Here is a 249,819-nt window from a genome sequence, read left to right as displayed (position 1 = left end):
CAACATCCCAAGTCTCTTCACATTCATTGCCACTATACAGAGTCTCAATATGGCAATATGCCTATCACCTTTGAGGGGTTTTGGATACTTTTTTCTTCATGGAAAGATTCTGAGATTGAGGTATTTGGAAGCCCTGTGATTTGAAATAAGGTGAAATTGCATATGGACTTTAAAAAGTGGCCACAAACTACAGGGATTGCAGATATGCATCAAAGCTAGACTGGTCAGTTTATACACTGTCACAGCTCAGAGTGCACTTCAAACTTTTAACAATGATGATCAACTGTCTGATCCTAAGCCAGGATGGTTGCCATTCATTCTGACCAGCAGGAGATATTTTCCTTAAACCCCTACCTCCTGGGGAGGTGGTGGGGGAGGGGAGAGCCAGTTTTATTGCCGTGTTTCCAGGAGAATCACTAAAGACAGAGGAGACCGTGTTACACTCCTCACCTTGCTGGAGAGAATGGAGAAAAAATATAAACGGGTGTGAGCAGTCAATTAGCTTTTAGATCAGATTAAAAACAAAAAAACTGCAGATGCTGGAAATCCAAAACAAAAACAGAATTACCTGGAAAAACTCAGCAGGTCTGGCAGCATCGGCGGAGAAGAAAAGAGTTGACGTTTCGAGTCCTCATGACCCTTCGACAGAACTTGAGTTCGAGTCCAAGAAAGAGTTGAAATATTTCAACTCTTTCTTGGACTCGAACTCAAGTTCTGTCGAAGGGTCATGAGGACTCGAAATGTCAACTCTTTTCTTCTCCGCCGATGCTGCCAGACCTGCTGAGTTTCCAGGTAATTCTGTTTTTGTTTTAGATCAGATTGTCAGTTACGCTGGGGGCCCAAATAAAGTCGTCTTCCTAAGGGCCTGGTTTAGTTTCTCCTATATTTTTGAGGAGAGAAGCGTAATTGAGTTAAGTGAGCACAATTTGCTTTGACTGGACCTGTGTATGCTCACTTGTTGGTGAGATAAAGCCCCCTTCCCACCAATGTTTCAGTCTGCACTCAAAAAAAGAGATGCAAGTGTGAGGAACTTGCAAAAGGGCACAGGGGGCAACCTTAATCCTCTGAGTGGCAGTTAAAAACACCCAGGTCAGTTACCCCCTTTTGGAGTTGCCTCACCTACCTATTAAATACATGCATGTTAGATCCCACATGGCGTCATAAGGATCCCATTGCAACATTTCACGGGATGGTCGGCGCAGTGAGTTTCCCACTAGGCCAATCCAGTGAGGAGGGGGTCCAAAAAGGTAAATTTCTGATTTTTAATTTGCTTCCTTATGATCCACAAGGAGAAGGAGTGTTCTCAAAGAAACTTGCAGTTAAGTGCAGGTAATGTTCCCAGTAACAAGTAACATCAATTTTATTTTGAATAGTTAAAATGTACCGGCCCTAAATATTACATACTGCACATTGGTTGGAGCAAGCCTTTAGCTCAGTGGTAGCATTCCTGTCTCTAAATCAGAAGGTGACGAGTTCAGGTCCCCATTCAGACAATCCTGATGTGTAGAGCCTAGAATATGTTCCCTAAATACTGACGTCCAGCAGGATACTGGCATCTTGAATATAGTGATCACTGAGTTAACATCCAGTGGGACACCCACACCCTGGAGAGAATGATCACTGGCTCAGGGGTAGCATTTCCACCACTGAGTCAGAAGGATTGGCTTTTAACTTCACTCCAGAGAGGAGAGACGAGAGCACAGGCTGTAAACACTGGATTGACATCCAGCATAGGTGCTTACAGAGTGGGGAATAACAATCCACAATGCAACCAAAACCTGCAATCTTGACAACTTGGGTTGACATAGCAAAATTGATGTGAAGTGGCGTTGAATTCTAAACAAATTACTTACTCATTACAGTCCTTACCTGATCCATTTGTTCAATTATCTCTTGGAATGTGGTATGGCATCAGTATTGAGAGAATCACAATCATGTGGCCCTCATCAGTTTGCTCGGGCAAGGGCTCTCTAGGAGACCCCATCTTTGCTTAAGTGCCCTAATGTGCTTGTGGAAGATTAACATAAAAGGGTTATTATAATCCAGGAAAGAGAGGTAGGAGAGCAAGTTGTGAGGAGGATACAAAGAGTCTGAAAAGGGATATTGATAGTTTTAAAAACAAAAAAACTGCGGATGCTGGAAATCCAAAACAAAAACAGAATTACCTGGAAAAACTCAGCAGGTCTGGCAGCATCGGCGGAGAAGAAGAGAGTTGACGTTTCGAGTCCTCATGACCCTTCGACAGAACTGGATAGTTTTGATGAGTGGGGCACAAACTTGGCAACTGCAGCATAATGTGGGAAAATTTGAGGTTGTCCACTTTGGTGGAAAGAGCACAAAAGCAGAATATTATTTAAATGGAAAGGGACTGTAGAATGCTGTGGTTCAGAGAGAACTGGATGTCCTCATACATGAGTCACAAAATGTTAGCATGCAGCTACGGCAAGTAATTAGAAAGGCAAATGGAATGTTGGCCTTTATTGCAAGGGGGATGGGGTATAAAAGTAGGGTAGTCTTACTACCATTCTGCAGAGCATTGGTGAGATGCCAGTGAGAGTACTGTGTACAGTTTTGGTCTCCTTACTTGAGGAGGGGCATACTTGCATTGCAGGAAGTTCAGAGGAGGTTCACTAGGGTTGATCCTTGGGATGAAGGGTGGTTTTATGAGGAAAGGTTGAGCAGGATGGGCCTATTCTCATTTGAGTTTAGAAGAATGAGAGGTGATCTTATTGAAACATAAGATTCTGAGGGGCTTGCCAGGGTAGATTCTGAAAGGATGTTTTGCCTAATGGGGGAATCCAGAACTAGGGGACACAGTTTCAGAATTAGGGGTTTCCCAGTGAGGTAGAGATGAGGACAAATCTCTTCTCTCAGAAAGTTATAAGTCTTTGGAATTCTCTACCCCAGAGAGCAGCAGAGGCAGGGGCATTGAATATATTCAAGGTGGAGTTAGACCGATTTTTGATCGACAGCAGAATTAAGGATTATGGGGGGAGGTGGCGTTAATGCCACAATCAGATCAGACATGATCTTATTGAATGGTGGAGCAGGTTCGAGGGGCCAAATGGCCTACTCCTGCTCTTATTTCTTACAGTCCTATGTTTTTATGAATACATGTTCATAAGGTATTATGGTGTGAATGGAAAAGAGGAATGAATACTGAGGTGGCGTTGCCTGTTTGAGCTCTCGGCAATGAGGATGGAACGGGATGGGTCCAAGCTTTTTTAGCCTTGTTGTCACAGGGAGTTGCTGAGTGGAGCTGAGATGCCCAGCAGAGGAAAGTGGAGAAGGTAGGAGGAGTTATCCCAGGGTACATTCTTCTGAAGAGCAGCAATACAGCAACATTAGAAGAGGTCATCAAGCTTGCCAGTGTTCTCTGCCAGGGCTGGGACTGCTGACCTAGAGATAGGCCCAAGGAGCAGCAACAGAGAGAGAAGGAAAAATTGAATTCCCTTTAAAAACAAAATAGAAATGGCTGATTCCATCATCTTTTATTTCACCTTCAACCCTCTTCCCTGGTGCTCTCATTGTACTACTTCAATACAACACTATAAAACTCAACAAAAAAGTACAGGCAGAGTACCTCAAATCTGGCTATCTGAAACCTGGCATTGTCCAAAAACCAGACACTTGTTTCCCCCTGGTCCAAGGCTCAGCGAACCTTGACCCCACCCAACCCAGCTCGGACTGATTCCCCCCCGACCCGACCCGCATAGGAGTGCCTTATTGCAGCTGGTCCAAGTCAGTTCAAAGAGAGTTATTAAAGCGCACTATACAATCTCACATGAATAAAAAATAGTTTTCAGTTACAACTACCAAGTATTTTTAACATAATTTCAGTTTAATTGATCTTTTCTCATTTTAAACAAGGTGCGCTTATGTAGGGAAGTGGGGGGAGGCATGAAAGAGTTATTAAATCCAATGTGAGAAGTGAATTAATATCAGCAGCAACAATGCCATTAACCTAAAGTGCTTTGTAATCGTATCAATGTTTTTCCTGTGTCCCCGATTCACTGAATTAAGAGGTTCCGATTTTTTCCACAAAACTGGCAAGTTCTGAAATCTGGCACGGGTTTCATCCCAAGGCTGCCAGATTTGAGGTACTCTACTGTATACATTTTGGCAAATGTAAATACGCAGGGATCTAAAATGTATCAAAGCCACTCTCCTGTGTTGGAGAGATGCAGAGAGCATTGTAAATCATCAGCATTTTTTGCTACTCTGGTCTAAAACAGTACTGATTACACTGAAACAAAAACAGAATTACCTGGAAAAACTCAGCAGGTCTGACAGCATCGGCGGAGAAGAAAAGAGTTGACGCTTCAAGTCCTAATGAGCCTTCAACAGAACTATGTGAATCCAAGGAGAGGGGTAAAATATAACCATATCTCCTTTCTCAGTGACTGTCTCCGTCTCCGACTTACCCCACATGGATTTCAACTGAAATTCCACCCCTCATGTTTCGAACCCACCCAGGATTACAGGTATCTCCGGGACATAAAACGTTTCTCGGACTGATGTTCCCATCACATTCTGAGATCCACACTCAGTGCCATGCACCGCCATATGAACACACTCGACCTCTCCCTCCAGCAGCACCGCAGTACCCTTTTTCAAAGCTGCGCGTGCCCCCAGTTTCATTTTATTCTTCGTCTCATCCGACGCCTCAACAAGAAACTTTTTCTCTTTCTCTCAAGTGCTAAGGAACGCAAGCTCCAACAACTCCGACACCCACACCCATCTAGGACCCTCCAACCCAGCCTGTCCCTCCGACCCACCCCATCTTCCAATTCCAGCCCCAACCGTGTATTCACTATACCCCCTGACCTTCCCCTCTCCAACGCTGAACGTTCAGTGCTTAGCAAAGGACTTAGTTTCATACCCTTACGCCCTCATCTCAATGAATTTCAGGCTCGGCACGATGCTGAACTCTTTTTCCGCCGTCTTCGTCCCCGGGCTCACTTCTTTGGGCAGGAGTCCTCTCCCCGTTCAATGGATCCTTTTACCCACCTCCAATATTCTCCCTCCACCTGGACCCCTCCCTCTGGATTCTTACCTTCTCTTGATCTTTTCATTGAGAACTGTCGGCGTGACATTAGTCGTCTCAATTTCTCTGCTCCTCTCACCCATTCTAATCTCTCTCTCTCTGAACTTACTGCACTCCGTTCTCTCAGGTCCAACCCTGACATTGTCATCAAACCCGCTGACAAGGGTGGTGCTGTTGTTGTCTGGCGCACTGACCTCTACCTCGCGGAGGCTGAGCGTCAACTCGCAGACACTACCTCCTACTTCTCCCTGGACTATGACCCCACCACTGAACATCAAGCCATTGTTTCCAGGACTGTCACTGACCTCATCTCCTCTGGGGATCTTCCTCCCACAGCTTCCAACCTGACAGTCGCCCAACCTCGGACGGCCCGCTTCTATCTCCTATCCAAAATCCACAAACAGAACTGTCCCGGTAGACTGATCGTGTCAGCTTGCTCCTGCCCCACAGAACTCATTTCTCGTTATCTTGACTCCCTTCTCTCTCCCCTTGTCCAGTCCCTTCCCAACTACATCCGTGATTCCTCTGAGACCTTACATCACATCAACAATTTCCAGTTCCCTGGCCCCAACCGCTTCCTCTTCACCATGGACGTCCAATCCCTCTACACCTCCATCCCCCACCAGGATGGTCTGAGGGCCCTTAGCTTCTTCTTCGAACAGAGGCCCGAACAATCCCCATCCACCACTACTCTCCTCCGTCTGGCTGAAGTTGTTCTCACACTGAACAATTTCTCCTTCAACTCCTCTCATTTCCTCCAAATAAAAGGTGTGGCTATGGGTACCCGCATGAGCCCCAGCTATGCCTGTCTCTTTATGGGGTATGTGGAACATTCCTTGCTCCAGTCCTACTCTGGCCCCCTTCCACAATTCTTTCTCCGGTACATCGATGATTACTTCGGTGCTGCTTCATGCTCTGGTAGGGACTTGGAAAAATGTATTAATTTTGCTTCCAATCTCCACCCCTCCATCATTTTCACGTGCTCCATCTCTGACACCTCCCTTCCCTTCTTTGACCTCTCTGTCTCAATCTCTGGTGATAGACTGTCCACCAATATCCATTGCAAGCCTACCGACTCCCACAGTTTTCTCGACTACAGCTCCTCACACCCCACTTCCTGTAAGGACTCCATCCCATTCTCTCAGTTCCTTCGCCTCCGTCGCATCTGTTCCGATGATGCTACCTTCAAAAACAGTCCCTCTGACATGTCCTCCTTCTTCCTGAACCGAGGTTTTCCACCCATGGTCGTTGACAGGGCCCTCAACCGTGTCCGGCCCATCTCCCGCCCATCCACCCTCACGCCTTCTCCTCCCTCCCAGAAATATGATAGGGTCCCTCTTGTCCTCACTTATCACCCCACCAGCCTCCGCATTCAAAGGATCATCCTCCGCCATTTCCGCCAACTCCAGCATGATGCCACCACCAAACACATCTTCCCTTCACCCCCCCATCGGCATTCCGTAGGGATCGATCCCTCCGGGACACCCTGGTCCACTCCTCCATCACCCCCTACTCCTCAACCCCCACCTATGGCACCTCCCCATGCCCACGCAAAAGCTGTAACACCTGCCCCTTCACTTCCTCTCTCCTCACTGTCCAAGGGCCCAAACACTCCTTTCAAGTGAAGCAGCATTTCACTTGCATTTCCCCCAACTTAGTCTACTGTATTCGTTGCTCCCAATGCGGTCTCCTCTACATTGGAGAGACCAAACGTAAACTGGGCGACCGCTTTGCAGAACACCTGCGGTCTGTCCGTAATAATGACCCAAACCTCCCTGTCGCTTGCCATTTTAACACTCCACCATGCTCTCTTGCCCACATGTCTGTCCTTGGCTTGCTGCATTGTTCCAGTGAAGCCCAACACAAACTGGAGGAACAGCACCTCATCTTCCGACTAGGCACTTTACAGCCTTCCGGACTGAATATTGAATTCAACAACTTTAGGTCTTGAACTCCTTCCTCCATCCCCACCCTCTTTCTGTTTCTTCCCCCTTCCTTTTGTTTTTTTCCAATAATTTATATAGATTTTTCTTTTCCCACCTATTTCCATTATTTTTAAATCTTTTATGCTCCGCCACCCCCACATGAGCTATACCTTGAGTGCCCTACCATCCATTCTTAATTAGCACATTCGTTTAGATAATATCACCACCTTCAACACCTCTGTGTTCTTTTGTTCTTTTGTCTGTGACATCTTTTGATGTTCTGCTCCTATCACTGCTTGCTTAACCCTACAACCACACCACCCCCCTCCACTTCTCTCCCCCCACCCAACCCCCCCGCCCCCCCCCCCCCCCCCCCCTTAAACCAGCTTATATTTCACCCCTCTCCTTGGATTCACATAGTTCTGCTGAAGTGTCATGAGGACTTGAAATGTCAACTCTTTTCTTCTCCGCAGATGCTGCCAGACCTGCTGAGTTTTTCCAGGTAATTCTGTTTTTGTTTTGGATTTCCAGCATCCACAGTTTTTTGTTTTTATCACTGACTACACTGGAATTAGGGCCCTGAGGCACTTTGGAATGTTCCAACGACTTGAAAGGTGCTATAGAAATACAAATTCTTTCTTTACTTGTAGCACAATGACAATAAAGACTGGTGACACCATAGACGGGTAAAACCTCCAGCACGGACTGGTGGCAGGGTAACGCATACCTGAAAATGGGTGAATGGTGAGGAGAGGGTTGCTGGTGCCTCTCAGGGAATTGATTCCTCAGACATGGTGGAACAGAACTGTAATACAAGGAAGGCTTGGCATGTCGGAGATTGCATTCCACGCGAGGTCATGCCTTGTGTGGAAGTGTGAATATTGAAGCAGGGCTTTTGAGCACAGGGCTTGTGTCACACTGTTTTTTTGCATTTGGTGCCACTGTTAAAGCTAGCATTTATTGCCCATCCCTAATTGAGAAGGTGGTCTTAAGCCATCTCCTTGAACCGCTGCAGTCCATGTGGTGTGGGTACACCCACAGTGTTGTTAGGCAGTGAGTTCCAGGATTTTCATCAACAGTCAATTAATAAAGCTTCAATGTGGCTTGGGGAGGAACTTACAATTGGTGGTGTTCCCATGCGCCTACCGCCCTTGTCCTTCTAGGCGGTAGTGGTCGCAGGTTTGGACGGTGCTGTCAGAGGAGCCTTGCTGAGTTGCTGCAGTGCATCTTGTATGGTAGAGGGAGTGAATTTTGAAGGTGGTGGATGGGGTGTGGATTTAGTGGGCCTCTTTGTCCTGGATGGTGCTGAGCTTCTTGAATGATGTTAGAGCTGCACTCATCCAGGCAAGTGGGGAGTACTCCATCACACTCCTGACTTGTGCCTTATAAACAGCAGATAGGCTTTGGGGAGTCAGGAGCTCCTTTTCTTTATTCTATGACAGTATTAGGGCATCACTGGTAAGGCCAGAATTTGTTGCCCATTCCAAATTACCCCTTGAACTGACTGGCTTTTTAGGCCATTTCAGAGGGCTATTAAGAGTCAACCACACTGCTGTGGGTCTGGAGTCACATGTAAGCCAGATCAGGTAAGGATGGCAGATTTCCCTCCCTGAAGGGCATTAGTGAACCAGATGGGTTTTTACAACAATGATAGTTGTCATGGTTACCATTACTGGGACTAGCTTTATATTCCAGATTTTTGGTGGAGGAATAAAATACATGTATAATTGTGAATGAAATAAAATACGCGTATAATTGTGAATGAAATAAAATACACGTATAATTATGAATGAAATAAACTACATGTATAATTGGGAAAGGAAATTGAAATACATGTATAATGAAATTACTGTGGAATGTCCCCGAACAGTTGCGCAGCCAGCGCATAAATTAGCAAATCAAAGGGCCAGTGCTACTTTCCCAGAACTAAGGGGCTCCGGATGTCAGATATGGTGGTGAAACCCAAGAGACAAACTATTGTGTGTGCATTGCCCAGGATATGTAACCATTAACACTATCTATTTGCTAAACCATTGACATTGACATTGTGCTTTCTAATCGTTGAAACATTAACACTGATCGCTATCTCTGGAAGCCATTTGAAACTATTGTAATTGCCCAAGTTTCTGTCACGAACCTTTTGCTATATCTATGTGTGTAAAGAGGTGTTAGTCAGAGTGCTGGCTAGTTCCGTTGTATGCTGCTGGGCTCTCCGTGATATCATGATTATAATAAAAGGCTTCCGAGACAAACCTCCTGGGTCTGAGTGTTCACTCCGTTTTCTGCGACACTTTTAATTGAATTAAAATTAACTAGCTGCCATGGTGGGATTTGAACATTAGCTTGGGTGTCTGAATTACTGGCCCAGTGATATTACCACTATGCCACCATCTCCCCATCTTGTAACCACAATATGGCTGGTCCAGTTCAGTTCTGGTCAATGGTAACCCCCAGGATGTTGACAGTGGGGAATTCAGTTATGGTAATGCCATTGAATGTCAAGTGGAGATGGTTATAAGATGGTTATATTCTCTCTTGTTGGACATGGTTATTGCCTGGCACGAATGTATCTTGCCACTTATCAGCCCAAGCCTGAATGTTATCCAGGTCATTTGGCACATGGACATGGACTGCTTCAGTATCTAGGGAGTTGCGAACTTCCCCACTTCTGACCTTATGATGGAAGGACAGTTATGGATGAAGTGGCTGAAGATGGTTGGGCCTAGGACACTACCCTGAGGAACTCCTGCAGCGATGTCCTTAAACTGAGAATTTGCCTCCAACAATCACAAACATCGTTCTTTGTGCTAGGTATGACTCTAACCAGTGGAGAGTTTTCCCCTTGATTCCCACTGACTTCAATTTTGCTAGGGCTCCTTGATGCTACACTCAGTCAAATGCTGTCTTAATGTTAGTACTCACTCCAGTCACTCTCACCTCAACTCTAGTGCTAACCCCAGCTGGGGTGGTGAAAGAGGTTAACACCCTAGAAATCAGGATAAATTTAACAAACAAATTATTCAGCATAATTTATAAGCCAATGATAAAATCTGAAGGCATAAAAGATTTAGAGTACATGTTGATCCAAACACCCTCCCCACCCCTACTCTCCTCCTTCTGATTCCACTGGACACAGCTGTTCTTGCAATGGTCTTTTCCTAATACCTCAACCGAAAAGATCATTCTTGCCATGGTTCAGTGATAGAACTCTTGCCACTGAGACGGAAGGTCATGACTTCAAGCATAAAATCAAAGCTGGCATTCCAGTGTACTGCCGGAGGTGCTATCGTTCAGATGAGACATTAAAACGGAGGCCTTGACTGCCCTCTCAGGTGGATGTAAAAGATCTCTTAGCACTATTGGAAGAAGAGCAGGTCAGTTCTTGCTGGCATCCCAACATTTAATCCTCAACCAATGTCACGAAAACAGATTGTTATCAGGTCAGTATCACATTACTGTTTGTGGGAGCTTGTTGAGCCTGAAGTGGCTGCTACATCCTGACATTACAACAGTGACTACACTTCAGAAGCACTTCATTGGCATTGGGGCATCCTGAGGTCATGAAAGGTGCCATAGAAATGCAAGTTATTTCTTTCTTCTATTCATGATGCATGTGTCCAGTCATTGAGTATCAACAGGTTATTCACCCATTGAAGGGATCATGGTGTTCTTGCCCGAGCTGAACCATTGTGAATGTGAGTACAGTGTAGGGCTCTCATGAAGTCTATTGCCATCCAACTGTTACTTCAGCAGAACAGACTGAGCTTGTGAGCTACAATGGGCTCGAATCAGTTCATATTGAAGTATGTGAAGCTCCGCACAGTGGCTCTCTGGTGTCAATGAGGAACATACACATTTAAGGGAGCATAACTAGCCCATTGGAAATCTTGTAATGTTGAAGCTATGCTCAGGCCTCCTCACTTCTAACTTCTTGGCATCTGTTCTGAGGTCGGTTGCACTCCAATATCTAGCTCACTGAGAGAAGGCAGAGAGTAACCACATGATCCCTGGCACCCAGCTCTGATGACTGTCTTTAGAACAACCACAATTTACATTCGCCAAGAGAGAGAAAGCAAAAGATAAACAGGAAACCCTTCACTCTTCCGAAAATTCCTGACAAGGATCCCACACTGCCATCTTTTCCACAAGAGGGATCTTGGTCACTGTAATTAGACAGAGTGAGAGTTGGAATTAGTAACATCTTTTAATACAAGCTAACATTTTCAATGAAGGGGCCTAGCCTCAGCTATTTGCACAACAATCGTTCTCTGCCCATGACTGCCCTAAAATGAAAATCGCCTAATTTCAAAAATGTTTTAAAATCTGGTCAATGTCTACAGTCCTGAGACATTATCCTCATGCAAGGAGTGTCGTCCTTTATTGATTATGTTTGTTCTCAGGATATGTTGACACATGATAAGGCCACATCCATTGCCCATCATGGTTCTTGAAGAAATCATTTGAAATGAGGTTCCATGTGATGTGTGGAGCTCAAAGCACTCTGAGCATTTAAAGCACCTCTTAAACCTACAATGCTTACTGCCTAGGCCAGCAAGCGCATGGGAGTACCAACATCTCCAATTTTCCTAACCTCTCCGAGGTCACACAGCATCTTGATCTGGAACTATATCACCGTTCGTTCACTGTCACTGAGTCAAAATCCTGAAACTCTCTCTGTAACAGCACTATGGATGTACCTACACCACATGGACTGCAGCAGTTCAAGAAGGCAGCTCACCACCATCTTCTCAAGGGCAATTAGGGATGAATGGTAAAAGCTGGCCTTGCCAGTGATGCTCACATCCCATGAACAAATAAAAAAAATGTGACTTAAAGTAGTGTGGTCCAATGGTAATTGCTGACTAGCTACAGGTGTTGCCACAGTGGTACCATTTTAGTCACATGCACCAATCTTGGTAGAAAACATCTTATATATAACAAATGTACATGTACTTTATATTTCATTTAAACATCGACCACTGAGGAGGTGGTGACATAGTGATATTGTTACTGGATTAGTATTCCAGTGACCCAGGGTAACACTCTGGGGACCCAGGTTCGAATCATACCAAATTCAGATGGTGAAATTTGAATTCCATAAAAATCTGGAATTAAAAGTCTAACGATGACCATGAAACCATTGCTGATTGTCAACTGGTTCACTAATGTCCTATAGGGAATGAAATCTGCCATCCTTACCTGGTCTGGCCTACATGTGACTCCAGACCCACAGCAAATGTGGTTGACTCTTAAAATGCCCTCTGAACAAGGGCAATTAGGGCTGTGCAATAAATACTGGCCTAGCCAGTGATGCATACTTCCCATGAACGAATAAGAAAAAACTATTCAATGAGACAGGAAGTTTAGGCTCCCAACAGTCTAAAAAACAGTCACATACTCTGCTTTTCATCTTAGTATTTTACCAAGAAACATTCAAAAAAGGTTAAAGTTCACGTGCATGTAAATGAGTGTTGGGATCACAGATCCAAAGACAGTCTACTACTCATTTCTAATCTACCAATCAGATGCAATTAGTTACATCTGGATTCCCAAATGACCACATGTGGCTAGTGGCTAAAGTACTGGAAAACACAGAGCAACAGTTGCATGGGGTTAGATGCATGAGAAGGAGACTCATGTGGAACACAAACATCGACATGGAGCAATTGGGCAGAACAGCCCATTTCTGTGCTGTAAATTCTATGTAAGATCTGATTGTCTTGAACAGCATTCATGACTTGGTTGGAGGTTCATATTTTCCTGATGACCAGAATTATTGCATTTAATTTGCTGAGATTTGAATTTGTAATCTCAAGATTGCTAGTCCAATACCATAGTCTCTGCCCAGAGGCCACTAAATTCATGCTATTTCTATGGCTGAGGATTTGAATCATAATGTTTGGTTGTTAAACTCATCCCCTTCTGTCCCCCTGAGCTGACTCAGGGATGCAGCTGGATGCTAGGACTTGTGTATATTGGGTATGATTTATTTATATATGTCAGGCACAGAGTCTAGGGCTGTGTCCTTGACTCCCATGCTCTTAACTGAGTCAGAAAGTTGGAGGCTGAGAGTTGGGCTGTACCACTTAGCAACTAGCTCAGCCTTTTCTCATTGAGATCTTCATGAATGATCCTAACTCTCCCCCCAAACAGGATTTTCTAGCAACACGACCCCCAGCCCCCAACAACCGCCTGCTTCCAATTCTGGTAGATTGATTCCACCCAGCATTCCACCCATAGAAACAAGGAGGCTATTCAGCCCCTCGAGTGTGCCCTGTTATTCAATTAGATCATAGTCAATCTATAACTGAACTTCATTTACCTGCCTTAACTCTATTTCTTAATATCCTAGTCAAAAAAAACTCTATTGATCTCAGTCTTAATATCATTAATTATTGCCCGGCATTGATATCATTATTTATTGCCCAGCATTACAGCATTTTGGGAAGATAATTCCAGATATCTACTTCCCTTTGTGTGGAAAAAGTACTTCCTGAATTCACTTCAAAATGGTTTGGCTGTAGTTTGAAGATTATATTTACACACTCCTGATACACCCAACAGAGAAGATTGTTTCTCTGATTAACCCCATTCCAACCTGAAAACTGCTGAGGGCTGGAATTGGGATTGGGGCTTGGGTGGAATCCAGGTTTTATGTTGAACCAGTGAATCAGCATATTTTTACTGCTGTTTCTCAGTGGTTAAAGTCAGGATGTCTTGTTGAAAACAAGGCAATCGATGGGTACAGATCCTATGTAGAGTTAAATAGCATGGACAGTACAGCAGCAGGCCATTCAGCCCAACTAGTCTATGCCAGTGTTTGTGTGCTCCACATGAGTCTCCTCCCATCCTATTTCATCTCACCCTAGGAACATATCTGTCTATTCCATTCTCCCTCAGGAGTTTATCAAGATTCCCATTAAATGCATCAACTACTCCATGTGATGGGGAATTGCACACTCCAACCACTCCAAGTAAAGAAGCTTCTCCTGACTTCCTTATTGGATTGGATTTATTAGGGGTCGTGTTATATTTATGAGAGTGGTATCTTACTTACCGACACACTGGTCTGTTGCCCTACGTCCACGTTGCCACGGTGCTTGGCATGAGCTGGCAGCTCCGAGGTTTCTCTGTAATCTTTTACAGCATGCTGTAGCTCCAATACTTTCTGACTCTTCACCGGCAATGGGGGCCTGGCGAGTGAGGAGGGCCCTGTGCTCTGGGAGGTGGCCCCAGAATGTGAAAGATCAGCTTTGGTCTCTACTTTTTTGGCTTGTGGCACCCCCTGGCCTAGCCTTCTCACCTCCGAACAGGTATACGATCGGCTCCTGCTCTGCGGCACTGGGGGAAGCACTTGCCAGTTTGACTCCTTGCTTACCAAGGCCTGTGCCAGTTGATTGGCCGAGGAAGTGGAAGGAGTGGGAGTCTTCTCTACTCTTGGTGGGGTACCTTTCCTCAAGCCCCGTGGGATCACTTGTTCTTTCTTTAAGATGGAGTTTTGTGTCTGGTCAACTGTTTCATACAAAGGATTACTGACCATCCCCACCGATTCCTGGTCTTGCAATGGAGACTGTGGGATTTCTACATTCGTGTAGGTCATTGTCGGGGTTTTACTCCAAGAGCTTTCTGAATTGCTGCTTTTTTTTCAGGAAACAAAGGAAAGTAGATTACAAAATGCACCAAAGGGGACTGGCAGAATAGTTAGAGAGAAACAAGGGTTGAAAACCAGAGAACACAGATTTAAAATGATTGACAAGAGAATCAAAGACAATTTGAGAAAATCTATCTTATACTGTGAGGGTTAAGATCTGAAATGCACAGCCTGAAAGTGTGGCGGAGTCAGATTCAATCGTGGATTTCCAAAGGGTGTTGGATAACTATCTAAAGAGAAGTTGTTTACAGGGATTATGGGAAAGGGTGGGACTAGCTAAATTGTTATTGCAGAGAGCCGTCGTGGCCTCAAAGGATTGTGTGGCCTCTTTCTGTGCCACAATGATTCGAAAGAGCAAGTTGCCACAGGTATTGAGACCCGCTGTGTTATTTCACAGATGTTTAGTGTTGTACACACTGCAAATATGCTGTGTGATGTGCACAAATGTGTAATGCAGTGTATGCAGATATAACATGCAACAAAAACAAAAATAGCTGGAAAAACTCAGCAAGTCTGACAGCATCTGCGGAGAAGAACACAGTTAACGTTTCGAGTCCGTATGACTCTTCATCAGAACTAAAGAAATATAGAAATGTGGTGAAATATAAGCTGGTTGAGGGGGTGGAACAGGTAGAGCTGGATAGAGGCCCAGTGATAGGTGCAGGCAACGAAAAGATTGCCAAAGATGTCATAGACAAAAGGACAAAGAGGTGTTGACCGGTGGTGATATTATCTAAGGAATGTGCTAATGATGACATTAAGGGTGGAAAGCAGGACAAGCAAGTGACAGATGGCCCTAGTGGGGGTGGGGTGGGGGGAAGGGATCGAAATGGGCTAAAAGGTGGAGGTAAAACGATAGATTGAAATAAGTATAACATGCACCTGTTCAGCATGGTGTTCACAGGTGTTCAATGCTATATACACAAATACGTGGTATGGTGTAGTTACACCGTATTGTAAAGCACATTCCACTCTGCAGAGTTCCCTGTTAAGCTCCATAGTTGTTTAGAAATGAAAACCAAAACCAAGACAGACTCCTTCAGACAGAGTTTTATTGCTCGTCACAAAACTCGCCACAGAGAGAGCTAGTCTCAGCTGTTATTCTTTTTATACAACTAAATGGGTACTTAAACAAACTAATAATTAGCAATTGAGCTTCTTTCACCATTTCCTTCCCTAACAGATTCGCCTCTTAAAAAAGTTATCCCTAAGTTTATATAATCACAAAAAAAAATTGTAATAACAAACATCAATACATATTTTCTTCATTCAATATATTCACCTTATTCCCCTTCTTTAAAAAAAAACACATCGATAGGTATGTCCACACAAAAGTAGTATTTTTTCTTAAAGAAAAAGATATCCCTCTTTGAGGATCTCTAGTAGCTTCTTGAAGCTCACTCCTCTTTTGGTGAAGCAATCAGATAATTGGTAGCTGCTATCAATCCATTTGATCTTGGCAATCTCCTTATTCTCAAGCATCTGTTCTAAGCTTGCAATGTCAATTCATCTCTTCTCGTTAACGCACTTTGTAGAGTGAACATTTTCCCCAAAGTGACTTGTTATCTATAAGACATTCGATAGGTACTGTTCCTGAATACCCTTTTCCATTTAAAACTTCTGCCAGTATCTTTAATTTAAAGAATGCCATACCTACCACCTCAACAAGGGCGAGAGTCTCTGCTGCTAACGTACTTTTCACTACTCTTCATATCTTTATATATTCCCATGCCAAAAGGCAGCATTTTGTCTTTTTCTCCCATGAGAAATATTTTAAGTCCTCCTGCACTCGAAAATCCATCAGAGATTTGCATAGGACGCATCTCTGAATACAGTTTCATTTTTCTATGATCAGCCAAAGATGGGAATTTCAAAACACACTGCTCCATTTTAAATTTTGTCAGTGTTTTGTTTGTCCAAATAATTTCTTCAACTCTGGGATCTTTCATTTTAGTGCTCAATTCCAAAATGTCAAAACTGATGCCTGGCCTTGTTTGTTTGCCTAGCCAATTGAGTTGCCCAATTAGACTTCAGAGTTCCTCTTTTTCTATTTCAGAAGCCACTGTATCTTTCTGGGAGGCCCTGCCATAATTAATTGCAATGGGATTGACATTCTAAGTAGGATTGCTGATGTAAAAAGGACATGTGATCCACTCTGCCTGATCTCCAATCGTATCCAAATGCACCAGAGGCCAGACTTCCAATTTTAAACTCAGTTCTGAGCCCGTTAATGACAACCGTTTCAAATTTTCTACTACCACCCCACACAAAAATCATTTACATGCATCATAAAGATGCCTGCAAATTTCCCTTCATGATGCCAATAAGACATTGCCAGTCTGCTTCCAACTGAAGACAGCCCAACTTTAACAAAACTGACCTCACTGAGAAATACCAAACTCTGGAGGCATTATTTAAACTGTAAACACATTTATTTTAGCATCCAGAGTCCCTTCTGTGTTAAGAACCTCTTCTGGTGGATGGAGAAAAACTTCCCTTTGAATTTGGTGTCCCTGCAAAAATGCAGCTTTAATATCAATGGACTTACATTCCCAAGCAGTAATAGCTAATGCAGCCAAAAATTTTTCAGCATAACTTTCCCTGTCGTAGGAGAATCTACTCTTATATCCTGGTCACCCAATTTTTCTTCAAACTCTCATGCCATTAGCCTGGCTTTAGCTTTAGAAGTCCCATCAGGAAGCACCTTTTCTGTGTATATCCATCTATGAGACAGAGCCGGTTTTGCCCTATCTGGCCCAATCTGTGTATACCCCAATTTCTTTCCAACTATGTAGTTCTCACTGTTTGGCATCCTTTATTAATTTTATCATCTAATTTGTTTGAAGCTTTTCAATCACAAGGGCTTCTGTTCCTTGTAGTATTACCAGTCTGTGCCATATACCTTGACCTCATTAAGCTATGTCCTCTATCCTGCCTTCTACCACGCTCTGGACCATTATTGTTTGCTCTCCAACTCCCAGCTCGCGATCTCTTTCTAGAGGCACATTCACTCCCAGACTCACTGTCTGAACTGATACTGCGTTTATGTGCCTTCCATCTTTGTATTTCATGTTTCCAATCCATAGGCCTAACCTCCTGTCCTTTGTCTCATACATTTAACCAGTTTTTATATTTTCCAGTGGCCTTTCCTGCTCTACCTACAATCGTCGCATCTCGCCATTGACTGGCCCCTTCTGGCAAGTATGTAACTTTAGTGCCAGCTTACGGCAGTTGTCCTCTGGGACAAATTGCTTCATCTTCTTCGTCCAAATTATTGCCTCAATCTTCAGATATCCTGTTAACTTTAGCTACCTGGTCCTCATAATCATGCAACATATGGGTATGAGAAGTACATGGTTCCTCGTCCCTTCCTACAACACTTTCCAAACCCACAGATTTTTAGTCCGCACCAACTAACCTTGATGAATGTACCCAAATAGTTTGGTTCCCATGTTGTAAAATAACTGTTTTACCATCTTTCCCGGGCCTTTCCACTCGGTAAGTCCTTTTTCTTTTACCATGTCTCCCTGATTGAAAATAGTTTCCGATGGTCATACACTGTATCTTAGAGCTCGCTGAGTTCTTTCTGAAACTTCAGCTTTAAAGAACACTCTTCCACCCACATGTAGTATATTTAAATGCTCAGAAAAGGTAGAGCTAATCGCAGTTCCCTCCCAAGCTGGGGGATGATCACTCAGGACTGAAGGAATTTTTGGGCTTCTACCAAAAATCAACTGATATGATCTGTAGCCCATCTGCAGTGAATCCTTGGCATGGATAGCTCATGCTAGAGCTGATGTTAATTTACAGCTTGGTCTATCCACCAATATTTTATGACACATCTCATCTATAACTGCGTGATTCCTTTCACACACTCCGTTACTAAAGGGTCTTTCAGCTGCAACATTCATAATGATTATATTCATGTTTTCGCGCATACCTCAGAGCTGGTCATTAGCAAACTCGGCCCCATTATCAGTGAGGAATTTCGTTGATGGTTCCAATCTGGTCCCTATCCGCTTCTCCATTACCTGATCCACAATTATTTTCTTTTCTTTACTGTACATGATTGTCAACTGTTGCCAAATCTACAAAATGTAAAATAAAAATGTTCTTTCCTTTATCCCACACCTTTAAATTCATTGCCACAACTTCATTGAAATCCCTCGCCAAAGGTAAATTCACCATCAGCTGTGACGGTGTCCTTCTGTATTTCTTAAACATAAAATTTAATAAAATTTGCAAACCTTTATCTGTGTTTAAATGCTCAGGCTCCAACTCCAAAAATACTTTGAATCTTATTTTGCTTTCATATGGTAGCAAAAATGCCAAAGCCATCTCCTGTTTTTCCTTTGGCAAGCACATAACCCGTGTCCACATGGTTACTTCATTTTTAAATTGGTCATATGGCTGATGCTCAGAAAGCATCGGTGGGTTAATCATATCCCGACATTCTACGTTTTGATTCAGCCATTTTTTGTCTGAGTGACTTGAAACCACTCGGCTCATAAGGTTAACTCCAAATACAGTCTTTTGTCCAAAGAAAGCTTAGTTTCCAATCTTCTTACTTGCAAGCAGGAACCGTCCTCTGCTACCACTGTTAAGCTCCAATAGTTGTTTAGAAATGAAAACTCAAACCAGGACAGACTCCTGCAGACAGAGTTTTATTGCTTATCATAAAACTCTCCACAGAGAACTAGTCTCAGTTGTTATCCCTTTTATACACCCAAATAGGTACTTAGTTAAACAACCTAATAATTAGCAATTGAACATCTTTAACTGCTTCCTTCCCTAAGATTCCCTACCAAACAAGAAGTAAACTCTTCCTGACTTGAACCTCTGCTTACTTAACAGCAATTGAACCTTTGGGCCTTAGAGGAACACCACTCCACCAGATTATGCTTTAGATGGTGAACACCTCTATTCTTATTACACAGTGCAACGTCTAACTAATCCTAAACCAAAAAGACTATTTGTCCATTAGTTCTGTACCCCCCAACCCTCCACCCAATCCTAAAATGTTCTGCATTTCACCCAAGGTGCTTAAAAGCCTAGACAGCGCTCTTGGACTGAACTTCCCCTAGTGTCCTACTGCTTCACCTATTTGAGGAACACTGGCTTATTCTTAAGAACTCAAGAATTAGGAGCAGGAGTAGGCCATTTGGCCCCTTGAACCTGCTGCACCATTCGAAAAGATCATGATTGATCTGACTGTGGCCTCAACCCCACTTTCCTGTCTGCCCCTCATAACCCTTGGCTCCCAGGGCTGATTAAAAATCTATCTAACTCAGGCTTGAACATATTCAATGACACAGCCATTACTGCTCTCTGGTGAAGAGAATTACACAGACTAACATCTCTGAAAGAAAAAAAATCTCCTTATCTCAGTCTTAAATACAAGACCCCTAATTTTTGGACTGTGTACACTAGTTCTAGACTCCAACACAAGAAGAAACATGCTTTCAGCATCCACCCTATCAAGTTCCCTCAGGACCATATATGTTTCAATATGATAACCTCTCATTCTTCTAAACTCCAATGGGTATAGATTCAATCTGCTCAACCTTTCTTCATAAAATAATCTCTTCAACCAGGAATCAGTCAGGTGAACCTTCTCTGAATTGCTTTACATGCAATTATATTCCTTCTCAAGCAAGGAGACCATAACTGTACACAGTGCTCCAAATGTGATCTCACTAATGCCCTGTGCAACTGTAGCAATACTTCCTTACTTTTGTACTTGATTCCCCTTCCTAATCACTTGCTGCACTAACATACCATACTTTTTTGTCATTCATGTACCAGGACACCCAGATCCCTCTGTACCGTAGAGTTCTGCAATCTTTCTCCATTTAGATAGTATACTGCTTTACTATTCTTCCCACCAAAGTGGACAAATTCACATTTTCCCACATAATACACCATCTGACAATGTTTTGTCCACTCACTTGTCCACTAAATCCCTCTGTACACTGAGTTCTCAATAGATTAATGCAGTCTTTGAACCAGTGAAACTATGATAAATTAATCCACAGAAACATTGGCCGGGATTTTCCGGCCCCGTCACAGGCAGGACCCACCGCGGGAGAGGCAGCACCCCAGCCAGAAGTCCATTGACTTGTGGTGGGACCAGAAGATCCTGGCAGCGGGCAGGTATGGAAAATCTCGCCCATAACCTGAGGAATTAAACTGCAGACTGAGTATCCCCCCAAATAGCCTAATTTGGATTCTGGGAACATCAGAACCGAATGTTTATCACTTATCACTTACAGTGATAAAGTGTTATTGAGTAATTACGACACAGGAGGCCATTCAGCCCATCAAATCCATGCAGGTTTTTTGTGGAGAAATCCAGTAGGTCCCATATCCCCACTGTGTCCCATAGCCCTGTAAGTTTATTTCCTTCAAGTGCCCATCCAATTTTTTTTGAAATCATTGATCATGTTCACTTCCACCACCCTCACCAGTTATGAGTTCTAAGTCATTAGCACTCATTGGATCCAAAAGGTCTTCCTCACATTCCCTATCTCTTCCTCAAAACATTAAATCTGTGTCCCCAGTCCTTGTCCTTCTTTAGCATGGATGTCATGCTGAGCAGGCATGAGGACATAACAATTTTTTAAAAACCTGTATGCCTCCTTTAAAAAAGGACACTGCTGATCTTTAAGATGGCTGTCACAAATCACCTGACTTTTCAAACTGCAAGTTGGCCAAGCTTCTGTAGGCTTCTAAAAGGTGGATTCCAGTGGACATGCTAGCCAACATCCTTGTGGAATGTTGCACCAGTTGTTAGGACTTATCCCCAAACAACAAGGACAATAAGGTCTCAGACTTTCTGACTTCAGATCTGCCATGTTACATAGGAGAGCTATCAAAACTGAGTATGCAAAAAGAAATGTAAGGACCTCTATCTACCTCTATTGTATGTCGATGGTTCTGACCATGGGAGGTGGAAGCTACTTCTTTAATATGAACAATCAATTAATTGCTTTCCATCGTGTATTAATGACCAATTGTCACAGGACCAAAACACTGATTTTGGATAGCCTTTTATTATAAAGCATTGCTTTCTTTGCAGACTGCAGAATTCAGAAGTAACAACAGAAGAAACCTCACTGCAGAAAAGTGGCTATAACATTGGACCTTTACAGAGCCAAAGGCATAAAGTGAAAAGCCTCCTTGAAACCTGTTCCAAAAGATTCCGAATTTGTCTGGCAAAGGAAACTTGTCCTCCAGCTACAAGAATTACGAAGGATGTCCACACTTGCTGTGCATCTCTCAGAAACGCCACAAAATCCTGTCTTCAGCTATGTGGGCTCATCTGAACTTCAACTCCAATGTGGAAAAACTTACCCTCTCATTGGACTTTTACAAACATGTGAACTGCCAACCACTCTGTTTTGTATTAATATCTCGAAGTGAAACTCCTTGCTTTTACTGTATCTTTCTTGTGTGTATGTGGTGTGTATGAAGTGGCAATAAACTTTTCTGGAAAAAGTGTGTATGAATATTTAATGTTTCTGGTTTAAAAATCCATGAAAGTCTGCTGCTAATGACTTTGTAAAAACTGATCACACACAAGTGGTGGGTTTGGGAATGCATATAGAATTAGGAGGTTCAGTCTGTCTCTCTATCTCTTGTCTCTAACAATGGAACATAATCAGCCAATGCATTTAAATATAATTAATATATTTAAAACTGAATACAGCTACTGTCGTTGGTATAACTACCTTACTAAATGTCTGATAAATAATCAGACATCTATGCTGCCTGTGTTCATAGGAGCATAGAAGCTAGAGTAGACCATTCAGCCCTTTAAGCATGCTCTGCCATTCATTATGGCTGATCATTTACCTCAACGCCACTTTCCTGCATTATCCCTATATCCCTTGATGTCATTAGTATGTAGAAATCTATCAATCTCTCTTTTGAACATACACATACACCGCCCTCTTGTAGTAGAGAATTCCAAAAACTCAGTGCCCTCCGAGTGAAAAATTTCCTCCTCATTTCAATCCTAAATGGCTTGTCCCTTATTCCGAGACTGTGTCCCCTGGTTCCAGGTCCCTCTGCTAGGTGAAACAGCCTTTCTGGATCTACTCTGTCTAGCCCCTTAAGAATTTTGTAAATTTCAATGAGATCACCTCTCATTTTTCTAATCTCCAATGAATATAGGCCCAGTTTCCTCAATCTCTCCTCATAGGACAGTACTGCCATCCCAGAAATTAGTCTGGTGAACCTCCGCTGTACTCCCTCTATGGTAAGTATATCCTTCCTTAGGTAAGGGAACCAAAACTACACAATACTCCAGATGCATTCTAACTAAGTTCTATCCAATTGAAGTAAGACATCTCTACTCCTTTTGCAATAAAAGCCAACATACCATTTGCTACCCACATCTGCTCTGAAGAAGAGTCACATGGACTCGAAATGTTAACTCTGTTTCTCTCTCCACAGATGCTGCCAGGTCTGCTGAGTTTTTCCAGCATTTTCTGATTTTATTTCAGATTTACAGCATCTGCAGTATTTTACTTTTATTCATATCTGTGTTTTATTCTTTTAGTTTTAAAAACTCCTCTTTCTTATCTTCTTATTGTGTGCTTGTGTGTCTGTATGAAGTTACACCATCCGCCAGGTTTGAATGTATGAATAAACTATACTTCAAATTTAACTCCAAACGGAGTTTGTTGCAAAGCACTTTAAAAATTGTCCTCACAAACAAAAGGTTTGAGGAAACAAGCCACAGCCTATTTCAAAAATTAAAACACCTCTGCTTAAGGACAGACAGTGAGAAAATAAGGGAGTTCATGTTTGCCTCTCTGCCCTGTCCGTAACACTAATGTTAGGCCTTCTGCTGGTTACACACAATCAAAATTAAGCAGGAAATTTTGGGGCCTCTAGGAATTCAAAATTAATCTTCAAGATGCTGCTGCCAGCAAACTGAGGAGAAAAATCATACGGCAATAAAACAATTGTGATTTTTAAAAAAAAAATTCTTTGGACACTTTTATTTTCTAGTTATTGAACATGAGAAAAAAATCTGTCTAACTAAAGATCAAGTATCATTCAGTTGGGTAATGAATATCCTATTCACTCTTATTAGTGTTTAGAAACAATGCACCATGGATATGGGCGTGTTGGATGACCAAAGGCAGGGGTATGAGGGCAGGGCCATTAGAGGTGGGCAGTCAAGTGATGACATCTCCAGGAATATGTCCAACCAGAGTTGGCAATCTGAGCCTGCTGTTGCAGTTCCTATTGTGCCTGTGACCAAAGTGGGGTCCAGCAGATTGGGCCTGGGCCCTTGCCTGCAAGTGCTTTCATATTTCCATTTCTAGTGCAGGGCTCAGCCAGGGTGCTGGCCTGTTACACACTTAGGCCAAGAAATCTGGGCTTTCTCAGGTGTACAGCTCCTGTCTGGCACCTAATTGAGGCTGAAAACGAAACTTCCCATTTCTACCTCTAATGATAACAGTAACCTCTTGTATTTTTTACTGTCTATTCCTTGGAAAAAAGACCACTCTGTTAACAACATATCTATAATCTTATCATGGACTCCACACACTGAATCTCTTTTAATAGTTTATCTTCAATCTATCTTACCATGCATATTGCCCTATATCTAATCTGCTGAGGGAAATAAGGTTTCTCAGAAGTTTCTCCCTGATCCCAAACTAAAATCAAGTGAACTCCCTCAATACCCATCTAATCCTGTAGCACTTATTCTGGACCTTTTCCCTTCCTTTACTGACATTTCCATAATTGCAGCAGCTCAGAAGCCCCTCCTGTTCCACAAAGCATTTGGTTAGCTCTCTATTTATTTAACATTCAGGACGGAATTTCCTGTTCCGGAGACAGTCCGGCTGCAGGAACGGAAGTCGGAGTGACTTCCGCTGGACAGTGGGCTGGCTGAACACACACACAATCCTGCGCTGTTCACTTCATTAGTTATGCAGCCGCGAAGATCATGTCCAATCTTGCGGCAGGACGGGCAGGAAGTGGCCTGCCCCGCCCTCAGTTCTCAGTCTCCAACGTCTGGGGGCCAAATTTAAACGGCACCCAGACAGTCATTCACTCACTGCAGGCTAGAACCTCCAGATTCAGTGAAAGAAAATATTGAAAAGAAGACAACAGCCTCTGGCCCCACAGTGCAGCAATGAGATTCTCCTCTGATCGGGGAAAGGCCTCTTTCCGAGGGATGGGAGCAGGAGGCCCTCTCATCTGACCATAACTGCCTGGGAAGAGGTTGCCAGGGTGATGAGCGCCCACGGGGTCCAAAGGGGACTGCCCTGCAATGCAGGAAACAGATTAATTCTCTTATCCACTCGCTGGGGTAAGTCAAGGTTCTACTCACTGCAACCTCACACTGTCATAAGGTCATCAGATAGTCTAAGGGTTAGAGTAAACAGGGATGTCACACACTGTCAGCAGCTGGGACATCAGCACTGTTATTTTTACTGTTTCAGGGGACTTGGGCATCACTGGCTTGGCCAGCACTTTTGTTGCCCATCCCTAATTGCCTATGAGAAAGCGGTGGTAGCCACCTTCAAGAACCACTGCAGTCCATGTGGTGGAGGCACATCCACAGTGCTATTAGAGAGGGAGTCCCAGGATTTTGACCCAGTGACAGTGAGGAAACAGCGATGTAGTTCCAGGTCAGGATGGTGAATGGCTTGAAGGGAAATTTCCAGCTGGTGTGTTCCCATCTATCTGCTACCCTTAACCTTCTAGATGGCAGCGGTCATGGGTTTGGAAGGTGCTATCAAAGGAGCTTTGGTGAGTTGCTGCAGTACATCTTGTCGATGGTACACACTGCTGCCACTGTGGGTAGGTGGTGGAGGGAGTGGATGTTGAAGGTGGTGCATGAAGTGCCAATCAAGCGGACTGCTTAGTCCTTTATAGTGTTGAGCTTCTTGAGCGTTGTTGGAGCTGCACTCATCCAAGCAAGTAGAGAGTATTCCATCACACTACTGACATGTACCTTGTGAGACGTGAACAGACTTAGGGGAGTCAGGAGGTGAGTTACTCTCCTCAGAATTTCCAGCCTTTGATCTGCTCTTGTAGCCACAGTAGTTATATGGCTTGTCCTGTTCAGTTTCTTGTCAATGGTAACCCCTGGGATCTGGATGGTGGGAATTCAGTGATGGTAATGCCAGTAAATGTCAAGGGGAGATGGTTGGATTCTCTCTTGTTGGAGATGCTCATTGCCTGGTATGAACTGCTTCAGTATCTGAAGAGTTGCGCATCTTGCTGAGCATTGTGCATTCATCAGCAAACATCCCCACTTCTGACCTTACATTGAAAGAAGGTCATTGTTGAAGCAGTTAAAGATGACTGCAGTGATTTCCTGGGATTGAGATGATTGACCTCCAGCAACCACAACCATCTTCCTTTGTGTTAGGTATGACTCCAACCAGCGGAGAGTTTTCCTCCTGATTCCCATTGACTCCAATTTTGCTAAGGCTCCTTGATGTCAAGGGCAGTCATTCTCACCTCACCTCTTGTACCCAGCTCTTTAGTCCATGTTTGGATGAAGGCTGTAATGAGATCAGGAGCTGAGTGGCCCAGGCGGAACACAAACTGAATGTCAGTGAGCTTGTTATTGCTGAGTATGTACTGTTTGATAGCATTATCAACAACACTTTCCATCATCTGGCTCATGATCATGAGTACACTGATTGGCTGGGTTGGATTTGTCCTGGTTTTTGTGGACAAATCGGACAGCCACTTTAATAACACCATCTCATCTAAGATTCTGCACATAAGACATCTTAATGCCTTACTAGGGAGGGCTCAGCCCACACAGTAGGCATGGAACCTTCTGAATTGCTCTTTCATCCATTGTGCTCATGCTCAGTCCATCTGTCTTTAAGCAGGACAAGATAGCCCACAACAGGAGGGAGCAAGGCAAGATGGGAGGTGGGACCCTGTAACTCAGGACCCTCACTAAATTCAAAGAGCAGGATGCAGAACTGACAGGGGAGGACACAGACTGTGCCTGTGCTAAAGATGAGATTGGCCTTAAGGAAGCATCCATTATACAGAGGCAACATTCAGACAATGACTGTGAATTATGTGTAATGTTTGAGCCAGCCTAGGCAATCACTCATTCTCTCTTTTCTCCATTACAGGTACCAGCAGGAAGAGCGGGAGGACATTGTCCTCCACATTAGAAAGCCCCAGCCCCCAGGTCACCTCAGAGGAGGAAGAAGAGGGTCCCGCATCTGTTGAGCAGGCAGTGCGAACACGTGCATCCTCCACTCGTGCAGAGATACACATCTCTGTGGGTCCGAGATCTAAAGCAGGTTCGGGTTCACAATCTGATGATCACCTCACAGACACAGGTCTACAATAGATGGAGGCAGTGACAACCAAGGTCTCAGCACTCGGAGAACTGTTAGAGACAAGGCCCCTGCAGAGTCCGAGTCTGATGACGAGCCTCTGGGACAAATGTTAAAGATGCAAAGAGAGGCAGTGGAACATCAGGTGGAATTGTCAGAGGTCTTTAATGGACTGGGATGGGAGATGGAGGAGTCTATCTGCTTCCTGTCTGATGTCGTGGCTCCGGCATGCGAGTGCATCGGGGTCTCCATGGGAAGGGTGACGGCCACCTTGGAGACCCAGGTCCAGCAGTTTCAGCCAGATTTGCGCTCAGGCCTGCACACCATCTCTCTAGCCATGGGTGAGATCCTGGAATGGCTAGACAAGAGGGGAACAGGGCATCTCGACCTTCCTCCAAGTGTCCCTTTGCCTCAAGGAGTCAGGTAGGGCCCTCAGGAACCCAGAGGAAGGAGGAGCGCCAGCCAGACACCCCATATGCATCCACCCAGGACAACCCCCTATAAGCATTCCGTAGGGACCATCCCTCCGTGACACTTTGGTCCACTCCTCCATCACCCCCAACACCTCATCCTCTTCCCACAGCACCTTCCATGCAATCGCAGGAGGTGTAACACCTGCCCCTTTACCTCCTCCCTCCTCACCGTCCAAGGCCCCAAACACTCCTTTCAGGTGAAGCAATGATTCACTTGCACTTCTTTCGATTCAGTCTACTGCACTTGCTGCTCCCAATGCAGTCTGCTCTATACTGGGGAGACTAAACGCAGATTAGGTACCAGCTTTGCGGGACACCTTCACTCAGTCTGCAAGCATGACCCCGACCTTCCTGTCTCTTGCTATTTCAATTCACCACTTTGCCCTCAAGCTCACATTTCTGTCCTAGGCCTGCTACAATGCTCCAGTGAAGCCCAACACAAACTGGAGGAACAGCACCGCATCCTCCAATTAGGCACTTTACAGCCCTCTGGACTTACCAAAATCCTGGAACTTCCTCCCTAACAGCACTGTGCGTGTACCTATAACAGATGGACTGCAGCGGTTCAAGAAGGCAGCTCTCCACCATCTTCTCAAGGGCAACTAGGGATGGGCAATAAATGCTAGCCTAGCCAGCGAAGCTCACATTCCATGAATGAATAAAAAAAATTGAGTTCAACAACTTCAGACGTGAACTCGCTCCTCCATTTTGTTCTTATTTGTTTCCCACCCACCTCTCCTTCACTTAGCCTTCCAGTCTAGTGTCAGTCTGTTTCTTGTTCTCATGTTTTGCTTTCTGAAAGCGCTAAACCTTGTTCTGCAATAAACACATTCTGCCATTTTGCTTTCGGACAGGGCTGACCTTTATGTCACTATTAACACATGCTTTAGTCTTTAATACTCCCATTACCACTCACTTTGTCTTGTATCCACAACATCTTTGTCATTTAATCTTTCCTGACATCCAACCTATCTGTGACCTTCTATTTTGCTGTACCTGCTGCACCAACCCCCACCCTTTTTCAACAGCATAAAACCCATCATCTTTCTACCTCTCAGCCCTGAAGAAGAGTCATATGGACTCAAAATGTTAACTCAGTTGCTTTCTCCACAGATGCTGTATGACCTGCTGAGTTTTTCCAGAATTATCTGTTTTCATTTTACACTTTAAGGACGCCCTGCTGCTCCACCCCCCTCTGCCAGTGACCCATTTGCCTCCAGTAGGTTAGTCCAAGGAGGGCGCACCTGCCCTAGAGCAGGAGACCCTTAGCAGGCCTGGGTCTTCCAGGCCTTAAGCCTCCACAGGACACCCGCCAAAGTCATCTCAGATAACAGGGCATAGCAGTCAGCAGACCACCTCCACCTCTGCTCCCGATGTTGGGGCTGCAGCTAGGCGTAGCGGCAGAGTAAGGAAAATCTAAAAGTTTTGAATGCACACTGGTGGCAGAGGTGTTCAAACATTATATATACTTTGCACTTTTGTAAATATTTCCTGCTCTATTCCTTCTCCAAGTCTCATGGATTCAAGGATATTCCAATGATACATTTCCCATGTATTCAGGGGTGAAACATCCCACAAAAGAATTCCCATCCGGAACTTCAGATGCATTGATTCCCACATGATCTCACCACAGTGAATAGGCTTTGTTTCCAGATCTGCACCATCAGCAAAGGTGCAGACTATCCGACCATGGGGGCTGGTCAAGAGAACCTTCAGACATCATTTGGGCGCCAAGGATCACTCATCAGGCTCCTTGATTATCCTGCCACTGTCATCCTTTCCAGGCAAAGGACATTCTGGAGGGCCAGAGATGTGTGTTCCTCCCATTCTCACATGACTGCACATGGAGAAATTACCCTTTGACCAGGGTGATAAGAGCCAAGTGCAAAAAGTCTGATGTGGATACTTTTCCACTTGTTTCCACCACTCTCGAAACTCTGTAGAGAGATAATTGGCTTGGCAACATAGAAGACTAAAGGCATGATCCCTTGTCAGCCACAACCTTTCACCTGGGAAGATGGTGGTTTGGAGTCGTGAGTTGGCAGCCCTTCACCAGCCGTGCCCTTTGTAGGCATCCACCTCCCTCTCTCCCTTCATCTCTGCCTCTGACTGCGGCCGATGGCAGCTGGCTAAGAATGAATGGCAGCTTTCTAGGATTTCAGTGTCATGAGACCCATGATTCTGGAACAAACTTGCTGCTGTGTGGATTTTATCATAGATTGAGGATCTCAACTGACCAACTCACACAGTTTCCTTATGAGTATCAGGGTGTTCCTTTAGTCACTAATCGTGCTCCACCCAGCTGGTAAGACCCTCCTCCCACTATCGCAGGTTTACATTGAGGGCATTGCCTTGCTGTTGCAGAGATGGTGCGGGTCTCGGTCGAAGTCTGTTCCACCACCTTTTTTCCTCCCCCTGTCACCCACCAACATCCCCCCCGATCACCATTTACCAACCCTCATGTGATCCTTGCTCTCCCCTTTGTCACCTTTGAACTTCCCCCCGTCACCCTGGATCTTATCACTATCCACCTCAATATGCCTTTCCTACCCTCGGGACCCATGCCCACTCTGACCCTGACCCCTCCTGTTATCCATGCCACCTTTCTTATCCTCCTCCGTGACCCACCTGATGGCATCTACACCTGCCAGACACACACCCTGAACCTCACACCCTACCACATCCCGCTTTGCCCTCTGACTGTCACTGTTCCCTCCTACCACCAGTACCCTGAGTTCTCCCACCCCAGGACACCACTGTCGACACCCCAGACCCTACCCTCTAACACACCGCCCCCCCAACTTTCCCAAACCCATTCCTCACTCCCCGTCCCTGCATTGTCTGCCTCACTTTCCCAGCCTCCACGCCACCCTTCCACCCTCCTTCCAGCCTTCAACTTTCTCCCCTGCCCAGCCTTTGCTCCACCCTTCCACCCCTCTGCCAGCCTTCACCACCTCGTTTTCCCAGCCTCCGTTCCACCCTTTCACCCTCCACCCCTTCTCCTGTGTACTGTGTCCAGCCTTGGCGCAGCTTTGTCTACTGGCACCTAGTGGTCTAGTGGTCCCCAAGAAGGTGAAAGCAGCATTTAACTGACCTGAAAGCCAGGAAGGAGTCTACCTTACCAACCGCACACTACTTATGTGCAGTCGTGAAACAGAACATTCTAACTTCCCACTGGTGGGATGCTTAATTTGGAGGGGGAGCAATATTCTGGCATGTTGGCCTTTTAATGAGCATTCATGAGATACAAATAGGATTCCCGACATAGCTCTGTAGTACACTCAACCCACCTTTTATACCACCATGAAAGCCAGAAGAATGAGATTCCAAATTAATTTTCTGCCATCAGGAAACTGATTTTTGGCCTCCCAAAAAATCTGGCTCCCCTGCCAGCCATGATTCCTGCTGCTGGCAGGAACAGAAAATTCCGCCCTCAGTCTCTGTCCTGTCAGCTTATCCATTCCCTTTATATTTCAGGTTGGTTGTTCCTGGGTTCCTGTGCCCTGGAACTAGACAGCAGAAGTCCACTGAAAAATGCTGATTGTTGTAGATTAATTAACGGAGATTGATTGCCCCAAGTTCTAGACTCATCTTTATATTTTTCAAGATTTAGTCAAACTCAAAGGTATCAATCTTGCTTCTAACTCAGAAAGATGCAGATTTATTTCCCACTCTGGAGGCTTAAATGCATAATCCAGGCTGAAGCGTCTTTGCAGTACTGAGAGAGTGCTGCACTGCCAGAGGTGCCATCTTTTGGCTGAGCCAATACAAACAAATGTTTGTTCAGTGTTTGGAGAAGTGCCTTTATGCAATGTGGCCATAGGCTTGCCATAGTCATGTGACCTTTGATGCCATCCTGGGTGTGTAAAGGCTTGAGAGCAGGAACTATTTCATCCACCACTTGGAACTTGGTGTCAGGAGTGTGTAGCTGAAATTGAATAGATTTTGAAAGCTGTAAGAAACAGCAGAGAAGAATTAAAACTTCAGTTGTACAGGACATTGGTCACTAACTGAGTCAATATGGCTTTGAATATTCCAGTACCAGCTCCTACGGAGATAAAGGCAATTGGAAAATAAATTAGAAATTCTTCCAGTCTCAATGGCAAAACTATGAAATTGTCACAGAGTTAAACCAGAAACTTGAACAATTAAGAGTAACAACTTTGTTATCAGTGGTGGGGAAAGAGTGCTACAAGCTTTATTGCATCCTCAACCTCACTGAGGAGCAGAAAAGACAATCTTTTGAAATTTTGGAGGCACGCTGAGCCCTCTATTAATGTTACTTATAAATATGTGTTCAACACCAGATCCCAGGAAGATGGGGAGAACATTGATCAGTATGTGACTGCATTGAGATGTCTAGCCAAATCTTATTAGTTTGACCAATTGAAGGATGATCTGATCAGAGATAGGGTTGTATTAGGAACAAGATATCCCACCATATATCTGTTGACTGAAGAGACACTCTCAAGAAAGCTATTGACATGTACAGAAGCTCTGAAGTGGTTAATCATCAGCTGCGGAGAACTGATGGGAGAACTGAGGAGGCTTTGCACTCTGCTGAGAGGCAGTTCAAGCCGTCCAAACACAAAACAATGGTGAGGAGGAAGAACTATTTGTAGAATGGCCAGCAGAAAGATTAAGGCCAGAGTACTGGATGTTAATATTGTGGAGAACATCATACAAAAGAAAAGGAAACATGTCCAGCATGGGGGACGCAGTGCTCAAACTGCAATAAGCTGAGTCACTTTGCACACAAGCGTTTTGCTGGAAAGAAGAAAAGCAACCCTATAAACATGGTTATTGGAGAGATGTCAGGCGATGATTCTGATGAATCACTCTATAGAATACCCTAGAACAGGTTGGCACCCTCAAGTCTCAAGGTAAAAAGTGGTTTGTGACTATTGGAATGGTGACTACAAAAGGAGAGAATCAAGTAATGTGAAATGTCAGATTGACATTGGTGCTAGGTGCAACATCATGAGCTTCACCAACCTGTGTGAAGTGGCTCAAGATGGTGGCCCAAAATAGAAGCCATCGAAGATAAAGTTGAGGCTATATAATAGAACAATCCTTACTACAAGAGGGAAAACTAAGCTGAGAGCCCAATGCAACAGGAAGAAAGAAAATGCAGTTCCAGATCGTAGACACTAAAGAAAATCCTCTCGTCTCAGCTGAAACAACTCAAAATCTTGGACTGGTAACCTTCCATATGCCAGAAGAGGTTTGCAGTGTTTTGCATGCCACAAAGCCATTGACTGCTGAAGGAGTTTTCCTGGTGAGTATCATCTTAAAGTAGATGAGAGCGTGGGACCAAGTCCACATCTTCCAAGGAGAGTTCCAGCTCAAGACCAGCCTGAAAGAAAAGATAGAGGAACTTGAAAAGATGGGAGTAATCAAGAAAGTGATGGATTAGCAGCATGGTAGCAATGAAACAGCCTGGAAAGCTGAGACTCTGTATAGATCCAAAAGGACCTCATTCAAATTTTCAAGAGATCTCACTACCCCTTTCCAATCAATGTAACTGTCCAAGGTAAAGATCTTTACTATACTAGATGTGAAGGATGGATACTGGGAAGTGAAGTTGGATGAAAACAGCAGTTTCTTGACTACGTTCTGGATGCCATTTGGGAGGTACAGATGGTTGCACATGCCATTTGGCCTTCCTACTGCTCCGGAAGAGTATCAACTCTGACAGCTTGAGATAGTCAATGATCTTCTAGGAGTGGAAGCGATCATAGATGATCTGCTGGTCTATGGATGTGGAGATACGATGGAAGAAGCCATCGCAGACCATGATCAGAATCTAGTCAGATTGCCAGAGAGAACTCACCAGATGAACCTGAAGCTGAATAAAAAGAAACTGCAACTAAAGATATCTGACGTCAAGAACATAGATCATGTGCTGACTGTGAAAGGAATTCTCCCTGACCCTGATAAAGGATGAGCTGTAGCAGAGATGTAGCAAAACAGATGTGAAGGTGGTGCAATGATTTGTTGGGTTTGTGAACTATCCAGCAAATTTTTTGCCCAATTTATCATTGGAGTGTGAACCTCTATGCAAGCTCAATGCCAAGGATGTTCAGTGGTATTGGGCTGCAGAACAAGAAGTAGCTTTCACTCGCATAAACCAACTAGTGACAACAATACCAGTGCTGAGGCACTGTGATGTTAAAGATGAGGTCATCCTGCAGGGTTTTGCCAGCAAAACAGGACTTGGAGCAACCCTCACACACCAGTTGCGTTTGCATCTAGAGCGTTACCGCAAACTGAATGATGCAATGCACAGATTGAGAAGGAGTGTTTGGCCATTGTCTTTGCTTGTGATAATTTTAATCAGTACCTATTTGGGAGGTAAGTGATAGTACAGTCTGACCACCAGCCACCTCAAAGCATACCACTTCCACCTGCTCCAAAGATCTGCAAAAGATGTTTCTTGGTTTGCAGATATATCATTTGGAAGTGAAATACAAGCATGGGAAGCTGATGTACATCGCTGACATGCTATCAAGAGCTGCACTCCCTTTGAAGAAAGTTGCCATTGCTAGTACAGAGTGTGAAATCTTCCAGATTCAATGAAAAGCAACAGCGCAACTTGCTCTGGAAGTCATCAACCCAGCAGATACAATGAATCGGATAAACAAGCATCTTGCTCAGATCAAAGAAACTACACAATGAGATGCAGTTCTCCAAGTGCTGCAGGAAATAATAATGAAAGGATGGCTGGAAACCATCAAGGACACACTTGTTGCTCTAAGAGAGTATTGGGCACACAGGGATGAAGTAATTTCCCAAGATGGCATCTTGTCCAAAGGAACGAGAGTCATCATCATTAAAAAGATGAGGAAAGAGATGCTGAAGAGCATCCATGCAAGCCATTAAGGAATTGGGTCTAGTCTGTGGAAGGCAAGAGAAGTGCTCTACTGGCCAAACATGAGCAATGAGCTCAAGGACCATATCAGTCAGTACAGTGTTTGTAATGAACATCAAACTAAGCAAGCCATTCATGACTCATGACACCCCAGACAGACCATGGATGAAGCTTGGAATAGACCTCTTCACTCTAATTGCATCTAACTATTTTGTCACCACTGGCTACTATTCAGACCACTGGGAGTTAGACAAGCTGACATTAATGACCACCAGTGAGATTGTAGAATACCTGAAAGCACGCTTCAAACATTATGGCATTTCCGACTTTGTGATGATCAACATGGCCCTCAGTCCACAAGTGAAGAATTCAGGTGCTTCGTAAATGATCGGGAAATTCAGCACTGCACATCATCTCCACACTATCCTCAGTCAAATGGAAAGACAGAGGAAGTGATGAAAATTGCCAAAGGGGTCATCATAAAATTGACTAGATCCAGCACAAATGTGTATAAGGCAATCCTAGAGTGGTGAAACACACCAGCTGAAGACATGGAGAGTATTCAAGTCTAGTGACTAATGTCACATGCATCCAAGCTATTCTTCCAATAGCTAGAACACATCTAGAGGCATAGAACATAAGAGCAGGGAGGTTATGCTGAAACTGTATAAACCGCTGGTTAGTCCACAGCTAGAGTATTGCGTGCAGTTCTGGAATCCGCATTATAGGAAGGATGTGATTGCACTAGGGACAGTGAAGAGGAGATTTACCAGGATGTTGCCTGGGCTGGAAAGTTTTTGCTATGAGTAAAGATTAGATAGACTGGGGTTATTTTCCCTGGAGCAGAGAAGATTGATGGGGGACATGATTGAGGTGTATAAAATTAAGAGGGGCATAGAAAGGGTAGACGGGAAGGAACTTTTCCCCTTGGTGGAGGGATCAATAACCAGGAGGCATAGATTTAAGGTAAGTGGCAGGAGGCTTAGAGGGGATATGAGGAAGAAAATTTTCACCCAGAGGGTGTTGGGAATCTGGAACTCACTGCCTGAAAGGGTGGTAGAGGCAGAAACCTTCATAACATTTAAGAAATATATGGATGCGCACTTGCGATGCCATGGCATACAAGACTATGGGCCTAGTGCTGGAAAATGGGATTAGAATAGTTAGGTACTTGTTTGACTGGTGCAGACTTGATGGGCCGAAGGGCCTTTTGCTGTGCTGTAGACCTCTATGACTCTAAACACTACGTAAGCCAAAAGTGGTAACAGACTTGAGTGACTTTGATTAAAGCTCCCAAATCATTGCCAGAGCAGAGAATTGGAGAGCCGGTCAGAGTCCAACCATTCAACGCTCTCACCCACTTGGCAACTTTGGATCTGTATAGAGAAGTTGTCACCTTGATCATACCCGGTGAAAATGAACCACCAAATATATCATTGTAACCGCAGACATATACAGACAAATAGAGAAGCTGCTCCTTCACAGCAAACAGCTGATGAGGAAGATGTGAGTTTACCAACTGCACAAGGAATGGAATGACCATCAATCCCAGGGATCTATCATTCCCCAACAAAGGCAATGGATTAGCAGTAACAATCGCCATGGCAGCAGCTCTCGCCACAGCAGCAACATTCCCCTGAGAGATAACATCACCCCAGGAACGAGCAGACACCAGACCAGCGGCCAATAAAAACACATACGTGTACCATTAGAAGACCTGAATGCTTTAAAGATTATGTGTGCAAGTGTGTGTAGGATCAGACTAGAATGACCAGTTTTCTATACATGTGTGATGATTGGAGAAGTGCCTTTGTGCAATGTGGCCTAAGCTTGCCTTGGTCATTTGACCTCTGATGTCATCATTGGTGTATAAAGGCTTGAGAGCAGGAACCATTTCATTCGCCAATTGGAACATTCAGGTAGGCATAAAAGATCCAAATCATTATTTGAAGAACAGCGGGGCATTCAATTAGTGTCCTGGCCAACATTTTTCCCTCAATTATCAATAACCGGGTATCTGATCATTCACTTATTATTAGTGGGACCTGGCTGTGCATAAAATGTCTTCTGCATTTATACATATATATATATATATAGTTTTATAAAACAGGTAACACACTTTAAGTATACTTCATTGACTAAATGCAAGTGCTTTGGAACACTGAAGATTTAAAAGGCACTGTTTGATTCTTTCTCTGAAATATCCGTCAAAGCACTAACGTTATACATTTGCAAATGCAGTCAGTTTGTCGAAGTGTTGTTAGTCTATTGGCTTTAATTAGTCAGGCTTCCATTTTTACTTGTAATGTGACTCCACTGCTTTAACTATATTTTAATTGTTAAATTAAATGTGTGTGGTTTCAATATTGAATGCATGTATTATAATATATAAAAATGCGTTCCTGTACACTTGCATAATTGTATCTTTTCTTAAATTAGTAGTTTGTAGCTAAATCTCAACAGTTTTGTATTAATTGGAAGGTTCTGCATGTCACGATCAACCTGACCAGGATCTGCTTTATTTTCTTAATTTTTAAAAATCTTTTAAGCTGTTTTGGAAATACATATTTAGTAAATTGAATTTTTCCAGCCCATTTCTTCAATTTGTAGGGTCTCACACCATGCATCGTCATACCATCACTGCTGGTGGTTCCATTTTTGACAGGCCTCAGGATGTCACCTCTGATTCCTGCAGTCACAACTCTAGGCCTGCCTGTTTGCTTCAGGCCTTGCTACATGTTCTTGGCCTCAACTTCTGCCTGTCCCAGGCCTTCCTTTGCGCTCTAGGCCTGCCTGCCTGCTTACTCCAGGGCTTGCTGCTGTCTCTACAGGCCTTGCTGTCTCCATCCTGCTGCCGGTTGCAGCCCCTGCGGGCTCCTACTTCCAAGCTGAGCTCTGTGTTGACCTCCCATGATATGCCGTAAAAATATAATAATTTAAATACAGTACCTCATAGAAACTAACACTAGGGTCTGGGACATTCATATGATAAAATAAGTAAATTCAGCATGTATTAAGCCAATGTATAACAGCGAAGGGTAATGAGGGTCACAAATATAAAGATGCATAAATATTTAAAAGTATAGCACATCTACTAGTGTATTTTTTCTCTCCCATAACACTGCACGTGGGAAGTCAAGTCTGAATGGAGGATTCAGCTCAACCCTGTTCGAGGCCAGAAAATTAATTGGGCTCAGGTGAAGAAAAGGGGCCATCTGGGAGTTGGGAAGGAGAGGAGAGGAGGAAAGGAGGTGAATGAAATGAGGAAAGGGGAAAAAAAAGAGAGGAGGAAAGAGGAAGAGGATGGTAAGAGGGAACCCTGGTGGAATAGATAGGCAAGAGAAGTGCAGAAACAGTGAACAAGGAGGCTCTTGACTGCCAAAAACTAATTTCATTGGATGCAGCAGATTCTGGGCTATAAGGTGGGTTGGGGGATGGGAGGCGGTGGGGGGGCAGGGGGGAGTGCAGGAAAACAGTGAATATGTTGGCATCGTATGTGGTTGGGGATGGGTTAGGGAATGGTGGATTGATAAGCTTCACTATAGTGGATGGGGAATAACTGTACCATTTAATATGTTGTGGTGTCCCACTCGGGACTTTAGGGTCAGTTCGGGGAAAGTTGCAAGTGAGCTGTAGCTTTCCACACATTTATGGTTTCACTCATTGGCCAGCATTTTATGGCCCTGCTGCAGCATGTCTCCCCTTGGCAGATACGGCGACCCATTTAAATTTCCATTCAGTTCGGCAGAACCTGCCAGGCGGGAGGAGCCGTAACATCCTGACCATTGATTTGGAGACATTTGCAACAAGGGCTCTGTTGCAGAACCCTGAAGAGGATTTAATGCAGCACGGCATCAACTCATTATCACCTCCTGCTTTTCAACTTAACATCACATCACAAATTGAACATCAAAATTGTCTATTAGTGCCACCTGAAAGTGCAACAAGTATTGTCATCATATTTAAAATTGATTTCCCCAGAAAGTGGCCAGCGTACCAATTTTTGAAATCAGATGTTGTAACCTAGTCACCAATTTTTAAATAAAATTGAGCAATCCAGTGTAAGACATCATATAAGCACAGCAAATATAAATAGAATATATAATAATGGGAAATGAAATGTCTGAGACATAAATACAATATACAAACACATCACATATAACTCCAGTAATGAAGAATAAATAGTCTCTGACATAAATATATACAGAGTACATATACTATAATATTATAGTAATGGACAGTGAAAGGTCTGAGACATAAATACCATATGCAAACACATCACATATGCTAACATATACATAACGTTACATAAAATTATATAGCATTTTACAGCACAGAAACAGTTCAACAGTTTATTCTCCACATGAGCCTTACACCGTCTAACCGTCTAACCCTACACCGTCTAACCACTCCATCAACATCTCCTTCTATTCCTTTCTCCCTCAAGTGCTTACCTAGCGTCCCCTTAAATGTCTCTATGCTAGTTGCCTCAACTACTCCTTGTGGTAGTGAGTTCCACACTCTTAACTACTCTCTGGTTAGAGACGTTTTTCCTGAATTCCCTAGTGGATTTATTAATGATTATCATATATCTATGACCCTTAGTTCCGGTCTTGTGTACATGTAAAAATGTCTTCCCTACTTCTAAATTAGAGAATATACAGTGATGGAGAGTGAAGACAAGAATATAACACAAAACACACCAACATATAATATAAAGAAAGCTCAAAATAAATAGAGAGGTGTGAAAAGTGAAGGGAACTGAGTGCAGGTACAGAGCAAAGCTGTAACAAATGTACAATTACTAACATTGCAGAAGAAATTAATCCAATAAATAAACATATATAAATAAAGCGCTATTGAAAGGCTCTGAGTGAGGCTAAGATGTAAATATGAATATGTATGGAAACATTAAATTGGATGAATAGGGTTCGAATTCAAACTGCAATCCATTTGGAACGATCGTAAGTAAAATTGTATAAATAAATGCAGCCATTATTAATTATAAATAAATATAAAACATACATTTGGGACAAATAAAAATGGAGCTGGAATAAAAAAACCAATTGATGAAAGGTGAAGGCCACGTGCAGATACACAATGGCCAGGATTATACTGCCCCTTCTGCCCAGCGGGATATTATGGTCCCACCAAACCAAATGGAGTTGTCGCGTCCATCGGGGGGAGACACGCTCCAGCGGGGCTGTAAAATCCTAGCCAATGGTCTAAATATATATAAAAACGTGTTGATCTCGTATATCTTACTAACTATCCTACGTCTGTGCACCTTGACCAACAATCCCACTTTGACGGGAGACCACATCCCATCTTCACCAGCCACGTTCAGCAACTCAGAAAATCGACGAGTTGATCAAAAAAAGGTTGTAGCTCCAACTAATTTATAGTAAACCCAAAACAGAATCCTTTCCCGCCAGCCTAATATCACCTTAGAGCCAGTCCGTGCCACACACCTGGCAAAGTTGGAGCAACAGCAGCTCCAAGGAAATTCTGGACCCCGTAATTTCCTGATCTTTGCACGTTAGGGGTTTATAGTTGAGAGTATGTCGTGAGCTCTTTCGGGGCTTTCTTGGCTTTCTTTCTGCTTGAAGCTGATCAGCTTTAGCTGGTTTCTTAGGGATTGGGTCGGTAAGTGAACAGGACAGTGTGCACAATGACCAGAGTGAACCCTTGAGATCTTAGTTGGGGAAGGGATACATTGTTCTGTTCACAGCATGCCTGATTAGGACAGGGCTGCAATAGCTCAGATTATGTTTTGGTCATATGAAGATATAAAATGGTAAAGCCATCAGAAGGGTCAGGCCTTTCATCCTCTCTGGATTCGATTCTAATCCAGGGTTCAAAGTTGAAAGGCCCATGTCAGCTAGTGCCTTGACTGCTTCAACTGGTTCTCAATGTAAGTACCTTGAGGGCTTGCTATCATCCTTAGGAGTAGTCTCTGGTAGGCCTGGTAATGGCACTCGGTCTCGGGCCTTGGCAGCTGCTTCTTCTGCTAACAGATGTGAGGAGAGTTTCGGGGCTACCCTGAGGTTCAAAGGAGAAAGAACAGATGTTAGTTCACAGAAGGAGAATGGATTAGGCTCAGAAGGCTCTTCCAGACTGGTCCACACTGATTTGGGTTGAGATGTACCCTTTATTTGGGATGAAAATCCCATCACCCAAGTGGATGATTGTACTGTTCAACAACTAGTTCAGAGACCCAGACGAATGCTCAGGTGACATGAGTTCAAATCCTACCATGGCAGCAGGGGATATTAGATTCAATTAATTAAATAAATCTGGAATAATTAGTTAATAATTTATAATGAACACGGACCTATCGGATTGCCATTAAAACCCATCTGGTTCACAAATGTCCTTCAAGGGACGAAATCTACCATCCCGACCCAGTCTGGCGTAAATGTTCAATGAAGAGTGTGGGAGGGCATGTCAAGAGCAGCAGTAGGTTTACCTGAAAATGAGGTGTCAATCTGGTGAAGCGACAACGCAGGACTAGTTGCGTGCTAAACAGCGAAAGCAGCATGTGGAACCACTGGATGAGATCTAAGCTCTGCAGTCCTGCCACATCCAGTTGTGAATGCTGGTGGACAATTAAACAACTCACTGGAGGAGGAAGCTCCACAAATATCCCCATCCTCAATGATTTGGGGAGCCTAGCACATCAGTGCAAAAGACAAGGCTGAAGCATTTGCAACAATCTTCAGCTGGAAGTGCCGAGAGGATGATCCATCTTAGCCTCTTCCTGAAGTCCCCAGCTTCACAAGATGCCAGTCTTCAGCCAATTCGATTCACTCTATGTGATATCAAGAAATGGCTAAAGGCACTGAATACTGCAAAGGCTATGGGCCCAGACAACACTCCAGTAATATACTGAGGACTTGTGCTCCAGAACAAGCTGTGCCCTTAGCCAAGCCGTACCAGTACAGCTACAACACTGGCATCTACCCAGATATGTGAAACACTGCCCAGGTATGTCCTATCCACAAAATACAACCCGGCCAATTACCGCCCCATCAGTCTACTCTCGATCACCAGCAAAGTGATGGAAGGTATTGTTGACAGTGCTATCAAGTGGCAGTTACTCAACAATAACCTGCTCACTGACACTCAGTTTGGGTTCTGCTAGGGCTACTCAGCTCCTGACCTCATTACTGCCTTAGTCCAAACATGGACAAAGGAGCTGAACTCAAGAGGTGAGGTCAGAGCCACTGCTCTTGACATTAAGGCAGCATTTGATTGAGTATGGCATTAAGGAGCCCTAGCAAAACTGGAGTCAATGGGAATCAGGGGGAAAACTCTCCAGTGGTTGGAGTCATACCTAGCACAAAGGAAGATGATAGTGGTTGTTGGAGGTCAATCATCTCAGCTCCAGGACATCACTGCAGGAGTTCCTCAGGGTAGTGCCCTAGGCCCAACCATCTTCAGCTGTTTCACTAATGATGATCTCTCCATCATAAGGTCAGAAGTGGGGATGTTCACTGATGATTGCACAATGTTCAGCACCATTCATGACTCCTCAGATACTGATGCAGTCCATGTCCAAATGCAGCAAGACCTGGACAATATCCAGGCTTGGGCTGACAACTGGCATTCGCGCACACAAGTGCCAGGCAATGACCATCTTCTACAAGAGAGAATCCAACCATTGCCCCTTGATGTTCAATGACATTACCATCGCTGAATCCACCACTATCAACATCCTGGGGATTACCATTGACCAGAAACTGAACTGGACTAGCCATATAAGTACTATGGCTACAAAAGCAGGTCAGAGGTTAGGAATCCTGCAGCAAGTAACTCACCTCCTGACTCCCCAAAGCCTGTCCGCCATCTACAAGGCACAAGTCAGGAGTTTGAAGGAATACTCTCCACTTGTTTGGATGAGTGCAGCTCCAACAATACTCAAGAAGCTCGACACCATCCAGGATGAAGCCCAGTTGAATGGCATCACATCCACCACCTTCAACATTCACTGCCTCCACCACCAATGCATAGTAGCAGCATCTACACGATACACTGCAGCAACAAGATTCCTTTGACAGCACGTTCCAAGCCTGTGACCTCTACCACCAAGAAGGACAAGGACATAAGATGCATGGAAACACCACCACCTGCAAGTTCCCCTCCAAATCACACACCATCCTGACTTGGAAATATATCACCACTCCTTCACTATCGCTGGGTCAAAATCCTGGAACTTCCTTCCTAACAGCACTGTGGGTGTACCTACACCACATGGACAGCAACAGTTCAAGGAGGGAACACACCACCACCTTTTCAAGGGCAATTAGGGATGGGCAATAAAAATGCTGGTCTAGCCAGTGACACACCCATCCCATAAAATAATTTTTAAAAAATGTGACTCCAGACCCCAGAGCAATGTGTTCCACTTAAAACTGCCCTCTGAAATGGCCTGGCAATCCATTTATTTGTAGGTGACTCACTACTCAAGGGCAATTAGGAATGGGCAATAAATGTTGGCCTTGCCAGCACTACTCACATCCAATGAACATAAAAAACCCTTTAATCCTCATCTGATCTTGAAGCAGAAGCAACATGACTAGAATTCTCCCAATTCCTTTTGTGACTGCAGCCACAGAATACAGTGAGGACCCAGATGGAATTGCAGCTGCAATGTAAGGGCACAGAGACCCAGATTATACAAAGCGGTGTGACAGAGTGTGGAATAGATGTGAGTGAGTGAGAGAGAGAGTAATGAGTTTGTAAATGGAGAGTGTCAGTGATGGTGCAAGGGAATAAATGATGGGTTTGAGTGAGCAAGTAATGAGCGTGATTGAGTGAGCAATTTTGACAAAGTAAGAATTATTGCATCAAAATTTTGGCAAACTTTACAGATTTAATGACAGATGTGGTTTAGTCCCAACCAGCAACAGGAAAATATTACCCCACCTGGAGACCACCCCAGTTCCACAAGTTACCTATCACATGTAACGCATTGGGCACAGGAAAGTAAAGCACGATTGGTTGATTCCACAGACATCACTCCGATGTGACACTTGAAACTGCAAGTTATCAGTTAGTTGTATCGAATGTAACTTTGCTAAGGCGCTGCCACTAGAAGGGAACAGAGGAACTGCAGCATTCACCAATCACACTGAGGTCGGAATTTTCTGGCTCCGTTGCATTGGGCGTCATTCCCCCTGCGGGGAATATGGCAAGTAGGCCAAAAATCGGTTTATGCAGCCATGAAACCAGTTTGCAATTGTCTGCTCCACCCGTCAATGGCGGGCTGCATTTCCAGCTGCTGCAAGTCAGGAATGTCATTTTAATATTTCTGCATCTAATTATAAGCCCTCCTTGCCAGAATCATCTCCCCCAGCTGGATCATCTGGACACGCCGATGTGTTTCATAACTGTATATAAATGACTTGCATCTGGCGACCTGAACTTTGAGGGCAACTTGGAGGTGAGTGCGCACAAACTTGCACAGCACTCGCGAGGATCGCCCGCAGGACATCAAGGAAGAGGCGCTGCATATTCATGAGGGGCACAGGCAAGTCATTTTCTCCCAGCTGGCTTTAAGTGTGGTGCCCGGGCAAGGGCTCCAGTGGAGGTCAGGCCAGGAGGGGTGGGGGGCAAGGCAGCACAGACTGAAGGAAATACTCAATATTCAAGCACATGCTGGGCGATGGGGGAAGGGGATGGAGGGGGTTGAGGGAAGTAGCCACGCATTTGGAAAAGCTTGTCAAAAGTGAGCACTTTTCCACAGCTGAGACTGTTCAGCAGCAGCTCCATTGACAGGCTTGGAGTCGGGCCTCTGAAGTTTTTCTGCCCATTCAAGCAACGCAAAAGCATGAAAGTGCCACGAAATGCTCCAGAACTTTTCACCCATCAGGAGCAGGCTGCAAGTTAATGTGCTTTTTAAAGGGCAGCAGAACATTGGCTGACTGGGCAAGTTGTACAATCACCTTGCGAAAGGTGGCCATGGCGCAGTCACTGGTGGAGGCTCTCACAGCTCCTTGCAATGTCTTTTAGGTTTGGACCAGTATCCAATATAGTTGAAGCTAACAGTGCAGCCTTGCAGTGCGGGTTAGGGGAATGCCTGTGCCTGAGCTGAGAGCACAGCATGCAGCCCAGTGGCAAAACTGCTGCCAATCGGTTAAGTAGAGTGGGCCGGAGGTGGGTGGGATTTTGGACAGCCTGTTAGCACACCACACACTGGCCATCCAAGTGGTGGCCAGCACTCTCCTGTGTGTGAAGGGGCCTTCAGACTTAGCCAAGAGAGTTTCTTAGGACACATATGCTAACCCATGTGCCTCTCTCTTTGATCCTGCAGCAGGAGAACATCAGGATCATGGAGCCTGGTGAATTAGCAGTATGCCTCATGGCTTACAGAGACCAGAGAAGAAGAGAGCAGCGGAGGCTTCTGGCTTGGCAAAGGTAGGAGCACCTCCCTCAAGATGAAGGGGTGGTAGAGCCTGCTGCACATGCAGCTGATGATCCACAGCGAGCTGTCGCTCGTAGGCCCCACTAGGCCTAGGGTCTATAGACAGTGTATGTCACTCCTGCAGATGACCGAGAATCAGTGTCACTGAAGACTGCACACGTTTAGGGAACTGGTCGGTCTCATGCCATCTGCTGCAGGATTTGGTGCCACAGGGACATCGAGGGCATCCACTGCCACTGCTGAGAAAATGACCGCAGCGCTCAATTTTTATGCCAGTGGCTCCCTCCAGAGTTCCATAGGTGATCTGTGCAGGATCTCGCAAGTCTACAGGCACAAAGGTATCCAGGAGGTCACAGATACCATCTTTGTGAAGGACAGGACTTTCTGCATTTCGCTTGGGATCAGGAAAGTCAGGAAGCAAGAGCACTGGGATTTGTGCAGATGTCAGGTTTTCCACAGGTGCAGGGTGCCATCAACTGCAGTCATATGGCGCATAGGTCTCTGTGGCAACAAGCAGTCAACTACATCAACTGCAAGGGCTTCCACTCGCTGAATGTTCAGCTGGTGTGCGACCACCGCAAACGCATCCTACAGGTTTGCACACAATTCCAAAGGAGTGTCCACGACTCCTACATCCTTAGCAGGTCTCAGATCTCTGTATCTTCCAGGGTCCAGAAAGGCTGCAGGATTGACCCCTCAGGGACAAGGGCTACCCCACAGGGGATGTGGCTGATGACGCCTGTGTGGAGGCCTCAGACTGCAGCAGAGGGATGGCAGAGCAAGTCTCATGCTGTAATCTGGACTTTGGTGGAGCAAACAATAGGCATTTTGAAAATGAGGTTCCAGTGCCTCGACAGGTCCAGTGCAGCACTGCAATACAGTCCCCAGAGGGTGTCGCGCATCATTGTCGCTTGCTACGTGCTCCACAACCTGGCATTGCAACGGGGGGAGGACCTGGCTGAGGAGAAGATGGAGGAGCTGCATGTATTGTCTGATGAGGGGGACGTCAAAGAGGATGACGATGATGAGGTCCTTGAAGGCAAGGATGCTGACGATGAGGCCATCGCACTGGCCAGACGGGCAGGCATGTTCGGGATGCCCTTACAGCTGCAAGATTCATGGAGGCTGATGACAAGATGCAGTGAGCACAGTCCTGACATCCTCACCTTGTATCTGTGAATGTTTGACTCCTGTGTGGCTGGTGGCAGCGCACATACCCTCAGTGCTCAGGTTCATCACATGGAGACACAGTGGGGGCCCTAATAGTTGCTAGATTCCATCAGGATGATGACAACATGCAGTGAGGACACTCCATGGATCTTCACATTGCCTCTGGGAATTTCTGACTGCTGTCTGGGCGAGAGCAGCTCACTTGCACTCTGTGAACAGAGTCATATCATGGAGACACAGAGGTGAAACTTTAAATGGACCTGATCCTTTGTCCGCCTTCAGCACCTAACCCCTTCAGGAGTACACTGTCACCGGTCACAGATGCTGAAGAGATGGGGTCCAGCCCCACCTCAAAGGTGCTGAGAGCAGACAGAGAGAATGACAGAACTCTGTGATGCCTATCCATGACATTCTGGCATCAATGACAAACATCATTAAGGTGCAGGCATCAGTAATATGTCCAGTGAGTGTGAAGTCAGGCCATACTTTGTTCTGAAGGTTACACACTGCACAGGGAAGAGGCCCTGGACTGAGACACCTGCTTTTACCCTGTGCAGGAACCAAGGTTTCACATCTGAGTGTCACAAACACTGCTCATCAGAACAAGGAGCCAAAGGCAAGGAGACATTCTTGGGAGTTTATTTACAATGGTGAGCATTAAGTACAGGCTGAAACCTTCCTAACCCTGCCACTACAGTTTGGAGTGCCCCCGACATCCACAGCAGAGGTGGAGGCAGCCTGCTGACTGCTATGCCCTGTCTGTGATGGTCAGGACTTGGAGGACTCCGGCCTGCTTTCGGGGTCCTGCTGTGTGGTACTGGCACCCTCCTTGAGCTGTGGAGCTAGAGCTGCTGGGATCACAGGAAGAGGGGATTCGGAAGGCCGGACTCTCCCGGAGTCACCTGGATGGATTGCCCCAAGTGTGTACCTGCTAATCCTCCTCCTTATGCGTGCCCGAGGGCCTCTGGCCTACTTCCTGAGGAGAAGGGGAAGCTGGAGTGAGATTGGGCTGCCCCACACCCCTCTCACATTGACGCTGTTGTAGGCCAACTATGGCATCAACAATGGAATTCAGCCTGCACAGCAGTGCAGGACTAATGTCCTGGACCAAGATCTCCATGGCAGCCACCGTCCTACCATGTTGATCTCGGTGCGTTGGCATGGCAGCGCTATCACCTCAGACTGAAGGCGAACAGATTCCTCCATTGTGCCTTGCAATCTGAGGAGTTCCATGGATATCCCTTCCTGATGTTCCCGAGCTTATCTCAGTTGTTTGAGCTGCAAAGGCATGACCGAGTCCAGACATTCCTGATCTGTTGCGGACCCAGATTTCTGGCCTCCAGCAGTCCTCTGAGTGCCAGAACCTTGGGAAGTCACTGCCTCTGCCTATTGTGTATCAGATAGTGCGATGTGCTCGCCAGATTGTGACCCGAGGCTACTTTCAGACTAGATCCCACCAACGTGTGTGTCCCTGCATTGGTAGAAGGTGTGGGTGAGCGCTGTGACTGGTCTTCAATTAAGGTGTCATCAGATTCTTCTTCTGAGGTATCTTCAGGGCTTGAGTTGAGGACCTGGCTCATGGACCCCCTTGGTTGCTTCCCAGATGTAAGGTAAGGCACAGGTAAAAAGAGATAATTAGTGCCTGGCAGGGGACTGCAGAACAGGGAACTTGCTCACAGCATGGCTGACAGAAGGATCTGACCCACTGCTAGGTCCTCACTTGGTTGAACACCGCCGACCTCACCGTCAGCACAGGAAAGGTCCAGATCGCCACCAGCCAGCTGGATGACTCTGTTTCTAAAGTCTGTAAGGACCTTGATGTCAGGCATTCCTCCACCAGTCTGCGACCTCCCCCTTTGGTGTGTGCCAGCCTGTTCTGCATGAAGACAGATGGGGAGAGAACATAAGCAGGATGCCTGCCAGGCCAGATGAGAAAGATGTCTGGCATGTGCGGGTGGTGAGTGGTGTCATGGACAGGATGAAGACATGATCCAAAGGGCAAGTGAAGGTGTGTGTGATAGAGTGAATGGTGATGTCCATTGAACTGGCAGTGAGTGAGATCTTTGTGATGAATTTGTGAGTGTTTTGGTCATGTGGGATAAGAAGGGTGACTCACCCCAGCAGAATGGATGAGATGATTCATCCTCTTTCTGCACTGGGTGGCTGTCCTCCTTTGCAAGGCGTTGGCGCTGATCACAGCTGCCCCCGCCTCCCAAACTGGATTGGTGACCTTCCTTGCTGCTCTATGCCCAAAGCGAGGGTAGAGGACTTCACAGTGGGCCTCCACTGCATTCTGTAGGCACCCAAATCACTAAAGTTGGGCACAGCATGTTTCCTTCCTTTGGCAGCCACGACTTTGCAGCAGCATTTGATCCCTTGGAAAGTGCTAGCTCTGTGCAGGGGCTCCCTTTAAATATGGCAGCCTGATTAATTACTGATGGCCTGAGGTGACAGCGGGATGGGCGAATCAGAGGCCACCCTGCCAGCGATCTGGCATGTTTCCCAGGAATGCATTACTAATGAGGCGGGTCGCACCGGGAACGAGACGATACTGCGTGAAAAGCTGCCACTGCCGCTGGCAGGTAAAACCTCCTTTTTCCAGCCTGCTGCCACACTTTATGCAAATCTCAGATGATTCTGCCCTGAGGTTTTGAGGTCTTTGCTATTTAACTGGAGAGCACAGCATTAGATTGTTAGTTAGTGCACAGCCTGCAATTCACATCTACAGAAAACTACTATCTGTCCCAACAGGAAACAAAAATATGTAGAATCGCATGGCAAAGTTATTTGATGCAATGACTAAATGGGTCACCCATCTCCTTTTAGTTGTTCACAAGATGTGTGGGCAGATTTCTGCGCCCCCTGAACCAGTCTCTGCAGTGAGTACAGCAACAACCCTGAAGGACGGCTGTGAGAAGGGGAGAATTGAAGCTCTCTCACACCCTTGATGAATGGGAAGGGGCAAAGCTGGGTATACAAAGAAAAAGCCCACAAAGTTAAAAAAGAGAAATGAAAACGTGGTAGAGAATAAAGAGAGAGAAAAGAGAGAGAGGGATGCAGGTAGAGGACGTGTGCTGTCCTTGTTGGCTTATATAATTGTTACCAGTTAATATTCTTCTCCCGTCATGCAGGTGGGAAAGGTTCAGAATTGGAAATATGTTTGCATGAGGCTGGCATGGCCAGTGGATGAGACCACCTGACCAGTGTGAAGATATAGGTGCTACTTTTTTCTTCCTGCAGATAACTTGTGTTGAAGGTGAGAAGGAGGAAATGTTTGATGTGGGCAGAAAAATTCTCACCCATAAACTGAAAGTGTAATTCATGGTTTCCTTTAAAGGAACCCAAAAAACCTCTGCACAAAAAACAACTGTAGCACAAGAATTAAAATAAAACCTGCAGTATTGACACAGAGTGCAGAATAAGAGTGGATATGCCAAACAGAATTGATGGCACTCTTGGAGTTAACATGAAGTGGTTTAAGCCAGAGGATTCCCTTCACATTGTCCCCTTTGTAATGCATTGGGCTCATGGCAAAACATTAGTAAAACCATCTGTCAACCTTTGCTATGTCTGTTTACAAACAACAATGACATGATCATATTCAAATGCTTCATCATGGGCATGATGGCATCATAAGAATTATGTCATCATTCTCCCAGCTATTACTGCTGTGTTACAACATGCACACTGCAGCTATTAGATCATTAGGTTTCACCCAGTGGAACATTGTGACATGCGGCACTGAAAGAGCAAAACATTCATGGCAAGGAAATCAACTCCAGCCCCAGCTGCGACCCCAAAACCAACCTCAATCCCATCACAACCCCAATCCAAGATCAAATCCAACCCCAATCCCAGTACAACCTAATTCCTAACCCCTGCTCCATGACAACATCAAACTCAGCCTTAACCTCAACTCCAATCCCAAACCCCAAATCCAATCCCGAACCCCAATCCCAACCCCACTCCAATCCCAAACACAACCCAAAAGGAGTAGAAGGCAAAAAGATAAAAGCAAAAAACTGCAGATGTTGAAAATCCAAAACAAAAATAAAAATACCTGGAAAATCTCAGCAGGTCTGTCAGCATCTGCGGAGAGGAACACAGTTAACGTGTCCAGTCCATATGACTCTTCAACAGAACTAAGTAAAAATAGAAAAGAGGTGAAAGAGGTTTAAACCAGCCTATATTTCACCTCTTTTCTATTTTTACTTAGTTCTGTTGAAGAGTCATACGGACTGGACACATTAACTGTGCTCCTCTCCGCAGATGCTGCCAGACCTGCTGAGTTTTTCCAGATATTTTTATTTTTGTTCTAAAAGAAGAAGCATTGGTTCTTACCTTGCTGGCCGTTCCCAGGTTTTCGGAATCTCTTGGTGAGTGCTTGTTTTGCTTTGCTTATTGGAAATCATTTCATCTTTTTCTAATTGTATAAAATCTGCAATTTAAGAAGCAACTGCAATTAAATACCCACTGAGCAATGTACCCTCTAACTTTTTTGGCCAATTTCTTTTAAGTGTGTGGCCCTTTAATATTTTTTTGCACAGCCCTGTGTGTGCGGTAACTTAAAGAGGCAAACTTGTGTGTGGCCTTAGAAAGAATTATTGTGCAACTGTGCAGCTTAGAGGGAATATTGCCACTGAGGCAAAGGAACTTTATTACAGATGCTTAATGTTAAATCTAGTAAAGAACATCAAATACAAATGAAACTCCAATGTTATCACCATCACATTGACCCAGATTTTACAGTTGAAATGACCATGAAACTGTCAGTGTTTATTGTCAATACAACTGACAACCATATTTTTAACGGTTCATAATTATTTCTGAACAATCTCTTTGGCCCTGAAAAACTACTTTTATATTTGTGGAATGTCAAATTTACCGATTATGATAAAAAAAATCCATAGGTTTTTAATATAAGTTTTTTTTAAAGTCTGTTTATCGTATTTCAGCATAGTCCCATGCTTATGTCCCAAACCTTATTTTGCTCTCTGCATTTTACTTCCTGGTTTTCTGTCTGTGAGAATTCATCAATTTGATTGGCTGCTTCACCTTCTTGATGATATCACAATTGAACTACAACAGAGCCCTATAGCTGTACCCAGAATAAAATCAATGCCAGGAAAGGTGAAATCCATATTAGGTCCTTTTGGGCAACTTTACTTAAAGTCCATGGTGAGATCCATCACTTTACTTCTGACTCCAATATTTGGGCCATTATGTATTGAAACTCCACCTTTAAAACATGCTGGTGGTGGCTCAGTGGGTAAAGGCACTGTCTTTGCATTACTGAGCGACGCAGATTATAAAGCTCTTGGGTTGTACTGTGTTAACATAACTCAGTTCGGTCGGCAGCAAGGGCAATACATTGTGCTCAGTGCTCTGAAATCATACAAAGTTTCAGCTCTGAGTTATCCAGTAACTCCTGCTGGAATGTGAATAAGAAGTGAGGACAGGATTGGGGGAAGTGAGGGGGTCTGTTGTGAAAACAACTTGCATTTTTTAGTGCCTTTAATATGGTATAACATTCTATGGTGCTTTACAATGGCAATTATCAGACAAAAATTGAAACTGAGCCAAAGGAGGCGATATTTAGATAAGTGACCAAAAGCTTGGCCTCAGATGTAGGTTTTAAGGAGCACGTTCAAATTAAGAGAGAGGAGTGGAGAAACAGAGGTTTAGAGTGGGAATTTCAGAGCTTCGGACATAGTCGACTGAAGGCGGAGCTACCAGTGGTGGGGAGAAGGAAATGGATTATACATCACATGCCAGGGTTCTTGGAGGCTTTCAACCCTCCATAAGCTAACACTCTAAACTTTTGTGTGGAGAATGGCCCCCTGGCTGAGGGACTCTGAGTGCCCACAGAACCCATACTCCAACAAAAATGTTCCTCTTATGACAGTGAATTACAGGAATGGGGCCTGGGGGGAAAAAAAAAACTCCACCAGACATTATTGTCAAATTGTTTGAGGTAAAAAGCTGGGCTCACGCTGATTGCACTGTGTTTTATCTTCCTGTTCTGATCATCCTGTAATCCCCCATCCCTTCAGGCTTTCCTGCCACACTGCTTTCCCCAGCATTGTTCCTTGGAGTTCAGTATGTTATTGTCCTTGCACCATTGATCGCACTTTTGCTGTGGATTTTATTGAAAACTGGGCTAAGACCATGCCCTTGGTTAGCATGCAAACTAATGACTGCAGTCTTGTCCTGTGTGGGGTCACCACAATTGACCTCAACTATTTGGTGTATGGATGAAAAAGTTACCAGCCAGCTTTATTGTTCCTACCCATTGTTCAGTGACCACAGAGAATAGTGGGGACAGGATCTGAGGCTAGACAATTGAACCTCTTCCTTTTACCAAATCCAGGCACATCTTCAGCATGCCTTCCCCCAACACAAAGGAGTATCCCTGATCCCTCAGCACAAGGGCCTGCTGGAACACAATGCTGCTGGCAGCCTCTGTGTTGCCTTTGTAAATATATACCAACACAATACATATAATATACAAAAATTACATAGTATTCACAACACAGAAACAGACCATTTAACTCAACAGACCCACGCCATAGTGTTTATGCTCCACATGATCCTCCTCCCACCCTACTTCATCTAACCTCATCAACATATTCTTCTATTCCTTTCTTCTGTGTTTATCTAACTTCCCCGTAAATACATCTATGCTATTCACCTCTCCTGCCTGTAGTAGCTCCACATCATAATGAGCTTAAAGACTACCATCTTTCCAGTGTAATCTCTTTATTGAACTGAATGGAAGATGGCTGCCTGCAGGAAGTCCTGCCTGGCAGAGATCACATGACTATGGCAAGCCTGGTAGGACATTTAGTATTCATTACATTTCAAGACACAAACATCCCCCTTTCTATAAGAAACAGACAACTTTGCATGCACTATCATATGTAACCGTGAGATACCCAAGTCACCCACTAAACACCACTGTCCTCATGCATTAACAAACTTCATTATTCTCATTAATCTCTACACATGCATTGCACACAGTCATTAAATCATGCAGGTCTCTTAATGGTATGCGTGCACGTTGTTATTGGCTGTTCATCTGGATAATGTTCCTTCTCTGCGGAGTGTCGTTCCCATAGCACTTGTTGCTGGCGTGGTAACTGTTGTTGTTCCATTTCCATTTTGGGAACCAGTGAACCTCTGGGAGTGATGGTCGTTCTGTACTTTGTGCAGCTGATGAGATCCCATCTTCCTGATGGGCCGCCTGCAGTGAAGGAACAGCTTCTCTAATCATTCATATATTCCAGCAGTTCCACCAGTATACTTGGTCGTTGACTTCCACCGCATATGATTGAGGTGACAACTGCTCTATGCATGTCCCACATTGCCATGTGCGCTGACTCCTGTTGAGAACATCGAAGGTTTGTACCGTGACAGGCTCTTCAATGCTCAACTCTGGTAATTCTTTGGCAGATTTGTCAGAATGAAATTTGGCTTTCTGACATTTCATCTTAATCTTTTCACTTATGCCTGTTACTACTTCTGGCTTCAGTAGTTTTTTTGCTATTGAAAGAGTAGTTTGGGTGCGTCGTGACATTAGCCTTTGGACTGGACTACTTTCCATGCCTTTTGTTGGTGTGTTTCTCCACTTGAGGATTGCCTTGAATACACCTGTGCTAGATTTGCTTGATTTCTCGATGATTCCTTTGGCAATTTTCACTGCCATCTCAGCCTTTTTATTTGACTGGGGATAGTGTTGAATTTCCCAATCCTTTGTGAAGGGGCTGAATTCTTCATTTTGAACTGAGGGCCATTGTCACTCATTGCAATGTCTGGAATGCTGTAATGAATGAAGTATGTTTTCAAGCATTCTACTATTTCTCCTGTTGCCGTTAAAGTCAGCTGGTTTAACTCCCAATAGTCAGAATAGTAGTCTATAATGACAGTTCCTGCTATGGTGAAGAGCTTCATCTATGGTTTGTCTGGGATGTCATACGTCAACAGCTCTCTAGCTTGTTTAGCTCGGAACTCATTACAAGCACCGCACTGACTGATGTGGTTTTTAATTTCATTGCTCATGTTTGGCTACAAGAGCACTTCTCTTACCTTCCTCAATTCCTTGATGACTTGCATGGATGCACTACAGCACATCTCCTCTCATCTCCTTAGGAATGATGACTCTATTTCCTTTGTACAAGATACCATCTTGGGGTGTCACTTCACCTCAGTATGCCCAATATGCTCGTGACCACAGGTGTGTCCTTGATGCTCTCAGGCCATCCTTTCATCACCACTTCTTGCAGCACTTGGAAAGTTGCATCTTGTTGGGTAATTCACTTGATCTGAGTAAGGCGCTTGTTTGTCAGATTCAATGTCTCCACTGAGTTGATGAATTGCAGAGCATGACGAGCTGCTGCCTCACATTGTGAAATCTTCCAGATTCATTCTGTTGTAGCATCCTCAACTTTCTTCATAGGAGTTGCTGCTCTCGACAGCAGGTCAGCGATGTATATCTGTTTTCCTTGCTTGTATGTCATGTCCAGATGATATCTTTGTAAACGTAGTAACATTCTATGCAGAATCTTTGGAGCAGATGGTAACGGTTTGTGAAAAATGCTTTGAAGTAGATTGTGGTCGGTCTCCACATTATGATGTCTCTCCCAAACAGGTATTGATCAAAATGCTCACAAGTAAAATCAATAGCCAGACACTCTTTCTCAATGCTTGAATTGTTCAGTTTACATTAATGCCCTGGATGCAAATTAGATTGGTTGTCCTTGCTGCATTAGAGTTGCTCTAAGATCTATCCAGCTGGTTTCACACTGCAAGGCGACTTCTTTATTGATGTCATAACATTTCAGCACTGACATTGGCGTCATTAGTTGTTTGATTTTAGTGAATGCTGCTGCTTGTTCTGTGCCTCTGCACGTCCTTGACAGTGAGCTGAGCAATGGTTCACACTCCGATGACAAATTAGGCAATGATTTTGCTAAACAGTTCACAAATCCAACAAATTGTTGCACTGCTTTCACATCTTCTGGTTGCTGTATCGCTGCTCCAGCTCTCACCTTGTCGGGGACTGGACGAAGACCTTTTGCTGTCAGTATGTGACCTATGTATCTGACTTCAGGCATCTTCAATTGCAATTTTTTTTCTTGTTCAGCATCAGGTTCATCTGGTGAGCTCTCTCTATTAAATCCTAATCATGGTCAGCTATGGCTTCTTGCATTATGTCTCCACTGCCATAGACTAGTAGGTCATCCACTATGGCTTCCACTCCAGGAAGATCACTGACGATCTCATGCTGTCTGTGTTGAAACTTTCTCAGAGCTGTGGAAATGCCAAACGGCATGCACAATCATCTGTATCTCCAAATGGCATCCAGGATGTAGGTAGAAAGCTGCTGCTTTCATCCAGCTTCACTTGCCAGTTACCATCCTTCACATCTAGGGCCATAAAGATCTTTGCCTTGGCAAGTTGTCACAAAATTCCTTCAATGGTTAGCATGGGCTAGTGAGATATTGTCAACTCCTTATTTAGATCCTTTGGGTCTAAGCATACTGTCTCAGCTTTCCAGGTTGTTCCACAGCTACCATGATGCTAATCCAGTTTGTAAGAGCTGTCGCTTTCTTGATTAATCCCTTCTTTTCCAGTTCTTCTATCTTGATTTTTAGGCATGACTTGAGGGAAGCTGGAACTCTTCTTGGCAGATGCTGAATTGGTCCTACACTCTCATCTACTTCGAGGTGATATTCTCCAGGTAGACATCCAAACCCTGTAAATACATCTTTCTACTCCTCTAGGATCTGTTCAGCAGTCAATGGTTTTGTGTGCAGCGACACAGTGTAAACCTCTGTTGACATGTTTAGGATTACCAGTCTAAGGTTTGACTTGCTTCAGCTGAGATGAGTGGCTGTTGCATACCTTCTATGACCTGGAACTCCAGGTCTGCATTCTTGCCATTGCATTGGGCTCTCAGGCTAATTTGTCCTCTCGGTATGAGTATTGTGCCATCACATAGCCTCAACCTCAATTTTGAGAGCTTCATTTTTGGATTGCCATGTGGAGCCTCTTAGGTCTGTGAAGGTTATGATATTTCATGACACACCAATGTCTAGCAAACACTTCATGTTCACTTGATGTTCTCCTTCTGTGGTCATCATTCTAATAGTCACAAACCATTTATCACCTATAGACTTGACGGAACCAATGTAAGGTGTATAGTGCTTCAGCAGACTCTTTCAGCTGATATCTATCCAGTGGCTATCTATATAGACTTGTTTTGCTTTTTTCTAGCCAAACATTTCTGTGCGAAATGCTTTAGCTTCTTGGAGTTAAAACACTGCTTTCCTCACGCTGGACAATCCTACTTTCCTTTATATGATGTCCTCCTCAGTATTTGCATTCTGCCCTTTGACTGTGATTGTTCTGCTCTTCTGGCCTGGAAGATCTCTCAGCATAATGTATCTCCTGGTCTGTTCTGCCATATATATGCTCCAGTGTAAATAACCTCCACATTTCTGCACATGTCTAGCGCTTTCTTGAGAGTAAGTTTCTCCTCTCTCAGTAGATTTGCTCTTACTGTACGATCTTTCATAAGATAAATCTATCTTTAATGAGATCATACTTTAGCTGCCCAAATTCACATGATTCTGTGAGCTGTGTTGCTGCAGTCACATACTGATTGATAGACTCTTTTTCATCTTGAGCCTTAATGCTGAACACATACCGTTCAGAAGTTATATTCACTTGGGGTTCAAAATGTGCCTTCAAGGCTTTCAAAATGTCTGCAGTCTTTTTTTTCTGTTCTTTGGTAGAAAATTTAGGGTAGAAAACAACTTGTTACAGTCTCTCCCCAGCAGTGTTAAAAGTGTTGCTTCTCGTATCAGCTCTGGCTTTTTAATTAAATCTGTTGCAATCTTGTAGTTTTGCCATTGCAAGTGAAAATATTACTAGTTCTGCTGCATATCTCCTTTCATTTTGACAGGAGCCAGGAGAGGAAAATTTACAGCCATTTTTGTTCCACCCAGTATTCTAATTGCAGCCTTCAGCTTGTGTTAACTTTTCCTTGCTGGGTGCTCTTTTTTTCCTTCAGCAGCTTTTAGCAGGTCGGAACATTTAAGTGTTCCTCTTTCAGTAGCTGTGACTTCTCTTCCATTTTTTTCAAAACTCAATCTCAGCTCCACTTCTAACACCATGTTACGAGCTCAAAGGCTAGTCTTTCTAATGTAATCTCTTTATCGAACTAAAATGGTTACCTGCAGGGAGTACCTTGTGACAGACGTGACTATGGCAAGCCTGGTAGGACACTTAGTAATGACTGCATTTCAAAACCCAAATACCCATTCTCGGCACCCTCTAAGTTGCCCCTGAATTCCACATTGGATTCATAAGTGACTACCTTATGTTTACTGCCCCAGGTTTTGGACTTGCCATAAGTGGAAAATTTTATTTACATCTATCCTATCAAGTCCTTCACAATTCTCTGGATAAAAAACAAAAGACTTGCTTTGTGTAGTGCTTTTAATGACAACTGGTTGTCTCAAAGTGCTTAAAAGTCAATGAAGTGTAGTCACTGTTGTAGGGAACATGGAAGCCAGTAGGTTCACAGCCAGCTCCCATAGATAGCAATGTGATCATGATTAATCGATCTGTTTTTTATGATGTTGATTGAGGGATAAATATTGACCAGGACACCCTGGATAACTCACTTGCTCGTCTTCAAAATAGTGTCATGGGATCTTTTGCATCCCCCTGAGCAGGCGATGGGGACTCAGTTCAGATCTCTGTCAGGTGATCCCTCATCCTTCTCTTTTCTAGAGAAAAGATCCCCAGCCTATTCAGCCTTTCCTGATAGTTATAACCTTTTGGCTCTGCTATAATCTTTGCAAATATATTTTGCCCCTTTGCCAGTGTCTCTAAATCCTTTTTGTAATATGGAGACTAGAACTGTGTACAGTACTCTAAATGAGGCTGAGTAAGAAACCATACATTTTTCCATGATTGTGTACCATCTCAATTCCACTTGCCCATATATGGGTAGACGTATGCACTGTGCGCTGCCAATTCCACCACAAAATCTCGGAAATGGCAAAGGTGAGTGGGGCGGCTCCTGGGGGGAGTTGTGGTTCCAAGTCCTGGCTCAAGCATAGGAAATAGCCACTCATGTAAACTTTCAGCACCTGTGACTCTCTGATACAGTTGCCATTCAGCAAGTTGTCCCCATGAGATTCAGGGGATCGGAACGTTGTTCAAGAGTTAATGGAAAGTGGAAGTGCAACTGGAAAAAATTGGCAGAGGCACCTGCCTAACTTGGCTGATTGACACTAGGGGGCACTGTGAGCTGCTCGAACCCCTGCCTCCCGCCCATTCGATTTACAGTAGAGAAGCAGACCATTTGGTCCACCTTGTCTGTGCCAGCTACAGCAGCTCCAAACTGCCCTTTAGCTTCCCCTCTTCAAACATTTATTCACTTTTCACTTGAGGCTCATTGGTTTCTGCCTCAACCGAAGCACTCCCTGTTTCACCAACTCTATGTAAAGAAGTTTCTAACCTCATTCCTCACTTTCATTGTGATAACATTTAATTGTTGGCCCTTTGGCCATGTTGTTCCTTTGCAATCCTCAACTGGAGTTAATCCCATTTCCCTGCCCTTTCCCTGTGTCTTTAAAAGGCTGTATGTGCATATATTGCACCAGGCATTGTGGGAGCTGCAGGGCTGAACAAAATGAAACCATAGGCCTCTCCATCTCAACGAAACATGAGAAAAGAAAAAGCTGAACATTACCGTAAGTCCTCTCCCGTTGTTTACGATCTGAAATGGTCAGCTTATATGATCCGCTGAAATTGCCTGTCTCCTCCCCGCGGTGCTCCAGTGGTACGTTGAACATTATCTCTTTAGAGTTGGCTTGCAGAGCAATGCAACCCTCACCTGGGCAGTGAAACACAGGGCAAATTCTCAGAGTTAAACATGATATGGCAAGACAGGGGAAACGTTTGCAGTTGAGGAGGAAAAAGGTGGGGAATTGGATTTAACTGGATAGCTCTTTCAATGAGCTAGCACAGGCACAATGGGCTGAATGGTCTCCTCCTGTGCGCCATTATTTTATGAATTTATGATTCTATAAGAATAGGACAGTGTGTACAAATAACATTAATAAGAAATATCATTCCTGATTATAACTATAGAATGATGTATCATGGAAGCAGGCCTTTCAGCCCATCAAGCCAGTGCCAGCTCTTTGAAAGAATTATCCAATTAGTCCTACTCCCCTGCTCTTTCCCAATAGCTCTGCAAGCTTTCTTTTTCAAGTATATACCTAAATGCCCTTTGAAAAATACTATTGGATCTGCTTTCACCATCCTTTCAGTCAGTGCGTTCTAGATGATAACAAATTGCTGTATATCACATGTTTCTCTTCACTCCTCTGGTTCCTTATTTAAATGTTGAATTTTTAAAGCATTGTGAATTTGCATAATGTTGTATAAATAAACTGCCAAAAGGTTGTTAAAATATTAATGGACTAGGTAGGGAAGCTTTTTGCTCTTCAAAGCCAGAAAACACCAAACAATTCATTAGTCTTTACAGAAATTGAGAACTGCCTCACATCCATTTACATTGGGAAGTGCCTGATCTGAGGTATTGTGGAAAGGCTCTCTCTCCTGTTTAAAGAGAGGGGGAGGTGAAGTTTTTGGACAGAAACAATGAGTGACAGTCAGGATCCGTTAGGCAGAAAGCTGAAAGGAGTAGCTTATTTTAGATTTAGATGTTTCGAATGGACATGCAGAAACAGCAGGATATGCCTCTGGGCTTTGCACAGATTGCAGGCTTTCCCAAGTCCAGGACCTCATTGTCTGCACACACATCTCCCTGCAGGCTCCTTCACATGACCCACTGCCTTCATGATTCACAGGTCTTCCACTTCATCAGCATGCAATTGATGTATGATCACTTGCAGCATTCTGTCAAGCGGCACTTGCTTAGTAATAAGCTGCTCACTGATGCCCAGTTTGGGTTCCACCAGCGCTACTCAGCTCCTGACATCATTACAGCCTTTGGTTCAAATATGGACAAAAGAGCTGAACTCCCAAGGTGACTACCCTTGACATCAAGTTCACATTTGACCGAGTGTGACATTAAGGAGCCCTAGCAAAACTGGAGTCAATGGGAATCAGGGGAAAAACTCTCCACTGGCTGGAATCATACCTAGCACAAAGGAAGATGGTTGTGGTTGTTGGAGGTCAGTCATCTCAGCTCCAGGACATCACTGCAGGAGTTCCTCAGGATAGTGTCCTAGGCCCAACCATCTTCAGCTGCTTCATCAATGACCTTCCTTCCATCATAAGGTCAGAAGTGGGGATATTCGCTGATGATTGCACAATATTCAGCACCATTCATGACTCCTCAGATACTGAAGCTGTCTATGTCCAAATGCAGCAAGACTGGATAATATCCAGGCTTGGGCTGACAAGTGGCAAGTAACATTCGCGCCACACAAGTGTCAGGCAATGACCGTCTCCAACAAGAGAGAATCCAACCATCGCCCCTTGATGTTCAATGGCATTACCATCACTGAATCCCCCACTATAAACATCCTGGGGGTTACCATTGATCAGAAACTGAACTGAACTAACATATATGTTAGATATAGCTCTTGTAACAAAAGGGATCAAAGGGTATGGGGACAAAGCAGGAGCAGGCTATTGAGTTGGATGATCAGCCATAATCATAATGAATGGCGGAGCAGGCTCGAAGGGCCAAATGGCCTACTCCTGCTCCTAGTTTCTATGTTTCTATATAAATACTGTGGCTACAAGAGCCAGGTCAGAGGCTAGGAATCCTGTGATGAGTAACTCACCTCCCGACTCCCCAAAGCTTGTCCACTATCTGCAAGGCACAAGTCAGGAATGTGATGGAATACTCCCCGCTTGCCTGGATGAGTGCAGCCCCTATAATATTGAAGAAGCTGGACATCATCCAGGACAAAGCAGCCCGCTTGACTGGCACCACATGCACAAACATTCACTCCCTCCACCACTGACGCACAGTAGCAGCAGTGTGTGCCATCTACAAGATGCACTGCAGGAATTCACTAAGGCTCCTTAGATAGCACCTTCCAAACTCATGACCACTACCACCCAGAAGGACGAAGGCAGCAGATAAATGGGAACAGCACCACCTGGAAGTTCCCCTACAAGTCACTCACCATCCTAATTTGGAAATATATCGGCCATTTCTTCATTGTCGCTGGATCAAAATCCTGGAACTCCCTTCCTAACAACACTGTGGGTGTACCTACACCACATGGGCTGCAGCTGTTCAAGAAGGCAGCTCACCACCACCTTCTCAAGAGCTATTAGGGATGAGTAATAAATGCTGGCCCAGCCAGCAAAGCCCACATCCCATGACTGAATTAAAAAAAACACTTGTATCTTGTACCAATGCTTCATACCTCAGCCCTACTCTTTATCCCCACACAGCAACAAGAGGCTGGCTGCTTGGTGATGAGGGCTATTCTTGATACAATTCCTCTCAGGAACCCAGATTCTGTGGTGGAACAGCACTATTTAGATCCATGACTTGAGGAGTGCCCCCACTGAGCAGGCCAACTTAAGCAATGTTTCCTCTGCTTAAATAGGTCTGGTAGCTTTTTGCAGTACAGCAGAGCAGAGTGCGCTGCATGATAATGGTTTACTGTTTAACATTGCCCTGCAATGGGAACAAAACATGCAGCCACCACTAGACGCAGACCTTCAGAAAGCTGAGGGAGACATACTGATGATAATAGTGGAAGATGAACAAGAGGTAGAAGCCCCACACTAGCCTGCAGCTCAGTGAAAAGTGTTTCAGCTAGAGTCAACCACTGCTCTGTTACAGTATGTCCAATATCTCTCCTATCGCTGCCACCCTCCTTGGGTCAAAATGCTGGAACTCCATATCTAACAGCACCATGTGGACTGCAGCAGCTCAAGAAGGCAGCCCACCATCATCTTCTCTTGGGCTTCAATGAAAGAGTTGAAGAAATAGAGGAAGATGCTTTGATGGGCCAAATTACCTCCATTGTCTTTAACTTTTCTTATGCTCTAGGTTATACCTCCTGTCTCCATCTGCTATTCTTGGAGTAGGAACTACAGCAGGAAGCTTCTCTGGTTAGCTGTGCACAGGATCTGTCCAGATACCCATGTGTATTCATGCTTACCATAGGATTCGTAGCTGTCAGTAGACTTGACGCAGATGAGGATGTGTTGGTCCAGTAAATACTCTGGGTCGGAGATAATGGGTATCAACTGTGACAGGGAAAGAGAGAGATGGTGAGTTATATCTGATTAAAGGGCAGACCCAGGACACCAGTAGCACTGATAGCTTCAGCAAGATATGTTTCACAGTCATTCTATTCCACATATTCAAAGGCACTGATTCCTACTGAGAATGAATTCTGGGAGCACTGGTTGTCCTCTGGTATCTCTCAATTGTGAGCCAATAGCTTTTAGGCCCTACTGCTACAGTCTGGTCAAAATTGCCCCTCATCAAAGCCAAGCCTCAAGTCTCAAACCTAGGGTCAAACAGTTCACAAGGCTCACTTACAAACTAGTGTTACTGCGTCATCAACAAGGCCACTCAACCATCATGATTTTGCTGCTGCAAGCAATTCATCAGAGTTATCCTTTCTAATCTAATTTTCTTGTCATGTCTCAATGAATAATACAAGATTCTGAAGGGGTTTGATATGGTAGACAGTGAGAGGTTGTTTCCCCTGGCAGGGGGATTTAGAACATGGGGCCACAGCTTCAGGTTAAAAGGGTGATCATTTAGGACTGAGATGAGGTGAGCCAATAGCTTTTAGGCCCTACTGGAAAGGTTCTTTCTCCTGGCTAAAGAGAGAGGGAAGTGAAGTTTTTAGACAGAAACACTGAGTGACAGTCAGGATCCATTAAGCAGAAAGCTGAGAGGAGTAGTTTATTTCAGATTTAGAAGTTTCGAATGGACATGCAGAAACAGAAGGATTTGCCTCTGGGTTTTGCACAGATTGCGGGCTTTTCCAAGTCCAGGACCTCAATAACTTCCAGTTTTGGAGTGATATCCTTCCATCCCCGGTATCATTTTACTGACATAAGGCTGCACTGTTTTCCACGGCTCCAATATCCTTTCTATAATGGCCTATCCAAAGTACTTTATCCAATGTCAAACAGATCTGTAAACTCAATGACCCTATAAATACAAAACCCGGATCTGTGTACCTACACCACCTGATTTATGTGTTATACTGCTGGTTCTCTCTGCTCTTCTGTTCCTTTGAGAATTTTACCAATTAGGTCATGTTCTTTTTCCAAATAAAATTACACCCATGTTTCTCTTAATTAAGCTGTATCCACCACCAACTCACCCACTCTGTTCTCGTTCTTCTTGCAGACTTCCAAGCTCTTTGTAACAACTTGATGTGCTTCCTACTTTGGTATCATCAGCAATTTTTTCTATTCTTCAGTCGATGCCTGAGTGTCTCAATCACTTAGTCCCAATACAAATCACTACCTGAGTAACATCCATTTACTTTCTGTGTTCTATCCTTTGGCCTTCCTTCCATCCATTCTTTATCTTTAACAACATGGTCCTCAATCTTCACAAGTCTCTTTTGGAGCATTCTACAAATGTGTTTTGTATAGATATTTATATAGAGATGCCACTCAAGTATCAACAATCTTTGGGTGATGCATTTTCAATTTTCACTGCCCTGACTCTCTGTCAGTTCTTAGGGATAACACTTTCTTTGACTGCAGTGAAATCTTTCCCCTTTCAATTACAGTGAGGACAAACTAAGAGATTCATTAATCACAGCATTTATTGGCGAAGAGGCCTAGGTTGTAATTGACTTCCTGTTCATTCAGCAAGGTAAGGATTATTCACTGTGTAACTGTACAGAGCTCCTGTTATTCAGCAGGGTAAGGGTTAAGAACATAAGAACATAAGATATAGGAACAGGAGTAGACCATTCAGCCCCTCGAGCCTGTTCCGCCATTCAATAAGATCACAGCTGGTCTTCTTGCATTTCAATTTCCACATTCCCATCTAACCCTGAGAATCTTTGATTCCCTTGGCTAACAAGAATCTATTTACCTCTGCCTTAAAAATATTCAATGACCCTGCCTCCGCCTTCTGAGGCAGAGAATTCCATAGTTGCACAACCTTCCAAGAGAAAAAAAATTCTCCTCATCTCTGTTCTAAAAGGGTGACACCTAATTCTAAAACAGTGCCCCCTAGTTCTGGATTCACCCACAAGAAACATCCTTGCCACATTCACCTTGTCAAGGCCATTCAGGATCTTGCATATTTCAATCACCCCTCACTCTTCTAAACGCAACTGGAAACAAGTCCAGTTTGTCCAACTTCTCCTCATAAGACAACCCACCCATTCCAGGTATCAATCCAGTAAACCTCCTTTGAATCACCTCCAATGCATTTACATCCTTCCTTAAATAAGGAGACCAAAACTGCACACAGTATTCGAGGTGCAGTCTCACCAAAACCCTGTATAACTGAAGCATAACATCCTCACTTTTACGTATGATCCCTCTTGTAATAAAGGATAGCATTCCATTAGCCTTCTTAATTACTTGCTGTACCTGCATACTAACTTTTATGACTCAAGTACTAGAATACCTAGATCCCTCTGCACCTCAGAATTATGCAGCTGTTCTCCATTTAAATAATACTGCTTTTTTGTTCTTCCTGCCAAAAGGAACAACTTCTCATTTTCCAACATTAAACTCCATCTGCCACTTTTTCCCACTCACTCAACCTAACTATATCCATCCGCAACCTCCTCATGTCCTCTTCACAACATACTTTCCTACCTATCTTTGTGTCACGTGCAAATTTAGCTACCATGTCTTCACTCCCCTCATCTAAGTCATTGATGTAAATCCTAAAAATTTGAGGCCGCAATACAGACCCCTGTGAGACTCCACTCGTCACATGCTGCCAATCAGAAAAAGATCCAAAGACTCTCTGCTTTCTGCCAGCCAGCCAATCTTCTATCCATGCTAATATATTATCCACTACACCATCCGCTTTTATTTTCCGTAATAATCTTTGATGTGGCACCTTATCAAATGCCTTCTGGAAATCCAAGTACAGTACGTCTACAGGCTCCCCTTTATCCACTGTGCATGTTACTCCTTCAAAAAACTCCAATAAATTGGTTAAACATGATTTTCCTTTCACAAAACCATGCTGACTCTTTCCCTTTGCCTTGAGCTCTTCTAAGTTCCCAGCTAAAACCTCCTTAACAATCGATTCTAATAACTTTTCCATGACAGACGCCAAGATAACTGGCCTAAAGTTTCCAGTTTTCTGCCTCCCTCCCTTCTTGAATATAAGGGTTATATTTGCTACTTTCCTATCTGATGGAACCTTTCTAGAATCTAGCGAATTCTGGAAAATTAACACCAGCACATCAACTACCTTATTAGCCTCCTCTTTTAAAACCCTAGGATGTAATCCATTCGGACCCAGAGACTTGGGTCCATCACCTTGCTCAATACTGTTTCCCTAGTGATTTCAATTTCACCAAGTTCCTTTCTCCCGTTCACCTCCTGATTTGCAGCTATTACTGGAATATTTTTTGTATCTTCTATAGTGTACATAGAAGCAAAATAATTGTTCATTTCTTCTGCCATTTCCTTATTATCTACTATTAACTCCCCACTGTCACTCTCTAGAGAACCAACATTCACTTTACCTTTTCTTTTCCTTTTTAATTACCTGTAGAAACTCTTGCTATCCGTTTTTACATTTCTAGCTAGCTTCCTCTCATACTCTAATTTCTTTCTCCTGATTAACCTTTCAGTCATTCTCTGCTGTTCTTTATATTCTGCCCAATCATCTGTCCTGCCACTCATCATTGTGGAGTTGTATGTTTTTTCCTTAAGTTTGATGCTTTCCTTAACATCTCTAGTTAACCACGGATGATGGATCCTCCCCTTAGAATTTTTGTTTATAGGAGGAATGTACTTATTCTGAATACTTTGAATTATCCCCTTAAATGTCTGCCACTGCTTCTCTATTGGTCTATCCTCTAGTCTAGTTTCCCTGTTCACTTCAGCTAGCTCAGCTTTCATCCCAACATAGTTGCTCTTATTTAAGTTTAAGATAGTAGTCTTAGACCTACTCTTCTTCCTTTCAAACTGGATGTAAAACTCAATCATATTGTGGTTGCTGCTACCTAGGGGTGCCTTTGTTTTGAGGTCATTAATTAATCCTGCCACGTTACACAATACCAAGATAAAAACAAAAAAAACTGCAGATGCTGGAAATCCAAAACAAAAATAGAATTACCTAGTAATTCCAGGTAATTCTGTTTTTGTTTTACACAATACCAAGTCTAATATAACCTGCTCTCTGATTGGTTCCAGAACATGTTCTACTCACTGTGTTATGCTCACATATTCCAGAATATGTGTTACTCAAATGTGTTACACTCACTGTGTAACTGTACAAAGCTCATGTTCATTCAGCAGGGTAAGGGTTACTCACTATGTTTTATGTCTTAGTAAACTCGAATTGCACACCTTCATGCACACTTGTTAGTTGATGCTTGCTATCAATAATGGAGAGAGACTGATATAAGAACAAACTGTGATTGTTTATTGCAACAGAGGACAGAGCTCAAAATCCTTGCATGCACCCACAACCACCTCCAGCTCTAGACTTACAGTTAATCAGTAGACCGTGCTGTACAATGATTGGTCACTACTGTCACATGGTTAGTCCACTTGCATTCTCTTAAAGGCACATGGTACTCCACTTTACCACACTGTGTAACTGTACAGAACTCCTGTTCATTCAGCAGGGTAAGGATTACTCACTATGTAACTGTGTAGAGCTTCTGTTCATTCAGCAGGGTAAGGATTACTCACTGTGTAACTGTACAGAGCTTCTGTTCATTCAGAATGGTAAGGATTACTCACTATGTAACTGTACAGAGCTCCTGTTCATTCAGCAGGGTAAGGATTACTCACTGTGTAACTGTACAGAGCTCCTGTTCACTCAGCAGGGTAAGGATTACTCACTGTGTAACTGTACAGAGCTCCTGTTCATTCAGCAGGGTAAGGATTACTCACTGTGTAACTGTACAGAGCTCCTGTTCATTCAGCAGGGTAAGGATTATTCATTGTGTAACTGTACAGAGCTCCTGTTCATTCAGCAGGGTAAGGATTATTCACTGTGTAACTGTACAGAGCTCCTGTTCACTCAGCAGGGTAAGGATTACTCACTGTGTAACTGTACAGAGCTCCTGTTCACTCAGCAGGGTAAGGATTACTCACTGTGTAACTGTACAAAGCTCCTGTTCACTCAGCACGGTAAGGATTATTCATTGTTTAACTGTACAGAGCTCCTGTTCATTCAGCAGGGTAAGAATTATTCATTGTGTAACTGTACAGAGCTCCTGTTCACTCAGCAGGGTAAGGATTATTCACTTTATAACTGTACAGAGTTCAGCAGGGTAAGGGTTAGTTTCTTATAAAAATACAAAGTAGGATTACTGTTTATAATTATTACAACTGCACTGACCAGCAGCTTCTTCAAACAAATGAACTATTTCTTAAGAAATATGGAACACTGAAAACCTAAACCCACCTTATGACAACGAGAAATTAGACAACCAGAAAGTCTAGGTTACCTCAGGGGGACTGCTCCATACAACAGTCAGGTTCTCATCTCTGGACTCCTGGTTCTCACCTTCAGCACTCTTCACAACGTCTAGAGGGAGCACAAGATTTGTATAGATTCCTGCTCAAATCAGAGTCAAGCATATGCAAACAACTAGAAGCTTCAATAACCAGGCTCCTCAGGCTCAATAACTCCATCGAGTATAGACCCAGAGTCCTCAAACGTTATCAAACATCTTTGATAAGGGGCCACACAAAAGATTAATACACAAGGTAAAATCACACAAGAATTAGGGGTAATAAAGTAACTTGGATAGAGGATTGGCTAACCAACAGAAAGCAGAAAGTCAGGATAAATGGTTCTTTTTCTGGATGGCAAGCTGTAACTAGTGGGGTGCCACAGGGTTCGGTCCTTGGGCCCCAACTAGTTACAATCTATATTCATGATTGGATTCAGGGGTAGAAGGTACTATAGCTAAATTTGCAGATGACACCAAAATAGGTGGGAAAGTAAGTTGCAATGAAGAAATAAGAAATTTACAAATGGATATGGACAGGTTAGGTGAATGGGCCAAAATTTGTCAGGTGGAGTTTAATGTGGATCAGTGTGTGGTTATCCATTTTGGTCAGAAGAATAAAAAGGCGACTTATTATTTAAATGGAGAGAAACTTCAGAATGCTTCAGTGCAGAAGGATCTGGGTGTCCTCGTGCATGAATCGCTGAAAGCTAGTATGCAGGTACAGCAGGAAATAGGGAAGGCAAATAGAATTTTGGCTATAATTGCTAAAGGAATAGACTATAACAATAGGGAAGTGTTGTTGCAACTGTATAAGGCATTGGTGAGACTGCACCTGGAGTACTGTGCACAGTTGTGGTCCCCTTACTTGAGGAAGGATGTAGTTGCATTGGAGGTGGTTCAGAGGAGGTTCACTAGATTGACTCCAGAGATGTGGGGCTTGTCTTATGAGGAGAGATTGAGCAGTTTGGGCCTATGCTCGCTGGAGTTTGGAGGGATGAGAGGAGATCTAATTGAAGTATAAAAGATGCTAAAGGGGATAGACAAAGTGGAGGTGGAGCAGAAGTTTCCCATTGTGGGGCATTCTGGAATGGGAGGCCATAGTTTTAGGCGAAGGGGTGGTAGATTTGGATCAGAGATGAGGAGGAATTACTTTTCTCAAGGGGTCATGAATCTGTGGAATTCACTGCCTCAGAGTGCAGTGGATGCCAGGACACTGAGTGAATTTAGGGAGGAGATGGACAGATTTTAAATTGGCAGTGGGTTAGAAGGTTGTGGGGGGAGGGCGAGAGATTGGAGTTGAGGCCGAAATTAGATCAGCCATGATCGTAATGAATGGTGGAGCAAACTCGAGGGGCAGAACTCCTGCTCCTAGTTCTTATGTTCTTATGTAAAACTTGGAAGCATTGTGAACTGTAAGGAAGGTAGAAATTCTAAAGGACGTAGACAAGTTGGTGGATTGGACAGGCAGGAGGCAGATAGGTTCAATGAGGATAAATGTGTAATGATTCATTTTGGTGAGAAGAGCATGGAGAGGCAATATAAAATAAAGGGTATAACTTTAAAGGGGGTGCAGGAACAGAGGAACACTGGGTGTATATGTGCACAAGTCATTAAAGATGGAAGGACAGGTTAACAAAGCATACAGTATCCTAGGCTTTATTAATAAGGGATAGAGTATAAGAGCAAGGAGATTATGTTGAACTTGTATAGGACACTAATTCGGCCTCAGCTGGTATATTGAACTCCAGTTCTGGAGCTTAGGAAGGATGTTAAGGCTTTGGAGAGAGTGCGGAAAAGGTTCACGAGAATGGTTCAAGGGATGAGGTATTTCAGTAATGAAGATAGATTGGAGAAGTTAGGACTGTTTTGCTTGGAGAATGGAAGGCTGAGAGAAGATTTGATAGAGGTGTTCAAAATCATGAGGGGTCTGGACAGAGTAGATAGGGAGAAACTGTCCCCATTGGTGGAAGGATCGAGAACAAGAGGGCACAGGTTTAAAGAAATCAGTAAAAGAAGCAAAAGCGACAGGAGAAAAAGCTTTTTCACGCAGCGAGTGGTCAGGTTCTGGAATACATTGCCTGAGAGTGTGGTGGAGACAGAGTCAATCAAGTGGTTAGGGTCTGGGACGTACTGTTTGAGAGTGTGGTGGAGACAGGGTCAATCGAGTGGTTAGGGTCTGGAATGCACTGCCTGAGAGTGTGATGGAGGCAGGGTCAATCGAGTAGTTAGGATCTGGAATATACTGCCTGAGAGTGTGGTGGAGACATGGTCAATCGAGTGGTTAGGGTCTGGAATGCACTGTCTGAGAGTGTGGTGGAGGCAGGATCAATCGAGTGGTTAGGGTCTGGAATACGCTGCCTGAGAGTGTGGTGGAGACAGGGTAAATCGAGTGGTTAGGGTCTGGAATACGCTGCCTGAGAGTGTGGTGGAGGCAGGTTCAATCGAGTGGTTATGGTCTGGAATGCACTGTCTGAGAGTGTGGTGGAGGCAGAGTCAATCGAGTGGTTAGGATCTGGAATGCACTGTCTGAGAGTGTGGTGGAGACAGGGTCAATCGAGTGGTTAAGATCTGGAATGCACTGCCTGAGAGTGTGGTGGAGACAGGGTCAATCGAGTGGTTAGGGTCTGGAATGCACTGTCTGAGAGTGTGGTGGAGACAGAGTCAATCGAGTGGTTAGGATCTGGAACGCACTGCCTGAGAGTGTGGTGGAGACAGGGTCAATCAAGTGGTTAGGGTCCAGAATAAGCTGCCTGAGAGTGTGGTGGAGGCAGGTCCAATCAAGTGGTTAGGCTCTGGAATGCACTGTCTGAGGGTGTGGTGGAGACAGGGTCAATCGAGTGGTTAGCGTCTGGAATGTACTGTCTGAGAGTGTAGCGGAGGCAGGGTCAATCAAGTGGTTAGGATCTGGAATGTACTGCCTGAGAGTGTGGTGGAGACAGGGTCAATCGAGTGGTTAGGATCTGGAATGAGCTGTCTGAGAGTGTGGTGGAGGCAGGGTCAATCGAGTGGTTAGGATCTGGAATGCGCTGTCTGAGAGTGTGGTGGAGGCAGGTTCAATCGAAGTATTCAAAAGACACTAGACTGTTACTTGAAAAGGAACAATGCAGAGGGTTAGGGGGAGAAGACAGGAGAAGAGCACTAGGTGAATTGTTCATTCAGAGAGCTAGTGCAGGCACGATGGGCTGAATGGCCTCTTTCTGCACTATATTAATTCTGTGCTTCTGAACTGCTATTGACAGACTACACTCAGTCGAATCAGCTAATGATAGCACAGGAGGAGGCCATTCAGGCCATTACATATGTACCAGTGCTAGATCATCAACTGGAACTATCTGACAGGAAGGCAGACAGACAGAGGGACAGAGGGGTCAGGAGACAGAGGAGCCAGGGGACAGATAGGGGGGGGTCGGGTAACAGACAGATAGAGGGGCCGGGAGACAGTCAGAGGAGCTGGGAGACAGGCAGAGGGGCTAGGAGACAGACTGAAGGGTCGGGTGACAAACAGACAGAGGGGCCAGGAGACAGGCAGATAGAATTGCCAGGAGACAGACTGACAGAGGGGCCGTGAGACAGATGGACAAGGGGCCGGGAGACAGACTGACAGATGGGCCGGGAGACAAACATCAAAGGAGATGGGAGACGGGCAGGGAGACAGACAGGAACACGGAGATAAACAGTGATTCTCACAAAGTGAGTGTCAGTTCTGAGGAAAGATTAATAACATTACATTTGTTTTCTTGAAGAGTTCAGTTGATTGAAATTTTCAAAATTATCTTCTTGTGGCAAGTAAGCAAGCACATGCACTGACACACACATTGACACCGACACACACACACTGACACCAACACACACAAAAACACACACCAACACCAACACACACACACACACACACACACACACACACACACACACACACAAACACACACACACAGGAAATGGGACAGTGCATGGTTGAATGAGGGGCAATGATAAGTGGGTATCCTTACTTTCTAAGCAGCTGGAGTGGAATTCAATGAAAAACTTTGTCTTGGATTTGGTCTTCAACTTGGCTTCACACTTGATGAAATTGATTGTGCCTGGAGAAGCAGCATTGTTGGGGTCTGAGGAGTAAAGGCAAAGGGTAAGCACATTCGCAGATAGTAATGTCGACATCATTCCATTTTATTTCATTTCTAGTTAGAGCTCTAAACACCACTGTCCTTCTTCCCTGGCGGTTTTCAGTTTTCCTTCCTGGATTAACTAAGCAGTCATGGAAACCATTTTATATTCCCTTTCCCAACCCGCTTCCCTTGTCTCCTGGTAACTCTGAATCTTGAAAGGAACACAGGTTTAACAGGCATTGGCTGCCTTGTGGTACCTCATCCATTTAGCTATACCTCATGTGAAAATCTATTTAGTGTGTTCCCTCTCCTCTCTGCCTGGCAGAAACAAAATAGGGGAGGAGGGGCAGTTAAAATGAGGGCAACCACTTAACCCCTTGACCTCAATGCCTTACCCTATTAGTTAGAGGCCTGAGCAGAAGAGCAGTGATCTCTTCCTTGTCAGACTAGACCAGCTGGGAGCTGAATTGTTGATGGGAGAGGCCCAGGGAGACAGGTAATAACATTTCACTTTAGATTTCCTTGTAGGCATACAAGAAAAACTTGGGCCTCTCTTGTCCTGGATCTCTCCAACAATCTCACCCAGAGCACCCCCTACTCACTGGCCATCTATCTTGGTCCCCAACTGTGGCCTCTTGCTTCTGAATACCCTTGCGGCCACTCCTCGCGGGCACCTGGTGGTGGATCTGGCCAGGTTTGGTCAGGATAGCAAGAGAAGTTATGGTAATGAGGCTTAACCATTAAGATCTGCCCTGAGCTTGTGATCGCTTGAGAGGCACTAGAATGAGCAGCTCTGACCAGCTCTGCCGCTCCCATATCACAATGCACAGGTGTTTGGCTGAGAGCTACATCCTGCAGGCATCTCCCAATTTGATTGAAACTTTACTCCAGAATCCCTCTATGTGCCTGAAAGAGTAAATGAGAAGATTTTGTGGCTACTGACCAGTTTTAGACACAAACTGCGTTGACACCCCCACCTCGAAGGTTGCAAACACCGGTGAATGGTCGCTGGTGACAACATCAGTGGTACAGCCTGTAATTGAACATTTAGACATCGGTTACTGCAAACTGCACAGTGGACACATTAAAAAAATATTCAGACTTGTTGCCTTGCCTCAAGACAAATGATTGACTGGTGAGACGCATTGGACACTATTCTTTCATCTTTGCAATCTAATTGTATGAAAGTTCCCTCTGTTAGATATCTATATTAGAACCAAGTGAATATGGCCCTTAATTAACAATTAGCTGGCCATCCCACCGATAGAGGTCATGACTTGACGTGTGTACGAAGTGGGAGATCATTATAATGACAGGAATAAGAGGAGGCCATTCTGTCCCATGAGCCTCTTCTCCCATTCAAGAGATCATTGCGGATCGTGACCTACCTCCATATAGCCGCCTTCATCCCATATTCCTTAGTATCTTAAAAACCTATCAATTTCAGATTTAAAACTAACAATTGATATAGCATCAATTGCCATCTACAGAAGAGCATTCCAATCTTCTGTCACCTTTTACACATGAAGAAGTCCCTCCTAAATTCACTTCTGAATGGCTAGGCTCTAATTTTTAGTCTATGCCTTATAGTCCTCAATTCTCCAACCAGCAGGAATAGTTTCCCTCTATCAATACTATCTGTTCACCCTAATATCCTTAAAAACTTTGATCAAATCACCCCTTAACCTTGTAAATACCAAGGTATACATCCTAGTTTGTGTAATCTCTCTTTGGTGTCCAGGTATCATTCTGGTAAATCTACACTGCAATACCAACAAGACCAAAATACTCTTTGTAAGGTGTGGTGCCCAGAACTTCTTACAATAACTCCAGGTGTGGTCTAACCAGGGATCTGTATATCTGCAGCAATGGCTTCTATCCCTTTGTAATCTAAGCCTTTAGAGATAAAGGCCAACATTTCATTCATTTTTTTGATTGTTTTCTGTGCCTGTGAAATTCTAATGATCTTTGTATCTGGAGCCGTAAGTATCTTCAGACTTCCACTGTTTCTAACTTTTCACCATCTAGAAAGCACTCTCTTCTATCCTTTTGAACTCCCATGTGTATGACCTCACATTTGCCTACTGAAATCTATTTGACACACATGCCCATTCACTGAATCTATGAACATCTCTTTGAGTTCATTAATATCTCTTTGATGCAGTAGGGTCACTCTTCTAAAGGTTGGGAAACATCCTGGAATAGTGCAGTGAAAGCTTCATTCTGCATCTAAAAAAGGTTTGTCTGCCATATTCTTTTTGTTGGGTTAGAACAATTAAACCATACCTCCTCATCCTTCTTAACCTCTCTGCAGCCTTTGACACAGTTGACTACACCATCCTCCACTAATGCCTCTCCACTGTCCTCCAGCTGTGTGGGACTGCAGTCGCCTAGTTCCAGTCTTATCTATTTAATTGTAGCCAGAGTATCGCACTTAATGGCTTCTCTCTGCATTCCAGCACAGTTATCTCTGGTGTCCACCAAGGATCTATACTTAGCCCCCTCCTATTTCTTATCTACATGCTCCCCCTCGGGCAAATCATCCAAAAATACAGTGTTAATCTGCACAGTATGCTGATGATACCCAATACTACCTCACCTACACCCCTCTTCACTCCTTCATTGTCGCTACGTTATCAGACTGCTTGTCTGACATTCAGTACTGGATAAGCAGAAATGTCCTCCAACTAAATATTGGGAAGAGTGAAGCCATTGTTTTGGGTCCCTGCTACAAATTCTGTTCCCTAGCCACCTGCTCCATCCCTCTCCCTGTCTGAAGCAGACCGTTCACAATCTTGGTGTCACAGTTGACCTCAAGATGAGCTTCCAACCTCATATTCACGCCATCACTAAAACCGCTTATTTCCACCTCCATAACATCACCTGACTTTGCCCCTGTCTCAGTTCATCTTCAATTCCTGCTGAAAGCTTCAACTGTGCCTTTGTTTTCTCTTGTCTTAACTATTTCATTGCATTCCTGGCCAGTTCCCCATGTTCTATCCTCCTTAAACTTGAAGTCATCCAAAATTCTGCTACCCATATCCCAACTCACACCAAATCCTGTTCACCTATCATTCCTGTGTTCTCTGATCTACAATGGCTCTCAGTTAAGCTGCGCCTTGATTTTAAAATGATCGTCCTTGCTTTCAAAACTTCCATGGCCTTTCCCATCCCTATCTTTGCATTCTTGTCCAGCTCCACAACTCTTTGAGATATCTGCGTGCCTTTAATTCTGGCCTCTTGAACATTCTGATTTTAATCACTTCATTTTTGGCTATTGCCTAGACCTAAGCTCTGGAATTTCCTCCTGAAACCTTGACTTTTTGTCTCACTTTCCTCCTTTAAGACACTCCTTAAAAGATGTCTCTTTGACCAAATTTTGGTCATCTACTCTAATATCTTCTTAAGGGCCTCAGTGTCAAATTTTGCTTTGTAATGCGCCTATGAAGTACCTTGCAATGTGTTGCTATGTTAAAGATGCTATATAAATACAAGTTGTTGTTGTAGTAATATTTCTTTAATGGGGTTATTCCATCTTCCAGTAATGGGTTCAATGCTAAGAGTTGTACTGTGCCTTTAAGTGGAGTCACTAATTGTCATTGCTAATAAGAGCTGGTGTGTTCCTTCAATAAGGTTGTCAAAAGCTGCAGTGTTCATTTAATGGGTTGCTGGGAATTGGAGTGTTCCTTTATTGAGGCTGTTAAGAACTAAGTATTCATTTAATAGGATTATTAAGATCTGAAATTTTTCACTTTTTGGGGTTGTGAAGGGCATTGTTGCGGATTTACTAATGGTCACCTCCCATTGAAGAGTTCCAACCTGGTTCATCGCTTCTCATAGTCTCAATAGCAACATGAGAGCTGATCAAACCTAATTTTAAAAAGCTGAGCTAGGTGGCTAATATGTAGCTCAAGAGCACAAAACATGACGCATGGACGCTTTTTGATGCCCTATTAGGGATGGTAGAATGTGTGAGTTAGTGATCTCAGCCTCATTATGAGGGAAAGGCAGTGAGGCAGAGAAGTCCCACTATTACTCCACTCCTGGAGGCTGGTACCGGAGCAGTATAGGGGAATGTGTGAGAAGACATCACTCCATAGATCCACTGCAAAACCCATTGTGGATTCAATGGGTGAAGCTAGGGTGATAATAGGAAAACTTTAATCCAGTCAAAGACAAATCATTGCTGCTTTGGCAAATCTAAATCACTACAGCAATCCTCCTCCTTCAGGTACTATGTCCCAAGAGGGTCAAAAGCTGCAGTGTTCATTTAATGGGTTGCTGGGAGTTGGAGTGTTCCTCATGGACTTCCATTGGATTGGTCCATAATTATGCTTGGCAAAGTACTACAGTGGTATGCCCTTGGCCTTCTGCAGTATGGCTAACCAGGAAATTCTCCAGCTTGCCACCAGGCATATTGGAAATATTTACAGGCTGATAATTAACCTGTTTGGCTACACTATGAATGCACCTTCCATGGCCATTGAGTCTGGAAGTAGGATTTAAACCCAGAACTTCTGAAGCAGAGGCAGGGACACTCCCTCTGCACCACAAGGTGATATTTTTACTTAACCCTCATGTCCTGCACATTGAAGAACCCCAGAACCTTGAACCCCCCTACATTCAGTGGTGATTTTTCATACCCCTCCCACTAATAGCAGAAGAGAAAACCCCAGTCAACTTTCACCACATGCTTTTCACTTAGTAACACGGACCATAATATTTGACAAGACTGTGACAGGTTTAGATAAGAGGGACAAAGAAAAGGTCTTCCCATTAGCTGATGGTACAAGGATTAGGAGACACTGATTTAAAGTTTTGGGCAAGAGATACAGTGGGGTGTGAGGAAGAACTATATTTACACAGCGAGTGCTAATGACCTGGAACTCACTACCAAGAGGATGGTGCAAGGGAAGACTTTCAACGTCTTTTTGAGAGGACTAACACAAGTGGCAAGAGAAAACTCTCTTGCTACGGGTTACTGCCAATATCACCTGGTTCCCCTTCATCTATGACATCTAGGAATTTTGATGCGACTCCAATTCATAGCCTGGCTGGCTGATCTGGAATGCATTACTGTTATCCTCTTTTATTTACAATCCACAGCATCATAGAGACATTATGACACAGACGACCATTCAGCTCATTGAATCCATGCTGGCTCTCTGTAGAGGAATCCAGTCCGTCCATTCCCCTGCTCCATCCCTGTAACCCTGCAACTTTTATTTCCCTTAAGTGGACACCCAGTTTCCTTTTGAAATCATTGTTCATCTTCACTTCCACCACCCTCTTACACAGCGTGTTCCAGGTCAATCTCTCACTGCGTTAAAATGTTCATCCTTGCATCACCTGAGAGGGCATGCGAGGCCTCAGTTTAATGTCTCATCCAAAAGACACCACTGTCCACAAGCCACTGTATGCAAGGACACAAAAACAGCACTGACTCAAATACTCCCGTGCACAACGTTTCCATGTGCGCAATGGAATCATTTCATTGCAATATTTAAACCAGATGGATTTTGATAAACGTGTCCACATAGCAGCAAAGTTCTGACGGCAGCAACACCCTGGAGTAATAGGTTGTTCACATCAGAACTGAGGGGCTACATGCCAATGACTCAAGTACCTTTGACTGTACAACCACAAGTTGATGAATGTCACCTGCAGCACTCCCTCAGTACTGCACTGGAATGTCAGCCTGGATTTTTGCGTCTGAATCTCTGGGTCAGAAAAGGTGAGAATTTTTTAAGAACTATCCTTTCATGGGATTTGGGCATTGCTGACAGGAGCAGCATTTCTTGCCCATCTCTCATTGTCCTTGAACTGAGTGGCTTATTAGGCCATTTCAGAGTGCAGTTAAGAGTTGACCACATTGCCGTGGCTCTGGAATCACATGTAGGCCAGACCAGGTAAAGATGGCAGATTTCCTTCTCTAAAGGACATTAGTTAACCAGATAGGTTTTTACAACAATCACTGATAGTTTCATGGTCACCATTAATGGAACAATTTCAATTCCAGATTTTTTAAAAAATTAATTGAATTCTTTAACTTAATGCCACGGTTTAGCTGCCTTGGTGGGATTTGAACCCATGTTCACCAGATTACTAATCCAGTGATATTATCACTACTCCACAATCTCACTGAAACAAGTCTGCAGGCCATTTTCACCACTGTCCACAAGCCCCTGTATGCAAGGACACAAAAACAGCACTGACTCAAATACTCCCGTGCACAACGTTTCCATGTGCGCAAAGCCATGGAATCACTCCCCCAAATTAATGCTATCAGCTGAACCATGACTGATCCAATTGATGGGAAACACAGCAGTGCCAGAGGTAGGTGAGCTCCCTCAATGTCTGCGTGTGTAATGTATGATGCCACTGTCAGTGTGGCTTTGCGCACATGGAAACGTTGTGCACGGGAGTATTTGAGTCAGTGCTGTTTTTGTGTCCTTGCATACAGGGGCTTGTGGACAGTGGTGAAAATGGCCTGCAGACTTGTTTCAGTGCCAGATTTTATTATAAACATTGACATTGCTGAGGCTAGATGTTGACAGTGTACTCACTGCACCTCAACAAGAAGAGGACATTATAAATGTACCACAGTTAAATGGTAGCAGTTCCAGCTCATACAATAAAGCTAATAAACAAATCCTCTTTACCATAAGACTGACACATGACATGAACGTTGGGGTAGCTTTTCCACAGCACTCGATCACACCAAGATGGCAGGTTGTACTTTAGCTGAGAAGAGAACAATTAGTTATCAACCATGCAGGACAATACCTCCACAGAGTACTGCTCCATATTCACATCTTTCTCAAACCCCACTTTCAGGCTGTTTTCACCCAGTACTACAATCTATCTGAGATTTCTCTCCAATCCTCCAAGATTCCAATGCACTTCCAATTCTGGCCTCTTGCACATCCACAATTTTAATTGCTCCATCATTGCTGGTCATGCCTTCAGCTGCCCAGGCCTTAAACACTGGAATTCCCTCCCTAAAGCCTGCCTTTTTAACTCTTGCTCCTCCTTTAAGATGTTCCTTAAAATCTTCATCTTTGACTAAGCCTTTTGTTACCTGTCCTAATATGTGGCTTGGTGTCAAATTTCATTTGATAAATCTCCTGTGAAGTGCTTGGAGTGTTTTATGAGGTATAGATGTAAGTTTTTGTTGTTGAGGGCAGGACCTGCTGTCAGGCCTGGTTAAAGCTTTCCTTCATATATTGGACAACCTTGCATTCAGGGTCAGCTCATCTGCACCAAGTGTCAGAGAATGTAAACCCCTGGTGTACAAGGCCTTTGTGTTGAGAAGCAATTGGCTCCAAACCATGACCAAAGGTTTCTTGATCATACTCCCCAGGATATGCTCACCTATGGGACAACAACTGACATTTCAGGGTTCTGGGACAGCATAGAAAGAAAGATGTTGATGACCATTCATTCGGTCAGCAGAGGAAGACAGAACTCTCAGACATAGGAAAATCTTGAACTAATGGAACTAATAAATATATATAGGGATGGATTTTTAGCCCTCATCGGAACCAGGTTAGGGGGAGGGTGGGAGCTAAAAATAGCTGTGCTGGCCAACGTGTTGGTTCCTCTGCTCTCTCCTAAACCAGGGCTATTTTCCTGGAGGTGGGATAAGGGAGGTGCAGCAGGGCTAACCATCTGCACGTGGCGGGTAGCTGACTAAATTAATTAGTGGCCACTTAAGGCCAATTGAAGGAGGCTGACAGCAATTTTACAGTCAGGTTCCAGGTTCCCAGAAATGGCAGGGGCCCATTTGACTGCCTGGAGGTGGCTGCCCGGCCCAGACCCAGGGCTTAGAGGGCCTCAATGCCTCCTGGGTGCAGGAGCAATCACAGGCCGCCTTGTAGGGGGGTTCCCTCCCAACTTTCACAGTGATGGCCTAGCTGAAAAGGCTAGGTTTAATTTTAAATTTAAAGAAGTTGGAGGGAGCGTGCCTCCATTTTGAAGTGCCCTCGCTTTCATTTACCAACTGTTGCATACTGTTGCTCCTTTCAAGCTGGAGGGCCACCAACAGCTTCAGGAGCCCACCCACCATCCCTAATTGGATGGTGAGCCTGCCTCTGACCACTAACTGGCTGCTCTGGAGAAGATCACAATGAGTGACTGTTTCCCACACAGTGTGGACTTCTAACCTACAGGCAGAAAGGGGTGTGCAGTACATGAGACTATGCCTGACTGAGATGTAGATTGAGTGAGAAGTTGGGAATTTAGTTCAGCCTCCAGTGGCTCGTGAGTTTCCTTCCTTGTCTCCAAGATAGGTGAATGCAACTTTCTATTACTTTATCTGTGGAAATTATTAAACCATTTGCTAATTAAATAAATAAGGTTAGACAGAAATGGCAGGGCTGGTGGTGTGCCATGAATGCTGCATGTGGGAATCTGTGGAATGCACTGCAATCCCGGACAACCATATCTGCAGAAAGTGTCTGCAGCTTAGGTAACTTTGGCTCCAAGTTGCTGAGCTGGAGTCTGAGTTGTGGACATTGTGGGGATCAAGGAGGGCAAGGGTTACCTGGACACATTGTTCCAGGAGGAAGTCACTCCCCTCAGGTTAGACAGAACTTTAGAGTTGTTCAATGGTCAGGGACAGGAGGATGTGATTGTGAGTCAGGCAGTTAAGGCGCACCAGCATTAGCCTTGACTTTGTCTAACAGGCACAAATCGCTTGCTACTTGCGTGGAAGAGGAGAAGGATTGCAAGGTGGATGAATGGACTGATCATGACTGATCGGGGGGAGTGAAGAAGAATGCGGTAGTAATAGGAAACAGTATAGTTAAGGGGATAGATACTGTTCTCTGCAGTTGACAGTGAGGGTCCAGTTGGCTGTGTTGCTTCCCTGGTGCCAGGGTTCAAGGTATCTGCTCAGGGCTGGAGAGGAACTTACAAAGGAAGGATCCAGTGGTGCTGGCCCATGTAAGTACCAACAATATATGTAAGACTAGTCTTAGATTTCCAGAATGCATTTGATAAGGTGCCACATCAATGGTTATTGAGGAAAATCAAAGCTCATGGTGTGGGGGGTAACATATTGGCATGGATAGAAGATTGGTTAGCAAACAGGAAACTGGGTGTAAGCATACATGGGTCATTTATTGGTTGGCAATATGGAATAAGTGATGTGCTACAAGGATCAGTGATGGGGCCTCAACATTTTACAACTCATATAAATGATTGGATGAAGGGACCAAAGGTATGATTGCTAACTTTGCTGATGACACAAAGATAGGTAGGAAAGTAAGTTGTGAAGAGGACATAAGGACGCTACAAAGGGATATAGGTTAAGCGAGTGGGCAAAGATCCGGCAAATGGAGTATAATCAGATCAGCTATGATCTTATTGAATGGCGGAGCAAGCTCGAGGGGCCGAGCGGCCTACTCCTGCTTCTAATTCATATGTACGGTAGGATATAGGACATATATGGTAGGATTCAGAAACCTGCAGGGAAAATCTTGTTCATGGTGTTGTACAGCTGTGAGTAAGTGACTCAGAGAAGGATAGACCTGAGCAACACTTTGGCATCATTCAGTTGAGGACCCAGGAGGCTGAGAGACAGGTTGGACAGAAGAATATAGAGAACAGATAATGGGTGATCTTATACAAAGAGCTGAAGATAGTCTTTTTTCCAGCTAAAATTGGGGTCCTGAGTGATCTGTTGCTGCCCAGGGTGAAGGACTGAGGGAAAAATGCATAGGATTTTCTCAGGCTCCTTGTCTTCTAGATAATGGAGGTCATGGGTTTGGGAGATGAGGAACTAACAGTGGGTAGGTGTGGGAAATGGAAATCTTCATATTGGTCCAATGCAGGTACCATTCTGCAAATAGATCTGAACCATGTTGCTGGGACAATGGAGAAGGAGCTTTACTCTGTATCTAAATCATGCTGTATATAGAACTATAGTAGACTGTATAGAATTAAAGAATGGTGGACACCATAACTGAATTCTGATAAGATATAATGCACCTGGGAATTTACATGAAAATAATAAATTGACAAAGGAGCAATGATGGTTGATACTCACTCCAGTGGCTTTCTGTTTGATGTAGTTGTACATGTCTCTGCTATCACGATCATAGCGATAGGATGGAGGGAAGGTGATCTCTTCTTCCTCTGCAACATGAAAAAATGCTATGATAAAAAACAATTTCTGCTTTTACCTCCCTCCTCCAGCACCCTAACATAATAGAGAATGGTCCAGTGTGCCTAGCCCTCTCATTTCCCTGTACCCTTAAAGGAAATGCTTCGCCTCTGGACACTGCCAGCTCATGAGCTCAGTGAGTCAGTAAGATCAGAGATTCGGTGTTCTTGCACCCCTTGGCACAGCGAGCAGAGCTCAGGCAGGCCTTCAGGTGTAGGGTGACAATAATGCACACACGGCAGAGCTCTAACACACCCGGAAGTGTATAGCAATCACACTGGACGCACAACAGAGCTCCAACACTCCCTGAGGTGTGAAGTGTTGACCCTGGACCCATGACAGAGTTCTGTCAGATATTTTGCTAGATTCAAAACTGTGTCGTCTCCTCTACTCATTCCACCTCAACACACAACAGCTCCCATTCCTCACTAGAAGAAAATAAGAGATGAGGCTCAACACTCAGTCTTAGCAGTGATTTCAGCCACAAAAGCTGATAGAGTCAAAACCAAATAAAAACAAAAGGTGCTAGACAAACTCAGCAGGTCTGGCAGCATCTGTAGAGAGAGAGACAGAGTTAACATTTCGAGTCCGTATGACTCTTCTTCAGAGCTCAGTGCCGAAACCAATGCTGTCCTACCAATATTAACGTCAGGAAGAATTTCCATCCCACAGCCAGGGTGGCCACCGGATGTCCTTCCTGCCACCCTCCTGCCCACCCCGAACTGCCCACAATTTTACATGTGGCATATGCAGGCCTAGCCCTAATCGATGCCTTTCAGTGGCCAGTTATCAGTCATTTAAAGGCCGTTTCCCACCCTGCCTCAACTTTGAGGCTGGCAGGAGGAGCTCAGAGGCAGGGGGGTGCCTGGCAGGTCACCCTATTCAGCCCTCAGGTGGGAAGGAGGGGGGGCCGCATCCCTCAAGGGCCCCTTTTCCACATCATGTGACTGCCCCAAGGCCTGATATTTACAGTGCTCCCTCCTCCCCTGGCCCTCCATCAAGACCACCTGCCACCCCTCTCTCCCAACCACCCTGGGCCTCACCACCCTCTTCACAGCAAGAGTCCCCTCAATTACCCATTTCTGGACTCTAGGAGGCAGAACCTGTGACAGCTGGTGAGTGCCAGGCCTGGCCACAGCTGTCACTGGCACTGCTGAGACTACAGAGCTGCCAGCCAATCAGATTGGGCACAGTTCTCTGAGGCAGGACTTCCGCCCACATGAGGAATGAAAATCCCATCTCCAACTTCTTGGAGTGTTAAATGGCTGGGGGTGGCTGCTGTGATTGGAGCGGACACATTACCCAATGACTCTTTGGGTGGCTGGGCAGGAAACATCCTGCCTATATACTTTCTTCAACAGTGTTCGGGTCCAGGAACCCACCTTCTGTCTGCTACCTCTCTGCATCTCCATCTCTCTCCCCTCCTTTAAGACATTCATTAAAACCTGGATCTTTTTTAGCTAAGGCTTTTGCCCTAACATCTCCTTTGGCTCAGTGTCACTTTATGTTTGCTTATGTTCATGCGAAGCAGCTCAGGATGTTTTATGATGTTAATGGCATTAGTAAGTTTAATGCTCCTTCAGATGATTTTCCACTGTCTAACTCAGGGAGACTGATGCTGATCTCTAATGCTGCTCCTCCGTGATCTTCACAGACCAGTAATCAAAATGTAGAACCTTCCGGGCTATATGGCTTTGCACCACAACAAGTAGCCACTATGATATCAAGTTCATATTTAAAGCATTTAATTTTATTCATGTCCCAGACCATTTCCAAACCAAGAATATGGCCTGGATTTTCACAGTGTTGTAGCATATCCAAAATAGAGGATCCGGAAGTCCCCTCCCATATCAAGCAGAACCCATTTTCACCAGGGTTGGGAAGGGGGCCTGGAATGTGACTCTGACATTTTGGAAACCCAAACTCAGCAGGGCCATTTGCACTCAGTGTTGAGTTCAAACAAACCCCATTTTCACTGGAGCAAGGGCCTTATCTCATAGTGTGGAAGTTATGAATCCTTAGAGAAGTTGTAAATGTTCATGAAGGACAGTTAAGATATGTAGAACTGTCAAGCTATCAAGTTATTTAAATGACCAGCCCTTTAAAAATTTTTAAAAATCTGCCCGCCTGTGTTTGTGAGAGATGAAAATAAACTGTTCTGGCAGTTTCAATTGCTGTTTATTGACATAGCTCTAAGTGCTATCATTATAACACTGCTTTCCACAACTTATCATTATCACAGTGGAGGACTATAAGTTCACAGTTTGATTGACAGCTCAAATAAGTTATTAAAGGATTGGCTATCTTTGATGTGGGGTTATGAATACAAATGTTTGTTTTTATAGGGAATTAAATACTTGAGGGGATTAAAATGTATTGATTGGACTTTCATGAATGCGTTTTTTATTATATACATGGAGAAGTCTGTAATAGATGTTTAGAAATTTATTTTATTTTATCTCAGCATGGCTCCTGAGGCCTGTCCATGGTGAATGCTGAGTGAATTGGTATGGAGGGTGTAAGAGTGAAGGGTTATGGGTTAGGCATCATGAATTGGCATTAAGTTGGCAAAAGGGCTATGGGGGTGGGTGGGTTGGCATGAATGGGCATGGAGATGTGTGAGGGGTGAGGGGTGTGAGGACTAGAAGGCCTGAAGTTTAAGAAAACAACTGGGACAAAGTCCCAGAGAACCATGGCGGGCCTTTTAATCTGCCCACCTTGGCACTTGGCAGCCCCTGTGACTGCCTCTGATCTGTGTCTGGGGGTGACAGGTCCGACTCCATCCCAAACCTGACCCCCAGAATGAAGATCCCGCCATTTGGGGAATTTTTTTCCTGAGGTGGGTGAGATGAAATTTCCCAGCTTGGCGCACCTGCATTGGAAATGACAATCCACGCCTATATTTCCATTTCCAGTGGATCCACCAGTGACAACTGTGCTTCCTCCATCTTGTCCATTGCTTCAGATAAATATATCTGTAATAAACCTATCCCTGATGTAGGAGTAGATTCATTCCTGGAATATTAATGATTGTCTGGATCACCAAACTTTACACCAGAGAAATTGGCTATTCGGCCCTTCACACCTGCACTGGGGTCTAATTCAATTCTCCTGCTTTTTTTTCCCCATATCATCTTTTATTTTTTATTTTTTGAATATTCATTGATTTCCTTTTAAAAGATTACTACAGATCCTGCTTCAAACATTGTTCCTAATGGGGCATTTGATGTTTTCACCATCGAACACATAAGAAATCCTCCCAATGTCTTCCATTGTTTCTTTAATGATTCTCTTAAATTCATGCCCTTTCGCTAGTGACTGAGTAATAGTCTATATTATAATTCTCTATTTAATCTCATCAAAATCTCTCATAGATCTGAACACCACTCTCAGATTTCCTACTAATCTTCTTCATCTTCATGAAAGGAGCTGCAGATTGGCCAGTCTTTCCTCAATACTACAATCTCCCAACCCTCAGATCATCTTCGGGAATTTCTTCTGTACCCTCTCTTGGCCTTAAAATTCTTCTGAAAAAACAGCATCTAACTGTACACGATATTCTAACTCTGGTCTAATGAGTAATTTGTACCTCTTTGTTACACTAAATCCAAGGTCCATGCCTAAATCAAGCATTAAGTCCTTTGAATATTCAAATAAGGGGCCTAATGCCTGCCTCAGGCCCCCACTGCAATACCATGTTGCCCAGAAAGCAGCTGCCACTGGTCTACTTGTAACCCAACATGTAGTCAGTGCTCAATGGGGCCACTAAGGGCTGCCTCCAACAAGATGAGTTTTTACAAGTTACCTTGTAGAATATAGACCTGGAGGAGGAGGCGTGCTCCTACGTGGCTCCACATTAAACTGCAGACTACTGTCAAGAACCGCTCCCCCCTCCATCACAACCTTGGCTCCACCCACTAGATTATGGGATCAACCCCCACTGTTCTATCCCCAATCCAGGCCTCTACTCTCCCCAGTCACTGCCAACTGTGACCCAGTTTTTCCAATCATGATCGCTGCTACCAACATGCTCCCTGGCCACTGTCACCTTCTGTCCTGGAAGCATCTGGCCCACCCAACTCTTCAATCCTCTTTAAGGGCTTGCCTGAGGGCCATTGCGGGTATTGCACCAGCCCAAGCATCCAGTCCTCTTCCCTGGCTAGCTGCCTGAGGCACCCAAAAGGTGCCCGCAGCTTGCAGGGTTGGTGATATTGTGGCCAAGGCTCGATACCACCTGAACATCTGGCCTATCTAGTCTGCTGTGGGGAATGTTAGCTCCCTGCCTGTATGTGGTTGCGCTCAAATTTCTAGGTTCCAGAATCCCTTTTTTTAAAAAAAATACATTTATCTTTTTTCTGCCCCACATTAATAAATTTGTGTATTTTAATCAGGCTCAGACTGAGGCCCAGGCCCATGGAGACCCAGGCCCAGACCCAGGGTCTGGCCCTTCACTCAGCCTCATATCCCTTGCGTTATTGCTACATGTTCTTACGGAATTGAAGGAAAATCTTATTGTCATTCTTCTCCATTATCAGCTGGTCCTTGGCCAGTAGTTCCTGATACTGTTGCTGCTTGATTTTCTCCACAATATTCTCTGCCTCCTGCTCAAAATCAAGAGAGTTTAGATTACAATGACATCCTGCATTATAAATCCCTACCTCAGTGAGGGATAATTTTAATAAATTTTAGAAAAAGGGAAAAAGGAAAGTCTCATAAAATCCACATGTATCAATTAAATGTTTTGGGTTATTGGTCCAGTTGTATGATTACAATGAACTCAAAATGGGCATTGAGCTGTTTATTTCTCTGCCTGAAAGGGTCTCATATAAAATGTTATATTCTGATTATTTTGAAGGACAATATTGTCAATTTTTTCCTAAAGACACAAGTCCCTACTGGGGCATCATTCCACAACCATTCAGTACCACAAGTGGCCATTCATGTGTTAGTCTAAGCAGATTGACAGCAGACTGTTTTACAGTAGGTGTATCATCACAGTGATGTCTTCACTTATCACACACACACATGTAGCACACAGCCATTTGGTCAGGAGAAGGAAACTTGAGTGGTGTTTATTCTTTATTTATTCACTCATGGGATGTGGGTGTTGCTGGCTAGGCCAGCTTTTATTACCCATACCTATGCCCTTGACTCTTAAATGCCCTTTAACTACATTGTAGGCCAGTAGATTTCCTTCTCTAAAAGGTAAACCAGAAGGATTTTTTGTTAATGCTTTCATGGTCATTATTAGACTTGATGATGACTTTAATTCCAGATTTTTTATTGAATTCAAATTTGAACTTGGGTCCCTAGAGCATTACCTTGGGTCTCTGGATGACCAGTCCAATACCACTATGCCACTGCCTCCCTATAGTGCTGAGGCAATTATAAATCCAGCTGGGATTTTCTTAGCTTTCTCCCATGTGGTTTTCTTTAGAGAATGTACCATGGAACAACCAGGCGGATAACAAGGCCCCATATCCAATGCTTCATCATCCAGTCTCACTCTGCACTCTTTAGGGATCCCAGTCAAAATGTCTGCACTATCAGAAAGAAATATAACTTTCTGGCTTCACTTTCATTCATTGCAAATATGTTTTCCACTGTATAATCCCACCAGAGAAATTCACCCAAGGGGTTGGACCCCTGTGGCAGTATCACTGCACCTTGCATTACTGAAGCTCTGTTTGCAGTCCTCTGACTGCAGATGACAGTCTGAAGCCGACCTTTACAATTAGAGAGCGTTGTTCTCCAAGGACCATATATCTCCCCTTTCAGAAATAAAAGGCTGTCTGTGGCCACGTATGTGTGGGCACATCTCGTGTTGGCGTATTCATAAGAACATAAGAAATAGGAGCAGAAATAGGCCACATGGTCCATGAAGCCTGCTCTACCATTCAATAAAATTCTGAATGAATTTCTACCTCAACTCCACTTTCCCACCCTGTCCCCATATCCTTTGAATTCCTTAGTGCCCAAAAATCTGTTGATCACAGTCTTAAATATGCTCTTCAACTGAGCATCCACAGCTCTCTGGAGTAGGGAATTCCTAACATTCCTGTGTATATGCTCATCCTTTTGTAAAATGCCTCACTTCTGTCCAGTTTAGCAGTGGGAGGAAGGGCAGCTGTATAGGGAATGCATTACTATGTATATATATATATATATATATATATACACATATATATATACATATATATATACACACACATAAAAACAAAAATCAGAACAAAGACATATTGAACAAATTAATGATTATTTTTCATTAAATGTAAGATTAATATATCTTGAAAAATTTGTTCAATTCTCAAATGACGTGAAAATTGCACAGAACCCTTTTGGGATGTTCGGGGAACTCTTGGGTTCCGGAGAACCTTGGTTCAAAAACGGCTGGACCCAGGTCTCCACACTCCTTAAGGCATTGTGTTGGTCCAAGTGACTTCACTCACTCCTCAGTCACCAGTTGGGGTGACATCAGCTTCATTACCTTTCATGGCTGATTAGCTGGCGCCCACCTTTCAGGCTCACATGTAAAGACTGCTGACAGCGTCGGCCAACACATTCAGTAGAATGGGGGGGGGGAAGAGTGATGTAGAGAGGATATGCAAAATGGGATCAGTGCGACTGTCACTGTAATGGCAATGAGGGATAACACAGTCTGCCATCCTGACCTGTGTCGGAAGCTCCACTCTGTAGTTCAAATCTCCAAGCCAGAAGAGATGTGTGAATCGATTAGTGATATCAAATGGACCTAACTTCTTATCTCCAAGGTTCAGAAAGCGCAAGATATTGATGTAATTCTGGTTTCGTCTGTCAAAGGAAAAAAAGAGAACAGATAAGAAAAGGCTGAGATTTTGTGAACTTTCCTTCATTAAAATGGTGTTTTCCTTTTCTGACACCTTTGCACTGGGGTTCATAGAATCATACAGCACAGAAGGAGGACATTTGGCCTATCATGCCTGTGCTGGCTCTTCGAAAGAGCTAGCCAATTAATCCTACTCCCCTGCTCTATCCCCGTAGCCCTGCAAAATTTTTCAAGTATTTATACAATTTGCTTTAAAGAGTTATTGTAGAGTCTGCTTCCATCACCCCCTCAGGCAGTGCATTCCAGATCATAAAAATATTTCCTCTCATCTCCCTTACCTTTAGTTCCATTGGAAACCAGTTGGCCTGACGAAATGAGGTCACTCAACTCAGCATGGTCAAGAGGCAAAAACTGGGATCTTCCTGCTCCATGTGGTTCCAGATGGTCTATTTATCATCAAACAGTTCAAAATGTAGTATGGCCAATTTTATGAATGAACCCGAGAAACAGGAACCCTGGCCCAGAAGCCAGATGTATTGGGATATCTTGGGCAAGCACCAATTGTACGGTGATATAGCTAGGCAAGCTTCCATGAATGAAAGAGTAGCATTTATACAACACCTTTCATGACCTGAGGACACCCTATAGTGCCCAATAGTAAATGAAGTACCTTTGAAGTGTAGTCACTATTGTAATGTAGGAAAAGTGAACTGAATTTGTGCACAGCAAGCTCCCACAAACAGCAATGAGATCATCTGTTTCTTCAGTCATGCTGGTTGAAGGATAAATGTTGGCTAGGACACCAGAAGAACTCCCCTGCTCTTCTTTGAATAGTGCCATGGGATCTTTTACATCCACCTGAGAGCAGATGGTACCTTGGCTTAAAATCTCACTTAAAACAAAGCTTCTCCAGCACTGCAGTACTCCCTCAGTACTACACTGCCTAGATTTTGTACGACCTTCGGATTCAGAGGCGAGAGCATTATCATGGAGCCACGGCTAAAATGGAAAATCAGTTGCCAAGGGTTTGAGAATGAAACTAAATCAGAACTATTTATTGAGCCAAAGAGACTTTCCAAAATCTCCAATAGTGCTGCATAAATCCAAACCTTTCTTTGCCAAGCATATCCTCAGATCAATCATCCCTCATAATTTGCTATCATCGACAAATGGGACCAACTTAATTTGATTTTCTGAATGCAGAGAAGGGACTTCTTCCTGGAGGAAATACAACTTAAACCCAAGTGACACATTTACCAAGATCAAAGCAAAATACTGCAGATGCTGGAAACCTAAAAAAAAAAGCATTAGAAAAACTCAGCAGGTTTAGCAGCATCTGTGGAGAGAGAAACAAGGTTAATGTTTCAAGTCCAGTACGACTTCTTCAGAATAACATTTACCACTCAGGTAATACCTCACTGACTATTTCAACCCTGCTGTTTTCTTGAGCCATTTCAATGGGCCATTGGACACGCCAACCAGTAGGAAGCACTGGGCACCCAGCAGAGACCCCAAGGCTATGTTTCAAACATTTTTCTGGGCCTGAGAGGAACAGACGGGCACCTCCAGGCCCATCATAAAAATCTCAACTTTCTCCCTCCTGTGCTCCTCCATCTCTGTGCCACGAAGCCCTCTAACCACCCCGCCTCCAGTGATTTACTCAACTGTTTGACCCCAGGACACCCGATCTTCACAAGTTAGGAACCGGTGAATTGTCTCTGGACACTTGATTTGGGCAGGCAGCAGTCCTGAGGAATTCAAATGATGCCTTTAAATTGGACCAGGCCATCCACTGCAAATCCCTGGCAGTCTGCCCTCATTTATACTTCTGCCCTCAGATCACTGTCGCAAATATAGTAGTAGTTGCATTACTGATCGTTGGGGCATCAGAGAGCTTTCCACAGTCCACTTGACATGACACTTCATTAAAGTGTCAAGGAAGTTGGTTAGGCACCACTTCACCCTTCTCAATCAATGAGAATGTTTGCCACTGGTGTAGCGGAGGGGTCTTGCTGGGTTCCCAACTCTGGCACTGCCTCCCCAAGTCGCACCAGGCCCCATCATGGTTGCCATAGCAGCTGTTGGCCAGGTTCCCACTTACATGTGGTGATGGCAGAGGAAAGTACCGGGCAGAGGAATTGTGCGGCCCCAGGGTGTCCCTTTGGGGAGGGGAGCGATTTTCATTGAGGGGTTCACGGGGATGGTGGAGCCAGAAACAGCAGAGCCACAAAGAGCGGGCTAGAGCATGGCCTGATGCAGCAGAGCCACTGCGACCACAGGAAAGAAGTTTGCTGCTGTGGGCAGGGTCAATTGATTGTGTGGAATAGTCCCGTTGGTGTGGTTGAGTGGGACAAGGTCAGCCCCAAGATTTCCAGCAGAGCAGCCAGGGACTTGAAGGTAAAACTCATTATCTTCCACCACTTGCAACTGGAAGAATTGGATTCTTTAATCAAAACTACCATTACTGATGGTTGGCATTGCTCCTCACATTCACAACTCCCTGATTGGTAAAAGGCAAACGGTGGGACTATTTGGATTGGGGGTGAGCTGTCAATGATTTGTTTACGTTTTAACATGTCAAGCAAAAGTCGTCCATTGTAAAGAAAGGTCATTTCTTTAGGATAAGCTTTTTCATGAATGTATTCATTGGTTTGATGCTGGTGGAATAAATGACCACTGTGCTGGAACACTTGTGCCATCTTTACCTGGTCTGGCCTACACGTGATTAGAGGTCCACAGCAATGTGGTTGACTTTTAACTGCCCTCTGATATGGCCGAGCAAGTCATTCAGCTCAAGGACAATTAGGGACAGGCAACAAATGCTGGCCTTGCCAGCGACAGCCACATCCCATGAATGAATAAAGAATTCTATGTACTTAAATCCCGCATTACATGAGGTTATCAATATGCAGATTTATGCCCAATACTTCGACCCATGTAAAATAGTTCATTGCGATATTGTGTTGGTTTAATTGTCCAACAAACACCACTATCCCAATGAATTTTAAACAAAGCGAGAATGTGGGGAACACCACCATGTGCCTAGAAGGAAAACTCCATCAATTCCTCCTCCCTCTTACCTTAGCTTCTTCTCACTTCCTGAGGTCAGGTGACTGTTGACAAATCCAAAGGATGTACCATTAAACATGAAGGATACTCCCACCGCACCTTTATTACCTGAGAAATAAAATACAGTTATTCAACTGATTCAAAATAAAATCTTATTCAAGTTTCAGTTATTTAATACCCCATTTTCTACTATCAACCATCTGAACACACCACACCCAACAATAAACCATCCAAGTAGTCCACATCCTAATACTAGTCATCAGAATACTCCAATTAATTCAAACCTGATTCTTATGGTCAGGAGAAAGGGGGGACATCTAACATTTCATCATAGTTTAGATTTAAACTAATGTAATGGAGGTGAAAGGACACAGCAGTACCAGACTGTGTAGTAAGACACTCTGTAGCCAAACCTAGCATTCAGTCCCAGAGTGTGAAATGACAGTATCTGACCCACTGTCCCACCCTGTCCCAGAGTGTGAAAGGACAGTGTTTGACCCACTGTTCCACCCAGTTTCAGTGTGAAATGACAGTGTCTGATCCACTGTCCCACCCTGTCCCAGAGTGTGAAAGGACAGTGTCTGACCCACTGTCCCACCCAGTCCCAGAGTGTGAAAGGACAGTGTCTGACACACTGTCCCACCCAGTCCCAGAGTGTGAAAGGACAGTGTCTGACCCACGGTCCCACCCAGTCCCAGAGTGTGAAAGGACAGTGTCTGACCCACTGTCCCACCCAGTCCCAAAGTGTGAAAGGACAGTGTCTGACCCACTGTCCCACCCAGTACCAGAGTGTGAAAGGACAGTGTCTGACCCACTGTCCCACCCAGTCCCAGAGTGTGAAAGGACAGTGTCTGACCCGTGGCAATTCGACAACCCCATAGACCCGCTCAGCTTGGAAAACACCATCAGTAAAACACAGCCAATGACAGACTATATTCCCACAATACAATTCCCCAAATTAATGATCCAGAAACTATTTGTACCGAGAGCATTGGCAATCCCAGTTTTGACGCTGCTCGTGGATATGTGACTGATCCGATTTGCGTGTTCTGGTTTTGCCAGGATAACTATCCGGATATTCCACAGGGTCTGTGTTGCAATCTTTGAAGCAAAAGAACATTCAAAACATCAGAAATAAGAAACTGTAGTCTGTTTCCTTGATGTATGATATTGTTGTTGTGCGTGTTAGTGGAAGGGCTGGTGGAGGAGGAGCGACTGGTGGAGAAAGGGGGCTGGTGGAGGAGGGGCTGGTGGTGAGGAAGAGGGGCTGGTGGTGGAGGAGGGGGGATGATGGTGAGGAAGGGCTGGTTGGGAGGAGGAGGGGCTGGTGGTGGAGAAGGGAAGCTGGTAGAGGAGGGGCTAGTGGTGGAGGAGAGGGGTGATGGTGATGGAGGATGGGCTGGTGGTGAGGAGGAGGGGCTGGTGGTGGAGGAGGGGTGTGATGGTGATGGAGGATGGGCTGGTGGTGAGGAGGAGGGGCTGGTGGTGGAGAAGGGAGGCTGGTAGAGGAGGGGCTGGTGGTGGAGGAGAGGGGTGATGGTGATGGAGGATGGGCTGGTGGTGAGGAGGAGGGGCTGGTGGTGGAGGAGGGGTGTGATGGTGATGGAGGATGGGCTGGTGGTGAGGAGGAGGGGCTGGTGGTGGAGAAGGGAGGCTGGTAGAGGAGGGGCTGGTGGTGGAGGAGAGGGTTGATGGTGATGGAGGATGGGCTGGTGGTGAGGAGGAGGGGCTGGTGGTGGAGGAGGGGGGATGGTGGTGAGGAAGGGCTGGTGGTGAGGAGGAGGAGGGGCTGGTGGTAGAGGAGGGGGCATGGTGGTGAGGAAGGGCTGGTGGTGAAGAGGAGGGGCTGGTGGTAGAGGAGGGGGGATGGTAGTGAGGAAGGGCTGGTGGTGAGGAGGAGGGGCTGGTGGTGGAGCTTGTGGTTTTATTTTGTTGGAACGATTCCTCCATTTGCTGGCCCTCATTTCCTTTTATTTCCCTGTCACCCTGCACCATGAACATTCTGTGACTTCCAAGAAAGGATGAATAACTGAGCTGTTCTAAAGTGATGCTGATGACTTTGAGGCATGGAATTGTCCTCAGGATGTTTCTGTCATTTCCTCCTTTCCAATGGTGATGCAGCTCCCCCATCCTCCCCATTTGTCCAGTGATGGTGCCACAAAAGGTCTGTCAGTGAATGATGAGGTGAGCCTAGTTCTACGATGATCTGGTGGCATGCATTGCTTTTGAGATTTGCTGCAGCATCCAATATATAGTCTATTTCAATAATCATATTCTTGCACCCTGGCACTTTATCAAACAGTGAAAGTGCTTGGTGCTCAGATCTATTTTGCCAGCTGGCACAATGGGTTAGATACCTGTCTCCGATAGTTGGGTTCAAATGTCTACCAGGGCAAGGATTCCTGCAGCTAGTACTGCCTTTTGCCATTAACATGCTGCCTGGGTGGCTACTTGGAGCTAATTGACACAAAACCAATCCTCAACAACGATGTATTCACCTCCATATTCCCCCCAAGGTTTTAGTGGGAAGCTGGGCAACCATTGCTAGCGCTCTAGAGCAATGTAATCCTGTCATGTATGGGGTTACCAAATCCATCATTTACTGTTTGCCTTGATTCTGACTTCCACCATCACCGGTGCCATCTTGGAAATTACATCGACCCACTTCCTTGTGCTTCAACCTATGGAGGACAGGGCTTCAATACACCTTAATGCACTTACGTGTTTAAACTTAATGTAGGTGATGTCCTTTAGTGTCGATTTGATCAGCTCAACCCACTCCCTCTCTCCCTGTGTATCTTCCTGAGTGCCAATAATGTAAATATCATGTGGGATGTCAGCAGCTGTATCATCCCGGGTCTTTCCTTGGCCTCTGCACAGGAACCACGACTGTATGTCTGCAGGAGCTGAAGCATTACCTAAACAACAGCAACAATTTCCTTTTATATAACATCACACAGTGTCCCAAGGTGCTTCACAGGAGCATTATCAGATAAATGTGGCCCCAAGTCACATAAGCAGATGCTAGGACAGGTGACCAAAAGCTTGGTCAAAGAGGTAGGTTTTAAAAAGAGACAGAGGCAGAGATGCAGAGAGGTTTAGGGAGGGAATTCCAGAGCATAGGGCCTCAGCAGCTAAAGGCCAATGGTGAAGTGATTAAAATCCAGGATTTGCAAGAGGCAGAGTTCACAAAGAGTTGTCAGCCTGAAGCAGCTTAGTGAGTGTGAAAGATAAGGAGGGGGAAAGGCCATGGAAGGATTTGAACACAACAACACAAATCTTAACTTTAAGAAGCTGTTGCAGTTGATGGAGATCAGAGAGCATAAGAAACAGAATACACATTTTGAGGGGTTTTATTTCCAAATAGTTTTCTGGGGTTTGGTGTCTCAGTCCACTCCTTTCAGTAAGCTCTTGATCACTGTGACCTAGTTTGAGCCTTTCCCTGCCTGACATCCAGGCAATTTCTATCAAGCTCAGTGATGAAAAACCCTTATTACTGCATTCATTGTCAGGATGTGGGCATTGCTGACCAGACTAGCATTTATTGCCCTTCCCAAGTCACCTTCCTGTACTGCTGCAGTCTGTGCTGTAATCTTTGTAGCTGTGTTTGGGAACAGAGCACTGAATTTTATGTACCCCCGGCAGGTGTGTTTCCCATGCAGTGGGGGGCACGTAAAAGGGGGTAGACACCCATCCTCCCATCTTCCTGCCCATCCCCGAGCTCAACCCATAATACAGGGGTTGGCGGGCACCGAAATTGGTAGCCCACTCGCCATACTTAAATGAACAATTAAGAATCAATTCGGTTCATTATCAAGCCAATTGACCCTGATAATACTCTCCCAACACCATGAAATGTTTGGCATGGGCAGCAGGGCGGGAGCGGGAAGCCTGATTTTGTTTTTACCTCAAGTGCTGAAAGAGAGAGGGAAGGAAGGGGGTGCTGCTCGCTCTTTGGGGCTGCCTTTTGCCAATTGCGGGGTGCCCCCCCACACCCGCTTAGGTTGAATTCCCTCTTACTTCCGACCTGCTCCCTCCCTTAAAACCATCCCTTCCTCTCTGCACCCACTCGACTGCTCCTCTCCTTAACCTACCCAATCCTCTTGGCCCAAGACCCCAGATTTACCTGCTTCGGGGATCCAAATCTTATGGTCCTTTCTTCTCCGGGAGGCTTGGCAGCAGCCACTGATGCCTTCCTGGCTGGGACTGATAGAGCTGCAGGCCAATCCGATTGGTCAGCAGCTCCAGAGGGTGGGACTTCCACCCCAATGAGGGGCAGATGTCCTACTGGACTTGGCCCTCATTAGTCTGCCCCACAGCGCTTTGTAGCTGCAGGGCAGGTCAGCATGGGGCGTGTCGGATCCATGCTGACCTGGTTTCTGGGGGGGCGTACCATCCACCAACTCCCCCCTCCTGCACCCCCACAGCATTATTCAGCTCAGAGAGACGAATCTACCATGTTGATGTGGGACTGGAGTCACAGATAAACCAGGTAAGATAAGCAGGACATCAGTAAACAAGTTGAGATTTTAATTTTGGGTCACTTTTTTCTGATGCCAACTCTTTTATTTCCATATTTTTTAAACTGTCATGATGGGATTTGGACCCATGGCTGGAACTTTTCACTCGGCGTGCGGGTACACGCCTGATACACTCGAGCTTCAAATAGCTTGTGATGATGCCAGGCGAGCGTCCCGACATCATCACGCACCCGTACGACATTTAGGTCGGCAGGCGCGTCTGAGAGTTGGCAGCACTCCCGCTCACAATTAAGAGGTCTGTTAAGCCCATTAACGACACAATTAACTGGGACTTTTTGCTGTCCATCCAACATCACAGTTGGCGGGTGTGCGAATCAGCCAGGAGGTCTTTTCATTTTTCCGGAAACCTCATCCAAGGGTGGGATGAGGTTTCCGAGACTAATTAATAAAAAGATAAAAATGTTTGGACACAAATTTCAGCATTCATATGTTGAGGTGACTCATTCGGATGTGTGGGCATTTTTTCCGGATTTTAAAATCTGTTTTGTATGGAATTTAAATTCTTCAGCTCTCCCTGAGGCAGCTCTCTGCCCTCAGGGAGCTTTCATTCTGTGCTCCCCCCACACCCGCGCTGACTTCCTCGCTCACTCTTCTCCTGCCCCCCACCCCGGCAGCGGTGAGCCTTCCAGCCAGCGGGAAATAGCGGCTGGGGGCTGATTGCAGACAGGGGTCCACTCCCGGGCCCACCAATCATGGCCACCCGCCGACCCGAAAATACTGCCCCATGTTCTCTGGATTATCAGTCCAGTAACATAACCAGTATCTTACCATTCCCCTGGCTATTTGTCATTTCAGGTTCCCTCAAATGATATTCCTTGACTTTTAAAGATGTTAGAATAACTGATCCATTAGACCATGGATTAAGTAATAAACAGTCAGACAGATTTATTAGATAATTAATTGATAAGTATGTACTATTAATGATAAACTGTTGAAATTCAGTAGTTACAAGATGGTCACTCTATTCACCTTTATGTAGTGTGGCTTGTAGGTGACCATGCATGAAGCGTCGCTCTGTCATATCTATAGGCAAGCAGGATTTTAGTTTTTGTGTTGGGATTCTGATGTCAGGGTCAAGTTGGGGTGGTTGGGGTGGGCGGGGGGGTGTGGTCACAACCCTGCACTGTGCGGGGAAACAGCCACCTGGCAAGGACTTCCCCAACATGGGAAATTAGTGGCCAGACAGAGTGATCACCTTTCAGTTAAGGATGGTGAGTAGGCTCTTGAAGCTGGAGGGCCAATAGGAGGCCCTGCAGTATGGATGAAACTGCGGCCTGCAGTTTAGGTAAGAGAGTGTGCTTCCAACTTGAGATGCACATTCTCCAACTAAACTTTTAAACTTAAAGACGCCCCCAGCAGCCAGGCCACCATTGTGGAGGGGAGAATCTGTGGTTGCAGCTGTGGCTAGGGAGACAGGGGATGTTGGGGGGTTGGAGGTTGGGGGGGTAATGGGGGGGCACACAGGCCGACTGGAAAACCCCTGTCAGCCTCTGACGATAGACCTTAGGCCATTTAATTACCTTAATTGACTATCTAAATTGCAGGTAGGTAGCACCACCGACCCCCATCTCGCCGTCAGGAAAAAGGTTCCGGGCGGGCTGGTGCCAGCAAACTGGCATACTGGATAGTGATGCCTGAACTTACCCACGCACCTCTGTGCTCACTCCCATCTGGTGGTAAAAATCCTGCCCCATCCCTTTGATGGCTTCAGAGCGATTGCCTGTTTTAAAAAGGCAGCTGAGGATTTTTTTTTAAATGGAAAGTGCAAATAAAATCTAATATTTTTCTCAACTCCAAAACAGATACGTGGATAACGGGGAGTTTGGAATGTGTTACACAGGCTAATAGAGAGCTGGAAGTGTGTAACATAGGAGAATAGATAGCGGAGAATACGTTGTACCGAATGAGTGAATGTGAGATTGTTATAGGAGTGTAACTGCTCTGTTCCCCGTATAAATGAATTGCATACCGAATAATTCATCGGATCTCCAATACAACTGGCCTCCAATGCCCCTTACCCATGTTCCAGGTTCCAATGAAGATGTTGATCATATCTGGCTCTGGAAAATCCGAATGTTTATTCTTCATCAGCTGCATAAGTTGGCAGAACGCTTCCCGCTTCTGGTAACAGGGAGACAGAGGTAAGTACAAAAACACCAGAGGCTCTGCTCAGTTTTTGTTTGATCTACATCTGCCTAAACAGCAGTCTTGAAGGGCCCACTGGAGGCTACTAAAGGAAAGGAATGTAATGTTTTTTATGCTTGCCACCACAGCAACGTAGCACTTGGATTCTTATCCACCCCCATTCACCACCCCTCCCCCATTCCTCTCCCCTCCTGAGACACTGCCTTTCCTATTCCCCTCCCCCTTCCAATTGCCTGCCCATCCTCATCACTCCTCCCCCCTTTTCTTCCCCTCACCCATTCACCCCAGTCTGTTTGTTCTCCGTTCACCCTACTCCCATTCATCTGCCCCTGCTCTTTCAGATTCCCCCTCCCATTCACCTCCTATTCACACCCCTCCCATTTACCAACCCCCACCACATCCGCACCCTTCTCGTGTTTGCAGTCCTATTTGTCCGCCTCCCATTCACCACTCTCCCATTTGCCTTCTTGAATCTGTTTGCCCCCCCTCCCATTCACCACTCTCTGCCACCACCCCGCTGCCCCACACCCACCCCCACCTCCAGTTTACCTTCCTCCTCATGCCTGGGACTTAACTGCAGGCCAGCTCCTTGTTGCAGCCAACCGAATTTTCCTGGGTACCTAAGAGCAAACCACTTTGGGACGTCCGATTGACATCTGCATCTTACTGCCACCATGCGATGAGGCCCAAGGCCCAGCAATCCTTGGGCCTTCATCTACAGCCCTGCATTCTAGAGTAAGACCAAACTCTTGGCCTGTGTATAACATAAACCCTCGCTGACCCAGATAGTGAGAGACAGTGATACTGTTACAGAGGGAACTTTCCTCTGTGTATAACTCACCTGGATGTCCTGTCCAATGTGTATCTTTCAACAAGAACAAAACAAAATGTGCCTTAAACAAGGAAAATGCCCAAGGTAATTTACAGAGGTGTAATCAGTCAAACAAACGAAAGGAGGACGAATTAGAAGGGGGTTTTAAGGAGAGTCTTTGAGAGACAGGCAGACAGATGGAAGGATTTCAGAAAATAATTCCAGAATATGGGGTCTGGATGGCTAAAGGGGTGGCTGCCAATGCGGGATTGAAAGGAAGTGGTATAGATGAAAACATAGTCAGAGGCACACAGGACCCTGAAGGGTTTATAGGGCTGTGGGTGGTGACAGAGATAGCGGTGGGGGGGTGGGGGGGGGGGTGTCAAGGCCAGAATTTTTAAATTGGAAGCTTTGGAGGACCATTGTTGATCAGTGAGCACAGGAGTGATGGGTGAATCGGTCAGTGCAGGAGAAGACCAGCAGGGATATGAATGAGCTAATGTTAATGGAGGGGTAAGGGAAGCCAGCCAATGACAGAAGTGGAATAGTCGAGTCTGGAGGTGACAAGAACATGGATGAGGCAGAGTGGTGGTGCCTGATGTGGCGGGTGGAAGTAGGCAGCCTTTGTAGTAAAGAGGAGTTGTGTCAGAAGTTCAGCTTGGGGTTAAATAGGGCACCAAATGTTCAGTTTGTGACAGTGACCAGGGAGGGGGTTGGGTTAGTGTAAGGAATTTGTTGCAGCTGGGTAGAAGACAATGGTTTATGTCTTCCTACTGTTTAACTGGAAGAAATAATTCATGCAGGACTGGGTGTCAGACAAACAATCCAACCATATGGAAGCATAGTTGACAATGTGGGTACAGGAAGAGAAGCTGTTGCTGGAGATGCTCTGACTACAATCATATGAGTGTCATCAAGCAAAGGGGATCTCGCTGAACTGGACAATGGGGAAGAGGTGTTGGGGAAGATGGTGTGAGAAATTGCATCCAAAGTTGCAGCAAAGGGCACTAAGGATGAGGCGGGATCATTTCCCATTGCCACAGCCACATAGGAACTTTGCCTTTGGGTCAATTTGAGTGTCGGGGGTGGAAGGTCGATGAGAGAGTTTCAAATACGGAGAGGCAAGAAAGATGGCTTTGGGCCATTACCCGTTGGAGTTTAGAAGAATGAGAGGTGATCTTATTGAAACATATAAGATCCTGACGGGATTTGGTAGGGTAGATACCGGGAGCTTGTTTCCACTTGTGGGAGAGACTAGAACCGGGGGATACTGTAAGAATAACAGGCCTACCATTTAAGACCGAGATGGGGAGAATTTTTTTTCTTTGAAAAGGTTGTTAGTCTGTGGAATTCTCTTCCCCAGAAAGCAGTGGAGGCTGGGCATTGAATTTATTCAAGGCTGAGTTAGATGGATTTTTGATAGACACGGGAGTCAACGATTATAGCAAAGTGGAGTTGAGACCACAACCAAATCAGCCATGAACTTATTGAATGGCAGAGCAGGCTCGGAGGGCTTCATGGCCTACTCCTGCTTCTAAATCTTACGTTCCTATGTTCCTATGGCCATAGATTTGAGAAGTGACAACATGTTCAAGGGCTTTGGAGAAGAAAGTCAGATTGCAGACGGACGATGGTTTGCAAGGAGAAAGAAGCCACAGTGGAGTTTTTGGAGCAAAAGGTGAGGACAAAGATTTTGAAAGGGAAGGGGATAATATCTGCAGAGAGGAAATCACTTGCAATGTCAGCTGGCTCAGGATTCAGGAAGGGAACTTGGATGGTCAGCAGTTCAGTGGGGATGAAGTCAAGGGAGCAGGGGGTGAGTCTCATTGAGAAGATGAGTTCAGAGTGGGTATGGGAAGAGGAAATCCTTTACCTTGATGAACACAGGGGAAATAAAATGACCATAATTAGAAAAAGAAATGGTTGGTTCATTGACTTTTCACTTTGATAGCAAGGTGCTCATGACAAACCTTAGAGTCAGTGAAGACATACTCCTTCCGTTGTGTTTTCTTCACCTCGGAGTCAATTATGATCACCAACTTATTCTGGAGCTTCTGCGATTTGATTAACTGTAAAACTGAGAAGGTAATGTTGGTGAGAGAAGGCAGGGGCAGTGACACTTCATTTCCTTCTTGAGTCACTTCGAGTGTTTGCGTTTCTGGTACCAGCAAGTGCCCAGACATAACCTGGATTGGCTCAGAGCCATTCCATTTAGTACATTTCACACAACCTGTCGCCTCATCTTCTAGACACAAAGTTCCTGTTTTCAGAATGTTGTTAAAACACAAACTCCAATGTTGTAACCATACAGATGCTCATGGAACAGCCAAGAGAAGTTACTAACAATATAGATATCCAAGGACCATTAGCTATCGCATCCTCAAGACAGCTAAGGAGTATCAGTAACCACACAGATACTCAGCAAAGCCAGAAGGCATCCGTAGCCATACAGTTGTGAAAGGCACCTTATTTCTCCACTCCACATCTTAGGAAACCATTGAATGGATAGCCAAACTAGATATCCCATTCTAAGCTTTACTCAACATTTGAAAATAGTACTACTAAACAGATACCATACAGAGTAGCCAGTAGATTCAGTGTAGTAATCATATGGAAATGATTTGGCAAACCAGACAACTGTAACTACAAACGTACCAGTTTTGTCAGTATGGTTCATGCCTTTGAGTCAGAGGTTGTGGATTTAAGTCCCACTCTCAAGACTTGAGCATATAATCTATGCCGACATTCCAGTGCAGTACTATGGGAGCGCTGCACCATCGGGATTGCTGATTTTGGATGAGATGTTAAACCTAGGTCCCATCTGCCTTTTTAGGTTGATGTAAAAGGTCCCATGCAATGAAGAGCAGGGGAGTTCTCCCTGATGTCCTGACCAATGTTTATCCCTCAACCAACATCACTAAAACAGGTTATCTGATCATTGTCACATTGCTGTTTGTGGAAGCTTGCTACCCACAAATTGGCTGCTGTATTTCTTACATTACACTAGTGACTGCACTTCAAAAATACTTAATTAGCTGTAAAAATTTTTGAGAGGTCCTGAGGTCGTGATAATGCAAATCTTTCTTTCCTACTGGGCATGAAAGGATCAATAACCAACATAACCCAGAAAGAACAGCAGCCATGTGGACTCCCTGGGTCAGCCAACAGATGTTAGTAACTGTACGTTAACAGCACAGCAAACTGGAGACAGCAGTAACTATAAGGATATGAAGAGGAAACACAGGGGTATCACAGGATAGAGAGAGGAAGATGATGGTCCTGTCATGACAAAAGCATACTAATGGATTTTTTTCCCTTTATTCTTTCATGAGACATGGGTGTCACTGGCAATGCCAGCATTTATTGCCCATTCCTAATTTCCTTCAATTGAGTGGCTTGCTGAGACATTTCAGAGAGCAGCTAAGAGTCAGCTACATTTCTGTGTGTCTGGAGTCACATCTGGGCCAGGGCCAGGCCCAGGCCAGGAAAGGACAGCAAATTTCCTTCCCAAAAAGGCATTAGTAAACCAGATGGGCTTTTAACAATAATAACTTCATGGTTACCATTACTGAGACTAGCTGTCAATTCTATATTTTATTAATTGAGTTTAAATTCCACCAGCTGTCCCCAAAGCATTAGCCTGGGCCTCTGGATTACTAGTCCAGTGAAATTACCACTACACCACCATCTCCCTCTGTGTACACCACCCTCTGATTATGCTGGTTTAGTGTGTGATCGGGGGCTATTTATATTTCTTAGTGTAGTGGGTGACAGCTGCACTGTATGTGCATTCTTGAGAGACATCTTCAGAGGAGGTAGAAAGAAGCAGTGGTGCAAATGCAGCCCTGGTTAGGCAGGAATGCAATGAGTGGAGATAGATGTTGTCATGACAGCAGACACAATGTCAGAGTGAGGACAAGCCACAACCTACAACTAACTATGGGCATATTGAACCTGTGTTTTTTAAAGAAATACAAGAAAAGACACTGATCAAAGCATGTCTGATACTGTAAAGGGACCCCTTTTGGAAAATTCCTATGTGGATTATACAGACAGACCTGTCCTGAGAGGACATGGAATTTCACACCTGAAGAGGTGTCAAGGCCTTTTTCAAACTGAGACACTTGAAAGGAAGGTATATAAAATTCAAAGGGCTGGACTTTTAAGCAGTGTTCCTGTGATGGCAATGGAAACTGCCCCCACTGCTACCTCACACTCCCCAGCTACATCAGACATCAGACATCCAAAAACCATCTCCTGTTGATTTATATGTCAGAATATGTCAAAAGGTTTCTGAGATGAAAGCAAAATGGATTTCGGATGCAAGACACGCCTATTCCCCTCCAGGAGTACACAGAGAAATGAGTTTAAATCTGGCTCTGAAAACCAGTGTTGGGCACAGCAGAAGAACAATGACAAAGAAGCAAGAAGGACACGTGTGTGTGTGTTTGTGTGTGTGTGTGTGTGTGTGTGTATCTGTGTGTGTGTGTGTCTCTCTCTCTCTTGCTGGGGACCAGTGTTTTACCAGAGAAAAGGAAACAGCAGGAGAAAAAGGACAGTCACCCCTGCAGAGGCAAGCAGATCATCTCTCTCTCTGGAAGCAATCAAAGGGTGTCTTCAACAGACTGCAAAACTGAACAAAGCCAACTCCAGAGTTCTACCAAAATCAGCTAACTTAACGACCGCAATGTTCCACAAGCCATGCCTCACAGACAAGTCGAGGATTTACTTGTATATTCATTTAACTTTTATTTGGACTCTTAACTCCTTATTTCTAATATTTGTGAGAGTGCGCATGTGTCGCGTCTTTTATTATTTTTCCTTGGGATTTAGTATCTGATAAACTGACTCTTTCTTTGACTCAACGAAACCTGGTTTTTATTGGCTCCTTGTTAAAAAGTAAATACTTTTGCACTGGAAAAGTTAAGCACGAAGGGGGTTTTGGGGGGGGGGGGGGGGGGGGGGGGGGGGGGGGGGGTGGGGGGGGTGGTGGTGGTGGGGTGTGGAGGGGTGGTGGTGGGAGTGGTGGAGATGGTGGGGATGGTGGTGGGGGGATGAATTTTAAACAAACCTTTGTTGTGACCAACTGAGGAGTTTGACAGAAGGGGGAGCCAGCTCATTCCTCCTCACCCAGTCATGACAACGTGAAAGGCTATTGATCAGAAATCTTACTTCTGTTGTGACTGTAAAACTTGTCTTCTGGCCCATCCTTTGATTTCTTGACAATTAATTTCCCGCTCTCTATGTCCACCTTCAAATGGATTTTTAAGAAAATTCCAAAACTGTCCAATTTCACCTGAAAAATAAGGGAATCCTCGTTATTAAATCTGAACTTTTTAGCTACCCCTTGCCTTCCTTTTGGTTGAACTCAAGCCAATTTTGCTGTTTGAAGAGAAGTTGGAGCTTGTAAATGAGGCTGGTCATTTGCAAGGACAGAGGGGTTGAGGGCAGGGTTTTTCTTAAAAGGGTGAGGGGGACCACTTTGAAAGATAACTTTGGAGAGGGCATGAGGGGAAGGTCTGCACAAACTTTCCACTTCTAAGCAACAACCTTTGACTATGTGATGTTAATGGAAAATGCTCGTTAGCAAAGAGTGCCTACCTCAAAAACAGGCGCAATTTCCAAATGTCGGTCTTGAACATCTGCATCTGGAGACGTAGGCTCATAATCTTTCACCTGTGCAATATAAATTAGGAAAAGAATGGGACAGGCATTATTGATCAGAGTGCTCCCATCCATATCTTATCTTGCCAATTTTGTCTCCTCTCCTAAGGTACTCCTCTCTCTTGTTGAATTCAGGTTCTACAGCATTTGTCCTCCCTCTGATACTTAACCCAAGTGCTCATTCTTCATTGTGTTGTGGAACTTCTGATGACAAGGGTATATAGTGCAGTGGTTGTGTTACTGGTTTAATAATAGACAGCTGGACTAATTATCCAGAGAATACAGGTTCAAATCCAACCTCGGTGGTTTGAGAATTTGAAATCATGGTTAAAAATCTGGAAATAAAGACTTGGAACACCCCAGCTGTTGTCTTTGCTGAGAGCATATTAAGTCATTTAGAGACCAAGGATAGTCACGTAGTGCTCCTGCATCATGTGGTTCAGTGCCATGCTGAGTGGTATATTTTCTGTACGTATCATAAGTGACCATCTAAGCTTAGTGATCCTAGGGTTGCACTGAGACACTGCTCAGGATATGGAGCACTGGACCATGATTTAATTAAATAGTTGTAATTTAATGCAGAACTAAAGTGAGTATTTTCACTATTGAGAAACCTTGATGATAGGCCAAGATCCAGATAAGTCAGAAACACTGAGGCGAGATCCGTATCTCTCCGACAATATGACCATCTGTGGACAAAGAGCTCAATACAGGCCAGGGATGGAACCCGAGGTCCTTTATGGTTTGTAAACAATGGAGCCACAGAACTGACTTTGAGATATATACCAGAATGGTTTTTAAACAATAAAGAGCGACTGCCAATCCTCATGAATGATTCTGGATAGGACTGGATGAGACAATATTGTTATATCCCTGTATATGAAGTCAATCTCCCACATTATCTCTGATAGTGCTCGGTAAATACCTGGTTCTCTATGGATGAAAGCACTCTGCTCAGTTCTTCAGCTATTGAAAGCAACCTTCTGACACCCACTTCAGAAGCAATCTAAAAAAAAAATCACAATTACCAATTAATGATTAATCAATGTTTCTCTTCTTCACATGTGAACACGTAGATTCATTTAATAGCAACTTCCTGTTAATTTTTCACTTGATTTATGGCTTGTGTGAGCATGAAACTCATGGACAGATAGTTCCCAATGAACAAGGAGATATCCCTGAGTGAATGGCGAGATAACCCTCAGGGAATGGAGAGATAATACTCAATAAACGGAGGGATAACCCTCAATGAACGGAGAGATAACCCTCAGTGAATGGAACGATAACCCTCAGTGAACGGAACGATAACCCTCAGTGAACGGAGCGATAATCCTCAGTGAACAGAGGGATAACCCTCAGTGAATGGAGCGATAACCCTCAGTGAACGGAGCGATAACCCTCAGTGAACGGAGCGATAATCCTCAGTGAACAGAGGGATAACCCTCAATGAACGGAGCGATAACCCTCAGTGAACAGAGGGATAACCCTCAGTGAATGGAGAGATCATTTCCATTGACCAATGAGCTAACCTTCAGTGAATTGAAATAAGACCCTAGAATTAATTCCTGTGAACAAACAGCTAGCCTCTAGAGATTTGGGAGGTAACACCTAGAGAATGGAGAGACAATCTCCCTGCTGTAGGACCTGTTACATCCAACTAAGAGGCCAGATGGGACCTTGAATTAATGTCTCATCGAAAAGACCGCATTCTCAGACAGTGCAACACATCCTCAGTAGTGCACCAAAGTGCCTTCCTAAATTATGTGCTGCACATGAAACTTGAGCCCACAACCTCCTGATTCAGAGTTGAAGGTGTGACCATTGGGTTACGGATAACAACCAAATGGGAAGTTGCAGGGAAAAGGGCAATAACAGCAGGGAAATGGAGAAATAGTCTTAGTAAGTGTAAGTGAATGTAATGGATGAAGGTGAGGATGGCAACTGCATGAGAGTTAAACACAAAATGGCTGTTATCCGTATTACCTCACTTCATAAGTGAATATCAGTCAGTGTACAGATATCTCCTTTATAACCTTCAAGATTATGTGGAGACCATTCATGGTGACACCCAGTGCACCAACAGCACACCAGAATGATTGGCTGTGATTTTACGGGTCAGCGGTGGTCTTGTCCACTGGCCAGAAAGTCGGGGGCCATCGGTCAGTCATGGAAACCCTGACTGCATTTCATGTTCATCAGGTAGCTAACTGTCTGCATTCCGCCCTTTTAAGGGATTAGGTCCCACCCCCAAGAGCTGCCAGCCAAACAGGTGTCCACCAGCTCTTCAGTCCTAGCAATGAAGTGCCAGTGATGATAGAGGAATGAAGGCAAGTTGAGACGTGGTCACTGGGGACAGTCAAGCAGGTCATGGCAAGGTGAATGAAGGTCATTCCTGAGTATGGGGGTGGAGGGAGGGGTGGGGGGACTCTTTTAGCATGGACGACCTTGCCACTGGGGAGTGGGTAGGGCACACAGGGTGCCCAATCAGGAGGGCTCTTCCCCACCAAACCTGCAAGGAGCCCGCCACAGCAGTCTCCTCATGGAGCTAAGTGCCTACCCGCTCCTGGTAACATACCAGTGGTGGCAGAAGGGCCTCTTCATTGGCCACTTAAGGGCGTCAATTGGCATAAGGTCAGGAAGGCCATCCATCACCTACCCAGCCCCTGGTAAAATACTAGGAGCGGCAGGAAGGTGGCAAACACAGAGACGCCCCCACCCCCCGCCCCCCAAACCATCCCAACTAACTTTATGCCCCACCCCATCTCACTGCACACTCCCTGTGGCCCTATAAAACCCTGGCCAACATGACTAAAATCAGATGACTTAAAGGTTTAAATCTGAAGGAATAAGTAATACTAGACATTAGAGCAGCAGATGACACCAGGGGAATGAACAAAGAGTCTGACAGAATAAGATCGTCCCAAGGATTTATCAATTATCAAGCACCACGGCGGTTGCCAACTCTAGCTAGATGTATTCCTGGAGGTTTGGTCACCTGACTTCCCATATGTAACCACCCCACACAGTCAAACAGCCATTTTTACTCTCCAATATATTTATGACTAATAAATAAAAGGTGAAAAAAATGAAAATAACTTGCAATTTCTTTAATGCCCCTTTAATTGCCCATCAGCAGTGTCCTGGAAATTAATCTCCATTCCTGGAGACTCTAGGGCAGTCCTGGAGTGTTGCCAGCCACTGGAAACCAGTTCAGTAATAAGTCAATGCTGTACAGGAATGCAAAGGAGGAAGCTGGAAGGTGGAAAGTGTAAGAAGAGAAGGCATTGTTTCGTGTAGCCAGTTACCACCGAGCAACAGCAGAAGGCTGTGACTGTCTGTGGTGGTTGATACAGGTTGAGATTAGGTTCCAATACAGGCTGCGCTGCAGCCTCATTATAGATGAAAACACATGTTCCTGCTTCCAGCTGCTCATCCAGGAAAACCTTTTGGCAATCCGCCCAGCCACAAGGTTGTGTAACACAAAAACTGGCCCTTTTATAGTCGCGGACCATAAACCAATCAGGTTTTGAGAGAAATGAAGTTAGCTGAATGCCTGACAGAGACACCAGTGGCAGTAGTCAGGAAACACAGATTTTTGATAGACCAGGGAGTCAAGGGTTATGGGGAGCAGACAGCAAAGTGGAGTTGAGAGACAAACACATTAGCCATGACTTTACTGAATGGCAGAGCAGACTCGAAGAGCTGAATGGCCAACTCCTGTTCTTAAATCCTACCATTCAGATCTCCAGTAAAGCCTGCTTTCTAAACAGACGTAGCCTGCAGGTTGACCGAGAAGGTAAAGTCCAAAAAAGGCAACAAAAAAAATTAAACTGATGGGAAATTTCAGGTTGTTTTTTAGCAGGCTTGCTCACAGTTCTTGCTGTGACTCAATGCGCAGCATGCTTTCCTCAGAATCAGAAAGTCCCAGGCTCTACATCCCATTCTAAACACCTAAGCATAAAATCAAGGCTGCATGACCATTCCACTGTCGCACTGAGGGAGTGTTGCATGGTCAGAGGGGTTGTCTTTCTAACGAGACATTAAACTGAGATCTTACCTGCCATGTCAAATGCAGTAAAAAAAATCCCATGACACTATTTTTTTCCAGGAGACCACAGGGTCCTGCCCAATATTTATCCCTCAACCAACATCACTAAAAACAGACTATTGCTGTTTCTGGGATCTTGCTGTGTGCAAATTTGGCTGCCGCATTTCTTGCGTTACAACAGTGATGCTTCAAACAAAGACACTTGATTAGTTGCTTTTGGATGTTGTGAGATTGTGAAAGGCGCTATATAAATGCAAGTCTTTCTTTCTAACTTTTTGGACGTCTCTTTTTCTGAGGTGTTGACCAACTATAATTGGCCCACTGCTGTGATGGTTTCAATGGGTAAATGCACTTTCCAATGTTGAACACAGCAAACTGCAGGGTTTTCACTCCAAGCCCATACTAAGTGGGCTGCTCTCAGCTGAAAGAGAAAGGGGTTATGATTTGTCTCTTTAGCCACCCTGCATCAGGGACCAAATCCCTGGGGTTGGGGTGGAGGAGGAGGGAGCAAGAGGTCAGACTTCACTATCCTCTGTATTAGCAACCATAGGGAGCGGTTGATGAGATTAGTTTAGCTGCATTTAAGGGAAGTTAGACAAGGACATGAGGGAGAAGAGAGTAGAGGGTTACACTGATAGATTTACACGAGGAAAGATGGGAGGAGGCATGGACTGGTTGGGCTGAATAGACTGTTCCTGTGCTGTATATTCAATGTAATGTAATGCACCCACTGAAAAATGCACAGGGGCTATCAGCGATGCCCTACACAGGCAAATAGACCGCTGCTAGTTTACAAATGAGCAAGTAAGGCAACCAACCACAGAACACACCCAGCCTAAAGGTCACCAGCCTCAGAAGGCCAGGAGCAGCAGAGGGGTAGTAATTGATTTACAGTTCTTGTGGGGAACCTAACTGGATATTGCAGTTTCATTTTGGGAAGAACAGAATAGTTTGCGAAGCAGCAAGGGAAGCTGCATGTGACACTCATTCATTATTGGCCAAGACTTCCCTTGAGCTATTTTTACTGAGGCTTATGTGGCTGGTTGCTGAGCATCAAAGGAGAACAACATGCAAACCCTCTTCTGCCGAGCTGCAGTGAGATTCAAAGAGATTAGTGTTTATTTTTAGAAAAGGCGTTAATTTTAAAGATAGCTGCAGCAGGAAATGCTGAAAGGTGCTTCAGATAACATTCCGTCTGGAAGTGAAACAGAGACAAGTTCGACAGGAACAGGTTCTAAGCAAAACTTAGGGAAGTTGAGTTTGCTCCTTTTGCAAAAAGGGGAGACTTTCAGTTGATCCTAATGGAAGATTCTGAAGGGAATGAACAAATCTGATCCAGACAAACCAGTCCTGGTGATAACTGAATAAAAAGTATCAGCATTAATGTAAAAAAACGTCCAATCCTTTACTGGTAAACTAACTAGGGGATTTAAGGAACACCTGCTAAGCCAACATGGGACAGTTAGGAAAGGAGCTCAAATGCTTGGTCAATATGATGGAATCTTCTAAGGCTTCTACAGATGAGGCGGAGGGACTGAAGGAAGGAGTTGCAGAGACAGTTCCAGGACAAAGCAACCCACTTGATTAGCACCCCATTCACTATCTTAAACACTCATTCCCTCCACCACTGACGGACAGAGGCAGCAGTGTGTACCATTTACAAGATGCACTGCAGAAACTCATCAAGGCTCCTTTGACAGCTCCTTCCAAACCCATGACCTCTACCACAAGGCCAAGGGCAGCAGATAGATGGGAACTGAACCATCTGGAAGCTCCCCTCCAAGTCACTCACCATCCTGACTTGGAAATATATCGCCGTTCCTTCACTGTCGCTGGGTCAAAATCCTGGAACTCCCTTCCTAGCAGCACTGTGGGCGTACCTACACCACATGGACTGCAGCGGTTCCAGAAGGGAGCTCACCACCCACTTTCTCAAGGGCAATTAGGGATGGGCAATAAATGCTGGCCCAGCCAGTGATGCACGTACCCAGTCAATGAGTAAAAAATAAAGTATGGCCAAGGCAGCTCAAGGCTCTGTCACTAATGGCAAGGAGGATGAACTGAAGGGACTACAGGATGCAAGAAGCAGCAGGGATAGAGCAGATAAAGCCTTGAAAGGATTTGAAGATTTTTAATTCAACATGTTGAGGGGCAGGTAGTCAGAGAAAACACGGTGATGGGCAAATAAGATTTAAAGCAGTACAGGATATCACTGACTGACTTTGCACAAGTTACAAATAAGTTAATTAGGAGTATGAAGGAAAATCAGATGGACCTTTTTAGCCCAATGACAAGCAACATGTGGATAAATGTACCGGGGGAAGGACACTGAAGCAGATAGGGTAAATGGGGGTCAAATTATATGTGCTTCAGGAGAAAGAAGGAATTGAGGGTTATGGTGAGAAGGCAGGCACGTAGGTTTGAGGGATATGGGTGAGTGGGTGGATAGGTGGGTGTGAGGGATATGTTGGAAACATGGGCCTGAATTTTTTAGTCAGCATGCAGGGGCGAGCTTGACACGCTGGCACGTATAATGATGCACGATGACGTTGGGCGAGCATCCTGACATCATCGCTCTGTTTCGAGATGTTTCGCTTGGCGGGCGCATGCTGGAGTCAGCTGTGCGCCCGCCAATATTTAAACGGCCGATTAATGACACGAAGGAAGTAATTAAGGTCATTGTTTATGCTGTCTATCCAACCTTAAGGTACCTTATTTATTTCAAAAGCACTTCAATTTCCCTGAGGCAGCGTGTGAGAAAGCGCTGGCCCCGACTCTTTCTCCTACCCCCGCCTGCACAGATCGCGCTGAGCGCTACCGGCTCACATCTCATGCTGAGCAGGCCTTAATTGGCCTGTCCACATAAAATGGTGGCGTGGAACCAATCGCGGGTGGCGGTCGGCTCTGTGACTGACCCTGCCCACTCCCGCCGAGCCCACCCGTCAACTAAAAATTTCTGGCCATTGAAGGGTATGGTGAAAGGCTGGGCAGGTAGCATAGCTGTTGTGTTATAGAGCTAGTAATCCAGAGGCCTGGTCTAATGATCCAGAGACATGCGTTCAAATCTCACCATGACAGCTGGGGGAATCTAAATTCAGTAAGTAAATAAACCTGGAATTAAAAAGCTAGTCTCAGTAATGGTGACCATGAAACTACTAGATTGTTGTTAAAGATCCATCTGGTTCACTAATGTACTTTAGGGAGGGAAATCTGCAGTCCTTATGGTCTGGTCTATGTGACCGTAGACTTGCAACAATGTGGTTGGCTCTTAACTGTTCTCTGAAAGGCCTAGCAAGCTACTCAACTGTCTAGAAGGCAGCTCACCACCACCTTCTCAAGTGCAACTAAGGTTGGGCAATAAACACTGGCCTTGCCAGTGAGGCCCACATCCTGTGAATGAATGAATAAAGAATATGGTAATAGGTGAGGGATATGGTGAGAAGTTGGGATTGAAAGGCAGATGGGACAGATCTATAAAAAAATGAGGAGGCCTGTTGGGTCCAATGAGATGGTTTATCCTTCTAAAAAAAAATTCTGTTTATAGGCAAGGTGGCATTTGGAAACAGCAGAGAATGTTGCGGGTTAAGGATGGGTTTAAATGCCATCCATGTGATGTTGCTGCAGATTACAAGCCCTGGCATGCCCCAGCATACATCTCAGGGGCACAGTTAGTCTCTCCGGCGATAGGTCAGATCTTAGAGCTTGGGCTGAACAAACAGAAACAGCTGCCTCGCAAGAAAAACATTTCCTGTTTTCTGTCAGCTTCAGGTGGAATCCGACCTGTCTGCAAATTAAAAAAAACTGTTCCAATCTCAATTTTTAAAAAAACTTGTTTTTTATGTACAGTGCCTTATTAAATCACTCAGGAACATCTCAAAGTCATTCACGAATAACGAATTACCTTGAAGTGTAATTACACTGTTGTTCATTAGCTGAGAAGCGAAGCCATTTTGTACATTTGATGAATTTGGGAGGAGTTCTATCCAGACTGGTGGCACTACCAGCTGGTCAGATGGGCTGAAAACTCGACATGCCTGTGGGCAGAATAAACATAGCAGGCCCCAGGCCTGTTATGCAGGAACCAATTACCTCAGCACTTTGCTTCAGCGGCATAACATGAAGCAACCTCACCATGTCAGGATTGGCACTGGCGATGCACTGTTTGCCTCTGGAGGACTGACTCCATTGGTACACTGGCCATTTTCCTCAGTTTCCTACATTACAACATTCATTAACACTTCAAAAACATTTTATTGGCTGTAAAGCACTTTGGGATATCACAACGTCATAAAAGGCGCCACAGAAATGCAAGTCTTTCTTTTCTGTGAAGGGGGTGTCAAGGAGCACAATGCATCCCCTCTCCGGGGAGAGATATGAGAATGTTACAGAAAATGAAAAGGAGACAAATGAATCAAAATGGAGAAGGGATTGTGAAAGAAAAATCCTTTGATCTCTCCATGAAAATAGAGTCATGTACCATCATCAAAATATTCACAGTAATTATGAAACATGAGGTGTGTTTGTTGCTATGGATCACCATCTGATTTCATGTCAGCCCAGATCCCAGCAGAACAGGAGAGCCTAGGGGCATTTGAACTGTTATTTCTGTACAGTTAAACTCAGTGGGGAGCACTGGTTAGGTGTTTGCATCAAATTGATTGGCGTGTGGTCTTGCCATAAGCAGAAATGGAACACAAACAGAATGTGTGGAACTGTGAAGCCTGCAACTTACGATGTACATGCAACTCACCTGGGCCCTTGTGCCTGTGTTTTTGACAAGATTTTCCCTTCTGACCTGCTGCAGACAGAAAATAAGGAACATTCCCAAAATTTATCCCACAGGCAGGCAAAAACAATCAATGGGTGGAGTTGTCCCAGATTTGCACTAAGTGCGGTAGTGGGCCAGTAAAACGACGTTTTACCTGCCAGCCGCAATGGCGGGTTTTCATGCAGTATCATCCCGAACCCGCTGCATTAATTATGCATTCCCAGGAAACACACCATTTTGATGGTGGGTGGGCTCCAATTCGCTTGCCACGCCATCACCTCGCTGCTTCATCACGCCAGGCACCACATTTAAAGTACAGCCACACTCAGTGCTTCCAGCCCAGGACTGCAGAAAAGAAGACATGGCCCTGAAAGCCAAGAAGACTGCAGCCCTTGAGTGCCTTTTGGATGCCGTGGAGGCCCACTGTGATGTCCTCTAACACCACTCTGGCTGCAGGAGGGGCAGCAACATTACCACTCGGGCTTGGTAGGCAATGGCAGTGGTGATCAGTGCCAATGCTGCACAGAAGAGGTTGGCCATCCAATGCAGATTGAGGATGAATGATCTCATCCATGCAGCCAGGGTATAGCAACCATCTCATCACTCTACACTCACATATTCAAGCCCCTCACACATTCACTGGCATCTCACTCACTGACAGCTCAAGGGACATCACCACCCATTCTCACACACATACCCTCACATGTCCACCTGGTCTCATCTCCTCTAGAGACTGCCTCCTCAGCCCTTACCATCTTGAGGCCACTTGCACAGATCAGCATGTGTCCCCACACGAATCCTGGGATAACCTCCTTCCCCAGTACAGCCCTCACCCTGCAGCCTCTTCCTTGCCTGAGTCCACTTCTTCCCCCCCCTTCCTCAAGCAAGACCTTGTCCTGTGGCCATTAAAAAGCCACTCACATACGGCTGATCTGGTAGGTAGAGATCTACCCATGAGCCCCCCTAAAAGTGATATGGTGCTGTCTGTGAAGCCTGGTGCTCGTAATGATATGCTGATGTGTTACATACATGGTTCCCAAAGGCCCATTGGCGGGCAGAGCAGACTATCGCAAACTGGTTTCACAAAATTGTGAAACTGATTTTGGCCTTCTCGTCATATTGTCCGTTCACGCCACCAAACATGCCCAACAATGGCGGGAATGGAAAATCCCGGCCTACGGCAGAATTTTTCATATGGCAGGCGGGCTCGGCGGGAGTGGTCTTGGAGCTGATCGCTGCCCGCAATTGGCTCCATGCCGCCATTTTACATGGGCGGGCCAATTAAGGCCCACCCAGCATAATATGCGGCTGGTAGTGCTCAGCGCTACCTCTGCTGAAAGGGGTAGGTGGGAGAGTCGGGGCCAGGGGTCTTCCACACATGCGTGTGAAAGAGTGCTTCAATCTCCCTGAGGCACGGAGCTGCCCAAGGGAGATTGAATCGATGTTCAAAAAATTAAATAAAAGGCTTATAAATTGATTTGAACATGTCCCATCAACATGACTGTGTCACATGAGATGGGACATGTTTTCATATTTACGAAAAATGTTTTGTTTATTTAATAAAAGCTTTCGGACACCTCACCCCGCTCGTGGATGAGGTTTCCGAAAAATGCTTGGCTTTCTCCTGCCCGTCAACACACGCCCGATATCATCACGTGTCATTTTACGCATTCGTGTGTTGGGCCTGCACCCGCATGCCAACTAAAAATTCTGCCCTATGAGTAATGCAGATATGGGGGAATATGGGAATTCTCCTTGCTGGGATGGGGATATCTCATTGCATATTCTTTCCTTTAGCAGAGGTATAAAAGCTGCACTTGTTAATTTGTGTTTCAATGTGTCTAAAAGTTGCTGCTAATTATATGAAAATGGATTAAAGACATATTAACCTTTTCCCAATGTCAAGAGGTCATCAGGATCTCATTGCATCACTAGGACCCTGACTACAGTTTAACTTGGGGACTCAAGTGGCCAAGACACCAAAGCCTTAAGGCTGGGATAAAGTAGGATAGTAGCTGTTGCAAAGGACAAAAATGCCCTGCAGATCAGCAGAAACCGTTTCCTTTGTGGAGAAGGAGCAAGAGTTCTCCTCTATCCTCTCACAAGGAGATTCACGGTCTCCCTGCCCTGGTCTCTCCATCACCCTCTTTCCTGTTGTGATACACTCCTGTAACCTCCTGCTCGCCACTTAGCTGCAAGTCTGCCAGAAGTGAGTTGAGAGCTAGAACTTAAAATAGTCCAGGCCTGAAACATGTGAAACCGCAGAGGTAAGATAGAATAACGGCTATGATCTTATTGTGTAGCAGAGCATTCGCGAAGGGCCAAATAACCCATTCCATCCTATTTCCTATTTTCTTTTGTCCTTGAGTCCCATTTCCCAGCACTCCCAAAACTTGTTTGGCATTCAAATCAACCTCATTGTGTTGAAACGTTAGCAAATCGCTGTAAGTGTGTACATTATAATGGTACCCTACCTGACCCTGCAAGCTTTCTCCAGGAGGTGGCTGATTGCTGAGCAGACTCTGGGATGTCTCCAATGCTGACATTGTCTGGATCAGCTCACTTGAAACACAAACACAATGGTTCATAGTAGGCAGTACAGTGTTGGACAATTTTCCTTCAACCCTTGCATTAACCGATAAGAACAAATTGTCTGGAGTCACAAGGCATGGCAGAGAGGTGGCAGAAGAACATGGCAGAGAGATGTGCAGCTAAAGTCTGTGAGTGCCGTGTCCAGGAATGTGAATGTCAAGCTGCTTGATAGCTCAACGGGTAAGGCACTGTGCAGAGCGGTACTCCACAATACAGGTTCTAGGTCTGATGCCTGATGTATGCTGAGTTACTGATTTTAGCTATGACCGGAGTCGAGGCAGTCAGACTGATTCTCCCCCAGGAACACAGCAGCCAGTCAGGGTTCCTGCCCTTGATCGGTGTCCAGTCACTCCTGTTGGAAAGTATGGACACTGGACAAGGAACGAGGTGCCAGAAGATGGTCATCACCAGGGAAAACCATACACCGGTAAGAGTCAGCTCCTTCAGGAGAGTAAATGGGTAGGGATAAAAACCCACAGTGCAGGCAAACATAGGTGCCCCCACTAGCACTTGGGAAACCCTTCACTTCCCCCCCCCACCCCCGAAGAAGAATAAGTAATAACACCAAATTTTACAGAAAGCAGAGGGACAACTAGACATAAGATGTAGATATGGAAAATTTAAGGCACTCTTACAATTCAATCCAGTCCCCACAATATTTTCTCCACTCTCCCTGACTTTCTCCTTCTGTCACTGAACCCATATCTTCTTATGACCAGGCCTTTGTCTCTGAAGTGGTTGGGCCTGGACATGTCTTCCATTTATCACCAAGAAGCCTGGTTTCCTCTTTTACACCACATGCTTGCTTTCCCCTCACCAGCTTGTAACTTTCTATAAAGACCAGGTTTTCCCCAGGCTTGAATCCCTTTCCCATATCTGGAGAGACTCTCCTACCTCTGCCTTACACTGATACAAGAGAAAGCTTGTCTGCTGGGTGACCCCTATCTCAACTCTAACCTTCAAACTCCTCTTACCAGGATACCTTTCCCAACTCTTTTTTATCAGTTTTACACCAGTCATTGGTCTTCTGAACATTCTTAATCGGTTCCTCCTAAATGTTAAATATCTCATCCAACACAGTCTCCCTCCTCACTACACTGTCACTGTGATGAAATCAAGACTGAGTACATATCTCCTGATCCAATTCACAGTCTTTCACAAGATCTCCAAACTATAATCTCTGGACTTCTCAGTCTGCCCCACCTCCCACAACAGGCTTTCAAAACTCAGTCTTCATCACTGAACCACTTACCCAATTTATCTCACATTCTCTCCTATTCTGAACTATAAGGGTCGCTGGTAATTATAACAACTGCCAACTCTGGCCAATGTGCACAGGAACTAAATGTGGGACCTTCAGTGCAGCTGAGGAAGACAAGAGCAGTGCCTGTACCCACAAGGCATCGAGGGAGCAGACACAGAATGACTCAAAAAAAACGACAGCATTACAAAGTTCAACACCAATTGTACTGGCTCAATAACTGGAAATTGCTTCTGCTGCCAGTCGCAGAGTTATACCCAAAGAATATGAGCTCTATCTTTGTATCTGCACATCCAACAGTGGTGTGGCGGGAAAGAATGGGAAATGGTTTAGTGGCAGTCACACAGTAATCGCTGCCAGTTCAAAGCTCACTGCAGCTAGGTTAAAGGTCAGATGTCAAAAGTGAAGCAAGCAGATCCAGAACTGCTGGAGACTTGAATTGGAAGATGAGTGCAATTGACAGGAATGCACGGCTCAGTGAACTGTCTCATCATCTGAAACAGTCCAGTCAGATGGTGGGTGGGTTGGTGTGGGGGGTGGGGGGAGGTGGTGGTGGTGGTGGTGGGGGGACATTTACCAGTGTTATAAGTCCCTACTTGGTATTCAGATTTATGCTTTAGAACTAGGGATTGGAAACAGGCATTCTGTGAGGAGCAGGTTTTACTCTGTTTTATCATGTTGTTCCTGTCCTAGGACCGTTTGATGGGACAGTGTAGAGGGAACTTTACTCTGTATCTAACTGTACTGCACTTGCCCTAGGAATATTTGATGTAACAGTGTAGAGGGAGATTTGCACTGTATCTACACTGTGCTGTGCCTCACCCAGAAGTGTGTTATTGGACACTGTAGAGGCAGTTTTATTTTTTATCTAATCCATGTTGTACCTGCTCTGGGAGTGTTTGATAGAACAGTGTAAATGTAGCTTTATTCTGTAACTAACCCATGCTGTACCTGCCCTGGGAATGTTTAATGGGACAGTGTAGCAGGTGTTTTACTCTGTATCTAATCCATGCAGTATCTGACGTGGGACTGTTGATAGGACAGTGTTGAAGGAGCTTTACTTTGTATCAAACTTAAGGTCTATCTGATCCTATGATATTCTTTTAATATTAAGTGGAAGTGTTCTATTTGCTTGATAAGTAGAAACAAGTCTAAATGAGAACGCAGATGGTGAATATTATATAACAAAAGACACAGGTAATTGCAAATCTTTGAGCATTTTGCAGAATTTAAGCTATGTGTCCAATGCCAGATCTTGTTGAGAGTGACAGTCCGTGCATGGCATGTGCCTACCTGCTGAGGCCTTTGGTAAGTAAACTGAGCAAGAACCGCAGCTGCCACATGTCCACAGACGAGGAGTTTATGTGTTCGGCATCCTTTAGCACATCCTGCTCAATGTAGTCGCAAAGGGCCTTATGAAATCCTCTCGGAGCCCTACAGGAGAAAGAGTCAGTGAGATAAAAATAGCCATTTAAAGAGAACCATTCCCCAACCTTCCCCACTGGGAAGAGAGAGTGTTCCTTTTATCCAGGCATTTGCCACAGGCTAGTGACCTGGAAGTAGGTGTGTTGGGCCTGGTGTTACCAGGTCCTTGTCGCCAGCCTTTTCATCAGAGAGAGAGAGAGGATAATCGGAGTGTCAGGGTGGTCCTGGAAAGTGCATGTACCTTCAGAAACATCCAAACAGGACAACAGGTACACCAACTGAGACCTGTTTGCTCATCTCTCCACTTAACTGTTGAACAGAGGAGGGGAGTGGAGGAGGGGGAAAAAGTGCTGTGAAAGAAAAAATCCAGTGAAAGAAAGTGTTGAATTGAATGGCTACCCTGAGTGAAGGTAACCCAGAGTGTGAGAGATTAAGGACCTCAAACTCGGTCCCATGCCATTTGATACCTCTCCCAGTGAGAGTCTCTACCGTGAGTGGTGATTGATACTTTAACCCATGAAGATCTCCCAGACAAAGACCAATATGTTTTCACTATCTGCTTACTTTCCAGGAAGGGATGCCTATGAGTCGGAGCAGACAATATTAGCATTTAAAGAGGCATGACGAAAGTATTTAATTAAGGGCATCCCTACAAAAACTAACTGGCCTATACCTCCACATGGCTCAGCAGTCCATTGGTGTGGCTTCTCCCATATCTAACAACACCGTTACAATGCAGACTTAATTGAACAGGGATGGGAGGATAGGCAGCCCGATGAGCACTGACACTTATCCGAGACATTTCCCAAGCAGGGAAAGGTTATTCTCTTGGGGCCCAGCAAATTCACAGGTGCTGGGAGATAAGCCGAGCTGGGATTGGTCAAATTTTTGACGGTGAGTAAAGAGTGAGTGGGGTGGGGTCAGGTATGGGGGGTGACACAGGGATGGATCTTAAATTAAGGATAAGGCATTAAATGAACTATAGCCTGGCCTCTTCCAAGCCCACCCCACCCCTGCTCCCACCCCAGGTTTGTTAGACCCCTGTATTGGACTCAGGCATATTTACTGTGCCAAAACAGCAGTGTCCACTTCTTCAAGGCGTCGTGTGAGGATCTCAGTGACCAGGGACCTGCCAGCATCACTCCGGATCCTTGCAGTGGAGTCAACAACATTGGCAGCACCTGTAAAATATTGTGAAAGTAGGTGTCAGGATCAATTCTCTAACACCTAAGAGTAAAATAAATTGTGTCTAAAGAACGCTAAAAATGACACAACAGCTCCGATCTAAGAACCAAACAAAGCTGTTTCTCATGCATCAGTTGTAGCCTGATGCGAGTTGGGTGTTGGTAGCACAGGTGGGGGTGGGACTGACACCGGCTTCAGGATCATCCACACCCTGCATCACTCGCTTAGTATTACAAATACACAGTCTGATCCCAGGAGCACTGTGTCTCATGCCGACTCCATCGCTGCCTCGCGTTACAATCCATTCTGCCAAGTAGACTCACGTGGCCTACCTCAATTGGTCAGGTAAAGTTCTCACAATCATGGCCTTGTGCATGTCAATATCCCTCATGTATTTCCACCCAGTGAGTGGCTGTTTGGGCATGAGGGTTGCCAGAGCTAAGCCCAATTCTCTCTGCAGCCACCACAGACATATGCATGCTCTCCAGTCCTGGGCAGTGGTCTGAATCAGTAGCCCCGATTGACCAGTCAGCTCCTTATTCCAAGGGTAATGAGCCCAATTGTAGAACTCAATTTGCCCTCTGGCTGAGAACAGCTAACTCAATACAGGCTGGAAGTGGGATGACCTCCTTAGTCCACGTGATTAAGTCACCACAAGCAATTCAATTCTTGGTCTGGGGTGGAAGGTGTCTTAATCACAATTCAAATGGGACACATTAACCCCGGTTTGCAAATTGGGATGTTTCCCCTCTTTTACCTATTGCCACTTCCTCCTCCTCCACCTCTTCCACTCTTGCCACTGGATACCGTAGGTTAGTCACTAGGCCAGTGTTCTCCTGTTTGTAATACTCAATCAAGTCCGGCATCTTTACAAAATTTTTTGGCTTGATCCCTGCTGAAGCCTAGGAATAAACAGACAAGATTTACCATAACATCCCCAACTTTAGCCCTCTCCTCCCTCACTTTGGTTTTCCCCATCTTGTTCCTCCCACAAGCTTCAGTGTCACCCATTCAGTTCACAGTTCACTCATTAATACCATTTGCCTCAGTCATTATGAACTCCACAAGACCTGAATCTGGTAGGTGCCTACCCTTGAACCAAATGCCTGCATCAACAGGAAACTTCATATACACACAATCAACCACAACTTGCACACACACAAATGTGTAAACATTTCAAGAACAAATAAAATAAGTCACAAATACCACCTATTGTCTCTCTATTACATTCATGCATACGCACATACACAAGGCATCACAGAAAGGTACACAAACAACTATAGTCACACAGTCTTACACACAAGTAAACAGTCTTTTACAGTCAACCTTAGACACACACATACCCATGCAAACAGTCGTACATGTATACAAACACACACACACTCATACACACACACATGTCGCACACACATACACGTCGTACACACACACATCATACACACACGTCATACACACACACACATCATGTACGCACACACAATATACATATACACGTCATGTACACACACATCATACACACACACACACACACACACACACAACACACACACTCACACCCCGCTGCCACCACCCCCAAGCCAGATTAGTGATGTTTCTGCCCATCCTGCGGCCAGAGCAGGGACATCACAGTAGGTCTCCACTGCATCCAAAAGGTGCTCAAGACATGCACCATTGAACCTGGGGACTGTAGTCTTTTTTGCCTTCTGGGACCATGTCTTCCGTGTAGCAGCCGTGGGCTGGAAGCACTCAGAGGTGTACGTGTGGCTGTACCTTAAATATGGCCCCGGTGTGATGAAGCGGTGAGGTGATGGTGTGGCGGGTGAATGAGAGCTCTACCACCATGGAAACGGTGTGTTTCCTCGGAATGCATAATTAATGCAGCGGGATTGAGACAATATGGCATGAGAAGCTGCCTATCCGGCCGGCAGATAAAATGTTGATTTTCCAGCCCGCTACTGCATCTAATGCAAATCTGGGACGCACAGTCATACGCACACGGACGCAGATACAGTCATACACAAACACACACACAGACACGCAGTCGTACACAGACACAGACACACACAGACACACACACACACACAATTGTACACATGAGCTTATACACATACTCACCCAGTCGTACACAAACACAGTTGTACACACACATACACACACAGTCATACACACAGTCATACACATACACACACACACACACACACACAGACACACACTCGTACATACACACATTTGTGCGCACATAGTCACACACGCACACACAGACACAGTTGCGCATGCACACACGCGCACACACACAGTGATACACAGACGCACAGTTGTGCACACACACAGTCATGCATAAACATTGTTGTACACACACCAACAGTTGTACACACACACACAGTCACGCATAAACAGACAATTGTGCACAAATACACAGACATGCATAAACATACAGTCAAACACACACACACACAGACACACACACACAAGGGTGTGTATACGCCCTCTGTAGACCACCCCATTTCTCACTGTTTACTGTTCTCTATTGTTCCAGTATTCTTGAATATCTGGGGTATGATTGTGGATGAAATTCTTTAAACATTGTTGCAAAATGAGTGGTATCACATGGGCTGCCTATACCCTTGCTCATACTCAGTTCTATCGAGTTCAATAGAGTTGAATGTGTGGGGACTATGACAGGCGGCCCATGCGATATCGCTTGTTTAACACTACCTCTAGGTCTTTCCTAACCTAATGTGTTTTACTCACCATCCCTCCATTATATTGTTTCTCTAAAGATGCCAAAGTTCTAACCCGTCTCTGTTTCAGTTCTGATTAATTCCATGCTGTGGTCAGACATCGATTGACCCACAGTCACCATGTCCGCGCAACCTTGGATATTTCAGTCAATGTTTCCATGGGGTTTTACTTTCTGATCATGAAACAATGATGTAAAGAAATGAGCCTGGTAGATATTCACCGTCCAATCCCTCCCCTCCAATCAGATCATTACTCCTTGTGTCCACAAGAGGCAAATTATTCAAGTATTCAACAAGTAGAGCAAAATGTGGCTTGTGGCTTCAACACGAGCATTGAGAGAAGACATCGACTGATTGAACCTTTTACAAGCAATTGTACCACTTAACAGCTCCTTTAAATCTGTGCCTACCAGCTAGTTAGATGATGCATAAATAATGGCTTGTCAACATTTATTAGAGCTTACAACAGCACAGATCAATCTATTTGTGATGCGCCAGCTGAAATTCTGATTGGTCTTTCAGGATTCAAGAATTTCAGAACTAATTCTTTGAATGAACAGAGCCTTTAAATTTTCTCATGATTGGTCTCTCTAAAATATTCCCATAATTTGCAACAAGTCCTTAATGTAGTTATATACTGATCAATGGCTTTTACCTTTTCTATGTACAGTCAAACCGTCCATACCTTAAACAAATCATGTTGCCTTTAAGGTTACTTATTGGTTGTTTGAGTTGAGTTCAATGTGCTATGAGAGCAATACATCTTTGCGAGTTTATATACTTGATTTTACTCTGGGCATTTTTAACTACTGTATCTCAGTGACTCTTGTAGGAGAACCTGAGCTCTCTATGTCCCAGGGAAGGTGGCTCCACTTGCGCTGGACAAATCTGTAGGGTGCACAGGGAGCAAAAGGAAAGCCTCCTTTAGCTTATGTCGATACTATTTTTATCCTGTGCTCCCACATAATCTTTTCAGGAAGCATTGGAATAACATTACACATGGCCCCGCCTTCAACGGCCAAACAAATTTATTAAACAAATACAGCAATCACACAACATCTATGATCGGAATTTTCCATTCCAGGACTAAGTCCCATGGTGGGGATGGGAACAGGGAGGGTTTCCTGCCAAGGAGGCTGGTGGGAATTCGGGCCATCACGCGTGATGCTGGCCTCATGAATAATCCAGTCAGGCGTTTCCTGATGTTTCGCACGATGGGGTGGGCTGGATGGCATGCGTCTCACCGTCATATCTGGGCACCATTTATAAACATTGAAGGAGGAGATGGCCCGCCAATCACAGGGACATCCAGCCCCCAGATTCAGTGACGTATCCCTGGGAGTCCTTCTCAAAGCAGTGGAGGCTAAGAGGGCCAGAGGGTGGAAGGAGGAGGCTGGGCCATCAGGCCATCCCTGCATGGGAGGAAGACTTCAGGGTGGTCAGTGTCCAGCGCCTCCACCAGAGGACTGCCCTGCAGGGCAGGAACCAGATGAACGACCTCATCCACGCTACCAGGGTAAGTGAACCCTCAACTGCTCACACTTACCTCACTGAATGGTAGTGAAACATAGAAACATAGAAAATAGAAGCAGGAGTAGGTCATTCAACCCTTCAAGCCTGCTCCACCATTCAATATGATCATGGCTGATCCTCTATCTCAACGCCATATTCCAGCTCTCTCCCCATACCCCTTGACACTTTTAGAGTCCAGAAATCTATCTATTTCCTACTTAAATATATTCAGTGACTTGGCCTTCACAGCCTTCTGTGGTAGAGAATTCCACAGGTTCACCACCCTCTGAGTGAAGACATCTCTCCTCACCTCAGTCCTAAATGGTCTACCCTATATCCTGAGACTGTGGCCCCTTGTTCTAGAACCTCCCAACCAGAGGAAACATCATCCCTGCATCCAATCTGTCCATCCCTGTCAGAATTTTATATGTTTCAATGAGATCCCCTCTCATTCTTTTAAACTCCAGTGAATACAGGCCCAGTCAGCCAATCTCTCCTCATAGGACAATCCTGCCATCCCAGGAATCAGTCTGGTGAACCCTTGCTGCACTGTCTCTATGGCAAATATATTCTTTCTTAGATAAGGAGACCAAAATTGCACACAATACTCCAGGTGTGGTCTCACCAAGGCCCTGTACAGCTGCAATAAGACATCCTTGCTCCTGTACTCAAGTCCTCTTGCAACGAAGGCCAATATAGCATTTGCCTTCTTAACTGCTTGCTGCACCTGCATTCTTGCTTTCAGTGACTGGTGTACAAGGACACCCAGGTCCCTTTGTACATCAACATTTCCCAATTAATCACCATTTAAATAATACTCTGCCATTCTGTTTTTTCTACCGAAGTGTATAACTTCACACTTATCCACATTATACAGCATCTGCCATGTATTTGCCCACTCACTCAACTTGTCTAAATCGTCTTGAAGCCTCTGAACATCTTCCTCACCGCTCACATTCCCAACAAGTTTTGTGTCATCGGCAAACTGGAAATATTGCATTTGATTCCCTCATCCAAATCATTTATCTATATTGTGAACAGCTGGGCCCCAAGCAATGAACCCTGCGGTCTCCCACTGCCACTCCAAAAAAGACCCATTTATTCCTACTATCTGTTCCCTGTCTGCTAACCAATTCTCAATCCATGCCAATATATTACCCCCACTCCCATGTGCTTTAATTTTACACACTAACCTCATATGTGGGACTTTATCAAAAAGCTTTCTGAAAATCCAAATACATCACATCCACTGGTTTTCCCTTATCTATTCTGCTAGTTATGTCTTCAAAAAACTCCTTAGGTTTATCAAACATGATTTCCCTTTCATAACTCCATGCTGACTTTGTTTAATGCTGTTGATATTTTCTATGTGTCCTGTTGTCACACGGGACATGGGCCTGAGTGGCAATGTGATAAGGTGATTCCTCAGCTCCACTGCAATCTTTCTAGTCTGCAGGTGAGGAGGCCACTGTGGATCACTTCCACACAGAGTGCTCAGATGCTGTCTGGGAGGGGGTGGGTGGGGGAAGGAGGTTAGGCATTGAGGGCACCAGCAAGCACCGCTAATGACATATCTCTGCGAGCCTTAACCTTCTATCTGCATGGGCTCACTGCTCTAGAAGGTGCTGCCCCAGAACCCATGTGGACAACATACAGTGCATCAATCAGGTGGCACACAATCCAATGGGTTGTTTATAAGGCTGGAAGAATGAGAAAGATAGCTGAAACCCAATTGCTCTCAACCCCAGCTTCTCTCTTTGCACAGGAAAAGTTACGGCACAACAGGAGAGAGAGAGAGAGAGAGAGAGAAGATGGGACGAGCCAGCCTGATCTCAAGACTTCGAGGGGCTGGCAGCCCAGCTGGGAGAGGACCTGCACCGAGCCTGTGCAGATGGAGAGGTTGGCGGACAGCCTCCTTCCAGGAAGGGTCCATGCATAATGTAGTCACTTAGAAACCTAAGGGTCATGCGTTCCTCCATGTTAAAGGCAGCTCATGCAGTCACTCACTCTCTCCTCCATCCCTTACAGGTCCCAGCAGGAAGAGGGAAGAAGAGGGAACCCTGTCCAGCAGGTCCTCCAGCTGACAGAGGACAGAGGACATTAGGGAGGAGAAAGGAAGTGCACCTGTGGAGGCATCACAGAAGTCGCCTGCCCCTCCACCAGTGTAGGGACACACACCTCAGTAGGTACTAGATGTAGTTCAGGCAGGGTCTCACATCTTGGTGGTGACCGCACGGACATGTGTCCACAGGAGGAAGAGGCAGGGTCAGCCAAGCTCACCGGCACTCTGAGGACTGCTGGGGAAGAGGCATCTGTGAAGTCCAAGTCGGATGCTGAGCTTCTGGGATGGGCCCTGCACAAGATGCTGGGGAAGCTGCAAGAGGCAGGCAAACATCAGACAGAGGTGTCAGAAGCCCTCAGCAGAATGAGGCAGAGGAGTCTTTCCTCCTGCTGGCTGATGAAGTGGTGCCGAAATGTGCACACATCAAGATCTCCATGGGGAGGGTGGCAGACTCCATGGAGACCCTGGCCCAGCAGAATGCCCAGTTTCTGCCAGAGATGTGTACAGATCTACATTCCATCACTGTAGCCATGGGTGAGTGGCTACAGTGGCTTTCACAGTGGCTACGCGAGAGAGGTACTGGGCACCTCGACCTACCTCCAGGTGCCCCTTGCCCTCAAAGAGTCAGACAGGGGCCTTTGGGCACTTGAAGGGAGAAGGAGGGGCTGTTGGACACCCCTGGGACCTCCACTCAGTACTCTCTGAGGGTGTCTGGGCCTTCTGAATCCCCCCTGCCTGTGACCCCTTCAGCCTTGTCCTCTCTGACCACAGAGGGAGCAGATGCCCCACAGCAGGACAACCAAAGTAAATCAGGGCCCTCCAGGCCTCAGGCCTCCAGAGGACGGCCACCAAGGTCATCCAAGGCAACAGGGTAAGCTGGGCAGCAGGCTGCCTCCACCCCTGCTGAGGATATTGGGGGGAGTGATTAGATGAAGTGATAGGGAACACAAGATTAAGAAGATTTGATTTCACACATGGTTGCACGGGTGCACTGTGATTGTTAATATAATGACGTTTTTGTAAATATGGTCCACTTGCACCTTAACAAGGTCTGATGTGGTTTATTCATGATGTAGTCCTTAAGCCTGTACATGTTCACACCATCCCCATCATAACCATTGACCACCCCACCAGCCCAGGTGCAACAATTGACCTTCCGATGGTTACCCTTCACCCCTTTCCCATTACCCTCTGTCCTGTGCAGGTGAATGTCCAAGTCCCCGACATTTCCTAAGGAACGCACCCCCTGTGACTGTAGATCTGCCTACCCCCCAGAATCCACTTCTCCTTCCACATCCCCCGCAACAACCCTCAGCGCCCCTTCATTCGCCATCGCAAATCCTCACCCTCCTATCCTACCGGCTCCCAATTCCCCCTCGAGCCCTCACCATCCCTTCCCAACACCAATTCCCTCTGTGTGCCCCCCAGGACTCATTAACTGACACCATGGAGCCCTCCCTCTGAAGCCCTTTCTCCCTCTTCCCCCCACCCCATGCCCATTCACAGCTGCACAACACCTCCCCTCCTTCCCACCGCGCTCCAGCACGGCCCTTTCCGTGCTCCATACCACCTCACCCATTCCATGACCCCTGCAGCATGTCTTTTTCTCCCCTTCCGCCCCAACCCCCTCACCCCCTCCAGGCTTCCACACCCAGCCCACCTCTCCACTCTTCTCCTCCCCATCTAATCCCCCCCTCACCCACTGCACAGACCATTACCACCCAGAAGTACCTCCTGCAGCTTGAGGATCCACCTCCTAGAAGCTGCTGCAGTGAGAAGATTCACGTGGTTGATGCTCCACCCACCCACTGCTGCACATGGCCCTTTTCAGGTAAGTCATGTCACACGCAGGCCATGTTAGCTCAGACATGTTCTGGCCCGGCGTGAAAACTCGCTGGCGATCAGACGATCAGGCGGGTGTGTGGGGGGTACGGAGAATTCTGGTTGGGCCTCCATCTGCATCCCATTAATGGAATGCAAAACAGTTTCACACTGGCCTCTGGCGGGAATGGCGTTTCGCCATGATGGGCAGGAGCACATATTCCCGCCATGCGCCCCTTGTGCCTGCATCTCTCCTCCCACAGGCCGCTCCCCTAGAGGCTGAATAGGGACACCTGGCCTCCTCCCCCTTCTGGCCCTTTCTTTCTCCTCAGAGGAGGTGCCTCCAGCAGAGACCACAATCCCCATTCCCAGCGCAAGGGAAGGCCCCATGCGGTGTGAATCCTCCGGAGGCCCAGAAAACAACACTGAGTCCTGAACTGAAGCCTCTAAAATATGTGAATGCAGCTTTGAAGCAAAATGAAGCTGTCCTGTTCACAGAAGCAAGCAGCAGCAAGTGATATCCTAAAATCCTCACTAATCTCTTTGACAAGGCCACTGACCCCTCTTATCCCACTTGTGGATGAAGTTTGGCAAATTGTGGCCTGCCCACCTGCCCGTTTTGCCCATGTGATGGCCTAAAAATCACACGGGCTACGTGAAGTCAGAGGCGATTAGTGTCTCAAGGGCCTTAACTGGCCACTTAGTTAATGGTGGGTGTGTCTCCGTCTCCATCGTGTGCCCACCTAGCAAAATATCGTGAGTGTGCATTGGCACGCTCGGCCGACATCAACGTGCTTTATTTAATGCTCGAGTGGGTCGGCCATGCGCCTGCCCACCAAGCTAAAACTTCTGCCCTTGGTGCCAGATCTGACCCCAATATGAACTTCCCGCCTCATATCTGCGCCAATAACAAGACCACCTATTGCCACCTCTGTAGCATTGCTCGACTGTGCCTATGCGTCAGCTCCTCTGCTGTTGAAAACCCTCCTTCGTGCCTTTGACTGTTCTAACACCTTTCTGACCAGCCTCCATCGTCTAAACTTGGCATCATCCAAAATTCTGCTGCCCATGGCTTAGTTTGCCCCAAATTCCATCCACCCATCACCTCTGTGCTCGCTGACCTATATTGGCTCCCAGCTCAGCAACACTTCGAATTCAAATATTCTCGTCCTTGTTTTCAAATCCTGCCTCGCTGCTCCCTATCTCTGTAATCTCAATTTACAACCCTGTGAGATATCTGCACTGCTCTAATTCCAGCCTCTTGAGCATCCCTGATCTTGATCATGCTACCATTGATGGCCATACCTTCAGCAGCCATGACCATAAACTCTAGAATTCACTCCCTAAACCACTCCGCCTTTCTCCCTCACTTGTCCTTTAAGAGACTCCTTAATACCTACCCCTTTGTCCAATCTTTTGGTCATCTGCTCTATTATCTCCTTAAGTGTCTGGATGTCATATTTTGTTTTATAATGCCTCTGTGAAGTGCCTTGAGAAGTTTTGTTGCATTAAAGGTGCTATGTAAATACAAGTTGTTGTTATTGTATAACCTACAGTTCTGCAGCCAAAGGTGCCATCCTTCAGATGAGATGTTAAACCTCTCAGATTCCATGACACTATTCAATGAAGAGCAGGAAGCTCCCTCAATAATTATTCCTCAATCAACATCATGAAAATCAATTATCTGCTCATTATAACACTACTGGCTGCAGGATTTTGCTGTATGAACATCCACTGCCAAATTTCCCCATGTGACAACAGTGCCCAAGTATTTCATTGAGTCTGAAACATTTTGAGACATCGCGCAGTTGTAAAAGGTGCTATATAAATGCACTTTCTTTCTTTCTTGCCTGGGCACTGTGGTTTCTGTTTCAATAATCAAATATCTAATTTCAACTTCTCTGCTTTCACAAGCTTTCCTGCCCTGATCATTTTCTTAATGCCCCAGGCATGCCCAGTAGCAGTTCGGCGAGATAGCAACTTCTGCTAAAAATATCTACTAATAGAGAAGGGAGATAGTGGAAATAGTTAGAGTTGATTCAAATTTGATTTCTTACAGTGTGTACAGTTTTGGGATACAGTATTTGAATGATTTGAGACATGACGTGTGGTAAGTGTACTCCTATTACTACCAGTATGATAGAAGGCGAAGTAAAAGGACCATGGTTTTCATTTATCTATGTTCCTAGAATCCAACATAGAAACATCCCTCACTGCCTTCAATACATTGACACATTTTCTTTGCTTACCAGATAGGCCTAACCCATATGCCACTAAAATCCAACGTTTTTCTGATGAATTATTTTCCGTTGAACATATGGCTAAGGTCTGAGTTTCCCACCACACCAAACCTCATTCTTGGTGCTATGCGATGATGTCTTCAGTTAGTTGAGGCTAACCTCACACAACAAACAACCATCAGTCCTTCATGTGGGAGTACCTTCACATGTGTAAACACGACAGAGGAAAATATTCTTATTTGGAGCCAGCTTTTCAAGTTTCAATACTTGGGCATTCAACCAAATAATTTAGCAAGTCACTTGAATGTATCCTCTGGCTGCTGGTTGTAAGGGTTCTCCCTAAAAGAACTTTGGAAAGTCTGCATCAAGTTTCTAGTCCACAAAGGCCCACAACTGCCTCTAATAGGGCACTGTATTTTCAATCTCACTCAAGCACCACAAGATGACTGACCTGGGGAATTGAATAGCATCACAATGGTGCTGTAAGCAACACTCTGCTGTAGATTCCCTGAGGTACCTTGCTGTGACAATATCGGGGGAGCTTTACTCTCTGTTGTTGTACCTGTCCTGGGAATGATATATGCTGAGACAGGGTATGGTGGAACTTGTATGCTTAGAACGTCTTCCATTTCCCAGCACTAACATCCATTGTCTTGATATACACAATGAAAATAAATTTTGCCTCTCTTTGATAATGTTCTAAAGTTATTGGACAATTGTACAATTTGCTGAGCAATTAGTTCCCATGGCATAACAGGACATTTATCAACTTACAGAGCAGAGTCCAGTGACACTGACACCCACACCCTGGAGCCATTACTCACAGACCTAGGGCCTATTGGTGGGAGGGGAAGGATCCAGTTGTCATGGTCCACGTAGGTACCAAAGACATAGGTAGGACTGGGAAAGAGGTTCTGCTGAGGGACTATGAGCAGCTCAGACTAAATTAAAAAGTAGAACCACAAAGGTAATATCTCCGCATTACTACCTGAGCCACATGCAAATTGGCAAAGGGTAAATAAGATTAGAGAGGTAAATGCATGGCCCAAAGATTCGTGTGGGAGAAATGGCTTCTGATTCATGGGGTGCTGGCAACAGTACTGGGGAAGAAGACAGCTGGTCTGTTGGGACGGGCTTCACTTGAACCATGCTGGGACAAGTGTCCTGGTGAATCGTATAACTACGGTTGTAGATAGAACATTAAACTAATTAGTTGGGGGGAGGGGTCAATTGAAGGAAAGTTTTTAAAAAATCAGAAAAAAGATGAGGGAACAGAGGTACAGGGTAGTGGAGAGGTGAATGATAATCAAAGTGTGACAGGAAGAAGCAGAAAATATAAGCAGAAGCGTTCAGCAGAAATTAGAACCAGAATGAGTAATAACAGTAAAAAGTCGAAGCTTAAGGTTCTTTAACTGAATGTATGCAGCATTTGTAACAAGATAGATGAGTTGATGACACAAATAGAAATAAATGGATATGGCTTAATAGCTATTACAGAGATGTGGTTGCAGGGTGAGCAAAACTGGGTATTCAACGTTCCAGAAAAATAGGCAAAAGGGAAAAGAAGGTGCAGTAGCTTTTTGTTAAAAAACTAATAAAGAGGGAGAAAATTAATTATGGAAGTAAATTGGCAACAAATATAAAAACAAACAGCAAGAGCTTCTATGGGTATATAAAAAGAGAGTAAGCATGGGACCCTTGGAGGATGTGACTGGAGAATTGATAACGGGGAACAGTGAAATGACAGATAATTTACACCAATATTTTGGATCGGTCTTCACGGTGGAGGACACTGTAAACATTCCAAAGATATCAGATAAGCAAGGAGCTAATGGGAGGAAAGATCTTGCAACAGTCTCTATCACGAGGGACAAAGTATTTGACAAACTAATGGGACTAAAGGCAGACAAGTTGCCAGGACCTGATGGCCTGCATCCAAGAGGTTTAAAGGAAGTGGCTGCAGAGATAGTGGAGACATTGGTCGAAATATTCCAGAGCTCATTGGATTCTGGAAGGGTCTCAGCAGATTGGAAAACCACTAATTTGGCACCCCTCAAGAAGGCGGGGGGGAGGCAAAAAGCAGGAAACAATAGGTCAGTGAGTCTAACATCAGTTGTTGGGAAAATATTAGAGCCCATTATTAAGGAAGAAACAGCAGAATGTTTAGAAAAGCTTAACGCAATCAAACAGAGTGAACATGTTTTTGTGAAAGGGAAATCATGTTTGACAAATTTGCTAGTGTTCATTGAGGATATAATAAGCATAATTGATAAAGGGGAACTGGTAGATGTAGTGTATTTGGATTTCCAGAAGACATTTGATAAGGTGCCACATGAAAGGTTATTGCACAAGATAGGAGCTCATGGAGCTCATGGTATTGGAGGTAAGGTATTAGCATGGATTGAGGATTGGTTAACACACAGAAGACAGAGAGTCAAGATTAATGGGTTTTTTCAGCTTGGAAAGACATAACTAGTGGAGTGCTACAAGAATCAATCCTAGAGCCTCAATTATTTACTATCTATATTAATGACTTGGAGGAGGGGGCAGAGTGTAATGTATCCAAATTTGCTGATGATACAAAAATAGGTGGGAGGGCATGCTGTGATGAGGACATAAGGAATCTGCAAGGGGATATAGATAGGTTGAATGAGTGGGCAAAAACTTGGCAGATGGAGTTTAATGTAGGAAAGTATGAAGTCATGCACTTTGGTAGGAAGAATCAAAAGGCAGACAATTATTTAAATGGAGGGAGAGACAATTATTTAAATGGAGACTCCATTAAGGTGCAGCACACAGGGATCTGGGTGTTCTTGTGCATGAAACACAAAAAGTTAGCATGCAGGTGCAGCAAGTAATTAAGAAGGCAAATGGATTTTTGGCCTGTATTGCTAGGGGGCTGAAGTTTAAAAATAAGGAAGTCTTGATACAACTGTACAGGGTGTTAGTGAGGCGCACCTAGAGTACTGTGTACAGTTTTGGCCCCTGTATTTAAGAAAGGATATGCTGGCATTGGAGGCAGTTCAAAAGAGATTCACTAGGCTGATTCCTGGGATGAAGGGGTTGACTTATCAAGAACAGTTAAACAGGTTAGGCCTTTATTCATTAAAGTTTAGAAGAATGAGGGGTGATCTTGATTCTGAGGGGGCTTGACAGGGTAGACGTTGAGAAGATGTTTCCACTTGTGGGGGAATTTCGAACTAGGGACATAGTTACAGAATAAGGGGGCAATCATTTAAGACTACGACGCAAAGGAATTTCTTCTGTCAGACGGTAGCGAATGTCTGGAATTCTCCACCCCAGAGAGTTGTGGAGGCTAGATCACTAGAAGTATTTAAAAAGGAGGTAGATAGATTTTTGAAATATCGGGGAGTTGAGGGTTATGAGGAGCTGGCACAAAAGAGGAGTTAAGGCCTGGAGTAGATCGGCCATGATCTTATTGAATGGCAGTGCAGGTCTGAGGGGCTGAACGGCCTACTTCTGCTCCTATTTCTTATGTTCTTATGTACTGGCACACATTGGCTATCAAGCAGTTTGGGATGTCCAGTGGTCACGAAAGGTGCTATCTAAATGCAAATCTTTTGTTTTATTCACAGATCCAGGGCCGACTAACACACACGACAGACCTACTCACTGACTCAGGGTTGCATAACACCCAATTCCAGGATCGACCTACCCACACATTCAGTGCTACAGAACCAGGATCCATTTGCACACAGTCTGAGGGCCTAATATAGGGTCTAACATGACAGACCCAGGGCTCTCACAGGGCAACCGACAGAAACAGGACCTACCAATACATAGACCCAAAGCTTATTTATACACACACCCAGGACACAGAAAGACATTGCTGTGGACCCCACTGATATAAATTCCCCTACCCTATCAACAAACGGACACTAAGCCTATTAACAAATGACCTTGATCCCGTGTCAAGCTAAGAACCGAGGCCAGACAGAAAAACAACACAACTTACATTAGTTAAGGTATGGCCCCAAGCAGAAACTGAAATCATAGTCCAGAACCAAAGCTTACCTCAAACAAGACAGAAAATGCTCCTTAAAATTGAGTGCTTCAATTTCCAATGTCTGATTACGAGAGAGATTCCTCCGTGAGCTACAAAATCATAAACTTATTCAAAGTTCCATACACATAGTACAGAGAGGAAACCTTCCTCCTCACCACTACCTACCCACACCACACTCCCCCCTCACTTCACCCACCCCCAGGATCCTATATCTTTCTCATATAGGAAGAAAAATTCATAGCTGAAAAAATATAATAACAGAACGTGCCCCACCTTGGAAAATGCAGAGAGGCGTTCAGTGAAGTGTATTTAAAACCAAAGTGAGAAACAGCCATTCTTATAAGCAACCCATGGACAAGGGAGCTATTGAGTGGGATCGACAGCCTGAGGGCACAGACGGGTGTGTCTCTCTCCCAGTACGGAGAACGTGGGTGAACTTAAATAAAGGAGCCAACGGTTTAACTAAATTTTTCATTGGGTGGTGGTGGGGGTGGGGGGGTGGAGTGACAGCCAAAGGAAGACAGTAACAGAGGATTGAATTGTTTCATTCCGATCAAAGCAGTAGGCGTTATTTCCCATTGAACAGTGGTCTGATGAAGAATGTTCAGTAACTTTGGTGACAAAACAAGCCTGCTATTAGGACCAGAAGCAAATAAATCACAACTGTGAATGAAGTGCCACCTTGGAAACCCAACATGGCTTTAAAAGCCTGTGAGTTGTAGTAGGAAAGGGAAGACTGAGAGAGGTAAGAAGCTTCACACTATTGAAATCCTGGGAAAGAATCAGTTAGAGTACAGAGAGGGTGCAATGTGTTTTGGTTTTGCTTTTCAGTGGCAAGCATAAAACATGGCTCCTAATCAGCTGAACCAATGCTTCCACAGCCAACAGAGGCCCTTCTAACTGAAGGAGTCACTGGAGTGCCTGCCTGAAGCATTTTCCAATAGTAGGGTGAATTTCAAAGTGGCTGAGTTCATTTCCTCATGTAATCTGATGAGGGTCATCATCAGTTCTTTTGCATTAGAGTCTGAAGCTCATGGATTCAAGCCCCACTCTAGAAACCTAAGCACATAATCATACCTCTCCCTTCAGTGACGGAGGTGCCGTCTCTCAGTGAGATGCTCAACTAAGGCCCGGTCCGCTCTCTCAAGTGAACATAAAAGAACCTACAACATTTTACAAAGAAGAGCATAAGTCCTCCCTGTAGTCTTGGCCAATATTTATCTCTCAACCAACACAACCATAAAACAGATTATCTGATTATCTTAAAGTGTTTGTGGACCTTGATGTCCATAATCTGGCCACTGTGTTCCCCTAAACCACATCAGTGTCTGCACATCAGAAGTACTTCTTTAGCAAGAAAATGCTTTTGGACATTTGTTCTGGGCTTTTATAAGGCACTATATAAATGGATGTCTTAATTTCTTTTAAAATAAAATGAATATAAATAAATTTATAGCTTGCCAAGATTGTCTAGGATAGCTTAAAGCCTTAAAGTCCCAGTTTTAAAAAACACGCTTAGCAAGATTAAGGGGAAATCCAGCCAATAAAATTAGACTTATTAGGAAATATTGTCAGTAAGATTCAATGTAAACCTTTAGAATGGATAAAGCTGAAGGACAGGAAGCAACAGGTATCACCATGGAAGTGATGTCATAACGGGGAAGGGCAAAGTGTTCAGTGGTGCACTCCATGGGTGGATAGGTGTTGAGACTTTTCCTGTTACCACTAATTTATATGAACAATCTGGCTCCATTCTCAGAGGGCATTTACCTGAGCTGTGTTTATGTTTGCATTTGAGGAAGTGACAATCTCTACAATGAATGACACAAAAAAAGTAAATGAAGCAGGAACTATGGCAGCTGAGACTTAATATAAACAAGTGTAAATTACTGCACATTAGAAGAAACAAAATGGGTGACACAAGGCTCAATGGTTGAGTTAGTGAAGGATAAAATTGATAGATTTCTTTCAGAAAATAACATTTTGGGATATAGAATGTGAATAATTTGAGACAGTGTGGTAAGTGTAACATGCTTTGGAGGAAATATGTTTCCCAAAGCTCTGCACTATTTGAGGATTTTCTTGTTTCATAACTGGGTCTGTGGTAGACCAATTGATAGAGATTAATTGCTATGAATCATAAAATCATAGAAAGTTTACAGCACAGAAAGAGGCCATTTGGCCCATTGCATCTGCGCCGGCCGAAAAATGAGCCACCCAGCTTAATCCCACTTCCCAGCATTTAGTCCATAGCCCTGCAGGTTACGGCATTTCAGGCTTATATCCAGACATCTGTTAATTGAGCTGTGGGTTTCTGCCTTTACTTCCCTTTAAGGTAGTGAGTTCCAGCCCCCTACAACTCTTTGGGTGAAAAAACCTTTCCTCATCTGCCCTCTACTCCTTCTACCCATCACTTTAAATCTATGCCCCCTAATCACTGACCTCTCTGCTATAATAAAAAGGCCCTTCCCTTCCACCCTATCCAGGCTCCTCGCAATTTTGTACATCATCAAATCTCCTCTCAGCCTTCTCTGTTCCAAGCAAAACAACCCTAGCCTATCCAATCTTCCTTCGTGGCTGCAATTTTCCAGTCCTGGCAACTTCCTTGTAAATCTCCTCTACCCTTTCTAATGCAATTACACTCTTTCTGTAATGAAGTGACCAGAACTGCACGGAGTACTGAAGTTGTAACCTAACTATTGATTAATGCAGTTCCAGCATAATGTCCCTGATTTATATTCTACGCCTCGGCTAATAAAGGAAGGTATTACATATGCCTTCTTAACCACGTTTTTGACCTGTCCTGCTACCTTTAGGGATCTATGGACACTCACTCCAAGGTCCTTCACTTCCACTATACCTCTCAGTATCCTTTCATTTATTGTGTATTCCCTTGCTTTGTTTGACCTCCCCAAATGTACCACCTCACACTCCTTTAGGTTGAATTCCATTTGCCACTCTTCTACCCACTTGACCAGTCCATTAACATTTTCCGCAGTCTACAGCTATCCTCCTCGCTATCAACCATGCAGCCAATTTTTGTGAAGCCTGCAAACTTCTTGATCATTCCCATTACATTTAAGTCCAAGTCATTCTTATATACCACAAAAAGCATGGGGACCTAGTGCTGAGCCCTACAGAACCACACTGCAAACAGCCTTCCAGTCGCAAAAACATCCATCAACAATTACCTTTTGTTTCCTGTCACTGAGCCAATTTTGTATTCAGCTTGTTAACATTCCCCTAGATCCCATGGGCTTTTTTTTTTTAACCAGTCTGTCATGTGGGACCTTGTCAAAAGCCTTGTTAAAAATCCATGTCGACCACATCAACTGCACTACCCCCATCAATCCTCCTTGTTATTTCCTCAAAAAATTCAATCAAATTAGTCAGACACTACCTTCTCTTAACAAATCCGTGCTGACTGTCCTTGATTAATCTATGCTTTTCTGAGTGACAGTTTATCCTGTCCTTCTGAATTGATGCCAATAATTTGTCCACTACTGAGGTCAGACTGATGGCCTTTAATTATTTGGTCTATCCCCCACTCCCTTTTCGAACAAAGGTACAACATTGGCAGACATCCAATCCTCCAGCATCTCAGTGAGGAACAGAAAATGATGCTTAGACCGTCTGCTATTTCCTCCCTGACTTCTTTTAACAGCCTGGATACATTTCATCTGGCCCTGGTGATTTCTCCACTTTAATACCTCCTCTCTCTCTATGTTTATCACATCCAATACTTCACATTTCTCCTACTTAACTACAATGTCTGCACTGTCCCCCTCTTTTGTAAAGATAGATGCAAAGTATTGAATGGGGAGAATTTTCTCCCCATCCGGAGGGGGAGGATGCTGACTGTGAGCAGGTATGGGCAGACACGCAGCTGATTGCGGGTGGTGATCGGCTGGGTGCTGCCATTTTACATGGGCAGGCCAATTAAGGCCCGCCTAGCGAGATGAGCACCTGGAAGCGCTGATCACTCCCTGTGCAGATGGGGGGAGGAGGGAGAGTTGGGGCCCGCGCACTTTCTGTTATGAACTGAAATTCAAAAAAAACTTATTCAGACATGTCTCTTCATGTGACAGTGTTACATGAGCTGGGGCATGTTAATGAATTTTAATAAATTTTTTATTCAATTTAAAAAGCCTTCATGAAACCTCATCCTGCTCATGGATGAAGTTTCGTGAAAAATGGGAAGGCCGCCTGGGCTCTTCGCCTGCCCTCCAACCTTAAGGTTGGACAGGCAGCCCAGACAACCAGCTTAATCAGATTATTAATGGCCTTAATAGGCCTTTGACAGTTCGGCAGGCGCACAGCCGACTCCGGTGCGCGCCCACCAAACTGAAGATCAGAATGATGCACGGTGACATCGAGACGCGTGCCTGCCCCCGCACGCCGACCAGAAGATTTAGGCCATTAAGAACCATATCCACATCCTCCATCTCCACAAATAGGTTATCTTTTTGGCCTTTTATGGGCCCTACTATTTCCTTAGTTATGCTTTTACTCTTAATGTATTGATAGAAAACCTTTGAGTTCTCCTTGATTTTGCTTGCCAATATTCTCTCATGCTCACTCTTTGTTTTCCTAATTTCCTTTTTGATTACACCCCCTCCTCTTACTCCTCTTATGTCAGCAACTCTATGAAAGTAATCTGGAGACTTATGGTACTTGATATCATCAACTATTACAAAACCACAAACAACAAAACAAATAGTATCCTCCACTTTTAAGCCAAAGCACTTCAGAGGAAGTAAAGCTTAAGCTGTACATTGCTCCAGTCAGACCACAGCTTGAGTACTACGTTCAGTTCTTGTCACCACGACATGAGGGAGATATACCTTTTAGAGGATAGCTAAACAGCAAGGCTGAGCAGCTTCAGTCTTGGTGGCTCCAGTGAGAGAGCTCCCAGAACAGGATAGCTGGCTAAATGGCCTTCTCTGTCAAATTTCTTTGATACAAGCCCTGGAGGTCACTCAGTTTTCAAGCTGCCACTGTTAAAGGGACTGATTATGAGGAAAGATTGGAAAAAGTTAGGATTTCTAAGCTTGAAAGGGGACGTTTAAGAGGTGACACTAAAGAACTACAAAGGATTGTAAACAGTACAGAAAAGTTAAATCCAGAGCATGGCTTTAAACAAAACCATAAGAGTAGAGTAAGGGTCAGGTATGGCCAAATTAGTAAGGGCAAAATTGCAACTAAAGTCAAAGAATTCTTCACACAACGTATGATTAACACATTAAGGGAGCACTTTGATAGAATATGGAAGGCAAAACCACAAGAATAAATAAATTTGGTAGTACAGAACTTGAGTATTGCTTAAAAAAGAAACATGCTGTCAAAGCTTTTCATTTTTCACTCATTAGGATGCACACACGAACACCAAATGTCAAAGGGAGCAACAATTTATAGTGCATGAGAAAAGGGGTGCTGATTAGTTAGCAAGTTGACTTTGATTAGTTGAGGCATGCCATGGAGTATGCACCAGGGAGCTACTGTTTCCCACACTTTTGTTTCATTTTTAAAAAGGTGCAATGCGTGGACATGTTCCTTTTGTTGCAGAAGACAGATCCATGCGTGTGAATATATGTAGCTTTTAGCAAGTGTAAGTGAGCCACATTGTGAACCTGACTGATAATCTTAAATTGGTTGTTAGTGTAATTCTAAGCACACTCAGGATTGTTTAGCAAGTGCTATCCAATTGCAGAGCCACATCTAATATTAGACATTATGTTCTGAGTTTTGCAAGCACAGGCTGGTTGCATAGGGTCAGTATTCTGCCTATTGTAAACAGCCGAAGGGAAATGGTATTTGGTTTTTTTCAAAAATACTCCTGGGGGAGTTGAATCATGCTTCTTCTACATTTTCTTTTGAGCTAATGAGTTGGTCGTTGACAGAGGGTGAGCCACTTATTCCATTTAATTTTGGCAGATATATTTTTAAGCACTGATGGAAATCTGTCACCGGTTCTACTGTAATGACTTTGTTTGGGCTTGTTGTTACTGTTAATGTGGGGAAGTGAGTTTAGGTGACAGCTTTTTCAGAAGGTGGCATGAACACCTGAAATGTTAGAGATATTAGGGCAGTGTTGAAATCTGTTAGTAAATTCAGTAGTAAAAACAGTTTGTACACTAGCTTTCATAGATGGTCTGGTCTCCACAATGAATCTCATAGTCTGATTTGTACACAGTGTCTTATGTCATCTACCTTAGCATTGGTCTTTCAGCTAGTATCCTGTACTGTATGGAGCCTGACCCCCTTTACCAGGGTTTTAGTAATAAAATAAAAAGTGAGGACCATCATGGTAGCCCAGACAGTCATGAACAGTCCCAAGCAGACACACTCAACTGAACCACTTGTAAGAGAGGGGAAAAACAAAAAGAAATATTTGCATTTGTGTAGCACATTTCACAGCCTCAGGACATCCCAAAGCTCTACAGCCAATTACGTATTTTTGAAGTGTAGTCACTGCTGTAATGCAGGAAACACAGTAACCAATTTACACACAGCAAAATCCTACAAACAGCAATGAGACAACGACCAGATATTTTTCTCTCAAGCATCATCACTAATCGCTTCAAATCTGTAACTTTCAATAAAGATAAACTGTTTAGTGGTGGTGGCCGAGGGAAAAATATCAGTGAACACTGAGGGATCTCTTCTGTCCACCCGAGAGGGTAGGTGCATCTATCCAAAGGACAGAGCAGTGCAGCACTCACCTCAGTACTGCATCAGGAGTGTCAGCCTGGATAATGTGTTCAACAAGGCCGCATTTGCTGCCAGCGCTGCACATGCGCAGTTCTACTTTCTCTCCGCCATGTTTATTGTTTTACAAACTCACGCTGCCGTGAGCACATTGTATCAGGCTGGCAGCAAAACAGATTTCATAGGCCTGACACTGCTAGATTGAAGTTCATTCAGAGTCAAAGAGAAAAAAAAACTTTTGCACCAGTTTAATGCAGAAGTCAAGTGAATAAGTTAAAGCTGCAGGCTAATGAACAGAAGATCTTCTGTTGAATGCCTCCAGAGTTTTCTGTTTCCAAGTTGCAGCATCAGCAACATTTTTCTTGCCTCTTTTGTGAATTGTTGGTGATGGCTCTTTGACAATTATTCGATATAATTGGGAGCAAGTCCGGTTGTGGTGAGAGTGCAGCTTGGTGTCCATGCTGTTTGACCATTCTTAGTGGAAATGTAATTATTTAATCATTTTTCTGCCATTCATCTGTAGTTATAAAATATTAAAAGTCTTAAGGCCTGCATACATTTTCATGTCTACAAAACCCATGGTTGTGGCACAGCAGAGTGACATCTGCATGGACCACAGTGCGCATGCACAGACAGCCATATTGCATTGGCAGGAGGCACAGTTTTTCAACAAACTAGTATGAGACTTGAACCTACAACCTTCTGATAGACAGACACTAGCACGACCAATAGGACATAGCTGACAACGGAGCCATGGGCAAGGTTGTCCATTCGATTCATGCAGAAGCGCAAGTGAACTACAAGATGCTTGATGCTGATTGCAAAGTGACCAGTGTTGTGGATGCACATAAAACTCTTGGGACAGAGGTTGCTGCTGTAAACCTACCATGAGGATTAATTTTAGATCCCGCACCAATCTGTGGTTACAGAAAGAGGAACTGTAAATAAAAGTACAACTACAACATAGGTTAAAGACCTGCTGCAGAACTATAAGGCAGAGCATTTACTCAGAGGCACAAACTTTCATACACTTTAGATATAAAGCATTCATCAAAAAAATATTCAGCAAGGCTGTAAATTAATCTTTAATTACATGGGGTGAGCTTTAAGGCTTAAAAGCTTTGTGATTTTTGACAAGCCCATTTCAAATTGGTGTTGGGACCAGGTGTGTTGAAAATAGAAGTTTATCTATTCATGTGATTTCATTTGAAGTGTCTAAAATGGAAGCTTCTCCCTCATGACTAGACATAAAATGGCTGACAGAAGCTTCAATTTGCAGAAAACAGCTTGCTGCTATAAAGGTTCTCAATGGTTGCTGGGCAACAGGTTGAAAGATTTTAACATAAGCAGTTCAACAGATGGAGACAGGATGCCAGATTGCTAGATACAGACAATGCTTTTCCAATGAACTGAACAACTGGAGGTCCATTGCATGATTGTAGACTGGTGTCACTGCCACAGATTAAGAACCATTGTTAACTAATGTGAACATAGAGTACCACCTTCAGTGTACTGAAATTGATGAGGGAAAACATCCTTAAAATCCAGGTTGCAGTCTTCAGTTTCACTCCTTTATATATGAGAGTACTGATGAGAACTGTAGATCTGGTGGAAGTGATCTTACATATTTATGTTTCCAAATAAATTATCTTGGTTGGCTGCAGTAATTTTGCAGAAATTGCACAAATGAGGCTAATGCTGATCTTCCACCCAAATTACAGTAACTGATTGGGGAAACCCAAGCGAAAATCCCTGGCATCTAAAATGAACTATAAGAATTAAGGACTTTGGTTTTAACCAGTAAACCTAGTTTCTACCAATGTGAATTGCACTGCTTAGTATCTGGCCAGTCCTCCTAATTTGATATATTATTATATATTTAAATAAGTAATTTTGCCTGCATTCAGAGAGTTGGTGCAGTTGTATTTTCATATTTGTTAAGCTAATAGGTGAATGTAATGGTCATCCCACACATTCTTTGCAAGCAGTTTAGGGTCAGTTGTTAAACCTAGGTAGCATTAATCTGTACAAGGCAGCGGATAAAGATAGGGGTTCACAAGTGTCACCAAACTGTTTGCATATGCAAAAGTGTTGGAGAAAAGCTTGAGCTACAATACTGGCTATTTGCCTGCTAGAAAAGGAAATTTGAACTTAACCCACTAGGCAGAAAACCAGTGTGATCAGTTAGAACACCAGTTTTACATCCCATCTATTATTAATCTGAAACAAAAATAAAAATACCTGGAAAAACTCAGCAGTATCTGCGAAGAGGAACACAGTTAACGTTTCGAGTCCGTATGACTTTATTAATCTGTGTTGACTTCAAAGGAGGGTAAAATTGGGTAGGGGTTTAATGAGCATTACACTTGATTCGAAAGCTTCCTGACATGGGTGAGTCATCATGTTAAAATTACCCCCATATATGTGTACGTAGGACATTGGGTAAAGCAAGTACAAGTTCTGCTGCAATGCCTAGAGCAATGGATCAGCCCGCCACCACTCACTCAAATGCACATTACCAAAAGAGCTGAGGCAGAATTTTTCCGCCGTCAGGGGGAGCAGGTGCGAATCCAATTGGCGCCCCTGATCGGGTCCGCGCTGCCATTTTACGTGGCGGGCCAATTAAGGCCCGCCCAGTGTATTGTGCACCCAGAAGTGCTGAACACTCCCTGTGCAGGTGGGGGGGTGGGGGTTGCCTGGGTCGGGCCCTGCGCTCTTTTGTTCTTTTGTGCATGCACACGGAAGAGCGCAGAAATCTCCTGGTGCACTAAATAAAGAAATTAAAAACTTTTAAAACATGTCCCCTCATGTGACAGTATCACATGAGCTGGGACATGTCAATGAATTTTTATTGAATTTTTGAACACTTCATGAAACTTCATCCCGCCCGTGAATGAGGTTCCATGAAAAATCTGAAGGCCACCTGGGCTCTTCGCCTGCCTGCCAACTTTAAGGTTGGACAGGCAGCTCATTCCATTAGTTCAATTAGTTTTTAACAGGCCTTAATAGGCCTTTGACAGTTCGGCGGGCACGCAGCCGACTCAGCTGCGCACCTGCTGAACTGAAAATCTACATGATACGCGGTGATGTCGGGACGCCCGCCCAATGTCACCGCGTGTCATTTTATGCATCAGCGAGCGGGTCCCGCTCCTGCTCACTGACCCAAAAATTCTGCCCCTGGTGTTGAATGTGTGCCCTAGAGAAAGAGAGAACAGGATAGCGATTTGTACACTATTGCACAAAGTCAAGGTTTACCCCCAAATATCTTCTGGGGAGGGAGGGGTGGGTGGGTGAGGCAGTGGGGCAAAGAAAATGGAGACAAAACTGGCTGGGTGGGGATTGTAGGGAGCAGTGTGACGTCAGTGTCGGGATAACGCTTCAGCACCACTGGATTTCCATTCTTGCAGATCATACATCCTCAAAGTAGCTCAGGATCCGACTGAGTAGCAGCGCTATTCATGATGTAATTGTCCATGTGCTCTCACTGCAAGTACAAGAAGGTCACTTGGGTCAGAGAGTTCTTAAAACTTCAAGCAAACAGAGATGGATGGGGGAGGGTTCAGGTGAAGGATATAGAAATCCAAAGAGAATGGTTGAGGCATCAGAACAAAAATAAAAACAAAAAGCTGCGGATGCTGGAAATCCAAAACAAAAACAGAATTACCTGGAAAAACTCAGCAGGTCTGGCAGCATCGGTGGAGAAGAAAAGAGTTGACGTTTCGAGTCCTCGTGACCCTTCGACAGAGAAGGGTCACGAGGACTCGAAACGTCAACTCTTCTCCGACGATGCTGCCAGACCTGCTGAGTTTTTCGAGGCATCAGAACAGTTTGGTAATGTGGGTAATGACAAGCAGAGTGGGACAGGAAGCGGCAGAGAGTTCAACAAAATTTGTACGTTGGTGAATAAGTTCACTGATGTGAAAAATAAAATTAAAGGTGCTTTATCTGAATGCATAAAGCATTCAGAGTAAGACAGATGAATTAATGGCACAAATAGAAGTAAATTATTTAGATCTAATCACCATTACAGAAACATGGGGCAGAATTTTGCCCGAGGTTGGTGGGCGGGCCCCATCGGCTCGGTGGCGGGCGGGCAGCTGACCCCCGCTGCCGAAATGGGCCCTGCCGCCATTTTGAGTGGGCGGGCCAATTAAGGCCTACCCAGCGGGCTGCTCGACAGGAAGCGCTATGTGCTTCCTGTGCAGGGGGGGGGGGGGGTGGATTCCCCAACTGTCAAAGCGCGATCTTTCCCACATGTGCACGAAAGAGCGCACTGCTCCCTGAGACCAAGTGCTGCCTCAGGGAGATCACTGACAGTGTTTTAAATATCAAAAATAGAAAAATCAAAATATTATTAACATGTCCCTCTCATATGACAATATCACACGAAATGGGACATGTTAATAATTATGACTAAAACTTTATTAAACTTTTTTAAAATAGACATGAAACCTCATCCCGCCAGTGGATGAGGTTTCATGTTTTTTCAGAAACCCGCTGGGGCTCCTGGCCTGCCCGCCAGCCTTAAGGTTGGACGGGCAGGGCCTTTAATTGGCTTAATTACCCTGTCAATGGCCTCAATTGGCCATTGACAGGTTGGTGGGCGGACAGCTGATCGTGCTGAGCCCCCGCCTTCCTGAAGGTTTAAATGGGGCGGGATGACGTCGAGGGTTCCTCCGACATCATCCCGTGTCATTTTCGTGTCGGCGAGCGGGCCCCGTCCCCAATTCGCCGACAGAAAAATTCAGGCCAAGGACTGGGATTTTCTGGTCTCGCCCGCTGCAGGACTGGAAATTCCTGCCTGAAGTCATTGGGCCTTTGGCTGGTCTGTCAAATTTTCCATCCCACGTGTGATGATTCCCACCATGGGCTGGACTGGAAAACCCCTCTTACCATGCTTACTGTCTGATCAAGGTTGGGAAATAAATAATCCAGGCTCCACAACATTTTGGAAAGACAGGCAGAATGGCAAAGGAGGAGCCCTGATAATGAAGGATGACACAAGGACATTAATGAAAAAGGATCTGGCCTCTGAAAATCATGTGGTAGAATCAGTATGGGTGGAAATTAGGGATAGCAAGAGTCAGAAAACACTGGTCAGGATATTTTAGAGGCCCTCCGACAGTAATTATACCATTGGGCAGAACATTAAACAAAAAATTAATGGATCTTGCAACAAAGGAAATATAGTAATTTTTGGGGACTGTAATCTTCATATAGATTAGGGCAATCAACACAAACACATGAAGCAGACTCCTGGACACCATTAGTGACAGACAAGCCAGCCTGACTCCCTCATGTAACTGGGGCGAGGCAGAGCTGTCACAGGACAGGGGTTGGGGTTTCTTCCTGCTCAGTTCCAGAGAGCAATGCAGCCAGTACCCTAAGAGGGGTAGCAAACCTCAACAGATCAGCAGTCCGCAATGCTCTTCACGTGTAAATGAAAACTGCTAGCTGGTTAACCTCCAGCAGAACCCCTGCACACACTTGGGAAAGGGGTTTCCAAAGCCTTGGTTCTATCAAGCTGCAGATATACTCTAGCCTTAGGTAAATGGACATGAACCTACTGGGATGAGGGTAGGAGCATTGTCGGCACCAAACAGGAATATTGTAAAAACAAAAAACTGTGGATGCTGGAAATCCAAAACAAAAACAGAATTACCTGGAAAAACTCAGCAGGTCTGACAACATCAGTGGAGAAGAAAAGAGTTGACGTTTCAAGTCCTCATGACCCTTCAACAGAACTGGTTCAACAGAACTGGTTCTGTTGAAGGGTCATGAGGACTCGAAATGTCAACTCTTTTCTTCTCCGCCGATGCTGCCAGACCTGCTGAGTTTTTCCAGGTAATTCTGTTTTTGTTTAGGAATATCGTAAACTTTGCTTGCCTGGACCTCTTGCTTCGAAGACTCTTAAACTCAGTGAGAACAGGTTTTCCCACCCGATTCAGAATTAGATTGCAGCCTACAACTTCTAAACTGAAACCAAACCCCTCAATTAGATTACTGCCTGGAATTTACTCCCGACAATCCAATATTTTATGCATAAACTGTAAACTGTATATCAATTGTGTTTAATTTTATGCAGATCGAAAGCATCATTTGAGCACATATAAAGAAACATTTACTCAAATTGTGGGGTGGTTCTGCAAAAGTTGGCTCTGGTAAAATCCTTCACCAACTGATCTTCCAGATTAGAACATAAATCACCCAAGCTCTTTACCCCTCGATGCTTATTTGACTCTCAATGAACATTGAAATCATAGGAACTGTGAAGCAGGCTGCATCGTGAATTGGGGCTGTCAAGGATAATTTTGAGATGGCTTACACGGGTGACCGCAAAATTAATTGAACAAAGAGGCATGAAAGAGCCAAAAAACATTCTTAGTCAAGAAGGGAAACAAAGAAACAAGGGCTTTTTTTTATAGCTTCACACTCAAGGGTTAAACTTTGCTGAGTGAATTTGGTTTAGTTACAGACCACATTAACCTTACTGAATACAGTCACCTCTTCCTCTTTTACAGAGCTTTTGCCGAGCAGCATGGAATCAATGTTCTTAATTAGCAACTTCTGCAAAAAGTTGAAGCAGAAAATATTCCCAGTGAAGTCTGGCTGAGGGTGTAGGTTCTGACCAACAAGTGAGGCCTGATCACTCGCTCTCCGTGTGTCAACTTGATTGTTAGACAGGCAGGAGGATGAAAAACCATACATCAATGGCCATGCACTCAGTGACTGGGCAATGTGAATTCACCAGTACAACACCTCCTGATTTTGCTGTGACAACAGGTGTTTCTGAAGTTGGATTCAGGTCAATGGTCAGGGGCTAATATTGCAGACCTGGCCTCCTTTCGACCAAAAGATCCACAAGGCATTGAAATATTTCATTTATATTCACAACATGTAGTGTCTTCATGACAAGGGAAGGTTGGAAAATCTATTTATGCCCAAAAGTCCTCCTGCTATAAATTCAGCTGGAGTTCAGCAACAATACCCACAAACTCAGCTGGGACCTGCACATCCCAAAGTTTGTTTCCATAAGGATGGTCTTGTGGAGGATAGACCCACCATCTCAAAGGCATTGATATAAGGAGGAGGAAGTCAGGTGAAGTCCTCAGACAGAAGTTTCCCAACATTGGCCTTCAATTGGAAAACTCAACTGAGCACCTGGTCTCAACACAAGATTGGGAAAGGTGGAGAGTGGAGCCCATCTGAGTCCAAGCTGGGGTTGGAGCCTTAACCCCTGATGACAAATGGAGGATAGGGGTCAGTAGTTTTCTTTTAAGGCAGCCCCTTGACTTGGAAATGACTGGTACTGATCCAAACATTTTTACTGGTTTTTCCTTCTGGGAGATTAGGTGAGGGGCAATCCACAAGGGTGAACGTAAGGGATTGCAGGAAGATGCAGAGCAGTGAAATAGATGGCAGATGCAATTCAAGATGCAGAGCAATGTGAAGTTGTAGATTTGCAGAAAAGATACCTAACAGAACGGAAGGAAAGAGATCTCAAGGATCAGATACATAAGTTTTGAAACGTTGGAGTGCAGCAAAGAAAAGGCCGCAAGAAGGCAACTGGGATTCTTGGGCCAGAATTTTTACCTTGTTGGGCAGGTGCGTGCCGGCCCGAATGAGCGTAAAATGATGCGCGATAACATTGGGCGAGCGTCCCGATATCATCGCACACTCGCACAATATTTTGGTCGGTGGGCATGCACGGGAGTTGGCAACATGCCTGCCAACAATTAACAGGCCCATTAAGGCCATTACAGTCCCCAACTGAATGTAATTTTTCAATGGCGAAAAGGCCAAGCAGCATTTGCATTTTTTAGGAAACCTAATCCACATTGGGATGAGGTTTCCAACAGCAATTAAAAGAAAATAAAAATTTTACCTCTTCATTAATAACATATCCCTACATTGGGGGAGGGGGGGGCATGTTTTGTAAAAAAACTTTAAAAAACTTTATTTTTGATTTTTTATATCTTCACCTCCCTGAGGCAGCTCTGTTCCTCAGGAAGCTTTCCCTGAGTGCCCTTGCACGCACGCACCAAGTTCCCCGCTCGCCCCTCTCCACCCACCCACCCCCCCCCCCCCCCTTATCCCCCACACACAGACAGTGCTGCAGCACCCGTCTCATGCTAGGCAGGCCTTAATTGGCCAGCCAGCTTGAAATCGCGGTCAGGCCCTGATCGCGGGCGGTAGTCAGCTTCCCGACCGCTCCCGCCCAACCCCATCAAGCCCACCCAACGAGGGCAAAATCCTGGCCTTGGGGTTTCAAAGACTGAGCACATTAAAAACAAGGACGTTCGTTAAATTTGTACAAGACACTGGGCAGGATTTTTGGGTCGTCGAGTGGGTGCAGCGGGTGGGCCGGGGGCTGCTGGGACATGGGCTGCTGCCCGCGATCAGCCCCCGAATGCGATTTCACTTAATGGCCAGCGTGAGGCGCTCTCTGAAAAGCTCAGCGCCTCCAGGCTGGGGGCAGGAACAGGGTGATCTCTGACGTCAGCGCGGGCACGGGGGGATCGCACAATAAAAGCTCCCTGAAGGCAGAGAGCTACATCAGGGAGCTGAAGAATTTTAAACACAAAAATAAACAGTATGAAATCCCTAAAAAAAACATTCACACGTAAGAATCCCTCACCTAAACATATAGATGATAAAAATTCTGCCCACACGTTCTTATTTTTTAAAAAATTAATATTGGACACCTCATCCCGCCCTTGGATGAGGTTTCCTCAAAATCCAAAGGCTGTCAGGCCGATTCGCCAACTGTAACGTTGGACGGGCAGCAGAAAAAAAATCAGCGTCAATTGGCTTTTTAATGGCCTTTAGTGGCCCCTTAATTAATGGCAGGGGCAGCTCTGGCACGAACTCGTGCCCGCCCACCCAAATATCGCACGAGTGCACACTGACATCAGGACGCTTGCCCAACATCATCACACATTATTTTACACCCGATCAGGCCGGGCCTGCCCGTGGGACATAAAATTCTGTCCATTGTTTCGGTCCCAGTTAGAGTGCTGTCCTAACCACCACATTATAGGAAGGGTAGCAGAGTGAGCAGAGATTCAGCACAATTATAACAGGAATGAGAGGTCATAGCTGTGAAGAAAGGTTCAAAAAACTGGGGGATTTTCATTGCAACACAGAAGGTTAAAGGAATCCAGTGGAGGATTTTCAGAGGATAAGCACTGAAGGGGAGAAGTTAGAAGGATTCTTTTTTCATACAGTTGTTAGTACATAGAATGGGCGGAATTCTTTGCCTTGGGCCTAATTCTCGTGGCGGGGATGGGAAGCGGGAATATTTACCGCCATGGAACCTAGTGGGAAAACACACCAAATCACTCGATGCTGGCCTCAAATTATGCAGATGGTGGTTTCAAAACTATTTGGACGGTGGGGTGAGCAGGAAGCTGCGCCCACCACCCTCATATCCAAGCGCCACATTTAAAAGGTGCTGTGACAGCAATTCATTCATTGCACGCTGGACTTCAGAGCTAGACATGGCAGGCAGGAGCCAACCAGCACTGACCCCAAAGGGTCAGTGATGCATCCACTGCCTTTTGCATACAATGGAGGATAGGAGGGACGTCTTTTACCCAAGGGATGGGAGGAGGAGGCCCACTCGTCTCACCATCCCTGCATAGGAGGAGGTCGCCAGGGTGGTGAGCCAACTCCACGCACAGGAGGATCAGCCTGCAGTGTAGGAAAAGGATGAATGACCACATCTGCACTGCCAGGGTAAATAAGCCCTTTACTCCCCATACTCACCTCACTGAATGGGAACTGGGACCCAATGACAAGGCCACCATTTGTGCTGCCCAAGCATAAAAGCCCTTCACATGGTGCTGGGGTGCTGCCTCGTAGCCATACTGCAGCCCATGTAGTCTGCAGATAGGGAGGCGACTGTGGGTCATTGACCCAGTCACACTGAAGGCTCAAATTTTTTGGAGGGTGTTGATATAGAGGGCAACTGCAGACATTTCTGCTGTCATTCCTCTGTGGCCCATGTCCTAGCCGCTGGAGCTTACGGCCCTGAAGGGTGCTGCTGAAGTACCCTTGGGGACTAGCGGCAGTACATCTTTCATAAGGCACCCAGTTGCCAGTGGGTTGGTGGTGAGGGTTGGCCTGCAAACAGTGCCTGCATCACAGGTGCTCATTAACCATCTTTTTCTCTTATGCGGGAAAAGTCAGCACACAACAGGCACAAAAGAGAGAAGACGGGAGGGGGCATGCCCAACCTCCGCTCCCTCTCAGAGTACAAAGAGTGGGCTGCCAATCAGCAGGGGATGACCATGACCATTCCTGTGGCGATGGTGAGGCCGGCCTTCCTCAGCCATCCAGTGAGGAAGCGTGCTTATCTCTTCACATAGAAACCTGAGCGTGATGCTCAGTGCAGTGTAGGAGGCAGCCCATGCAGTCACTCATTCTTTCCTCTTTCCATTACAGGTACCAGCAGGAAGAGGGTGAGGCCAGACCCCAATCCTGAACTGAACCCCAGCCCCAACCCACAGAGCACCAAGGAGGATGACAACGATGACAAATTCTCACCTGTAAAATCGTCACAGCATTCGCCTGCATCCTCCACCAAGAGATATTCACCTCGCTGGGTATTAGATCTGTTTAGGCCGGGCCTCACACTCTGGTGGTCACAGCAATGGACACGTGCCCGCAGCAGGAGGAGGCAGGGAAAGCCAAGGTCAGCAGCACTCGGGGGACTGCTCTGGAAGGGGCCTCTGCTAAACCTGAGTCCTCCAGCGAGAGGCGGGGGAACATCAGGGAGAGGTGGCAGAGGCCCTCAACAGAGTGCCACGAGAGGCAGAGGAGTCTGTCCACCTACTCTCTGATATAGTGGCACCAACATGTGCGCACATCAAGGTCTCATCGGGGAGGGTGGTGGACCTGGTCCAGCAAAACGTCCAGCTTCTACCAGAGATGCGCGCAGACCTGCGCTTCATTGCTTTAGTCATGGGCGAGCTTTCGCAGTGGCTACGCGAGAGGGGAATGGGGCATCTAAGCCTCCTTCCAGATGCCCCTTCCCCTCAAGGAGCCAGCGAGGGGCCCTCAGGCACCAAAAGGGAGGAGGGACATCAGGGGGACACCCCTGGGGCCTCCAATCAGGACTCTCCAAGGGTATCCAGGCGTTCTGAGACCTTCCTGTCTATGACCCCATCAACTCCAGGCTCTGGGGCTTCACCTGTCCCAGAGCAGGAGACCCAAAGTAAGCCAGAGCCCTCCAAGCCTTGATCCTCCAAAGGACACCAGCCAGACTCATCAGAGGGCATAGTGGTCAGCAGGCTGCCTCCACCCCTGCTGCAGATGTCGGAGAAGCACCTAGACGCTGTAGTAGGCAATGTAAAGTTCAGAAATTCAGAGTTCACTGTGGTGGAACGGATACATTATTGCTGTTCATTGTTGCTGCTCCATTGTAAATATATGTACATTGCACTTTACAGAGATCTCCTCAGTTTTTATTGCCTCTGTCAGTGTGAATGCCTGTGTGCACCCTCAAATTCAGGGGGCTAACCCAGGCAAGGTCTAAGTCCCCCTGAATCCTGCCTGCGCAGGGAGGCATCAATCTTTGCCAGGCACTTGCGGACGATGTGTGAGAAGTCTCCCACCTACGCTGTTCACTTGCCCTTCACAGCCTTTTCCATTTAAACACCTTTCCCTTGTCGGGAATAAATGTTGGGGTTCGCCCTCAGTTGTCCAGTAGAACTGACCTGCAGCTCACCCACCCAATGGCCTTCCTCCCATCCAGCATTTAGTGAGGTGGACACCAAGGGAGTGGTCAGTGCTTCAGCAGCAGCAGTGTGTGCTTTGTTCCAGGCCTGCTCAAACATTTTCTACCCTCCCCCCATCATCATTAGCCGTAGAAGCAGAAGTAGGCCATTCAGCCCATCAAGTCTGCTCCTCCATTCAGTGAGATCATGGCCAGTCTGATCAACCTCAACTCCACTTTCCTGCCTTTTCCCCATAACCCTTGATTCCCTTATTGATTAAAAATCTGTCTATCTCAGCCTTGAATATACTTAACGACCCAGCCTCTACAGCCCTCTGAGGTAAAGAATTCCACAGATTCACTGCCCTCTGAGAGATGAAATTCCTCCTCACCCCTGCCTTAAATGGGCAACCCCTTACTCTGAGATTAAGCCCACTGGTCCTAGACTCCGTCACAAGGGAAAGCAACCTCTCAGCATCTATCAAGTCAAGCCCCCTAAGAATCTTATATGTTTCAATAAGGTCGCCTCTCATTCTTCTATATTCCAATGAGTACAGGCCCAACCTACTCAACCTCTCCTCATAAGAAAATCCTTCCATCCCCTACTGAATCTTCTCTGGACTGCCTCCAATGCCAGTGTATCTTTCCTTAGATAAGGGGACCAAAACTGCTCACAGTATTCTAGGTGTGGCCTAACCAGTGCCTTGTATAGTTTTAGCAAGACTTCCCTAATTTTATACGCCATTCCCTTGAAATAAAGGCTAACACTCCATTTGCCTTACCTATTACCTGCTGAACTTGTATGTTAGCTTTTTGGGATTCATGCACAAGGACTCCCAAATCCCTTTGCGCTGCAGCCTTCTGCAGTCTTTCTCCATTTCAATAAGATTTAGCTGCTCTATTCTTCCTGCCTAAGTGCATAACATCATTTTCCCACATTATATTCCATATGCCAAGTTTTTGCCCACGCACTTAACCTGTCTATATACCTCTCTAGACTCTTTGTGTCATCCTCACCACTTGCCTTCCCACCTATTTTTGTGTCATCCACAAACTTGCCGATGTTACATTCATTTCCCTTATCCAAGTCATTAATATATATTGTAAATAGTTGTGGCCCCAGCAGTGATCCCTGTGGCACTCCACTAGTTACAGGTTTCCATCCTGAAATGCCCCCCTTATCCCAACTTTTTGTCTTCTATTAGTTAGCCAGTCCTCTATCCATGCTAATATACTACCCCCAACACCATAGGCTCTTATCTTATTAAATAGTCTGATGTGCAATATCTTATCGAACGCCTTTTGGAAATCTAAATATATTACATCAACTGGTTCCCCTTTATCTATCCTGCTTGTTACCTCCTCAAAGAGTTCTAATAAATTTGTCAAGCATGATTTCCCCTTCACGAAGTCATGCTGACTCTGCTTGATTAGATTATGCATTTCTAAATGCTCTGTTATTACATCCTTAAATTTTCCCAGTGACAAATGTTAAGCTAACTGGCCTACAGTTACCTGTTTTTTGTCTCCCTCCTTTTTTGAATAAGGGTGTAACATTGGCAGTTCTCCAATCCTCTGGAACTTTTCCAGAATCTAAGGATTCTTGGAAGATTGCTGCCTGTTTATCCACTATCTCTGCAGCTATTTCCTTTAATATCCGAGGATGTAACCCATCAGGTCCAGGGGACTTATCGGCCTTTATTCCCATTAGTATCCCTAGTACTTTTTCTCCAGTGATAATTGTTGTATTTATTCCCCCCCATTTTGCCCCTTGATTATTTAGTATTTTTGAAATGCTATTAGTGTCTTCTACCATGAAGACTGATGCAAAGTATTTACTCAACTCTTCTACCATTTCCTGGTTCCTCATTATTATTTTGCCAGTCTCATTCTCGAAGGAGCCTATGTTCACTTTGGCCTCTCTCTTCCCTTTTATATATTTAAAAGGAAGGGTCCATTGCACCCCCCCCCCCCCACCAAGCCGGTGTCACATTTGCCCTACCATCACCCTTGAACACCAGCACCCCCATAACCCTTCGGCTTGTCACTGTGAATGTGTCCTCCCTCCCCAACAAGCCCACCCCAGTCACAATCGAGATTTCCACCCTTATCTTGCCCACCCCTAAGATCTGCATCCACTTCAGAGTCCCCTCCAACAACTCTAACTGGCCCTTCACCTGCCATTGACTTATCCTCACTCTCCCACCTTACCGCGTCCCTCTGTCCTTTTTAACATGACTGTTCCCTGCCACCACTAATACCCTCTGTTTGTCCCCCAGGATTCCACTATCAATAGCACCTACCCCTCCCACTGAACCCTTCCCCCCCACCCCTCCACACAGTTCCCCTTGTCCACCTTCCCCCGACAACTCACAGTTTGCCTCCCACACACCCTGCCTATGGCCCTTGCAATGCTCACCAGTCAATTCCCCCACCGCACCCAACCAAGACCACTGCAAGGCTTCATTCTCTCCCCACCCCTGCTCTTTTGACTTCCTCACCCGCCCCACCTCTTTGTGCCTTACCTCCTTCTCTGAGTGCTCCATGACCCATCCCTCCCCCAAACCCAGTGGATGTGCACTAACCACCTGCTGTAGCCGTCCACCTGCTGCTCCATGCCTCCAAGCTGCTCCGTCCATCCATCTCAGTAAGTCCAGGCATCTGAACGCCACGTTCAACTGGTCATGTTCTGGACTTGCGTGAAATCCCGCTGGTTGAGGGGTTGATCAGATGTGTGTGTGGGTGTGTGTGTGTGTGTGTGTGTGTGTGTGGGGGGGGGGGAGGGGGTCGGGGGGGGGGGGTGAGGTGGGTGGGAGGGGCGGGCAGGGGTGTGGTGGGGGGGTGGAGGACAATTCCAGGTGGGGTGTTAATTTGAATCTTGACAGTGAGATGCAAGACAGCTTCCCGACAGCCTTTGGCGAGAGTGGTGACCCGCCATTATCCCACCAGGATGGTTGGGACCGCAAGTTCTCACCATCATTTCCTGCCATCGGGAAACCAATTTACCCATTTCCCGCTGTATTATCTGCCCCTGCCTGTCACGAACCCCGCCGATGATGGCAGGGGACGATTCCACCCAATGTTTTTGACAAATGGGCATTAGGCAGAGGCTACAATATAATTGAAAGGGAATCAGATAGGTTTTTTGAAAAGGAGGAATATCAAAGGATGTGGGGAAAGGAAAGAGAAATAGGATGAATGTAGACAACTTCCATCAAAGACCCTGTGCAGGTGCAATGGGCTGAATGGCCTACTTCAGGGTAAAATAGGCTGGAATAAATAAAACTTGGAGCTTATAGGTTCCACAGATTTCTTTCTGTTAATTATTAAAAGGGACAGATAAGAGTTTACTTGGCCCAGGCTCATTCTGGCTTCTTATACCCAATTGGCAAAGCAGCAAACTCTGAGACAGCTAAAGATCTTCAACATGCAGCTACACTGAAATGGCAGCCGTGACTGAAACAACAGCTATAACCAATCTTCCAGCAGGAGGATAGTGGAAGATTGTGGCAAGAGCTGAAGGAGTTTTCTTTCATAGCACATAGCACTCGCCACAGTCCAGTTCATATCAGAATCCTCCTTCATCCCAAATCAAACAGATACTCTCCACCTTCCAGTTCATGCCAGCAACTTCCCCTCTCCCACCTGAGCAGGTCAGAGGCCAGGAATCCTACAGCGAGTAACTCACCCCCTGACTCCCTAAAGCCTGTCCACCATCTACAAGGCACAAATCAGGAGTGTGATGGAATACTCTCCACTTGCCTGGATGAGTGCAGCTCCAACAACACTCAAGAAGCTTGACACCATGCAGGACAAAGCAGCCCACTTGATTGGCACCCCATCTACAAACATTCATTCCCTCCACCACCAATGCACAGTAGCAGCAAAGTGTACCATCTACAAGATGCACTGAAGGAATTCACCAAGCCTCCATAGACAGCACCTTCCAAACCCATGACCACTACCATCTAGAAGGACAACGGCAGCAGACACATGGGAACACCACCACCTGGAAGTTTCCCTCCAATACACTTACTGTACTGATTTGGAAATATATTGCCGTTCCTTTACTGTTGCTGGTCAAAATCCTGGAACTCCCTCCCTAACACCACATGGACTCCAACGGTTCAAGAAGGCTGCTCACCACCACCTTTTCAAGGGAAATTTGGGATGGGCAATAAATATTTATTTTTAATTTACTCATGGGATGTGGGTATCGCTGGCTAGGCCAGCATTTATTACCCATCCCTAATTGTCCTTTTTCAGAGGCCATTTAAGAGTTAATCCATTGCTGTTGATCTGGAGACATATGTAGGCCAGGCCAGGTAAGGACAACAGATTTCATTTCCTAAAGGACATTAATGAACCAGATGGGTTTTTAACAACAATTGACAATGGTTTCATGGTCATCATTAGACTTTTAATTCCAGGTTTTTATTGAATTCAAATTCTACCAACTGCCATGACAGGGTTTGAACCCAGGTCCCTCAGAGGATTATCCTGGGTCTACTGGATTACTAATCCAGCAAAAATACCATTACACTATCACCTAGCCAGCAGCACCCACATCCCATGAATGAATTTTTAAAAATTTTGTGTGTGTTGAAAGGACAGCAAATATCCCTGTAATCTTATACATGCATAGATATCCATGGATGCTGAAGTAAACAGTTAACGCACGGAATAAAGAGCTGAGATAACTCACGCAGCTGACTCCCTCCACAAGCCGTAAAATCACCCCCATCACAGTTTCCATCCAACCTCCCAAGGGACTCACACAATGCTAAAGAAACAACAATAAACGGATGAGAAATATAAACAGAAAATGCTGGAAATACTCAGCAGTCTGGCAGCATCCAAGAAGAGAGAGAAACAGAGTTAACATTTCGTGTGCAATATGACTCTTCCACAGGAATGGAGAAGTTCTGAAGGAGAGTCATATTTGACTCAAAACATTAACTTTGTTCCTCTTTCCACAGCTGCTACCGGACCTGCTGCGTATTTCCAGCATTTTCTGTTTTTATTTTAGATTTTCAGCATCTGGAGTATTTGGCATTGTCAAAAATGTTGAGACTTCTCCTCAAGCCTTAAAAGGGAACAAATAAAGTACCAGGATATCAACCCATCAGCATAGCTCATAATTCCAATTCTAGATGTCCTGCTCCAAGGTTGACTTATCCCCAATTCTAGCAGGGCAAGGGGAACCATATTCTTACAGATTACATCATCAGGTCCATCTTTATCAATACTGGCCTACTGGTGATTACTAGAATTACTAGCAAATCTGCTCTTAAATAGATAGTTATTGACAAAACATTGGTCACTGACCCTTCGAGTCTCAACAATTACTCAAGCTAATTTGGTACTGATCTCTCCAAGGGCCTTTGGAGAGATTCATAGTGCTCTGCCGGGTGATGGGGACACAGTTCAGTGCTTTAAGCATGATTAAACACCTACCTGAACAGATAACATATTGTCCTCATTTATAAAGATCCTGTAAGTGTAGATGCGGTTTTCAAAACTGGAAAAGAGGAACAAAGAAAATAAGACAATTAAATTTGATTCAAGTAGATTATTTGCCGTGATTTCTGAACACCCTCTATTCTGCCCCCACCCTCACCATACAACATGATAAAGACACAGCATCTCTCTGCATTATCGGCTCCTTGGTCCATTTCCGAAACCAGCTCTTCCATCTCCTCTGCGAGTGAAAGTGCAGCACAGGTGATGGGCCAAATGGCCTCTTTCTTTGCTGAATCATTCTACAAACTTCGTGTCACCTGTTAGAAAGAAAGAACATGCCATACAGCACCTTTCATGAACTCACAATGTCCCAAAGGACTTCACAGCCAAACCAAGTACTTTTGACATAAGGTCACTGTTATAACATAGGGAAATGTGACAGCAAGATCCCACAAACAGCAATGAGATAAAAGACCAGATAATCTGTTCTTTTCCTTTGGTGATGTTGGTCGAACACAAGAACACAAGAAATAGAAGCAGGAGTAGGCCATATGGCCTGTCAAGCCTGCCCCACCATTCAGTGGACTGCAGCGGTTCAAGAAGGCAGCTCACCACCACCTTCTTAAGGGCAACTAGGGATGGGCAATAAATGCTGGCCCAGCCAGCGAAGCCAACTTCCTGTGACTTAATAAAAAAAATACGATCAGGGCTGATCTTGGGCTTCAGCTCCATTTTCCCACCTGCTCCACAAATCCCTTAATTCCCTGAGAGACCAAAATCTGTTTATCCCAGCCTTAGCCTTGAAAGATAAATGCTGCCCGGAACTGGGGCCTAACCACAGTTTAATCAAATAGCATGATCTTTATATTCACCCCAGGAGACCAGATGTTTCTTTGGTTTAACAACAGCCCCTCTGCTATGTAACCCTCCCTGAAATCTGTAAAAGAGTGTCAGCCTAGATTATCTTAAGTCTCTGGAGCAGGGCTTGATCTCACCACCTTTCAGCTGAAAATCAACAGTACTACCACCAGGCAAAAGATGACACTTAAAAACTGCACTTATTTACAATGTGTAAGCCAATAGGAATGCAATAAAGATTCACAAACTTATTACAGCCAACTGACACCTAAAACTTTCATCACAACTGCCTGGGCTAGAATTAAATCCAAGTAAAGGAGTGCAGAAGTAAAAACCCACTGTCCCACCCAGTGTAGTGTGCGAAAGGACAGTGTCTGACCCACTGTCCCACCCAGTCCCAGAGTGTGAAAGGACAGTGTCTGACCCACTGTCCCACCCAGTCCCAGAGTGTGAAAGGACAGTGTCTGACCCACTGTCCCACCCAGTCCCAGAGTGTGAAAGGACAGTGTCTGACCCACTGTCCCACCCAGTCCCAGAGTGTGAAAGGACAGTGTCTGTCCCACTGTCCCACCCAGTCCCAGGACAGCACACAGCAGTGTCCTGGAGGTTGATCTCAATTCCTGGAGACTCCAGGCCAATCCTGAAGGGTTGGCAACCCTTTCTACCTGTGCGAGCAGGCGGGGCCCTATTTAGCCTTTCAGTCAAAAGTCTGAACTTCTGATAGTGCATCACTCCTTCAATATTGCTCTTATTTTGAATTCTCTAGTATAAAAGCTGTTTTGGAAACTTTTAGAAGGTTCCATTTAAACAAACAGCAGATGGGAAACAAATATTCTAACCACTAACTTTCCAAGCTGCAACAAGGTAGATTTACTAATTAGAATAAGGGCTAAAGAAATTCCAAAGGGATCTTAATCACAAATTGGATTCTTTCAGAGTGCGGCAGTCAATTCCTTATACATCTGTAGGACATAAGAACGTCATGTACAGAAATCGCAGAAAGTTAGCATGCTGGTACAGCAAGCAATAGGAAGGCAAATGGAATGTTAGCCTTTATTGCAGGAAAGCTGCAGTATAAGAGTAAGGAAATGCTCCTACAGTTACGTAGGGCATTGGAGTGAGAGCACACCTGTAGTACTGTGGAAAGTTTTGAATTCTGTACATAAGGGAGATATAATATACTTGACTTGGGGGAGGGGGGTGGTGCAGTGTGATGAAGGCTAACTAGATTGGTTCCTGGGATGACAGCATTGCCCTATGAGGAGAGATTGAATAGAATGGACCTACATTCTTTGGAGAAGAATGAGAAGTGATCTCATTAAAATGTATAACATTCTTGGAGGGCTTTACTAAGAGCATGAGGAAAGTGTAAAAGCGCAGTCAATGTAAAACTTCAGCCAGAATGGTTTGGGGACTCTGTAGCCTACTCCTGCTCCTATTTCTGAGGTACTTAAATATTTATATAATGAAAGATCAAGCTCTTCCCACATTAAAGAATATTACTGACAAGACTAGATCAGAGTGGAGGATGTTCTGCTCTAGCCCTTTAACAGGCTTAGGATCAAGGTAGAATGGAACTAGCACAATCTCAAATATCAAAGCATGAAGCTACAGCAGCTCAATGACCTTATCTAAATCCTAAGGCTGAGCTATGATCATTTCCTGGTTGGTCGATACTACTTTATCTACAACACTCGTTCAGTTGTCAACAGTATATACACCCTGGTTAAAAGCAATCACATTCAGTTGTACCATTATGCTGCATTTAAGTGTAATAGCAGACAATCGAAAACACTGCATGGTTATTATGAATTTCCTTATTTCATTCGCTTTCACACGTTCATTCCTGTCCTGAACCAATGGGAAAATTTCATTCCCTCTCACTGGCCTAGCCAACAGGATTGAAACCTGAAGCAAATCATTTTGGGTAAAATAATGGCGCTAATCATTGATTGTTAAGACAATGGGCAGAATTTTCCGAGCCCACTGGTGGCGGGCATGATAGGTGGCCTGCGCGGAAAATATGGCAAGACCCACTTCATGACGGCGTTAAGGCAGGTTACGATTTTCCGCTCAGCCTGCTAATGGTTGGCTGCGTTTCCTGCTATCAGTCGGCAGGGAGCTAATTGTAATACATTAGCATATAATTAAAAGGCCATCCCACCAGGCTATTAGAACCCCACCGTATCGTCCGCCCACATCAGCAGGACAGCACGCTGACGTGTTTCACAACAGCTTGCAGGCAACATGCACTTGGCGGCCTTCACTTTGGGGGAACTAAGGTGAGTGAGCAGCAGCGTTCACCACAGCTCGCCCGTTGTTTAAAGGCCTCAGAGGCACCAGGGGGCAGGGGAAACTGATGCCCGGCCCCACGGGCGACTGCTGAGGGGTGGGGGTGTCTGGGGGCGAGTGATGGCCAGCCTCAGAGGCGACTGCTGCCCTGGTGCTGCATCCCATGCACAGGTGGAGGGCAGGGTAAGTGAGTGAAGTGGCCACGTATTTGGGTCACCTGTATAAACTGACAATGCTTCTGCAACTAAGACAGATCAGGTGCATCCACAGTGATATGATTGGGGTCAGGGTCCTAGCCTGCACGACATTGCAAGCAATGCGGAGGCACCAAAGGGCCACCAAGTAATCCATACCTTACCCCCACCCCCCTACCCCCCTGGCACAGACTTCGAGTCCAACACCACTTTATTGGACCACGGAGCAGTTGGACTGCACACGTTGTACAATCTCCTCGCTATCGCTGGTCATGTAACAGTCACTGCTGGAGGTGCTCACAGCCCCTTGCAATCTCAGGTTCCCTGTTTGGAACAGTGTCCCCCATGTCGCATGTTGACAGGACAGCCATGCAGGTCACTCATCTCTGGCCATCCGAGGGGTGGCCAGCACTCTCCGGGAAGCATTAAGGGGCAATCACACAGGGTCAGGAAAGATGATAAGTACAGCCATGATAACCACGTCTCTCTCTCTCTTTCATGCTGCAGGAGGACCAGGTCAGGAACATGGATCCTGGTGATCTAGCTGTCTGCCTGATGGCCTACAGAGACAGTAGAAGATGGAGGAGAGAGTGACTGAGGTACCTGGCTGTGCAAAGGCAGGAGCAGCAGCCTCATGAAGAAGGGGACAGCTGGGGCTCCCACACACGCTGCCCAGGGGTGACAGTGAGCCGTGGCTGGTCGGCGCCTAGCAACACCCAGGATCTATAATCACCGCCTGCCATTCCTGCAGGTGACTGAGAACCAGTGTCGCTGATGACTGCGCATGTCTAGGGATCTGGTGGCTCATATCTGCCACTTACTGCAGGACTTGGCGCCAAGGGGACATGGATGGCATCCACTGCCAGTGGCTGTGAAAGTGACTCCGGTGCTAAGTTTCTATGCCAGTGGCTCCTTTCAGGCTCCACAGGTGACCTCTGTGGGATTTCACAATCTGCCACCCACAAATGCATCCATGAGGTCACGGATGCCATCTTCTCCATGGTACACAACTTTGTGCATTTCGCTTGGGACCGGGATAGCCAGGATACAAGGGCCATTGGATTCACCCTGATCTCGGGATTCCCACAGGTGCAGGGTGCAATTGACTGCACTCATGTGGTGCTCAAGTCTCCATGGCTACACTTGATGGACTTCATCAACTGCAAGGGCTTCCATTCACTGAATGTGTAGCTGGTGTGCGACCACCAGAAATGCATCCTGCAGGTCTGTGCACAGTTTCCAGGGAGTGTGCACGACGCCTACATCCTGAGTCACTCGCAGATCCCTGCAGTCTTCCAGGTTTCACAGAGGCTGCAGGGATGGCTCCTTGGGGACAAGGGCTACCCGCCGAGACCATGGCTGATGACACACATGCGGCGGCCTCAGACTACAGCAGAGCAATGATATAATGAGACTCATGCTGCAGCTCACAACTTGGTGGAGCAGACCATTGGAATGCTGAAGATGAGATCCCGGTTTCCTGGACTGGTCTGAAGGAGACCTGCAATACAGTCCGCAGAGGGTGTCAGGCATCGTTGTCTGCTGCGCCCTTTACAACCTGGTGCTGCAACTGGGAGAGGAGCTGGCTGAGGAGGAGATGGAGCAGCTCCATGCCTCCTCTGATGAGGAGGACGCTGATGGGGATGAGGGTGAGGGCGTCCTCAGTGGTGATGATGACGGGGATGAGGCTCTTGCACTGGCTAGATGAGGCAGGTGCACTCAGGAGGCCCTCATAGCTGCCAGATTTGTGGAGGATTATGTCGACATGCAAGTGAGCTGTCCACATAGATCCTCACATCGCAGTTGTGAACGTTTGACTCCAGCCTGGCTTATGGCAGCGCCAATATCCTCTGTGAGAAAGCTCCTGTCATGGAGATGTAGTGGAGGCCCTAATAGTCGCTCGTTCACAGGCAGATGATGACAACATGCAGTGAGGACACTCCATAGGTCTTCACATGACTCTGAGAATATCTGACTCCTGTCTGGTCGAGGGCAGCTCGCTTGCACTCCATGATCAGGGCATCTCAGAGACGCAGCCATGAAACTTTAGATGCTTCTGATGCTGTGTCTGCCTTCAGCACCTCAGTCCTTCAGGAGCTGGTGCACAGCATCACTGATCACAGATGCTAATGTGATATGGGCCAGCCCCACCTTAAAGGTGCTGGGAGCACACAGAGAGCATGAGAGAACTCTGTGGCACCTGCCCACTACATTCTGGCAGCAATGACCAGTGCTGCCGAGGTACAGGCATCAGTAATGTTTCCAAGGAGTGTGAGGCTGGACCATCACAGTGGCCTGAAGGCCGCACAGAGCAAGGGGAAGAGGCCCTGGCCTGAGACACCTGCCTTTCATTTTGTGCAGAAAGGTTTCACATCTGAGTGACACGAACACTGATCACCAGGACAGGAAGTCATAAGGAGGGAGACATTGTTGGGAGTTTATAGACAATAGTGAACATTATGTGCAAGTGATTAACACCCATGCCCAGGCTGCACAGATAATTCTCCTTAACTTTCCTAACCCTACTGCTACATCTTGGTGCTCCCCAGACATCAACAGTGGGGGCGAATCCAGCCTGCTGACTGCTACACCCTGTCTGTGATGACTTTGGCGGGCGTCTTCTGGAGGGCCGAGACTTGGAGGGTCCCGGCTTGCTTTCAGGGTCCTGTTGTGTAGCAATGTCACCCTCTATGGCCTGTGGAGCTGGATCTGCAGAGATCACAAGAATATGGGAATCACTCCCAGAGTCACCTAGGTGAACGGCCTCGGAGTGTGCACCTGCTGATCCTCTATCCTATGGGTGCCCGAAGGCTCCTGGCTGACTCCATTGGCAGATGGGGTGGCTGGAGTGAGATCGAGCTCCCAGCACCTCTCTTGCGTACACACTATTGGAGGCCAGCTATGGCGTCAGTGATGGAGTTAAGCCCGAGCATGCAGCATAGCAGTGACATCCTAGGCCAACGTCTTCATGGCAGCTGCCATCTTGCCAGGGTTGACCTAAGTGCTTTGCAATGACGGTGCTATCACCTCAGCCTGAAGGCTGATGGACTCCTCCATTGTGCCTTGCAATCTGAAGAGTGCAGCAGACATCCCTTCCTGATGTTCCCGAGCTTACCTTTGCAGCTCCAGCAACTGTGACATGACCGAGTTCAGAGGCTTGTCATCTGACTTGGACTCAGCAATGTTCTGGCCTCCAGCAGTCCTCTGAGTGCCAGGGACCAGGAAAGTACTTGCCTCCGCCTGCTGTGGATCAGACAGTGCAATGTACTCAGCAGATTGTGACCCCGGGGCTACTCTAAAGCTAGGTTCCACTGAGGTGTGTGTCTCTGCACTAGTGGAGGGTGTGGGTGAGCGCTGTGACGGGACTTCAGGGTGGGTTACTTCAGATTCTTCTTCAGAGGTTTCTTCAGAGCTTGCCTGGAGGCCCTGGGTCATGGATTCTGTCTGCTGCTTCCCAGATGTGCCTGTGAAAGCAAGGGGAGATAATGAATGCATGGCAGTGGCCTGTGAAAGAGGACACATCACACAGGACATGGTTGTCTGATGGACGTTGCACTGTTGGATCCTCACTTGGTAGAGCAGCGCCGACCTCACTGTCAGCACAGGAACGGTTCCAGTCATCGCCGGCCAGCTGGATGGCTCTGTTTTCGAATTCTGTCAGAACTTTGGTCTCCAGCATCCCTCCACCCGTCTGTGACCTTTCCCTCCTGTTGTGAGCCAGTTTGTCCTGCATGGATAGAGATGGGAAGAGTGTATCAGGACTCCTGCTGGGCCAGATGATAAGTATGCTTGGTCTTTGTATGTGTTGAGTGGTCCTATGAACAGGATGAGGACAATGATAGTGAGTGTGAGAGAGTGAATGGTAAGGTCCCCATGAGGGCCCTGTGGATATGTGATGGGTTTGTGAGTGTGTGAGTTGGGAGTGATAACAAGAGTGACTTACCCCGGCGGAACGGAGGAGATCATCCATCCTTTTGCAGCACTGGGTGGCTGTCCTCCTCTGCAGGGCGTTTGTACTGACCACCGCTGTCACCACCTCCCAAGCTGGGTTGGTGACGTTGCTACCCATCCTGCGGCCAGAGCGGGGGTACAGGACATCCTGGCGGGCTTCCGCAGCATCCAGCAGTCGCTCAAGGGTCCTGCTGTTGAAGCAGGGGCTGCAGTCCTTTTGCCTTTGCTGGCCATGTCTCCCAGGCAACGGTGGTGAGCTGGTGGCGATGAGCGCTTTGCTGGCGGCTGGTGTGATGCAACAGCGGGGTGAAGGCAAGCAGGTGAATGGGAGCCCACCCAGCCTGGAAATGCCAGGAGTAAATAAATAATGAGGTGGGCTTAGGAAGATACGGTGTGAAAAGCCTCCATTTTCTTCAGCATTTTACCTATTTTACTATTTTACCTGCCCGCTAGCACACTTAGTGCAATCCTGGGAAAATTCAGCCAATATAACACTACCGCTGCAGAGTTTATATTTTTGTGGCTCCATCAAATAAAGAGATTGCTTTGGTTGCCATGGAAATACCCTCAGATTTCATAATCAGGCTGAGGAGAAAGGTCTGACCTGTGTGATGAGATTTAGTACAACAAGAATTAATGGCACCTTAACCCAAAGATTAATAGACTCCCTTTCCTGGGCACAGCGTGTAAAATTGGTTAGAACCAGTATAACAATAGAAGCTCTTAACAAATCAGCAAACTGTTTTACTCCACAATCAATGTTCTTTATTGTTGAAGACAATGGAAAAGAAAATTGAGCCTATTTTTTCAGAAACACTCCATTTAAAATTAATTCATATTGCCTCTCATTCTCCCTCCTAAGATATATCATTTCATACTTCTGAGCGTTAAATTTCATCTTCCACATGTCTACCTCACTGTTGACTACATTTCCACATTTTGTGTCATCTGCAACTTTGAAATTATGCCTGGTATACCCAAGCCCAAGTCATTAGTATAGATTAAAAAGTGTAATGTGTATATCTGTTTGTACACCTGTGTGTGATATATAATGTGAGAGTACATGTAAGTGTGTACAGCGCATGTGACCCACCTGTGTGCACAGGTCTTTCCTTATTCATGTACTGTGGTCTGGTCAGAGACCTATAGTTCTAGCTAGCAGTTCTCTTTCTCCTTCTAAGTGCCAGTTCACTTAATCTTTTCTTCCCCTTTACTGTGGGTTAACTCCATTGCAGTGTTTTCATTCCTCGTCTTTGAATATTTGCGGCATTCAGCAATTCCAAATTAGCCTACTGACAAAATAACCTCATCATGTTGCTAAGTCTATATAAAGTACAGGTGAGGCAGATGGTGCCGTCAGTGATCCAGAGTACATGACTAATGTTCTGAGGACATATTTGCTATTTTCCAATGTAAAGGAACCTTCCTCAAATTTAGGGAATTTTGGAAAATTGAAACCAGCACATCAACTATCTCTCTCGCCACTTCTTTCAAGATCTTAGGGTGAAGCCCATCTGGACCTAGAGATTTGTCAGCCCGCAGCCCCAGCAATTTTCTCAATACCACTTCCCTTGTCGGTGAAATTTTCCTGAGTTCCGTTTCCTGATTTACAGCTATTTCAGGTATGTCACTTGTGTCCTCTATAGTGAAGGCCGAAGCAAAATTCCACAGACGCATACTCTATAGGACCAATGCACACTTTGTTAACTCTTGTCTGATTTAAATATCTACAGAAACTCTTACTATCTGTCTTTATATTACAAGCTAGCTTTCTCTCATACTCTAATTTTTCCCTCCTTATTAATCTTTTTGTCATTCTATGTTGTTATTTATATTTTTTCCAATCTCCTGACCTACCATCCGTTTTTGTATAATTATATGATTTTTCTTTAAGTTTGATACTGCCTTTAACTTTTTTCAGTTAACCTGGGACATTCTGTGTCAGTGCTGTCTGCTTTTTATTAAACTAAGCTGTGGGGAGGATTAGATTGTAAATGACGGTACAAGGGTATCAAATTGAAGCTCCTGGGGATTATTTTTAACTTTGGACACTCTTATCGTGAGACTGTGCCCCCATATTCCCAGCCAGGGGAAACAACCTCTTAGCATCTATCCTGTCAATCTCCTTCAGAATCTTGTATGTTTCAATCAGATCAACTCTTATTCTCCTAAACTTCAGACAGTGTAGACCCAATTTACTCAACATCACATCATAGGACAACCCGCTGATCCCAGGAACCAAAATACTGCATCTTCACTGTACCACCTCAAATGTATTGAATTCGGGAAAGAATTGGCTAAACCCTGAAAACCAGTGCGGGAATCGCAGTACATTATTAACCCGATTAAGCCTATTTGATGTATTGCAGACATGATGTCTCATCCTGCTTCCGTTCATCCTTTAATTCCTTCTGACTTAGAAACTACAGATAGTGAAAGCATGGACTTCTCATTTTTTCCTTTCCCCTCACCGCAACCCAACCCTCATCCCTTTTTTCATTTGAGATACCTGCAAACTGGAGTCTGCCTAGTCAGTGGGAGAAGAAACAAAATATGGTGAAGATGAGGAGACATCATCACTCGATCTTAACACTCACAGTCACCAGCTCAGACACTCACGCTGTGCATATTTTAGTGGCTCGGATAGAGGAGGGATCTCAGTGCAGTGAGACACTGGGCACAAATACACAGGAGCTTGGGCATGAGAAACAGATAGTACAGGTATCACATCATCAGAGGCCAAAGTTGCATGCTAGTTCTGCTGCACAGGACTCAGGTGGAGCCTTTATTGGACCAGACTACAGAAGACTGATAGCTGTACCTGCCAATTGAAATTTCCCTCCATTACGTTCACATCCTTCCTATAATATGGTGCCCAGAACTGTACACAATATTCCAAGTGAGATCTGACATGTGATTTATATAAATTCAGCATAACCTCCTTGCTCTTTTACTCCATGCCCCTATTAATGAAGCTCAGGATACTATCTGCTTTATTAACTGCTCTCTCCACCCGTCCTGCCACCTGCAATGATCTATGCACATACACATCCAGGTCTTTCTGCTCCTGCACCTCCTTCAAAATTTCACCTCTTATTTTATATTGTCTGTGCATGTTCTTCCTACCAAAATGCATCATCTTACACTTCTCCGCAAATCTGTCTATCTTGTCTTGAATGTATTCAATGATCATACATCAACAACTCTCCGGGGTAGAGGATTCCAAAGTTTCAGAACCCTTTGAATGAAGAAATTTCTCCTCATTTCAGTCCTATATGATTGTCCTCTTATTCTGAGACTGTGGCCCCATGTTCCCAGCCAGGGGAAACAATCTCTTAGCATCTATCCTGTCAATTCCTTCAGAATCTTGTATGTTTCAATCAGATCAACTCTTATTCTCCTAAACTTCAGACAGTGTAGACCCAATTTACTCATCATCTCATCATAGGACAACCCTCTGATCCCAGGAACCAAACTATTGCATCTTCACTGTACCACCTCAAATTGCAAGTCTATCCTTCTTTAAGTATGGAGACCAAAACTGTCCACAGTGTTCTAGGTGTGGTTTCACCAAAGTCATGTAAAAGAACCAAGACTTCCTTACATTTGAACTCCAATCCCTTTGCAATAAAGGCCAACATGCAATTTTCCTTCCCAATTGCTTGCTGTACCTCCATGCTAACTTTCTATGTTCCTTGTACAAGTGCACCCAAGTCTCTCTGAACATTAACATTTACAAGTTTTCATGCCTTTTAAAAAATATTCTGCTTTTCTATTCTTACTACCAAAGTGAATAACCTCACACTCCCCCCACTGCATTATTATTGGAACAACATAAAGAGACTGGTGGGGGAATGATGTCCTCTTTTAAAGGACATACTGATGGAATAAAGAAGGAGACTTTTCTGTTCAATCCTGAAAAGCATCCTGCCTTCATCACTGGGAATCCTGTGCGAAGAACAGGTTGACCCACTGTGTTAAACAACACCACTAAAATCTCGCAGAGGAATGTGCATTATTGTACCATCTTAAATCAAAAGATTTTCAAGGCACTTCACAGAGAGTGGAAAGTTTTAGCAGAGGTGGTCAAAAGCATCGTTGAAGAGATGTGCTTTAAGAAATTTTAAAATGAGGAGAAAAGCACTGACAATGAAGTTGAAACGTTATATTGTGGTAAGATTACTTTTGTTCATTTCATCCTCAGTCTCTGATCTCTTCCGCTTATCAACACTGTTCTAAATTCCCTAACCTCTTGAGTAATTCAAAGTGTCCCTCAAATTCCACATCAACAGAACTGCAAATATGTGAAAACCCAATCTGTTGATTAGATGGGCACATGAAATCTGCCCAAACTGCCAGAGCATTCACGAATCAAAGCAGAGGTTTCTGGCAGATGTGAGGCAGGCAATGAAAGAGGAAGTGAGAGTTTGATCTGTAAGTTCATAAGCATCCAACAGCTACAAATCAGAACAGATAGACGTTGAATAGAAAGCCCAGGGGAAATTGAACCTTTTCCAGGCTGTTGCAAACACTGAATTGTTTTCAAATCTATTTACTCAAGTCACTGCAGTTTCTCAGAAAAGCTCCCAATGGCCAGGGGTTGAATCCCACAGATATTTCCCTAGAAACCTATTGTTGTTTTCTCTCCTATAGATCTACTCAAACCATTGTTTCACAAAATGAGCCCAATTTCTTCCCTGTATGAGCAAGAGTTTCAGATCTTTGGCCTACTTTGCTACTGAGTGGCATGACTCAACATATGCCTTTGATTTGTCACATGACGAGTTCCTCATTTCTCCACAGCTGTCAGCACAGGATTGTATTCCCTCGGGTATAGAAGATTAAAGGGTTTTCTGATTGGGGTGTTTAAAAAGATTAAAGGATTTGACAGGGCAGATAGAGAGCAACTGTTCCCTCTTGTGTCACAGTACAGAACAAGAAGGCTTAACCTTAAAATTAGAGCTAGGCTATTCAATGGTGACATAAGGAACATTTCTTCATAGAAAGGATAGCAGTAATATGGAATTACCTCCCCTAAAAAACGGTTGAGAATTTCAAAACTGAGATTGATAGGTTTTTGTTAGGTAGGGTCTTAAGGGATATGGAATCAAGGTAGGGAATGAATTTAAGACACCTGTCAGCCATGAACAAAATGAATGATGGAACAGGTTTAAGGGGCCAAATGGCCTCCTGATCTATGTTCTATGGTTGAGAGAACAAGATCTTCCCTCAGAGAAGGAAGGAAATGAAGGTATATACAAAGCATAAGCTAGTGACTGGTTCAGGTGCAAAACTTATTAAAGCAGTTGGGACTTACTATAGTCAAACATCATTGAAACAACCATGTTGTGATCCATAAACTATGAATTTCAGATGGAAAAGAGAGACTCCTTTTGTAACCATGAAACTACACAACAGGAGGGTTAAGCTCTATGCCAATGTGAATCATCATTGAAACATATTGACAGAAATCAGTTTTACCTAATGAGTCCACAAAGGCCAAGCAACAGGAAATGAAGCGACCAACATTCTAGTATCCAGTCAACAAACAAAGCCCCCATCTCCCATTCGCTATTTATCTCAACTACTTCTTGTCGTAGTGAATTCCATATTCTTACCACTCATTGCGTAACACATTTCTCCTGAACTGCCTATTGGATTTATTAGCAATAATTTTGTATTTATTTGCCTTGCTTTGCTGTTCCTGACAAAAGTAAGGCATCCCTCAGCCTTCTCTGTTCTAGAGAGAAGAACCCCAGCCTATTCAGACTTTGCTAATAAGTATATCCTCTCAGTTCTGGTATCATCTTTGTGAACCTTTCTGCACTTTCTCCAATGTCACATCATTTTTATAGCATGGAGACCAGAACTGCTGACAGTCTGCCAAGTGTGGTCGAGCCAATGTTCTACACAAGTTTAACATAACTTCTTTGACTTTCAATTCTAACCCTTTGTAAATGCACCCCAATATTTGAGCTATATTTTTATGACCTTATTCACTTGTGTCTCTATTTACACAAGTGACTTATGCAACTGTACCATGAAAATCCCTTTGCTCCTCTATCCCATTAGACACTTATTTTCCAAGCAGTATGAGGCCATTTTATTCTTTCTACCAAAATGTAACACCTCATACTTGTCTACATGGAATTGAAATTAATTTGCCAATTGCATGCTCATCCTGCAAGTTTATTAATGCTGCCTTGTATGGTGTGTCAAAGTGGAGGGTTCATTCAGGTACAAACTATCAATTATTCAGTAAACACTGTAAAAGTAAAGGACATATTCAAGGTCAAAGCAAAGTTGGTGGGACCATGTACTTGAACGGAAGAATGGTAATGGGTGTAGACTATGGAGCAGGCAGGGAGAAAAGTACGATGAAAAGGTCTTGTGGGATTTATGGCCATCCTGCATATGACCCGTGATAGAGACAAGTCCCAAAAAGCAAACACTGACCATTGAATTAAATAATGGATTTATAACCCTCCCGACTCCATTGATCCACTCTGTGGATACTCCTAGGAGTGTTTAGAAATGGAAAGGATGGAAATAAACAGGAGATTAAAGCTAACTCCAAATCTACTACTAATTGAAAAAGAGAAGCTTGCAATAAGTTCGCATTTTATCACAGATTTCTCAATTATCTTCCCAAAATGGAAAGGCATCTATGTTACTGTGATGGGAGCAAATGCCAATTCACTGCTGTTGTTCTAACAGAGCTAAAGAATGTATCAATGTTGGGGCTGACAGTGGTTTTCACTCAAAGGGTGTTACTCATAGAATAACTCAGTCAATAATTCAGAACTTGTACCGAAGTGTCAGGTGCTAGGTTGAGTAGCTCAATGCACTTCAACGATTCTCCTATTATTTGCCAGTTTGCGCTCAGAGCTGGAGATTCTCAGCAGAGAAATCTGGAGGCAGATCAATAATTACCGAGCCCGAGAGAGAAATCAGGGTTTAGACCAATAGTCACTCACCATTCGGAGTGATCAGAGTATTGGAATGATAATCACAAACCTCCGGGGCAATAGGATCGATAAAGATCTCAGTAACAAGAGTTCTGTCCAGAGCTAGGGCACTGTGCAGAGTGGACACTGCTGTTTCATAGGAACCAGCAGGTGAACACAGCAGCAAGGGAGGTAGCCCGTGAAACCCACCTTGAAAGAGATGTTTCCCATCCCTCAGAGCCTCCGCAGTGAGATTGGAGTGTGTACCCTGTCCAGACTATACCCATCACTGACTTACAGCAAGCACAGGGCTAACGCTCCTTCGAATGACTCGCTGTGCCGGACCAGAAAGCTGCCGTCCTGTGCCGCCTTGGCGAGCAGGGTCTCTGCCATTGGTCGGGAGATGTCTTCATGGTACCACCGATCGTTCATTTTCCTTCACTTTATTCCATCCAAACTCCGCTGCCTGCTTCAAATAAAGTGAACGCTTCACGGCGTCTTCAAACAGCCTTTCCTGCAGTGACGAAGCCAGACTGAGTTTCACTTCCTCAAAACTCCTGTCAGACTCACATAAATAACACGTGCTTTATTTCAAGTACAACAGTTCCGGCCCACTCATCTGTAATCTCACCCACCCTCCACCAAACCATTCACATCTAGATTCATTAACACCAACCAAAGCATTCACTCCAGTCTCATTAACACCCACCAAACTATTCACCTCTAGATTCACTAACACCCCACCAAACCATTCACCTCGATCTCATTAACGCTCACCAAACCATTCACCTCAATCTCATTAACGCTCACCAAACCATTTGTCTCAATCCCATTAACGCTCACCAAACCATTCACCTCAACCTCATTAACGCTCACCAAATCATTCACCTCAATCTCATTAACGCTCACCAAACCATTCACCTCAATCTCATTAATGCTCACCAAACCATCACCTCAATCTCATTAATGCTCACCAAACCATTTGTCTCAATCTCATTAACGCTCACCAAACCATTCACCTCAACCTCATTAACGCTCACCAAATCATTCACCTCAATCTCATTAACGCTCACCAAATCATTCACCTCAATCCCATTAATGCTCACCAAATCATTCACCACAATCTCATTAACGCTCACCAAACCATTCACCTCAACCTCATTAACGCTCACCAAATCATTCACCTCAATCTCATTAACGCTCACCAAATCATTCACCTCAATCTCATTAACGCTCACCAAATCATTCACCTCAATCTCATTAACGCTCACCAAACCATTCACCTCAATCTCATTAATGCTTACCAAACCATTCACCTTAATCTCATTAACGCTCACCGAACCATTCACCTCAATCTCATTAATGCTCACCAAACCATTCATCTCAATCTCATTAACACTCACCAAACTATTCACCTCAATCTCATTAACACTAACCAAACCATTCACTTAACCATAGAACCATAGAACACTACAGCACAGAAAACAGGCTATTCGGCCCTTCTAGTCTTGCTGAAATATTATTCCGCTAATCCCATTGACCTGCACCAAGTCCATAACCCTTCAGACCTCTCCCATCCATGTATTATTCCAATTTATTCTTAAAGCTTAAGAGTGAGCCCACATTTACCACGTCAGATGGCAGCTTGTTCTACACTCTCACCACTCTCTGAGGGAAGAAGTTCCCCCTAATGTTCCCCCTAAACCTTTCCCCTTTCACCCTAAAGCCATATCCTCTAATGTTTATCTCTCCTAATTTAAGTGGAAAGAGCCTACTCGCATTTACTCTCTATACCCCTCATAATTTTGTAAACTTCTATTAAATCTCCTCTCATTCTTCTACACTTCAAGGAATAAAGTCCTAACCTGTTTAATCTTTCCTTGTAACTCAACTCCTTAAGACCCAGCAACATCCTAGTAAATCTTCTCTGCACTCTTTCAATCTTACTGATATCCTTCCTGTAGTTAGGTGACCAGAACTGCACACAATACTCCAAAGTTGGCCTCACCAATGTCTTATACAACCTCACCATAACATCCCAACTCCTATACTCAATACTTTGATTTATAAAGGCCAGTATGCCAAAAGCTTTCTTTACAACCCCGTCTACCTGTGATGCCACTTTCAGGGAATTGAACTCCCAGATCCCTTTGTTCCTCTGCACTCCTCAGTGCCCTACCATTTACTGTGTATGTCCTACCTTGGTTTGTCTTTCCAAAATGCAACACCTCACACTTTTCTGCATTAAATTCCATCTACCATTTTCTGGCCCACTTTTCCAGTTGGTTCAGATCCCTCTGCAAGCTTTGAAAGCCTTCCTCGCTGTCCACAACGCCTCCAATCTTAGTGTCATCAGCAAACTTGCTGATCCAATTTACCACATTATCATCCAAATCATTGATATAGACAACAAACAACAATGGTTCCAGCACAGATCCCTGAGGCACACCACTAGTCACAGATATCCAGTCTGAGAAGCAATCATCCACTACCACTCTCTGTCTTCTCCCACACAGCCAATTTCGAATCCAAATTACAACCTCTCCATGGATACCAAGTGTCTGAACCTTCTGAACTAACGTCCCATGTGGGACCTTGTCAAAGGCCTTACTAAAGTCCATATAGACAACATCCACAGCCTTTCCTTCATCTACTTTCTTGGTAACCTCCTCGAAAAACTCTACAAGGTTCGTTAAACACGACCTACCATGCACAAAGCCATGCTGACTATCCTTAATTGGCTGTCCAAATAATTGTATATCCGATCTCTCAGAACACCTTCCAATAATTTACCTACTACTGACGTCAGGCTCACTGGCCTGTAATTACCTGGTTTATTTTTGTTAATCTCATTAACACTCACCAAATCATTCACTGACCTCATTAACACTCACCAAACCATTCACTTCATTCTCATTAAAACTCACCAAACCATTCAGCTCCAAATTCATTAACACTCACTGTTACAGACAGGGAAGAGAGGCAAGCTGAACACCTTTAATTTTCTCGCTGTCTGTCTGTAAACAGATGTCTTTTAATTTTTGAAATAGACTGTGGCGTGTTTCTCAAACACTGTGTTTGTGAAGTCAATTTTAAAGTGACTCGCAGCAAACTCTCTTTAGGGTTAAATCGGAAGCATTGTTTATTCATACGTTCAAAGCCGGCGGATGGTTGTCACAACCACATACACACGTATGAGCACATGAGGAGGAGATAGGAAAGAAAATATGTGTGAGACTCCACAAGGATGAGGGTTGAGCTTTGTCCCATAATTACTGTCGGAAGTTTCCTGAAGTGTAGCCAACTTGCCAATCATGTTAACTATAGCAGCCATGTTTTTGGTCCAGCAAAGTCCATTTTTAATAAGCAGAAAGTAAGTTTTGAATTAAACAGTTTATGACCTCTTTCATGTCTTACAGACATGATACCCACCAAACCATTCACTCCAGACCTGTCAACAGCTGTGGAACCTTTTCATCTCCTATCTCACCATCAACCAAATAGCCCATTTACCTCCTTTCTTGCCAATTCCTCTAGTTGCTCTAACTATTGATCACAACACTACAACGTGACAAGCTCACTCAAAGACTTCGGAAAGAGCATGGAGTTTGTCTCAGAACAAAGATAAAAGTCTACCATGCAATGGTTCTAACATCACTGCTTTCTGAGCGTGAGACTCGGACAGCCTACTGGCATCACGTAACCCCTGACCAACCCCATTATTTCCATTTTAGGGAATCTCTTTTATACCTTACAGGTCCTTGTCACGCTTCCTAAATTAGGTTGTTCAAAATTGGGTGCAGTTTTTCTGGATATAATTTAACTAATGACTTGTGAAGCTCTTAGCATTCTGCATTTATAAAACTTTCTAGCCCAACTTTAGCCACACATTGGATTGCTTTTAAATGTTTGTTTTTGTGAATCCCTAAGACTAATCCTTCTAAAAGGTTACCATTTCATCACCAGTTTTCCTCAGGATGTATCACTTCACATTTCTATGCATTAAATTTCATCTTACATCACTGTGTCGAACTTACTAACCTATCTATGTCTGCAGTACTTGCATGCAGTCTTATTTGAGTTTGACCACACTCCCTTTTTTTGTGACCTGTAGTTTTTGGTACTGTACCTCTGTAAGCAAGTCCAAATCACACACTGGTGTGTATGGAACACAGCAATGATCTCCCCCCCACCCCCACCCAACCCCCCCCACTCCAGCCCAGAATAAAATCCATTCTTTGTTTTCTGGCTTTCCACCAACATCCCATTATTGTTGCCATATCCCATTTCAGGTACCTTATCGGATAACTTTTGAAAACCTGCATTCTAACATCCTTATGCATTTTTTTTTATCACTATTACTTCCTCAAAGTTAAACCCATTCTCCTCAAATCCATATCATATGTATTTCAGCCAATAAATTTGACTCCTATGCTCCTGACCTTTAGAAATTTGCTATGTAGGGGAATGAGCTGGTTGGAGGACCTCCTTATTGGTTGATTCCTGGGCCTGGCCAAAATTTCTAGTTGTAGGCCCAGGACGGATAGGATATTTGGGGCTCATTCTGGCTGCTGCCTCTGTTTCACAGCCTTGACCGTGCCCCGGTGTCCCTGTAGTGATATCACATAGTGCTGGCTGGTGGCCATGTCCACAACTGGTATCGCTGTCCACCTTATTTAAATGTGTCATAATCTTCTACACCTCTTTTAAATCTCCCCACAATCTTCTTAGCTCCAAAAACAACCGCAGCTTATCCTCACTAAAATCCTTCATTCATTTTGGTAAATCTTATCTTCACCTTCTCAAGGACTTTCACATCCCTCCATCCAGTGTGGCCTAACCAGAGCTTTAAAAATGTTTAGCATAACTTTCCTGCTTTTCTACTCAATACCTCAATTGATGAAGCCCAAGTTCCCATATGCTTTGTTAACTAGTCTCTCAATATGCCCTTCCACCTTCAGGAATCAATGGACATGAACCCCCAGGCCCCTCTGGCCCTGCACACACTTAAGAACTGTGCCATTAAGTCCAAACTATCTCTCCCTATCCCTTCTGCCAAAATACACCACTTCACTTGTCTCTGTACTAAATTCCAACTGCCACTTGTTTTTCCATTCTGCTAGCCTATCTATATCCAGCTGCAGTTGATTCAGAGACTTTAACAATTTATTTCCAGAATAATTCATTAAAATCGGCTGCCTAGCGTGGAAGCTCATAACAATTAATTAGTCCACGTTTATGAGCCTGATGCACTTGAGCGCAATGGACTCAGCTGTACGTCATGTAACAAAATCACATTGCAAACAACCCATTCTCCTCCTGTGCATTTCATGCACAACAACCCATTATGGTGGAAAAACTCAGCAGGTCTGGCAGCATCGGCGGAGAAGAAAAGAGTTGACGTTTCGAGTCCTCATGACCCTTCGACAGAACTACAAGTTCTGTCGAAGGGTCATGAGGACTCGAAACGTCAACTCTTTTCTTCTCCGCCGATGCTGCCAGACCTGCTGAGTTTTTCCAGGTAATTCTGTTTTTGTTTTGGATTTCCAGCATCCGCAGTTTTTTTGTTTTTAACCCATTATGGTGTTGTGTGATACACAGCCAAACGCAATCAACTCATTCTTTTCCCCTTTGTCTCACACCCAACCAAACCAGTTCATCTCCTTCTCCTCTTCAAACATTTATGCACAGATTTATTTGAGGCTATTACATATATTTTAGTTTCCAGCCTGCATTGGGATTGGTTTCAACTGACATTAATATTAAACTGTACCTATAGTCCATTGCGCTTATTTGTTATCTGCACACACGTGTTGCTGACCAGTTGCTCATGAGGCGCTTTATCTGTCTTGTTGATTGTGCAGGGCAGTAGTGCAGAGCAGTACTAGGTTCTTGCTCCAATCAGATTCTGGGCCTGTCTCCAACCTCGACCCTTCCCCCTCCACCATCAGTAGTGCAGGGAATCTGCTATGGAGCTACAAATCAATTTTGAACCAAGATTAAAGATTGTACAAAGTCCTCCAGCATATTAATAAGATGGTGACCAGAAGGTTGCAGCTTCCATATCAAGTATGTGTTGAGTTGGCTGATGCCACATAAGGGCATCATTAAGACTGCGGCAAGTGGTTTCTGAGCTAGGGAAAGGTGTCCGTTCCGATTGCCAACTAATGACCCCTGGTTTATGGGTATGTCAGGTCTTGCTGTGCTCCCACATGCTGTTGAATGGTCCTCCACTAATCATTGTCAAAATGTACACATGGAAAATGGTTAATAGGATGAGGTAATAGGGGAGGGTGGGAGTAAGCAGCAGCCAAAAAACTGCATCTTGCCTTGTTTCTTGTTTCTTTTTTTAATGATGCACACAGGCCGTCAACATTGTACTTTATTGATAACACATTTTCCTAACATGAACACATAGCTGCAGTGTCTGAACTCTATCAAGACAGGCTCCAACATGTGCTATCTCACCTTCAACCTCCAGGTCAGGTGACCATGTATATACTACAGAGTACATAGTATCTAATACTGGTGTCCACAGCTATAATCAGCTATTATCATGACACATCTCAGCAAACTTTGGTGGAAGGAGAGGAACAGAGGCAAGAAAGTAGGCTGGCTACATGAGTGAGTTCTTCAGGGACCATGGTGATCCCTTAGCAATTGCGACCACCGTGAATCACTGCAAATGGAATAAGATCAATTTTAAAACTGACAAATATACTAAGATTTTCTTTGGGATTAGGCAATAATTTCACATCTTTTTGGCACTTGAATTGTCAAGGTTATCAGAAAAGAATACTGAGGACATTAAGGAGGAGAGGAGGGCAGGGAGAATTACTTCATTAATGGAAAGAATGGGATGGCTCTATGCATTTCAATATTTTGATGTGCTGTCTGTCACACATTAGCTCCCTCTGCTTCCTGCATTACTTTCTCTGACATACAAATAGTACCCAGAGCACCAGGTGTCAACTGACCAGAGTAAAGTGCAACTTTGGCATCACCTTTGGCAGTTTAATACAATCAGCCAGTCAAGATCTCAATGGATGCTTAAAAGACTGGCCTGGGAGCTGTCCTCTTACAAAATGAGGCACTAGTGGCATACGCTTCAAAGGCAATGACTGAAACACACCAGTGGTACGCCCAAATAGAGAAAGAAATGCTAGCGATTGTGTTTGGCCTAGAACTTCCACTAGTTTCCCTATGGCAAAGGTGTAGAGGTAGAGTCTGATTATGAGCCTTTGGAGGCTATACTTAAAAAGCCTCTGAACTGTGCACCACCATGAATCCTAAGATTACTAATGCGCCTGCAGAGGTACCAGGTCAAAGTTAAATACGAACCGGGCAAGGAAATGTACATCACAGACACTCTGCCATGTGCATACCTACCCATCACGGAGGAAGAGGATAAAGAAATGGAAGCACAGGCTCACATGCTAACAAAGAACTTACCCGTGGCTGTAACCAAACTGGATTAGATCAGGGAAGCGACCAAGAATGACATCACCCTGAGAAAACTGCAGCAGATTGTGCAAACTACTATCATTTCTCAGCAGCACAGACTCAAAAAACTACGAGTAATAATGAGCAGATACTCATTGTTGTCAAATATGAACAAGTCCACTCCAATTTTCTGCCAGGGCCTCTATGGAACCCTGTGTGGTTGAAGTGGTTCTTTTTGTGGTGATTTACTGTACTTTTGGCACACTGCACACGCATTCACCATTTCCCCGATTTTTGCTCCCATCCCAGGCCAGTACATTACATCATTACATTGCAAATCTGAAGTGCTCAACTCAGATAACAGTCCACAATTCTCAGGCACTGAGTTTCGCAAATTTGCTCAGGACTGGGAGTTTTGCCACAGTACGTCTGGTCCCACATATCCACAATCCACATCTTGGAGCGGAGCCCCTTCTGCTGTACAAGAATAGTGGAACTTCTGTGACGAACTTCATGTAGCAGAAGGAATACTTTTCAAGGGAGTAAATATCATAATTCGTGCAACACTGAGGAAAGAAATGCTGCAGCGCAAAAATGAAAGTCACCTCAGCATAGAAACATGCTGGAGAAGAGCTCGAGATGTAATGTATTGGCCTGGAATGGGAGCACAAATTGAGGAAATGGTGAATGTGTGTGCAGTGTGCCAAAAGTACAGTAAATCACCACAAAAAGAACCACTTCAACCACACAGTGTTCCAGAGAGGCCCTGGCAGAAAATTGGAGTGGACTTGTTCACATTTGACAACAGTGAGTACCTACTCGCAGTACATCACTCACGGTTTTTTGAGTCTGTGCTGCTGAGGAATGACAGTAAGACCATCACTGTAATAAATCATTTAAAATCAATTTTTGCTCGCCACAGCAAACCTGAAGCGCTCACCTCAGATAATGGTCCACAATTCTCAGGCATTGAGTTTCGCAAACTTGCACAGGACTGCGTTTTGCCACAGTACGTCTAGTCCCAAATACTCACATCTAACGGAATGGAGGAACGTATGGTGCAGACCTTAAAACACCTGTTAAAGATGGCAAAGGCAGATGGAAGAGACCCCTACCTGGCTCCACTGGATTTCAGGAATACTCCATTAGAGGGCATTGGATCATCTCCAGCACAGGTCCTGATGGGGAGAAGACTAAGAACTAAGCTTACAACTGTGCCCCAACTGTAATTTCCACAGCCAGTGAGCTACAGCATGCAGGACTTGCTCAAGCTGAGACAGCAGAAGCAGAAACACAAGTGGAGTACAGAATGAGGCGGACATTAGTTTTCTCTGGGATTCTCTGTTTCATTTAATATCTATGATATAACATCATGGAGATATCCACGGTGGAGGAGGTGGATTTTAAAATTTATATGTTACAGCATGAGGACCCAGTGCAGATTAGGAGTGATAGGGAAGTGGGATTTTTTTTGAGATAAGATATTTGCAGTAGACATTTGCACATGTCAGGGTTTCTGCAAGAAGACTGAGTTGGTCGGGCTTGGAAGTGATGATATAGCAGCATTTCAATTGTGAATCGGCCGAAATAGGGCTGTGGACAGGAAATGTTGCATAAAGCAATGGAAGGACTTGCAGGATCTGAAACACAACTGAGCTCAGTTTTAAACAGGATGCCTAGACTGGAAACAGGGAAGTGGTCAAGAGTGGTGGTGAAGATGCATATGGAAGCTGATCCTAGATCTGCAGATGGGGAAGCTTGTACATGAGGAAGATGAGGTCAAGTATAGATCTTTGAGTACTCTAGAGAAGAGAATTCATTGCTGGAGGCATTCTGATTAAGTTCTGATAGGTAAGAATGGAACCATGAGGGACAGCCTTGGGAGATGGGGGAAAGGTGTGGAATGACAGTTTGCTCAATCACATCAGACACTGTAAAGAGAGAGAGTAGGGATATCATTCATAACCTTGAACAGGGTTGTTTGCAATTTGAGAGAGAGAAATCAGATTGGAGTGATGATCATGGAACTCAGGATAAAAACTTTCAAGGACCTCAGAGTGCAAACAGAGTTTAGAGATGGGTGGTAGTTGGTAAGGCCAAAAGCAAGGTGTTTTCAGGAAGATTATAAAAATGATTTTGGATTGAAAAGGGTTAATTTTGAAGGAGAGGAATTGAGGCTACCAGCTAACATAAGGGGCTAGGAAAGGGACTGGGTGCTTGGAGGACCCTGAAACAGAGACCCTCATCCACATTAGAACCCTTCACTTCGCTTTACTGAGAACCCTCTCTCCCCCCTCTATAAAGTCCTATCTTCCCTACAGGGATCCCTTACCCTACACTGATATCAGTCTCTTTAAGTACTCCACCATTTATCTGTATGTAGACCACCTTCACATGTACAGAAACCCCACCTCCCCATATAAATTTCTCCTCTCCCCTCTCCAGAGCCCACTCTCTCTACTACAGACAACCAGCCCTGTCCTGCACAGAGACCACTGTCTTCTGAATAAATTCCCTCTCTCTTGTACAGAGTCTTCCTCTTTCCATTTGGACAGAAGTCATACCTTGGCATCTGAACGACTGCATGCACTCAATTGCATCAGCCGATTTTAAGAACTCGACGGGGGCTTAAGTTTCAAACGACCCATTGAGTGAAGGTTGTTCCAGGAGTCAGGAATCACCGGGGGACCTGATGAGCCTCCAGCTACAGCTGCTGGGTTATAGATTCCTGGAGCCAACTGGATCCTTCACTGGGTTTACACTGCTACAGCCAGCAATGGAGAAAAGTCAAGTTTGGTAGAGTGCACCTGAATGCATTTCAAATGTTAGTACAGCATCTCCACAGTAACACAGAATACACATAACATTACTCTCTTATTGGAATTAATGTTACCCCTCACAAAAATTAATCAAACTGTTACGAGATGTGGCAATAGCAGCTTGTCTTTAGCTCTCAGTTTTTAAAGACATTCGCTCATGATCAGGACTGAGAGCCCTAGCTGATGTTTCCCCTCCTTCACTCAGGGATGGTTGAGGCTAACTGCAGTGGCCTTTCTGCCATTGTGGGCTGGGTTGGGCCAATAGGACAAAGCAAAGTTTTGACCTTCCTGTTCTGTCGGGCCATGATGCTGATCACCTCTGATTTAAGCAAGGGATTTTCTTCAACAAGGTGGTGATAGCGATGGTCATGTGATTGAATATCATGTGATCAAGTGCCATGTGATAAAACATTCAACTTGGCAATCCTGCATGCACAGAGAACCCTGTGTTACACACTTTGCCTCATCTCCTTTGTGAATATGCTTCTTTGATTTTTATCTCAATGTTGCATGAGGTTTACATGGTGCTTGCCAATGTCTGATTAGATAAAAGTGAGCCAGAGAAAGCAAGCTGCAAGATATTAAAGCTACAGTGCAAGCCAGTCTCCACTCAGAGCTTGGACAAGTGCTGTGCTATTGCCACCTGGTGGCACTGAGTGCAAAACTCAGGGAAGTGACACAAAAGCAACAGGAAATCTTAAACTAAAGGCGGGAAATATTGGAAATACTCAGCAGGTCAGGCAGCATCATGCCCTGGTTTGTCCTCTTACTCTTGACACTTTCTCCCCCTTGGAACATCTGATCTTGTATCACCTTTCTCACTTCTTGTTTAAACTCCTGGTTCTCTGTAGGGTTGCCAACCTTCCAGGATTGGCCTCGAGCCTCCAGGAATTGAAGAGCAATCTCCAGAACACAGCTGTGTGCAACTCTGGAGAAAAATCACAGGGACATTAAAAATGCTTGTTTTTGTCATTCTCTTTGCACATCTCTCTTTACTAGATATAAAAATATTGAAAATGGGATAAAAAGGCTGTTTGGCTGACAGTCAAGAATCATCCTACTAGATAATGAATCTTTTTGCTTTCCAATTTGTGTAGGAAGGCAGTGCATTACGAGGGTGATTGTATTGGCCGTTGAATGGCTGGAGCTTGGGGACAAGTCATGATGAAACCTCCAGAAATACATTTAATCACAGTGGGCAACCCTAGCTGCCTGCACAAGAACCATGTCTATTTTCTCCATGTTGCATATTGCACTCAGAATAATACTCTCAACTACAGGCAGCCATTACTGAACTAAGATTATTTAAACCTCCTCAACATAGAGGGAAATATAACAAAATGATCAGACATTACAATATACTACACTCAACAAGCTATCATCACTGCTTTCCTCCCTCAGCCTCTGCACTGGGAGATCTCCCACCCTAGGTGATCTTAACCTTTAGATCAATACATCATGTGTCTCTCCTCTGAGTTTACTGCCCCCTATCCTCCATCAATCTCAACCTCCTTGTAAACTCCCCAAGGCACACTCAGGGATATTCCCTTGACATTGCCACCTCCCATAGCCTCACTACCCTTTTCGTATCAATCACAGTTAAGGCCATTTCTGATCATTTCCTTGTTTTACTTTCTACCCACATCCCTCTTCCACCCACCCAACACTACTTCCTTCTGTATCTGCCCATGGAGAAAACTGTTTTCCAATTCACTTACAATGACACTCTCAAAATCCTCACTGTATAGCCTTTGGCTTTCCATTCACCAAAACACTGCTGCAACCACTGATCTGCTCATCCTTAGCATCACCTTTGATACCCTCATCCCCATTAAAAACATCATGCTCTCTCACCCTGACTACTTCCCTAACATGACCTTCATCTCCACTCCCTTAAGTCCAATGGACATTGCAGGCAACTGATTTAGTCATTCACTGCCAGATCTGGCTGGACTACAGAAAGCACTATCAGGTCCTACTGTTGTTTGCCAAAACTGTTTACAGGGGGAAAGTGAGAGAGAAACAGTGTGGTCATTTACAGCAAGAAAGTGAGGGAGAAACAGCACGGTCATTTACAGTGAGAGTGTATGAGAGAAACAGCATGGTCATTTACAGGGACAGAGTGAGGGAGAACCAGCACGGTCATTTACAGCGAGAGTGTGTGAGAGAAACAGCGTGGTCATTTACAGGGAGAGAGTGAGGGAGAAACAGCACGGTCATTTACAGCGAGAGTGTGTGAGAGAAACAGCAGGGCCATTTACAGGGAGAAAACAACATGGTCATTTACAGCAAGAGAGTGTGGGAGAAAGAATGGGGAAATTTACATTGAGAGAGGGTGAGAGAAACAGCAGGGCCATTTACAGTGAGAGAGGATGAGAGAAACAGTATGGTTAATTATAGTGAGAGAGTGTGAGAGAAACAGCACGACCATTTACAGGAAGAGAGTATGATGGGAGCAGGGCCATTTACAGTGAGAGAGTGTGAGAGAAACATTGGGGCCATTTACAAGGAGAGAGTGTGAGAGAAACAGCTTAGTCATTTGCAGCGAGAGAGTGTGAGAGGAGCGAGGCCTTTAATCGTGAGAGAACGAGAGAAGAATGTGAGACCATTAAAGAGCGTGAGAGGGAAAAGAGCACAGCAAGTAGCTGATTGGTGAGTATTTCTAGTCTTTTAAGTAAAAGTAAAGTTTTTAGTTTGTGTTTAGATCGCTCGTCTTTTCTTAACTTCCTCTTAAAGATAGTTTGTTATGTATAAGGTTGATACTGGTGTGCATTAAAAATATATAATAAAGCATAAAGAGTGGGGATACTAGAGTAATTAATTAATAAATTGAATAAACTATGGTAGTGATAGGAGGACAGGTGATGTGTTGCTGCAGTAGCATGCTGGACACCAAGGTGATCCAGAGCAAATATGTCTGTAGTAAGTGTTTGCAGTTTGAGGAACTTCGGATCCAAGTTAATGAGCTGGAGTCTGAGCTGCAGACATTGCGCCATGTCAGGGAAGGGGAAAGTTACCTGGACACTTTGCTCCAGGAGACGGTCACACCCCTCAGATTAGGTAATTCAAATTTGGTCTGTGATCAGGTACAGGAGGGTGTGACTGCAGGTGAGGCAGGTATGGGGGCCCAGGGGGTAGCATTTGAGGAGTCTTGGCCCCTGCATCTGTCCAACAGTTATAAGGTTCTTGCGAGCTGTGTGGATGAGAGTGGAGACTACAGAAGGATAAGCAAACTGACCATGGCACCGTGGTACAGGGAGCCATTCAAGTGGGGAGAGGAAATAGGAACATAGTAGTGGTAGGGGGCAGTATAACTAGGGGGATTGATATTGTTCTCTGCAGCTGTGAGCGTGAGTCCCAAAGGCTGTGTTGCCTGTACAGTGCCACGGTTAAGGACATCTCTTCAGGGCTAGAGAGGAACTTGGAGTGGGAAGGGAGGGATCCAAGTTGCTACCAATTACATTGATAGGACTAGAAAGGAAGTTCTGCTGAGAGAATTTGAACAGTTCGGAGCTAAATTAAAAAGCAGAACCTCCAAGGTAATGATCTCGGGATTACTGCCTGAGCCACGGGCAAACTGGCACAGGGTAAGTAAAGTCAAGGAGTTAAATTTGTGGCTCAAAGATTGGAATGGGAGGAATGGGTTTCAGTTCATGGGGCACTGACACCAGTACTGGGATAGAAGGGAGCTATTTCAGTGGGACAGGCTTCACTTGAACTGTGCTGGGATCAGTGTCCTGGCGAACTGAATAATTAGGGCTATAGAGAGGGCTTTAAGCCAAATAGAGTGGAGGAGGGTTCTAGAAAGGGTAGGCTTACAAAGCAAAAGCATGTGGCAGCATTGCATGGCAGCTATTTAGGTCATGATACCCAGAGTGTGACAGGAAGGGACAGAGTGTACAAACATAAAAAAAAAAACAGCAAATAGGATCAAAGGGGGAAAAGAATTATAAAAAGGCAAAATTAATGGCCCTTTTCTTATATGCATGTAGTATTCTGAACAAAATAAATGAATTAATGGCACAAATACAGGATAATGGATATGATCTTATAATCATTATGGAGACATAGTTACAAGGAGATCAAAGCTGGGAACTAAATATTCAGGGGTGTGCGACTTTTCGAAAGGACGGGCAGGAAGGAAAGGGTGGTGGGGTAGCTTTGTTAGTACGAGAAGGAATAAGTACAATAGCAAGAAATGATCTTGGATCCTAAGATGTAGAATCCATATGGGTGGAGGTAAGAAATAACAAGGGGAAGAAGACACTGGTGGGAGTAGTCTATGGGCTCCCTAATAGTAGCTATTCTGTAGGACAGATAATAAATCAGGAAATAATGAGGGCATGTAAAAAGGCAGTACATTAATCATGGGTGACTTTAATCCTCATGTAGATTGGGAAAATTAAATACTAGCAAGAATTCATGGGCGTATTCAGGACAGTTTCTGAGAACAATATGTTGTGAATTCAACCAAGGGTCAGGCTATTTTGGATCTGATAATGTGTACTGAGGAAGGTTTAATAAATGATCTCAGAGTAAAGGACCCCCTAGGAAATAGTGACCATAATATGGTAGAATTTAGCATTCAGTTTGAGAGTGAGAAACTTGGGTTGGAAACAACTGTGCTAAACTTAAATAAGGGTAATTACAATGGAATGAGGGCAGAGTTGGCAGTAGTGGACTGGGAAAGGAATTTAGTTGATGAACAAAGATAGACGTTTAGGAAAATTGTTCATGATTCTCAACAAAGGTATATCCAAGTGAGGAAGAAGGATTCTAGGAAGGAGCTAAACCAACCATGGTTAACCAAGGAAGTTAAGGATAATATCAAATTAAAAGAAAAAACATACAATGTGGCAAAGATTAGTGGTAAGCCAGAAGATTGGGAATGTTTTAAAAACCAACAAAAGATGACCAAATCAAAACAAAGAGAGAGAAAATAAACTTAGAGGGTAAACTAGCAAATAATATAAAAAAACTGTAACAGCTTCTTTAAATATATAAAAGGGAAGAGAGAGTCCAAATTGAAAAAGTGAGTGGGCAAAAACTTAGCTGATGGAATATAATGTCGGAAAATAAGAGATTATGCACTTTGGCAGGAAGAATAGAGGAGCTGATTTAAATGGAGAAAAACTGCAGAAGGCTGCAGAATAGAGGGAGTCCTTGTGCATGAATCCCAAAAAGCTAACATACAAGTACAACAGGTAATAGAGAAGGCAAATGGAATGTTGGCCTTTATTTCAAAGGGAATGGAGTATAAAAATGGGGAAGTCTTGCTAAAACTGCACAAGGCAGTAGTTAGAATACTGTGAATAATTTTGGTCCTCTTGTCTAAGGAAAGATATACTGGAATTGAAAGCAGTCCAGAGAAGGTCCATTAGGTTGATCCCGAGTATGGAGGGATTTTCTTATGAGGAGAGATTGAGTAGGTTGGGCCTGTACTTATTGGAGTTTAGAAGAATGAGAGGTGACCTGATTCAACAACTCAGGGTAGATGCAGAGAGGTTGTTTCCCCTTGTGGGGAGTCTAGGATCAGAGGGCATAATCTCAGAGTAAGGGGTTTTCTATTTAAAACAGAGATGAGGAGGAATTTCTTCTCTTAGAAGGTAGTGAAACTGTGGAATTCTTTAGCACAGAGGGCTTTAGAGACTGGGTTGTTAAGTATATACAAGCCTGAGATAAACAGATTTTTAATCAGCAAGGGAATCAAGGGTTATGGGGAGAAGGCAGGGAAGGAGTTGAGGATCATCAGATCAGCCATGACTCGATGGGCTGAATGACCTACTTCTGCTCCTACATCTTATGGTGTTATGGTCTCATGTTCACTACTGCAAGATCATCCTGGAATGCAAAGATAACCCCTGGATTCTTTTCTCTTCTGCTAACAGTCTTTCTTCTTAAACCCTTATCCCTTGATCCTTCCGCCATCACCTCCAACAACAAGTGCGAGATGCTCATGAAATTCTTTTCCACCAAGTTGAGACCATCCAATCAGCTGCCTCTGCCACTTCCCTCCCTTCCCCAGCCCACCTAGCCAAATTTCCACGAAGAATTCCCCCTGTCCCAGCCCTAAACTTGTATTTTTCTATCGTTTCCCTCCTATTTCCCTTCATGTCCTCTCTGAGATCATCTTATCCACCTCCTGATCTCTCTACCCTATTCCCATTTTACTACTGACCACCCAACTTCTCTTGCTGGTCCCCATGCTAGCTGATATTGTTAATGGTTTTCTCCCTTCATGGGTTCTGTCCCTCTCATCTTCAAATCTGCCATCATCACCTCACTCCTCAAGAAACCAACCATTTCTCTGTCATTTCAAACCAACCCATCTCCAACCTCCTTTCTTCTCCAAAGTCCTGTTCAACCTTTTGTCACCTCCCAAATTCATACCCATCTTTCCTGCAAGTCCCTGTTTGAGTCTCTCTAATCAAGTTCCATCCCTGCCATCGTACCAAAACAGCTCTTATCAAAGTCACAATTTTTTTTATTCATTCACAGGATGTGGACTTTGCTGGCTAGGCCAGCATTTATTGCCCTTGAGAAGATGATGGTAAGCTGCCTTCGTGAACCGCTGCAATCCATATTTTGTAGGTACATCCACAGCACTGTTAGGGAGGGAATTCCAGGATATTGACCCAGTGACAGTGAAGGAACGATGGTATATTTCCAAGTCAGGATGGTGAGTGACTTAGAGAGGAACTTCCAGGTGGTGGTGTTCCCATCTATCTGCTGCCCTTGTCCTTCTAGATAGTAGTGGTCAGGGGTTTGGAAGGTGCTGTCAAAGGAGCCTTGATGAATTCCTGAGGTGCATCTTGTAGATGGTACACACTGCTGCTACTGTGCATTGGTGGTGGAAGGAGTGAATGTTTGTGGATGTGGTGCCAATCAAATGGGCTGCTTTTTGTGGACGGTGTCAAGCTTCTTGAGTGTAGTGGGAGCTGCACTCATCCAGGCAAGTGGGGAGTATTTCATCCTGACTTTGCCATATATATGGTGGTCAGGCTTTGGGGAGTCAGGAGGTGAGTTACTTGTAGCATGATTCCAAGACTTTGACCTGCTCTTGTAGCCACAGTATTTATATGACGAGTCCAGTTCAATTTCTGGTCAAAGGTAACCCTCAGGATGTTGATCGTGAGGATTTCAGCGATGGTAATGCCGTTGAACATCAAGAGGCAATGGTTGGATTCTCTGTTGTTGGAGATAGCCATTGCCTGACACTAGTGTGGTGTGAATGTTACTTGCCACTTGTCAGCCCAAGCCTGAATGTTGTCCAGGTCTTGCTACATTTGGAAATGGACTGCTTCAGTATCTGAGGAGTCGTGAATGATGCTGAACATTGTGAAATCATCAGGGAACATCCCCACTTTTGACCTTATAATGGAAGGAAGGACACTGATGAAGCAGCTGAAGATGGTTGGGCCTAGGACACTACCCTGAGGAACTCCTGCAGTGATGCCCTGGAGCTGAGATGACTGACTTCCAACAACCACAACCAGCTACCTTTATGCTAGGTATGACTCCAGCTAGTGGAGAGTTTTCCCCGATTCCCATTGACTCCAGTTTTGCTAGGTCTCCTTGATGTCACACTCGGTCAAATGCAGCCTTGATGTCAGGTGCAGTCACTCTCACCTCACCTCGGGAGGTCAGCTATTTTTCCATGTTTGAACCAAGGCTGTGATGAGGTCAGGAGTTGAGTGCCAGAACCCAAACTGAGCGTCAGTGAGCAGGTTATTGTTCAGCAAGTGCCGTTTGATAGCACTTTGGATGACCCCTTCCAAGACTTAACTGATGATCGAGAGTAGACTGATGGGGCGGTAATTAGCCGGGTTGGATTTGTCCTGCTTTTTATGTGCAAGACATACCTGGGCAATTTTTACAATGTTGTAGCTGCACTGGAACAGCTTGGTTAAGGCTATGGCAAGTCCTGCAGCACATGTCTTCAGTACTATTTAAGACCATAAGACCATAAGACATAGGAGCAGAAATTATGCCATTCGGCCCATCAAGTCTGCTCTGCCATTTCAATCATGGCTGATAAGTTTCTAAATCCCATTCTCCCACCTTCTCCCTATAACCTTTGATCCCCTTACCAATCAAGAACCTATCTATCTCGGTCTTAAATACACTCAATGACCTGGCCTCCACAGCCTTCCGTGGCAATGAATTCCATAGATTCACCACTCTCTGACTAAAGAAGTTTCTCCTCATCTCTGTTCTAAAAGGTCCTCCCTTTACTCTGAGGCTGTGCCCTCGGGTCCTAGTCTCTCCTATTAATGGAAACATCTTCCCTATCCAGGTCTTTCAGTATTCTGTAAGTTTCAATCAGATCCCCCCTCATCCTTCTAAACTCCATCGAGTATAGACCCAGAGTCCTCAATCATTCCTCATATGTTAAGCCTTTCATTCCTGGGATCGTTCTCGGGAACCTCCTCTGGACCCTCTCCAGGGCCAGCACATCCTTCCTGAGATACGGGGCCCAAAATTGCTCACAATATTCTAAATGTGGTCTGACCAGGGCCTTATAAAGCCTTAGCAGCACATCCCTGCTTTTATATTCTAGTTCTCTCGAAATAAATGCCAACATTGCATTTGCCTTCCTAACTACCAAGTCAACCTGCAAGTTAACCTTAAAAGAATCCTGAACTAGGATTCCCAAGTCCCTTTGCACTTCAGATTTCTGAATTCTCTCCCCATTTAGAAAATAGTCTATGCCTCTATTCTTCCTGCCAAAGTGTATGACCTCACACTTCCCCACATTGTATTCCATCTGCCACTTCTTTGCCCATTCTCCTAACCTGTCCAAATCCTCCTCAATACTACCTGTCCCTCCACCTATCTTTGTATCATCTGCAAACTTAGCCAGGATGCCCTCAGTTCCTTCATCTAGATCATTAATGTATAAAGTGAAAAGTTGTGGTCCCAACGCTCACCCCTGCGGAACTCCACTAGTCACCAGCTGCCATCCTAAGAAGGACCCCCTTATCCTCACTCTCTGTCTCCTGCCAGATAACCAATCTTCTATCCATGCTAGTACCTTGCCTCTAACACCATGGGCTCTTATCTTTCTGAGCAGCCTCCTGTGCGGCATCTTGTCAAAGGCCTTCTGGAAGTCCAAGTAGATAACATCCATTGGCTCTCCTTTCTCTAACCTACTCATTACCTCCTCAAAGAATTCTAACAGATTTGTCAGGCATGACCTCCCCTTGATGAAGCCTTGCTGACTTGGCCCGATTTTACCATGCACTTCCAAGTATTCTGAAATCTCATCCTTAATAATGGACTCTAAAATCTTACCAACGACCGAGGTCAGGCTAATCGGCCTGTAGTTTCCCGTCTTTTGCCTCACTCCCTTCTTAAACAAGGGGGTTACATTAGTGATTTTCCAGACCTCTGGGACCCTCCCTGACTCCAGTGATTCCTGAAAGATCACCACTATCTTTCACTCCACTATCTCTTCAGCTATCTCCTTCAGATCTTTGGGGTGTAATCCATCTGGTCCAGGTGATTTATCCACCTTCAGATCTTTCAGTTTTCCTAGCACCTTCTCCTTGGTAATGGCCACCAAACTCACCTCTGCCCCCCTGACTCTCTTGAACTTTGGGGATATCACTCGTGTCTTCCACTGTGAAGACTGACACAAAGTACCGAACACAAAGTTCCTCCGCCATTTCTTTGTTCCACACTACTACTTCTCCAGTGTCATTTTCCAGCGGCCCAATGTCCACTTTTGCCTCTCTCTTACCCTTTATATATCTAAAAAAAAAACTCTTGCAATCTTCTTTTATATTACTGGCTAGTTTACCCTCATATTTAATCTTCTCCCTCCTTTTTACTTTTTTAGTTGTCCTCTGTTGGTCTTTGTAGGCTTCCCAATCCCCTGGTTTCCCACTGCTCTTCGCCACATTGTATGCTTTCTCTTTAGCTTTTATGCTGTCCCTGACTTCTCTTGTTAGCCATGGTTGCCTCGTCCTCCCTTTAGTATGCTTCTTCTTCCTAGGGATGAACTTTTGCTGTGTCTCCCAAATTACTCCCAGAAACTCCTGCCATTGCTGTTCCACTGTCTTTCCTGCTAGGCTCATCTCCCAGTCAATTCTGACCAGCTCCTCCCTCATGCCTCTGTAGTTGCCTTTATTCAACTGTAGTACCGTTACATCTGATTCCAGCTTTTTCCTCTCAAATTGCAGGGTAAATTCTATCATATTATGGTCACTTCCTCCTAAGGGTTCCTTCACCTTAAGCTCCCTTATCAAATCTGCCTCATTACACATCACTAAATCTAGAATTGCCTGTTCCCTAGTGGGCTCCACCACAAGCTGCTCCTAAAGACATCTCGTAGACTTTCCACAAATTCATCTTCTTGAGATCCACTACCAACCTGATTTTCCCAGTCTACCTTCATATTGAAATCCCCCATGATAACTGTAACCTTGCCTTTCTTACACGCCTTTTCTATTTCCTGGTGTATCTTGTGCCCCACATCCTGACTACTGTTCGAAGGCCTGTACATAGCTCCCATTATGGTTTCCCATTTCTTGAATACTGTTTGGGTCCATAGCCTTTTCAGTATCCAGTGCCTTCAGCTGTTTCTTGATATCATGTGGGGTGAACTAAATTAGCTGAATGCTGGGGACCTCTGGAGGAGGCTGAGATGGATCATCCACTCGGCACTTCTGGCTGAAGATTGTAGCAAATGCTTCAGCCTTATCTTTTGCACTGATGTGCTGTGCTCCCCCACCATTGAGGATGAGGATATTTGTGGAACCTCCTCTTCCTGTGAGTTGATTAATTGTCTACCATCATGCACGACTGAATGTGGCAGGACTGCAGAGCTTAGATCTGATCCGTTGGTTGTGGGATCGCTTAGCTCTATCTATTGCTTGCTGCTTATGCTCTTTGGCATGCAAGTAGTCTTGTGTTATAGCTTCAGCAGGTTGACACCTCATTTTTAGGTATGCCTGGTGCTGCTCCTGGCTTGCCCTCCTGCACTCTTCATTGAACCAAAGTTGATCTCCTGGCTTGTTGTTAAAGATTGGGTGGGTGATATGCCAGGCCATGAGGCTACAGATTGTGACTGAGTACAATTCTGCTGCTGCCCCATAGTACCTCATGGATGCCCAGTCTTGAGCTGCTAGACCTGTTCAAAATCTATCCCATTTAGCACAGTGGTAGTGCTGCACAACACAATGGAGGGTATCCTCAATGTGAAGGCAGAACTTCATAGTCATCCTCATGGAATCATATCTTACAGATAATGTCCTAGACCCAGCAGAGGTGGTATACAGTCAGGAGGAACTTCATCTCCATGAGAACTGTGCAGTGGTCAATCCTACCAATACTATCATGGACAGATGCATCTGTGGCAGACAGGTTGGTCAAGGGCCAAGTATGTTTTTCCCTCTTGTTGGTTCCCTCACCACCTGCCCGCAGACCCAGTCCAGAAGCAATGTCATTTAGGGCTTGGCTAGCTGAGTCACTCTTGATGATGAACATTGAAGTCCCCCAGCCAGGATACATTCTGCCCCCTTACCACCCTCAGTGTTTGCTCCAAGTGGTGTTCAACATGGAGGAGCACTGATTCATCAGCTGAGGGGTGGGGGGGGGGGGGGGTGGTGCGCGCGGTATGTAGTCATCTGCAGAAGGTTTCCTTGTCCATGTTTGACCTGATGCCATGAGACTTCATGGGGTCCAGAGCTGATGTTGAGAACTCCCAGGGCAACTCCCTCCTGACTATATACCACCTCTGCTGGGTCTGGGACATTATCTGTAAGATATGATTCCATGAGGATGACTATGTCAGGCTGTTGCTTGACTAGTCTGTGAGACAGCTCTCCCAATTTTGGCATCAGCCCCCAGATGTTAGTAAGGGGGACTTCGCGGGGTCGACAGGGCTGAAATTGCCATTGTCATTTCCGATGCCTTAGTCGATGCCGGGTGGTCCATCTGGTTTCGTTCCTGTTTTGTGACTTTGTAGCAGTTTGATACAATTAAGTGGCTTGCTAGGTCATTTCAGAGGACATTTTTAAGAGCTAACCACTTTGCTGTGGGTCTGGAGTCACATGTAGGCCAGACCAGGTAAGGGTAGCAGTTTTCCTTCCCTAAAGGGCATTAGGGAACCAGATGGATTTTTACAACAATCGACAATGGTTTCATGATCATCATTAGACTACCATGGGAGGATTTGAGCCCAGGTCCCAGTACATTACCCTGAGTCTATGGATTACTGGTCCAGCTACAATACCACTACGTCATCGCCTCCCCTATGATATGTGATTATAACGAAGGTAAATTGTCCCTCTTCATCTGTCTTGACATTCCTGCAGTCTTTGACATCGTTGACAATGCCATCTTCTTCCAGCGCTTCTCCACTGTTGTCTGGCTGGGTGGGACTGTTCTCATCTTTCCATTCTTAGCCAACTATTCATAAACAGTGTATCACCATCAATGGCTTCTCTTCCCATTCCCTCACCATTACCTCTGGTGTTCCCCAATGATCTATCCTTGGCCTCCTCCAATTTTTGATCCACACACTGCCCCAAAACACAAATGTCAGTTTCCATATGTACCCTGATGGCACCCAACTCTACGTCATCACCAACTCTCTTGCTTCCTCTACAGTCTTGAAATTGTCAGAGACTGGGTCTGGCCTCAGTGTTGGATGAGCAGGAATTTCCTCCAATTCAAATTTGGAAGGCTGAAGCCATTGTCTTTGTTCCCCGCCACAAACTCCACTCCCTATCCACCTGCTTCATCCATCTCCCTCACAACTGTATGAAGCTGAACCAGACTCTTCACTACCTCAGTCTCATATTTGACTTCGAGATGAGCTTCTGACCACATTCTGTGCCATCACTAAGACCACCAATTTCCAGCTCTGTAACATTGCTCGACTCAGTCCCTGCCTAAGCTCTTCTGCTGCTGAAACCCTAATCTCGATCACTGTATCTCCCTCTCCTGCCTCATTTGAATCTTGCTCTTACTCCAGCCACAAACGCATTGATGTAGGCTTGGGGATGTTCAGGAAGTCCTCAGCCAGTATTGTCGGGGAAAAGACCCAATATACTATGCCCCCACCTCCTTTCCTCTTTGCCAGACCTGGGAATTGAGTGTTCACCAGGTCCAAAAGGAAGTTCCACAGTCAAGCTTTCCTTATGGGAATAACCCTTTATTTGAGTTTTTATTCAGGGAGAAGAAAAGGGACAATTAGGAAGCCTGGCAGGTCAGGCTGCACCAGAGATGCTCTGCCCCTATCTGCCACTAGCCCCCTTACCAGGATCCACAGCCAGAGGCAAACATGTTTCCACTCGAGCATCAATTTAAAAGGGACCAGACAATAGTTATGCCCTGTGCTCCTTGCTGACCTACAACCAAAGTCTTCAACTGGCAATGACTGCCAGAGGTTTAGAAAGTCCTTAACCTTTGGGCTTGGGTGTATTCCAGGCTCTCATTCCAGCAAACCATCCCATCTGATTCCTCATGGGAAACGGCAGCACCATGAGAGGACAGTGCAATTTTACATGTTAGAAGGACCCCAAGGTTAAAGCTGCACCATCCCATGTGCTCGCTCACATTATGGCGCCCCCTACATGAACAGTTCTGTACATTTGCAACCCCCTCCATAAGGCAATGCTCACTTCCCAGGCATCTGTTACAATGCCTTCATTCTGAGACCCTCCACAGGACAAGTACCAGGTTGGTGTCTAGGCAATCAAGGCCATTATCTGTAGACATGGCTCATGACACCTTAGAGCACCTAGCAACTATCTCCAATAGTGCTAAAGTTTGAGGAGGGAGATGGAGGAGGGAGTCAGCAGTGAGGAGGAAGTGATAAGGACTATTCCAGTATGCACAGGGTCATTTCAATAATTCAATGATTTTACCAATGAATTTAACAAACATTCCTACACAATAATCTCACCACAGAAGTGTGCAGTTAAGCAGGATTTTGATTTACTAATTCATTTATTTAGATCTTTCTGACGGCTCAAGGCATTAAATGAGAAAACAGAAAACACTTTAAAATATCTGTTTATATTCAATTTACGTAATGTGAAGTCGGTTTTTCCATTTGGAACTGATATCTAACAAACTGTATGGGGCAATGCTTCGAAGTCAGAGTATGATGAAGATGTCAATGGAGTTTTCTCCTCCCTGTCAGATTTTCCAAACTTCTCTCCCCCTCTTCTATCCTTCTGTAACTATTGATACCTCCTCTGGGCCCATCTTTTATTTCTAGCTTGTCCCATTATCGTATCTGTTTGGCTTCTGACATTTCATACTTCTGTGCTCCTGCCTAAATCCCTTTTGTTTTTTCCCCCACCCCCTATTTTCCTGTGTCTGCCCTTGCTTAAAATCTGATTTTTCCCAGTTTCCCAGAAAGGTCATCAGCCTGAAACGTTAACTCTGTTTCTCTCTCCACAGATGTTGCCTGACCTACTGAGCATTTCTCAAAGTTTCTTTTTGTATTCCATGCTGAGGAGGTGTCGTTCCATACTTTAGGATGTCTTGTGTTCCTTTGCTATGCTTTGTCAAGGTTTAATTTTAGTTGCTTGTAATGTGTGAAGAATGACTGGAGCTACCCTGGAACCTGTGAGCCTATGGCATCTGAGGTGGAGCTGCACTTCACAGGAGATTTACACTCGGAGCTGAGTTTCCTGGTGTTGTTCATTGTTCTGACTCATAGACAGTGATTGGTCGTCTGGTAATAAAGATGGTAAAAGGCAATGAGGAACTAGACATTGGAAAGACGAGATCAGGGAAAACTGCAAGGGGGTGGGGGAGGGGAGGGCAGGAGGGCTACAAAAGGACCCGCAATCTCTGACAGCAAGAAAAGTAGGAAATGGACGTATTTCTCTAAGTTAATCTCCCCCCACAGCCCAGGAACAGCCTGTTCCATCTTGGGCCTGGAATAGCCTCGGAACTAATACATATGTCAAAATACAGTGGATGCTGGAAATCTGAAATATAAACATAATGTTGGAAACACTCAGCATCCATGGAGAAAGATTGATGACCCTCTATCAGAATGGAAAATGTTAGAGATATAACAGATGTTAAGCAAGGACAGAAGGCAGAGAAAGAAGGAGGAGGAGGAAAAAACCAAAGGGAAAGTCTATGAAAGGGTGGGAGGAAGGAGAAATTAAATGACAAAAGAGATGATGGTGCAAGGCCAAAGGAGATGGTAAACGCACAAATAAATGAACAATAAATCTATCTAGAGGAGGTGTAAATGAAAGCCGCAGAATCATTACTAATGGATTCCCACCAACCGCTGCACCACCCCCCCCAGAAAATGGGACCATTGGATCATAATCTGAAGAGAAGCAATTTGCAGGGTTATGGGAAAAGGTGGGGGAGTAGTTCTGGATGAATTGCTCTTGCAGACATGATGAGCCAAATGGCCTCTTTCTTTGCTGGAACCGTTGTATGAATCTACGATTCAGTGCTCATGATCTGAGATTGTTGAATTTGATGTTGTCGGAAATGGCGAAGGATGATCTGCTGAATATGGAGGCTGGGGGGATGGAAGATGAGGACATGAAGAACCCCATCAGGATTCTAGGAGGGAGGGGAAGGGGTGAGAGCAGAAGTGCAGAAAATTAAACAGATATGGTGGAGACCCCTGCCAACCCCAATCAGAGGGGAGGAATTCTCCTTGAGGTTAATGGTAAACATTTCAGAAGCACTGGTATGGAGAGTGGGATCATCAGAACAGATGTGACTGAGGCAATGAAACTGGGAAAATGGGAGGGAGTCCTTCCAGGAAGCAAAATGTGAGGAAATGGAGTAAAGGTGGCTGTGAGAATCAATGGGCTTATGGCCTATCCTCATAAGTGGAGACAGAGAAGTTGAGGAAGGGGAGGGAAGAATCAGAGATGGGCCATGTGAAGGTGAGAGAAGGGTGGAAATTGGAAGCAAAATTGATGAAGCTTTCCAGCAGTTCAGGGCAGGAACAGAAAGTGGTACAGAAATAGTTGTCGATGTACTGAAAAAAGTGATGAGGGTGGTGGTCTGAGATTTTTTTATTTATTCATTCACAGGGTATGGGTGTCGCTGGCTAGACCAGCATTTTTTGCACATTCCTAATTGCCCTTGAGAAGGTGCTGGTGAGTAGGACTAGAACAACGAATATTCCACATATACCATGAAAAGGAAGGTATAGTTAGGGCACAAGGGAGTTTCCATAGCAACGCCTTTTATTTGGAGGGAGTGAGTAAAATGAAAGAAGCAGTTGTTCAATGTTCAGTCAGGCAGAGAAGGTTGATGATGGATGGGGACTAGTCGAGCCTCCATTCAAGGGAGAAGCAGAGAGCCTTCAGACCATCCTGATAGGGGATGGAGATATCAAGGGTTTGGCAGCCATGGTGAAAAGGAGGTGGTTAGTGTCAGGAAACTGGAAACTCTTAAAGTGAGCTCTCGAAGATGGCATCACCAGAACTGATGCAATGGGGACAAAAAAAGCTGGGAGAATGGAAGAGCCCTGACAGGAAGTGAAGTGGGAAGTTTTCTTCCTGCCAACCCTTTCCTAACATCTGTACTTGCTTAAATCCTATTACAGACGTAACATTCTCCACAGATGCTGCCAGACCTGCTGCGGATTTCCAGCATTTTCGGTTTATATTTCCTTGGAGCTCCTCCTGCTCAGTGGCTGTAAGTGACTGTGCGGTAGAAAACCCATTAAAACACAGAAGCTGCGGACTCCCGCCGAACTTGCAGCAAAATTGCAGTGTTGGAGCCGGAGGAACCTCAAGAAAGTTCCCAGCAAGGACTCTACCCACTCATTCAATCTCTCCCCACAGGCCCTGTACAATCTATTCTATCACAGACTCTACATTTACTCTCCAGAGGGTTAGTCCTATATAAATATTCTCTAATCCCCAAAGGTAATTCTATAAAACCTCATCCATTGATTTCCTCTCATGACCAACCCTAACACAGTTGCCCTCCAGATGTTGGCCTTTTATTGTCCTATACAATGTTTAACCATCTCAGTCTATCGCTGTATCATTAAACTCAATCCCAGTCAGTTATTTATTCATACCACCATGAAGGTGCTTACTGACTCCACCTCAACGTTTGCTGGTTTTAGTCAAAAAAACGTTTAGACCTTAACAGCCTGAAGCCCCACTCAGCCAGTGTAGCCTTGGGAAGCCAGTCCTCCAGGACTATCAAGGAAAGAAAGATTTATCTAACTGAACACTGTTGCCAGCAACCACGGAGAACAAGAATCACTCAAGCATTTTTTACCAAAAGTGTTTTGCCATTTCCTTTGAACACTTTCACTTCATAGCTTTAAAAATATTGAAGGTGCGGGAAAAAGTCTGGTTGCTTGGCCGGGGAAATTGGAGATGGGAGGCTGTGCAATGATAGAATGGTTACAGCACAGAAGGATGCCATTCGCCCATCAGGTCTATGCTGGCTCTATGTAAGATCTATTGAACTCGTTCCAATTCCCCATCCTTCCCTGGAGCACTGCAGAATTTTTCTCTTCAGATAATTAATTGGGGTTGGCAACACTACTGTAAGCAAGATGGAGAGGGATTTCCAATAACACCGCACACTTGAGTGTCAGACCCCATCGGTTACCTACATCAGTGTCAGCACAAGTGGGGGTCCCGTCAGGGAGAACCACTGAAGGAGCGACATCAGCCAGCAGCTGAAGCAAGAGCCAGCAAGTCTGGCGGAAGGGTGGATGCAAGAAGTTCGTACTCCCCTGAGTCCCCTCCTACCCTGTTCTCATCCAGTTTAACCAGCACCCACCCCACAAGAGTGTCTCAGGACACAGTGCAGGTCCAAGGTTCTCGAGGACAATTTTCAAAGTCCATGGCTAGGATTTTCAGCTCGGTGTGCGGGTGCACGCCCGACATGCTTGAGTGTGAAATAACGCGTGATGACGTCAGGCGAGCGTCCCAACTTCATTGCGCACTCGCGCGATATTTCAGACAGCAGGCACACACAGGAGTTGGCAGCGCGCTCGCTGACAATTAAGAGGGCTATTGAGCCCATTAAATAATTAATTAAGTTGAATTTTCCCCTGCCCGTCGAAACTTCTAGTTGGCAGGCAGGCAAATAGGCCAAGCGACGTTTGGTTTTGACCAGTGATTTAAAAAAAATTAAAACTTTTAAAACTCATTTTCAACATGTCCCTGCTCATGCGACGGAGTCACATTAGGGACATGTTTTCCTTATTTTTCAATTCTTTACTTGTAATGTCAAAAATCCTGAGCTCCCAGAGGCAACTCTGTGCCCTCAGGGAGCTTTCAGTGTGCGCTCCCCCTGTGCATGCGCACACTTCAGTGCTCGCGCTCCTCCCGCGCCCCCCCACCCTGGCAGCGCTGAGGCTCTTAGCGGGCCTTTCCCGCTGGCTGGCCAATAATTGGCCAGCCCTCGTGAAATTGCAGTTGGGGTCTGATTGCGGGTGGCGGTCGGTTTCACGGCCGACGAGGTGAAAATCCTGCCCGTTGGCGGTTTTTTTGTTGCAGTTCCAAGTTTGGTCAGCAGATGGTGCTGGTTTTCAATGTCTGGTTACCATGGGGACAAAACCGTTCTACGACACAATTTTGAAGATTAATTTTAAATAAAGCATAACGGCCCAATGTTGTTAAGCTAAATGGACTGGAGAATAATGGTTTTTTCCCCCTCAATCTCAATTTGATTTCACTCTCCACTTGAAAAAGGTATTATTGATATTACACAATATTTGTCCAGTTTCCCCACTATTTTGTGCTAAGGTGTTAAAGGAGAATTCCATTTCAAAGAGGATCCTTGACTCTGAAACAGCTGTTAAAGCAATTGGGAGGATACCTTTGATACAGGTTCATGTTTTGGCACTATAAGAGGGATGGAGTTATCTTACTTGAGGTAAAAGAACATAATATACAGTTAAGAAAGGATACTGCGACCAGTTATTTACTCATCACCACTCTTCAAAGTAAGGGTAACTGTGGAAGTGAGTGCTTTTGATGTGAAGTGCTGGTTCCTTGTTTGGAGAGATGTGCTGTCACTGAATTACTGCTCGAAATGAATGTCAAGGGCTTGCTCCAGATATAATAGGCAACACTATTAGCTTTGTCCGGGTTGCCAAGGGACTATGTATATTGAATAATTCACTTCCTTCCCATATCCTAGCTGAACACTGAAACTAAATTTAAGAAGTATAACTTGTGACTGAGTTTGATCAAAGTTATGTTGGATGGCAGACAAGTTGGGTGTTGAGCAAGACTTTGTAACTACAGCCCATTCACTTTATTGAATACCAGACCTCCTGGGAGCCTTTCTAGAAAAAATACCTCAGACTAAAGAAGGTGAAGCTGCTAAAAACTAGCATGTGCAGCCCATAGTCTTGCTCTGGACAGTGGGTTCCACCCCTCTCTTTTTGACTAACTGTTCACTGTGTGAACGGTGCTGTGCTGTGCAGGCAGTGTCCTTAATTGGGTGCACAGACTAGGAAGAGTTACAGAATGTTTCTCTAGGTGTTGCTGTCTGGAAACAGTTCAGTCCATCTGGATGTGTCAATGAAAATGGAGCAAGACCCATGATAAAGCCAGGGGCGTGGCAGGAAGCCTTCGATAGTCCACACATCCTTGACACAATCGTACACCTCCAACTCCACACTGTAGTCTCCTTCCATCCCCTTCCAGTGACCACCAGTAACATAGATCTTCCCAGCAATCACTACCATGCCCCCATTCTCATGTAACTTATGGAGCAGCTGAACCTGAAAGAGAAGAACCAAACAATGCATCATGGAATATCTGTGTGATGGATTGTGGAACATCAGTGCAATGGATCATGGGTACCAGTTGGAATACAAGAATAAACCATGGGCTACCAGTAGAATGAACAATGGGATACCAGTACAGTGAATCATGGCTGTGTTGGTCTTCATATATTTGTACTTCACTCATGTATCAGTAATGCTCAGACATGGTGTAACTGTCTATCATTAAAGTGCACATTAGTACATTCAATCAGATTACAGGGGTGACTCTTATTTGTTGATTATAGACTTTCTACATTCTAGTACATTGTCAGAGACAAAACCATCTGGCACAGGAAGGGCAAGGGATCAGATGCATGGGAACATCACTGCCTGCAAGTTCTCCTCCAAGTCATTCACCATCCTGACTTGGAAATACATCGCCGTTCATTCACTGTTGCTGGGTCAAAATTCTGGAATCCTCTCCCTAACAGCACTGCGGCTGTACCTACACCACATGGAATGCAGAGGTTCCAGAAAGCAGCTCACCACCACCTTCTCAAAATGCTAGCCTTACCAGTGATGCACACACCCCAAGAATAAATAAAAAAGACTTTGCTAATCTGTAGAACTGGTTTGATTGGTTTGAAAACAGGTCTTCAGAACTGATTTTCAGCCAATGAAAATCTTTTTACAAAAAACAAAATTATTTTTCTGCCTTGAAAATGGAAGTTGAGAGCATAGCAACAAGAAAAACAAGGCTGTTTAATCGCTGAATCTACAAATAGAGGAAAGATGAATTGTGTGAATTAATTATCATTTAAGTTAAATTAAACCTGCTGCAACTAAAGCACAGAGGAGCAGGGGGAAGATGGTTAATATTCTGTGTAGGCAGGTGTCATGGCTTAAACTTTCAGAGTACATGCCGATTATGAAGAAACTTTCTTACTGCCAGCACAGATTGGAAAATTGGAACATACGAAATAGGAGCAGGAGTGGGCCATTCGGCCCCTCGAGCCTGCTCCGCCATTCAATAAGATCATGGCTGATCTGATTGTGGCCTCAACTCCACATTCCATCTACCCCCGATAATCTTTGACTCCCTTGTTAGTCAAAAATCTATTTACCTCTCCCTTAAGAGTAATCGTTGACCCCGTCTCCACCTCTCTCCAGGGAAGAGAGTTCCAAATATTAACAACTCTCTGAGAAAAAAATTCTCCTCATCTCCATCTTAAATGGGAGATCTCTTGTTATTAAACTGTGTCCCCTAGCTGTAGTCTCTCCCAAAAGGGGAAACATCCTCTCAGCATCCACCCTGTCAAGTCTCCTCAGGATCTTATGTGTTTCAATAAGGTCTAATGTGAGGATGAGCTTTCTCAGCAACCAGTGTCTACTTGGAAAAAGTCCTTCTATATCGGAGGGGCCAGCAGATTCCAGAGACTGGGAGATTGTGTGTGTGCATATATTTCGAAAAGTAACATGAAACATGAAAGCAGGTGAAACACTTATGCAACTCGCCCAGGTCTTGGTACATCATAATGGCAGAGAAACCATCATATTGTCAAAATGTGCCAAATTAAGTGCCAGTGCCATGGAAAACATACAAAGAGACAGGGCCACCCACTGGACTTTTAATTCAGGGATCTGTATTTAACTCAGAGGCAGGCACAACAGTGTCCCAGGTCAGGCACCTATTTCACATATTTTTCCTCTGACAGATCTCCCTACCAAATAAAACCTCATTCTGTCTTTTCCCTCCAGTTTCCCCAACTTTTGCTCAAGCAGAGAACCAGCACTGACACAACAGGCCAAATGCCCTCCTTCTATGCTGTAACAATTCTATGATATCCCCTCTTCTCCCCTGAAAACCCCAACTCCCACTCCGGGATGCAAGCTCCACAGGCACGTTCTATCTCTGCGACCATGGCCTGGCTTAGACAGTAAGTGTAGCCGGGGTAGTCAACTTAAGGAGATATCAAACTAATCCCTACTAAAATTCTACACACATTTTGACAGATGCATGCCAGATGCACTTTTCTCCAATGCCACCCAAAGCTGATCAGCAAACTGAGCCCAGACCAATTACAGGTGTAGGGAGCCAAGGGCTATTACATATCTCATTCACCAATGCAATTTTAAAATTATCACCCTTGATTTCAAATCCCTCAATCGTTTTGCCCCTTACTTTCTCAGTAATATCCTCTAGCCCAACAACCCTCCGAAATCTCTGCATGCATCTAGATTTGGCTTCTTGCACATTGACCTCAGATGCCAATTAAAGTACCAAACTTTGGAATTCCATCCTTAAACCTTTCACTGCAAGGTATGGGTTAGTGAGTTTTTGTATTCTTTCATGAGATGTGGGCATCGCTGGCAAGGCCGGCATTTATTGTCCATCCCTAATTGCCCTTGAGAAAGTGCTGGTGAGCTGCCTTCTTGAACCTCTGGAGTCCATGTGGTGTAGGTACATCCACAGTGCTGTTAGGGAGGGAGTTCCAGGATTTTGACCCAGCGACAGTGATGGAACGACGATGTATTTCCAAGTCAGGATGGTGAGTGACTTGGAGGGGAACTTGCAGGTGGTAATGTTCCCATACTAGATGGTAGTAGGCGTAGGTTTGGAAGGTGCTGTCAAAGGAGTCTTGGTCGGTTGCTGCAGTGCATCTTGTAGATAGTACACACTGCTGCTACTGTGCGTCAGTGGTGGAGGGAATGAATGTTTGTGGATGTGGTGCCAATCAAGTGGGCTGCTTTGTCCTGGATGGTGTCAAGCTTTTTGAATGTTGTTGGAGCTGCACTCATCCAGGCAAGTGAGGAGTACTACATCACACTCCTGGCTTATGCCTTGTAGATGGTGGACGGGTTTTGGGGAGTCAGAAGGTGAGTGATATCCTGCAGAACTTCTGACCCATTCTTGTAGCCACAGTATTTATATGGCCGGCGCAGTTCAGTTTCTGGTCAATGGTAACCCCAAGGATGTTGATAGTGGGGGATTCAGAGATGGTAATGCCATTGAATGTCAAGGAGAGATGGTTGGATTCTCTCCTTTTGAAGATGGTCCTTACTTGGCATCAGTGTGGTGCAAATGTAATTTGTCACTTATCAGCTCAAGCCAGGATGTTGTCCAGGTCTTGCTGCATATATGGACATGGACTGCTTCAGTATCTGAGGAGTCTCGAATGGTGCTGAACATTGTGCAATCATCAGCGAACATCCCCACTTTATGATGCAGGGAAGATCATTGATGAAGCAGCTGAAGATGCTTGGGCCTAGGACACTACCCTGAGGAACCTCTGCAGCAATGTCTGGGACTGAGATGATTGACCTCCAACAAACTCAACCATCTTCCTTTGTAGTAGATATGACTCCAACCAGTGGAGAGATTTCCCCCTGACTCCCATTGACTCCAGTTTTGCTAGGGCTCCTTGATGCAACACTAGGTCAAATGATGTCATGATGTCTAGGGCAGTCACTCTCACCTTACCTCGGGAGTTCAACTCTTTTGTCCATGTTTGAACAAGGGCTGTAATGTGGTCAGGAGCTGAGTGGCCTTGGCAGAACCCAAACTGAGCGTCAGTGAGCAGGTTATTTTTGAGTGAGTGCCAATTAAGACAACACCTTAACTCTCTGACCAAGTTTTTCGTGTCAAATTATGTCTGATTACGCTCACATGTATACCTTGGGGTGTTTTACTGTGTTAAAGGTGCTTGAAAAATACAAGTTGTTGTGACTGAGCCACTAAAGGTAAAGGGGGATGGGGGAACTATTACTTTCTTCATATTTATGTGAGGAAATTACAAATGACAGGTGAATCACTTTGATGCATCAGCGCAGCATACTGCAGGTTTGACATTCTTAATTACAGTTAACTGCTTGGAATTCCCACAGAGGCCACAGATCTCTCCCCATAACTCTGATTCATCAAGTTACAATCATCACTAAGAGAGATCAGGAGAAGTTTCTTCACACAGAGAGCTGATCAATCTGCAAGTGTGTTGTCACGTTGGGTTATTCAGGTGAAACAGGTCCATCTTTTAAAGATAGAGATAAAAACAAAAAAACTGCGGATGCTAGAAATCCAAAACAAAAACAGAATTACCTGGAAAAACTCAGCAGGTCTGGCAGCATCGGCGGAGAAGAAAAGAGTTGACGTTTCGAGTCCTCATGACCCTTCGACAGAACTTGAGTTTGAGTCCAAGAAACAGTTCAAATATAAGCTGGTTTAAGGTGTGTTGGGGGGGGTGGGGGGGGCGCGGAGAGAGAGAGAGAGAGAGAGAGAAGTGGAGGGGGTTGGTGTGGTTGTAGGGACAAACAAGCAGCGATAGAAGCTGATCATCAAAAGATGTCAACAACAATAGAACAAAAGAACACATAGGTGTTCAAGTTGGTGATATTATCTAAACGAATGTGCTAATTAAGAATGGATGGTAGGGCACTCATGGTATAGCTCTAGTGGGGGTGGGGAGAGCATAAAAGATTTTAAGATATTTAAAAATAATGGAAATAGGTGGGAAAAGAAAAATCTATATAATTTATTGGAAAAAAAAGGAAGGGGGAAACAGAAAGAGGGTGGGGATGGGGGAGGGAGCTCACGACCTAAAGTTGTTGCATTCAATATTCAGTCCGGAAGACTGTAAAGTGCCTAGTCGGAAGATGAGGTGTTGTTCCTCCAGTTTGCGTTGGGCTTCACTGGAACAATGCAGCAAGCGAAGGACAGACATGTGGGCAAGAGAGCAGGGTGGAGTGTTAAAATGGCAAGCGACAGGGAGGTTTGGGTCATTCTTGCGGACAGACCGCAGGTGTTCTGCAAAGCGGTCGCCCAGTTTACGTTTGGTCTCTTCAATGTAGAGGAGACCACATTGGGAGCAACGAATGCAGTAGACTAAGTTGGGGGAAATGCAAGTGAAATGCTGCTTCACTTGAGAGGAGTGTTTGGGCCCTTGGACGGTGAGGAGAGAGGAAGTGAAGGGGCAGGTGTTGCATCTTTTGCGTGGGCATGGGGTGGTGCCATAGGAGGGGGTTGAGGAGTATATCCAATCTCCAATCTCCATCCCTCCATCATTTTCACGTGGTCTATCTCTGACACTTCCCTTCCCTTCCTTGACCTCTCTGTCTCAATCTCTGGCGATAGACTGTCCACCAATATCCATTATAAACCCACCGACTCCCACAGCTACCTCGACTACAGCTCCTCACACCCCGCTTCCTGTAAGGACTCCATCCCATTCTCTCAGTTCCTTCGCCTCCGTCGCATCTGTTCCGATGATGCCACCTACAAAAACAGTTCCTCTGACATGTCCTCCTTCTTCCTTAACCGAGGTTTTCCACCCACGGTTGTTGACAGGGCCCTCAACCGTGTCCGGCCCATCTCCCGCGCATCCGCCTTTACGCCTTCTCCTCCCTCCCAGAAACATGATAGGGTCCCCCTTGTCCTCACTTATCACCCCACCAGCCTCCGCATTCAAAGGATCATCCTCTGCCATTTCCGCCAACGCCAGCATGATGCCACCACCAAACACATCTTCCCTTCACCCCCCCTATTGGCATTCCGTAGGGATCGCTCCCTCCGGGACACCCTGGTCCACTCCTCCATCACCCCCTACTCCTCAACTCTCCCCACCCCCACTAGAGCTATACCTTGAGTGCCCTACCATCCATTCTTAATTAGCACATTCGTTTAGATAATATCACCAACTTTAACACCTATGTGTTCTTTTGTTCTATTGTTGTTGACATCTTTTGATGATCTGCTTCTATCACTGCTTGTTTGTCCCTACAACCACACCCCGCCTCCACTTCTCTCTCTCTCTCTCTCCGCCCCCCCCCACACACCTTAAACCAGCTTATATTTCAACTCTTTCTTGGACTCGAACTCAAGTTCTGTCGAAGGGTCATGAGGACTCGAAACGTCAACTCTTTTCTTCTCCGCCGATGCTGCCAGACCTGCTGAGTTTTTCCAGGTAATTCTGTTTTTGTTTTGGATTTCCAGCATCCGCAGTTTTTTTGTTTTTATCTCTGTGTTTAATTGACTGCCACTGCTCTTCAAGAAATGCCTACCTCCTTGAAGAAGTTCTGTTCTTTTCTGCGACAAGATTTCCGTTCCTCTCTTTTGCCTTGCTCACCTTCCTTGCTTTCCATTTCCCTCCTGGTGTTTGACAAGGTGTTTACTAAAACCCGCTTTCACAGCCATATCTCCTTTCTCAGTGACTGTCTCCGTCTCCGACTTACCCCACGTGGATTTCAACTGAAATTCCACCCCTCATGTTTCGAACCCACCCAGGATTACAGGTATCTCCGGGACATAAAACGTTTCTCAGACTGCTGTTCCCGTCACATTCTGAAATCCACACTCAGTGCCATGCGCCGCCATATGAACACACTCGACCTCTCCCTCCAGCAGCACCGCCGCACCCTTTTTCAAAGCTGCGCGTGCCCCCAGTTTCATTTTATTCTTCGGCTCATCTGACGCCTCAACAAGAAACTTTTTCTCTTTCTCTCAAGTGTTAAGGAACGCAAGCTCCAACAACTCATCGACACCCACACCCATCTAGGACCCTCCACCCCTGCCTGTCCCTCCGTCCCCACCCCATCTTCCAATCCCAACCCCAGCCGTGTATTCACCATACCACCTAACCTTCCCCTCTCCGATGCTGAACGTTCAGTGCTCAGCAAAGGACTTAGTTTCATACCCTTACGCCCTCACCTCAATGAATTCCGGGCTCGGCATGATGCTGAACTCTTCTTCCGCCGTCTTCGTCTCCGGGCTCACTTCTTTGGGCAGGAGTCCTCTCCCAGTTCAATGGATCCTTTTACCCATCTCCAATATTCTCCCTCCACCTGGACCCCTCCCTCTGGATTCTTACCTTCTCTTGATCTTTTCATTGAGAAATGTCGGTGCGACATTAGTCGTCTCAATTTCTCTGCTCCTCTCACTCATTCTAACCTGTCTCTCTCTGAACTTACTGCACTCCATTCTCTCAGGTCCAACCCTGACATTGTCATCAAACCCGCTGACAAGGGTGGTGCTGTTGTTGTATGGCGCACTGACCTCTACCTTGTGGAGGCTGAGCGTCAACTCGCAGACACTTCCTCCTATCTCTCCCTGGACCATGACCCCACCACTGAACATCAAGCCATTGTTTCCAGGACTGTCACTGAACTCATCTCCTCTGGGGATCTTCCTCCCACAGCTTCCAACCTGATAGTCGCCCAACCTCGGACGGCCCGCTTCTATCTCCTACCCAAAATCCACAAACAGAACTGCCCCGGTAGACCGATCGTCTCAGCTTGCTCCTGCCCCACAGAACTCATTTCTCGTTATCTTGACTCCCTTCTCTCTCCCCTTGTCCAGTCCCTTCCCACCTACATCCATGATTCCTCTGACACCTTACGTCACATCAACAATTTCCAGTTCCCTGGCCCCAACCGCTTCCTCTTCACCATGGACGTCCAATCCCTCTACACCTCCATCCCCCACCAGGATGGTCTGAGGGCCCTTAGCTTCTTCCTCGAACAGAGGCCCGAACAATCCCTATCCACCACTACTCTCCTCCGTCTGACTGAACTTGTTCTCACGCTGAACAATTTCTCCTTCAACTCCTCTCACTTCCTCCAAATAAAAGGTGTGGCTATGGGTACCCGAATGGGCCCCAGCTATGCCTGTCTCTTTATGGGGTATGTGGAACATTCCTTGTTCCAGTCCTACTCCGGCCCCCTTCCACAACTCTTTCTCCGGTACATCGATGATTACTTCCGTGCCGCTTCATGCTCTCGTCGGGACTTGGAAAAATTTATTAATTTTGCTTCCAATCTCCACCCCTCCATCATTTTCACGTGGTCTATCTCTGACACTTCCCTTCCCTTCCTTGACCTCTCTGTCTCAATCTCTGGTGATAGACTGTCCACCAATATCCATTATAAACCCACCGACTCCCACAGCTACCTCGACTACAGCTCCTCACACCCCGCTTCCTGTAAGGACTCCATCCCATTCTCTCAGTTCCTTCGCCTCCGTCGCATCTGTTCCGATGATGCCACCTACAAAAACAGTTCCTCTGACATGTCCTCCTTCTTCCTTAACCGAGGTTTTCCACCCACGGTCGTTGACAGGGCCCTCAACCGTGTTCGGCCCATCTCCCGCACATCCACCCTCACGCCTTCTCCTCGCTCCCAGAAACATGATAGGGACCCCTTGTTCTCACTTATCACCCCACCAGCCTCCGCATTCAAAGGATCATCCTCTGCCATTTCCGCCAACTCCAGCATGATGCCACCACCAAACACATCTTCCCTTCACCCCCCCTATTGGCATTCCGTAGGGATTGCTCCCTCCGGGACAGCCTGGTCCACTCCTCCATCACCCCCTACTCCTCAACCCCCTCCTATGGCACCTCCCCATGCCCACGCAAAAGATGCAACACCTGCCCCTTCATTTCCTCTCTCCTCACCGTCCAAGGACCCAAACACTCCTTTCAAGTGAAGCAGCATTTCACTTGCATTTCCCCCAACTTAGTCTACTGCATTCGTTGCTCCCAATGTGGTCTCCTCTACATTGAAGAGACCAAACGTAAACTGGGCGACCGCTTTGCAGAACACCTGCGGTCTGTCCGCAAGAATGACCCAAACCTCCCTGTCGCTTGCCATTTTAACACTCCACCCTGCTCTCTTGCCCACATGTCTGTCCTTCGCTTGCTGCATTGTTCCAGTGAAGCCCAACGCAAACTGGAGGAACAACACCTCATCTTCCGACTAGGCACTTTACAGCCTTCCGGACTGAATATTGAATTCAACTTTAGGTCGTGAGCTCCCTCCCCCATCCCCACCCCCTTTCTGTTTCCCCCTTCCTTTTTTTTTCCAATAAATTATATAGATTTTTCTTTTCCCACCTATTTCCATTATTTTTAAATATCTTAAAATCTTTTATGCTCTCCCCACCCCCACTAGAGCTATACCTTGAGTGCCCTACCATCCATTCTTAATTAGCACATTCATTTAGATAATATCACCAACTTGAACACCTATGTGTTCTTTTGTTCTATTGTTGTTGACATCTTTTGATGATCAGCTTCTATCACTGCTTGTTTGTCCCTACAACCACAACCCCCCCCCTCCACTTCTCTCTCTCTCTCTCTCCACCCCCCCCAACACACCTTAAACCAGCTTATATTTCAACTCTTTCTTGGACTCGAACTCAAGTTCTGTCGAAGGGTCATGAGGACTCGAAACGTCAACTCTTTTCTTCTCCGCCGATGCTGCCAGACCTGCTGAGTTTTTCCAGGTAATTCTGTTTTTGTTTTCCATCTTTTAAAGGATGAATAGATAAACTGCTGAAGCACAGGAAGACCAAGAGCTATGAGGAGAGAGTAGGGAACTCGGATTTGTTTTGGTTCAGACCAGGAAGTCCCGGCACAGACACAAGAATTAACAAACCTTCCTTCTGTGTTGTGAATATTGATGCTTTATGTTAAGAGTTAATGTAGAGTCATTGCTAAGTTAAGAGTCAATTGAATGCGATTGTAATTTAAAAGTAACGTTAGCCTCAGCTTCCCCACTCCTACCTTCTGCCACATGTTGGCCTCAGAATCGTACGCGTAAACCTTCTTTGTGTTGTCTCCAATTAAGTAAATCACTCCATCAACAGAGACGCACCGGGGAGCCGAGAGGTATTTGGGAATGAAGGGAGAGGCAATAACACTCCAGTTATCTTCAGAAATAAAGTGAGAAAGAGGAGAGAGTTAGAGAGAAAAGTCTTACATTCCGACCACCTGGATCTAAATAGTAAAAGTTTGAAGTGTGGTATTAGAAAGAACATTGTGTTGGAAAGAAGGTAACTGGGTGTGACCCTGTGGGCAAAATGGAGAAGTCCAAGGTATCACTGAGTATTGGTGGTTGGCTGGGTCCACAGCAACCTCTAATATCAACATTTCTGAGGAAGTTGAGATTATTGTGATCTGTTCCAGTGACGACTCAATACTTGAGCAAATTGAAATAAACAAATTTGAGGAACTTATAGCAGCAGAATAATGGGAACACAACTTTGGTAACAAGGAACACAAATGTTTGGTTCTGCACAAGAGAACAGTGTTGAGTTGTACCCAATTTTACAGCTTGGATTGTGAATCAAGCAATCAGAATGATTGTCGTATTGGTATTTTTGCTCTTCAATGTCTCAAGTGTATTGTGCTAACAGTAGTTTCCCAATATTTATTCCATTTGTGTGCCATCTACTCACCCAGCCTTCAGCTTTGGTGCTGTCTATCAGCTGCCAGAACGTGTGTGGAAATGGCACTCCCTCAATTGCCCCTCTCTCGCTGCTTCCCCGAGCACTGGTTGCTATGAGAGACAAGGCAATATTGGGCACTTTTCCCCCTAACCTATCCTGCCTGCAGGATCTGACCTACAGCAGTATTCACTTTCTTAAATTAGTTCCCAACAAATGCGTAGAAGAATCAATATATTTGTCAGTGGGGCAAGTGTCAATTCTGAAAAGAATGAGGGGAACAGCAAGAAGGCAAATCCTCAAAAAAGAACAGAAAGGACAGAGCCTGAGAAACAACAGGAGAGGAACAGAGTGAGGAAAAGAATGAAAAACAGAGTAAGGAAACAAATGAAGAAGAGTAAGGATTAGAGCGAGATAAGGGATGGGAAATAAAGTGGAAAAGGGAATGGAAGAGCAGTGGGGAAGGAAGCAAGGAAAGGGTGACAAAGGGAACAGAGAAAGCAGGAATGGAATGGGAATGTAGAAGATATGGGTTAAGTATAAAACAATGGTGCAGTATATGTACAAATCAGATAGAGCAGCAGATCATTTAATGGGCGTTAAAGGTAGTCATCAAATGCAACATTGCATTGCAGTCTCCTTTCTCTCCTGCAAGTTGAACTGGCACCTACCTATTACAGGATTGTAACACTGCAGAGTGAGAACATTGTACTTGGCTGCACACGAACCAATCACGTAGAGCTTTCCCACACACCCTGTGACAGTGAAGTTAGTGACATATTTCACCGTGGGACCAATCAGAGCCCAGCTATTATTGTACGGGTCGTAATGTTCCACTTCCACAACATCTAAAGTGGTACCTGCAATTCAAAAAGTGTCAGACTTTACTACAGGACTGCATGGCCTGATCCCTTCCACTGCATTGGGATACACTACATCCCTATCAAAAGCACCCAGGATCTAGTAGTCTCCTGCATTGCCTCTACCATGGCCTCCTCTCTCCATCAACTGGGCAGTGATCAGCCACTTCCATCCTCTGCTTCATTATTCATCTTGTTTCCCACAGGCCACTTCTTACAATGTACATGCCGGGAACTATTCTCATATTGTGCAGAGATTCTCTAGCTGCTTGTGAACCTCAGTAACACTGAGCTTAGTCAAACCTAACCAGTGTCACTTCTTTCACTATGGTTATCCTCGACATTCACAGCCTCTAGAAAGCCTAAAAGAATTTTCCACTTTCATCAGATTGAGTTACACTGGACAACTGGAGAAACTTGAGTTGCCTATCTAGGTCCAAGGCTGTATTGGACTTCTGAATGGGATACCAAATTGCCACCACTAAGCATTAAGGGAAATCTAGAACGAGGGGGCACTGCTTCAAAATAAAGAGTCTCATATTTACGGCGGAGATGAGGAGGAATTTCTTGTCTCAGAGAGTCATTAGTCTTTGGGATTCTCTTTCCTAGAGACTAGTGGAGACTGGGTCATTGAATATTCAATGCCATATTCAAGGCTGAATTATACAGATTTCTGATTAACAAAGGAGTCTAGGGTTATCGAGGACAGGCGGAAAGTGGAGTTAGGGCCACACTCAGATCAACCTTGATGTTTTTGAATGGTGGAGCAGGCTTGAGGGGCTGAATGGCCAGATCCTGCTCCTATCTCTTATGTTCTTATGTCCTTAAGCCTTTTTGAACTTGAGCCTCAGCATTCCACTACAAGAAAAAACATAGCTGACTTAGGGAAACTAATTCACGTTCTGTGATGACCAAAGTAATACATCAATGTGAAAGAAAGCATCTTGGCCACAATGCTTCATTTTGAAACTGTACTCCATCCCATTACTTTACACTAGATTTACTCTTCAATCTCTCGCCTGCTACCTCCGATGGCGTAGATTTCTCCATTTAATGCTGCTGTAGAGTGGTTGGTTCTGGGCTTTAACATCGGAGCAATGGGTTTCCAGGTCCCTTCTTTGGAATGGAATTTCCAGGCCTGGGTTGTTGACCATGTGTCAGTCTTACTGCCCCTGGAGCCTCCTGGAAAGGCAACAGTTGAAGTGCTTGTCAAGTGATCTTTGAAAAACATTTCTTCAAGAAGCTCACTGTCAGTTTATTTTTTTTAAACCTTGACTTTCTATTGATAATATGTAACGTGTTTACTGGAAGAGGAGGAGACAGAGATTAATAAACTAGCTTTGATGAGGTTGAAAGATTGACAAAGATACTTTTAAGAATTTTCTACACCGCGATCCAGACAGCTTAGGCAGATTGTATTCGCAGACCCCAAGAAGCCAATTGGAAGATCCAACCATTAATCTGTTGCAGATTCCCATTGGTCCTACTTCCCACTCTGCTTTGTTCTGTTCACCATGTAGGATAGCACAGGAACCATATGGGAACCATAATTAGGGGTTTCGTGTGTAGGCCCAAGTCTTTCTCTGTTAGCTCTCACACAACTTCCAATTACATAGGAAAGGTTCTTGAACTTTGTTTACCTGAGATCCCCAGTTCATGTAACACACCCTAACTGCCTACTTCACTCTTGAAGCCTGTAAATATCTCTTGGGATTCTTCGATCACACTGGGATATTGGATATAAATGAAGCCCTTTGAACCTTGAACTATTGCAGTCCTATTCCCTCACATGATGTTTATTTTTGGTCCATATTAGGGGGTGGGGCATGTGTTTTGGAGGCATTTGGTGATTCAGGCACATATTGCACCTGTTTTGTAAAGTGCTTTCTCCTTTGAGTTTACCGTCAAACTCCCTTGCATCTTACCAAACACAAAATCTGCCATGAACCAGCGCAAAGGGGAAGCATTTCAAAACATAGCTTTCCCCGACAGGAATTTTGCTTTGAAAAATATTCCTTGATAAATTTAAGAGTGGTAGCTATGGGTGTATTTTGTCAAACACAGCAGAAAATGCATTTATCACAAAAGATAAGCAAAGAGCTTTTAAAACATCCCCGTTAGTGTCCTGGGATCCGAAAGAAACTGGAATTTTAACAGCTTCTTCGAAGAACTGCAAATGAGTGTAATTAGCAGAAAATCACCATGGTGATTAATTCATCTTTGGGCTGTGGTCAGTTTTGTGGGTGGGGCCTGTTTCGGGCACAATTTCTTTTAGACTAGTGCAAAAGATTGCAGAAACTCAATTTGCAGTGGATGTAATTTACCTTTAAATAGGCACCAGTAATGCTGATTTTGGTCAAATTATACCAAACAAAAAACAATGGAAACTCAAGGCCCTATAGGATCCATCTATGATGGGTAAAACTGGCATTAAATCCTATAATAAAGTGTCATTCTCCTTCATTGGACTTTAAACAATAAAAACTCTTGATAGCCACTGGGATAAATGTGCTGAAAGCTGTGGAAAGTTCTAGATTTGATCCACAGAGTTAGCTGGTATCAGCCATGGAGGTGGTGGTGGCGGGAGTTGGGGGGTGGGCATTGGAAATGGTCTGACCATTAAACTAATCACATCAGCCACCATTTAAGGCAAAAAGATATTTTGATCCCTTTTTGATATTCAAAAGGAATGAAAGAATTGTGTAGAAACATACTCTGGTACACCTCTTAGTCAAACAAAACAAACTTTATTTACATGAGAGATTCCGTGGCTGCTTGTATCCAGCCAGCCCCTTGTACAGCCACTTTTACCTGGGAAACCCCTCCCTGGAATTTATTCCCCAGCGCTAGCCACACATTGGTTGAACAAAACATGTGACCCCCCGAACTCAGTTGAACTGATTTTAAAGTGACAGTCATCACAAATTGTATTACTGCAACCCCTGGACGGTCTGATCCAGCTCAGAGGGATGGTGGGTACAAGTCCCTACCAAGGCATTGTTTAAAGTGACATTTCATGTCAGAGGTGCTATTTTCAGATGGGATGTTAAACCAGAGCCCCATATGCCTGTTCAAGTGAACATTAAAATGCAGCAATGCTACTTGAGCAGTTCCTAACCAACATTCATCTGTCAACCATCACCAAAAACAATTTACTAGCTCATTCCATTGTTGTGGCGGGACCTCGTTGCATTAATTAGCTACTGCAGTGGAGGTAGATGGTGATATATAAATGCAAATTCATTCTTTCTGTCTCCTGAATGTTTCTGCAGGTAGATATCTCACCAGTAACGTAGACGTCATTGTTTAAGGCTGTGACTGAAAATCCCCATTTGTTGTAATCCGGGAAGTCTGGGAGAATGGACCAGTGCTCTGTGGACACAAGGTTACATGTTATTGGCAACTCCATCATCAGCACCCAAGAGGCTGCTGGAGGTTCTTCACTCAAATCACAGGCTGCTCCCAGTAATTAGAATCCCAGGAATTAGTTATGGGGGAGACAGTGGTGTAGTGGTAATGCCACTGGACTAGTATTCCAGGAGCCCAGGTTAATGCTCCATGGCAGCTAGTGGGACTTAAATTAAATTAGTTTTTAAAATCTGGAATTGGGAGGTAATCTGAATAATGGTGGCCATGAAACTGTCATTGATTGTAGTTAAAAACCCATCTGGTTTACTAATGTCCCCTAGGGAAGGAAAACTACCATCATTACCTGGTCTGGCCTACATGTGACTCCAGATCCACACAATGTGGTTGATTCTTAACTGCCCTCTGAAATGGCCGAGGAAGCCACTCAGTTCAAGGGCAATTAGGGATGGGTAACAAATGCTTTCCTTGCAGTGACACCCACTTCCCATGAAAGAATAAAACAAAATTAGAATCATAGAATCATAGACATTTATAGCATGGAAGGAAACCCTTTGGCCTATTGTGTCTGTGTCAGCTGACAAGAAGCAACCCAACCTGATTCCACTTTCCAGTTTTTGGTCTGTAGCCTTGTGGGTTCCAGCACTTCAAGTGCAAATCCAAGTACTTTTTAAATGTTATGAGGGTTTCTGGCTCTACTACCTACCCTTTCAGGCAGTGAGTTCTAGAGCTTCACTACCACCTGGGTGAAAATGTTTCCCCTCAAAATTCCCCTCTTGGTTGCTCCTGGTAGGTGGCAATTTAATGAATTTTCTATGCATAAAATTTAAATTGTTAAGATTCAGAACTTCAAGCTCTCCCCTCTAAGTCAGGTCATAGGTACTGATTTCCTTTTCCTGCTTCCATAACTACCCACATAAACTGAGAACAGAAATGTGAGGACTATGTACTTGTTCCCTGAACCTTGACTGGGATCCTAATGCACTGCTCCCTGGTGACCTGAACCTTGACTGGGATCCTAATGCACTGCTCCCTAGTGACCTGAACCTTGACTGGGATCCTAATGCACTGCTCCCTGGTGACCAGAACGCTTTTTGAATTGTTCATTCAATGGGTTTCTCAAAAGCATTTCAAAGAATTTCTCTACAGCAGAAGCTCAGTTTTACTGATCTTCCAGTTTTTGCCTCCAGCCCTTCTGTAAACAATGAGATTTTATGAGCTAATTCCTAGTCCTTAGAAAGCACTTCTAAATTTAGCAAACTTACACTCTGTCAGTTGATGTTTCCCTGAAAATCTGATACCTGATTTAGGCAACTGTATAACCAGGGGAAAGGTGAGGAGAAATCTTCTCACACAGTGAGATTGGGAAATTATATGCTGAAAGGATGGTGGAAGCAAATTCAAGAATAACTTCTCAAAGGGAATTGGATATATACTTCAAAAGAAAACATTGCAGGACTATGGGGAAAGAGCAGGGGAGTGGGACTAGTTGGATAGCTCTTTTAAAGGCATGATGGGTCAAATGGCCTCCTCTAAACCATGTTCATTACTGAAGGTTAGGCTAAGAATGAATTTAGCTGCTTGAAAAACAGAACAACACAAATAATAAGAACACAATAATAAGAGCAGGTTATACAGCCCAAAGAGCCTGCTCCACCATTTAATAAGATCATAGCTGATCGTCTACCTCAACCCCACTTTCCAGCCCTATTCCCATATCCCTTGATTCCCTTAGTATCCAAGAAGTTATCCACCTCAGTCCTGAATGACTGAGCATCCAAGGCCTTCTGGGTAGAAAAATCCAAAGATTCACAACCACCTGGCTAAAGAAATTTTTCCTCATCTCAATCCTAAAAGGCTGACCCCTTACACGAACATATGAATTAGGAGCAGGAGTAGGCCGCTTGGCCCCTCGAGTCTGCTCAGCAATTTAATAATATCATGGCTGATCTGACTGTATCCTCAACTCCACATTCCCACATACCCCTTATAACCTTTTAATCCTCCCTTGCTTATCAAGAATCTATCTACTTCTGCCTTAAAAATATTCAAATACTCTGCTTTCACTGCCTTTTGAGGAAGAGAGTTCCAAAGACTCATGACCTTCTGAGGGAAAAAAATTCTCTTTATCTCTGTCTTAAATAGGTGACCCCTTATGTTTAAACAGTGACCCCTAGCTCTTCCTAGGGGATTGTTCTCTTTAGATCAGAGAAGGTTAAGGGGCAATTTGGAAGATGTTTTCAAAACTATGAGGGGTCAATAGAGTAAATAAGAAAAACACTTATGGAAGCAGGACTGCTCCTCATTTGGGAATGAAGAAGATAAGGCTGTAAAAAAAGGCATCCAGGACCTTTGGTTTTATACATGGAGATACACAAAAATGATCATTTTATGTTCAATCTTTAAATAGAGTGGCTATAGGCCTCAGGAGGGGCATTGCAGCCCATTCCAGGCACCAAACTTTAGAAAGGATTTCAAGGCACTGAAAAGGGTACCAAGAAGATTTATTAGATGATACCAGGGATGAGGGAATTCAGTTATGTAGAGAGCCAAGAGAACCCCTAGGGTTGTTCTGTTTAGAGCAAAGAAGGTTAAAGGAAGATTTAGAAGAGGTGTTCAAAACTATGAGGTGTTTTAATAGAATAAATAAGGAAAAATTGTTTCCAGTGGCCAGAGAGTTGGCAACCAGAGGACACGGATAAGATAACAGGCAAAGCTTAACAGAGGGAAGATGAGGAGATCTTTGTTTTATGCAACAAATTGTTTTTGATCTGGAATGCACTGCCTTGTAGGGTAGTGGAAGCATATTCAAAAGGGAATTGGATATATACTTGAAAAGAGAAGGAATTTGGCTCTGCAGGATAGTGGGGCTAATTAGAAAGCTCATTCAAAGAGCCAACATTGACATAATGGGCTGAATGGCCTCCTTTATTATGGTATGATTCAATGATTCTATGAAACACAAATTCTCCTTAGACTTTAGTCTGTTTTCTTCTAGTCCATATTTGGGAATTAAACACCCAATTGTTAATGCTCTGGTCCTTTATACAGGTCTCCTGATTTGTAAAAATCACTTTCTGACACAGCTAAATTTTTGGTTCCTTTCTAACTCACCCTTAGTTTACATTGCACCAAAAATGCATGTCCAGTGTTCACATTATACCATATTTGGGATGGAAGGGGTTGTCTGAGGAATCAAAGTGGGATGGAACCTGGAACTGTCTTGTTTTTGCCCAGTTTGGTGTCTGTCAATTTTCTGCAGAATTGTGTCAGCTGGCTACTAAAGAGTGTTAAGCCAGCAAAATAACACATTCATTAATCTACTTTAGGAATCAGCTCAGAAAAATGAAAGCCCAGTGTCTAAAACACAACATATTAGCTGGCCCCAGTGTTTGAACACAACACCATACAACATAGTTCCAATATCTAGCAAACTATACCATGCTACCTAGTCCCAGTGACTAACACACACCACACTACCCATGCTCATCATATTATAACTTCAATATTGCTGAAAAAAGAGACATGTCTTAGCTTTTAGTCTTGTAATCATCAATTCACTCAGAAGAATACCAATGTAAAGGGAAAACAATAATTTATACTGCATGTGAAGGGAGTGCTGATTGGTTGGCAAGTGATGTTGCATGGAGAATGCATCACTGATGGTGATTGACAGTTAACTGCCACACATTGTTTGAAATTTAGCACATGAAGAATTACGCTGACAACCAATTTAAGATTGTCAGTCAGATTCACAATGTGGTGCATTTGCATGCACTGGAAGCTACATATATTGATACACAGGGCCCTGTTCTTTGCAGACAGAAAGAACATGCACAAACATTGCGCCTGTTTCAGCTAAACAAAATAAGTGACAGCTATTAGATGACTCATTCCTTAGGGCAATGCGTTCACCAATCAGAGTCAAGAACAATGCATGGCAGTTAACTGTCAGTCACCATCAGTGATGCATTCTCCATGACAATGCCACTTGCCAAGCAATCAGCACTCTCTTCACATACAGTATGAATTGTTGTTTTCCTCTTATTTGGTATTCTTGCGAGTGCCTTGATGAGTGCAAGATGAAAAGCTTAGACATGTCTCTTTTTTCAACAATACTCAAGTTCTGTACTCCCAAATGACTAATACTATAACTCACTGGTCCTGATGTTGTAAAAAGCACTGTTTCTTGACAGGAGCTGGTTATCTTCATCATCATCATCATCATCAGAGTCATCCATTGCCTGTCCTCCAATGACCACCAGAACCTCCTGCAGCTTCTTGAGGCCAGGGTCATGTCTTTGCCTAACAGTTCCTTCTGTTTCAGTCTAAAAGCAGAACACAAGAAAAGTCAGGGATGAAAAACAAAGACAATTTCACTCACGGCAGATTTAAATTCTGGGAGACTTTTTTCACCTTTCTTACCCTAGGTGCTTTGGTTTTCAGTTCTTGGTTCAGTCTAATGGCTGAGCCCCAACTCCTGAGATCTGCAAAAGTGTATATATCCTTGCCTTGAGAACTAAGTAAGCTTTGGGTTATGCATCCAGGTAAATGAACAGTAAACTCAGTTTGCTAACTGCTTTGGGATTAGTCTATCTGCTTCAGAACTCACTTCACTCTTCCTCACAATCTCCTCACTTTCCTCAGCATTTAAGAAGTACGTGGATGTGCACTTGCGATGCCATGGCATACAAGGCTATGGGCCTAGTGCTGGAAAATGGGATTAGAATAGTTAGGTACTTGTTTGACTGGTGCAGACTCGAGGGGCCGAAGGGTCTTTTTCAGTGCTGTAGACCTCTATGACTCTATGACTTTTCAAAAATGGTACAAACAGCATTATATGAAACTATATTTAAAGATAAGAATATGAAATTAATTCAACATATAAAGATGTCAACAGTGATTTAATAGTTACATATGTACAGTAGAAGTATTGGAATGTATTCTTTAACTACTGTAATTATAATTATAAAGAATCCAACTTTAAGAATTAATCTAATTTTTTCTAAGTAACTTTTAATACAAATTGTACTTGTCGAATTTTCAAGATTCTTAAAATGTGTCTTGAGATTTCTGAAAAGCTAATTGTATTCTTTGAGATCTTCTACCCTGTCTCTAGTCAAGCAAAATAGTTTCTTAATATTTTGCAAAACAGTTACTGGGACATCCTGCATTTAGAATGTCCGATCCCACAAATTCAAACTAGAAGTCAAATGCAAACTCAGCTAATCACGAAGTTTCTACGTATTTGAAAATTGTGTTACATTATCTTTTGTGGTTGTTCACCATGGAAACACAGGCCTCTTGAAGGTTTTCCAGTTTTCGTTGACTGCTAAATTCTCTTTGCGTAATGACTGAGCTTTATTTAGCTGCTACCAAAGCAAAATAAGACAAAAATACACAATGTTTGTCACAGAAGCTCATCACTTCATTAAAACCCATCCCTCTTTGATGTTAACTCCCCCATTGCAATCCATCTTTCTCATAACTGATAACTGTCCCAACAAAACCCAATTTTTCTAACATCCCAGCGCTTCCATGAAGCCCATCCTTTTAGTACATGAACTAACCCACTGAAGCTCACCCATACAGCACAGTAACACCTCCATTGGAGGGCATCCATTTCGTAGTTTTCTATCAAAGATCTAATATTTGAACCCTTCCATTGAAGCCGAAGGCCAGAGTTTTTCCCTCACTGGGCATGTGCAATAGGCAGGCCGGATGCAGTCAGGAAATGAGCCCTCAACCGTGATCGGCCCACGAGCGCGATTTCACGCTGGCTGGACAATTAACGTGAAACGCACAATCTGAATGGTCGGGAAAGGCTGGGCAGGGGCGGGGGCCTATCAGGCGCTGGGTCCAATGGCGACCCGGGAGGGGCTTTAAAATTAGCAAAGGCGGCTCACTGAAGACTGTCGGGGAGAAACTTTATTCGGCCCAGAGACTGGAGCAATGGCCTCGCCAGCTGCAGGAAATGTCAGGCGGGAGGGTAGGTCAGGTGGGCACTCAGCCCCCCCCATTTCTTGGACGAGTGCCTCATGATCCTCGTGGAGGAGGTGGGTGTCAGGCGGGATACCCTCGTTCCCAGGGATGGCAGGAGGAGGCTACCGCACCCGACCAAAAAAGCTTGGGAGGAGATTGCAGCCGAGGTTAGCAGCTATGACGTTGTAGTGCACATGGGTGCAGTACCACAAAAGGTTTAACAATCAGCCGAGCTCGGCAAGGGTGAGTACTGAGTTGGCGTGGATCAGTGTGGAGAACTGTTAAGGGCTGGCTGCCCCCCATGGAGCTCAGGGTGTAAGAGTCTGAGTGCCAACTGTCACTGACACCGGAGCTGGCCAAGATGTTGAGCCCTGGCTGCTTGGGCTGAATACCTTGCAGCTTGAGGGCCATCACTCAGATGTGCCCTGCAAGGTGTTCCTCAGGTGGGGTTGGTCAGGCTGCGATGGCACTGCAGGTAGAGAGTGGATTAATCAATGCTCCTCTGTCCTTTCAGGAGAAAAGCCATAACAACAATGAGAGGTCAAGGACAGGCAGAGGCTCCCCCCCCACCCCGAACCTCCTCATTTTGATAAGGTTTGAAATGGACGCTTTGGAGCTGGAGAGCCGCCACCCACCTCAGTCAGCTGGTCATGGAGAGGTAGGTGTCTCTGAAGAAGGTAAGAGCGCAGTGCACAGAGGTGAGTGTCAGATTGTGCAAACATTCTTGTATAGTCTCATCACTAATGGGAGCCTCAAACCTGGAGACGCATTCATCATTGAAAGACAATGGCACCATGATGCAGATCTCTATTGTCTCACCAGGTCGCCTGGCATGCACAGTGACAGTGTGATGACTTAAACTAATGATATGTTATTGTTCTCCCTTAGATTCTCCAGTTTGTACTCAAACACAGGACCCCAAAGAGCCACTCTTGATGCCAGAAGACCGTCGGACTTTAGATGCACCTGCATCACACCCACTCTCTGCACCAGGCACCAGCGCAGATACCAGCACCTCGGTAGATGTTAGATCATCAGCGAGAATGTTGGTGCACAGCGGTGAGGGCACTTCACACTCTCTTAATGTGCTGGCAGAGGCAGAGGGTGCCCAGGCACTGGCAGTCAGAGGACTGCTGGAGACCAGGACAATGCTGAGTCAAAGGCAGATGATGAACATTTGGAGTCATCTGTAAGGTGGCAGATGCTGGATGTCCAGCGGGATGTGGGAGAATCTGGCGGAGATCCATGAGGTTATGCGTGCCATGGTCTCTGTTGTGGGGGAGTCCATGTGGAGCATGAGCACTGTGTTGACCCTCATCACCGAGCACACTGCTTCTTCCATGGAGAGGCAACTCCAGAGAACTCCAGAGGGGTTCCTGGGGTTGCGTTCAGATCTGCAAGCCCTCACACAGGCAATGACCTCAGGTGGCTAGTGTCAGTGTGGGAGATGAATGAGGCACCCAGTATCCCAGCTAGATGCCCGTACATCAATGGCAAGCAGGGAGGTCCAGAGCGACCTCATGTTGGCATACAGGCTGCTTGTTGTCTCTGTGGGCTCCTTTCAGGGTGCTCTGGATGATGGCAGCAACTTCTCTGCCCGTCTTCCAGTGACTGTTGACGAAGGCACCCGGCTAACCCACTGGCACCTTGATGGCCACATGTGTGCATTTGATTGCACCCTGGACGCGGGGGAAGCCAGCAATTGCTGCACACCCTCTGGCTCGCTCAGTCTGGCTAGCCTCATCTGTACGGAAATGAATAAATGTCATTACCGGCCTGGACAGAGCATCAGTCACCAGTTTGATGCAACTGCGGACAGCTGATTGGGAGACTCCCCAAAGATCCCCCACTGACCCCTGGAAAGAGCTGGAAGCATAGAAATTGAGGGCCACTGTGACCTTCAGAGCCATTGGCATGGGATGTCCACCCACACAGTTGGAGGTGATCTCAGGCCCAGTCATTTAACAAATGGAGGTCACAATCTTTCTGGAGAGACAGAGAGACAGAGCCCCCTTTGTCTGTGCACCCCGGACAGGTAGCTGCATCACTGCATGTAAATCCTGGCAGCGGGATAGTGGCATCTTCTACAGCCCATAACTCCTTGGCCCTGCACCCTCTGTGCCTGCGTCTCTCCTCCCACAGGTGGCTCCCCTGGAGGCTGCATTGGGACACCTGGCCTCCTCCCTCTTCTGCCCCTCTCTTTCTCCTCAGAGGAGTTGCCACCAGCAGAGACCACAATCCCCTTCACCAGGGTAACAGAAGGCTGTCTGATACCTGGAAGAGTCCACATGGTCAAAATTCTCCGGAGGCCTTGGAGACACTAATGAGTCCTGAAATGAAGCCTGGAAATGCTCATCCAAAGCTCAGAACAGAGATGAAGCTGTCAAGCTCAAATAAGCAACCAGCAGCAAACTATCTCCTAAACTCCTCATTACTCACAATGGCAATGCTTCTAACTCTTTTTATCCCGCCCTTGAATGGGGCATTGTAAAAAGTGGTCTGCCTGCCCGTTTTGCCCATGCAACAAGCGTAAAATTGCATGAGCAACATAAAATCTGGATCAATTGCCTTTTTAATGGCCTTAAGTGGCCTTTTGATTGATGGCAGGTGCAGATCCAATACCCGCACGTGCCTGCTGACCTGAAGATTGTTCATATGCAGGATGACATCAGGACACTTGCCCAACATCATCTCGCACGATTTTACCCCTGATCAGGTCAGGCCCGCACCCGCCTGTGGAACGTAAAATCCTGTCCCAAGTCTTTTGTGAAGTAATGCTCTAAACTTAGGATCTAATTGCATTTTTCTTCTGTCAGATTATTTCAAATAACTCTCACTCTTTGAGTTAAATCCTCCCTGATTGCTTCAAATATCCAAGCCACAATTTTACATATGTCTCAGCTGCTCTGAAATTACTGACTAACTTTCTTATAATACCCTGGATTTATCTTACTTTTAATATTTTATATACTTTAATGAAGTTCTCGCCCCTAATCTGCCCTGTCTCTGGGCTGTAAAGGTTAAACTCTTCTAAGCTCTTCTCATAGTTCAGGGATAGGCAATCTTTTGTTCCTCAAATTCCTGAAAAGAAATTTGCCCAAAATACAAACTATTCAGAGCAAAGAAACCACAAAAAGATGAAAATTATATGAGAAGCCCATTGTTGGAAAAATGGAAGGACATTGAATTTTAGACATTCTTCCTCCTGAGTTATTTTTAAAAGTTGCAGTGTTAATTTGTGGCTGTGAGCATGCCATTCTCCAAGAACCCACGGGTCAACAGAGATGTCCGGTGGGGAACACTTGGAAAGGGAAGAGATACTTTGTTAAGTAAGTTAACCAGGAACTGCTGTTGTCAGGCTAAAGACTTTTGCTGATCTTAAAAACACCTGGCCTAAGTGAAGTATTCTTTAAACATCTTAGCCTTTAAAACCCTCAGAGAGTGAGTGGGGATGTGCCTCAGCCAGCTTCAAGAAAAGACTCTCTCTGCCCCACTTTTGTGTTATATACGGTCTAGAGTGAGTTAAACTTTCCTCAGAAACATCTCATCAGGATTAATCATCTGTTTTATTTTTGAGAATTCGCAAAGTTGTGATAAGTAAGAGTCATCAAGGACAGTTTCACCAACAAATTCGTCTGAAGGAACTTCCAGGTCTATAGTGACCAGGAACCTGTAGATTAAATTCTGTTAAATCGACAGCATCAAGATCTCTTCGAGTTTTATCCTTTTGAAATAAACATTCTCATCCTCCAACCTCTGCGGGGGACTGTGCTTGACTTGTCCTGCTTTGTGTTTGTGTGCAAGTGTATGGGGGTTTGAATATCTGTTTTTCAAAAAGGGAAAAATCATTACACTTCTAAATTACAACTTATATGTTAACCAGTTTATTATATTGTAATTTTTTTGTGTTTACTGAAGTAAGTCTTTTGATTAGTCTTTTTATGCTGGAATAACAGTATCAAAGGTAAACAGTTGGCCAGCTTTGTGGGTGAATTAAACATTTAATTGTTTATTGTTACAACCTGTGGAGAAGCGGGGCTAGAATTAACTGTGCACTCCTTCCATCTCGGTCCGTAACAATTAGCAAAATATCAAATTTCAACTCAGATTAAAACATCAATAACAAAGTTATGTACAAAAATTAAATCTTTTTTATCTTTGTGTTTTTATAATACACTTTGTACTTTGTACCTGTCACAGATGCATCAGTTTATGATAGTATTAGAAAGAGTGAGCACTGTCCTTGTGGAGACCAAGTCCCATCTTCACACTGAGGATACCATAGTGTTGTGTGACACTACCACCTGTGTAAATGGAATAGATTCAACATAGATCTAGCAGATTTGAGATGCCGTGGGCCATCAGCTGGAGTAGAATAGTATTCAACCTCGTAGCCTGCCATACCTCTCACTCTACCATTACTATCTGGCCAGGGGATCAACCCCGGTTCAATCAGGAGATCTGGACATTAGGCATGCTGGGTGCTACTGGGAGCAGCACCAGGCATACCTAAAAATGATGCATCAACCTGGTGAAGCTATAACACAGGACTATTTGCATGCCAAATAGCAGATGCAGTCTGAAATAGGCAGAGCTAAACGACTCCACAACTAATGTATCAGGTCTAAGCTTTGCAGTCCTGCCACATCCAGTCATGAATGGTGATGGACAATGAAACAACTCGCTGGAGGAGGAGGCTCCACAAATATCCCCATCCTCACTGATGGAGGAGCCAAGCACATCATTGCAATAGACCAGGCTGAAGCATTTGCATCCATCTTCAGCCAAAAGTGCAGAGTGAATGATCCATCTCTGCCTCCTCCAGAGATCCCCAGCATCACATATGCCAGACTTCGACCAACTCAATTCATTCCACCTGATACCAAAAAACAGCTGAAGGCACTGGACACTGCAAAGGCTATCAGCCCTGAAAACGTTCCGGCAGTAATACTGAAGACATGCTCCTGGCCAAGCTGTTACAGTGCAGTAATAACAGTGGCATCCAACTGATAATGTGGAAAATTGCTCAGGTATGTCCTATCCACCAAAATCAAGACAAATCCAACCGGCCAATTACTGCCCCATCAGCCTACTCTCAATCATCCCTGAACTTATCAAATATCCCTTAATAGTGTCCAAAACACTGTGTGGGACTGGCAACAGGAATTCCTTCAGGGACCCCCTGCTTTGCCTTCATAACTTCATTGGGAGGTTGACAGGAAATCCATTTGCTTGGTTAATCCAGAGTTCCTGCTAATCTTTCACTGACATCATGAGAAAATTATCAGCAAAAACTGGATGCAAGTTAGTGTTCCCCTCCTTAATATTTCAATTGCTTTATTTTTATTTTACCAGCACTTTTCCCAGTCAGCATTTTATCTTTCCCTTTAACTTTTATTTCAAACTGGAAGAAGGTGAAATGAGTTTCGGACTGAAAGCTCATGCCATTTGTGCAGGCATCTATGGATATTTCAGTGAGAAATCCTTGACTTTAACAATTGCTTACTAAAATAAAGCAAAAAAAAAACACCCAGGCTTCATGCCCCTACTGCTGCCCAGTGACTCATGTAGGAAATTGTGGGCATCAAAATGTTAGGATGAATAAGGAGGTGACAAACTACTTGGAATATAGTGCCTAAATGGGATAAAGGAGCAGAGGGATCTGGGGGCACAGATATACAAATCATCAAAAGTAGCAACGCAGATTAATTTGGCCGAAAAAGGGCAAACAAAGCACTGGGGTTTGTTTTTAGAGGAATAGAATAGAAAACAGAGAGCTCATGCTAAACTTGTACAGAACCTGGGTTAGACAGCACTCGGAGTACTGTGAACAGAACTGGTCTCCATATAATAAAATGATTATAGAGATTATGGAGAAGTTGCAATAAATATTTACAAGAATGATACCAGAACTGAGAGATTATACCAATCAGGAAAATTGTACAGGTTAGGGCTTTCTTCTGTAGAAATGAGAAAATTGAGGGGTGACCTGATAGAGATCTTCAAGATAATGAAATGGTTTGATAAGATAGAAGTAGAGAAGATGCTTCCTTTTGTGGGCAAGATCAGAACTAGGGACCCAAGGCATAAGATAGAATATGGGATTCTTCTTCTATTTTTTCTCCCTTTTCTTCTCCTTTCTTCTCTTTTTCCTGTTCTTTTCCAAAAATAAGGTTTGGGTTGGTGAGTGGGGGCGGGCCCAGCTCGCCGACACATAAAATGATACACGGGCATCCCAATGTCACCGTGCGTCATTCAGATCGTCAGTTCAGCAGGCGCGCACTGGAGGCGGCTGCATGCCCACCGAACTGTAAAAGGCCTATTAAGGCCATTTAAATAACAATTAAAATAATTAACTGAGTTGCCTGTCCAACCTTAAGGTTGGCGGGCAGGCGAAGAGCCCAAGCGGCCTTCGCATTTATCATGAGACCTCATCCACGGGCGGGATGAGGTTTCATGAAGGTTTTTAAACTTTAATAAAAATTTTTAATAAAATTCGTAGACATGTGACACTGTCACATGAGGGGACAGGTTTTGAATTTTTTTCCCCTTCATTAAAATTTTTAAAAATCAAATTAATCTCCCTGAGGCAGCTCATGCGCGAAAGAGCACAGGCCCTGACTCAACCTACACCACCCGCCCGCGCAGGGAGCTCTCAGCACTTCCAGGTGTGGATCATATAAAATGGCAGCACCCAGCCAATCACAGGTGGCGATGGACTGCACACCCACCCATGCCAGCTCCTGCCCTAACTCCCCCCGCCACCCCCAACCCCCCACCCCCTGACAGGGAGAAAATTCTCCTCCATAAAAACTTTCCTTTTGGTTAGTTTTTAGCATTCTTTAGGTGGATAAGCTCTGGTTCAAAAACATTTAATCCTTTATTTGCAATGGTTAACCTATGGGGGCCATATGATTTGATACGCTTTTATCATTATAATGTCTACTAAGGCTTCACAGGACGGTTGTCCAATCCATTTTATCAACTGGAACGTGAAGAGTCTAAATCACCCAGTTAAAATAAAGTTCTCTCTCATTTACATCATTTGAAACTGGGCATTGCCTTCCTGCAGGAAACTCGCTTATGTACATCTGACCACCTTGGAATGTGTAGGGGTCGGGTTGGGCAGATATTTCACCCTAATTTTCATAGTAAAGTGAGAGGTGCAGCAATTTTAATTCATAAAGGCATTCCCTTTATTCACTCTCAGGTTATAGCTGACACTAATGGCCGCTATGTTATTGTACAAGGCAGACTTTTTAACTGTCCATTGATCCTAACTAATGTATATGCACCCAACTGGGATGATCACCATTTCATTTCGAGTTTCTTATTTTCCATACCCTATTTAGATTTAAATCACTTATTTCTTGGAGGAGACGTTAACTGTGTTCTTAACCCAAATTTAGATTGTTCATCCACAAAATCTATTCTAATATCAAAATCAGCCTCAGCCATCAGTTCTTTTCTGGATACACACAGATTGGTAGATCCAAGGCGCTTTCTATTTCCCATCAGCAAGACAACACCCCTTTTTTTCTCCTGTTTGCCACACCCACTCACATATTGATATTTTTTGCCTTAACAAGAGGCTGCTCACATTAATTCAATCTTGTGCATACAATAGTTTAGTGACCGTTGATCATTTTTAGTAATACTCTTCCATGACCAACCTGTTTCTCACCTTCTGGCAGACCCGGATGTTACTAAATTCATTTCCTCACAAATAGATACTTTTATAGAACTTAATATTACTCCAGATATTTCCTTTGCTACTGTCTGGGAGAGTATGAAGGCTTACCTACGTGGACAAATATTCATATACTGCTCAACTTAACAAACGCAATACTTCAATATTGTCCCAACTGATCGACCAAATTCTCTTCGTTGACCAGCAGTATGCTATTGCACCTACCCCAGTGCTATACAAGCTTATACTTAGATCACATGGCACATTCTATGAGCATGGTGAAAGAACCAGTAGTCTCCTGGCTCACCAGCTTTGTTAGTCTGCTTCTTCTCAACTTATTACTGAAATTACCACTCCAACAGGGCAACCACCACCAATCATCAGGAGATCAGTGGTCAATTCAAACTTTTTTATTCCATTCTTTGTACCTCAGACTCCTTTTCAGATCCTGCTGTGTTTCACCATTTTTTTTGATAATATTGACACCCCATCTCTAACGTCTGACTTTATGAATGTGTTAGAATTACCCCTTTCCCAAGGTGAAAAACTAAAGGAAATTAAATCCATGCAAAATAATAAGGCACCAAGGCCTGATGGATTTCCAATAGAATTTTATAAAAAACTCTTATCACAACTTTCTCCATTATTACTGTCTCTGTTTTGGAATGCTTTCTCTCTAAAATGCTCCCTCAAAAGGGGCAAGGTATCTTTGTTTATTCTTTTAAAGAGGGATAAGGACCCTCTGCATTGCAGTTCATACCGGCCTATTTCCCTTTTAAATGTGGATGTCAAGATACTAGCTAAAGCCTTAGCTCACTGTCTTGAACCTGTCTTTCCATCAATTATCTCTCCAGGCTAGACAGGTTTTACACAGGACAGGAAATCCTTCTCTAATTTAAGGCATCTTTTCAATATTGTTTATACACATTCAACCATTCCTCTCCCTGAGGTTCTTCTAACTATGGAAATAGAAAAAGCTTTTGATAGATTGGAATGGGACTACCTTTTCTTCACATTTCAAAAATTTGGATTTAGACCCATTTTTATAAAATGGATAAAACTATTGTATTCCTCACCAGTCACTTCAGTACATACAAATAATATCCACTCAAAACTCATTGACCTCCATCAAGGTACTAGACAGGGCTTTCCTCCCTACTTTTCGCTATTGTTATTGAGCCCCTGGCAATTTCACTGTGGACCGGTGGAGTTATACAGGGTGTTATACGGGGTGGAGTTGAGCAGAAACTCTCCCTCTACACTGATAACCTGCTTCTTTACTTCCCTGATCAGGCCTTATCTCTCCCACATATTTTCTCTATTCCTGAGCAATTTGGTCATATTTCAGGTTTTAAAACTAATTTGCAAAAAAGTTATATTTTTTCCTATTAACTCTATTGAAAAGAGTTACCTTCTTTCTACCCTCCCCTTTAAGGTCTCAGTAAACAGTTTTAAATATTTAGACAATTTAGTTACTCGATTCCTTGGAGACCTTTTTAAGTTCAACTTTGACCCTTTGTTAGAACATGTGAAGCAGGACTTAGCATGTTGCTCTAGCTTACCCCTTTCTTTAGTTAGCCGTATAAATTCTGTAAAGATGAATATTTTGCCAAAATTTCTATACTTATTTCAGTGCATTCCATTGTTTATTCTCAAGTGTTTCTTTTGTTGCAGTAGACCAATTAATTTCTTCCTTTTTTTGGAATAAGAAAGCACACAGAATTCGTAAAGTTTTTTCTACAAAGTGCCAAGAATTTAGGTGGTTTGGCACTGCCAAATTCTGTTTTATTATTGGTCTGCTAATATCCGTAATATTTCTTTACGGCTTCATTTGAGTTCGGCTAGTTTAGCGTGGGTGCAATTGGAAGCAGCCTCCTGTCAATCCACAGCTCTGCCTGCTCTGTTGTGCTCCTCCATTCCTTTCTCAACCAGTCACTTTTCTTCAAACCCTATCATTAGACAGTCACTTAAGAGTTGGACCCAGTCCAGAACACACTTTGAGCTGCAATCTCTCTCTTTATACAGCCCTATTAATGCAAACCATTTATTTCCGTCTTCATTGGGAGATTCTGCCTTTCAAGTCTGGCACAGGAAAGACGTCAAACCCTTGCTAACTTATACATTGATAATATTCTTGCTTCTTTTGACTCAGAAATATGACCTGCTCCGCATACACTTCTTTCGCTATTTACAAATCAGAGATTTTGCGTGCAAAAAAATTGCCAGGTTTTCTTTATTGCCCCCTAAATCACCAATAGATATGATGTTAGAATTAAATCCTTTTGTTCGGGTGTTCATTTCCAAATTGTGTTCTCTAATATTTTTCGCTACACTGTCTTTCACTTTCTACCTTAAGAGCTCTTTGGGAGCAAGATTTTGACTCAGGCTTACCAGAAGATAACTGGAGGTCTATTCTCTCTTATGTACATTCCTCATCTGTATGTGCAAGACATGGGTTGCTACAATTCAAAATCTTACATTGTATCCATCTATCCAAGGGGAAGAATTTTGCTCTTGGTGGGGGTGCTCGGCAGGGGTTGGCAGGGGTGGTCGGGAAGCCGACTGCCGCCCACATTCGGCACTGCAGTGCAATTTTACGCGGGCGGGCCAAACTGCTCAGCATGGAATGTGAGTGGCAGCATCGAGCACTGCCTGTGTAGGCGGGGGGGGAGGAGGGCGAGCGGGCCTGGCGCGAACTTTAAGTGCATGCGCACGGAAGAGCGCTTCAATCTCCCTGAGGCACGGAACTGCCTTAGGGAGATTGAATCGATAATAGAATTAATAAATAAAAAGTGTAAAAATTTATTTAAACATGTTTTGAGACATGAGTTGGGACGTGTTTTTAAATTTATGAAAATTTTTCAATTTAATAAACGCTTTAGGAAACCTTATCCCGCTTGTGGATGAGGTTTTCTAAATAACGCAAAGGCCACTTGGCCTTTTCACCTGCCTGCCAACCTTAAGGTTGGATGGGCAGCATTTGGAATAACTTTAATTAGATCCTTAATGTCCTTAATAGGCCGTTTACATATCGGCAGGCGCAGATGACTCCAATGTGCGCCTGCCGAACAAAACATCGCTACTCAGCACGATAACGTCGGGATGCATGCCTGACGCCATCCCGCGTCATTTTATGGGTCGACGTGTTGGGCCGCACCCGCACGCCGACCGGAAAATTCTGCCCTATATCTGACCTATGATTGTTGTTGATTTTCTTACTATTTTTTTCTCTTTCCTTTTTCTTCTTCTTTTACTTCTATTTTCCTTTCTTTCTCTTTCTCTTCCAAATGAAAAAGAAACATGGGATTCAGCAGAAACGTCTTTACCCAGGGAGTGGTTAGGATATGGAACTCGCTACCACTGAGAGTAGTTGAGGCAAATATGATGGGTGCATTTAAGGGGAAGCTGGATAAGCAGGTGAGGGAGAAAGGAATAGAAGGAGATGTTGATGGGGTTAGATGAAGAGCGATCGCAAATGATAACCTGCTAACACTCAGGGTTGTTTATTCTGAATTCTGCCTGTCACCTTGATTCGGCCATGACCTTTGCCCAGTTTCCTGAATCCAAAAATCATTACAGGGCTATGCCACTGGAAAAAATGGAAAGAAGCGTTAAAGAGGCCATAGGGTGTGAAGGAATGCAGCTATAAATATGGAGTTATAAGAGAATCCAGCTATAAATGCAGAGTTATATGATTAAAAAGAGTGATTCTCCTATAAAGTAGGGAGTTCATCTGCTGGACAAAGGTTCAGAAGTTTATAAACATAATTGTGTGCTCAAGGACACCATCATCCTGTGGTATAGGAAATGATTTATCCTCTAGGCTGTTTCTGAAAAAACAGGAATTGGCCTCTAGATCATCTCATTAAGGCATTGATACCACAATCTGACAATGGATAATCTTAAAGATGTCCCTAAATCACTTGACAACTGAATCCTGGAAACTTGTGTGTAGCAAGAAAGTGACCATCAACTGCAGCTCTCAGTATCCTGTTTGCTTGAAGGATGTTAACTAAAACAAAGGATGTTGTCTAGCATGACTGCTCAACATGCTATTTTAAATTAATTCACGGGATGTGGGCTTTGCTGGCTGGGCCAGCATTTATTGCTCATCCCTAGTTGCCCTTGAGAAGGTGGTGGTGAGCTGCCTTCTTGAACCGCTGCAGTCCATGTGGTGTAGGTACACCCGCAGTGCTGTTAGGAAGGGAGTTCCAGGATTTTGACCTAGTGACAATGGAGGAACAGCGATATATTTCAAAGTCAGGATGGTGAGTGACTTGGAGGGGAACTTCTGGGTGATAAAGTACACATCTATCTGCTGCCCTTGTCCTTCTAGATGGTAGTGGTCATGGGTTTGGAAGGTGCTGTCTCAGGAGCCTTGGTGAATTCCTGCAGTGCATCTTGTAGATGGTACACACTGCTGCTACTGTGCATTAGTGGTAGAGGGAGTGAATGTTTGTGGATGTGGTGCCAGTCAAGCCGTCTGCTTTGTCCTGGACAGTGTCAAGCTTAACTGTTGTGGGAGCTGCACTCATCTAAGCAAGTGGGGAGTATTCCAACACACTCTTGATTGTGCCTTATAGATGGTGGACAGTCTTTGGAGGCTCAGGGGTGAGTTACTTGCTGCAGGATTCCTAGCCTCTGACCTGCTCTTGTAGCCACAGCATTTATATGACTAGTCCAGTTCAGTTTCTGATCAATGGTAACCTCCAGGGCATTGATAGTGGGGGATTAATGATGGTAATGCCATTGAATATCAAGGGGTGATGGTTAGATTCTCTCTTGGAGATGGTCATTGCCTGGCACTTGTGTGGCATGAATGTTACTTGCCACTTATCAGCCCAAGCCTGGATATTGTCCAGGTCTTGCTGCATTTGGGCATGGACTGCTTCCAGCTGGTTCAGCTTTTTATGGTATTATTAAGAAAGTCAAATACTTATCTTCTTTAGTTCATAGGCCGGGAACAGTTCTCGATGGTCCTTGGGTCTCGTGTGCATGTATTGGCCAAGGGATGGCCACACACGTGCAGTTTGGTTTATTTTTTGCGTTCTTCAGGCCATGGACCAGCCCTGCGCAGAAGAAACAATACAGAACGGCGTGAAAACGTAGGTCAGATGACCTGATATGGAGCACCATCATCTTGTAGGTGTCCTAGGGAGCAGGACGTGGGAGGGGGACAGGGAGAGGTCACAAAAGGAAGCGCCAAGTGTCATGAAGCTATTAATGTATTTAACGTTATTGGAAATTATTTTTTAAAAATAGATGGTTAGCCTATGAGTGTGTCTTAATTGGATTAAAGCCAGCTAGTCTGGGTGCTTTGATGTATAATAGTTTTGACATATAAGAGAGGTAGAGTGCATTTGCATTTTGTTGAATGTCTGAACATTCAAGAAGGGGGGTGAAATCTGGCTCCTAGCTAGCAGAGGCCAAGCAATGTTTAAATTATTAATATAATTGGTACTATGAAAGTGATTTTATTGTTATAAGAGGTGGAGTTCAAAGGGGCTGGTGATACATTGAGAATTTACATTCAATGAGATGTGCTGGGTATAGCAGTTTTGTGTGTGCAGGGCAGAGGCAATGTAAGGTCAAAGCCTGTAAGCCTTCTAATGTGTCTGCAAAGGAACCAAAGTGAAATGAATCTCATTTTGAATTTGTAAGGTGAAAATGCTTTGCCTGGTGTCTGCTTAAAGTCTATGGGTTGCTGTTGTCTTAGTGGAGATTAGTTTGGAATTTATTAAAAGTTATGACAGTAGTAATTTGTAGCTATGTGTATATATTTAACTTGTGTGAACTAATAAATGCCTCATGTAGTTTGATATAAAAACTTCTTGAGAACTGGTAGTCTGATTCCTGAATTTATAACTGCATCTCAAACATACCATTTAAAAATATAGGTTATGACATTTGTTTAAAGTTTCCCTCTGGGATTTTTAAATAACTCAGCTTTACCAATCGCTGTGTCATAACACAAGTAAGAGACAAAGCTAGGGTAGAGAAATAGTGAGATTGGTAAAGAAAGGAGCAGAGTAATAGGCTCTGAATTCAAGAAAGAGGTGCAGAGAGCAGACTTTAAGCAAAGTGGGCATGAGAGGAGCCCTGAATATTGGAATAGTCAGCCGAAGGTTGGTGATTCTGTGCTGTGGGCCACTGGGGCAAAGGTATCCCTTTGGAGCTGTGGTTCTGCTTGGCGTGGCCGAAGATCTGAAATTATGCTTGAAAGGTGAAGCTTGAGTGTACTCGGAGATCCAAGGGAAAGAAATCTCAGATGGTGAGATTGAAACCTTGCAAGGTGGATTGCTGGTGAGTGGGAGTGACTTTTGGAGACAATTCCAAGGCAAGATCTTCAGATATGGAGATTGGAAACCCTCATGAAAAAAACAGTTTCAGTGATATTAGTTAGCTCACAATGTGACAAACGTCTGGGTGGATTGTTGAGAAATCTATGACTCCGTTTTGGTTGCATTTGTCATCTTCTGTGTAATGTGGCATGTCCGACCACAGTTCACCTGTTAATTCACATATATCTCATACTTACCCTGAATGTTAGCATATAAGATAGTGTAATTTTTTTCACCTTTCTGACCTGAGTTTATTTTTGTTTGTCCAAAACCGGTGGAATCTTGTGGCTTTAGTCACTTAGTGAGCGTCTTGAATCTCAAACTCCATTTACTTTAAACAAAGCATTATTGGTCCCTAACCAGATCTCCCCCACATCCTGGAGTCTGGCCAAGGATCGTAGTATAAATATTGGAATCACACAGTAGGAGTTTTAGATTCATTGGATTCACTCCAGCATCTCTCAAGGTAAAGGTATAGCTGCTATAGTGTAGTGACAACAGTTCTCCCCTTAATGGGGATAGAGGTATCCTGCTATACTCTGTAGCTTTCTACTTGGGGATTTAAGATAAATACTACTTGTTTATAGATAGTACTTTCTTTTCCTAGAGCTATCAACATTGCGGTTACCATCAAATATGAAATGCATGTTCAGTTCTTTAATAAATTTTTTTATAATTTAGGAATGTATTGTCTTACATAGTCTTTTGTATCCAAACTTGAGAACCCATCTCTGCGTACTCCTCAGTGGAGAGCTACATCATTGAGGAGATACAGGAGCCAAGAATGTTACCATACTGTTCACTTCTCATGTTTTGCCATTGTCAGAATTTTACACTTTTTTACATTTGTTCATGGCATAAGTTAATGGGCTAATCGTAAATGATTGGATTTTAGAAGGTTTGCAATTCTACAGAGTTAATGGGCCACTTGGAAGGCATTGAACGTTGAACTGATTAGATTTTTCCATTGTTGATGAGCGATCAGAACAATGTGGCCATAGGAACATGGTCTGCTTTATTTGTAACAATACAACCACGAACCCAGCCCAATGGGCCAGCCTGAACAGGGACAGTCAATTACTAAACCACAGGCCAGGACAACAGAGACAAAGATAAGTACTTTGCTGGACATGCAGGCATCTCTAAAGGATTATATCAGGATTATATTCGCTGGAGTTCAGAAGAATGAGGGGGATCTCATAGAAACCTATAAAGTTCTAACAGGACTAGACAGGGTAGATGCAGGAAGGATGTTCCCAATGGTGGGGGAGTCCAGAACCAGGGGTTACAATCTGAGGATATGGGGTAGACCATTTAGGACTGAGATGAGGAGAAATTTCTTCACCCAGGGAGTGGTGAGCCTGTGGAATTTGCTACCACAGAAAGCAGTTGAGGCCAAAACATTGTATGTTTCCAAGAAGGAGTTAGATATAGCTCTTGGGGCGAAAGGGATTAAAGGATTTGGGGAGAAAGCGGGAGCAAGCTATTGAGTTGGATGATCAACCATGATCATAATGAATGGCGGAGCAGGCTCGAAGGGCCTAATGGCCTACTCCTGCTCCTAGTTTCTATGTTTCTATGTAAACTAATTGTTCCAACAAACTGCACCTACTGGAATAAAGGAAAGGGGTTATCCTGAGAATCTGAACAATAGTACTCAGCATGAGCTGGCTATGAGGACAATCGAATAATCAAATTGAATGAGAAAAGAGGGATTGTCTCACCAGACAAGCAGGCATCAGAAAGGGCCTGCAAAAGGCAAGAGGATTGACATAAGAAGAGGATACCCCAGAGATTAGGACTGCAGTCGGGAACGAGTGGTCTAGTCAACCATCAAGAGAGATGGGATGAAGGTGGAGTGACATTGTTGTACTGCTAATTCATTGAGTGATCAGTAAAAGGATAACTGTGTTTCACCAGAATACTTCCTTTTAGTCTGATTCATTGTCTCTTATAGTAAGGGTCTGAATCTGAATTTATTTGGATCTTCTAAGGTCCTTACAGAGAGACGTCCATAATCTGGCTAAAAAGTGTTAAAAAGGCTATCTGGAGGACAGTAATATTCTCTGGTGGTTCTTTGGGGAGAGTTAGATCAGCTCTTCAGACCCATCTAAGTGTCTGTGAGGCCTGGCTTTCTCAACCTTAAGTGAGAGTGATTATCCGAGATGTACGCCTGATCTGGAATAGCTCCAAAAAGTGATTAGGATTATAATCCACTTCAAGGCCTCCTAAAAATTGATCCAGGACAATGAATGGGGTCTCAGCCAAGACTGAGGCCTTCAGCAGGTAAGCAATCAGAGGAAGAGGAGGCCTCCACTGGACCTTCTCCCTCCAATTGATATCTGTGGGCCCAATCCTACCAGGCCTATTGTCATGGTCCAACTAGCAGTCCCAGGGACAAGGAATCAGTGGCAGAGAGGTGAGAAATGTGGCCGTAACTGGCCCCCACCCCTAATCATGCAAATCTAGGAGGCAGATGGGCCTAGTTGAAGTTGGGGAAGGGGAACTGATGTCACACATGAATGAGGCGATTTTGACTGGTTGGGTGCATCATCACACAATCTCGTCTCTTTTCCTCCGATACCCTATCCGAGATTGGATAGTAGGAGAAAATCCAATTTACACGGCGGTACACTTCTGTCTGCCTGGTGGTTGGTCGAATGTGTATTATGCTTGATCTCTGCAGATTAGCCTAATGATTTTTCAACATCCAGTTAGTCATGTGTTGTGCACACACATATACAGTTTCAAGACACTTCCAGCATGTTACACAATATTCATTGTAATTTAATAGTACAAACTGTTCTCTCCTCCCTCTCAGTTAACACAGTATAGGTTACTCCATAATAATAAAAACACAGGCAGTAATTGCAGGAAGAAATTCAAATGTTGCCATTAAGGTATCATCAAAAGCTCTCAGAACAAAATTCCAGTAGCTTAGAAATACGATCGAGACAGCTTGATTAGATTCCAGCCCATAACTGACCTTCAGGTATCCACTCTTCTCACATAAACCATCCAGATTCCAGCCTGTAATTCACTCTCAGATATCCATCAGTCAGATATAAAACATTCAAACCTCTCTAGTTGATTACACAGCCTACAACTCACTGCCGGGTATCCATTATTCTGTTAAATCATCTTTAATCTCTCAATTAGATTTCATGTGACAAGAAGCTGCATTTACATAGCACCTTAAAAGCAGTAAGACATTCCAAAGCGCTTTATGGGAGTGCTATAAAGGCAACATTTGATACAAAGTCATGTGTGGAAATGTCAGGCAGATGACCAAAAGCTTGGTCCGGAGTTATGTTTCCCATGCTCAAGGACAAAAGAGAGGCAGAGAGGTTTAGTGAGGGAATTCCAGAGGTTAGGACTTAGGCAAAAGAAGGCACACCCAGCAATGATGGAGCAACTAAAATGGGGGATGCTCAAGAGACCAGGATTGGAGGAAGTTGGATATCCAGGAGGGTGTAGAGCTACAGGAGTGTACAGAAATGGGGAGAGGCCAGGCCATGGAGAGATATGAAAGCAAGGATGAGAGATTTTAAATCGAAGCAATGCTAGAGAGGGAGCCGATGTAGGTCAGTCAGTGCAGAGGCTAACAGATTTGATGCAAGTTACGATACGCGCAGCAGAGTTTTGGATGAGCTAAAGTTTAGGGAGGGTGGAAGATGGGGTTTCAACCAGCAAAGTATTGGAAAAGTCCATTATTCTATATTTCAACTCCTTGGAGTGGTGGTTCTTTTTGGGTTTAATCAGAAATTATTCAGCACTGAACAGACAATTGGACGGACAAGCACAATGCTCACTAGGCCATACCTTGTTATGAAATCCCTCGATCCGTTTTCTGCAGTATTCAGACTCCTGAATGATTTTGTCAGGCAAAAGCTGGTCTCTCAGATACTCCACTGACAACAGTGGAAGGTGAACCAGCTCAAAGAGCTCGGGAAGGAAGCAACTCCGCTCTGCCTCGTCATATCGTATCCATCGGAGGAGAGCCTGGACCAGGCTCTGCTCCTCTTGGACCTGCAGCAACTCTGCACCAAGATAGCCCAAGAGCCGCTCGCTGTCCAGCAATAGGAACTCCTCACTTTGGGACACTGCCTCGAAGTTCTCCAGGAGAAAGGAGCGTGCTTTGGCGATGACCTCTGGACATCCATACAGCTCCCCGAACTCGTAGATCCCCAGACAGTTTGTGGGGTCAATCTGCTGCTGGAGATAGCGGCTGCATACCTTCTGGACGGTGCTGAACTGCAATAGATTGGAGGACTGAGTCAGGGACTCTACATTCTGCTGGTTGATGGTCAGCTTCCCCGTGTAGGCAAAGTCAATCAGCATTCCCATCACTGCAGGGTCCACCTCCTTGACCTCCACCCGTGCCGAGATGCTCTCGACAAAGTCCCCCGTGAACATGGCATGGAAGTAGACGCTGCAAAGCGCCAGGACGCTCCGGTGACACAGGAACTCCTGGCCACCCACTAGGAGGGTGACATCAGAGAGCTTGGGGTTGGAGCGCAGGGATCGGAGACCCTCCAGCAGGCTCTGAGGGTGAGATGGGAGGCAGAAGTCAAGGTCATCCACATTCCGCACCATCGCGCTTCGTTGTTTTGCTGTTTCGGGTAGTCCACTGCCGTTTAGAGATACATTGGAGCCATCATTTGCAAAGCTGACCCTGGACAAAAGCAGAGAAGTGAACTTTACAGACTGAAGATGTGATTTCTCCTTGTTTAGTCTATCTGCAGGGCAGCTGAGCAGAGGTCCCAAGTTTCATCTGTGCTCAGTTATCCGGTTTCAGCTGAAGCAGCATTTAGGACACTGCAGCTGTGGTTCAGTGGGCAGCCCTCTCAACTATGAGTCAGAGGTATTTGGGTTCGAAGTCCCACTCCAGCGATTTAAATACAAAATTGAGGCTGACTGTGCAATGCAATGCAGAGGTAGTGTTACATTGCTGACAGTGCTACCTTTCAGTTGAGATATTAAACCAAGGCCCTGCCCATCCTCTCGGTAGATTTAAAGAGGAGCATCGGAGTTCTCCATAGTGTCCTAGCCAATATTTATCCCTCAACCAACATTATTATATTGGTGTTTTTGGGAGCTTGCTGTGTACAATTTCACTGGCACTGCTACATTATAACAGTGATTTGCACTTCAAAAATGTTTCATTGGTTGTAAAACAGTTTGGAATGTCCGGTGGTCATGAAAAGCACTACCTAAATGCAAGTTATTTCTTTTATAGTTGGTCTCAAAGCCTCCAGGCTGGAGAGGTGCAACACAGCCAGAGTTGCTGCTTATGATGTGTCCGGTAACCTCAGTAAGACACAGCATGTTGGGTGAGTACGGTTTCAGGCTCAACTGTGTTGCTTCCCACAGTTAAACTACTGCAAGCACATACTGTGTGAGATCATAGCCAAAGAATGGGCAAGTACAAGATGTACTAGAGGGCAGATGGCACCATAGTGACCAGTTCCAAAATTATGTTTCAGATTGCCTCTTAAAAACTTGCCTGCTATAGTATAGCTGGCTACTGGGCATCCGGTCTCAGAGTGTCCTGTCTCACAAAGTATCCTATCACAGTGTGTCCTGACACACAGTGTCCTGTCATAGAGTGCCTTGTCTCACAGTGTCCTGTCTCACAGTGCCCTGTCTCACAGTGTCCTGTCCGAGTGCCCTGTCTCACAGTGCCCTGCCTCACAGTGTCATAGTCTCACAGAGTGTCCGTCTCACAGTGTCCTGCCCAAGTGCCCTGCCTCACAGTGTCCTGTCACACAGAGTGTCCTGTCTCAAAGTATCCTGTCTCAGGGGGTGTCCTGGTGCATAGTGTCCTGTATCACAGTGTGTCCTGTCACAAAGTGTCCTGTCATAGTGCCCTGGCACAGAGTGTCCTGTCACAAGTGTCCTATCACAGTGTGTCCTATCACTGAGCATCCGGTCACAGAGTGTCCTGTGACAGTGTGCCCTGTCTCATAGTGTCCTGTCACACAGAGTGCCCTGCCTCACAGTGTCCTGTCACACAGTGCCCTATCTCACAATGTCCTGTCCGAGTGCCCTGTCTCACAGTGTCCTGTCACACAGAGTGTCCTGTCTCAAAGTGTCTTGTCTGACAGTGCCCTGTCTCACAGTGTCCTGTCACACAGTGCCCTATATCACAATGCCCTGTCCGAGTGCCCTGTCTCACAGTGTCCTGTCACACAGAGTGTCCTGTCTCAAAGTGTCTTGTCTGACAGTGCCCTGTCTCACAGTGTCCTGTCACACAGTGTCATGTAAGAGTGCCTGTCTCAGTGTCCTGTCTCACAGTGCCCTGTATCACAGTGTCCTGTCTCAGAGTGTCCTGTCTCACAGTGCCCTGTCCAAGTGCCCTGTCTCACAGTGTCCTGTCCGAGTGTCCTGTCTCACAGTGTCCTGTCACAGTGCCCTGACTCACAGTGTCCTGTCCGAGTGCCCTGACTCACAGTGTCTTGTCTCACAGTGTCCTGTCTCATAGTGTCCTGTCACACAGAGTGTCCTGTCACACAGAATGTCCTGTCTGAGTGCCATGTCTCACAGTGTCTTGTCTCACAGTGTCCTGTCTCACAGTGTCCTGCCACACAGAGTGTCCTGTCTCACAGTGTCTTCTCTCACAATGTCCTGTCTCACAGTGTCCTGTCAGAGTGCCCTGTCTTACAGTGTCCTGTCTCACAGTGTCTTGTCTCACAATGTCCTGTCTCACAGTGTCCTGTCAGAGTGCCCTGTCTCACAAATTATTCTGACAGTGTGTTCTGTGCCAGAGTGTCCTCTCACAGTCTGTCCTGTCACAGAGTGTCCTGCCTCAAGAGCATCTTGTCACAGAATGTCCTGTCACACACATTGTCCTATCACAAAGTATCCTGTCTCAGGGGGTATCCTGGTATATAGTGTCCTGTATCACAGTGTGTCTGTCACAAAGTGTCCTATCACAGAGTGTCCTATCACTGAGCATCTGGTCACAGAGTGTCCTGTCACAGAATGTCCTATCACAGTGTGTCCTGTCACAGTGTGTCCTATCACAGTGTGTCCTGTCACAGAGTGTCCTGTCACAGTGACCTATCACTGAGCATCCAGTCACAGAGTGTCCTGTCACAGTGTGTCCTGTCACAGAGTGTCCTGTCACAGTGTCCTATCACTGAGCATCCAGTCACAGAGTGTCCTGTCACAGTGTCCTATCACAGAGTGTCCTATCACAGTGTGTCTTGTCACAGAGTGTCTTGTCAAAGTGTCCTATCACAGAGTGTCCTGTCACAATGTGTCCTGTCACAGAGTGTCCTGTCACAGTGTCCTGTCACAGAGTGTCCTGTTACAGTGTGTCCTATCACAGTGTCCTATTACAGAGTGTCCTATCACAGAATATCCTATCACAGTGTGTCCTGTCACAAAGTGTCCTGTAACAGAGTGTCCTATCACAGTGTGTCCTGTCACAGTGTGTCCTGTCACAGTGCCCTATCACAGAGTGTCCTATCACAGAGTGTCCTGTCACAGTGTGTCCTATCACTGAGCATCCAGTCATAGAGTGTCCTGTCATAGTGTCCTGTCACAGAGTGTCCTCTCTTTGTGCCCTATCACAGAGTGTCTTATCACAGTGTGTCCTGTCACAAAGTGTCCTGTAACAGAGTGTCCTATCACAGTGTGTCCTGTCACAGTGTGTCCTGTCACAGTGCCCTATCACAGAGTGTCCTATCACAGAGTGTCCTGTCACAGTGTGTCCTATCACTGAGCATCCAGTCATAGAGTGTCCTGTCATAGTGTCCTGTCACAGAGTGTCCTATTACAGAGTATCCTATCACAGAGTGTCATGTCACAGTGTGTCCTATCACTGAGCATCCAGTCATAGAGTGTCCTGCCACAGTGTTCTATCACAGAGTGTCCTATCACAGTGTGTCCTATCACAGAGTGCCCAGTCACAGAGTGTCCTGTCACAGTGTCCTATCACAGAGTGTCTTGTCACAGTGTGTCCTGTCACAGAGTGTCCTGTCACAGTGTGTCCAATCACAGAGTGTCCTACCTCAGAGTGCCCTGTCTCACAGTGTCCTGTCACACAAAGTGTCCTGTCTCAAAGTGTCTTGTCTCACAGTGTCCTGTCCGAGTGTCCTGTCTCACAGTGTCTTGTCTCACAGTGTCCTGTCTCACAGTGTCCTGTCTGAGTGTCCTGTCTCACAGTGTCTTGTCTCACAGTGTCCTGTCTCAGAGTGACCTGTCTCACAGAGCGTCCTGTCTGAGTGCCATGTCTCACAGTGTCCTGCCTCACAGTGTCCTGTCTCACAGTGTCCTGTCACACAGAGTGTCCTGTCACACAGAATATCCTGTCTGAGTGCACTGTCTCACAGTGTCCTGCCTCACTGCGCCCTGTCTCACAGTGTCCTGCCTCACAGTGTCCTGTCTCACAGTGTCTTGTCTCACAGTGACCTGTCACACAGAGTGTCCTGTCCGTGTGCCCTTTCTTACAGTGTCCTGCCTCACAGTGTCTTCTCTCACAATGTCCTGTCTCACAGATCCTGACACACAGTGTCTTGCCTCACAGTGTCCTGTCTCACAGTGTCTTGTCTCACAGTGTCCTGTCACACAGAGTGTCCTGTCCGTGTGCCCTGTTTTACAGCGTCCTGCCTCACAGTGTCTTGTCTCACAATGTCCTGCCTCACAGTGTCCTGTCTCACAGTGTCCTGTCACACAGAGTGTCCTGTCACACAGAATATCCTGTCTGAGTGCCCTGTCTCACAGTGTCCTGCCTCACTGCGCCCTGTCTCACAGTGTCCTGCCTCACAGTGTCCTGTCTCACAGTGTCTTGTCTCACAGTGACCTGTCACACAGAGTGTCCTGTCCGTGTGCCCTTTCTTACAGTGTCCTGCCTCACAGTGTCTTCTCTCACAATGTCCTGTCTCACAGTGTCCTGACACACAGTGTCTTGCCTCACAGTGTCCTGTCTCACAGTGTCTTGTCTCACAGTGTCCTGTCACACAGAGTGTCCTGTCCGTGTGCCCTGTTTTACAGCGTCCTGCCTCACAGTGTCTTGTCTCACAATGTCCTGTCTCACAGTGTCCTGTCAGAGTGCCCTGTCTTACAGTGTCCTGCCTCACAGTTGCCTGACACACAGTGTCTTGCCTCACAGTGTCCTGTCTCACAGTGTCTTGTCTCACAGTGTCCTGTCACACAGAGTGTCCTGTCCGTGTGCCCTGTCTTACAGTGTCCTGCCTCACAGTGTCTTCTCTCACAATGTCCTGTCTCACAGTGTCCTGTCAGAGTGCCCTGTCTTACAGTGTCCTGTCTCACAGTGTCTTGTCTCACAATGTCCTGTCTCACAGTGTCCTGTCAAAGTGCCCTGTCTCACAAATTATTCTGACAGTGTGTTCTGTGCCAGAGTGTCCTCTCACAGTCTGTCCTGTCACAGAGTGTCCTGCCTCAAGAGCATCTTGTCACAGAATGTCCTGTCACACACATTGTCCTATCACAAAGTATCCTGTCTCAGGGGGTATCCTGGTATATAGTGTCCTGTATCACAGTGTGTCTGTCACAAAGTGTCCTCTCTCTGTGCCCTATCACAGAGTGTCTTATCACAATGTGTCCTGTCACAAAGTGTCCTGTAACAGAGTGTCCTATCACAGTGTGTCCTGTCACAGTGTGTCCTGTCACAGTGCCCTATCACAGAGTGTCCTATCACAGAGTATCCTGTCACAGTGTGTCCTATCACTGAGCATCCAGTCATAGAGTGTCCTGTCATAGTGTCCTGTCACAGAGTGTCCTATCACAGAGTGTCCTATTACAGAGTGTCCTGTCACAGTGTCCTGTCACAGAGTGTCCTATCACAGAATATCCTATCACAGAGTGTCCTATCACAGTGTGTCCTATCACTGAGCATCCAGTCATAGAGTGTCCTGTCACAATGTTTGTCACAGAATGTCCTATCACAGAGTATCCTATCACAGTGTGTCCTATTACAGTGTCCTGTCACAGAGTGTCCTGTAACAGAGTGTCCTATCACAGAGTGTCCTGTCACAGAATGTCCGGTCACAGAGTGTCCGGTCACAGTGTCCTGTCACAGTGTCCTGTCACAGAGTGTCCTGTTACAGTGTGTCCTATCACAGTGTCCTATTACAGAGTGTCCTATCACAGAATATCCTATCACAGTGTGTCCTGTCACAGAGTGTCCTATCACAGAGTGTCCTGTCACAATGTGTCCTGTCACAAGAGTGTCCTATCACAGAGTGTCCTATCACAGTGTGTCCTGTCACAGAATGTCCTATCACAGAGTGTCCTATCACAGAGTGTCCTATCACAGTGTGTCCTGTCACAGAGTGTCCTGTCACAGAGTGCCCTATCACAGAGTGCCCTATCACAGAGTGTCCTATCACAGTGTGTCCTATCACTGAGCATCCAGTCATAGAGTGTCCTGTCACAGTGTCCTGTCACAGAATGTCCTATCACAGAGTATCCTATCACAGTGTGTCCTATTACAGTGTCCTGTCACAGAGTGTCCTGTAACTGAGTGTCCTATCACAGAGTGTCCTATCACAGTGTGTCCTGTCACAGAGAGTCCTATCACAGAGTGTCCTATCACAGAGTGTCCTGTCTCAGTGTCCAGTCACAGAGAGTCCTATCACAGAGTGTCCTATCACAGAGTCTCCTGTCACAGTGTCCTGTCACAGAGTGTCCCATCACAGAGTGTCCTGTCACAGTGTGTCCTATCACTGAGCATCCAGTCATAGAGTGTCCTGTCACAGTGTCCTGTCACAGGATGTCCCATAACAGAGTATCCTATCACAGTGTGTCCTATTACAGTGTCCTGTCACGGAGTGTCCTGTCACAGAGTGTCCTATCACAGAGTGTCCTATCACAGAGTGTCCTGTCACAGTGTGTCCTGTCACAGTGCCCTATCACAGAGTGTCCTATCACAGTGTGTCCTATTACAGTGTCCTGTCACAGAGTGTCCTGTAACAGAGTGTCCTATCACAGTGTGTCCTATCACAGTGTGTCCTGTCACAGAGTGTCCTATCACAGAGTCTCCTGTCACAGTGTGTCCTGTCACAGTGCCCTATCACAGAGTGTCCTATCACAGTGTGTCCTATTACAGTGTCCTGTCACAGAGTGTCCTGTAACAGAGTGTCCTATCACAGTGTGTCCTATCACAGTGTGTCCTGTCACAGAGTGTCCTATCACAGAGTGTCCTATCACAGAGTGTCCTGTCACAGTGTGTCCTGTCACAGTGCCCTATCACAGAGTGTCCTATCACAGAGTGTCCTATCACAGAGTGTCCTGTCACAGTGTCCAGTCACAGAGAGTCCTATCACAGAGTGTCCTATCACAGAGTCTCCTGTCACAGTGTCCTGTCACAGAGTGTCCCATCACAGAGTGTCCTGTCACAGTGTGTCCTATCACTGAGCATCCAGTCATAGAGTGTCCTGTCACAGTGTCCTGTCACAGAATGTCCTATAACAGAGTATCCTATCACAGTGTGTCCTATTACAGTGTCCTGTCACGGAGTGTCCTGTAACAGAGTGTCCTATCACAGTGTGTCCTGTCACTAAGCATCCGGTCACAAAGTGCCCTGTCAAGAGCGTCCTGTCACGGAGCGTCCTGTCACAAGTATCCTGTTACAGATTGTCCTGTCACAAAGTATCCTGTCACAAAGTGTCCTGTCCCAGAGTGTCCTGTCACAAAGTGTCCTGTCACAGAGCATCCTGTCTCAGAGCGTCCTGTCACAAGTGTCCTGTTACAGATTGTCCTGTCACAAAGTATCCTGTCACAAAGTGTCCTGTCACAGAGTGTCCTGTCCCAGAGTGTCCTGTCACAAAGTGTCCTGTCTCATGCAGCCAGTTTCACTTCAGCCTGTTTCAGGTATGCAGTGTGATTCGGAGCAAATTATAAAGAGAACAAAGATGCTGAAGGGCGGGGGGAGGGGAAATACCAGCACAACACTTAGGCCTAGCTGGTAGCTGACCTGCTGCTCATACTCAGTACCTTTAGTCACACAATGGCTAAGGCTAACAAAACTTCCAAATATTCTATTCTATAAATGAGCAGCTGTAATTCACTTTGCAATCTCTCACTACCTAAGTAGTCCAGGGTGACTCTTTAACTTTCCAAATTCTCCTTTGAACACAAATATTTCAAACTTACCCCCGCTCTTCAATTGGCTCCTTGTAACCTTAAAAACACATTCACCCAGTGAATTAAAGACTTGACTTAAGATAACACATAAGGCTTGTACAGGAGCTTAGCTTGGAAAGCTCATGTAGGTTTTCTGTCTTCATATATACTGTCACGCTCCTGTTGTGTGGAGCTATATTTATCCTCTCTAGGGACACAGCACTGCCCTGGCTATCTGCCTTCCCGTCCAGCCACCTGTTCTTAAAGCAACAGTGAAAGGATATCATTTAACACTGGCAGATAGCCTCAAGCCACATATTTCAAAGTATATTGTAGCAAATAGAAGCAAATGTAGTTTTATTTTGCCTGGTTACCATCCTGTCCTATAGACTAGTGACTATCCTTCATTGCACTCAACATTCGGGGCATCAGTCAACCTTAATTCTGTACAAAAAATAAAAAATAAGAAATACCTGGAAAAACAGCATCGGCGGAGAAGAGCACAGTTGACCTTTCGAGTCCTCATGACCCTTCGACAGAACTAAGTAAAAGTAGTAGAGGGGTGAAATATAAACTGGTTTAAGGTCGGGCTGGGGGAGAGAAGTGGGGGGTGGTTGTTGGGAT

General features: G+C 44.8%; 2 protein-coding genes across 5 annotated transcripts; both read right to left on the bottom strand.

Moving 5' to 3' along the window:
* Nucleotides 1-9,988: 9,988 nt before the first annotated feature.
* On the bottom strand, nt 9,989-173,194 carry inpp5d (inositol polyphosphate-5-phosphatase D). Of its 3 annotated transcripts, none has more exons than XM_041182271.1 (27): nt 172,985-173,194; nt 158,439-158,502; nt 120,909-121,053; nt 120,033-120,147; nt 118,835-118,975; nt 116,163-116,250; nt 105,798-105,878; nt 104,810-104,884; nt 104,381-104,504; nt 101,179-101,285; nt 98,271-98,373; nt 94,433-94,629; nt 92,695-92,812; nt 91,723-91,819; nt 88,509-88,647; nt 86,330-86,438; nt 81,721-81,809; nt 78,332-78,413; nt 72,613-72,702; nt 71,556-71,669; nt 67,561-67,640; nt 62,083-62,170; nt 58,671-58,814; nt 50,246-50,342; nt 40,231-40,350; nt 14,030-14,609; nt 9,989-11,135 (listed from the first exon to the last, which is right to left on the bottom strand). In XM_041182271.1, exons 1-27 carry the CDS (start codon nt 173,116-173,118, stop codon nt 11,133-11,135), a joined length of 3,324 nt encoding a protein of 1,107 aa, XP_041038205.1. In that variant the 5' UTR covers nt 173,119-173,194; the 3' UTR covers nt 9,989-11,132. The 3 variants fall into 3 exon arrangements, with proteins under 3 accessions (XP_041038205.1, XP_041038212.1, XP_041038220.1); XM_041182278.1 differs by having other exon boundaries at nt 14,030-14,606; XM_041182286.1 differs by having other exon boundaries at nt 172,897-173,026.
* A 29,174-nt stretch (nt 173,195-202,368) lies between these two features.
* On the bottom strand, nt 202,369-249,303 carry klhl30 (kelch-like family member 30). 2 transcript variants are annotated; one of them, XM_041179404.1, is made up of 8 exons: nt 249,226-249,303; nt 240,925-241,777; nt 221,249-221,417; nt 217,009-217,095; nt 214,750-214,905; nt 213,535-213,723; nt 212,202-212,347; nt 202,369-202,662 (listed from the first exon to the last, which is right to left on the bottom strand). In XM_041179404.1, exons 2-8 carry the CDS (start codon nt 241,696-241,698, stop codon nt 202,414-202,416), a joined length of 1,770 nt encoding a protein of 589 aa, XP_041035338.1. In that variant the 5' UTR covers nt 241,699-241,777; nt 249,226-249,303; the 3' UTR covers nt 202,369-202,413. The 2 variants fall into 2 exon arrangements, with proteins under 2 accessions (XP_041035338.1, XP_041035347.1); XM_041179413.1 differs by lacking the exon at nt 213,535-213,723.
* Between the last annotated feature and the right edge of the window lie 516 nt (nt 249,304-249,819).

The sequence above is a fragment of the Carcharodon carcharias genome, chromosome 2 (genome assembly GCF_017639515.1).
Source record: "Carcharodon carcharias isolate sCarCar2 chromosome 2, sCarCar2.pri, whole genome shotgun sequence".
NCBI lineage: Eukaryota > Metazoa > Chordata > Chondrichthyes > Lamniformes > Lamnidae > Carcharodon > Carcharodon carcharias.
Note: the sequence above shows the minus strand (reverse complement) of the source record. Positions and strands in the feature narration are given on the sequence as shown.

Coding starts and splice junctions, on each gene's coding strand:
- inpp5d (XM_041182271.1), bottom strand. CDS start 173,118: ATGAACGATCGGTGGTACCATGAAGACATCTCCCGACCAATGGCAGAG. Junction 104,505..104,809: donor AAATTGCGCCTGTTTTTGAG/GTAGGCACTCTT, acceptor CTTATTTTTCAG/GTGAAATTGGACAGTTTTGG. Junction 94,630..98,270: donor CATTGGAACCTGGAACATGG/GTAAGGGGCATT, acceptor GCTGTTGTTTAG/GTAATGCTTCAGCTCCTGCA.
- klhl30 (XM_041179404.1), bottom strand. CDS start 241,698: ATGGTGCGGAATGTGGATGACCTTGACTTCTGCCTCCCATCTCACCCT. Junction 214,906..217,008: donor CAATGACGTCTACGTTACTG/GTGAGATATCTA, acceptor TTGCCTTTCCAG/GAGGCTCCAGGGGCAGTAAG. Junction 202,663..212,201: donor AGGCCAACATGTGGCAGAAG/GTAGGAGTGGGG, acceptor CTTCTCTTTCAG/GTTCAGCTGCTCCATAAGTT.